The sequence below is a fragment of the Manis pentadactyla genome, chromosome 6, assembly GCF_030020395.1.
Source record: "Manis pentadactyla isolate mManPen7 chromosome 6, mManPen7.hap1, whole genome shotgun sequence".
Classification (NCBI taxonomy): domain Eukaryota; kingdom Metazoa; phylum Chordata; class Mammalia; order Pholidota; family Manidae; genus Manis; species Manis pentadactyla.
In genome coordinates, this window is record NC_080024.1 from 28,386,025 (window position 1) to 28,620,253 (window position 234,229).

The 234,229-nt window shown below is 39.1% G+C and overlaps 7 protein-coding genes and 1 long non-coding RNA gene across 21 annotated transcripts; 7 read left to right on the forward strand and 1 right to left on the reverse strand.

Moving 5' to 3' along the window:
* Positions 1-987: 987 nt before the first annotated feature.
* On the forward strand, positions 988-6,869 carry LOC130684063 (uncharacterized). The gene is made up of 3 exons (XR_008998194.1): positions 988-1,082; positions 1,392-1,453; positions 6,755-6,869. It is a non-coding gene; the product is annotated as an uncharacterized LOC130684063 (long non-coding RNA).
* Positions 6,870-25,583: 18,714 nt separating this feature from the next.
* LOC118929814 (1-phosphatidylinositol 3-phosphate 5-kinase) lies at positions 25,584-128,923 on the reverse strand. Of its 12 annotated transcripts, none has more exons than XM_057503628.1 (45): positions 128,783-128,923; positions 127,905-128,051; positions 124,934-125,015; positions 119,995-120,175; positions 118,488-118,640; positions 118,204-118,236; positions 115,445-115,563; positions 114,568-114,739; positions 104,876-105,083; positions 103,004-103,093; positions 93,279-93,417; positions 91,796-91,953; positions 90,534-90,645; positions 89,435-89,582; positions 88,733-88,900; positions 83,860-83,919; positions 82,081-82,210; positions 80,740-80,920; positions 80,037-80,111; positions 78,012-78,119; positions 67,068-67,208; positions 66,288-66,414; positions 64,884-66,043; positions 63,104-63,204; positions 61,860-61,931; positions 61,031-61,202; positions 58,873-59,051; positions 57,083-57,196; positions 55,762-55,870; positions 55,507-55,661; positions 54,174-54,264; positions 45,417-45,477; positions 44,406-44,558; positions 43,488-43,608; positions 41,604-41,699; positions 37,746-37,829; positions 36,782-36,879; positions 34,993-35,157; positions 33,640-33,699; positions 32,807-32,983; positions 31,919-32,022; positions 31,082-31,210; positions 29,768-30,029; positions 29,281-29,355; positions 25,584-28,745 (listed from the first exon to the last, which is right to left on the reverse strand). In XM_057503628.1, exons 4-45 carry the CDS (start codon positions 120,164-120,166, stop codon positions 28,630-28,632), a joined length of 6,348 nt encoding a protein of 2,115 aa, XP_057359611.1. In that variant the 5' UTR covers positions 120,167-120,175; positions 124,934-125,015; positions 127,905-128,051; positions 128,783-128,923; the 3' UTR covers positions 25,584-28,629. The 12 variants fall into 12 exon arrangements, with proteins under 12 accessions (XP_057359611.1, XP_057359615.1, XP_057359610.1 ...); XM_057503632.1 differs by having other exon boundaries at positions 44,406-44,543; positions 124,934-125,018; XM_057503627.1 differs by having other exon boundaries at positions 124,934-125,018.
* A 152-nt stretch (positions 128,924-129,075) lies between these two features.
* Positions 129,076-146,728, forward strand: IDH1 (isocitrate dehydrogenase (NADP(+)) 1). 2 transcript variants are annotated; one of them, XM_036920277.2, is made up of 10 exons: positions 129,076-129,221; positions 130,244-130,381; positions 133,031-133,168; positions 135,935-136,226; positions 138,471-138,576; positions 139,843-140,020; positions 140,947-141,098; positions 143,471-143,611; positions 144,295-144,457; positions 145,785-146,728. In XM_036920277.2, the coding sequence occupies exons 3-10, from the start codon at positions 133,047-133,049 to the stop codon at positions 145,873-145,875; spliced, it is 1,245 nt and encodes a 414-aa protein (XP_036776172.2). In that variant the 5' UTR covers positions 129,076-129,221; positions 130,244-130,381; positions 133,031-133,046; the 3' UTR covers positions 145,876-146,728. The 2 variants fall into 2 exon arrangements, with proteins under 2 accessions (XP_036776172.2, XP_036776170.2); XM_036920275.2 differs by having other exon boundaries at positions 129,077-129,221; positions 130,244-130,285.
* A 28,542-nt stretch (positions 146,729-175,270) lies between these two features.
* On the forward strand, positions 175,271-192,779 carry C6H2orf80 (chromosome 6 C2orf80 homolog). 2 transcript variants are annotated; one of them, XM_036920279.2, is made up of 8 exons: positions 175,271-175,380; positions 177,378-177,459; positions 179,250-179,332; positions 180,640-180,727; positions 181,115-181,186; positions 187,258-187,345; positions 187,638-187,759; positions 192,323-192,779. In XM_036920279.2, the coding sequence occupies exons 1-8, from the start codon at positions 175,340-175,342 to the stop codon at positions 192,329-192,331; spliced, it is 585 nt and encodes a 194-aa protein (XP_036776174.1). In that variant the 5' UTR covers positions 175,271-175,339; the 3' UTR covers positions 192,332-192,779. The 2 variants fall into 2 exon arrangements, with proteins under 2 accessions (XP_036776174.1, XP_057359621.1); XM_057503638.1 differs by lacking the exon at positions 187,638-187,759.
* Positions 192,780-194,630: 1,851 nt separating this feature from the next.
* Positions 194,631-196,522, forward strand: LOC130684064 (gamma-crystallin B). The gene is made up of 2 exons (XM_057503639.1): positions 194,631-194,897; positions 196,174-196,522. The coding sequence occupies exons 1-2, from the start codon at positions 194,775-194,777 to the stop codon at positions 196,447-196,449; spliced, it is 399 nt and encodes a 132-aa protein (XP_057359622.1). The 5' UTR covers positions 194,631-194,774; the 3' UTR covers positions 196,450-196,522.
* A 7,346-nt stretch (positions 196,523-203,868) lies between these two features.
* LOC118929818 (gamma-crystallin C) lies at positions 203,869-205,611 on the forward strand. Its single transcript, XM_036920281.2, has 3 exons — positions 203,869-204,000; positions 204,093-204,335; positions 205,272-205,611. Exons 1-3 carry the CDS (start codon positions 203,992-203,994, stop codon positions 205,542-205,544), a joined length of 525 nt encoding a protein of 174 aa, XP_036776176.2. The 5' UTR covers positions 203,869-203,991; the 3' UTR covers positions 205,545-205,611.
* A 5,356-nt stretch (positions 205,612-210,967) lies between these two features.
* On the forward strand, positions 210,968-212,775 carry LOC130678811 (gamma-crystallin D). The gene is made up of 3 exons (XM_036920280.2): positions 210,968-211,062; positions 211,142-211,384; positions 212,444-212,775. Exons 1-3 carry the CDS (start codon positions 211,054-211,056, stop codon positions 212,714-212,716), a joined length of 525 nt encoding a protein of 174 aa, XP_036776175.1. The 5' UTR covers positions 210,968-211,053; the 3' UTR covers positions 212,717-212,775.
* A 6,290-nt stretch (positions 212,776-219,065) lies between these two features.
* LOC118929819 (gamma-crystallin F) lies at positions 219,066-221,549 on the forward strand. The gene is made up of 3 exons (XM_036920282.2): positions 219,066-219,135; positions 219,215-219,457; positions 221,211-221,549. Exons 1-3 carry the CDS (start codon positions 219,127-219,129, stop codon positions 221,481-221,483), a joined length of 525 nt encoding a protein of 174 aa, XP_036776177.1. The 5' UTR covers positions 219,066-219,126; the 3' UTR covers positions 221,484-221,549.
* The last annotated feature ends 12,680 nt before the right edge of the window (positions 221,550-234,229 follow it).

Below are 234,229 nucleotides of genomic sequence, written 5' to 3' on the forward strand. Positions count from 1 at the left end.
TACAAACAGGTGTAAATCCACTGGCTCTACACTAAAACATTACAAGTTTTAAAGACATTAAACTAAGGAAAGTGAAAAAGATAATATTCAATATAGTATTGCTGTGATATCATCAGAATGTAGCTCTTGCCATAAAATACATAATTGCTTGTAATACAGGTAAACTTGGAATAATTAATTAATATTATTTATAAACTGGTAACTTAAAAAATTATGCAAAGATAAGGGACTCACCCACCGAATTTCTTTGCAAATAAGATCTTGTCAATCCTTAAAACCAGTGAAAAGTGACAGTTCTGATCATCCCCATTCACAAATGAAAATCAGGATCTTAAGGATAAAGAGACTAACTCCCAAGTAAATCATGGCCCCAAGGAAATTAATCTGGTTATTTCTGGCAGTTTTGTTTAGGTTCTTGCTGTGTTTCATTCATTTGAGTTTTATCATTTGTAGGTCCACCGTGTCACACAATGACATTCTGCATCAGAATTAGTTGGCATGTATGTTAAAATGCATATTCTTGGACTTTACCTCAGACCTGCTGAATCCCAGTCTCCAGGCCTGGGTGTTCAGAAATCTGCATTTGTAACAAGCTCCTGGGGAACTCTCATATAAGATCAAGTTTGGGTACCACTAGCTAGACGGACTGGTACATGCAGCTGGAGTGGACTTCATGGGAGGTTGGGAGGTGTGTTAGCCCAGTATTTCTCTTCAATGAAGAGTGCGTTATCCTTTGCAATGAAGGGGCAGGGTGTCAACAGGCAGCTTACTTTGAAAGGTGAAGATATGGGGACAAGCAGGCTGCTAGGCTGACCACCCCACAATGGCTCATGGACGACCTTACTTTGAAGAGGGCTGCTTTTGTTTCTGTGGTTGTTTTTCCATTTCAGAGTATAGGCATCTTTCCTCGTTTTAGTGGTGTGCTTCTTTCTCTTTGTTGGGAAGGACTGAAGGTCTGAAGCTCTGCTATGCTTCATTCTAGGCTCCACTTCCTGTTGAGCTTCTCTGGAGCAGACCACGCCATCTCTAAAGAGGAATTTGGAGGGCAACTGGGAGCAAAAATCCCTGCTATCTGCTGCTCCGTATGTGGGGGAAGGGCAACTAAAATGCTAAAATCTATTCATTTGAGGTTAATAGATTAATCATCAATGTAATTTAATTGCCTTGATGATTTCTCTAAGACTTTTCAAGCATTTTGATCCCAAACTTATGTATGATTTTTACTGCTTTTGCTTCGTGTGTCTGTGAATGCATCTGTATTTCTGTGTTTGTAGTTATACCTGCTTTAACATTCCAAAAATTTCTCAGAAGTTTTAGTGTACTAAATGTTGTTTCCATTATTGTAAAGTGATTCTTTTAAATAAGTATAACATTTTCTCTCATTTCAACAGGGCCTTTAAACAGGAAATGGAAATAGATGTGTTACCAGTCCCCCCATCTCTGGAAACCCAAGGTAAATTAAACATTTAAAAAAATTCTTAGTCACCCTTTTTCTTATTATAATACATGCTCGAAACCTTAAAAATGTGGGAAAATTGCAAAGAGGAGAATAAAGATCAGCCCAGATTCCTTTACCTAATCTTTTGTCTACTCATAATTTAATTTTAAAGTGAAATTGGACTTGTCCTATATTTTTTAAAGAATGGGAAACAAAGAGATTCAATAAGAATGTTGGGCTGGGTGGGTTTTATTATTTAATTTTCTGTACTTTCCATATGTTTATTATATGATAAAATATTCTGGACACAAAAATTTATTTTAAAAAATTCTAGTAACTATTCTAAAAAACTATTGTAAAAAAATCACTGTGATGCTTTTCTTGAATGTGTTTTTATGTAAATCATTGCATTGTCTTAAATTTTAAAAATCAAAATTTAAATGATATGCTCAAATTTAAGACTTATTGTGGATATTTATAAATTGAAACTATTTACAGTCTCAGTGAAGCATTTTCTTAAACTTGCTTTCATCGGCATTATTTTTTAGAATCTTGTCAGTTAAGCAAAGATGGCATGTCATTATTGCTTTAATTTTCATTGGTTACTAATAACATCAACTACTGTATCCACTTATTGGCCAATGTATCACTTGTTTTTAAAATCTCCTATTCTTATTGAAGTGGTTCACAATCTGAAGCTAGATAACCTGGATTTGAAATATGGCTCTGCCACTTCCTATTTGTGTAACCTTGAACAAATTACATAATGGCCTTTCTTTGTCTTAATCTCAGTGGTAAAATGGAGAAAATAAGAGTACCTCCCTCAAAAGTTTGTTGAAAAAGTTAAATGAGTAAATAAACATAAAGCTGTAAGAACAATGACTGGTCCAAGGAAACACTCAAAAAAAAAATGTTGGCTATTAAAAGTAGTATTGTTCTCCTATTACCATCATCATTTTTATTCCTATTTTAGTCTTGTGACCATAGTCTGTGAGTGAGCAAAGGACTATGGTGAGTTTGAGTATTTCCTATTTATGTAGAAAAGCACTGTCTGTATTTATAATATGAATTCTTTTTCTGGTATAAATATGAAAATATTTTTCCAACTTTATTTTTAACCTGATTTGTACATTTAAACCTTTGTAATGTCTAATCAGTACAGACGTTTTAAAATTTTTTAGGTATCTAAATTTATCAATCTTTTCTTTTACAGTTTCTTCCTTAGCTTTGTGCCAACAGAAAAAATTGCACACTAAATATTAGAGTATCTTTTCAACAGATCTTTCCCTAGTTCTTTCCTACTATTTCATAATTTTACATTTAACCCTTTTTTTTAAAGTGTTGAATTGTTTTTAATGGCTATTTGACAATTTTCCAAATACCCAACCAGTTCACACAGCATCATTCATTAAAGATTCCATCTCTTTAATGGGAAGATATTTTAAAGGGAGGTAGAGGATGAAAGTTTGCTGATGGCTCTAAAATCACATCTCCAGCTCCACATAAGGCTGCCATGCTCGAAGAGGTTTAGAAATTAAAACAGAGTTTGCAGATTGTTTAATAGAACAACTTTCCATTTCCATCCCAGGATGGAATCCCATTCATCAAACCCAGAGGTCAAAGGCCCACATCAAACTACTGGCAATGTTTCTGCTGAGTACCTGACTGTTACACTTGGAAAGCTGGAAGAAATTAGGCCTCCAAAGCTCAGTCCGGAGGGTTTTGTGGCTGGAACTTGGGAAGCAGAGGCAGATAGCAGCAGGGAAAACCTGGCCACTTGAACACAGGGATTAGTCAGTTACCACGGAAAAGAAAAGGTGTTCTGTAACGACAGGGCTTCTGTCTGGGCCCCAAACTGATGTGCACTGGCTCATACACAATTGTTTTTCTGTTTTTTCTGGAAGGGTTGTTATTAATAATAACCTGCCTACTGTGTGTTTGTGTGTGAATTAAATGATATAATGACAAAAGCAGAGAAAGTTTTATCAGCTATACAAAACTTCACAAAAGACAGGAAGTTTAGCATTTACAGAATACTTTCATATATACTACTATCACATTCACTTTATAATTGTTAATATGCAAAGTCTTATAAAATACTCAGTAATTGATTTGTAGCTTAAGGGAAAATAATGAAAAGGAAGCAACAACAAATTTTAAATTTTTCCTATTGAGGATTAAAGAAAATAATAAACTCAAGGCCCACCTCAGTCAAGATAAAGCCTCAAGAAAATTAAGAGGCTGGACAATTACGTGTTTGGCACTGTTCGGCTTCCTCTTTCTTAAGTCTTTATTTGCCCTGGCTTGTTAAATACCCAGTGTTTTTCATTTGTTTCTTGAGTAATTAGTTAAGAACTTCTTCCCTAATAGCCAACACCCCAGTTTGACCTTGCCATCTAAGACTTCTGCCCTCTGTTCTCTATCTGCAGATGTTTTAAAATATGTACCCAAAATTATTTGACACTCTTCCCATTTGAGAGGTACAGGGGAGTTTCCTCTCCTTGATTTGGGGTCTATGACTTCTCAGCCTATAAAATACATGGACATGAACTCTAGCCTTAAGTAACTCGCAACTTTCACTTCTAGGGACTCACTTTCACTCTTGGAATTTGGCCACCGTGCTCTGAAGAAGTCCAAGAAGCCTGTAAAGAAACTCACACAGGGACAACTCTGAGTCAGCTCCCAAACCCAACTGATATTCCAGGTTAACAACCAGCACCAAGTAGGCAGATAAGAGTGAATCATGTCAAAAATGGATCCTCTAGCCCAACTGAGCTGCCTCAGCTAATGCTCCACGGAGCAGAGATGAGCCCTGCCCAGTTATAGATGTCTGAGCTAACAAATGGTTGTAGTTTAAGTCATTAAGTTTTTGCACTAGCTTGTTACGCAGCAATTATAACTGAATACCATCCCATCATCGAACTGCTTTTCCTGTAGTCTCAAGATTCCATCTACTAAAGTTTATATAGAGAGGAAAAAGACCCAGAATAGCCTACACAATATTGAAGGAGAAAAAATAGTTGGGAGGACTGACATTATTCAACTTTGAGACTTAGTATAAAGTTACAGCAATCAAGACAGTGTGTTATTGGTGAAAGAACAGATGAATAGATCAACAGAACAGAGAACCAAGGAATAGACCCCAATAATACAATTAACTGATCTTGGACAAAGGAGCAAAGGTAACACAAGGGAGCAAACAGTCTCTCAACAAATGATGCTGGAACAACTGGACATCCACAGGCAAAAAACTGAATCTATTCAATTTTTATTTTTTATAAGACATAGATTATACACCCTTTACAAAAATTCACTCAAAATGAATTATAGACCTAAATGTAAAATGCAAGTCTATAAAACTCCTAGAAACATAGGAAAACCTGGATGAGCTTGGGTATGGTCATGCCTTTTTAGACACAACTCCAAAGACATGGTCCATGGAAGAAATAATTGATAAACTGGACATTCTTAAAATTTTTAAATTCTGCTCTCCAAAAGACAATATCAAGAAAATTAGAAGACAAGCCACAGACTGGGAGAAAATATTTCAAAGACACATTTGACAAAGGACTGTTACCCAAAATACACAAAGAACTCTTTAAACTCAACAACTGGGAGTAACCAGTTAAAAAAATGGGCCAAAGACCTTAACAGACATCTTGCCAAAGAAGATATACAAATGAGCATATGGAAAGATGGCAAATAAGCTTATAAAAAGATGCTCCACATCTTATGTCAGAAGGAAATGCAAATTAAAACAAGATATCCCTACACACCTATTAGAATTGGCCACAACTGGAGCACTGCACAAACTGAGGCTCTGCATGTGTGGAGGGCATGAGAAATCACTGTACCTTCTTCCCAAGTTTGTTGTGAACTTAAAACTGCTCTTTAAAAAAAAAAAAGTCTTCTAAAAAAAAAATCATCTTATCTAGCTGTTGGCATAGGATAGGAGGATAATTTGTTGGCAACATTAGGTCACTTTTGAGCAGGAGTCAACCCTGTCCAAATGTTGACTGGACACATAGCCCCTTCTGCCCTTATAACTGCAATTTTGTCCTTCCAAAACTATATGGCTTTCTCAGAGTTGACTCATTCTTCTGTCAAGAATTTCTGAGAACTTTGATGATCAAAGTTTGATTCTCAAGGAATGCCACAGAATTTTATTATTTGAAAAGTCTTCCAACTTCTTCCCAGTACTTAATCACCTCTATAAATCTATTGCCATGTTTCCTCAATAAAAGTAATTCTAGGGATGAAAATAACTACTTCAGTAGGTTGAGATTTACTTGGGAAACATCTGATTGAACTAGGCAACACCATGGATTTAAGGGCTGACTATAACAATAACTCATATTTTCTAAGGATTTATGCTATTTTTACAAATTTTACAAATTTCTTTAATTCACAACTTCCCAAATACTTGTGTCAGCAAAATATCCTTATCCCCCAAACAACCCTAACACAGGAAAACTAAGCCACCCATTTTAGTGATGGGGTCTATTTAAGTGAGGAAATTGCAACACAGAGAAGCTAAGTGACTTGCAGGACACACAGCAGCAAGTGGACACTTCAGCTTGGGTCGTCTGTTTCCACATCTACTTTTCCTACTACCCCCTGCTACCCTTATAGATGCACTTCAGCATTTATGTAGAACATCACAGATCTACTAAGCACCTTCTCATTCATTTTCTCATTTCTCCCACAAAGATAACTTCCTCATGAAATTACATTTTTAAAAGAGAGATTCTTGTTATACGAAAGGATTGTTCACATTGCAGGCAGTACGAAATGTCTGGGTGATTTACTTTGAGTCTTTCAGCACAAGGAGCCATATGCTCTCAGAAATGGTCTAAATAACACTAAAAAAAGAAATATAACCTAGATAAGGAAAGGAATGACACTAACTTGGGGATGGGTTAGGAAAGAACATTGAAAACTTCAATATATTTGTTTATCTCTTTAAAAAAAGAAGTGCAAGAAACCTTGAGAAGATTGATTAAGACTTTGAAGACTTCAGGAGCCATGACAGTTTGTTAAGAGGGGAAAGTGCAGCTACAACCTACAAAGATGATAATATGTAGGGAAACACACAGGAAGGAACAAAGCTGAGAGAAAGTGTGAAGGAAAATATTAACAGGAGTTGGTCACTGATTGGCATTGGGAGGTAAAAGGGATGACAGAGTTTAAACCATTTCTTTTTGCAAGTCTTGGGGACCAAAATAATGGGAATAGTGTTGGCTGAAATGGGAAGGCAGGGAAGGGTACTGTCTTTGGAAGGAGAGACTAATATTGACTCTTCGTATTCCATTTCAGGGAACATGAGGACATACTGGTGAATTGGGGACTGAAGAGAACATGAAATTAGAAAGTAGGATGCTGAAGACAAATTTAGGAGTAATCAAGGTACAAGCAGAAGTTAGAACAGCAGTGGATGAACTAGTTGAAGAAACTCCATGTATGTGAGAAGATAAATGATTTATTTGTACAATATGTATACACACATCCAATATATCCAAGCATGACATAATCCTATTGCACACTTCCTTCAGACACTTGGAGTACAATTAATGAAAGAGCATAATGTTGCTAAGCTAGATCTACTGACTCTCATATCTTATCAGTAGGTTTCTATTCTGGAACTATGAGGCCAACACTTGTCAAATATGTGTTAAGGTCTTATTATGCAATTTGCTTTTATTTTCTCAACAAAACTTTTTTGCTTGCACAGAAAAGTTCAAGGAATACAAATAGATCTGGTAAAATATTTGTCTAGACATCAAGTATCTTTTGATAAAAGAGTATCTTGATTGGTTGAATATAACATATATATATCATATTTCCAAGGAAGCATGAATAGGCTTTGGAGACTAAAGAAACTATTCTTAGCAATTATATATTGAACTCTCACTGGCCTAATCTGAAAAACATTTAAATCAAATTAGTATCTGATTTTTTTCATGTCTTAAATGATTTACTCTAAATTAAATCAATAAATAGAATCTGTAGAAAAATTTTTAGATAATAAACCTAATATCAAAGTAACCACACATACAATTTATTGTGAACCATCCCATTGTGACCTGAGTCATGTTGCTATTTTTGCTACATTACCAGGTTAAACTAGACATTTAAACACAAGGAGGTTCTAAGAGAATTCAAATAGCTCTTGCTATTCCTAAAAAAATAAGACTAACCCATTGCAAAGAAAATAGTGGCCACAAAGATAAGTACTAATGACTAATTTAATAACTGGGTAGATTCTTTTGGCAGGTACTTCTCAAGTTACTATAATATCTTCAAGGGTCTTAAAATTTTTGCTCGTGGATGGTTCACAATAAAACATCAATGTTGTGCACACTGTTAGAGGCAATAGAAAAATCAGTTTAGCCATGATTCATGCATGGATTCCCATGTGGGTCACATACTGCCTAGACTCAAGGGAAGGTGCTATTCCAGAGTCTACACACTGCCAATAACCTGAAAACTAATACAAGCTAAATTCCACTTATAGGCTAGAAATTAAATGGTGCATTTAATTATCAGTCCTCCAGTGCTTCTGTCATCTTTTGGCATTTATGAGTTAATAAACTGCCATGGTTTCTGCAAACATAACTGGCAGTAATCCACAACTGGTTGAGTTAATTAAGCAGAACAATTGTCAAGAGCTAAAAATGATGAAAAGGAAGAATTTTAATGTAACGGTGCATAATGCTGTGGAGATGCACCAAGGAGTCTAGAGAATCCAGAAATTTTCCGTAATAAATTTGTGTGTGTGTGCATGCATACACATGTGGATTTTCTTTTAATGTAGCACTATAAAGTATGGCATATTCCTAATGTTCAGAATAATAAAAATTTAATCTTGTCCAACACCTTGAATGTATTCTTAAATTCAGATGTAATGAAAGCACCTTCACACTGAACACCCTATTATTGTTAACCAGAATGTCTTGATTTTACAAGGGGGCAAAGATGTTGATGCTAAGGTTACTTTATTCAGCATATTCATGAAAGGTTCAAATACTCTTCTATTGCTTTTTCATATGTGTACTATGCTCCAAGGAGTCTGGGCTATAGGATATTTCCTGTTTACATCTATGAATACTTACTGGGTACCAGACCCTGTGTTAGTGTTCTCTCATATTCATGAAAGGTTCAAATAATCTATTGCTTTTTTATATTTGTGTTATGCTCCAAGGAGTCTGGGCTACAGGATATTTGCTGTTTACACCCATGAGTACTTACTGGATACCAAACCTTGGGTTAGTATTCGCTCCCATGTTGTAGGTGCCAGCTAAAAATTGTATTTGAAACTCCTGGGGGTGGAATTACAACCAAACATCAGGAGAAGCAGAAGTTCAGGGATATGGGCAGTGAATTGGTGTGTCTCATATCCTAATAGTTTGGCCAGGATCTTTGACAGCTTTCTTTCTAAAATCATGTTTATTTCACCATTTCTACTTTGCCTTATGATTCTAATCTCAACATGTCTATATCAGAGCAATTACTATTAGTTGGAAATTCAAACATAAAGATGCATTGTATGCAAAGAGCATTTGGGGAGTTACAATATCTACACAGAGCAGGTAGATAGGGAGATAAATACAACCTAACAGATTATCTCAAATCTGTTGATGATATGGGATTCAAGAGTGAACACAACAGAAGAAAAACATTTGTGGCAGTGTTGAGAAATGGCATGGACTGTCACCCAAGCTGAGACCTTCCAAATATATGTGAAATCAAAGCTTCGATGGTGTTGGGAATGATGCAAATGAAAGGTGAAATCTAGAGCCGTTGTAAGTTCATTCGTGACTACATCCATGACAGTGTAACCTATCTTCCGAGGAACATGATGCAATGTTATGGACAGGCCTTGAGTGGGAGAACCCAAATTCAGGTTCTGCCACCACCAGGATCATCTGTAATCCTGGAGTAAGTTATTTAGCCCTTAAGCCCCAGTTTCCTGCTCTTTGTAAAATAAAAGGTGTGGGGAGAGGTACTGTTGTACCAAAGTTGTTGCAATGACACAATCAGAGATTGAGATGGATGTGGCCACTCCCCCTCAGAGAACAGTCCAGTAAAATGAAGATTACAATATTGTGACATCCTCTAGGTAAAACAGTATGATGGGAGAATAGAGGCAAAGTCATCCCAACGTTATTTCCCCCAATCATTTTCATTGTGGAAAATGATCATCTAATTGCAAAGAACAGAGCACACTTTTAAGGGGGATAAAAATTCTATGGTGATTAAGTGGCTCGTCATTTCTGAGGCCCCAGGAACTTTTCCTAAAGGAATCAAAGCAGTAGAGTAAGTAACTTCTGAGACTGGGAAGATGGGAACAGAGTATAGGAGGCAGAAATTTTTAGGAGGGTGTGCCATTTGATAGGGCAGTGTTATAAGTCAGAAACTGCCTGTTGGATTGACATGATGTAATGTCATGTCATGTCATGTCATAGGATGAGGTGATATGTGGTATGTGATGTGGTGTGATTTGGTGTGGAAACCTAAATGTGCATTTGGAAAAGCAGTACTGTTTATTTAGGATTTAGTACCATAATGTTTTAGCTGTATAATCTAAGGTACCCCAGATTCTCCTATAGCTTATTTGTAAAATAAAAATAAATGTCCTTATTACCTCATAGAATGTTTTTTGAAATACCAAAAATATGATGCCACATATAAAATCGTTTCTAATAATATACAGTGCTATCTCTGGAAACATAAGGCTATATATAGGATGATCACAACGATAGTAGTGTATATAATATTCCAGGTCTCAAAAAGTAGAGAACATTTACTGAGATTGTTGTCCCTTTGCTTATGAAAGTCCAGGAATTGAAAAGCAAAATAAAAATTTGAGAGAGAACATAGACTACAAATTGCCATTTTAACTTAAAATTCTGCCCATTATTAATGACATATTCTTACATATAAATTACAAACTCTTGAGATATTGTATCTCACCTGTCATGATCTGATTTTGTGTCCTCCCAACATTTATATGTTGGAGCCCTAACCGCCAATGTGATAGAATTTTGAGATGGAGCCTTTGGGGGGTAATGAGATAATGAGGGTGGAGCCCCCATGATGGGATTAGCCTCTAGAAGAGCAAAAGACAGCTGATCTCTCTCTCTGCAGCTTAGGATACAGCAAGAAGGTGGCTGTCTGCAAACCAGGAAGGGGTCCTTCACCAGCAACTGAATCTGTTGGCACTCTGATCTTGGACTTCCCAGGTTTTAGAACTATGAGAAATAAATGCCTGTTGTGTTCACCATCCATTCTGTGGTTTTTGTTAATAGCCCAAACCAAGGCATTGGTCAAACACATTATGCTTATTAGCAGGTCCTGTCTGTCTCTCTCTGATGGTCTCTGTCTCTTTGACTTAATTACTGGTTGATTGCAATGGGTCAAGTGCTATGCCAAGAGCTTCACATATATCAACTTATTTATGCCTCATAACTCAATAAGGTATGATGTACAGTCCAGATGTATGTGAAATGTAAATTTAATTATATAGCTCCAGTGTATCTATATCTATACTATACTCTATCATGTGTCTACTTACACCTAAATCCATCAAACACAACGTGACATATGTATACACTTACCAATGTGAATTATGTGAGCACAACTCATCAGGGCTTAACTTACCATGTCCAGAAGATGAGTGTGCTGGCAAACCTAAGTCTAAATCTGAGTTTCTTTGGCATGAGGTAATTGGGGCACCTTCTTGTGCCAGATACATGGACAAATTGAAGATCTGATGACTCAAATATTTTCTAGGGCTTTTTGTATCTGAAGAGACATGGGAAAATTGAGAGTGCAGAACAGTAATCTAGCTGCTTAAAATACTCGCAGACTATGTTGAAAAGGAATGCCCAGATTTCTGGGTCTCTAAGTCAGGGTAGGGGTGGGAAGTTTCTTAATAAGTGTTTCAGGTGACAGCTGCTTTGTTTCATAAGAAAAAGCAAAGGTTATTTCTCAGGTTAGTTCTACTGGCCTTATAGTAATTTTGGTAACAAGTCATATGTCAAACTTGGGTTGTTTGTTTTTTATCTTTTGTGTCTGAGCCTTCCTAGGTCTTCGACTATGAAGTTGGGAGAAACCATGTTGAGACTAAGTGCCTGCGTACAAGTAAATTTGACTTGGGCACTTGGTTGGTAATACGTGGTTGAAAATTAGAAAATGAACTACCACAAAAAAAAAAGAGTACAGCTGAGGAGAAAACTGCAGTGTTTCCTTGACTTTATATTGCTCTCATACCTCTGTATCTGCTAGGCTTTCTCCCAGATGACCACAGGGCTTTCTGCACCAAAGTCTAGATATGGAAATGCTGGGTCAAAGCATAAGAACAGTTTGACAGTTTCTATGATGTGCATCAGTTGCCAAAAAGGTGTGCTGATTTATAACCCTATCCATAAAATTTACTCAATAATTTTCAATGACTTGAGAGGCAAAATGTATCTCATTAATTTGTATTTCTTTGACTACACGAGTGAGGGAACTTTTGTTATGTTTAACATAACAAAACAAGCGGTTTATTAACCACTTTCACTGTTTGTTTTTTAAATGACCTATTCATGTCCTTTACTCAATAGGCCATTTGAAAAATAGTCATAGCACACATACAACTAAAGGACACAGTTTCTTGGAACAGATTGTTTCCCTGTAATTTTTAAAGAAAGATACTAAACAAAAGTATTGACACTATCAAGTAGCAATTGTAACTTGGAAAATAAAATTTTTCTATCCAATATTTTAAAGCACAAACTTTTATTTCTGTTCTAAAAAGTGCTGGAAGGGAGATGGGTGTTTTCAAATTCTAAGGCTATGTTTACTCATGCTCTTTCATTTCAAGCCAAACACTGAAATAGTCTGTTTGCTATATACACATAACAATCATCTCTCCTTTTGGGGTTATCACCCACATGCTTCATTGTTCTGTGGGACTATGTAACTTTTTAGTTTCAATAATAATTCATATATCTAATAGAATAGAAACATTCTCAAAAGAAAAATGTGTGCTTGTATGTGTTTCAAGCTCATTCAGCAGCAACACTGATTCAATAATCTTTTTTGTGCTAAATTGTTACCGGGGTACTATTCTTGGAGGGGGAGGTAATAGAATGGTGAGACACTTGGGGGTTACCCATTCTGCTTACCACATTGATTTTAAAAAGCTTTCATTATCTCTCTCCAAATCTCCAGAGCTCCTAGTCAACATTTCTCAAAACAGGTATCATACGCTTCCAAGCTTTGATGGATTTCTCTACATTATCATGTCCTACTCTTACCGGCTTTTCTGACACAAGTACTCAAATCTCTTCAAATCCGTTGGCACAGCCTGTTTTGGGCATGAAACATCCACCCTGTGTCTTCCCATCAATCCACATCCTTAAGTGCTGGGTCAAACCCATCTTCATCCAGAAACCTGCCCTAACCAGTCCAGCCTACACCGTACTCCTGCTTTGCTAAACTGCTGTTTGCAGTTGTGTTCTGTACCCTACATGCTATTGCCTGCTCTTATGCTCGTTTCAGTTTTTAGCTATTTTTCACATATCTTCTCTTCCAAAAACAACTTAAGTAGAAACACTTATTCCCTACTCTTGGCTTCTATGTAGAGGGTCCTAATCAGAGGGAAAAGCCAGGTCCCCACATCCCTTCTCTCTCTCCCCCCACATTCTTATCTCTGTCTTGGCAAATAGACACTCAGAATGGAGATGTGTCTTTACAATAGCCAAGATATGGAAGCAACCTAAATGTCCATCAGTAGATGAATGGATAAAGAAGATGTGGTACATATACACAATGGAATATTACTCAGCTATAAGAAAAAAACAGATCCTACCATTTGCAACAACATGGATGGAGCTAGAGGGTATTATGCTCAGTGAAAAAAGCCAAGTACCAAATGATTTCACTCATCTGTGAAGCATAAGAACAAAGAAAAAACTGAAGGAACAAAACAGCAGGAGAAGCACAGAACCCAAGAATGGACTAACAGTTACCAAAGGGAAAGGGACTGGGGAGGACGGATGGGAAGGGAGGGATAAGGGCGGGAAAAAAGAAAGGGGGCATTACAATTAGCATGTATAGTGTGCGTGGGTCACGGGGAGGGCTGTGCAACACAGAGAAGACAAGTAGTGATTTTACAGCATCTTACTATGTTGATGGACAGTGACTGTGAACGGGTATGTGGGGGGGGACTTGGTGAGGGGGGGAGCCTAGTGAACATAATGTCCTTCATGTAATTGTAGATTAATGATACCAAAATAAAATTAAAAAAAAAAAAAAAAAAAGAATGGAGATGTGTCTTGACCAGAGTATGAAGAGCCCCCACTGAAGCTCGCTGCAGTTTGGGATGACACGGGAATCTCAGCAGGGATGATAGGCAACTGCTTTCACTGCAGATCAACATCAGTCCTCACACGGATACATTATGTTTAAGTTCAGCTGTTGGCAATCTATATGGTCCCCATTCATTACTTTAGTGGAATGTTCTATTTCTATATTGCTTTCCTGGGATTATTTGTAGGTCAAAAGAAATTTAGGTAAAGAGCCTAAAAATACACATGTTTTTCTATGCTGCACATATGGCCAGGATAAATCAAACTGAAGAGCTGAGTTGTCACATATTATATGTTTCACAAGAATCTACTTAAACATTCAAGCATTTCTACCTTTTACAACAGTTCTACTAGAAAATTTAAGGAATTCCTTCCATTTTCTAAAGAATTTGGGGGTCCCCAACAATGTTGTTATTTCTCCTTGTCTGTATATGCCAATCCCCTAAATCTCTGCCTTATAGCTACATGTGAGCAGCTGAGCAGAGATCCCAGACAGATGACCCTTAGGCGGCACCCCAGCAATTGGACCCTCATCCCCTCCCCTGTCCTTGGAATCTGTGCTCTGTCCCCTATTTCCACAGGTGAGGCATTTTCCGGGATGCAACCTTGAGAGTGTAATGTGTTGTTCAGACCATATGGATCGTATATTTGACTGAATGCAGGTTAGGGCCTCAATATAAACTTTTAAGATTCTGGTGGACAGGTGCAGAGAGATATACTCATCTTGTGGCTGTCCAAGCTAAGATTTGTATATAAGTTCCCTTGCTTACTAAACCTGCCACCTACCAATCTGAGATTGTCTCCCTCTTTCTTAGGTCTCTCCTTATCCTCTGTGTAAGGGGACCAGTTTCAGATTTCACCTAGGGAACACTGGAGGTTTCCAACCAACACAGACACACCCTTACTTCACATATCTGTGCTCCTTAACACATTTCTGCCCAAGGTCTAAGAATCAGTTGGTATACATTGTACAAATAATAAATGGAAAACTGTCCTTACCTTAGATCCAAATTATACTTAAAAAGAAAGAAAAATATTTAGTACCTTACATCCTCTAACTCCATCACTGATAAATTTCTAGACAACTAACAGTGTTACTGTGAAAGACATAGTACAGAAATGGAGGGTTTGGGCCAGCCCTAGATCTGTCCATTTGGGTGTAACAGAATGAGTTAAGGGTTAGTACACAGGTGCAGTTCTTAGGCAGAACAGACTAGTAAGAACGATAAGCCCAAGCCTACCAATGGGCTAGCAATGGGAAGGCAGAGCAAGGAGCTTGGAGTGGGAGCAATGCTGCAGGCCCAGCCTTATGACCCAGGACTCACGGGCAGCAGGAAGCAACCCTGATACACTAACGGGGGGTACTGGTCAATGCAGGCTACAAACCCATGTTGACTTCGCACCTGGTGTGACCTGTTAAGCCATCCTGGGATCTGTAAGTACGGAGTAATACCAAAATTTGCCTGGCATAGCTTATGTTCTTCCTGCCTCTGTTTGATGGTTCAGTAACTAGAACAAAAAATGACCTAAAGGCTGAGAATCCACTTGTGAGGAGTAGAGATCAGACTGAGGAAGAAGGTGGGAGGGACAAGCTAAAGCAAAACTCAACCCAAGTGCCCTGGGTACCTGCTCCGTCCACACTCTCCCTGTATCACCTAGACAATTCCTACACTTGATTCTCTAGGGTTGTAGATACAGAGCACCAAAATAGCTAGTTTACTTCTTTTTTTAAAATGATAAAAGCATTTTGGAGAACAGTATGACGATTTCTTATCATTTTAAACATATACTTACCATAGGGCCTGGCAATTCCACTCCTTTGTATTTACTTAATATCTATTATTGCCTGTATTTTATAAATGAGTAAACTGGGGCTCTGTAAAGAGTAAGTGATTTGCCCAAGGTTACAGAGTTAATGTGCAGTGGAACTGAAACAAACTCAGAGATGTCCCCCTTTCCCTACCAAACCTGGCATTCCATTATATCATGGCACCTCTTTAAAAAAAAAAAAAAATTTTAATCCAAGTTTACCTTAAAAAGTAGAAAAATGTAACATCTTTTTCAATACTTCATTATTAAGTAAACAGTATTTTCCAAATATTTTCATCATAGCAATTTTAACACCATTCATGTTTTCTTAAAATATTTGAATATTTAGTAGGCCCAATTAACATGGCTGGCCAGTGGTAGATGCCCTAAGTTAAACGAGATTTTTTTTTTCTAGACATAAATATAAATCTGTGTAGAGAAGAGAGAAATTACTAAAGGTGTGTTCTAGAGATCTATAATATTATGCTAGCAAACAAACTGTAAATGAAAATTGTTTTCCAAGAAGAAAACAAAACAGTTAAACACTTTAATACAACTAGGCTAGGATTTTACCTCTAAGATGAAAAGCACACACGGCTTGCAAAGGCTGACAGTCTGTCAAAATAATCATCTTGACGACACCAAAGGAACTTCTTACATTCTGTGTAGTAACAACCGGCTAGAATCCAAAGAGAATAGTTGAGAACAGGTGTCTCTGTCATGTGGTACTGGCATTACTTCTGTTTGAGAGGAAGTGGTTATTACTGAATTTTATTGAAACAGAAATAACTTTTCATTGGAAAAGAGGGTCTTCTTTACATGTGTGTCATTCTTTCCAGTAAGTGAAGGTCTGCCAACTCCATGGATCAAAAAAAGAAAAGAAAGAATAAACAGAAAAGGAGAACCAGTAATATTTATACAATCATAGACCAGGTTCTGTTTATAATTTCCATAATCTTTACTTAGTCATCAATGCTCACCTGTGGATTCAGGTCTTAAATAGGAGCCTAATACACATCCAGCAGCAATCCTTAAACTTGGCTACTTTCTTGCCTTCCTGTATTTTTCCATGCCCTTAGGAATCTTCAAACTTTCATGAAGAAGTCATTATTATTTCCAGTATGTATACTTTTTTTTTATTCATTACAACACTTGAATGAAAGGTCTGGGTTTAACAAAAAAATATTATTTGCTACATGCTTTTAAATCCGCAGAGCCATGGGAACTAGGAAACACACACACATTGTCAGGTGCCCTGCAAAGTCAGTTCTGCCTGGAAACCCCTGAATGGCCTGGCCACTGAGTTAGCTTTATAATATAATCAGATTAAACTAAAACAGGTCCGAAATCTGTTAAAGCTCAAGTCAGTCTTAGGCACTAGGGAAGGATACTATCTCTGTCTGTGACACCAAACATGTTGGGAAATTTAGTTTTCCCCCATTTTAATCTGAATTCCTGGTTTTATGTGCACAGACAACATATTTTTTTAAAAAAACAAAAAACCACATCTTCTCAAACCCCTGGGGGGGAAAGGAGGAGTCAGGTGCTGAAGCAGTTGTCTATCAAATGGACCTCAGAAACCTGAAAGAGGCATTTTTCATTAAAAGGGGAGTGGGCTCACATAGGAGGGAAAGGGGACTGGAGCACTGCAGGGGGTAAAGCCCACCTATGTGACTACGACCAAGGCATGTGCTAAACATTATGAGATCAAGAAGTAAAATGCTGTCATGGAGTGGAACCTAGATTTCAATAGATGACTCATGAGTGTTTTTTTTCTTACTCTTACTTAATTGCATGTGGGTTGGGCAGCAAGTCCAAAAATAATAGCTAAAACCCTGTGAGTACTCTACAAATCCATTTACACATTGTAAATGAGCTGCTGATCAATTCTTATGGTAATATGAAATTTCAACTTCGGACAAGTTTTAGAAAAATACCTAATCTTCAAACAAAGCCTATCTGATAAAAATCATTTTTCCTGATTTTATTTATATGTACAAAATACATTAAAATATAACAGCAGGCATTTTGATTTAAATAAGAACTATTCTAAAATAGTATGGATAATATTCCTTCTCAAGCTTACTTGGTTTTCTTTTTTGTACTACTTTTCAAAGTGCTGGTTTACATTTAAAAACATAGTATTTCAAGCAATACAACTTAACACTATATTTTCTTGGCAAAAATGCAAGCATTACTGATTGAAAAACACCATAAGGCTAAATGGTGAAGTTGGCATGCTTTTATAATGTGTGATATGACAACACAAGCATTAATAATTACTTTTAGAATTATTAGTGCCTAAATACTGTGTTAAAGTCTCACAGGAGGTATGGCATAGGCTGTGCCCAGGTCACCTGATGGGCATTTATTACCCACATATGAGAAAGAAAACCCTAGAACTTGTTTGGGCCTTATGGAGAACCAGAGAAGTCACCCCTATTCATGAGAGCCCTACTGAGCCCACTATACTTATGACTCCGCTTCTCCCCGTTTCTCCCACTGCTATCTCAGCTTACACACGTAGCCCCTGCTTCCACAACCTTCCCAGAAATCAAAATGATCAAGAAAGAATCTGAGTAGATCCACTAAGCACCATCAATCATGGAGTCCATCTGTTGGTCAAACCACCTCATAGACTGGTGGGTTCTGTACATCTAGCTATGCGGAGAGTTGCTTTGGGCACAAAAAAGGTTTGGATCGATTAATATGGGTCATAATAACCAAGTTACATGACAAAACATATGAGGGTTTACACAGAAGAATCTGTGGCTTCCTTGTATTCAAGTTCAACTACGCAAAGAACAAAACGCTCAACATTAATCATCCAGGAAATGCCAATCAAAACCCTAATTAGGTTATCACATCACACCTGTCAAAATGGCTAGTATCAAAAAGACAAGAATTTGTGTTGGCAAGGATATGGAGAAGAGAGAGCCCCATGTGTGCTGTTGGGAATGAAAATTGGTACAGCCCTATGGAGAAGAGTATGGAGGTTCCTCAAAAAATAAAAAATAGAAATACCAAACTATCCAGCAATTCCACTTCCAGGTATTTAATCAAAGAAAACAAAAGCACTAATTTGAAAAGATACATTGTTTTGCCAAAGGGTTTCAGTCCTAGGCAAGTTGGCTACAGATTCAGTGAGACTGAGGAATGACAATGGAATGTTCTTGGGGTAAAACGGTTTATTACCCAACTTGTCCTCCCGGCAATAGGTCAAGCACTAGAATTAGGTCTGCATCCAACAGTCAGGTCTGTAATCCTCCTTTGTCTCTGCCTCTGCTCAGAGCACTAGGCAGAGCTCTTCATATAGTGACTCAGTCAATAATAGCTTATTGCCTACGGGTGTGAAAGCAATAGCCTAGGCCTTGAGACTTCATAAGCTCTTAGGCCTTGAGACTTCATAAGCACACTAAACCAAAGGTGACTTTCAAAGGAGCAGTTGGTGGCAGTAGAAAACCAACTGCAATGGGTGAGGTGAGGTTAGTGTAAGTTGTCAATAAACATGGCATAGCCCTTCTCAAAGCTCTGTAATAGAAGGAAGATGAAAGAGAATTACTGTATCATGGAAGGCTGAGGGAGAGGGCTGTGGTTGTGACTGGAAGTTCAGCAAGCCAAAATATTGAAAGAAAAGAGCAAATGAACAGGAGAAGCTAAAGGCACAGGAAACATAAGGGTTACTTTTGGGAGGAAAGCTCCAGCAGGAGACAGGAGAGTAAGGGATCAGAATCAAAGAGGAGAGAGGAGTTAATCTTGGAGAGGAAAAGAGACACTTCCTGTTTCAGGATGAGGTTGAGAATAATACAGAAGAATTGAGAAACTCATCTAGTCCACACAATAGATACATAAAAAATATTATATAAATGTAAATAGACAATACTGTGATACTCTTTAACCTGAGGCAGCATCTGAGGTGAGCTCTCTTTGTCCCAGATTATGCCCACAAAGTTTCCATTGAAGGCCCAGGGAGGCACAGCTGAAGAGGATCCTGTTTCTGTTCCTTGGGGTGAGGAGACAGAGCTGAGAGCCCAGAAGACAGGCAACTGGGCTCATAGGCCAAAGTACTGAAGAGAGATTCACAGAGAGTGCCCAGAGATGTGCAGAGCATGGGTGTCCAGTGATCACACACATGCGAGGACACTATCCATGGTAAGACAGCAGGGAAACAGCCATTGAATAGAGGTATATCCTCTTTTCACTTGCCTTTTTCTAAACTTAGTTGGTTCATTGAACTGGGGAAGGAGGAAAATATTTTAATAGGATAAAAAAATAAAAGACAAAAATACTCTCCAACTTAATTTCATTAAAATCAACATCTTTTGCCTGTTCACTTGTTTATGTATTTTTATTGAATTATTGATATAAAATATGTAGATTTCAGATGCATAATATAGTGACTCAATAATTACAGACATTACTAAATGCTCACCACAGTAACTGTACTTACCCCATTATCATACCAAGATATTATACTATTACTGGTTATAAAATCAACATCTTTAAAGTGGGGCTATTCCTATCTACATAAAATCCCTCTTTTTTTTTCTTTTTCTTTTGTTTCAGAACAATTAAAAGACAGTACAGATAGTTTCCATAAAAACTACACCCAGGTTCTCTTACTACTGACACATTTAGTAAGGTACAATTGTCACACTTAATGAACTAATATTGATACATTGTTAATTAAAATCCAGTTTACTGAGATTTCCCTATTTTTTCCTAATGCCTTTTTCCTGATAGTCACTCATTTGTACAGCCATGATGTTACTATTTCAGTGGTATGGACAGCAAAGTTATCAAGGGTGTGCTCTTTCAAAAGAAAAGCTTTTAGTGCTACCCTCATCTGGAGAATTATACTTCTGAGTCAAAAATATTGAAATATTTCTAATTTAAACATCCATCTGAAAACTCTTGTAAAAGAATAACTTAGAAGGCATTTATGACTTTGGTAAATGTTTTTGGACCTGGGTTCTCCTAGTACCAGTGGTCCCCCTAGGGCTTTCTACTACCCTGAAGAGCAAATTTGGAAATCTTAGAGCAAAGTACTTTAGGGCCCTCTACTGGCCACTGCTCACCACTGCAACCTCATTCTCATATATTCTTCACCCCAGCCATCTCCCTGAAAAAACCTTCCTCCCCCAACAACATGAGCAGGGGCAGCTTTTGTGACACACTGCCAACTTCTTTATATGTGCAAACAGTGTCCTAAAGGTGAGAATTTATATGGTTAAAATTTCCTCTGCTCTGTCACACAGATTCTGGAAAATTTGAACATTTTAAATGTAATCAGCAGCAACCAACCAATCAAATTCAAGACAAATTCAGAGCCAAATTCAAGAGTTAACTCCAAGGATACATTAAAGGATATTATGACAGTGGCTTTTATTTTCGGGTTAAAAAAATAGGAATAGAGATTTTTAAAAACACACCTTTTTTCAATAGGAAAAAATTTCTAGGGCAGCAACTATTTATTTACTAATATATCTCGCTCTATGACATTCAGTTTCAAGACACTTTACTTGGATCTCTGCCTCATTTTCTTCTCTCTTGTTTAGTCTCAGGCATCAGAACACATGTTCTAAAACAGAAGTTTTCCTTGGGGAATAAATTTTTCAGAATATTGAAATCATACCAAGTATGTTTATCAACCACAATGGAATGACACTACAAATCAATGCAGAAGGAAAACTGGAAACCTCACAAATACATGGGAAGTAAACAACTCACTCTTGAACAACTGAAAGGTCAAGGAAGAAATCCTAAGAGAGATTACAAAACATCTTGAGACATGAAAACATGAGCACAACATACCAACACTAACAGGATGCAGTGAAAGCAGAACTAAGAGGGAAGTTAATAGGTGTTAAATGTGTATATAAAAAAAGATATCAAATTAACAACTTTACACCTCAAGGAACTAGAAAAAGAACAACAAACTAAACCCAAAGTTAGCAGTTGGAAGGAAACAATAAAGATTAGAGAGTACTCTGGGAAAAAGATGGTGGTGTAAGAAAGCAAGGCAGAAACCTCCTCCCAAAATAACATAGAACATGAAATAGAGCAAATACAACTAAACCTGAAAAAAACCTGAACATTGCAGAACTGACTACCTACATCTGGGGAAAGAGAGAAGACCCTGCAGTAAAGGGTAACCTGGCAAAGCCACATTCAGATGGGACCCAAGTCATCCCCCAACTATAGCCCACGTGCGGGAGGAAGAAGAACGAAGTGGGGAGGGAGTAGGAGCCCTGGCCCACTGAAAACACCTGGCCCTGGAGATCTGCTCTTGGAACACGAACCCACATTCCACAGAGCTCTGGTGATTGGTGGGGCTGGACAATAAAAGACAGACAAAACACAGAGTGAGGATGAGATTCCAGATGCTTGTGGAGAACAGGTACACACTACAGGCTGCGAGACAAAAGCAAAGTGGACAGTGTGAAAGACTTCCCAGAAGCAAGAGGGGCGCCAGAGGGGCATGGGATACGCAGTGCTCTCTGCTCAGGAGAAAGGTCAGGTGGACAATACCTTCCCAGTCTGCCCTTAGCCCAACAGGTTAGGAACTCTCAGGAGCCCCAGATGCTCCATCCCCCTCGCTGGTAAAACAGCACCAAGGCTCCTCTCTGTGGTGCCCAGCCTGCCAACCAGCAGTGAAATCAAACTCTGCTCGTGGGTAGGCAGAGGAAGACCCTCCAGGCCCTGTTTCGGGACATCCAGGAAACTGCCTGTGGGAGCTAGTCCCCAGAGCTCCTTTCTCCTGGCAGGCACCCAGTCCCATTTGCCTGTGGCCCCTGCCATTGCTGCAGGCCTGGCAGAGGACAGCTCTGCCCAGAGCAACTCGAGTGGCACAGCCCCAAGTATTTTCCCTGCATGTGTGATCAGCTGATGGCCCACACAGCCCACTTGAAATCAGATCACTACAAGCCAGACAGAAAGGCATCACACCACACTGCACACCAAAAGCTGGGGCTCCCACACCGGCAACTGACCTTCTGGGCACTAGAGGGCGCCTCCTACATAAAACTGTTATTCCATAGGAAACACTAGAAAAAATGAAGAGGCAGAGGAATTTTGTCCAAACAAAACTACATGACAAAACACCAGAAAAAGGGCTGAGTGAAACCAAAATCACCAATCTTCTTGAAAAAGACTTCAAAGTAAAAGTCATAAAACATGCCCATGGATCTACAAAAAATACATTCAAGATCTCAGGGTGGACCTTAACAAAGACAGATGACCTAAAAAAGAGTCACTCAGAGCTGAAGAATACAGTATCTGAAATGAAAAATACAATGGAGGAATTTAATAGCAGCCTCTCACAGTTTGAAGAACTTGTAAATGATCTGGAAATTAGGGAGAAAGAAAACAATTAAGCCCAAAAACAGAAAAGAGGATAACTAGGAATGAAAGAATAATAAGCGAGCTGTATGACCAATCCAAAGGGAAAAATATTCACATAATATCGGTACCAGAAGAAGAAAACAGAGAAAAAGAGATACAAAGTCTCTTTGAGGAAATAATTGTTGAAAACTTCCCCAAACTGGGGAAGGAAATAGTCACTCAGGTCATAGAAGCACAGAGAGCCCCTAACAAAAGGAACCCTAGGAAGACAACACCAAGATGTAATAATTAAGATGGCAAAGATCAAGTTCAAAGAGAGAGTACTGAAAGCAGCCAAGGAGAAAAAGATTACTTATAAAGGAAACCCCATCAAGCTATCAGCAGACTTCTTAGCAGAAACTTTACAGGCAAGAAGGTCGTGGCATGATATATTTAATGTAATGAAACAGAAGAGCCTCCAACCAAGAATACTCTACCCAGCAAGATAATCATTTAAATTTGAAGCAGGGATTAAATGATTTCCAGATTAGCAAAAGTTGAAGGAATTCACCACCACCAAGCCAGCTCTAGAAGAAATTGTAAAGGGACTGCTCTAGATGGAAATGCTCCTAGAGCTAAACAGCTGTCACCAGAGAAAATAAACCCACAGTAAAGGTAGAAGACTAATTAATTACTAAGCAAATACAAAATTAAATCAACTACTCACAAAGTTAGGCAAGGGATACACAAAGAGTACAGAATATGACACACAATATATAGAGTGGAGGAGGAAGAAGAAGGGGGAAAAAAGCAAAAGTCCCTTTAGATTGTGTTTGAGATAGAGTAATCAGTGATTTAAGATAGACATCCAGATAGTAAGGAAGCTATCCTTGAACTTTTGGTAACCACAAATCTAAAGCCTACAATGGCAATAAATACATACCTATCTATAATCACCCTAAATGTAAATGGACTGAATGCACCAATCAAAAAAATAGAGAGTCTCAAAATCAATAAAAAAACAAGACCCATCTATATGCTGCCTACAAGAGACTCATCTCAGACCCAAGGACATACACAGACTAAAAGTGAAGGGATGGAAAAAGATATTTTGTGCAAATAACAGGGAGAAAAAAGCAGGAGTACTTATATATCAGACAAAATAGATTTCAAAAGAAAGAAAGTAACTAGAGACAAAGAAGGACATTACATAATGATAAAGGGTTCAGTCCAACAAAAGGATATAACCATTATAAATATCTATACCTAAGATAGGAGCACCTAAATATGTAAAACAAAGACTAACAGAATTAAAGAGGGAACTGGACTGCAACACATTCATTTTAGGAGACTTCAGCAAACCACTCATGCCAATATTCAGATCCACCAGAAAGAAAATATGTAGGGAAACAGAGGCACAGAACAATACGTTAGAACAGATGGACGTAACAGATACCCACAGAACTTTCCACCCAAAAGCAGCAGGATACAAATTCTTCTCAAGTGTATATGGTATGTTTTCCAGACTAGATCACATACTAGGCCACAAAAAGAGTCTCAATAAATTCAAAAAACCAAAAACAGAAATACCATTTGACCCGGTAATTCCATTTCTAGAAATTTACCCAAAGAAAACAAAATCCCTGATTCAAAAAGACATATGCACCCTTATGTTTATCACTGCACAACTTACAATAGCCAAGATATGGTAGCAACCTAAGTGTCCATCAATAGACAAATGGATAAAGAAAATGTGGTACATATACACAAAGGAGTATTATTCAGCCACAAAAGGAAAATAGATCCTGCCTTTTGCAACCACATGGATGGATCTAGAGAGTATTATGCTCAGTGAAATAAGCCAGGCGGAGAAGACAAATACAAATGATTTCACTCATTTGTGGAGTATAAAAACAAAGCAAAACAGAAGGAACAAAGCAGCTATAGAATCACAGACACCAAGAAGGGACTAGTGGTTACCAAAGCAGAGGGGTTAGAGAGGGTAGGTGGGGAGGGAAAAGGGGATTAAGGGGCACTATAATTTGCAATCACACTATAGGTAAGTCACGGGAACAGTATTATAGCACAGAGAATACAATTAATGACTCTAACATCTTACTATGTTGATAGACAAGTGAAAACTTGATAGTATGGGTGAATGCTGAAACATTGTGTTGTGTATTAGAAACCATATTAAGATTGTATATCAATGATACTTTAATAAAAAAAATATTACAGGACAAACATAATAGAGAATAAAAAAACATTAAAAAATCCAATGAAATTAAAAGCCAATTTTTTTAAAGATCAACAAAATGGACAATTCCTTGCTTAGCTGAATTAACTGAGAAAAAAAGAAAGAACACTAAAAACTGAAAATGAAAGAGGGAACATTAGAACAGGATGCCACAGAAATAAAAAGGATCATAAGAGAATACCACAAACAGCTGTAGGCCAAAAAACTGGATAACCTAGAAGGAACAGCTAAATTCCTAGAAACATACAACCTACCAAGATTAAATAATGAAGAAATAACAAAGTCTGAACAGAACTATAACTAGTAAGGAGATTGAATCAGTAATCAAAACCTCCCAACAAACGAGAGCTACGAAACACTGGCTTTAGGAAGGCAGAAACACAGAAAAATCAGGAGGGTAGAAAAGGCTGAAGTCCTCTTTATTTACAGTCTCCAAAAGTTCAAGGCAGTTTTATCTCTTAAATAACATGTCAATCATATAAAAAAAACAGCTGGAACCAAAGTAGAGAAATATATACAATATAATACATTGAGTATTTTCAATATTGTTAACTGAATTTTTCATATTAAGTTAAAAGAGGCTATTATGATTTACAATGTCATTTCTCTAGTTAAAATTAAACCTGTCAAAAGACATAATGTACATTTTTTTACAAAATCAGCACGCAGCATAAAACTGCTCATGACTATAATTTTTGTTTTTCTATAATACACTGCACCTGTGTTACAAAAACAAAAAAAGGCATTGCACTAGATGGTTTGAATACTGCATGAATCAGTATGTTAAATTAACACTTGGGAAATAATGAATGGCCTGTTTCACCATAAGGCTCATTCACAACAGTTTTCACTCTGCTAGTTAAGCGAGCTTTCTACAGGTAGATTACTTTCCTTGGCAGTTTTACACAAGCCCACTGCTAATGGGTAAAACGCCAAGGGGAAACTGCTGCCACAAAAACCAACACAACCCTACTATTTATAATACCCAATAAAAGCCAAAGCTAGAAAACCCTCATTGCTGAATCAAGGAAAAAATTATACAAAGGACATTTTGTAGGAAATTTTGAATATCTACAAATTTTAAATATTCAACAGGCTTGGGTTAAAAAAAAGTAAATCCTTTTCACTTCTTAAAAAAGTTTTGACAGCATCAAAAAAAATTTCATTTTTGTAAATAAGACTTTTATACAATGCAACATGTACACATAACTTTTCTGTGCTACTTTCAGTTATTCTCAGTATTCATATTTTACTCTAAGAAAGAAAGTATTAAGATTTCTTCCTCATTCTCAATTTTTCAGCATTACTATTCTCCAGGGCTTGAAAGGGAATTTAAGAGAGTTAAAGCTTAACAATGAGTAGCACAATATTTGAAACACCTTACATATGTGGTAGTGGCCTAACCAAGAGTAGCAAGGGGCCAGGGACATAGTTCTGCCACTCACAAATTAAATTGTATATTTCCCTTTCATTAAGATAGTTGTAAAAGGACAGATCCCCCTTCCAAGGCAGCAAGTATTGCTTCAGATTAGACTGGAACTGTTTTTAGCCACAAAACTATCTAAGCAGCAGCACTACTTTAAAAAACAGTTCTTCAAGTTCGGGAAAGGAAAACAAAATCAACCTGACACATTATTGTCAGGAGCTATTCCAATGGAGGACCGACCCAAGCGAGTCACACAGTATTAAGATTAAAAAAAAAAACAACCTTATCAGAGCTAGGGGAAGACACTTCCTGCTTGAAGTATTCATGACTGGGGTGCAGGAAATGGACAGGATAAATACCCCTAAGCATCTAGATGGAAAAAATGATCAGAGACAAAACAGGGTTTGCATTCAAAATGAGATGCAAAATCCATTGTTCTTGAACACATATGAACTCTAAAGAATGTTGCACATATTTTTCACTCCTGTACAACTTCTTTACTGGTCTTTAATATAAAAAAAAAATCACCAGTGTTTTCTAGGTTTTCAAAAGGCACACCACATCTTTTTTCTTTTTTCTTAAAAGAAGTGCTTATCAAATCATTCATAAGTCCTTGGTCAATTTGGGTCTAATTCAAAACAAACCACATTTCTAACACCAAACTAATACTTCCATTATTTAAAGCAAAACTTTCCAAAATATTCCTGTTTCATGTATTTACAGTGTCTGTAACTGGAATGTATCCAGATTTCTTTATCTTACTACATGAAAGTTATCATAGAAATGTGCTACATAGGAAGCCTGAAAAGAGTAGAACTTTAGAAAACTTTATAAATCCCCAAATTATCCCTGTTAGGGAAAGAGGCCAAGAGGAAATATTTGGGGTTATCTTATTTCCTCAGAGAGACTTTAGTACTTCTGATCACTTTTTAAACAAATGAAAACTCTATCAAACAAGAAGTTCTTTACTAAGAATATTTTGTCTCTTAGTATTTCTCAATAGTCAGAACTTGCCTAGAAACTGGTACAGACAGTTAAGGGATGGATGTCCACACTGGAAACTTAATTTTACAGATGCCACTTAAATCGCTGGTTATATTGAAAAAGACTTCATCTTTACCAAAAAAAGCAAGCAAGTGCTTCCCTCTCACCCAATGTCTTTAATCGGGTCTCATTTATTTTTAACATTAAGAAAAATCCTTCATTAATAATTTTCCTTTTGCGTATTTACTCACTGGACTCATATACTAATGTTTCCCTGAAAAGTGAGGGAAAAACCCTAGAATATGAGCATATGCAGATAAGTGCAGTGTAACATATTAAATTATAAAGAAGCTTAAAAAATAGCTCCAGAAAAAGGCCTAAAGTTAATGGCTATAGTCTCCTGTCACCCACAGACAAATAAAAACAGAACTTGAAAACATCAAACATACTTGAAAACAGAACATGACAGGAATCCCAATTTAACTCAAATTCCTCAATAAAACAAGAACAGGTTGTGTCATTCTGTTCAACTGGCCATTAATAGAATAATTCAGAATTTTTTCAAGGTTTCAGAAATTCTACCTAGGCAACATTAAACTGCTACCTAAGAAACACAAAACGAATCACCAGCTCTATAAATGCTAAGTAACGAATGTGACAAACATCATAACAAGAGAGTCACAATCTGTGAGACTGTTTTTATAACAGGACTGTTAGCAAATAAGACAACCTATTTTTCACCCTATCTCCTCATCTCTAACCATCTCTTAGGCTTTTAAAATATGTCTGTATTTTAGCTTAAGTGAAAAAATGTTCAGGCAACTTCCCAGCCTACGGATAGCTAATTTGTAAGTATCAAAATCAAAGTACAAATCCATGAAGTTTTAACCCTTCAGTTACAGACCTACACAGCCACAGAATGAAAGAGCCTGGCATACAGTGGTGATGTGATGAAGAAAGAAATCATGTAACTTATTTTTGGTCCTTTGTTCCAGCCCCCTTCCTTCACAGTCCATTTCAAAATATGTGCTTCATTTCAGCAGTTCAGACCTAAGCCTGTCCAGTGGTCTGGTACCATCAGGAAATACTTGTCCATTGCTTCACAAAATCTAGTCCTGTACAGCTCTGGAGAGACCACAGTTGGCATTTTACCTAAGATTATTAAATAGAAAAGGGAAAAGAAAGCTGTTACATAACTGAGCAGGCATCTGACTTCAACGACTACTGTCTTTCATGTAAACTGCCATAGACACACACCTCAGCAGTCTCCGAAAGGAGGCAAGGGTGCTCACTGTGCCACAGGACATGGGACATGGCCTTCCTGGCAGGAGTTTCTATTTTAAAAGACTAGCCCTTGACTTGAGATGAGAATTGTAGGAAAGCACAAATGGGGTCAGCAGTGCTCAGAGAACTTAGATTTCAAGTGTTAATCAGACACCCTCTGGCTTTTTTCTTTGACTTTTCATTTTAAAAATCTCTGGCATTTTAACACAAATTTAAACCCAAGATTTCCCCAAGTAAATAATTCCCTTTATTATTTGATTATTTTGGAAATAATAAAATCAGAGATAACCACTTTAAAAATAAATATATATATATATCCATTTTTAAGTATTCATTGTTAAAATGTTAATAAGGAAGACATGAGAACAGCTGGAAGGGTAAACAAAGTGAAAATTCTGCTCACCTTGTCCTCCTAAAATCCCTGTTGATTTCACAACCATCTCAAGCTTTTTGTCCCACGTAAATGTTCGAATATAATCTGTTGCAGGGGACAGTATTACAAACAAAGCTATGTTAATATATATAAACAAATGACAACACTAATTACTATTACTTCTATAACAGTTAACATTTCCTGAGTGCTGACAATATGCCAGGTGCTCTCCTAAGGGTTTTCACCATAGGCATCCATTTAATCCTCACAGGGTTTCATTTATAAGCAACTTTTTGAACATATTTTTGGTAAATATGATAAAAATAGGAATGAGGAAACTGAATGGAAGGTACTAGAATTAAATAATCATTATTTTTTAGTTTTTAAGTGAAAGTTGGTGAAAATATTCTATACTAGTAATTGAAAATATTCAACTACTAGACCAGGTTCAGTATAATCTTCAAATTTAATCCAGTTTCAATCATGAACTCTAAGTAAGGTATGCTTCTTGACTTACCTATAATTCCAACTACCAGCTCATTGCTGGTATCATCTCGCCCAACCAGCAAAGAATAATCTATAATGAGGTGGCTAGAAAGAAAGTGAGAGTCGCTACGGATCGAGGCTCTCAGCACAGCCTTGGAATGAGAACGGATATACAGAGGGTTGTCACGAACCATCTTTAAGAGATTTTCATCCAGCAGGACTACATCACAACTCTCTTTCCCGGTATCAGTTTTTACATTTCTATTCCTAAGTGAACCCTTCAAATCGAAAACCTAGCAGAAAGAAAATTCTCTGTCATTTACGTGAGAGTTGCTAAAAATGATTAATTAATATAATTAAATTGAAAGAGGCAGAAAGATTCCTTGTAGCCACTATCATTACATATACCTTTAAATTTAATTTAAAAATTTAATCATAACATATAACGTAAGTCATAAAATAAATGCATTATAATTATATAATACATAAAATGCATGTTGATATAACTGTAGTACATGAAATTAACACTTAGGACCTCAGTTACTGAAACATTTCAGAGATCCACTGACCCATTTAATCAACTTTAAGAAACATTAACAAGTAACTCCACAAACGTATCTTTGGGTCATATCAAAACTGTGTAATTACTTATGGCAATGTAGAGACAACAGCAATTCCAGGAAGTTTGGGGCAGTAGGAAAAACAACACACTCAAAAGTCAGGGAACTTGGGTACTAGACCAGTGTGACCTGAAGTGTATTCCACAGACCAGTGCTAGTCAGTTGTGCCTGGCTCATGATGATAAAGAGCAGGCACCAGAGTGTAAAACAATTCCATCATTAAACACACTCCTAACTTCAGCTGATGTTTTTCTCATAGCAATTCATTTTCAATGAAAATAGCAGGGCACTGAATTACATTCTAGCACAAGCTCCTTATGTCACCACAGACTGGAAACAGTTTAAGGACAGCACTTTGAAGAGTACTGTTCTAGAATGCAGACCAACCTGAGTGCTAGGAACACCTGTGTGACTGCCCTAATGTACTTAATTTCTCTAGGCCTCAGTGCCTTCATCATTAAAACTGAAATGGTAGAAGGAGATCTGCCTTCTAATTCTATAATTCTGTATTTCTAGAACATTGGACATGTTCAATTTTAGTAGTCTGTATCTTCTTCATTCTTTCCCACAGGGTTCGTAAGTCAAAAGTAACTTTGGCCTAACAACCCAAGTTTAGTATTTACTCTCCAGTACGATGTTATTTTCTGATTTTCTCTATTCAGGAACCAGAAGTACAAAGGGTTCTAGGACAAAGCTAAATGCTTTGCATAGTCCAGTATCCTCACCTGTCCCATCTTTCTCCCATAAAAAAGGTTTTCCATGACAAGAAGATCTAACTTCTTCTCGGTGTTGTTCTGAGAATTCTTATAACCAATTCTGTAAACTCCAAGAATTTTGGCCAATGCAGTGGGCCTCTAATCAAGAAAGGGTGAAAATAAACTTTATCAAAAAGGATTATTTATAATTTAATACCAGTATCTGGATTATCTGTGTAGTATCCAACATGATTTTCTATTGATACGGCAAGTCAGAGAAACCCTTGAATCTCGGAAGCAGGTAAAGCAGCAATGCCAGTAAAAATGTTCGATCCATCACATTCTCCCAAGGGATAATCCTTTACCATTTCTCAATTTATGAGTCTTATTATGACATGTAATTTCCCCATTAACATGCAATAAATCATAAATGAACAAAAAAATCCATGTGACTCCTTCATACTCTTACTGGAGTCATTGCTCAACGACAAGTGGCAAATTTGAGCCTCTGGCTTCCTCTCTTTCTACCTAAGGGACCCATTAGCCTCATTTCTCAACACATTTCAAATTTCTCAATAAAATTATTAATTATTAAATGTGCAACTACTTTCAACTAGTCTCAATGTTTCTAACTAACTTTTATATATACACTAATTAAATGCAACTTGCTCAAGATTGAGCCCTCAATGGCAAAGGTAGGGAAGAGAGTTTGAAATCATTGTATTCTATTACACCTAAACAGAATAAAAGAGATCCAGTCATAGGTCCAGTCATCTTACCACAGAGAAAACTGCCATTGGGACTAACTCTGGGGATGTGAAAAAGCCCTGGAATCTCTAATTATATACCCAGGTTCAGGATTTCTACCTTTTGTTGAACAGCATTTGTAATATAAGTGAAGTAGTGAGGTGCGAAGTCAAGGAAAGACTGGACTTCCAGACGAGGCATTTGCTTCAAAATGAATCTATCATCTAAAAGGCAGAAAGTTCATGTGTTTATTCAATCACAATTATTTACTGAGGGAATCTATAATAAATCATTCCAAAGATCCCAAATGATTTGCTTGCTTCACATTTTTTAAGGGCTGTTTTCTGATGTCACAGAGAAAAATTTGATCAAAACAGTCTTCAAATAATTGAAGGGCTGGAAGGGCTCCTGAGGATTATAGAATAAAGACCCAACCAGTTTTGACAATACCAGACCTAAATTCATAGCTAGATGATCTACTTTTCAAAACTAAAAAGAATTTTATAAACTCTTTTGTTAACAATCCAGTAAGACACAGCTATTACAGTTATTAAGTAACCTCCTTCCTACTGCATTTTCTCAAATAATTTCACTCAGTGGGCATGGAAAATGGAATGTCAAGTACAAATGGCCATGATCTTCTGTAAACCTTCATTGGTTAAGAACTTGGCCTTCCCATTTTCAGGTTAAATATTTCTACTTTTATCTTTCTCTCATCAGCTCTGAAGTACCTTTTTGACTTTTCTAGAAGTGTTCTGTTACTATTTATATTTGGAGAACTCAGGACTGGAGAGAGTTTGGTAAGGATTTGATCATGTCTGTCTCTACTTATATATCACATACATGTATATTCTTTCAAATATTTTTATCACATATTCTCAAACAAAAATAAAACAGAAAACTTGGCCAACCGACAGCAGTATCATACTACTTCACTTCAAGTGACTCATAAATTATGAGGGAAAAAGATGGATACTACTCAATCTGTAAATGATTACAAAGACTTACCTTCAGTTACATAGAAGGCAGCTCCTGATTTGCCTCCTCGGGCCTGCCAGGGCGACGAGTGGGAAAGAGAACGAATAAAATCTTCCTCACTGCTGCCCAGAATCACTTCACGCATCTTATGAAACTCTCCCGCATAGTAGAGCCGACAGTAAAACTTGGCATTAGCATCAGAAAATTCTATAAATAGAAGTGGTTTTTTTTTAAAAAGCTTTATACATCAGAAATCTCTCTTCCTTCTTGCATACTCCCCATCCTCTGACAAATGCAACCATTTACTTTTCTCTATGATAATATTTTTCATGTTAAGGCTACATCCCTATTTATCACAATACTGCTCAAGGTGATCCTGAGGATTAAAGAGCACCTTATGATCCCTTACACATGTAGAGAAAAATCAGACATTAAATAAGATCCATTACTGCATTTTCATCATTGTATTTTCACGTATGTTTTACTGAACATTGTATTATTCTGGATGATAAATTTTTGGCACCCACATACACACACACAATTCTAGATGCCTTGGCAAGGTGCTGTGGTTCTAGATAATACAGTAAGTAATTATTTAAACATTAGAAATTAAATCACATTGTAATTCATAACTATATAATTTCAAGTAAATTTATGAATTAATCACATTGTATTTCTTTGTAAATTGATATTTACTTATATGAACTAAATATAGATTAAATAAGCCTTATGCCAGTACACAGACTTAATACTCATTTCAAGAAAAAGGATATTTATCAAGTATGAAGCTAGAAGCCTCAAATAATAGAGTTTTTGCTCAAAGTCCCTGTTCCCAAACCAACAACATTTTATCTCATACATACGAAGCTCCACATGAGGATTTGTGAGTTGCTTCTTTTGTGTATCTCCTCCATCCACTTCATCTAAAAGGTTTAATATCATTAGTAAAGCCAAGGTTTTACTTATCAGTTCATTTTGTCTCTTCTTTTTTCCCTGATATAACAATAAAAACTAGTAAGTCAACTCTTGCTATCCGGTCAAGTCACTCTCAAGCAAACATTAGGTATACGATGAAACTGTATACTACTTACAATGAAATGTATGAACCTTTTGAAAGATCAATTTATTGATTAAAAACAAAGAACTCAGGTTGAAGAATAATTTTTCTCATATTTAAGTGAATCCTATGATAGCAATATACTAACTCAACTTTTACATCCAGTTTATGACCAGCTTCCCCATGTGTAATACCTCCCTCACAATATGAGATGCTTTATCATATACAAAGATAAACATATAATATATAAAATATACTAGTGTCTACTTCAGAGCCATTTTTTTATATTTGATTTGTCCAGCAAACCTACTATCCACTCTATTACTACAGATTTAGAATACATTTTAATATCTAAAAGAATAAGCCATCCTCTGAGTTTCACATTTCAAAGTTATTTTTTTCCAAAGCACCAGTGCCTTCCAAGGATCACAGACCAATAGCAGCCTATAGAATAGTAAATTAATTAATAATGAAAACTTATGCACTACTAATTCATGATCTACCCCAGGAACACAACTATTTCTGTAAAGAATCAGGGGGTAAATATTTTACTCAGTCATCAGGCACAACTACTGACCAATACAACGTGAAAGCAGCCAGACAGTAAGCGAATGAATCTGTGTGCCTGTATCCCGATACAATTTTATTTACAGAAACAGGTCAGCATCGTTTGCTGAAACCTGACTAGCCTCATACTCAAACACAATCAAGTAGGCATATTTTTTAAACACCAAAATGAAGATGGACATTAACAACCTGAACCTCACAGAGAATGGAAAAGAAAACATCTGAGGGAGTAGAGCAGTGAAAATATTTTGAATGTATACTGTGATTTACATGGTGAAACAGATGTTTTACGTGTGTTATATCAGTTAGTCCTCAATACACCTCGGGAAAAATTGCTTTTGCCACTTTACAGATATGGAAACTAAGGATCTGTGATTCTACCACACAGCAAGTGACAGCAATGGCATCCAAAATTAGTTGGACTCTCCAAGCACTGCGCTTTTTTTCCCCACTCTACACACTGAGGTGTGAGAAGAGGGGATGCCCTGGTTTCAGGAGTTAAGATTATCTGCTTAAGGATTTAAGGAACATAAGCAACTAAAGTAAGTAAATGAAAGCCTAGGAGAAGTACATATGGTCTCCTTTCACACACCTTGAGGCTCAATGCCTTGATTCTCGGTCCCCTCCTTGCCCGTCTGCCCAACCTGGTAGTAAGCACTATCTGCTCCACGTAAGGTCTCTCTCTTCTGGGAAGAGAGATCAGGGCTTCTCCCTGCTGTCCCTCGGAAGAAGGACAACATTCCAGAAGCCTTTTTGGCTAAAAATAAGAGGTAACATATTAAGTACAGGTCACTCACTGAAAGGGGAAAATTAAACTTTTCAACTCATTCCTTGGTTAGCAGTAACCATTATATGAGGATAAGAAATATGAGTAATACTGATACTTTCATTTATACAAATTATTAACCCACATGTTTTATTTATTGCAGGTGGGGGCTAGTCAAGCACTCTTACTAAAATCATAGAAGAGCAGTGTAATGTTCAGACAGCTAAAAATCAAAATGTGAAAAATTCTATATAAAGTCTGCAAAAATATCTTTCCAAGGCAGTCAGAATATCTTAAGCAACAAGATTAAGGGCTGAGGTCTTGCAGTACTGCAATACAGTTAATTAATTAAGCTAATATAACACAATATTAAGCTATCAGTATTCCGAGTTAAAGGTAGTATCTTTACATTTTTGTACTTACATCTTAAAACAGCAAAATGTAAGATTTTGTGTCTAGTGTTGAGAAAGTAGTTTAAGATGGCCAAAAATACTACTAAAGCTTTCTCTCTACTTTCATTCTTAGTTTTGAGCCTAATATATATGATCTATGTATGATCTGTGAGCTTAGTATATATAATTCTAGTCTTGTACATTTAGCATTAACAAAATGTAGAAATGCCATCTATAGAACATCAATCATAAAATGCTTAGTTAGGACTGGCAGACATCAGCATGGCCTCTTTAGTATCCAATCCCACCTTGTTCCCTTCTAAAAGAACTCCAATTTTTGGGGGGGCAGCAGCGTTTAGAACTTAAGCATGAATCATGCTCTGTATAAGCCAACCAGGACAATGTTGCTCACTACCCTCCCAGTCTCCTTTGCAGGGAGGGGTGGCCATGAGATCTATTCTAACCAGTGAGACTGAAGAGAGGCTTTCCCTCTAAAAGTGAACAGCAATAGTTTATACTTCTTTCTTTCTGCCTCAAATGTATACAGAAATGGAACATCTTGGCCCTGAGGAAAACATAAGAGAATCATAGAGAAACTATCCTGTATTGTCATAACAATACCAAGTAACTGAATCAATGTCAGCAACTGCCTGCCTCTAGACATTGCTATTTTAGAAAAAGTCTATACCATCATTTGTTTAAGCCCCAGTGTAGTCACTTGTTTTCTATTACTTGTAGTGAATACATTCCTAACTGACAAAGTCAGAGACTCCATAATCCTGAACAAGTTCCTTAATCTAAGCCTTAACTTCCTTTCTAAAAAATGGGGTATGTCATATAACTCTCATGTGGTTATTGTTGGCATTAAAGGAGGTAATGGATGAAAGGTTCTTTTTCACAATGTCAACAATACTGTAAAAACTTCTTTTAAGAAGGTTGTACATTTTAAACTGAGAGCTCTAGGAAGACATATACTGCTTCTTTTTTCAGAAACCTATGAGTTTCTAGGAGTTTCAAATTCAGTAATAACTTAAGATTAGAATCAAAGAAAAGCAAAATACACATAAAAGAGTATATGTAAAATTTTTCAAAGCATATTCTATTTCAAAGACCAGAAGTAATAAATTTTTGCCAGATGGCATTTCTTATTTAATAGGTTTTCTTCTTCAAAGCACAATCAAAAATAAAACTACTAATAACTACTACTCCATTTGTAATCTTACTTGGCTGTGGTTCTGTTTCTACTGCACGGTTTGTCTGTCCTCCACTGATCTCAGGTAATCTTATAGGACTGCTACTCTTTGGTCTGCTGTCTAAAATACTAAAATGAAGAACAAAGGAAAAGTTAGTTTAATACTATTCAGACAGAAATTAGCAAGTACTCTTGATTCCTACACTAATCTACTCCCCACATGACCCCAACCACAATATGAGAAAACAGATTCATAATTTATATTAAAAAAAGTCACAACATGGAAGACAGAGTCTTGAAATGTCTACTGAATTTAAGAAGAAGAAAGCAAAGTGTTATAATTATAAAAGTGTATGGGAAATACACGAAAGCAGAGGCTTTTATAGTATTTTCCCCAAGCCCACTAGAGCTATATTGGTACCTATAAGTCAAACAATTTCAGAAAATAATCAATTTCACATTTCTGATCTAGTTACCACAGTAACATACAATTCAGATCAAATTTTATCATGTGTAAAGTTAAAAAACCTATTTCAGTAAGAATCAAAATAATGAGCCTATGACAATTTCTGTCTAAACTTCTAAAATACTAAACACACTAAAGAACTGGGTTTGGGGGTTTTGTGTTGTTTTTAACTATTAGGATCTTTAGTTAGTATGGAAAATTCACAAATACTTCAAATTACAAAGGTAAAAAGCCATAGCTAATTTCCTAATGTTACTATTTTTTGAAGGAAAACAATTAGTTAATGAATCTACAATATACATTGAACTTCTATGGCAATTCTCAGAAAACAGTATCCAAAGGGAGTGATAATGGCTTTCCGCTCTATGTGAATTTTGTTCTATCAATTACTGACTAAAATATGACCACCACTGTCAATATCCTAATTACTTTTCATACTGATAATATGCTATGATAAAACAGAAGTATAAGTATTTCAAAAGTGACAACACAGCTAAATTAAAAGAAATTCTACTCAATCACAATTCACCTGTTCACTGGAGGCCCTTCTTCCACACTGTTCCTCAGAGTTACTTTGGATAATTCCTCTAAGGCATTTCGGTATTCTCTACAGCTAAAGGCAGAAATAGGTTGAAAAATGTTACAATAAGCTCTTCTTTTAAAATAAATCAAATGCTTAAGGATAAGCTTTGCATTATAGAAATAGTCATTTTAAGTGTCCAGAATTAAACACATTTAAGTTGAACGAACAGAAGTTATCAAGAAGATTCAAGAAAAAGGTCATCCTCACAGAGAATACAAAATACAATCTGACATACCAACGAGTATCAATATCCTAAGCAATGACTGTGAAAGCCTATATACTAACATTAAGATGAAATATCTTCAGGGGTTGAACAGGTAATTTAAAAGTATGAAACTTCAGGTTTAGTATAACAGAAAAAGAACTTGAGAATTCTTTTTTACTTAAAGGTACTGAACTGTAAGGAAAAAAAATTTTTAATGTTCTATTGGTAAAAAAAAAAAATCAACTCTTGGACTAGCAGTCTGTGAGCCCTGATCTAGACAAATCAGATGTGAGAGAACAAGAGGAGCCCAGCAGAGTATATTATTTTCCCAAGACATTAAAAAAAGGTAACCTCTACTAGAATAATTACTTTCTAATAGTACAAAAAAAATTTTTATTTGTCTTGCTTTGTTATCTCTTACCTATTCATGTAGTATGACTAAGCATTAAAGTGTAAAGAAATACTACCTTAATAAAGGCCAAAAGCAAAGACAAAAAATTTATCACATGAAATCTTCTAAAGGAAAAAAATTTCTCATTATACAGTGAACTCTAAACTCCATAAATGCTGAGTAATATAAATCTACATTGTTCACTCCTATATATCAAATACCTAATATACCACATATTGTAGACATTTAAAGATTCTTTAAATAAGTAGACTACTTGCAACTAACATATAAAAAGAAAAATTTTAATTTAAATGCCTTCCAAAAGAAAAAATACTTTAAAAAATTAAACATCTTAGATTCTACTTAAACTAAGTTCTAGCACTGCCAAGATATGGTAAAAATTAAAAGGCTTTGTTCTTTTAGACATAATATAAAAATATTTGAAAAGAAGGATGCTTCTTTAAGACACATGATAACTTGTGTGTGTAAGTGGATTAAGGCATAAGAATGGCATTATTCTAAGTCAGAAAACTTTACCTGCTATGTTTAGGAAGCAGGAAGGAAATTAAGAGTAAAAAAAAAGATACTCAGATGATATAGGGCAGATATGTTCCAAATATTATGTAAGTGAATGGAAGGAAGGGGTACAATGAATGCAGAGCATAATACTGAGAACAGTTCCAGGATACAAGGATTAGTAAAAAAAAATGTCAGGAGGCGGAGCCAACATGGCAGCGTGAGTAGGACAGTGGGAATCTCCTCCCAAAAACATATATACTTTTGAAAATACAACAAACACAACTAGCCCTAAAAGAGAGACCAGAAGACGCAGGACAGTGGCCAGACTCCAGCTACACCAGCGAGAACCCAGCGACTGGTGAAAGGGGTAAGATACAAGCCCCGGCCCGGCGGGACCCGAGCGCCCCTCCCCCCAGCTCCCGGCGGGAGAACAATAGGCAGAGCGGGAGGGAGACGGAGCCCAGGACTGCCGAACACCCAGCCCCAGCCATCCGGGCCAGAGCGCAGACACAGTACATGCCCAGGGGGCCCTGGATACTGGGGGAACAGGGAGTAAGACCTCTGAGCGGGTGCTGAAGCTGATGCCCCTGTGACAAAGAAAAGCGGGGGCTTTTTGAAAGTCTTAAAGGGACAGGGACTTAACAGCTTGACGGAAACAACCCAGGTCACAGTACAGCAGCTGGAAATTACAGGGAAAACCGGGTGCACTAACCCCCTGGGCAACAGCTCTGAGACCCCTCACGGAGGCAAACAGTCAAGCAGCCCCCCCATCCATCACCCCACCGGGCGCTGCGAAAGCAGAGAAGCAGCCTGAGACAAATTCCGCCCACAGAAAGGGAAATTTCTCCCTTCCGGCCAGGCAAGACACAAAGACCCACTCTACACGCAATTACCCAACACAAGCCACTAGGGGTCGCAGTTGCCCCAGTAAAGAAAGGCCAGTAGTAAGTGAAAATTTTGGCCCTCCCAGCTGACAGTCAATAGCACCTGTCAACATGAAAAGGCAAAAAAATATGATCCAGACAAGACTAACCCAGACAGCTTCGGCATCTGCTACATCTTCCCCTGAGAAGGAATCTGGGGAGATAGATTTAGCCAGTCTACCTGAAAAAGAATTCAAAACAAAAGTCATAACCATGCTGATGGACTTGCAGAGAAATATGCAAGAACTAAGGAAGGAGAATTCAGAAATAAAACAAGCTCTGGAAGGACTTCAAAACAGAATGGACGAGATGCAAGAGACCATTAATGGACTAGAAAACAGAGAACAGGAACGCAGAGAAGCTGATGCAGAGAGAGATAAAAGGATCTCCAGGAATGAAAGAATTTTAAGAGAGCTGAGTGATCAATATAAAAGGAATAATATAAGAATCATAGGCATTCCAGAAGAAGTAGAGAGAGAAAAGGGGATAGAAAATGTCTTTGAAGAAATAATTGCTGAAAATTTCCCCAAACTAGGGGAAGAAATGGCCTCTCAGACCACAGAGGTACACAGAACTCCCATGACAAGGGATCCAAGGAGGGCAACACCAAGACACATAATAATTAAAATGGCAAAGATCAAAGACAAGGACAAAGTATTACAAGCAGCCAGAGAGAAAAAAAAAGTTACCTACAAAGGAAAACCCATCAGGCTATCATCAGACATCTCAACAGAAACCCTACAGGCCAGAAGAGAATGGCATGATATACTTAATGCAATGAAACAGAAGGGCCTCGAACCAAGACTACTGTATCCAGCACGAATATCACTTAAATATGAAGGAGGGATTAAACAATTCCCAGACAAGCAAAAGTTGAGGGAATTTGCCTCCCACAAACCACCTCTACAGGGCATCCTACAGGGACTGCTCTAGATGGGAGCACTCCTAAAAAGAGCACACAACAAAACACCCAACATATGAAGAAGGGAGGAGGAGGAATAAGAAGGGAGAGAAATAAAGAATCATCAGACTGTGTTTATAATAGCTCAACAAGCGAGTTAAGTTAGACAGTAAGACAGTAAAGAAGCTAACCCTAAACCTTTGGTAACCACAAACTTAAAGCCTGCAATGGCAATAAATTCATACCTTTCAATAATCACCCTAAATGTAAATGGACTGAATGCACCAATCAAAAGACACAGAGTAATAGAATGGATAAAAAAGCAAGATCCATCCATATGCTGCTTACAAGAGACTCACCTCAAACCCAAAGACGCGCACAGACTTAAAGTCAAGGGATGGAAAAAGATATTTCAAGCAAACAACAGAGAGAAGAAAGCAGGTGTTGCAATTCTGGTATCAGACAAAACAGACTTCAAAATAAAGAAAGTAACAAAAGACAAAGAAGGACATTACATAATGATAAAGGGCTCAGTCCATCAAGAGGATATAACCATTATAAATATATATGCACCCAATACAGGAGCACCAACATACCTGAAACAAATAGTAAAAAAAAATGTGCCTAATCAACTTAGTTATTAGAAGCTTAAGAATCATCCTGTAATTATTTGGGTAAGAATATTTATAATTATTGGGTAAGAAAAAATAAGAGAACAAAGTATTATACCCAAAGAATATATATATTTGCTTATACTTAATCATTTTGCTTTACTCTGTGTAAAGGTCTCAACAATAAGGCAGTTGATAAATATACATAAAATATAAAGATATAAGCATAGGTGAAAAAGTCCCATGAAGAATACCTGAGAGCAAAAGCAATGATGGAGCTGGGTTCCTTCTCACAGACTGCAATGGGAACCCGTTCATGTTCATACATTAAGTAGTGTTTATCTGGATCGCTGTTCAAAAATTTTAAATACATAAATGAATAAGAAATAAATTAGCAGAAAGTGCAAACGACTGACATATCACAAGCAAATCTCAATTTTAAATTAACAAATGCACAATTATAAGAATATAATTAAGCCAAAATGTACACAGAACTTGAACCAAACAACCAAGGAAAACATATAAGTTTTTTAAGGCAACTGAAAATTATCAGAATAACTTTCATATCAGAAGGTTTTGGAATAGTCACTCAAAACAAGGCTTTCCACAGTGCTAAGACTTTAAACCATATTCATCTCAAACAGGATTTACAATGAACAGCAGAAGTATAAAAGATTGTTGTTCTACTATAAGCTTGAAAGGAAATTCTAGGAACTGTGGAAATGTAGTACTACTAGTCCAACAAGAAGTAGCATAGCACAGCTACTCTCCTATTATCACATGGAAGCTCAACAGTGTTGAGTTTTAACCCAAACTTTGCTCTCTCAATTTCCACTCTAAACCCAAGGGTATCATTCATTAATTTGTGGAACAGCAATTTATTAAATACCTAAGATGCCAGAGACATAATATTAACAAAAACTACTACTAAGCACCTAACATGTGCAAGACGTTAGCAAAACAGTGGTGAAAAAGACAGGCATGGTATAAAGTACAGCAGGGTAAAGAAACAAATAATCCTACAAATAAATATAATCACCTTCTGTGACAAGTGCCATAAGAGAATCATGAGAAGATATAACAAGAGAACTAATCTGGTTGGGGCAGGGAGCTAACAAAGTTTTCCTTAGAAAGAATGCAAAGGAGTTAATGACGAAGAAGCAAGTGAGGGCATGTGCAAAGGTGCTGAAACAGGAGGGACCATAAACCAGGCAAGATACTAAGATACTCAAGTATCAGATACTCAGAGAAAACAGGGTTTTACATGCTACTATCATAGAATGTATCACATACTACGTATGGTATGAGTCTAAACTGTCTCCTCCTCAAGACTGTAAGCTCCTGAGAGCAGTGATTTTTCCTTAATTATCTTGTCCTACATCCTGGAGCACTAGAACTGCCTCTCAGTAAGTTTAAATATTGACTGAATAAATAATTCCATAAGTTAGTTAAGAACAAAGGTCCTAGTGACTGCAATGGGGTAAGGGGGGGACTTGATAATATGCGTGAATGTAGTCACCACATGTTGCTCATGTGAAACCTTCATAAGATTGTATATTAATAATACCTTAATAAAAAATACTAATAATATAAAAAAAGAACAAAGGTCCTTATTAACAAATGTCCAAATGGACACACTTGTACCACTGTATCAAGCATCTGACAGTTCCACAGATCAGCCAGTAGAAGAAAAACAAACTCTCACAGCCAGCCTATTTTCTTTCCTACTCATTGAGCCCAGTATAAACGAAATCACATGAAAACTCGTATGGGTCACTGAAACTCATCACCACTGACAGAAAGTACCATGTCCCAATAAATTATTAGGTCAGTAATAGCATCCTCATATATATAAGCAATTATTTTCAGAAACAATAAACATAAGCATTAAGCAACATTAGTTAATGCTTTTTTTTTTTCCATCCTCATCTACTATATAATAAGGATTACGTGTTCTCCAAATTACGTTACACCAAAAGATATCTTTTACCATGATGAAGTGTAATTTAGGATTGAGAAATACATATACAAAGTTAAATAAACATATTTAAATATGTAGAGAATAAATCTACGTAGAGATTTTTTTAATTAAGTGAAAATAAAATCACCCAACAGCCACTGGTTTTTATAATACTTACAAAGGAAATGGAATAGGGTTATAGCTATTTCCTGGAAGCAAATTTGCAAAGATGGCTTTCATGGTTGATTTCTCCTTCACCTGGCTGTCTGTGGATCCCAGTAAATGTCCATCAAAAACATCTAGGATGAAAAATATTCTACTTATACGTTAATATTCAGGAAGAGCAAAAAAATATATATATATAAAGTGTCAACTTTATTTCTTATCCTTTTTGGACACAGACATGCATAAGTACCAATTATGGTATTAAATTTCTGATCTAAAAATGACCCATGGGATGAAACATGAAACAATAGTGAAGCATACACAGCACTGACTCCAACAGGCACACTGTTTTATATTTTACCATCTCTGAAATTGAGATCATGCTACAATTGATAGTTCACCATCACAGGGGCCAGGCAGCAGCCATTATGTAATTACTGCCTGAACACACATGAACTTAGTCACAGCTATTCATGTTGTCACTTCACCTGAATTGTTTGCACCACAGCTATTACATTTGAGTTGAATTGTAATTAATAAGTTTTCCCAAAGTTCACATTACAATTTAGTGACTACTTAAGCAGCAAGAACAGAGAGAAGCAAGGCATAATTTTGCTGTTAATGAAGCAAATATTGAAGAAAGGACTGCAATTTCTCTTATTTTCTTATAAGGAAACAATGTGTTTCACGGGATTTAAGAAAGTAATGAGACCCCAGAAAGTAGATGAAGCTGAATAACATTCTGTTACTGAGAAATTTATCTGTCAAGTAGTAGAACTGATGAAGTGAATATGGTAAAAAGTTATAACTAAAACAACATTTTTAATAAGCATAATATTTAAAATTCTAAGGGATAAGAAAGCATTTTGTCAAAGTATTCACAGTTTGTCTTCTTTGCGCCTGAGGTATAGTAAACTGACTTAAACTGTACCTTCAGAACTGCTGGCTGTATCAAGCTCAGGGGGCCCTCCCACCGCCTGCTCAGGCATGCCCTCAGGTGGAGTAGGCAACTGCAGATGAGTCGAACTCGTGGAGCTCTGACTGGACAGGGTCGTTAAGAAGCGGTCCTCTGAAGAAAAACAAACTTAAAGGCGTCATTTAAAAACCGTTAAGTTCATTTCTACCTAAGAGCAATGTTTTTAAAAAGCCACTTCATATTTATACCTCTTAAGTCAAAGAATGTTAGCTTCCTGAAAATTATATAGGCCATTTTGGTGCACATTCCAGAAATGGATACAAAAACCCAAACAGGTTATATATGACTTGACTACAATCAATTCTCAGGGACAGCAATGTGACTGGCAACCAAGCCTGCCTCCTACCCAATACTCTTTCCACTAGACCACAATGGCTACCTAAACAGTAGTTCATTCAATTTAATAGGGAATAAAATTGGGATACCATTGGGGGGAAAAAAATCATATGCTCATTCTTGGAGGGAAAATTCACTTAATTATAATAGAGAAATGCCAAGAATTATGAGATGAGCTCTTGTTCTACAAAGACAGTCTAAGTAAATTTCCCTACAAATTTTCTAAGACAGCACCAAATCATTCCAAGAAATACTGTGAAAGATAGCTTAAGTGCAGAAAACATTTTAGTGACATAAAAATATAAACTTCCTCAGATTTTTGCAGTGAAACCTGGGAGCTGACTTTGGAATAAGCAAAAGAAAAATTCTACTTCCTTTTTTCTGTTTGTTCTTCTCCTAACAACAGTCTTCTCTGTATATCATGTGTTTCTAATATTAACTTATCTTCTTCAATATACTTTATAATAATCTGAAATTGATGGTGCTACAGTGCTCTGCTGGAAGCAGGTGAAAAGTTTATGAATAATTGTAACAGAAAAAAATTCTCAAAGTTAACAGTTAAAAACAAGTTATACACTAAAAAATTCCTTTAAATCCAATGGAAATGATCCCCAGACTCAAGGACCAAACCTTTTTCTCCATTTTGAAGTCCTGGAGAAACATTCCGTGGAGCTGCATCCATTGCACTTATCTGTAGGGAAGTAAATACTTTGTTTGTAAGAAAACATTAAAATCACATTAAAAAAAATTTTAACCCAGGAGATCTTAAAATTTTGGTTTCAGGACCCCTTATCCTCTTAAGAATTATTAAGACACTCAGATAGCTTTTGTTCATGTGGGTTATATCTTCTAATTTTTACCTTATTAAAAATTAAAACAGAAAATTTTAGAATCTGCATTCATTGACTCATGGAAAAAGATAATAAACCCATTACATGTTAACACAAATAACATTTTTAAATTAAAAAATAGCTATTTTACCAAAAACTAAATGGTGAAAGAGTAGCATTGTCTTAAATCTTTACAAATACTTTAATGTCTAGTTTAACAGAAGACAGCTAAATTCATCTCTGGCTTCTGCATTTAATCTGCTGAGCTACATAATTTTGATTGAATAGTACAAAGAAAATCTAGCCTCACACAGGTATGTAGTTGAAAAGGGAAATCTTACAGAGCCTTTGAAAGAGACATGGACCCTGGGGCATCCTTGAACCACATTTTGAGAATATTACTCTAAACAGTAGCTCACTTCTTAGTATTAAAACATCTAGGAAATACTTATGACTGATTACTCACTAAACCTAGTAATCTTGTATTATTATCCACTGGATTTCCAGAAGCCCCATTATTCACAGATAAAATATATATGACCATAAGCCCCGTGTAATGATTTGATTACAAAATACATGGCTACTCAGAACGTTCTGAGATTTGTTCACCATACTAGACACACCTTCCTAGTGATCCCATATATAAAATCACCCACCACCATCTACTCCCTTGGCAACAATGTCCATCTCCCTTATTTTGATCTTCATAGATTCTTTTTAGTCATCTCCTCATCAGACAAATATTCCATGGGAACCATGGCCTTTGTTCCTAACTGTAAGCCTTTTACTTAGAATGAATACTAATATAAAATCTAATAAAAATTGAGCCCAGAAGTACTCAAGAACTACTTATCAAATGAATGAAATAAAAGTGTTACAGGAGAGAGGTGGAGCCAAGATGGCGGCGTGAGTAGAGCAGCGGAAATCTCCTCCCAAAACCATATATATTTTTGAAAATACAATAAAAACAACTATCCCTAAAAGAGAGAACAGAAGATACAGGACAACAACCAGGCTACATCTACACCTGCGAGAACCCAGCGCTTCGCGAAGGGGGTAAGATACAAGCCGTGGCCTGGAGGGACCCGAGCACCCCTTACCCCAGCTCCTGGCGGGAGGAGAGGAGTCGGAGTGGGGAGGGAGAGGGAGCCCAGGACTGCTAAACACCCAGCCCTAGCCATCTTCACAGGAGCGCAGACACATGGTGCGTGGTGTGCTGGAATACTAGGGACACGGGACAGTAAAACCTGCTAGTGGGTCCCCGCAGCTGGCGCCCCTGGGACAAAGAAAAGTGAGCGCTTTTTGAAAGACTTAAAGGGACAGGGACCCCACAGCTGGACGGAAACGTCCCAGGACACTTAGCCCAGTAGCTGGGAATTCCGGGGAACTCCGGGTGCCCTAAACCCCTGGGCAGCAGTGCAGCTCGGAGGTCCCTCACAGAGATAAACAACCTCCCGCCCATTTCCCCTCTGACGCTGCTCTGCCATAGTGGAGCAGCAGCCTGAGGCTGGCCACACCCAGAGCAGCAGGGCAGCTTCTTTCACAGCAGCCAGGCAAGAATTAGAAACCCCGTCTGCACAGAGCTGCTCAGCACAAGCCACTAGGGGATCGCTGTTCTCCCAGGAGAGGAAGGCCACAAACCAGCAAGAAGGGACGTTCTCCCAGCCAACACATGCACCAGCTTCCCACAACTACCTCTATCGCCATGAAAAGGCAGAAGAATTTGATACAGACCAGACTAACCCAGACAATTTCTCCTGAGAAGGAGTCTGGGGAGATAGACCTAACCAATCTCCCTTAAAAAGAATTCAAAATAAAGGTCATAACCATGCTGATGGAGATGCAGAGAAATATGCAAGAGCTAAGGGATGACATCTGGAAGGAGATTACAGAAATGAAACAATCTCTGGAAGGATTTATAAGCAGAATGGATAAGATGCAAGAGGCCATTGATGGAATAGAAACCAGAGAACAGGAATGCAGAGAAGCTGACGTAGAGAAAGATAAAAGGATCTCCAGGAATGAATCAATATTAAGAGAACGGTGTGACCAATCCAAACGGAACAATATTCGCATTATAGGGGTACCAGAAGAAGAGAGAGAAAAAGGGATAGAAAGTGTATTTGAAGAAATAATTGTTGAAAACTTCCCCAAAATGGGGGAAGAAATAATCGTTCAGACCACGGAAGAACACAGAGCTCCCAACAGAAGGAACCCAAGGAGGACAACACCAAGACACATAATAATTAAAATGACAAAGATCAAGGACAAGGACAGAGTTTTAAAGGCAGCTACAGAGAGGAAAAAGGTCATCTACAAAGGAAAACCCATCAGGCTATCATCTGATTTCTGAACAGAAACCATACAGGCCAGAAGAGAATAGCATGATATATTTAATGCAGTAAAACAGAAGGGCCTTGAACCAAGAATACTGTATCCAGCACGATTATCATTTAAATATGAAGGAGGGATTAAACAGTTCCCAGACAAGCAAAAGTTGAGGGAATGTGCCTCCCACAAACCACCTCTACAGAGTATTTTAGAGGGACTGCTCTAGATGGGAGCACTCCTAAGGCTAAACAGATGTCACCAGAGAAAATAAAATCACAGCAAAGAAAGCAGACCAACCAAATACAAACTAACGGCAAAAAATAAAATCAACTACCCACAAAAGCAGTTAAAGGAAACACAAAAGAGCACAGAATAAAACACCCAATATATAAAGAATGTAGGAGGAGGAATAAGAAGGAAGAGAAATAAAGAATCACCAGACAGTGTCTATAATAGCTCAATAACCAAGTTAAGTTAGGCAGTAAGATACTAAAGAAGCTAACCTTGAACCTTTGGTAACCACGAATCTCAAGCCTGCAATGGCAGTAAGTACATATCTTTCAACTATCACCCTAAATGTAAATGGACTGAATGCACCATTCAAAAGACACAGAGTAATAGAATGGATAAAAAAGAAAGACCCATCTATATGCTGTTTACAAGAGACCCACCTCAAACCCAAAGACATGCACAGACTAAAAGTCAAGGAATGGAAAAAGATATTCCATGCAAAAAATAGGGAGAAAAAAGCAGGTGTTGCAGTACTAGTATCAGACAAAACAGACTTCAAAACAAAGAAAGAAACAAGAGATAAAGAAGGACATTACATAATAATAAAGGGCTCAGTCCAACAAGAGTATATAACCATTATAAATATATATGCACCCAACACAGGAGCACCAGCATATGTGAAACAAATACTAACAGAACTAAAGGAGGAAACAGAATGCAATGCATTCATTTTAGGAGACTTCAACACACCACTCACCCCAAAGGATAGATCCACCAGGCAGAAAATAAGTAAGGACACGGAGGCACTGAACAACACACTAGAACAGATGGACCTAATAGACATCTATAGAACTCTATGTTCAAAAGCAACCACATACACATTCTTCTCAAGTGCACATGGAACATTCTCCAGAATAGACCACATATTAGGCCATAAAAGGAGCCTCAGTAAATTCAAAAAGATTGAAATCCTACCAACCAACTTTTCAGACCACAAAGGTATAAAACCAGAAATAAATTGTACAAAGAAAGCAAAAAGGCTCACAAACTTATGGAGGCTCAACAACATGCTCCTAAATAATCAATGGATCAACGACCAAATTAAAATGGAGATTCAGCAATATATGGAAACGAATGACAACAACAACACAAAGCCCCAACTACTGTGGGATGCAGTGAAAGCAGTCTTAAGAGGAAAGTATACAGCAATCCAGGCATATTTAAAGAAGGAAGAACAATCCCAAATAATAGTCTAACGTCACAATTATTGAAATTGGAAAAAGAAGAACAAATGAGGCCTAAAATCAGCAGAAGGAGGGACATAATAAAGATCAGAGAAGAAACAAATAAAATTGAGAAGACTAAAACAATAGAAAAAATCAATGAAACCAAGAGCTGGTTCTTTGAGAAACTAAACAAAATAGATAAGCCTCTAACCAGACTTATTAAGAGAAAAAAAGAATCAACACACATCAACAGAATCAGAAATGAGAAAGGAAACATCAGGACAGACCCCATAGAATACAAAGAATTATTAGAGAATACTATGAAAACCTATATGCTAACAAGCTAGAAAACCTAAAAGAAATGGACAACTTCCTAGAAAAATACAACCTTCCAAGACTGACCAAGGAAGAAACACAAAATCTAAACAAACCAATTACCAGCAAAGAAATTGAAGTGGTAATCAAAAACCTACCCAGGAACAAAACCCCTGGGCCAGATGGATTTACCCCGGAATTTTATCAGACATGCAGAGAAGACATAATACCTATTCTCCTTAAAGTTTTCCAAAAAACAGAAGCGGAGGGAATACTCCCAAACTCATTCTATGAAGCCAACATTACCCTAATACCAAAACCAGGCAAAGACCCCACCGAAAAAGAAAATTACAGACCAATATCCCTGATGAATGTAGATGCAAAAATTCTCAATAAAATATTAGCAAACCAGATTCAAAATTACATCAAAAGGATCATACACCATGACCAAGTGGGATTCATCCCAGGGATGCAAGGATGGTACAACATTCGAAAATCCATCAACAGCATCCACCACATAAACAAAAAGAAGGACAAAAACCACATGATCATCTCCATAGATGCTGAAAAAGCATTTGACAAAATTCAACATCCATTCATGATAAAAACTCAGCAAAATGGGTATAGATGGCAAGTACCTCAACATAATAAAGGCCATATATGATAAAACCACAGCCAACATCATACTAAACAGCAAGAAGGTGAAAGCTTTTCCTCTGAGATCAGGAACAAGACAGGGATGCCCACTCTCCCCACTGTTATTTAACATAGTACTGGAGGTCCTAGCCATGGCAATTAGACAGAACAAAGAAATACAACCAATCCAAATTGGTAAAGAAGAAGTTAAACTGTAACTATTTGCTGTACATGATACTGTACATAAAAAACCCTAAAGACTCCACTCCAAAACTACTAGAACTGATATCAGAATACAGCAAAGTTGCAGGATACAAAATTAACACACAGAAATATGTGGCTTTCCTATACACTAACAATAAACTAATAGAAAGAGAAATCAGGAAAAAAATTCCATTCACAATTGCATCAAAAAGAATAAAATACCTAGGAATAAACCTAACCAAGGAAGTGAAAGACCTATACCTTGAAAACTATAAGACACTCTTAAGAGAAATTAAAGAGGACACTAGTAAATGGAAACTCATCACATGCTCTTGGCTAGGAAGAATTAATATCATCAAAATGGCCAACCTGCCCAAAGCAATATACAGATTTGATGTAATTTCTATCAAATTACCAACAACATTCTTCAACAAACTGGAACAAATAGTTCAAAAATTCATATGGAAACACCAAAGACCCCAAAAAGCCAAAGCAAACCAGAGAAGGATGAATAAAGTGGGGGGGGGGGGGATCTTGCTCCCCAACTTCAAGCTCTACTACAAAGCCACAGTAATCAAGACAATTTGGTACGGGCACGAGAACAGAACCATAGACCAGTGGAACAGATTAGAGACTCCGGACATTAACCCAAACATATATGGTCAATTAATATACGATAAAGGAGCCATGGACATACAATGGTGAAATGACAGTCTCTTCAACAGATGGTGCTGGCAAAACTGGACAGCTACATGTAAGAGAATAAAAGTGGATGTCTAATCCCATACACAAAAGTAAATTCGAAATGGATCAAAGATGTGAATGTAAGTCATGAAACCATAAAACTCCTAGGAAAAAACACAGGCATAAATCTCTTGGACATAAACATGAGCAATTCCTTCATGAACATATCTCCCCAGGCAAGGGAAACAAAAGCAAAAATGAACAAGTGGGACTACATCAAGCTGAAAAGCTTCTGCACAGCAAAGGACCCCATCAATAGAACAAAAAGGTACCCTACAGTATGGGAGAATATATTCATAAATGACACATCCAATAAAGGGTTGACATCCAAAATATATAAAGAGCTCATTCACCTCAACAAACAAAAAGCAAATAATCCAATTAAAAAATGGGCAGAGGAGCTGAACAGACAGTTCTCCAAAGAAGAAATTCAGATGGCCAACAGACACAAGAAAAGATGCTCCACATCGCTAGTCATTAGAGAAATGCAAATTAAAACCACAATGAGATATCACTTCATACCAGTAAGGATCGCCACCATCCAAAAGACAAACAACACATGTTGGTGAGGTTGTGGAGAGAGGGGAACCCTCCTACACTGCTGGTGGGAATGTAAGTTAGTTCAACCATTGTGGAAAGCAGTATGGAGGTTCTCAAAAAGCTCAAAATAGACATACCATTTGACTCAGGAATTCCACTTCTAGGAATTTACCCTATGAATGCAGCAGCCAAGTTTGAAAAAGACAGATGCACCCCTATGTTTATCGCTGCACTATTTACAATAGCCAAGAAATGGAAGCAACCTAAGTGTCCATCAGTAGATGAATGGATAAAGAAGATGTGCTACATATACACAATGGAATATTATTCAGCCATAAGAAGAAAACAAATCCTACCATTTGCAACAACATGGATGGAGCTAGAGGGTATTATGCTCAGTGAAATAAGCCAGGTAGAGAAAGACAAGTGTCAAATGATTTCACTCATATGTGGAGCATAAGAATAAAGAAAAACTGAAGGAACAAAACAGCAGCAGAATCACAGAACCCAAGAATGGACTAACAGTCACCAAAGGGAATGGGACAAGGGAGGATGGGTGGGAAGGGAGGGATAAGGGTGGGGAAAAAGAAACAGGGTATTACAATTAGCATGTATAATTAGCATGTAGTGGGGGGCATGGGGAGGGCTGTGCAACACAGTGAAGACAAGTAGTGATTCTACAGCATCTTACTACACTGATGGACAGTGACTGTAATGGGGTGGGGGCGGGGGACTTGGTGAAGGGGGAGCCTAGTAAACATAATGTTCTTCATATAACTGTAGATTAATGATAACAACAACAAAAAAAAAAGTGTTACAGATTTTCAAATCAACTTTCCATTCTGTGTCTACATATTATGTAATTAAAGGCCTATACCAACTAGCCTTGTAGTTCCTTTAGTGGACAGTGGGAAGGCCACCAGTAGTCTGTGCTATCCATTAACAGCCCTAGACTATTTGGAAAATACAATGTGTAAATCGTCTTCAGAACCTTTACTCTTACTCTCTTCTATACTTTAAGGAAAAGTGATTCCTACACAATTGTTTATGAGAAAAAGAAAGATTTCATTTACATATTACTAAATAACACAGAGTCTATCTAAGGTACTTGGGTTCAACATTGTATGAGAATACCCTTCTACAGATCTTATACCCATACAAAAAGAAAATAGTCTCCCAAAAGCTCTCATGATATCAGAATAAATCCTTATAATATTTTGACAGTAATTCATCTGAAATATGGTTTAGTATGGTAGGCAGAATCCTAAGATGGTCCCTAAGCATCCCACCTCTTGTATACATACACACACCACAGTTATTCAAACACTAACCTATATACTGCTGTGAAGGGATTTTGCAGACACATTTAAGGTCCCAGATCAGTTAACCTTAAAATAGGGAAATTATCTAGGTAGGCCTGACCTCAGCACATGAGTCCTTTAAATCTCTGTCTAGAGGTCAGAGACATCAATTCAGAGAAGTGAAGCAGGAGAAGGATTCCATGCATTATTGCAGGTTTTGAAGATGAAAGGAGTCACACAGTAAGGAATGTAGGCTGCCTCTAAGAGTTAAGGATAGCCCCTGGTCAACTGTCAACAACAAAATAGAGATCTCAGTTCTATAACCACTAGGAATTAAATTCTGCCAACAGCCTATATGAGCTTGGAAAATGACTCTAAGTCCCAGATAAGGTAACAGCCCTGGCCTAAACCTTAATTTCAGCTACATAAGACTGATCAGAGAACCCAGCCACATCATGTCTGAACCCTGACCCACTGTAAAATGATAAATTTGTAGGCCACTAAGTTTGTTTGGCAATTTATTTTGTAGCCAGAGAAAACTAGTAGTTAGGTAAGGATAATTAAATCAATATGTAGAACTAACCCAGTGCAGAGCCCTTAAAAAAAAACTTCTCACTTAAGCATAGAGATAAAGAACACCCAAAATTGTATAGTAAAATAAATTAGGACTCTGCTTTACAGTGCATCCACAACTTCTCCTTTATAGCAGCTACTGTGACCATGATACTGTTCCTAGTGATGCCTATAAACAGTAGCTTTTGATATATGTTCCAAATGAATGAATTATAACATATTTTATTTCAAGCTAAGGTAAAAATTAGTCCAGTTCATGTCTCCTTGAAACCTCACAACTTCAAAATGAAAAACCCTATTTAGTATTATCTATGTATTAATTATCATATATTAATATATATGTTAAATAAAATAATACACTAATATTTATATAGTAAACTGCCACTTCTAAGTATCTTAAATTAATTACGATATTTATATCAATGGAAGACCCAAGAGAAGACTGCATTTCATTACCTTGCTTTCTTCCCCTTGTCTTAGTCTTCCAGGACTTGGAGGAACTGACGGTCGCTTTCTACCCTTTTCCTGCTGGAAAAGGTCCTGCAACCTGTAATAAAAGGGTGAAGGGGAGACTATGGCTTTGTTTCTAATATCCTGAATAATGTTTACAAATTTTCTCTTTATAACTCTGAAACCACAAAATTAGATTTTCCTATTTTGACTGAAATAGATATTAAAGTTGTACATAGCTAAGTTTTATCTTATTTCTAACCAACTAATCAAGAGCTGTCACTGATACATCTATAGTTATAAAAGAATATGACATAATATAAACAACAAAGGCTTTAGAGACCAACAGACCTGGGCTCAAAACCCAACTCTGATAATTAATAGCTATATAATTTGGGCAAATTCCTTAGTCTCCTAGAGTCATAGTTTTCTCCTCTGTAAAATGGAAACAGTACATACACTGTAGGACTCTTTAAAGCAAATAAAGAGTGAATGTCCATTGAATGGTTTTCTTAGCCTATTATAATCTAAGTGCTCCAAATGTAAATGTTATAATATCCTAAATAAACTTTTAAATAGGCATTAGAGGGAAATATTTCCCTAAATAAAAATTTAATAAAGGTATAAAATACACATAAATAATATATATGAAAGTCCTGGCCTAAAAACCAATAATTACTCCATGACAGACAATTCAGTTATATTAGACTCAATAAGCACATACTTAAGTATTTGAAATAGCATTTGAAGGACATTCTCATCTTTGCTTTTATCTTTACAAACTACCTAAAGATTAGTATATACATTTTATATGAGGAAGGAGGCAGGTGACAGAAAAATAAAAGCTTCTACAACTTGAGAGTAAAATGAAACATCCATAATTAATAGACATTTAGACTTAAAACATCATGGCACACAGGCGGAGAAAGACAAGTGCCAAATGATTTCCCTCATTTGTGGAGTATAACAACGAAGCAAAACTGAAGGAACAAAATAGCAGCAGACTCAGAGACTCCAAGAAGGGACTAGTGGTTACCAAAGGGGAGGCGTGTGGGAGGGTGGGTGGGGAGGGAGGGAAAAGGGGATTGAGGGGTATTTAGTTCACATGGTGTGGGGGATCATGGGGAAAACAGTGTAACACAGAGAAGGCAAATAGTGAATTTGTGGCATCTTACTACACTGATGGACAGTGACTGCACTGGGGTATGGGTGGGGACTTGATAATATGGGTAAATGTAGTAACGTACCTTAATAAAAAATTTAAAAGAGAAAAAAAAAACATCACGGCACAGCAAATTTTGCAATAATATTAAAGAAAGACCAGGCTGCAAAGACATACCTATTATTCCAAGCTTGTAGCACTTCACAGAGACTTTGTTTCTTGGCAATGAGTGACTCAAAGACTGACTGTAGTTGTTGAGGGGTATCTACCGAGGAAGACATGAGCCTTGCTTGCATCTTCTCAATCCAGTTCTTGAACTCGCCTTCTTCCATCTGTAGGAAAAGAAACAACTCCAACAGTATGATATAGTAAAAGAAATTTCTAATAGTTTTAATAGTTAACTTTTGGGTTTCTGTCAAAGAAATTAATTACCTCTTTTTGTGCAAAGATATCTTCCATTTTTTCCTCTCTTGTTTTGCTAAATGTATCGGTTTTTAAAGATGCAAGCCTTTCATCAACAGCAAGATACACCTGTGAAACTCTAACAATAAAACCATAAATATTAAATCCTAGAGAAGGTGGAATTAAATTTTCTAAGCTCACATAAATAGAAAAAAGATGACAGACACAAAACCTTGTTTTATCTAATCTCTAAAAATATAATTTTGCAGAAAAGACCTAAAAAAATGTACCTCAAAATTAACAATTGTTATATCTAAGAGGATTTTTTACTTCTTTTTTTAATACTTTTCTGCATTGTCTACATTTCTTACATCAGGTATATATAAGATACAATTATCCAAAATATACAAAGAATTCATATGCCTCAACACCCGAAAAACAAACCCGATCAAAAAATGGGAGGAGGATCTGAACAGACACTTCTCCAAAGAAATACAAATAGCCAACAAGCACATGAAAAGATTCTACACATCACTAATCATCAGGGAAATGCAAATTAAACCACAATGAGATATCACCTCACACCAGTTAGAATGGCCAACATCCAAAAGACAGAAAACAACAAATGCTGGTGAGGATGCAGCGAAAGGAAATCCTCCTACACTGTTTGTGGGACTGCAAATTGGTGCCACTGCTGTGGAAAGCAGTATGGAGGTTGCTCAAAAAACTAAAAACAGAAAATGCCATTTGACCCATTAATTCCACTCCTAGGAATTTACCCAAAGAAAACAAAATCCCTGATTCAAAAAGATATATGCAGCCCTATGTTTATCACTGTACTCTGTGCAACAGCCAAAATATGGAGCAACCTAAGGATCTATCAATAGATGACTGGATAAAGAAGATGTGGTAATGGAATATTACTCAGCCAAAAAAGAAAAGAAATCCTGCCATTTGCAACAACACAGATGGATCTAGAGATTATTAGATGAAATAAGCCAGGCAGAGAAAGACAAATACTACATGACTTCACTTATTTGTGGAATATAAAAACAAAGCAAAACAGAGGGACCAAAACAGCATTAGACTTGTAGACACTGAGAAGTGACTAGTGGTTACCAAGAGAGAGGGGAGTGGGTGCAAGCGGGAGCAGTGGGAGGGGGACTCTTGAACCACTGTGATGTACATTTGATAATGAAAAATAAAAATAAAAAAAGGGGATACAATTAGAAACATACAATTATTTATGTTTTTAAAGAAACCTACACGAACAAATCTGGTATTTTTTAAATAGCTGAAGACTACAGACAGCACTAAACAAAGAAAGATGATCAAAGAAACTAAAACTTACTTTTGAAAGAAGTCCTTCAGATCCTGAAGAAGGGACACCTTTAATGGGGCCTGACGTTTAATGAATATTTTGGGGAGTGGAACACATACTTCAAGAAGTCGAATGGGAGAATAACTGAGAGAAGAAAATTTAAGTAACAGAAGAAAAGTGAAAAATGTTTTAGCATCCTGAGAAGAGGTGTATCATTACGGTCAACTAAATCCTATGAAGCATTAAAAAAATTAAGTTTCTATTAAATGGCATTTTAAAACAATTATACTGAAGACAATGTTCAACCATTATAAATATCTTCCCAATTTTGGAAGGATTTTGTTTTTTTGTTTTCACTGTGCTGTGATGTCCTCATTCATCCCCAAGGCTATCCTCATGTGCTTTGTTATGAACAAAAATGACATGGATATAAACCTGTATGAATGCGGAGAGAAGTCCCTTCCTTCCTACAATTAGCTTAGATGCAAGTATTCATCATCTTCCCGACTCCAGAGGATTCTTCATGAGTCTTTATTTCCTTTCCACCTGAGGGTGTATATTGTCCAGTAAATGTTAAACCCTATCTAGGCCTTAAGTTCATGGTTAAAAGCACATGCTTAAAAACAGCAATCTGCTCTAAGTATTTCTGAAGTGTCAATTTTGTGTCAGATGCTGTTTTGAGATGCTGAGGATACAGCATTGAACAAGGGTCAAAACTGCTTTCGTGATTCACCAACAACACTTAAACAATAAAAACAAATAAATACTTAGAATATATACTGTATCAGACAGTAAGCCTAGGGAGAAAAACAAAGCAGGAAAGGGAAGCAGGGAGTGCTGAGGTGAGAGGGAGTCAGGGCAGTTGAAATTTGAACACACCCCTGAAGGATGTAAGGAAAAGCAGGCAGCTCTCTGGGGAGGGGGCTGTTCAGAGAGGGAAGAGCAAGTGCAAGGTTCCCAGGGGGAGCCCACCTGGTGAAACCAAGGCCCACCTCAAGGCCCACCTTGGAGGCTAGGGAGGCTGCAGCTCAGGAAGCAAGGAAGCGGGGAAGAGGAGGAGGTGAGAACAAAGAGGGACTGAGCAGCCAGAACAGGGAGGGGCTTTCAGCCCCATGAAAGGAGGTTGGCTTTCACCCCGAGTCAGACAGACACCAACTGACAGGTCTGGAGCAGAGAAGCAGCCTGAGCTGATTCTCATTTGACAGGGTCACTCTGACAGCTGCATTGAGAGCAGGCCGCAGGGGACAAAGCCAAAGGGAAACTGCCGTAATCCAGGGCAAGGTAACAGACACTCAGTCCAGAGCGCTGGTGGTGGAGATGGTGAGAAGTGGGTGGACTCTGGATATATTCTGAAGGCAGAGCCTGAAGGATTTCCCCAATCATTTAGTGCCACAGTACAACTGCTCGTTCTTTCAACTAGTGATCTTAGCTCTACTTGAAATATTCAACTACTGATTATTGTCATATGAGTCAATGTCTTAGCAAAAATTCTGACAAACTCTCAGATATAAAAACAATGGTTAAGAGTAACAGCTGCCATAGCAGATCTACTAGTTAGTATCATGACTCCCTCACCTGCTAGCTCTATAAGTGAGTTTAAGTTCTGTAAGTGAGGGTAGTTAATACCTATTTCTCAGGGTAAGGATTAAATGAAGTAACAACACCAAAACCTCATGGCAGAGAGTATGGGCCTCTGCATTTGCAAGAGTGGGGATGGGGAACATACATACACCACAAACTAATAATCTGGTAATCATAGCAATCTTACAAAGCCTTCCAGAGAATATATGATTGCGCACAAGGTCTCTGTGACTTCTTACCTGAACGACGCCACCATCTGATTATAGGAGAAATACTGGTGATAATCATGGTGGATGGAGTGACCACATGGTTCAGCGTTGGCTCTGCGAGTATACTGATGCCCATAAAACCTAAGTTCAAGGTATTTTGCAAATGACATAGACCAGGACTCATTGGAAAGAGCAACAACTGGTGTTACCTGCAATTCAACATAAATCATTTATTATCTAATCACATGTGGAGAATCCATTCTTTTTTAAATAATGTATTTTCTTTTCTAATACAAATCAAATATGTTCTGACTTTAGAAAACTGGAAAAAGAAGGAAATGTTTAAAGATGGGTGAAGTTAGGGATGGCTGGGGAGAGCAGTACCACCAGTAATCTCACCACCACCATCAATAGACTAGTATATACATCCTTCCTTTCCATATATGAATACATACATCCCTATCAGTGTATTTCTAATTAAAAATTCTTCCCTAAATTAGTTTCCTAACCTTCTACTTTTTTTACTTAGCAATATGTCATAAATATTTTCCCACATATAATATTCTTGTACAACTTGATTTTTAATGGCTACAGAGTATCCCATTATATGAACACATTTAACCAATCTATACTGATGTGCATTTAAGACATTACAAGTTTTTCTTTATTTTGATGATGCTCTGACGAACTTCCTTGTTTACATACACTTACAAATACCCATATTTCTTGGAATAAGTTAATAAATGTGGGAATTGGTAGGTCAAAGGACATGAACATTTATGTGGTCTGATACTTTTTGCCACATTTTCTTCCAAAACAGGTATACTGGTGTACATGGTCTCCACAGTATATGAAAATACCAATTAGCCCATTTTCTTATGAATCTCAGGTATTGTAAATCTTTGAAATGTAACTTCTTAAAAAAAAGAAAGTAAACACATTTCACTGGTTTTATTTATAGTTATTTAACTACTAACAAGTAAAATTCATTTACACATGTCTATTGGCCATTTCTAATAAACTGTTTCGTCATGCCCTTTGGCCATTTTTCTATAATCATGACCCACAGAAATTTAATATTAAGTACATTAATGTTTGGCCATATGTAACTTCTGACACACAGAATTTTTAAATTTTTCTACAACAAAAACTGTTTACCTTTTCTTTATAACATAACCCCAGTGGTGGAAGTTTTTGTTTTAAAGTAAGGTACATTACCAATGCATGCAGGATATAAAGATCAAATTCATATTATTCATTTAATTCACTGATCAATCTATGGAAGTTCACAAATCCCACAAGTAGTAAGTTATCTAACAGGAAGTGAAGTCCCATAAGAACACCTATAGAAAGTAAGCCTGATAATTTCAAGAAATGATTTCGTGACTGTATGTCTGTTACTGCAGAAGGAGCTAACTTTGATCTTGCCCTCCTGAACCCATGATATGGATGCAGATCACACTACTATTTTATCTGTAATCCCCAATGTGCCTCCCAAAAGCATATGCCAAAATAAGCCTATTAAGATAACAATTTAATCATTAATTGTTATCTTGAAGTTAAATTTGGCATATGCTCACTGCAAACAATATTAAAAACATAATATTGGCACCAAATATTTTCTCTGGAGTTAGAAAAACACAGAGAAGAAATAGAACAGATGGACCTTTTCTCAAGAATGTACATGAAAATGAGTAGAGATCAATTTAAATATGGCCTGATCTGTATCTCTTAAGATAGAAATATTGATAAAGGCTCACTTACATCAACACCCTAGCATACTGCAATTACACTGTCTTACAAGTCTGTCTCCTCCCTCAAGAACAGAGCCGTAACTTGTTTGTTTGTTTGTTTTGCTTTCATTCCTAAGGCCTGGCACATAAATGGTGCTTAATAAGTATTTGCTGAATGAATAAACAAACATAACTGAGAACTGTCAAAGATACAATCTCCTTACATTTTACTAGGCAAGGTAACTCTATTCTACATAAGGACTGGTAACTCCAAAAATGGCATCTTCAAGAAACAAATATTAAATGGAACATACAGCACTAGAAGGTAAATTAAGAGCCCACTGACAAATAACAAATCCAAAATAATATAGACTACTCTCCTCCTAAAAAAGAACTGAGTAAAGGTACAAATGGTATTTATTATGTAAACTATTATAGCCACAATATACATTTACTTGTTTGCAGATTCGGCACCAGGAATAGGTGAGAATTGTATGTTGATATCCAGGTACTGGAGAATCCAATTCCTTCAGAATTATCTGCACACAACCTTGGCCATGAACAAAGCGCCGAATGTGATGCACCATGGGAGTATCACAGAACATGCTAGGACACTGATAAGAAGACCTTTGACAAAAACAAAGTCCTCATGTTAGCCATGAAACTGAGGAGCAATGTATAATGAATACTGGATAACCAGAACCACTGTCAAGCATCCTCTATATAATTAATGATGATCAATGGACAGGCTGTGCAGGGTCTCATACTGGCCAGAACTTGCAGCTGAACATCCCGTCTTCAACTTCTGCACAGTGATGGGCTCTGCTTGCCTAGCACCTTCAATTTACTGGGCATTTTTAAAAAATTATTTCATTTTACCTATTAAAATCCCTGATGTTTCTGGAGATTATTTCCCTTATAAAGGGGGCTGGTAAAGACTAAATTACTTGCTCTTTGTCGTGTAAGTGGCAGGTGACAGTTCTAGATCTTGAACCGAGTCCTAGCTGATTCCCATGTTTCTCCCGCCTCTTATTTGAATCACTATAAAAACAAATACCCTAAAAAAGTCTTAGAGATGGCAGGGCATTCAAACAGGCAAAGATTGGAAGAATGAACTGGTTAAGACACCCCAGGTTAAATATGAAATAGATTTCTTCTTTGTATGGTATACTCTGACATGGTATTAAAGTGAAGGCCACCCAACATTCCACCTTATGTTTATGTTTTATGCTGAAATTCTGGGAACCAGAAAAGCATAAATGGAATGAGAAAAATTGTTCTTACCTGAAACAGTATCTTTCTAAAAATATTCCTAATGTAAGATCATTCTTTCCATAAAATTCCATTGTCACAATCCTAAAAGATGAGATCATTTCTTAGTTACATATTATAAGAATTACCACACAGCAAAGACATTTCAGGAGACTACAAATTAATTACCTGTTAGTTGTGCCTCTAATACAGTGTTAAAGCAGGCAGTGTTCTGTTGCTGTTACAGAACAGGTTTTACCTCATCTGATAAAGCAAGTTTAGACTAGCTACACACAGCTTCGTATCCACTCCCAGTCTATTAGTATCTTATGAAACTATTTAATCAGAATTCATAAACTACAATATAAATGAGTAAAACTGATCTGAGTTAAGAAGAGGTGAAAGTTTCCTTTACAAAGGCTTAAACCCTGTCAATATAAAGTGGGACTCTTGTCTCCTGCTCTCTAGCCCACACCTTTACTAAGAATAACAGTTCAGATTCTTCTAGGAGAGCCAATTCTTAACTTTATAACTAACTTATAAATGCCCCCAAATAAAGATAATTTTGCTATAGCCCTACTGTATTCCACACCTCATTCAAGCCTTGAACTAAGGAATCCATAAACTTCCAGAGACAGTTCCTGTTAGCATCCCCAGGCCCAAGTCAGCCTGCTAGAAGAGTCCCTGATCTCACCGGTAGAAATGAGTGTTACTGGTATCCAAAATTAAAATATGGGACACATTTTGTCATGGAACAATACTCCAAAAAGAAGAAACTTATTCCACAGTACTTTTAACACTAAAGGTAAACTATAAAACAACTAAGCCTTTATGACCATCATTTAAAACATTTTATAACACTATCAAATGTTTCCATCAATCTACTTAGAATTGTCTTAGGATAAAGCTTGTAAATAAGGTAAAAGACTGGCTGCTTTTATGAAAATGATGCAGAATGGAAAACCTGCCTAAACTATACATGCTCTCATCAAAGTGCTTAAGACTAGCTTTCGCGTATCAACTTTCTCCCTTTCCTAAGTACAAATTTCTCCTCCATCCCTCTCATCTTTCACTCTTACTTCAAGTGTTTTCATTTACTTCTATTCATGAATAAACACAAATTTCATACTCAACTCACAAGTTTAAAAGTTCTAACAATTCATATATGACCAGCAGCATACCATGTACCTAAAAACGGATACTGATGGCTAAATTTTATTTAAAGTTGCTGGAATTCTGTTCATTAACGTAATAGTGTGGGAGGAAAAGAATCCTACCAAGGGCTGACACAGGCACTGGGGGCGTTGCTGGACTGGGCAGAGGAGCTGCTGAAGAGCACGCACAGTCTCTGGTGGTTATCAGGCTTCAGGCAGTCCACCTGAAAGGCAGGGAACCATGAGCATGCGCAAGTCAAACACTAGCCAAGCCAACCTCACCCCACGCTTCTAACATCCCGCACTTTACACTGGAGTTTTAAAGCCTCCCATCATCAACAAAGGGGTTCTGCTGAAGATTTAAAACTACAAGACATTAAAAGTAAGGATGAAGAGCAGCTAGTTGTTGAGGTAAAACAATCCAAACAAACATCTATGTAGATGTCTGCATAGACTGTTTTCTTAACTTAGCTTTTTTTTTTTAACAAAACTGCATAAAATTATTTTGGAAGTAAATAGTTACATAGATATATCCATATGAAACAATCTGATCTGATTGCTGGATATAACATCTAAGAATTCTAAATTGTAAGCGATTTATTTTCTTGTGCTTTAGACCTGTTTCTGATCATTATAAAGGGAACACCTGCTCTCTGCTGAAATTCAAATAGTACAGGGGTACATGAAGAAGTTCATTAAGTCCATAAAGCCTCTCATCCTTTGAGGCCACCCACCTCCCAAAGTGACAAACTTGACTGGATGATCAAAATCCAAGCACTCTTTTTGCCAGCTCACATACACTTACACACAAAAACACCTACCTAAGTATGTATACACAGGTGATGTTGTTTTAATAAAAATGAGATGATGCTACATATTAAAATACAACTTGCTTTTCAACAGCTGAAAACATACCATGAGCTCTATCAGGGTTATTAAATGAGATCCAACTCATCCTTTTAACTGCAGAAACTATAAACAATGTTTCTGTAAACATCTTTGTATGTATATTCTTACAAAATCTAAGCATCCTTATACAAAATGCTTACTTACTTATTATTTCTGCAGGAGTAAGTTATAAAACTAGGAATCCTGGATCAAAGATACATATATACATGTATGTGGAAAATAGAGACCCCCTTACCACTTTCTATAAATTTACATAAATGGATATAAACATAAATTTATATAAAATTTTTTATAATTTTCCACACCTCACTAATCAGGGCTCTCAACGACTTTCCTTTTTGCCAGTCTCACAAAAAATAGTGCACCATTATAATTTTGCACTTTCCTACTAGTGAAATGGAACATGTTTTTACTTGTTTTATTAAAGAATTGCATTTCCTCATTTAAAGGTGATTTGTTCCTTAATTTTATTATCTCCACTATCAATAATGTGTCCATGAACAAATCTTCCTTAATTTGCCCTCAATTTCAGTTTAACAAGAAAAAGGGAACTGACATAATTAAATAACAATGTAAAGTGTTTTATGGTAAATAAATCTAATATTTTTTTTAAAACACATCATTTCCTACAATAAGCTTCCATCTCTCATTCTCCCCATCACTACCATAAAAAAGATCAAGGAAACATCACACCACACCCAAGTCATCATGTCAGAAATTTTAAGTGGCTTCACACTTCCCCTACCTCAGAGCTCTTCCTAGTTTAATGTGAGCTCAGCAAGAAATCCCCCAAACCTAGTTTAATTACTTTATTCTCCTACTTTATACATTTTAAAGCCATACATAAGCTGATAAGACTCCAGACAAGAAAAGGCAAAGGAGAAAAAATATTTAACAAATGTGCGTGTGACTCGTGCTATTTGATTTTTTTACCCTGCCCTAGGCAGTTTCTGAAACCATCCTAAATTTATACCCCTACAGCGGTCTGCCTCACCTTCGCCGACCACACAGCATCACTGGGAATCAGCCCTTTCTCTTCCTCACCCTCAGCTTTGCTTCCTGATTTGCCACTTGAAGTGCCTGATGCATCCTTTGAATGAGCAAAAGGGTCTGAGTTTTTTTGCTGAATTCTTCCTCCTCTGGCCCGATAATCCGCCAGCATTCTACCCAAGCTGCAGCTATCACCTAGATGCTCAGCAATTCTAGTGCTCACTAGCTCATGAGAGGGCAAGACTTGAATAGACTTGGCCTGAACACTTCCATTCATGCCCTGAAGGCCCGAGAGATCCCTTAGCAGCTGTTTCTTCCGCCTGCTCTCCATTTCTTTGAACTCCTTATTGAGGAGAGGAGACCAGTAAACCTGCTCTGCAAAATAATCTCGGGTGGAGCATTTCAGCCCCTTTTCAGTTAAAAGGAAGGGCTCCCGGAATGTGATTACTGGGGAGACACAGAGGATCACGTCTTTTAACTCCTGTTTGAAGGCCAAAGAAAAAGTCTTCCGTTTATCTTCGGAAGAGGAAACCTCCTCAGTGACATACAATCCAGTGTCGTCCTGTAGAGGGTCTCTAAAGGCTCTCATCTGGCTTTTAGGATCCTGTAGCTCATCCGCCTGTTGCAAGGTCTCCAGCTGCTCCTCACCTAGGGCATCCTGTTGGTCGTCCACATGGAGTGGCAACAATAATTCAGGGGCAGACGGAAGGATTGCACGGGGGATGCCTGCCAGGTAAGCTGTTGGGGCATACTCTTGATGCTTCAGAGAGGCAACATCCTGGGGAACGCGTTTATTTTCCTGGTCACCCTTCTCGAACACAATCCTTGACTCCAGCAAACTGCCCTCGTCGGAGGGCAGAAACTCTGGAGGGAAGTCAGGCTCCCGCAGGAGGGGACTTCCTCTAAATGACTCCTGTGCAGCCCCTTCACCCTCCTGCCCCTCAATCAGAGAATGGAAGGAAGGGTTTTGTGCCAATGTAGGAGGCATAGCAAATTCATCCATGAGGAAGGAGATTTCCAGTTGAGAATGGTAAGCTACACAGATCATAAATATTAGGATCTCCTTAACTCGAGCCAGCTCATAGTCAGAGCCTCCTCTGAGCTTGATGGTACAGCCTAGGTGCTGTGGACAGCCTTCGAAAAACATCAGTGTTTTGGTTTGTTCTACAAACAAACAAACAAAGGGTTAAGAAAGCTTAGGTGGCCATCCAGAAATCCAGACAGAATTAGTTCACTATCTTAACATTTACAAGAGAAAAACGCTTAAGTGAATAAGAACCACAGTTGCTGATGCACATTTAACCACTGCTAATAGATATTTCCTACCAAGTAAATGCTACAGTACTGATGAGGTTACTCATTTCCTCAGTCCCTAATCTCAGGTGAATCTATGCTAAAGGTCACTCACCATTGGGCAACTGAAACATCTGCATATAAAATCTGTGACAGGTACCCAGGTGGGGTTTTGTAAGCAGCTGGTCCATTGACATTACTAAATCACCTTGGGTCATCCGACTGATTCGTTCTAAAACTTGCTAGAACATGAAAAACATTATATTACAAAATTAGACAGAGAAAAATAAAATTCTTAGTACATTTCATCCAGAAAATAGGAAAAACTTTTAAAATAACCTCACAATTAATTTCCTTGATTTTAATAATCATGACAAAATTTTTTATTCTAGATTAGTTTACACATAGTTGCTTAATAATCAATATGCGCCCACTAAAGCAGACCATAGTCATGTTAGTAACATTATCAAAAGGCATTTAAGCCTCACTTTCTGACAAAGAATACTGGAGGGTGGCACAGGGTAGGCAGGGGGAGAGTCCTAGAACTGGCCTCTATTCTGATGAGGAGAACTTTTCAAGAGAGAGAACATTTTCTTCTCATACATTTCCCCTAGCAAAATGAAAGCTCAACAAACAGTACTTGTTAACTAATGTCTCTTGCACCTTTGGCCTTATAGACACCTATAATGAGTGCGATGTAATTACTCACACTTTCTTCCAGCCTGAGATTCTCCAGTCTTAAATAATCAAACAGCTGCCATGCCTCTTGGCCTATTTTCAATATATACCGCACAAAGAAATAATCAAAGATCCCTGCATATCATCCACACATGCATAGAAATTTAAGAACTGAGATTTATAAAAATGATACAAAATAAAAAATAAGAACACTCACTGATTTTACATTAATGACCAAAGTAATGCCATGTTCCAGCAACATGTCTTGGGCAATCCGAGATACTGTTTTCTCAACGAGAACCAATGTGGGTCGAACATCAACTATTCGCTGAACATAATTCTTCAAGAATTCCCTTTCCTAAGGAAAAATATATCAGAAATAATATAACTGGTACAATTCAAGATCTACGTATATGAAAGTATCAGGACAGTTTGACTATTAATATTAATCTCAGCCAAAGTTTTCTTCACCTATAGTAAGGTTGTAAGTGAATTAATTCAAACACAACTAAGAATATTAATCATTATTCTGAACTCTTGATTACACTGAAAGGAATTTTTGAAGAAATTCCATTATTTGACTCACTAATCTTACTTTGAAGAATTTTTAATTCTTAATAACCCATAATATAAAAGCCAACAATCCATAATCTTACTTTGAAAAATTTTTAATTCTTAATAATCCATAATATAAAAGCTGGCTTTCAGAGGTTAACCAGAACTAAGCCTAATCTCACAACTCCTCAAATGAAAGCAATTTCTAATTTTTTAATGTAATTATGGGTTCCCCTTTTCATTCTGAAAATAACCATAGTATCTCTTCTTTTGGATATCTGAATAAGTAAACTCTCTAAAAGATGCTATTTCAGCTCCTTCCTAATTTCAGTCTCCCAACAGATCACATTCTACCTAGAACAGCTTTAAAGATCTGAACATAATGCCTAATACAATTTCACAATGAAGACTTATTTTGAAAGCAAATGACTATTGTAAATAACAGAGTTAAAACAATCCATTAACTGTTACATTTTATTTTATCTTATTACAAAATAAAATAACTCATGTTTCATACAATTTCTGGGCTCCAGACAGGAAACAGCTGAATGTGCGAGTGTGTTTGTCACTTCTGCTCCATATGCCCAAAGTGCTTTCTGAGCAAGATTGCATCATGGGCAGTGCCACCAGCAATGGGCGAGCCTATTCCCTGCATGACCCTGCCTTGCTATGGAGCATCTCTCTTCTCACCTTTCTCTTCTTCACCAATAAACTGCACATTTTCAAATTCTTCCATTATTAACAAAACAGATTTTCCCTAAAATGTGTTCATTTCCTACTCTGCTTACTAAATTGTAATTTAATGACACTTAAGACGTTTTTATTTCTACAGCTTCAATAAAGCATAACTAGCATGAGCTGAATTTTTTTTTAAGCTTCTGGCTTCTGGTATAGGGAGAGCAAACACATTTCCCTCTCAGTTCCAACTCCAAACAACTATTATGATGGTACCTAAAGCACCATGTTACCGAGGAGGCCTGGGCCAGGCTCAGCAAGGAGAGACTATCAGGAGGCAGGACAGGACCACAGTGGAGGAGTGGCAGACCATCTGACCCAGTAGGGCCAGCCTTGTCAAAACAGTCCAAAGCCACAGGCTAAGTATCTCCTTGCCCTTTGTTCCCCATCCTCTTTTCCTTGACTGTCTACCTTTCAACATCTTTGGTTATTCCACACGGAGTAGACCCAAAGAAAAAAAAGGGAGAAAAAACTCAAATCAGCTGATGCTTTCTATGGATTCAAAGTAAAATTTTAAGAGGCCAAGAGTTAGAGGTAAAATAAACAATGTTTTAAAGGCACTGATGAACAGATTTTGTTTTAGGGTACATGAATTAAATCATGTTTCTTAAGTACATATGGGCCCAAAGCATACTTCTCTAACATAAAGACAGTCTGTTAACCTGATTGCAAGAATGGAGTTAAATAAAATAAAGTAGATAAATTTAAGTTAACTGATTTGTACATAAGTATCTGAATTGGATTTCAATTCCAAATTTATACTTCATCAATTCCAAGACCTACAACTTACACACATGAACATCTCCACAATCTGGATGAATCTTACAATCAATGTGTATGATCTAATGCTTTAAAAGTCTTCTGTAGTGGGGAAGCAAAGATGGCGGCGTGAGTAGAGCAGCAGAAATCTCCCAAAACCACATATATTTTTGAAAATACAACAAAGACAACTCTTCCTAAAAGAGAGACCAGAAGACACAGGACAACATCCAGACCACATCCACACCTGCGAGAACCCAGCAACTCGCGAAGGGGGTAAGAAACAAGCCCCAGACCGGCGGGACCTCAGCACCCCACACCCCAGATCCGGGCAGGAGAAGACGAGTCGGAGCAGGGAGAGAGAGGGAGCCCAAGACTGCTAAATAGCCAGCCCTAGCCATCTGCACCAGAGCGCAGACACAGTGCATGTGTGGGGTCCTAGATACTAGGGAAACAGGACAGTAAGACCTGTGAGTGGGTCCCCGCAGCCGGTGCCCTGGGAACAAAGAAAAGCGACTGCTTTTTGAGTCTTAAAGGGACAGGGACGCCACCACCGGACGGAAGCGTCCTGGGACAATTAGTCCAGCAGCAGGGAATCTGGGGAACTCTGGGCACTCTAACCACCTGGGCAGCAGGGAGCATGGAGGCCCGTCATGGAGATAAATAGCCTCCCGGCCGTTCCCCCTCCAACATGGCTCCACCATATCGGAGCAGTAGCCCGAGGCAGGCCATGCCCACAGCAACAGCAGAGATAAACTAAATAGCAGCAGGGCAGGAATCAGAAGCCATGTCTGTGCACAGCTGCCCAGCACAAGCCACTAGAGGTTGCTGTTCTCCCAGGAGAGGAAGGCCGCAAACCAACTAGAAGGAAAGTTCTTCCAGCCGTCACTCGTGCCAGCTCTGCAAACTATCTCTATCGTCATGAAAACGCAAAATTTCAGGCAGACCAAGATAACAGAGACAACACCTGAGAAGGAGACAGACCTAACCAGTCTTCCTGAAAAAGAATTCAAAATAAAAATCATAAACATGCTCACGGAGATGCAGAGAAATATACAAGAGCTAAGGGATGAAGTCTGGAGGGAGATTACAGATGTCCACAAGGAGATTACAGGAGTGAAACAAACTCTGGAAGGATTTATAAGCAGAATGGATAGGATGCAAGAGGCCATTGATGGAACAGAAACCAGAGAACAGTAACGCATAGAAGCTGACACAGAGAGAGATAAAAGGATCTCCAGGAATGAAACAATATTAAGAGAACTGTGTGACCAATCCAAAAGGAACAATATATGTATTATAGGGGTACCAGAAGAAGAAGAGAGAGAAAAAGGGATAGAAAGTGTCTTTGAAGAAATAATTGCTGAAAACTCCCCAAACTGGGGGAGGAAATAATCGAACAGACCACAGAAATACACAGAACTCCCAACAGAAAGAACCCAAGGAGGACAACACCAAGACACATAATAATGAAAATGGCAAAGCTCAAGGACAAGGAAAGAGTTTTAAAGACAGCTAGAGAGAAAAAGGTCACCTATAAAGGAAAACCCATCAGGCTATCATCAGACATCTCAACAGAAACCTTACAGGCCAGAAGAGACTGGCATGATATATTTAATGCAATGAAAAAGAAGGGCCTTGAACCAAGGATACTGTATCCAGCACAATTATCATTTAAATATGAAGGAGGGATTAAACAATTCCCAGATAAGCAGAAGTTGAGGGAATTTGCCTCCCACAAACCACCTCAACAGGGTATTTTAGAGGGACTGTTCTAGACGGGAGCACTCCTAAGACTAAACAGATGTCACCAGAGAAAATAAAATCACAGCAAAGAAAGCAGACCAACCAAATACTAACAAAAGGCAAAAAATAAAATCAAGTACCCACTAAAAGCAGTTAAAGGAAACACGAAAGAGCACAGAATAAAACAACCAACATATAAAGAATGGAGGAGGAGGAATAAGAAGGGAGAGAAGAAAAGAATCTCCAGACAGTATATATAACAGCTCAATAAGCGAGCTAAATTAGGCAGTAAGATACTAAATAGGCTAACCTTGAACCTTTGGTAACCACGAATCTAAAGCCTGCACTGGCAATAAGTACATATCTTTCAATAGTCACCCTAAATGTAAATGGACTGAATGCACCAATCAAAAGACACAGAATAATAGAATGGATAAAAAAGAAAGACCCGTCTATATGCTGCTTACAAGAAACTCACCTCAAACCCAAAGACATGCACAGACTAAAAGTCAAGGGATGGAAAAACATATTTCAGGCAAACAACAGAGAGAAGAAAACAGGGATTGCAGTACTAGTACCAGACAAAATAGACTTCAAAACAAAGAAAGTAACAAGAGATAAAGGACATTACATAATGATAAAGGGCTCAGTCCAACAAGAGGATATAACCATTATAAATATATATGCACCCAACACAGGAGCACCAGCATATGTGAAACAAATACTAAAAGAACTAAAGGGAGAAACAGAATGCAATGCATTCATCTTAGGAGACTTCAACACGCCACTCACCCCAAAGGATAGATCCACTGGGCAGAAAATAAGTAAGGGCACGGAGGCACTGAACAACACACTAGAACAGATGGACCTAATAGACATCTATAGAACTCTACATCCAAAAGCAACCGCATACACATTCTTCTCAAATGCACATGGAACATTCTCCAGAATAGACCACATACTAGCTCACAAAAAGAGCCTCAGTAAATTCCAAAAGATTGAAATTCTACCAACCAACTTTTCAGACCACAAAGGTATGAAACTAGAAATAAATTCTACAAAGAAAACAAAAAGGCTCACAAATACATGGAGGCTCAACAACATGCTCCTAAATAATCAATGGATCAACGAACAAATTAAAATAGAGATCAAAGAATATATGGAAACAAATGACAACAACACAAAGCCCCAACTTCTGTGGGACACAGCAAAAGCAGTCTTAAGAGGAAAGTATATAGTGATCCAGGCACACTTAAAGAAGGAAGAACAATCCCAAATGAATAGTCTAACACCACAATTATCGAAACTGGAAAAAGAAGAATAAATGAGGCCTAAAGTCAGCAGAAGGAGGGACATAATAAAGATCAGAGAAGAAATAAATAAAATTGAGAAGAATAAAACAACAGAAAAAAATCAATGAAACCAAGAGCTGGTTCTTTGAGAAAATAAACAAAATAGATAAGCCTCTAGCCAAACTTATTAAGAGAAAAAGAGAATCAATACATATCAACAGAATCAGAAATGAGAATGGGAAAATCACGACAAACTCCACAGAAATACAAAGAATTATTAAAGACTACTATGAAAACCTATATGCTAACAAGCTGGAAAACCTAGAAGAAATGGACAACTTCCTAGAAAAATACAACCTTCCAAGACTGACCAAGCAAGAAACACAAAAGTTAAACAAACCAATTACGAGCAAAGAAACTGAAACGGTAATCAAAAAACTACCCAAGAACAAAACCCCGGGCCAGATGGATTTACCTTGGAATTTTATCAGACATGCAGAGAAGACATAATACACATTCTCTTTAAAGTTTTCCAAAAAATAGAAGAGCAGGGAATACTCCCAAACTCATTCTATGAAGCCAACATCACCCTAATACCAAAACCAGGCAAAGACCCCACCAAAAAAGGAAATCACAGACCAATATCCCTGATGAATGTAGATGCAAAAATACTCAATAAAATATTAACAAACCAGATTCAATAATACATCAAAAGGATCATACACCATGACCAAGTGGGATTCATCCCAGGGATGCAAGGATGGTACAACATTCGAAAATCCATCAACATCATCCACCAAATCAACAAAAAGGACGACAAAAACCACATGATCATCTCCATAGATGCTGAAAAAGCATTCGACAAAATTCAACATCCATTCATGATAAAAACTCTCAGCAAAATGGGAATAGAGGGCAAGTACCTCAACATAATAAAGGCCGTATATGATAAACCCACAGCCAACATCATACTGAACAGCGAGAAGCTGAAAGCTTTTCCTCTGAGATCGGGAACAAGACAGGGATGCCCACTCTCCCCACTGTTATTTAACATAGTACTGGAGGTCCTAGCCACAGCAATTAGGCAAAACAAAGAAATACCAGGAATCTAGATTGGTAAAGAAGAAGTTAAACTGTCACTATTTGCAGATGACATGATATTGTACATAAAAAACCCTAAAAACTCCACTCCAAAACTACTAGAACTGATATCAGAATACAGCAAAGTTGCAGGATACAAAATTAACACACAGAAATCTGTGGCTTTCCTGTACACTAACAATGAACCAATAGAAAGAGAAATCAGGAAAACAACTCCATTCACAATTGCATCAAAAAGAATAAAATACCTAGGAATAAACCTAACCAAAGAAGTGAAAGACCTATACCCTGAAAACTACAAGTCACTCTTAAGAGAAATTAAAGGGGACACTAACAAATGGAAACTCATCCCATGCTCGTGGCTAGGAAGAATTAATATCGTCAAAATGGCCATACTGCCCAAAGCAATATACAGATTTGATGCAATCCCTATCAAATTACCAGCAACATTCTTCAACGAACTGGAACGAATAGTTCAAAAATTCATATGGAAACACCAAAGACCCAGAATAGCCAAAGCAATCCTGAGAAAGAAGAATAAAGTGGGGGGGGGATCTCACTCCCCAACTTCAAGCTCTACCACAAAGCCATAGTAATCAAGACAATTTGGTACTGGCACAAGAACAGAGCCACAGGCCAGTGGAACAGATTAGAAACTCCAGACATTAACCCAAACATATATGGTCAATTAATATTTGATAAAGGAGCCATGGACACACAATGGCGAAATGACAGTCTCTTCAACAGATGGTGCTGGCAAAACTGGACAGCTACATGTAAGAGAATGAAACTGGACCATTGTCTAATCCCATACACAAAAGTAAATTCGAAATGGATCAAAGACCTGAATGTAAGTCATGAAACCATAAAACTCTTAGAAAAAAACATAGGCAAAAATCTCTTAGACATAAACATGAGTGACCTCTTCTTGAACATATCTCCCCAGGCAAGGAAAACAAAAGCAAAAATGAACAAGTGGGACTATATTAAGCTGAAAAGCTTCTGTACAGCAAAAGACACCATAAGTAGAACATAAAGGTACCCTACAGTATGGGAGAATATATTTGTAAATGACAGATCCGATAAAGGCTTGACATCCAAAATATATAAAGAGCTCACCCACCTCAACAAACAAAAAATAATCCAATTAAAAAATGGGCAGAGGAACTGAACAGACAGTTCTCCAAAAAAGAAATTCAGATGGCCAACAGACACCTGAAAAAATGCTCCACATTGCTAATTATCAGAGAAATGCAAATTAAAACCACAATGAGATATCACCTCACACCAGTAAGGATGGCTGCCATCCAAAAGACAAACAACAACAAATGTTGGCGAGGCTGTGGAGAAAGGGGAACCCTCCTACACTGCTGGTGGGAATGTAAATTAGTTCAACCATTGTAGAAAGTAGTATGGAGGTTCCTCAAAATGCTCAAAATAGACTTACCATTTGACCCAGGAATTCCACTCCTAGGAATTTACCCTAAGGATGCAGCACTCCAGTTTGAAAAAGACAGAAGCACTCCTATGTTTATCGCAGCACTATTTACAATAGCCAAGAATTGGAAGCAACCTAAGTGTCCATCAGTAGATGAATGGATAAAGAAGATGTGGTACATATACACAATGGTATATTATTCAGCCATAATAAGAAAACAAATCCTACCATTTGCAACAACATGGATGGAACTAGAGGGTACTATGCTCAGTGAAATAAGCCAAGCAGAGAAACCTACCATTTGCAACAACATGGATGGAACTAGAGGGTACTATGCTCAGTGAAATAAGCCAAGCGGAGAAAGACAAATACCAAATGATTTCACTCATCTGTGGAGTGTAAGAAAAAAGGAAAAACTGAAGGAACAAAACAGCAGCAGAATCACAGAACCCAAGAATGGACTAACAGGTACCAAAGGGAAAGGGACTGGGGAGGATGGGTGGGTAGGGAGGGATAAGGGGGGTGAGAAGAAAGGGGGTATTATGATTAGCATGCATAATGGGGGGGTGGGAGAAAGGGGAGGGCTGTGCAACACAGAGAAGACAAGTAGTGATTCTACAACATTTTGCTATGCTGATGGACAGTGACTGTAATGGGGCTTGTGGGGGGGACTTGGTATAGGGGAGAGCGTAGTAAACATAATATTCTTCGTGTAATTATAGATTAATGTTAAATAAAAAAGAGAGAGAGGAAGAAAAGGGGGATTACTCCCTGATAGGATAAAACTAACTACAAATCAACGAGTAATGCATGCTTTACAAATCCTTAATTTTGACCACTTAAAGGGTGTCAGATGATCAGCTATCAAGGTACATTTTTCTGATAATATTCCTTTCTCTTAAAAAAAAAAAAAAAAAAAGCAGTTCCTGTGTAGTGATCTCCAATAGGTTCTTCACAATGGTATGAAGGTCATATCAAAGTGTGGGCAAAGGGTTTGTTTGTGTTTACACAGAGGATCAAAGCCTAATTTGGCTACCCAGAAAACGAATTAAGATACGATATGAAGAAGAACTTCCAACATCAACATCCTCTGGAAGAGTCATTCCAGAAGATGATCATCAAAAAACTTCAACAAAGATCATGGCGCTGTTGCAGTTGTAGCTGCATTCATCCCACTGGTTCCTGGACTTAACATTGGAATGAAGAAGGAGATATCTAAGCTGGCCTGTGCATACAGTAAAACAACAAATTTGACTGGATCTATACTGTTGGAACTCAACCAAGAATTAGGAGAAGTGCAAGTTGCAGTGCTCCAAAATCATGCAACTATAGACTATCTACTTAAAAGAACATATGGGATGTTAACAGTTCCCAGGAATTTGTTGTTTTAATTTGTCTGATTTTTCTCAAACTATTCAAATTCAGTTAGACAATATCCATCATATCATTGATAAGTTTTCACAAATGCCTAGGGTACCTAACTGGTTTTCTTCGTTTCACTGGATATGGCTGGTAATTGTAGGTCTGCTTTTGTTATGTAGCTATATTCCTATTATGTTAATGTGTGTACCCAATTTAATTAGTAGTTTAAAACCTATACATGCTTATGTTACTCTAGAAGAAGATATGTCAAAGAAATAATCAATCTTCCCATGTTTTCTTCCGTCTGCTACTTCTATAGCTTTTCTTCTTCCTTCCTAATTACAACCCTTAAGTAGAATTCGTGCCTCATATTGAAATTACCGAGCATCATAATTCTTCCAAGATACCTCAAGACAAATGCTGGGCATAGAAGCCACAGGGCATAAATCTGCAAAGAAGTAAAAAGCTAACCTTTTCAAACAATATTGCTTCTCTCTCACTTACCAACTTTACATTTCCCTGTATGGCCTGGAAGAGGACTGGTTAGCCAGAGACGGGTAAGATTCCTCAAGGGAGGAACAACCTAAGACAGGCACAGTCGCAGGGGGGCCATCAGGTGAGAAATTGGGGATCAACAGAGGTGAGGCTTAGAACCTCACCCCCCCCTGTTTTGAGAGAAATCTTCTGCATCCGTGGATGTTTTGTTGCCCTTGTCTAGCTTGGATTAATACTTAGTCTATAGGCACAGACCTAATCATCTACATTTGCCCTCTTACAGCACTAAATTATGTTTTCTACCTTTATCTTGCATCTACCTACCACTTCAGCAATTTATTAAAAAATAATAATAATAATAAGGGAGAAATGTGGGATTCACATATAAATCAAGTATAAAAATCAAACAAATAATCATATCTGACTTGATTGTTTATAGTTCATGATGCGTGATCAAAACCGAAAGTTTCTGTGGTATGACTGCCCTTGCACTGTTCACCACATAAGAACTTATTCACTATGTAAGAACTTGTTCACGATGTAAGAACTTGTTCATTATGCTTCAGAAGATTGGAGACTGTTGAGAATTAGGCTTGGGGTTGATTAATGATTGTGCATTGAGTCCCCTATACAGAATTTTATTGTTGTTAACAACCATTTGATCAATAAATATGAGAGATGCCCTCTCAAAAAAAAAAATTTTCTGTAGATACCTTCAGTGAGATCAAGAAAACTCTCAGCATCTTCAATTCCATGAACAATAACCGTGTTTCCCCTTATTCGTTATTTCAATTCTCCACTGACAAGTCCTGTAAATCAGCACTAATAGGGAGGGTGTAAATAAGGTCCAACCCCTCATTTTTACTGATACACAGCTGAATTCCAAACGGAAAGAGACCCAGGTCAGAGTTCAATAAGCAGTAGAGACATTTCATAAACCACAGTGCCTTTCACCACAGCTAAGTTTCTTTGCTACTGGCTATGCACTCCATAAAAAAGGGATTCGTCCTACTACTTGGAAAAATGTACCTCTCACCTATGAATTTTCAATAATGCTTTTTTTTAGATGTTTCTGGAACCGATTATGTGTTTCTGCTATAATATGATATAACCATTACTAAAACGTTTTGAACTGTAAATTAAAATTAATAGCATTTATGGGAGATAAGGGGTTGGAGCAGAAACCTTTAAAAACTATACAATTTCATATCCAAACCACTAACAAAAATACTAATCAGTACCTTGAGAGATAAATTGGACAGCCCTCAGCATGGAGGCTGCCTCAAGGGAAGTTTAAAATGTACAAAGGCAATGGCAACAGTGCAATTGGAAATGGAGCTCCGAGCAGAGGAGCCACGGAGAGCCATTCAGGGCTGGGGGTGCATCTCTCTGGGGAGAGAGCACTTCAGAGCAGAAGCTCACATTTAAGTTCTTAAAATAGGGCCAAAAGTGCTCCTGCCTGTGGAGCAGCTGAATTTTTCCTTCCAGCTCAGGGTTATAACCCCAGTGCATCTACTCTGGGCTTCCTTACTGAAGAAAAACCACACAGACACAAACACAACTTCCATCTGATGTTATTCCATTTGCCAACTGCGTCAGCTAATTTGCATTCTAAAAATGTGTTTAAGTAGAACAGAGTGTATTAAAAATACCAGGTGTTACTAGAACTAGCCCTTACCTGAAGTACAATAGGCTCAATGCAAGTAAATTTGGTTTCTTCTCTGTAGAGATACTCAATGGAACACTTCAACAGAAGAATTTTGGGGTTTTTAATACAAGAATTCATCTACAAAAAAATAAACAGTTTATTAAATCTTTTAACATTTGTACTGTATAAGCCTCCTTTAATCATAACTTTAAATTCATACTGTTCATAATTCCTCTTAAACAGATTCTCTATTCACATCAAAATACTCTCATTTAGTTCTGTGATATTCTCCTATATTTTTTCAAAATAATTCAGAGCAATGCAAAATTCTTCAAAATTTGGCTGCTTCACTAATGCTATTTTAATCAAAACCTTTATACTCTTACCCAACTTTTTAAATTTCTAATATTGCAAGGAAAAGATACCAAGCCCTGAGAGAAGGGGTGGGGCTTAAAGACAGGCTACTTCACAAACTTCCAGAGATAAGCAACTTGAAAGCATAATTTAACTTTTCTAAAATTCAAGAAGGATAGAGAAAATAATTAAAATGCCTCCCAAATAGACATTTTAATAGAATAAATTTCCAAGCAGTCATAAATTGATAAGCCAAATTGGGTAACAAGAAATTAAAAAACAAAATCTTAAGGCATAGCCTGAAACAGAGACTCAGCAATACACCCTGACCATGCAATCAAAGCCACAGGCAGAAAAACTTGAGTCTGCAGTGAAAGTTTTAGACTGACCAATCTTAGAGACTCCAAACTGGACAATGGTCCAGAAAACAGTGACTCATCAGCTGGCAAACTACATTCAGTAATCTTTCAGTGGGGCAGGACATCATTCATGCATGTTTCTACCACACCCACACAGAATTTTCAGTTCTAGAGATGAGTACAACGTATTATCCTCTTAATTCAATGATGATCATTAATTTGGTTTACAGTACTGCTTTGATGGGCAATCTGCTATTTTAATAAGAACTCTACATAGATAGAAATACTGACTTTGGATCGTTGCTATTAAGTAAAATCATATCCAAACATACATTATTTATTTATGGTCACTAACAATTTTCAGGAAGCTTAATGCCTTGCTAAAAATAATCAGGCTCTGCTTAGGAAAGTGTGAAAACAGCACTATGGTTCATCCATCTAGTCACTCAGCCTAGAAATCTGCCTAAGCTCTCACTGTGACCCAGTGAGTATCTCCAGAGATGGGGTTAGGTATTGCTAGCTCCAGTAAAGTTTCCTTAGTGATCCTGATGCACAGCAAGGTTTGAGAGCAATGGTTTCTCAAAACATGAGGACCAACAAAGGACATTGGAGACATCAGCCTACTTTAAAAGCAGCCCCATCCCAACCCACCCCCACACTCCCACTCCCCTAAACCTACTGAATGAGAACTTCTGGGTTGGGCTTAACAACTTAAATGCTGAGCAAGGTCCCCAGGTGATCCTGATGTACACTGCACTCTGATGATTACTGGCCTCCAGAATAAAGTTCAAGGCGCTTAGTGAGATAGAAAGCCCTGCCTACTTCCTCCAGCCTCATCTCCTTTCCCATCCTGAGCCTGGAATCTCAGATTCCTTAATGTACCAGGTTATTTCACCCCACATTTTTGCACTAGCACTAGAGAGAGGCCTCAGGCCTGAAGGCAGAGACTGAAGGTAGGAAGGGTAACAGAAGACCAGCGACAGTACTGCAGCTCAATCCCAGAAGAGAGAACAGAGTTTTAAAACGCTAGGCCTCTGGAAGGACTCCAATCTGTTAGAGAGACCTTGTCTCTCTGAGATGATACTAGTCTCCTATCAGTCTGTTGGTCTGGAAGGCCGGTCCTCCCTCACCCTTCCTTCTTTAATGAATTCCCACTATACAAATCCCAGTCATCATCAGCTCTGGGAGACTGTCCCTGAACCCAGATTGTTGCCGCTATGGCAGATACTGCTAATTCCTCCTCAATGTCCATTCTCCTTTTCTCCAATGATTAGGGTACCCCAACTTATTGGCTTGCTACAGTGTCATAGTTTGCGGAACTTCACTGTTAGAATCACGTTACCTTCTTGTGTGCGATATTCTTGGTACAAACAAATCCATTGACAACCACAGAATCAATTTTCTTTCCACCTGGGATCTAATAAAACAAAAAAATTCACTGAATGATACAACCTTAAATCTAGACAGATGGATACTATTAAGTATTTCCAATTACTTTAATTATTATGCTATCAAATCATAACAAAAAGTTTCAGGATATACTTCTTCCTTACAACCAATAATGAATGGCATCTGGCACAATTGTCTATTTTCCCACCTCCCACTCTCTACTCTGAAATAGATATTCGACTGAAACAGCTGATGTCATGTGGGAATTAAAACCACTACTATATTAAATGTCATAGGCAAAAAATACATATAGGGTTCCATTACTATCTAAACAAAGCAATTACCACAATTTTCCCTAAGAGCAGTGACATATTTTGTGGGATCAGACCTTCCCATAGACGATGTGTCAAGAAGAGGAAGCAAGAAAGAAGAAACTGTTATTTATTTGGGTTTCCAACTCACCCCCTCCTCTCACCTCTCACTTCCTGTGAGTGACTTCCATGACTCCTGAGTGCACTGCTACAGAGCAGAGCAGACAGGAAAACTTCCCCCTCTTTCCCGGCACAGCTCCCAGTAATCACCATTAAAAGACAACATACTATCAATCAGGCCCACTCATCACGTCCTAGCATTAGGACACCGTTAGCAGTGCTCACTTTTTTGATGTGGACAAACTGACGGATATCCATGTCGTCATCCCGGTTCTTGACATCAGGTCGGACTGTCTGAACAACCTGACAGACTAGTGATACAATAATGTCCCTCCAAGATGGTGACAATGACTCATTATGAAGCAACTGTTGGAGTAGTGCCATCATGTGGTTATGATTAGCTGAGCTACAAAAGTGTTAAATAAGGAAGTGTGCACATTAATACTGCCCAAGACAATAATTGTAAAGATGCAATAAGCCATCTACAAAGAAATAAGCACATGAATTATGACTCCCAGATAAGATTTCTTAGCCAATTTTATACTGTCATTTTATCTGCGCCTTAATGATTTTGCACATAAATGAAATCTGTGAACATCTTTAATTAGTATAACCCCTTTAATCTGCTGGAATTTTAATATATAGAGTAACACTGGGGGCTCTCTCCACCTAGAGACAGCCATTAAAATCCTTGCGTGGGTCCGTGCTTCCGAGTTATTTCAGGGTAGGGAGGGTCGTGGCGAGATACCCTTTCAATGGTGCCATGACTCAGATTGAGGCTCTCTCATTAATCTTGCTCTTCCTTCAGGAAATTTGAGCTGCCTTGGGAGCCCTCACTCGCCAATCCTCCTCCACCAGCCCACCTTCCATCTCCCTGGTCACTCGATCTCCCGCCCAACACCGGCCTCTGATTTGTTACTCCTCCGGGGCTATCAAGGCCTTCTCACGAAGAATAATGAAACGAGCTATGATGACATCACGAATCATCTCAAGAGGCCCGCCCTTCCCCAACTCTACAGCAATGGCCTCACCAACCCCAGAATTTACATCCCCTTCCATCAGGAAGTAGCTAGAGAATGAGATTCTATGCCCAGTTCCCCAGAGGCCCTATTAAGAAAAGAAAAAGATGGGAATGAAGGCAAATTCTGGTGCGCTAAGACACCCCACACCTTAGGATCAAATCACCAATGGCCAGATGGTCACACCACCCTTAAGATCCAATCACCAATGGTCAGATGGTCGCACCACCCCTTAAGATCCAATCACCAATGCAGAACACACCCTACCCCTACTCCTTAAAAAAGCACTTCCTCACCCAGAGCTGCTCTCTCCACCTAGAGACAGCCATTAAAATCTCTTGTGTGAGTCAAGAAAAAAAAAAGTACACTGGGGCCAGACAAGAACAGTTTAAGACTTTTGTTTTATAAGATATTTCATCAGAACAGGCTTTATTTCCTCAGCTACCTTAGTATTTTTTACTGCATAAGGAAGAACTACGCATATACCTATCAAGTCACTGAAGATTATAAAAATGGAAAATTAAAATTAAAAAGCTCACTGCCTTACAGCAACCTCTCCATGGCTTGTTTCTCTCCATTCTCCTCCCTCAGCAGCTCCAGGTTGTTGTGATGCCAACCCAAAGGTGTGAAAGGCAACTCTTTAGACTTTTCCTCAACTCGACGGTTAAATAAGGATTCTAAGGAAAGTGTAAAGAAAGAAATTATACTTGATTGGCATGTTTTATATCATCCACTCATAGATTTAGAAACTGTCAATTTATTTTATAAAATGTTTTAAGTTGGCCAATTGCTGGTGTAAAAGAAAAACAAAGAAATGTATATATATATATATATATATATATATATATATATATATACACAAATTAAAAATAAGTTTGAGTTAAATCATCAGTATTTGCAATAGCCAATATCAAAGACAAAATTGTGAAAAGCAAATTTACATAAGCAAGTAGGACTCTCAAGCCAAGGATTATAAACGTCTTCTGAAAAGCAAACAAAATGAATTTTGACAGTCTTTTATTTACATGGGGATATTAAAAAAGGAGAGGGTTAATTTTCCCTATGAAATCACAATTTCAAGAGAAATCTGAATGCTGGCAGAACATGTAATAGTGTGGGGGATGAACTTTAAAGAGAAAAGCTCAGCATGGTTACATCTGAACCAGCACATGAACAGTGAAGAAAGTTTATTCAGGCACTCCTTAAAAGTGTTTCTCTTTCAATATTGGAACAAAGGCCTTTTTTTAAGCAAAACTATTAGAAGTCAGACTCAAAAGTTAACTATAAACAAATATTAAAGCATGATAAATAGCAATTTATGTAAAATTTTGTAAAAGCCCTATTTTTAAAAAGAACAAAAATGGATTCAAACAAAAAATAAATAGGTAATATTAAGAGCTTTGTAAAAAATGCTCACTAAAGAACTGTTGAAAAATGTGACTGAATAAATGGAAAGAATGGAAGTGTTACAAAAACTCTCTAATCCTTCCCTTCCTAAAACAAACCAATCCAACAAAAAAAAGTTCAAATAAACAGCCCAGCAGACTACACAGTAAAGCATGTGTCCATGACATGCGAACTATACTATAAGAATTGCCTATTACAATTATATAAAGGGCTGGTCTATAAACTTCTAGCTGAACCAGATGCTTGGAGGTGAATTTAGAAACACTGCTAAGTTACGACTAAGTGACCTCCCTTGTATCAGCTTGCCCTATTTTCTCTCATTTGAAACCTTCCCATTATCTGATGGGAGCTGTGGAATGTCATGGACCAATTAAGTATGTCTTTACTCCATGGTTAAGCTAAGTATGGGAGGTGTAAGAAAAGGCTTGTATTCCTCTGTACTTCCTTTTGACCCCAAGAAATTGATCAGCAGAGTTCATTCTTTATCCCCTTCTGCCTATTTCCCTCCCAACTCCACAGGGCAAGCAGTATCCTCAACTGGATAAGATCTGTCTGTGGGCTTTTGGCCAAGTTTGACAAGACCTGATGACACATATACTAATACTTAATATTACATTCATCATAAAGGACATCATAAACTACTTACACCTTTAAAGACAATTCAAATAACATTTAAAAGTTTTAATCAGTACTTTTCAGGTCAGAGACCACCTTCTTTCACAGTCCAAGTTTATATTCTTGGTTCTCAATATTCTCAAAGTTATTACACATATAAAAAATTGATACGATAATATCATGATACTAAAATAATCAAATTTACTTTCAGTGCCTACTCTGTACCAATCCATGTGCTAGGCCCTACGTATATCCCAATGAGTATTCTGAAGTATATCCCATGTACAGCTTTTGATAGAATTACCTTTGATGAAGGCGTCACTTATTGAGAGCTGTTGTCCTCCACTGTCAGAAATCAAATACTCTGCATACCAGGGGAAGAGCAGAGAGAGGACGAATGGAAAGGAGAGGCTTATGACTATAACAAGCAAGCATAATTATACAGAGAGCACTCCTACACACAAAGTATTACTCATAGCAAACCCATCACTGCCTGGTGAATCAAGAGAGCTTTAGGCTAAAATGTGTCTTTCTACCTATTCCTTACACATATAAACATAATAGACTTGAATTAATAACAGCTCAACAGAACTCCAAAACAGTAATGTCAGATATCTTTAACAGATCATTTTTCCCTTATCAAAATAGAACCAGTTTATGAAAATTGAGATCTTTAGTATAAATGACAGGCTCTAAAAAGTTACTCTATTTTTCTCATGTATAGCTGTTTTAACAAACAATGACTGTCTACACACAAGGTAGTTCTCAGAGAAGCCACCTGACAAGTTTTTAAATTTCAGAATATAAGCTATAAAATAACAAACACAAAGGTGACATTGGGAGGAATAAAGACAACTCATCAAGACTTTTACTGGTTTTTGAATTCGTTTTAGTTTTTCAAAAATTCTAACCCAACACTACCAAATGATTGATAACTGCTGAACACACTCTGAATGTATTCTTTCAGAATTTTTGAAATATTAAATATCTTCTTACAAATGAAACTTATTCTGTACTTCCCCTTGAACTTTCCTCTAGGCCTTGGACAAGCATAGCTCAAGCAGGGTTCTTTCTAATATGCAAAGTAAACCACAATGCATTTTAAGTCCTTTAAGGTTAAGGTTCACCACAGAATTTTTTCCAAGTAGATTTCATTTATAAACAAATAACCCTTAAAAGTCAATATGTTAATAAGCCAATGTGGTCATCCTTCAAACAAGAAAGCAGAGAAAAAATTTTGTTTAGGAAATTGAAGTGCCAGGCCAAATACAATAAAATCAAGTAAAAATAGACGTTACACTTATTTCTACAATCTCTCTCACAAAAATGAATAATGCCAACTCATCTGTTCAGCCAATGTATCGGCTTTGCAAGCTTAACTTTTCATACCAAAGCTCAAATAATTATACTTAAAATTCCAGAAGTAATGGATTTTTCCCTATTATGAAAAAATTTCAAATATACAGAACATCCTATATACCCTACCCCTAAGATTCAACAATTGTTAACAACTTGCCATCTTTGATTCATCTCTACAAATATGTATGTTTTTTTCACTGACCATTTACATATCACGAAACTTTACCACTAATACTTCAGCATGCATCTCTCTTACAAATAAGAGCATTCTTCTCTGTAGACACAATACCATTTACATACTTAAGAAAACCGACAGTATCTTAATATCATCAAATTAGAGCATATTCAAATTTACCTAAATGTCCCTAAAATGCTTTAAGTGTGTTTTTCCCTCAAACCTGAAATCTAATAAGGCTCATACATTACAGTCGCTTCATTCCTTTAATCTGAAGCAGACCCCCTATCTTCTATTTAATGACACTGAATTTTGAAAAAGCCTAGGCCAAATGTCCTATGGAACATCCCACATTCTGGATTTGATGGACTGTTTCCTCATAATGCTATTTAACCTACTCTTATATTCCATATTTTCCCATAAATGAGAAGTTAGATCTAGAGGCTTGTGGAGGCCATGATTTTCACTTCCTTCTCTAGGTTCTCTACTAACTTTCCAAAAATGACTCTATTCTGCTTGTAATATATAATAAAATATATTTTAGTTGTTCAGTTCTACAAGACCAATAGTGAAAATTAATCAAACCAGAAGATCACATTGTCTGTTCTCCAAGTTTCTGAATGGTTTACTTATGTAAGATAAAAAACAGATTTTTTTTTTTAAGTACAAGTATTTCAACCAATTTTGTAAATTTGAATTTCCTTAGCCTTAGAAGATAGAGGGTGATCATAGAAAAGATTTAATAAGTTTTACCATTAACTTCAATGGAAAAATAAAAACCACCCATTCCCATTTGTGTTTAGGGAAAATGAAAACCAGCGGCAAAAGTCTATTATTCTTTCACTTCACCCCTAGATCACTAATATTTACTTTCTGATAATCTGTGTTTATCTTAACTACAACAAAGAAAAAAACAAGTTATGTATTTCAACTTCACAAGTAGAAAAAGAGTAATTCTTGTTAGTATGCTAAAAACTAACAAGAGAGAACTGTGTAAACCAAAAACAGTAAAGGATTTATAAAGTCCCTAAATTATAGACTCTCAAGGTTGCAAACGACCTGAGAGGTCATTCTAACAATTACCTGCTTCCTAATGCTGGAACTTCCTCTGTTATATTCTTACTGAGTAGGCTAAAGGATTCCTTACATTCCTTATAATTCTTCTAAAATTCCAGATGTGGATTTTCACTTTAGAGATTCAGAATTAAAAGTCCACTTAACCTTTCACCACTGTGAGCACTGATTCTCAGTAACCCTGAAAGGTGGGCCTTAGCACCAGGACACCCCATGCACAGCAGCCACAGCACACCACTCACTACTGAGCCTAGTTTTCCCTTCAGCCTTTACAAAATAAATATAATTTCCTTCAGCAACTCTTCAGATACCTATCTTTCAGATACTCTTCAGATCACATGAACTATTAAGGATGGCTTTCTCCAGAGTATTAGTAGTAAACTTGTTAAGCCTAATAACATTATTTTATTTTTATTGTTAGATTTCAGACTAGTTTTAGATTTCAAAGGACTTAAAATGCATTGTGTCTCAGTTTAGTTTCAGTCTATCACTGAAGAAAACAAAGATCTTTAAATTCTAATTCTGCTTTCCAACATGCCAGCTATTCTTTCCATATTTTAATGATCTGTGAATCTAACAAACATTTAATATGAAAAAATGCTGTCCAGAAAAGTCTTTGAACCTGGATATAGACAGACCAAGCCCTAAAGCATGACCTAGGGGCATCGCCTTCTTGTTGACAACGAATTACCAGTTACTCTTTCGATATTTGACACAACCATTAAACAAACTATAAACCTGACAATGGCATTACTAAGTTCTTGCGTTTGCCAAACATAACAAGCTCTTTATGTGTTTTTTCGAGGTGCATAAAGACTCCAGAGCCTGCGCTTTTAACAAATAAGTATGACCAACTGCCTGTAACTACCTCTGTAACATATTTCAACAGCAAAATTGTCCTCTTCGTCATCCATAGAACTACTGAGAGACCATTAAATGTCTTAGAAACATCGAAGAGGACAGAATCTTTCAGTCTCCTTATCTACCAATCTCATATCACCATAAAGATGTAAATGGGTTGTTCTGGAATGATTTTATTTTAGTTAACCAACACCTGTGCCCAGTCACCTCCAATCCCTTTTCTAAATACAATAGTACATTCTGTTCATAAAATTTTTTCTATAATTTTGCCAACTTCCAATGTCATATCAAGAACTTACCTTTTTAAAAATGTAATGCATCTGTCATGCTAGTCATCTAACCCCTTTCCTCTTCTTCACAATTCTGCAAAGGTAACAAACTCTGACCCCATGATTAAAGCTCCAAATTCTTTCAATAACCTGGTACATAGTTTGCCTGAACCTGGCAACAGATACATTTAAAAGAATCAGGCATTCTCTCTCTCTTATCTTGGACTTCTCTTAGTCATGTGTGTTCTCTCCTGATAAGGTTATCATGAGAGAAAAACCAGCTTCAATTAATATTCTACCAACTTCCCCAAATAAATGGCCTAATTTTGCTTTTTCTTTCTTCACATCACAATTTTAAAAATCTTTTCTAAGATATCCCTGGCATTTACTCCAACCTTCAGTGCAATCTGGACCTCTGCTATCTTGCCATTTTTTTTTAAAAAGTGTGATCCCTCTTTCAGAGAGGACCCTCCCAACTTTAACAGACAATTTTTTAAAGAGCTGATCAGAGAGGAGTCATGATGGTTTTTCAACTGCAGGTAGTTTTCCTCAGTGATAGAATTTGAGGTTGTACTATATATAAAAACGTCACTATTGGAGCCTTAACCTTTTAACAATAATTTTGCAGTTACCATAACATAATGAAGTCCCACAATTATTTTGCTTGTGTATTTTTTATTTATGTATTTTTACATACTGCTACTAGGGCTAAAATTTAAATTGGCATTTAATTACATCCAACAGAGTAATCCTCATCACTCATTTTAAAAAAGCACTTCATTTCTTATATAGTGCCATGTTAGATTTTAGTAATGGTCTACTTTTTCCTTTTATACCAAATGAGTCAGTAAACTAAGTTTCAAATAAGATAGCTACAAACAAAGAATTAATCCCTTTTGTTTTAGAGAAGAAAAATATTTTATAAATACAGCATATACATAGTAAGCATTTTAAGTTACAGTAGAAAGATGTTTTGGAATATGGGAATGTTTCTCCCCCAATTTAGTTCACGCATGTGAAATGGTTTAGTGAAATACTATGCTACGGAGTAACAGCATAAGCAAAATAGGCTTTAAATGTTAAATGAAGAAAGAAAAATGAACAGAGCAGAACATCCATGTTATAAATGCAAAGAAATGCCACCTTGGAAGTTGCACATTATGCTAAGGGAAGAGCAGTCAGATGTAGTTCCTTTGAAAGACTACAAGCTTTAGACTGGGTGTGGTGGTACTGAGGGAGAAAGGAAGAAATAAAAAGAACCAACCAAAAAAGGTGTGGGGAGAAGTGGGGAGATGAGAAAGGGGGGGGAACGAAACCCACACCAAATCCCCTCAGCCATATGGACGGGACAGAGGAAGCCAGAAGTACAGGCTGGGATGAGATCCTGTGGCCCAGCTCTCCTGCCTGTGCTTGGGTTCCACCTGGTGACTCCCTCCTACCTTTTTGGTCAGCAGGGTGAGGGGGCACATGTGGGTACTTGGAGGGCTTCTTGATATGGAAGTTCACGTTGTCCAGCTCCATGTTCAGGCTGATAGAAGCGGCTGAGTCACTGTCCACTGTGGACTGGAAACTGCTGACTGATGTGCGCTTGCTAGGACTGGCAGAATCTTTTAGTGTTGGGGAGGGGAAAGAAATATAGGGAGAGGAGGGGAGTGAAAATGGGTTTCATCAGGGTATTGGAGGAAAGGAGAAAAATGTTTTTTTAATATACAAGCCCAATGTGCAATACCAAAATGGATACAGTATTTTCATGTCCTTCTGTGTAGGCTTAATAAAATTTGAACAAGTTAAATACAAAATGAATTTTTTAAATGAAGAAAGATATTGGAGGTTCTGCAGAGAGAAAGTCTGGTATCATAGTGAAGAGGTGAGAAAGTCATCTGCTGCGATGTTATTAGCTCAGAGTTATTTTTAAGCTGCTGCAAACTAGAGACTATGGCCAAACCTGAAAACGCCAGTAGCCCAAGTCAGTTTCTTAAGAAAATACTGTATCTAGGACAAGGATTGCTATCAGATGTTTACATTTAATTGGAGCCATAAATCTTAAAGTGGATTGTTTCAACTAAACAGGACACCCATGTTATCATACATCACAGTGACAATATCCATATAAACTAAAAATACTGGAAAGTTAAACTCACTGGTCAGATTATCATCACCTTCTTCAGCTATCTGTTCTGTGTCGCTGTCATCAAACTTGATGTCTTTAAACCAGGATGGTTCAGAGTGTCCTTCCACAGAGTTCACTGAGTCACTGTCAGGAGAAGGGGTCTCAGAAAATTCTGTACTCTGAAAGGATCAAGACAGGAGTCAAAGCAATTGACCTTCAGTGAAAATACCACTGAGGTGATCAATCTACAAATAAATTCTGGCCTAGTATTTCCACAAAACTAACCACTGAATAAATTTATATAAAAATAAGCAAATCAATAGAAACTAAGTTGTAAACCAACATTATGCTGACAATTCCACTCTTAAAATTGTAATTTTCATTAATCAGTTGGCTTTGGCAGCATATTATAAGCAAAACATAACAGACAGATTTTTATTTTAGAGTGCTGCATTTCAGCCTGTTCTAACCCTGTACGGATGCTAGCACACATCCTGGAAAACCTCAGTTAGGGTTCAACAAATAACACCAAACCAGTCTTTTGGGTCATCTGTGTTTTCTAACCACTGAGGAAATTATAGTTCACAAAGAGGTTACTAAACATTATAAATGTCAAATTAACATAAACCAAAAGTGAAAGCATATCTTTTAAAAAAGTTTCATCTCTCATGTAATTGTAGATTGATGATACCAAAAAAAAGTTTCATCTGTAATTTCCCCTTCCCCAATTAAAGCAAAAAAAAAGAGAATAGTCATCATTTTACCATTGCTATACAATACTGCTAACAAGTCAAAATCCATTGCAAGAGTGACATTAAATTTTTTCAATCATTTTATTATGTATACCTCCTTAGTCCTAAAAACACATAGTAAAACTGAAAGCCACTCAAAGTAAATGATAAGCAACTACAATACAAGCCCAAACTTAAGAAAAGCCACACCAACTATTTAATGTTTGACTCCAATAGGTTTCTCATCACCACTATCTACCAAGTAAAAATATTTTGTCTTTCCTCAAACAGCAGAGAAAATATGTTAAAAACATGTATCTTTGGGCAATTCAGCTACCTTAATTTCCCCCAAAGAAAGACTTCACAACCAGCTAGTTCTATTCTCATTAGTAAAACTACCTGCAGTGGTCTGTACAGCGCATATTCATCCCTGAAAAGTTGATCATGATGACTGACACAGTCCAGCCAACGGCCATCAACCATTGCTTGTCCAATTGCTATTGCTTGTGCCCTGAACCAAGACCAAGAGAAATGAAAACTTTTAAAAGTCAGAATAATTTTACGGGTACAAAATGAGACCAAAAAAATCTGATTGAATTTTTTTCCCTTCTGATCAGAGTTAGAATTTCAAATAGTCCACGGGTGAGTGAGGGATAAAAGAGAGACCTGAAACTAAATTAAAAGATTTTTCCAGGTACCATCACAAAGGAGAACCTACCAGTAAGGTACTCCTAACAAAATCTAATCTTAATTACAATGCACATTTATCAAGTACTCCAATCATGAATACTCCTGGCCTTACTATAGTAAAAAATAATGTTGAGAATAGCATGGCTCTTGCCCTCAAGGACTTTACAGTCTTGATGAAAAGACAAAACCAAATACAGATATAGGTACAAAATGTATATACATATATATATATGAAATGGACACTCAACACACTGCATTTATATGGCATTTCACAATTTATAAAGCCCTTTAGCCCATATTACTTCATTTCACCCTCACAGCTTCTTCAGAGGACCATGTATTTTCTTTACATTGGAACTAAGGTCCAAGTCACAAAGAGATTGAGTAACTTGACTAAAAACACAAAGCTGAAAACAAATATAGCCAACACTGGCACCTAGGGCTTTACTGCTTAAGGCTGTTTTCTCTCTCCCCGTATACTTGTTTCTTCCCATGAAAGGTAGAGAAGCTAATCTAAAAAAGTAGAAAAGTTAGGACATGTTTCCTTGAAAGGCAAAAGGACCTGTCTCTTTTTCACAAAGGATTGTGAGGCAGACTATAATGCTCAGGTGTGGCTTATGCACCCAATTCTCAAGATGGGTCACAACATCCAGATTAGGAAAAGCATCAGGAGAACCCACTGCAGTCTTAGGCTCTAGCTCCCTTCCCCCGTCTTGCTTTACTAGAGCACTCTGTGTTTGGGGAACCACCGCACATTTCTGCTTTTCATAAACACAGTAAATTATAAGCCCATTTGTCTCCTTGCATCTATTCTTTACTGATTAAAATCCAGAAGGGGGCATGGTTGAGTAATTAACACCCCAACACCAAATGCAGAAAACAAACAGCACCCTACATATGATGAAATCTGATCCCCTTATATTAAAACATTAATAAATTATATCAAAAAGTCTTTCTTAAGATCACATTACCTTGTAGCAATGTGCCCATTTCGGATTAACCAGTTGACTAACTCCTTTCCTACAATGCAGTTGGGATGTGTTCTCAGCCAGTAACGGTGATCCTGAAACTCCATTCCACTACTGTGATGGCAGATTTTTTTCCACAGGTCCTTTAACTGAACACTGTCCTGAAATCACATTATAAGCAAGTAATCATTCCTGAGAAGGATGCTACTTACCTTTTCAGATTTTTTCCTGTGATTTCTAGATTTATAAAAGGCATTTCTCCTCGTATTTCTTTGTCATAGCTAATTTACACAATTTAACAGAAATGACACTCGTGGGGGCAACAGTTGAACTCAGTTCATCTAATGCCAAACATTATTTTTTTCTCTTGAAAACCAACTATTCCAAATAAATTTTTTTCAGTCAATGGCACACATTATCAATCTCCTTGTTAATGAAGTACGAAATTTTATATTCTTCTTTGGAGATGGGGCCAAGGAGAGGGAGAGAACAGTCAATCACACTAATCTGAGGTGACTGCTCCTAGTAGCCTTCATTCCACCAGACTCTCACCATTCTCACCTATATCCAACTGCCAAGTGAAATTTCCTAAAGAAAGGCATTTATGAATTATTCCTTCCCCAAAATAACTTCAATGTTGCTCAACACCTACAGGTTCAAATTTCAACTTGTAAAGACTGAATTCATCATCCTCTAGCAGGTAGCCTCAAAAAACTTTCCATTCTTATTGCCCCCAAACTCCAACTTAATCTCTCCCAACCTCTCCCAGTTAACAAATCTGATTTCGGTCCATGGCAAACACCATGTTTATCTTCATCTGTATACCTTTCTTCATACCTTTACATAGGACTTACTTTCCACGATGTCTCCCCAAATCCATTCCATCCTTAAAGGTCCAGTCCAAGACTTTCAGTTTAAAGTTTTTCCTGACTCCCTCACTGCTAATCTATTTTTTATTAAGGTATTACTTCTTTTACTCTTAAAGACCTGCCTATAAACCTAATTTCTACCTTTTAAATTATAAGCTTGAGGACAGAAGCTGTATTTTCCATTTCTCTGAGTCACTGAGGGCTGAACACAGTACTTTAACACAAATTCAATAAGTAACTGATCATTATCTCATATAAACAGATAGTATTAAATAACCAAAAAATATTCCATGTGTATGAGAAACATGTTTCAAAGGTAAGACAGCAATTAAAGACCTAACTAAAAGTTAAGCTTTCTTATTATGCAAGCACCTGAATTCTGATCTTGCCAGAGTGAAGGGGTCAAAAAAATATTAATGAAATGTGTGAGCATGGACGGCTTGACCAATTTCTCAGGCAATCCTAATAAAAACTTACTCTAATTATGTTCTCTATGTAATGTATATGCTAACTGGCTATTTCATTTATATGTTTCTTAAAAAAAAAAAAGGAAAATCAGAGAGGTAAAGATTCTTCATGCTCAAAAGTAGCAATGGGTCAAAGATACTGCACGGTACCAGAAGAATTTTGCGTTCATCCTCAGTGGTCTCTGCTCTAACATACGTGCGGCTAGCCTGGGGACTGACAGATGTCTCATACGAAGGTACCATGGGAGAACCAGATCGATCCAGTGACAGGTTAGTAATGCTTGCTGATCTGGAAATAAAAACAAAAAGTGAAAACACAGTTTTAAAGTCTTCATCAATAAACAGATTTACAGTGAGAATTCATTTTTAAATAAATTCCTACTTGCCAATGTTAAGGACACTTTTAAAAGAAGTTATGACGGTTTTGGATATTATTGCTAGGGAAGCTGAGAGACTATCCAGAAATTCTCTGTACTGTATTTCCAACTTCTATGTTAGTCTAAACTTATTTTAAAACAAGTTAAAAGTTGCTATTGAAAGATTACAGGAAAACAATTATAAATGAAGTTCATATAACAGTAATATTTCAAAGAAAATAGATACAAACTCTTATTAAAATACTGAAAATTAGTAAGTTTTCTTTTTAACTGATGAATGCAAAGAATCACAGTCTAAATGCAGAAACAGTCTTTCAGATCAGGACAGGAAACTTGGCCCACAGGCCAAAGTTTTTGCAGTGAACTAAGAATATTTTTTAAGCTGAACATCTATAATGTTCTGATAACAGGAAACGCTAACTTTGAACACCAGTTAAGCAAAATGTTATCCCCCGAAAGAGAATTCCTTTCTTCTCAATAGTACACCTATATTTAAAATACTGTTCTTATTACATTTTGAATTTAGCCAATAAAAAAATTAGTGAAAAATTATTTCCTCTCTTGTTATGTAAGTATGTACTTAATATCCCTAATTTTACCTCTTGGCAAAGTTACCATATAAACAGCTTATAAATGGAGTATCAATAGCACAAAACAGGCTATTTATTTATAAAAACATTTTAGCTACAAATTTAAATAGCTTCTACCTAGAAAAAAATGAAACCCAATTTTAGCTTCTATATAAAGGATAAAAGGCAGTAGCATCTACAATGTGTTAGACACTATATAACTCATTCAGTTGGACAATATACATATCTTCCCTCATTTAATTCTTATATCACCTTGTGGAGTAGGCACTGCTAGATCCATTCTATAGATAAAGAAATCAGGAATCAGAGATTAAGTTGTCTAAGGTAATTCAGCTAATAAACAACTGGGCTGCCATTCAAAACCAGGTCTCAACTGAAAAACTTTGCTATACCCAGCATGAAAATAAAAATACTTTTAAAATAATTTAAGGGAAAAGAGAGTCCAGATATTAACCCAAGCATATATGGTCAATTAATATACAATAAAGGAGCCATGGATATACAATGGGGAAATGACAGTCTCTTCAACAGCTGGTGTTGGCAAAACTGAACAGCTACATGTAAGAGAATGAAACTGGATTACTGTCTAACTCCACACACAAAAGTAAACTCGAAATGGATCAAAGACCTGAATATGTCATGAAATCATAAAACTCTTAGAAGAAAATACAGGCAAAACTCTCTTGAATATAAACATGAGCAACTTCTTCATGAACATATCTCCATGGGCAAGGGAAACAAAAGCAAAAATGAACAAGTGGAACTATATCAAACTAAAAAGCTTCTGTACAGCAAAGGACACCATCAGCAGAACAAAAAGGCATCCTACAGTATGGGAGAATACATTCACAAATGACATATCCAATAAGGGGTTCACATCCAAAATATACAGGAGCTCATGCACCTCAACAAACAAAAAGCAAATAATCCAATTAAAAAATGGGCAGAGGATCTGAACAGAAACTTCTCCAAAGAAGAAATTCAGATGATCAACAGGCACATGAAAAGATGCTCCACATTGCTAATCAGAGAAATGCAAATTAAAACCACAATGAGATATCACCTCACACAAGTTAGGATGGCCAACAGCCAAAAGACTAGGAACAATAAATATTGGTGAGGATGTGGAGAAAGGGGAATCCTCCTACACTACTGGTGGGAATGTAAATTAGTTCAACCTTTGTGGAAAGCAGAATGAAGGTTCCTCAAAAACTAAAAATAGAAATACCATTTGACCCAGGAATTCCACTCCTAGGAATTTACCCTAAGAATGCAGGAGCCCAGTTTCAAAAAAAAGCACCCCTATGATTATCGCAGCACTATTTACAATAGCCAAGAAATCGAAGCAACCTAAGTGTCCATCAGTAGATGAATGGATAAAGAAGATGTGGTACATACACACAATGGAATATTATTCAGCCATAAGAAGAAAACAAATCCTACCATTTGCAACAACATGATGGAGCTAGAGGGTATTATGCTCAGTGAAATAAGCCAGGCGGAGTAAGACAGGTATCAAATGATTTCACTCATCTGTGAAGCATAAGAACAAAGAAAAAACTGAAGGAACAAAACAGTAGCAGACTCACAGAACCCAAGAATGGACTAACAGTTACCAAAGGGAAAGGGACTGGGGAGGATGGGTGGGAAGGGAAGGATAAGGGGAAAAAGGGGCATTATGATTAGCACACATAATGTAGTGGGAGGGGCACGGGGAAGGTAGTATAGCACAGAGAAGACAAGTAGTGATTCTATAGCATCTTACTATGCTGATGGACAGTGACTGTAATGGGGTATGTGGTGGGGACTTGACAATGAGGGGAACTAGAAACCACAATGTTGTTCATGTAAGTGTATATTAATGATACCTAAATAAATAAATAAATTAACTACCTTTTGGGTAGTGGTTGCACTACTATATATGTAAAATGATAATAATAATAATAATAATTTAAGGAATTATTCAGCTTTAGCAGAAACTCATTCTTAATAGTTAATGAGAAACCACTGATACTAAACATAGTCTATAAGCAAGATTTTTTAAATAATCAGTTGTTCATTTCTTGGCATTATCTTCTAGTGAAAAGTTGTCACTATGTCTTAGTCAACTAATTAAAAGCTCCTTCTGGTGCATGCATTTGTCAGTGCAGTTGGCTGCTCTAACATTCTAACCATTCCTGAACATACTCCGATAGAGTGGCAACAAGAAAAAAAAAAGAAAATTAGTCAACTTTGTTGTCAAATACTCTAGTAAATACCCTGTGGTAAGAATGATGACTGAAGTTTTATTTAGAGATAGTATTAACTAAATTGTATTACTGACCAACAGTATTATTGACGAAATTACATCTTTCCTAAAGACTTACCTCAGTCTTAGCATAAACTCTAAGCATAAGGAGATAAATTGTAAATTAGCATAGTTTATCTCCACATTTATGCACATCACTAGGAATACTGTAATTTGAACCATCTTTTAAAAAAACTGTCCTGATTCCACATTCCTCTGCTGTATTTCCCTCCTCAACTGTTGCAAAACTCCTGTCTCCAATTCTTCTTCTATTCTCTCCTGAACCCCAAAAACCCCACTCTAGCTGCCTTTCAACGTTGCCAGTATTAATGTTAAATCCAATGGCCAGGTTTCACACATCATCTTACTTGACTTACCAGCAAGAAAACTCCCCCTTCCTTGAACAACCTTCTTCGCTTGGCTACTAAGACAACACCGGCCCTGGTTTTCCTCTTGCCTCATCACTGGTCTCTCTTTCTCAGGGTCCTTTTCTTGATGCTCTTCATTTCCCCAATCTCAGTCCTTCGTCCTTATTTCCTCACGTTCCACACTCACTCTTTTGATGGTCTCCATCCAGGTGCACAGACTTACATACCACCCATATGGTGACAACACAAAGTTTTTATCTCCAGCTTGTATCTCTCTTCTACTAAACTCTAGACTCACGGACCAACTATCTATTCAACATCTCGCTTGGATGTCTAGAAGGTATCTCAAATTCAACATGTCTAAAACCAAAAGCAAACTGTTCTTCCCAGTCTTGCCTGCCTCAATAAATGACAACTCCATCCTTCCAACTACTCAGGCCAAAAACCTGAGTCATCTTTTACATCCAGTTGGTTAGCAAATCCTGTTAGTGCTAAAATCAAAATCTATCTATAATCATTTATCATCCACCCCACTTCTCCTACTCAAACATGAGTCAATTCTCTTGCCTGGATTACTGCACCAGCTTTCTACATGGTCTCCCTGCTTTTACTCTTATGTCCTGTAATTTCCTCAACAGAGCAACCAGAGTGCACCCACCAAAACATAACTTAGGTCATGTAATCATCCCTAACTTCCCACTCATAACTCTTCTATATGGGAAAGCTTTCTTAAGAATGTCAACTAATAAATACTGAAGAAATGACGGAGTTAGAAAGTCACCATTTTGCAATCATCCCAGTGACATCTGTGCAAGAGTAATAAATGGATGCTAAAATATTGAGTAAAAGATGATAAGGAACAGGATATTTACACAGATTCAAAATATTTCCCCATATATTATTTATTCATTACAAGAGGCAAATAGTAACTTTACAGTGGAAAACACAGAATGCTACTTTAACTAAGAGCTCAAGTCAGTATTACCAATAACATAAACTTGTATAACATCCTGACATGATAGACTAATAAGGCTATATCACTTATGTAGAATTCCTACCCAAAAAAACAGAGAATAGCCTAAATCTAATTAAGAGGAGTATCAGACAAACCCAAATTGATGAGCATGCCACCAAATAACTGGTGTGCCCTCTTCACAAATACCAACATCATGAATGATAAAGAAAAGCTAAGGAAGACCATTAAGACATGATAATTAAATGTAATGCATGATCCTGGATTTGATGACAGATTGGGAGGAAAATTACTACAAAGGATGTTATTAAGACAAATGGCAAAATCAGAATACATATAGTATATCCAGTAATAAAAATTTATCACTTAAATTTCCTTAATTGGTTATGTGTTTCTGAGAGGTAAAATGAATGTTCTGAGAAAACACACGCTTAAGATTTGAAAACTAAAAGATGACAGAAGGCAAGTGTTAGTGAAGATGTGTAGAAAAGGGAACCCTTGTGCACTGTCAGTGGAAATGTAAATTAGGGCCACCACTATAGAAAACAGTATGGAAGATCCTCAAACAATTAACCTCCACATGACCTAGCAATCCTACTTTTGAGTATATAGCCAAACAAACTGAAAAGGGATCTCAACGAGATATTAGCGTTCCTACATTTACTGAAGCACAATTGACAATAGCTAAGATGTGAACACAACCTAAACATTCACCAACAGATGAATGGATAAAGAAAATGCGGTATACACATACAATGGAATACTACTGAGCCTTTAAAAAGGAAATTCAACAACATGGATGGACCCTGACAACATTATACTAGGTGAAATAAACCAGGCACAGAAAAACAAATATTTCATGATTCTCCTGGTATGAGGTATCTAAAATGATCAAACTGATAAAAATCAAAAACTAGAATCATGGTTACCAGGAGCCGGGTGGATGGGGCAGAAGATGGGGACTTATCAATCACATAAGGTTTCAGTTAAGTAAGATAAGCTTTAAAGATCTGCTGTACAACATGTACATAGAGTCAACAATAATGTACACTTAAAAGTTAAGAAGACAGATCCTGTGGTTAAGTGTTCTTACCATAAGAAAGCAAAATTTTTTAAAAAGAAGAAAAAGATAAGATCTCTATCCAGCTAGAAAAAGCTCAGTCCTAACAGCAAGTAAAAAGCTGACAGACTGAAAAAATTCAACTTGTCTTAGGTCAGTCATAGAAGTGAAGTGAGGGGGCAAACTACTGCCCCCCTAAATTGGACAAACATGAGATTACAGAAAATCACCACTTATGGAAAGAGAAACCCAAAGGCAAAAACCTCCTTGGCAACCAGAATCAAGTAGGAAAACTTGAACTGTAATAGACAAATTGTTGCAGGCTCAATGTGGGCAATCCTGAGAGATAAAAACCGGAGTGGGGGAGATACTCATACTTATGCAAATTTTACTTCAACATGAACTATCAGTGATTCACAGTGAGTATCAGAGAAAAAGCCCATCAGGCTTTTGGCAGGAGGGGAAAAGGAATCACTTTTTAATAGCCAGAGCACTCTGTTCTTTTTACAAGGCACAGAGAAACTATTTTATCAGTGCCTGATCTGCTGGGCTTATCAGAGCCTAAACTACTTGAGTAAGGGAAGTACCCAAAGCCAGCCCACTCCTGCCACCCTGTGCCATCTAAGTGGGAACAAAACTGAGAAGCACTTGTGAAGTTCACGCTTCAGAGGCAGAGGCTCACTGAAAGACTGAGACCTAATCACAGGACTACAGAGGATTCCCCTCCCTCCACACCTTACTCCTACATTACTAAAAGCCTATTTACCAATGCCTTTGGCCCACCCAGTATACCATGTCCACCTTTCAACCGAAAATGACAAGGCATACTAAAAGGCAAAAACAGTTTGAAGACACTGGCTAAGTATCAGAACCAGAATCAGATATGGCAAGAATGTTGAATTCTCACACCAAGAATCTTTAAAAACTATGATTTCTATGCTAAGGGCTTTAATGGAAACAACAGACAACATGCAAGAAGAGATGGAAAAATGTAAGCAGAGAGATGGATATTCTAAGAAAGAATCACAAAGAAATACTAGACATCAAAAACACTGTAATAAAAATGGCAAATTCCTTTGAAGGGCTCATCTCCAAGCCAGAGGAGTTCACTGGCGAAGTCTCTCAAATATTTAAAGAGGAAATTATACCAATTCTTTATAATCTCTTTCAGAAGATAAAACAGAGGGAATACTTCCTAACTCATTCTATGAGTTCAGCATTACCCTAATACTTAAAACTAGACAAAAGACATTATAAGAAAACTATAAATACTCTCATGAACACAGATGCAAAAATCCTCAGCAAAATCTTAGCATTCCAATCCTATAATGTATAAAAAGAATTAATTATGCACCATAACCAAGTGAGATTTATCCCAAGTATGAAAGACTAGTTCAACAATTGAAAATCAGTGTAATCCATCACACCAACAGGCTAAAGAAAAACTATATATCATATCAACAGACACAGGAAAAGCATTTGACAAAATCCAAAAACCATTCATGGAAAGACTCTTGCCAAACCAGGAATAGAGGGCAACTTCCATAACCTGATGAAGAATATCTACAAAAAACCTACAGCTAACATAATACCTAATAGTGAGAAACTCAAAAGCTTTTCCACTAAGATCAGGAACAAGGCAGGGATGTCCCCTCTCACCATTGCTTTTCAACATCATGCTAGAAGTAATAGCTAAGCAAAAAGACATGAAAAGGAAATAAAAGAAAAACACACTGGTGAAGAACTAAGACTGTTCACAGATGACATGACTGTCTATGAATAATGAATGCTATGAATTTTACTATGATTATTCAGGAGTCTAGTTCTTCAGGTTAACAGCCACTTCCACCACTTAAGTCTGTAAAAATGAAAGCATTTGCAAAGGTTTGAACATATGGTAAGCTGAAAAAGAAGGAAGTGTACATGTGTAGAATAATTACAGGCAAATATTTCAAGAAATTTGGCTAAGAAGGAAAAAAATAATTGAGAATATAGGTAACCAGAAGTGAAATAAAAGTGAAGGGCTTTTATTTGCTTGTTTGTTTTTAATAGGTGACCTGGTTTTGTTTAAATGTTGATGGACAGGAGTCAGCAGAGAGGTGGAAGATATGAACATCACCAACAAAGATCCACGCACTGCTACAGCTGTAGATGCACTCATCCCACCAGTTCCTGGACTTGCCGTGGGAATGAAGAAGGAGGTATCTAAGCTGGCCTGTGCATACAGTAAAACAACAAATTTGACTGGATCTATACTGTTGGAACTCAACCAAGAATTAGGAGAAGTGCAAATTGTAGCGCTCCAAAATCTTACAACTACAGACTATTTACTGTCAAAAGAACATAAGGGATGTGAACATTCCCCAGGAATGGGTTGTTTTAATTTGTCTGATTTCTCTCAGACTGTTCAAGTTCAGTTGGACAATATCCACCATATCATAGATAAGTTTTCACAAATGCCTAAGGTGCCTAACTGGTTTTCTTGGTTTCACTGGAGATGGCTGGTAATTACAGATATGCTTTGGTTATGTAACTATACTCCTATTATGTTAATGTGTGTGCGCAATTTAAGTAGTAGCTTAAAACCTATACATGCTGAAGTTACTCTACAAGAAGATATGTCAAACAAATAATCAATCTTCCCAGGTTTTCTTCCGCCTGCTACTTCTATAGCTTTTCTTCTTCCTTCCTAATTACAACCCTTAAATAGAATTCGTGCCTCATATCAAATTTACCGAGTATCATAATTCTTCCAAGTGGTAAAGATACCTCAAGACAAATGCTGGGCATAGAAGCTACAGGGCATAAATATGCAAAGAAATAAAAAGCTAACCATTTCAAACAATAAGGCTTCTCTCTCACTTACCAACTTTACATTTCCCTGTATGGCCCCGGAAGATGGCTGGTTAGCCAGAGACGGGTAAGATTCCTCAAGGGAGGAACAACCTAAGACAGGCACAGTCGCAGGGGGGTCATCAGGTGAGAAATTGGGGATCAACAGAGGTGAGGCTTAGAACCTCCCCCCACCTGTTCTGAGAGAAATCTTCTGCATACGTGGATGTTTTATTGCCCTTGTCTAGCTTGGATTAACACATAGTCTACAGGCACACACCTGATCATCTACATTTGCTCCCTTACAACACTAAACTATGTTTTCTACCTTTATCTTGTATCTACCTACCACTTCAGCATTTTATTAAAAATAATAATAATTAAGAGAAAAATGTGGTATCCACATATAAATCAAGTATAAAAATCAAATGAGTATTCATATTTGAACTGACTGTTTATAGTTCATAATGCATGAGCAAAACCGAAAGTTTCTGTGATGACTGCCCTTGTACTGTTCACCATGTAACTTTTTCACTATGTAAGAATTTGTTCTCCATGTAAGAACTTGTTTATGCCTCAGAAGATTGGAGACTGACGAAAATTAGGCTTGGGGTGAATTAATGATTGTGCATTGAGCATTGACTCCCCTATACAGAATTTTATTGTTGTTAACAACCATTTGATCAATAAATATGAGAAATGCCCTCACAAAAAAAAAAAAAAAAAAAGTACACACTTCCAATGGTAAAATAAATAAGTAACCAGGATATAATGTATAGCATAAGGAATATAGTCAAGATATTGTAACAACTTGGTATGGTGATAGCTGGTACCTAGAATTGTCATGTATATAAATGTTGAATCACTATGTTGTACACCTGAAACTAATGTAATGTAATACTGTGTGTCAACTACCCTTCAATAAAAAATAATTATCTACAAAAAAAAAAAAAAAAAGATATGAACATCAATAGGATAACTAATAAAAAAATGAGAAGGGATAGGAACCAGAATACAAATGGAGACTGGGCCACAGTGAAGAGGAAAAGGATGAGCTGTAAATGTAATCAAGTTGGGAAGTGGTGGTAAGAGTTGAGAAAATCCCCATCTGTCATCTCTTTTTCTCACTATATATAAGTAAAGTCCTTTACTAAGCTAGAAGAAAGGAGGGTGTAGGTTCCAAGATCTGAAACAACAGAGAACAGTGGAAAAGGGCTAATGAGAGATGGAAGCGAGCACTGACTAGCAAAAGGGAAATGACAGTTTAATTCAGTTTTCAGAGCTAAGAAAGTGTATAACAATCTTATCCATTTGTATCTGTTCTTCTCACTAGTATGAAAAGAAAAAAAATCACACACAGAATACAGTGTTTTCATCTGGCAGTTTACCTATTACGAGCAGGAGATTTCCCAGCATCCTCTTGAACAGATACGAGTCTTGATGAAATAGCAGTATTTGAGGAGTCTGGATGAATCAAACTATAAAGAAAACAGGAAAATACTGAGATGATTTGGGACAGTAAAAAGCAAATCCAATTTCAGTGAAGTGCTTTAACATTCATTTAAAAGCAGATTGTTTTCCCCTACAATAATGAAATTATGGAACGTTTTTGTTTTCATCCTTTAATTAAGGTGTAAACAGTATGGTTTTTATCTTAAGTTTATCAAATGCCAAAAGACTGATAAGGAGAGTTTATTAAATATATGGGATGTCATTAAAATAATAAAATTGGTTGGCAGGGTACTTACAGAACTCTTCACATCATGAGACTGAAATACTGAGTTCAAATATTTGAATCTCAGTCCCCATACCCCCTGGAATAGCACAACAGAGTCAGACAAACACATGTACAAGTGCAGACTCTACCTCTCAATAGCTGTGTGACTGTGGATATATTACTTAATCTCTCTGAACCTCAGCATCTACATCTGTCAAAAGGAGAACACAGTGGTGGCTACTGCAGAGATATGATGACTCAAAGAATAAATGTTAAACAATTATCAGAGAACCTAAAATTATTCCACCTTTGACATCTATCCTACATCTCTCAGAAACCTTTCAAACCTAGTTTGCTTTATTGTATCATACTTGCCAATCCTGGGCTTACACAACAGGGCCAGGTACAACTAAAAGACATTGCTAAAGTAAGCAAAAACTGAGAATCACTATTTTTTTATTGTTTTATTAAATGTAGAATCGATATTAAATATTTACATAATATACGGAACATATAGAGAATGACGCCAAAAATACCAATGCACCCATGGAGCAATTTAAGAAAAAGAACATTGCCACTGACTCCAAAGTGCTTGTGCTTCCCACCCAGGCCCCTCCCCTCCCTCAACGGAACTACCTGTAAATTTTGTATTTATCATTCTCTTATTTTTCTTTAAGCTTACTATGTTTGTTATCACTGGACAGTCTATTTGCCTTGTATATCTTTTAACTTTATATAAATAATCTCTGGATATCTATGTGACTGTCTTCTCTATTCTGCATTATGTCCCTGAGATCCTTACATGTAGAATGTAGCTATAACTCACTCACTTTTGACTTCCGTTTAAATTCATTGGTTACATACTAATTCCTTACTTCCTTAAGGGGTAATTAATAAAGTAACTTATCATGAAAATGTTTGTTAAAACTCCAAGCTCTTTGATATGGCCAGATTTGGTATTATGCATAAGAAAATAATTTAGCAAAAAAAAAAAACAATCAGAAACTAATGAATCTAGGATTCTAACTCAAACAATTCCAGGTAACTTCCAAGAAAAAGTTAGTCTAACATCCTCCACTACCAGGCAGTGTAGCTATACTTAGACATATGGGGAAACATGAAATTCTTCTTAGGAAGAAAAAAAAAACTAATTTCATTTGCAAATATTACGAATACAAATTTAATAGGAATTCTCCTTCTCTAATAAGGCTACATTAGAAATTATTAATCTCAGTAACTTCCACTGCCTACTCAATAAATATTATCAAGATCATATATATGCCACACCCTATTTTTGGTCCCAGGGGTAGAACAGTGAACAGAGAAGATATAAAATCTCTCTTTGTACAGCTTACATCTAATTAGTCAATATATACACTACTCGTATACATCTGTGATCCTTCTGGAGGCAAGCTAAAGAAAGGGAGAAAATGGGGAATTTGCAGGAAACAATTCAAAAGTAAAGATTAAATAAAAGCACTCAGGTCACAAGAATAATCAGTATTTCTCAAATTTAAATAAAATTATATTTAAGTGACACTACCTTTGCCAGGCAAAATCATCCTCTAAAAATATGTTGCGGCTGGTTTTTCTACTCCCAACAGGGGTTCGGGGTTCACTTGGATCAAGTACAGACACAGAGGAAGCAGAATCTGAAAGAGCATTCAAGTCTTCCCCAATGGAATTACTGTCTGTGGAATGAGCATAACTTAAAGCTATTTTTCTACAGTATGTGCAAGCTCGGAGGTCCCCTAGGAGAAAAAAAGAGAAAATGAAGTAAAAGATAATAATACATTACTCAACGGAACCTATGAAATCCTTGGGTTAATGGTTAATCTAATAACAGGGAACAGTCTCTAAACAAGCACTACCAAACAAGAGGTTTTTAAAAAGTGAAATAACTTTGTTTAGCTCAGTTACACATTTTAAAAACCATCATTATGATAAATTCATCCAGGTATCCAAATCCCCTCAAATACTTAAAATGAGTTAAGAAAACATCATTCAATGATACCGGAAAACTCTGCCTTAGAATATTTTTCAAGTTTCTAAAAGTGAAATATGGCACAGTAGGTTCAAAAACAAAATTTAAGTACAGTAAATAAACCGACACAAATAGAAACAGTATTTCCTAGGCAAGAGGTGAGGAGGAAAATATTGTTAGGTCTCTATTGTGAAGCCCTGAAAAGCTTTTCTTTCTTTGTACAGCTTTATACATCCTCCACAAGGGGGCACATTTCAAAAACAAACAGAAAATACACTTTCACAGACAATATGAAATACAGGAGGACGACTACTAAGGAAATTCTCACAGTGAAAGTTAGGATGGAAATGAAGTATTCTTGGGAAGACAAGCTACAAGATTACTTAATGCTTTTAAATGTTGTAATTTCTTTTAGGATGCAGTCCTGCTCAAATCTTAAATTTTCATTTCTACTCTGTTCTTCTGTACTAATTATTTACATGACTGTACTATTTCAGTGTACTAAAAAAGGAACTAAGGTAGCTGAACTTTATAGTGACAGGTTATTTAACAACTCTAACTTAAATTTTTTTCCATTAACATTAGAAAACTGAAGTGACACAATAAAAGATTTCTTGAAGTCAACCCTACTATTACATAATTACTACCAAGTATAATTGGTATATAACGACTATTTTATAACACTTTTTTATTAAATTATGCACATATTCTAAGCAAAATTAAATATCACTTGTTGCATTACCTATTTCTGACACAATTCAACAGATGAAATCAATTAAAATGCTAAAGAAAACTGTATCTGCAACTATCAGAACCCCAGAAGAAATGAACCCCAGTCCAGGATGAAGGAGAGTACTAAGGACGTGCTGCCACCAGTGGACAGAAGTAGGATTGCAAAAAGGAAGTAAAATTACTTACTGCAGGAAGGTCTTTAAGTTACCATAACAAGGCTTAGTTTGTTTCTTAATATAAAAGAAATCTCCTGGAGGCGGAGCCAACATGGCGGCGTGAGTAGGACAGTGGGAATCTCCTCCCAAAAACATATAAATTTTTGAAAATACAACAAATACAACTAATCCTAAAAGAGAAACCAGAAGACACAGGACAACAGCCAGACTACATCCACACGTGCGAGAGCCCAGAGCCTGGTGAAAGGGGTGAGATACAAGCCCCGGCCCAGCGGGACCCGAGCACACCTCTCCCCAGCTCCCGGCGGGAGGGAGAGGGAGCCCAGGACTGCTAAACACCCAGCCACAGCCACCGGCACCAGAGCGCAGACACAGTGCATGCGTGGAGGGCTGGAAACTAGGGAAACAGGGCAGCAAGACCTCTGAACGGGTTCCGAAGCTGATGCCCCTGTGACAAAGAAAAGCGAGTGCTTTTTGAAAGTCTTAAAGGGACAGGGATGTAACAGCTGGACGGAAACAACACAGGTTGATGCCGGGGACCAAAGGACCCCCCACCCACAAAATGGCGAACTCCCCGCTTCTCTTCCGGGTCCTCTGCTCCTGCCGGTGCCAGCCAAGGCCCAATCACCCCTCTACACCTTCCCACCGGCGCCACCTAAGGTCCAAAAATCTTCTGACCCACCCCTTCCTTGCTAGCCTGTATAAATTGAGCCTGCAAACAATAAACTGTGCCAGCTTGATCAGACATCCTGTCTTGCTGGTCGTGCTTTGTGTCCCTTGCTTGTTTCATTTCTGCAGGCGTCTCGGGCGACACCCCACGTTTGTCCCGCAGGCCGGGGCAGGTCACAGCCCAGTGGCTGGAAATTACAGGGAAAACTGGGCGCACTAACCCCCTGGGCAACAGCTGTGAGACCCCTCACGGAGGTAAACAGCCAAACAGCCCCGCCGTCCATTACCCCTCCGGGCGCTGCGAAAACAGAGAAGCAGCCTAAGGCAGACCACGCCCTCAGAAAGGGAGATTCCTAAATACCGGCCAGGCAAGACACAAAGACCCAGTCTACACGCAATTACCCAACACAAGCCACTAGGGGTCGCAGTTGTCCCAGTAAAGAAAGGCCAGTAGCAAGTGAAAAGTTTGGCCCTCCCAGCTGACAGTCAATAGCACCTGTCAACATGAAAAGGCAAAAAAATATGATCCAGACAAGACTAACCCAGACAGCTTCGGCATCTGCTACATCTTCCCCTGAGAAGGAATCTGGGGAGATAGATTTAGCCAGTCTTCCTGAAAAAGAATTCAAAACAAAAGTCATAACCATGCTGATGGACTTGCAGAGAAATATGCAAGAACTAAGGAAGGAGAATTCAGAAATAAAACAAGCTCTGGAAGGACTTCAAAACAGAATGGACGAGATGCAAGAGACCATTAATGGACTAGAAAACAGAGAACAGGAACGCAGAGAAGCTGATGCAGAGAGAGATAAAAGGATCTCCAGGAATGAAAGAATTTTAAGAGAGCTGAGTGACCAATCGAAAACGAACAATATAAGAATCATAGGTATTCCAGAAGAAGTAGAGAGAGAAAAGGGGATAGAAAATGTCTTTGAAGAAATAATTGCTGAAAATTTCCCCAAACTAGGGGAAGAAATGGCCTCTCAGACCACAGAGGTACACAGAACTCCCATGACAAGGGATCCAAGGAGGGCAACACCAAGACACATAATAATTAAAATGGCAAAGATCAAAGACAAGGACAAAGTATTACAAGCAGCCAGAGAGAAAAAAAAAGTTACCTACAAAGGAAAACCCATCAGGCTATCATCAGACTTCTCAACAGAAACCCTACAGGCCAGAAGAGAATGGCATGATATACTTAATGCAATGAAACAGAAGGGCCTCGAACCAAGACTACTGTATCCAGCACAAATATCATTTAAATATGAAGGAGGGATTAAACAATTCCCAGACAAGCAAAAGTTGAGGGAATTTGCCTCCCACAAACCACCTCTACAGGGCATCCTACAGGGACTGCTCTAGATGGGAGCACTCCTAAAAAGAGCACACAACAAAACACCCAACATATGAAGAAGGGAGGAGGAGGAATAAGAAGGGAGAGAAATAAAGAATCATCAGACCGCGTTTATAATAGCTCAACAAGCAAGCTAAGTTAGACAGTAAGATAGTAAAGAAGCTAACCCTGAACCTTTGGTACCCACAAACTTAAAGCCTGCAATGGAAATAAGTACATACCTTTCAATAATCACCCTAAATGTAAATGGACTGAATGAACCAATCAAAAGACACAGAGTAATAGAATGGATAAAAAAGCAAGATCCATCCATATGCTGCTTACAAGAGACTCACCTCAAACCCAAAGACATGCACAGACTTAAAGTCAAGGGATGGAAAAAGATATTTCATGCAAACAACAGAGAGAAGAAAGCAGGTGTTGCAATTCTGGTATCAGACAAAACAGACTTCAAAATAAAGAAAGTAACAAAAGACAAAGAAGGACATTACATAATGATAAAGGGCTCAGTCCATCAAGAGGATATAACCATTATAAATATATATGCACCCAATACAGGAGCACCAACATACCTGAAACAAATATTAATAGAACTAAAGGAGGAAATAGAATGCAATGCATTCATTCTAGGAGACTTCAACACACCACTCACTCCAAAGGACAGATCCACCAGACAGAAAATAAGTAAGGACACAGAGGCACTGAACAACACATTAGAACAGATGGACCTAATAGACATCTACAGAACTCTACATCCAAAAGCAACAGGATACACATTCTTCTCAAGTGCACATGGAACATTCTCCAGAATAGACCACATACTAGGACACAAAAAGAGCCTCAGTAAATTCCAAAAGATTGAAACCCTACCAACCAACTTTTCAGACCACAAAGGCATTAAACTAGAAATAAACTGTTCAAAGAAAGCAAAAAGGCTCACAAACACATGGAGGCTAAACAACACACTCCTAAATAATCAATGGATCAATGACCAAATCAAAATGGAGATCCAGCAATATATGGAAACAAATGACAACAACAACACTAAGCCCCAACTTCTGTGGGACACAGATTGGTAAAGAAGAAGTTAAACTGTCACTATTTGCAGATGACATGATACTGTACATAAAAAACCCTAAAGACTCCACCCTAAAACTACTAGAACTGATATCAGAATACAGCAAAGTTGCAGGATACAAAATTAACACACAGAAATCTGTAACTTTCCTATACACTAACAATGAACCAATAGAAAGAGAAATCAGGAAAACAACTCCATTCACAATTGCATCAAAAAAAATAAAATACCTAGGAATAAACCTAACCAAAGAAGTGAAAGACTTATACTCTGAAAACTACAAGTCACTCTTAAGAGAAATTAAAGGGGACACTAACAGATGGAAACTCATCCCATGCTCGTGGCTAGGAAGAATTAATATCGTCAAAATGGCCATCCTGCCCAAAGCAATATACAGATTTGATGCAATCCCTATGAAACTACAAGCAACATTCTTCAATGAACTGGAAGAAATAATTCAAAAATTCATATGGAAACACCAAAGACCCCAAATAGCCAAAGCAATCCTGAGAAAGAAGAATAAAGTAGGGGGGATCTCACTCCCCAACTTCAAGCTCTACTACAAAGCCATAGTAATCAAGACAATTTGGTACTGGCACAACAACAGAGCCACAGACCAATGGAACAGACTAGAGAATCCAGATATTAACCCAGACATATATGGTCAATTAATATTTGATAAAGGAGCCATGGACATACAATGGGGAAATGACAGTCTCTTCAACAGATGGTGCTGGCAAAACTGGACAGCTACGTGTAGGAGAATGAAACTGGACCATTGTCTAACCCCATATACAAAAGTAAACTCAAAATGAATCAAAGACCTGAATGTAAGTCACGAAACCATTAAACTCTTGGAAAAAAACATAGGCAAAAACCTCTTAGACATAAACATGAGTGACCTCTTCTTGAACGTATCTCCCTGGGCAAGGAAAACAACAGCAAAAATGAACAAGTGGGACTATATTAAGCTGAAAAGCTTCTGTACAGCAAAAGACACCATCAATAGAACAAAAAGGAACCCTACAGTATGGGAGAATATATTTGAAAATGACAGATCCGATAAAGGCTTGACATCCAGAATATATAAAAAGCTCACACGCCTCAACAAACAAAAAACAAATAATCCAATTAAAAAATGGGCAGAGGAACTGAACAGACAGTTCTCCAAAAAAGAAATCCGGATGGCCAACAGACACATGAAAAGATGCTCCACATCGCTAATTATCAGAAAAATGCAAATTAAAACTACAATGAGGTATCACCTCACACCAGTAAGGATGGCTGCCATCCAAAAGACAAACAACAACAAATGTTGGCGAGGCTGTGGAGAAAGGGGAACCCTCCTACACTGCTGGTGGGAATGTAAGTTAGTTCAACCATTGTGGAAAGCAGTATGGAGGTACATCAAAATGCTCAAAACAGACTTACCATTTGACCCAGGAATTCCACTCCTAGGAATTTACCGTAAGAACGCAGCAGCCCGGTTTGAAAAAGACAGATGCACCCCTATGTTTATCGCAGCACTATTTACAATAGCCAAGAATTGGAAGCAACCTAAATGTCCATCGATAGATGAATGGATAAAGAAGATGTGGTACATATACACAATGAAATACTACTCAGCCATAAGAAAAGGGCAAATCCTACCATTTGCAGCAACATGGATGGAGCTGGAGGGTATTACACTCAGTGAAATAAGCCAAGCGCAGAAAGAGAAATACCAAATGATTTCACTCATCTGTGGAGTATAAGAACAAAGGAAAAACTGAAGGAACAAAACAGCAGCAGAATCACAGAACTCAAGAATGGACTAACAGGTACCAAAGGGAAAGGGACTGGGGAGGATGGGTGTTTAGGGAGGGATAAGGGGGGGGAGAAGAAGGGGGGTATTAAGATTAGCATGCATGGGGGGGTGGGAGAAAGGGGAGGGCTGTACAACACAGAGAAGACAAGTAGTAATTCTACAACATTTTGCTATGCTGATGGATAGTGACTGTAAAGGGGTTTATAGGAGGGACCTGGTATAGGGGAGAGCCTAGTAAACATAATATTCATCATGTAAGTGTAGATTAATGGTAACAAAAAGAAAAAAAAAAAAAAAAAGCAGTTCCTGTGTGGTGACCTCCAATGAGTTCTACACAAGGGTATAAAGGGCATATAAAAGTGTAGGAAAAGGGTCTGTTTGTGTTTATACAGAGAATCAAAGCCTAATTTGGCTACCCAGAAAATGAATTAAGATACGATATGAAAAAGAACTTCCAACATCAGCACTCTCTGGAAGACTCATACCAGAAGATGATCATCAAAAAACCCCAACAAAGATCCACACGCTGCTACAGTTGAAGATGCACTCATCCCACCAGTTCCTGGACTTGCCATGGGAAATGAAGAAGGAGATATCTAAGCTGGCCTGTGCATACAGTAAAACAACAAATTTGACTGGATCTATACTGTTGGAACTCAACCAAGAATTAGGAGAAGTGCAAATTGTAGTGCTCCAAAATCTTACAACTACAGACTATCTACTGTTAAAAGAACATAAGGGATGTGAACAGTCCCCAGGAATGGGTTGTTTTTATTTGTCTGATTTCTCTCAGACTGTTCAAGTTCAGTTGGACAATATCCACCATATCATAGATAAGTTTTCACAAATGCCTAAGGTGCCTAACTGGTTTTCTTGGTTTCACTGGAGATGGCTGGTAATTACAGGTATGCTTTGGTTACGTAACTGTACTCCTATTAAGTTAATGTGTGTGCGCAATTTAATTAGTAGTTTAAAACCTATACATGCTGAAGTTACTCTACAAGAAGATATGTCAAAGAAATAATCAATCTTCCCAGGTTTTCTTCTGCCTGCTACTTCTATAGCTTTTCTTCTTCCTTCCTAATTACAACCCTTGAATAGAATTCGTGCCTCATTATCGAATTTACCAAGTATCATAATTCTTCCAACTGGTAAAGACACCTCAAGACAAATGCTGGGCATAGAAGCCACAGGGCATAAATATGCAAAGAAGTAAAAAGCTAACCTTTTCAAACAATAAGGCTTCTCTCTCACTTACCAACTTAACATTTCCCTGTATGGCCCCGGAAGATGACTGGTTAGCCAGAGACGGGTAAGATTCCTCAAGGGAGGAACAACCTAAGACAGGCACAGTCGCAGGGGGGCCATCAGGTGAGAATTTGGGGATCAACAGAGGTGAGGCTTAGAACCTCCCCCCACCTGTTCTGAGAGAAATCTTCTGCATACGTGGATGTTTTATTGCCCTTGTCTAGCTTGGATTAACACATAGTCTACAGGCACACACCTGATCATCTACATTTGCTCTCTTACAACACTAAACTATGTTTTCTACCTTTATCTTGTATCTACCTACCACTTCAGCATTTTATTAAAAATAATAATAATAAAGAGAGAAATGTGGTAACCACATATAAATCAAGTATAAAAATCAAATGAGTATTCATATTTGAACTGTTTATAGTTCATAATGCATGAGCAAGACCGATAGTTTCTGTGATGACTGCCCTTGTACTGTTCACCATGTAACTTTTTCACTATGTAAGAATTTGTTCTCCATGTAAGAACTTGTTCGTTATGCTTCAGAAGATTGGAGACTGACGAAAATTAGGCTTGGGGTGGATTAATGATTGTGCATTGAGCATTGACCCCCCTATACAGAATTTTATTGTTGTTAACAACCATTTGATCAATAAATATGAGAGATGCCCCCACACAAAAAAAAATATATATATATATACACACTTCCAATTGTAAAATAAATAAGTAACCGGGATGTAATGTATAGCATAAGGAATATAGTCAAAATATTGTAACAACTTTGTATGGTGATAGCTGGTAGCTAGAATTATCATGTATATAAATGCTGAATCACTGTGTTGTACACCTGAAACTAATGTAATGTAATACTGTGTGTCAACTACCCTTCAATAAAAAATAATTATCTACAAAAAAAAAAAAAGAAATCTCCCTTAACCTGTCAGCTATTAGGATGAAAACAATCAGGTCAATAAGCTGAGAGCCAAGCCTGACCTGAAAAGTTTTCTTCTCAGGGAGGACCTTCATCATCAATGACTTACTGAGTGCATGCCCATATTATGTGATTGGCATAGACCACTGAGACACAGCCCTGCCATTACAGAGCCCAGTCCACTGGAGGTGACACACATGTAATTAAAATTCCATTGACGGATACAGAGCTATTACTGCTACTACCACCAAAAACAGCTTAATATTCATTGTTCCGTTTCTATGTGCCAGACATTATTCTAGGTATTTTACGCTTATTCAAGGCCACAATATACAATTGTGCCCAGCATGTATTATCCCATTTGCAATGGTTTAATTTTATCTGTCAACTTGGCTAGGCTAGTTGTTTGGTAAGCAATAGTTTAGTTGCTGTGAAGTCTTTTTTTTTTTTTAACATATGATTAACATATACTATCTGTAGACTTTAAGTAGATTACCCTCCTCCAATGTGGGTAGGCCTCATTCGATCATTTGAAAGGCCTTGAAATCAAAGACTGATAATCCCAGAAGAAAAAGAAATCCTGCCTAAAGTCTGTGAGATTCCTGCCTGAGCTTCCAGCCTGCTGGCCTACCCTGAGAATTTCAGACTTGCCAGCTCCCAGAATCACTTGAGCCAATTCCTTAAAATTAACCTCTTTTTGTGTATAAATGGAGCAGGGGTGCAGGAAGTGTAAATACCCTATTAGTTCTGTTTTTCTGGAGAACCCTAATACAAATTTTGGTACCAAGATTGGTTCTAAAGCAAAAGAATCTTAAGGATGAGTCTTCTGAATTGGTCCTTGGATTTCTGGAGTTGGTTCTCTGATTAGATTTAAAGGCACTAATGACTAATGAATAAGATGCAGTTTGCTAATGCACAGTGTCATATAACTCAAGGATGATCAGTACTTTGTAAAATGAAAACTCTCATACTAATAAATTAGTAATCTACTCTAAGTATCTTGTCGAATAAATGTTAACACTCCTATGGTTTTGGTTTTGTGGAGACACTGTCTTTTACTCTACTTTATTATTTGACTGTAAAGTCCTAAGAGCAAAGCTGTGCCTGCCTCCCTCCTATTCATGTCCCCCAGGTTTCACACATAAGGCCCAAACGAAAATATATCTTAACACTGGTCCTATATTACAACTATTTTATAGTTATGACTTTTTAAATTTGTAAAATTGTCAATAAAATGCATTTACCTGTATAGCCCATAAATTTTCCGGGGATTTCTTGATTACAACAACGGCTGCAGAAAATCTGCCCACACAGTCGGCAATGGTGTCTGCGCCTAAACGTGGTAAACTTCTCACTACAGTCATAGCACTCTTTACACTGGCTATCCGGCATCCAATATTGCTTCAGATCACTATCCTGTAACAATAATAATAATATGTGAAGGCTCCTTGAAAATAATGATTATTAAAATACAATGGCAAATGCCATGCTAATCAAAATCCTAGGTTTCTTTGGTAGAAATTGACAAGCTATTCCTAAAACTCAAAAGGGAATGCAAAGGGCCAAAATGACCAAGAAGATCAAAGTTGAAATACTTACATCACCAGTCATCAAGACGTTTTCTAAAACTACAGTAATTTAAGACAGAATATTAGTTCAAACATAGAAAAAAGGGGAGCTATGGAACAGCAAAAGCTCTGCTACACCCTCACACATATATACAGACTTACGGCAAGATTTAAAATGCAATCAGTGAAAGATGGTCTTTTCAGATAAAATAATAATAATGGTGTTGGGTCCAGCTGAAGAGCCATGAGGAAAAAAAATGAAGCTTGATCCTTAAACATTGCAAAAACAATGAAAGCTTCTTGAAGAAACAACAGGAGACTATTTACTGACCCTGGGCTAAACACTTCTTAAACAAAACACAAAAAGCACTAACCATAAAGGGGGGAAAATTGACAAAATTCAGAACTTACGTATAAAAATATGGTGTTCATAGCTAGAGGAAGTACTAATAACTTTTTCAAGTGGCATTATGCCATTTTCAGTTATGAAACTACAGGCATGAGCCCCATGTAAGTGCTTAATAAGTAATCTGCTAAAGCTCCTAGGAAGTACCTGGCTTTTCCCCTCCATGATTTCCTTGAGACGTTTTAATACTGTGCTGAGACTTCGAAGCTGAACAGCTGTACGAGGGTCATGACCTCCAAAAGTAGGTTCTGCTTTCCTTCTTGTGTCTGAGTAAGATTCACCAAAAAAAAATAAAACAAAAAAACTTGTTAATAATCTCTAGTATCTATGCAAAACAAAGCCCCTTACTTTTAGCATATACTGATGTTCTCCCAGATAGAGGTAAGAGGTTGTTCAAAATGTTTCAAGGCTATATAAGACAAGCATGACCTGACACCACTGAAGGTTTTGAAGCCTAGGACAGGACCATTGCTTAAATTAAGGCCCAAAATTCATTAATGATTTCTTAAGCCCTTTCTGTCAAACTATAAAAATACTGCTACAAATTTAGCAGAAGAAAAAGCAATCCCAGTGATTTAACCTGCTTAGTCTTTACAGTCAGCCAGCAACAGAGTTGAACACTTCAGCTCACTCTGCAGACCATACATCCAAAGTCTCCTGGAGCAGATGATCAGAAAAGAATTTAACAGCAGTTCCCAAAGACTGACAGACTTCAGAACATCCACGAGGGTAATTTACCTACAGACTTTCCTTCACCAATGTCTAGGCAGATTAGAATTGCTAAAGAATTGCTAGAACTTCATTCCTACCCTTTCCCGCTATCTTCCCCCCAACTCCAGATTCAAACTTGAAAGGGTCACTTACACCTGAAACAGCAATACTGAAGCCAGTCCTATCAACACTAAAACAAGCCCAAATTTGGCTTTGGGGCCAGAATGGCATGTGCCCAGTAAAGCTGTCATGTCTTATTTCCTTCTTTTACATTACAACTGATGTTTCCACCTGTTCCTGGCTCCAGCAGTTACAAAACTTAAGGATGAAGCCGAGGTGGCTTGACAAAGAATGAACATCCCTATTAGCTTAAACTCATTAATCTAATAACCCATGGCAAAGCAAGATAGAAAATATTCCACCCTAACTCCTTCTAAAACTCACTTATTTGCTAGATTTGTTTTAGGTTCTTTGTTTTGATTGGGTGAGAAAGAAAGGATTACAAAGAAACAAGGTTGATTATCTATAGATAAATTAACAAAGAATTTCTCAAGATAACTGAATTATAGGAATAACTAGCTAAATGGCACCTACATTAGAAAACTGAAAATTCTATCTTTCTACACATATTAATGTCCTAATTTCAGCAGATTCCTCAGAAGTGTTGTTACTAGAAAATAAAAATGTGCGTTAGAATGACCATAATTTTTTTGGGTATCACAATGTAAGGCAACTATCCATGATTTATTAATTGAAAAAAGAGAGATAAAACTGTTGCATTCATACTGGCTGTGCTGCCACAGCCTCGGCACCGGTTAGTTGTGAGGCCCCTGCACTTAGCCCCTTAGGAGTATAAGAGAGTCCTGACAGCATCATGCACTGAAAGAGGAAGAGCAAGACGGTTCAGGAGCCAACAGAATTACAGACCTCAGGTGAAGAGGAAGAGACCTGAGAGAAAATCTGGCCCATCACTCTGCCCTTAGGCAAATAACCTCAGTTGCTTTTCTTAGAAAATGGGTATTAGGAAATTAAATGACTTTCCTAAGGTCAAAGAACTAGTAAATTGTGGAATTACAGACTTTTAATAGGAAAAGGAACTTCACTGGTCAAACAGCTCCAGGTTCCTGAAGCTCAAGTGTCTCTAAGAGCTATGAGAGTCAAAGAACCAAGTGAACTTGATAAAAGGCAATAAGGAACAGTGGGGACTACAGCAAACTAGTCATTACAATCTTCACTTACGGTATTTAAATCTGAGTTTATCAAACCACTAAGGCAAGGTTTGGTAGGCTGTCAGTTTATAATCCCTAAAAGATTAGATTCTAGTCTAACTCCTCAATTTTACAAATGAAGAAATCCTATGCTTAATTCAGCACAGGATTTACTAAGAGCTCCCTCAACAAAACCTGAGTGTTGCCATGGGTCTGGTTCAAGAGCTAGGGAGTTTACTAAGGATGAAGGTTAAGGTGGGGCTGGTTTCTTCCTTCCATTTGGAGTAAAAGGAGAGGTCCTTTCTCTCTCTCTACCCTCTGCCCCTTCTGATTATTCCTGCGAAGTGGGCCAAGCCTCACTGGGCTAAGAACCTTCAGGGGTGGTGCTGCCAGCTCTGTTCCCATCCTTCAGGAGAAACTCTTCTGCCTAGTTTCTCCTCCTCCTCTGACCCACTAGAAGGAGCTTCTGACCCAAAGTCTCAACTGGCGATAACATACCCTCTGACAACCACCATTACCTGTGGCTGCCTATGTTTTCACCCAAGGATCTCAGGGAAGACTGGCCAGACAGGACAGAATCTTGTGTCCAGGGACACTTGATTTCCCCTCTATTATGCCACCTCTCACTGCCTTTCTTCTATCACCTTGAGTTGAGCAAACCACTGCGGTTTAATAATCTAACAGAAATAAAATATAAAATAACTCACTTTATCCGGTCTCTTAATTCAAGCACCAATCCCTAGCCTACACTCATCAAAAGAGTATGAAAATGGAAGAGATGACTGTGCAGATAGGACAGAGAAAAAACAGTCAAGCTCAGCTTATCCAGCCACACTGACAGTTTGCACCCAAACAAGGACACAAGGCCAAGAGCAAGTGGCAGCCCACCATGGCAGTGACAGAATTCTGCAGCCAGAGGCATGCACATCACATACACTAGCCATCCCAACAACAGATACAGAATTCATTCACAGGGTTGAAACTAACCTGTGTTCTCCTGTAGGTGTTGCAAAGTGTTATCTGCTAAAACCCAAGGAAGTAATTAATAAAAAGAAAGTCAAGAGATCTCTGTCTGGCTTAAAGTTTAATAAAATGTTTAATTTTTCTAGGTATCAATAAACTTTCACTACCTACATACAGTTTCATTAATTCTGAAGAGTACCTGACTATTCCAAACAGCAGAGAAGCCAAGTCAATAAACAACCTGGCAAGCACAAGGACTGTGGAAAATCTCTTACACTGAGGGGAATGAAGTAAGAACACTGTCTTACCTAATACTGCTGAAGACTGCTGCTGGAGTTCCTCATTAAGCTGTTTTTTATAAGGTGTAGGTGACCGCACAGATTGCGTTCTTGAGGGGAGCTGAGGGCTGGCCCAACTTCCACTCAGAGACTGCTGCTCTCCTTGGCCCCCTTCTGCTCTCTCTGTAGCAAAGGAAAGCTTGACATCATTTGAAAAACCAAGACTCAGTTCAGCAAATAGAAGGAAGTAGATGAAATTTTTCCAGAAAAAAATGTATGTACGTATTATGAACATAATTAAAAATTAGGCTTTAAAAAACAATTCAAAAAAGTGGCAAAATTACAGGCCAATAATCATATCCTTGGTATAGGTGATCTTCAATTTGTTTTACTTTTCATTAGAAATATCTTGAACACACTAAAGGAAATAAAATGCAAGATTCACATGAAGGCTGAGGGGTTTTTTGGTCTCTTTTGTTTATGGAATAGACCCCTTGCATTATTAAAATAGTAGACAGCAAGCACTCAATAAACATTTGCTAAATAAAATAGATTGTTATCTTATGATGACTACATATAATGTGGTATCCTGGATGGGATCCTGGAACAGAAAAAAGACATTAGGTAAAAAGCGACAAAATATGAATGAAATACAAACTTTAGTTAATAGAAATATACCAATAATGGTCCATTAATTGTAGTAAGTGTACCAGACTAATGTAAGATGTTAATAATGGGAAAATGGGTGTGGGGGCATAGGAAAACTCTTTGTGTTATCTTCCCAATTTTTCTGTGAATATAAAACTAAACATAAAAAAAATTATATTGAAAATGGATTACAGGAGTTTTTATAAAACTTTAAGTATGACTAATAAAAGTTAATACTATTAAAATTTCTTCTTAGTTAAACTATTAAACCTCCAAATTCCTTACAAGAGGGATTGTTTTCTAATGCATTCCGACTAATACAGCCCAATATAAAGCAAAAGATGTAGGCCAAGTTTTAAAACTTTTTTCTCCCAAGTAAAAAAATAATTGCTTAAAAAGATCTGACTTAAAAACTATCTTTTTATTTGTTATCATTACATTTACACTTTATCCTAATGGGTTTAAGTCAGCAACAGGCCTACTGATAATCTCAATTTTTGAAAAAATAAGAACTTTTCCACCCACATGCTGATCCTTGTAGTTTCCCAGCTTTAATTAAAATCTTTTGGCTATTAACCCCTAAAAGAACAAAGTCCAGTCTGTGAACTGAAGGAGGGTAAAACATATTAAGAAAGGGAAAAAAATAAAAAAGAATGCTAACTTTAAAAAAGAGGACTGCCTTTAAACATTAAGTTTTCAATTAAGATCTTCAGTTACCAATAATAAGATCATAGCAAAAATTCTAGCTTTCTCTTAAGCAGTAAACCCTGAGACCTGTAATTAAAACTATCTCCTTGTTAATATTTCGCTTTCTTGAAGCATGAAAGCTGAAAATGAGAATTTCTGAGGATTTAAATTGTAGGTTCTCGGATCTTTAAGAATGTCTTACCTTTGTTAAATCGAAAGAGATTTACAAAAGAACTATATGCTGATTTAAAAGGAGGTTCGTCCTGATCAGGAGTCAAAGGTTTAAAGTGGGTGAGATGAGAAGGACTAGTAGGAGATCGAGGCAAATCATTAGCAGAGTCCAATGTTGGGGAAGTCTTATCATCTGTGGCCATTTCATGAGTCTAAAAAACCAAAGAAATAAACAAAAGATGTAAGTTCCTCAGGAAGTCCAAAAGTTGATTTCAAACAGCATCCCTAAATATCTGGAAATCTGACTGAAAATTCAGACCTCTGAAAAAACAGAGTAAATCCTTTTGGTTTAGCATATACTTCAAACTAAGTCTTGAAAACACATCAGTCTAGATCATAAGGAAGAGTCTCAGTCACCTAAAACTGATTACATAGGCAATCTTTCAACATTGCTATTCAGATTACAGAAAATATCAAATTATTAAAAATTTGGAGGTGAGGCATAAATGTGAGCAGTTGAAAAGTCTTCACAAAATTTATATATTTTTCATTTTAAGATTTTCTGATAAAAGACACTGAGGGAGGGGTGTGGGAGGGCGGGTGGGGAGGGAGGGAGAAGGGGATTGAGGGGTATTACGTTTAGTACACATGGTGTGGAAGGTCATGGGGAAGACAGTGTAGCACAGAGAAGACAAATAGCAAATCTGTGGCATCTTACTACACTGATGGACAGTGACTACAATGAGGTATGGGTGGGGACTTGATAATATGGGTGAATGTAGTAACCACATTGTTTTTCATATGAAACATTCATAAAAGTGCATATCAATAATACCTTAATAAAAAAAAAGATACACTATTATAGAGGAAAACTGGTTTTTCACAAGCATATAAATTCTCAAGTTTTTTTTACTTATTTCAATTTTTTCCTTTTAAAAATTATCTTTAAGGAAAATGCAACAAGCATCCCTTGCCTGTGACACTTCCATGTAACTTCAAAAATTACCTCAAGCTGTGCTTCATCACCTTGAGAACCATCCAAAGCTATAAGCTGTTCCCCATTATCTTTCCTCCTACATACACAAACCTGTTTTTTCTCCTTTCACACCTAAACGGATATTGACATTAAAATTAAAATCTTACAGGGCTTTTTGAATAGCCAAAAATCATAATTCAACCAAAGCAGTAAAATAACCGTATCACCAGATGGAAGTTATGGAAAAGCAATGGTGTCTATCTTCTGCCATACTAATACTTCACATAAAAAAGAAGAACTCTGTGAATTAGGCATAACTCTAGGCATTAAATTCTATATTCTGTAATCTAATTTATATCTCAAAACTGCAATGTACCATTTCATTTTATGTTTACAAAAATTCTGGGAGGCACATAGAACTGGCCTTATTACATCTTACCTTTTAAACAACCAATGTACACTGAAACTGAAACAACTTTCTTCTGGGTCAATTAATCAGTGGTAGAGCTGTAACTACTCCTGACATTTCACCCCAGAATTCTCCTTTAGATCGAAATTATTTTTGTAGCTCTTTACAGACTTCAATTCTAATCTATCTGAATTCTAACTACTCAAGACACTGCATAATTAATAATTTAATTGATTAAACAAAACAGAAATGAAATCACTTACTTGGAACAGTACTTGAGCAATAAATGTTTATTGGAATGGAGGAGGGGTGGGGGAAAGGAAAGGAGGAAGAAAAAAAGGAAGGAATGGGGTAACGGGGGAGGGAGAGAAGGAAAGAGAGAGGTAAGGAAGGTCTCTAATACCACCTTCTATTGGGGAGGGCAGTCAAGAATCCTTACCAAAGTGTCATGACTGTCCAAATTCCAGCAAAAAAGTTGGGAAATAAGCTGGTGATTGAGCAAATGTAAACTCAAAAAGGGAAAGAGGGATGGGGGAGTACTAGTAAGAAAGGATAATGTGATGGCAAAAACAACCCTCAGGCTTCAGAAAAACATCCTACATTCTACTTTGACACAAATAACACTGGAAGCAGAGTTAGCAATCTGCCTACGGAGTCTTAGCATTACTTCTAAGGGTCACCCATATACAAAACTTATGAGGCTTTGGAGATGTGAGGATAAAAATTACCACGAAAACACTAAGCAAGTAAGTCTCTGAAACATAAATACAATCACACAGAGTTAATCTTAAAAATTACATAATGATGCCAGGATCCTGAAAAAACTACTTTAATAATTCTTATTCTCTTGTAGCTTATAAACTAGACCTCTTCCCTGATACGTAGTTAGAAGTATTAACCTACTCATCCAAAGACCAGTACTTTTCCTCTTCTCATTTGAAGGCTAGTCAAATATTAAAATGTAGAAATAAGCCTGATCTAACAGCCATACCAAAATTTTAGCAGGTGAAAATATCCAAATATCATCCCAGTCATTTCTAAGAATAGTTTTTAAAATACAGTCCAAATACATCTAATCATGCAAGCCAGCTGAATACCAGAAACGTTAGTTTCCATCAATAAAGATTTTTCATTCAGTTTTTGATGGACCTGCCAACAGAAACACTAAAGGCAAACCACACCATTACCGGTATTAACTCTTCCGAGAAAGAAAAAAGGCAGCACACCGAAAAAGTAGCCTGGCTCTACAGAAGAGACTCAACCCAATCTTTGTCACAAACCCAACCGAAAATTTTTATTTCTAAGAATCCTGATAGAACAGGAGTTTTGAAGTGGCAGAAACGAGATTTAAACGAATTAGAAATGACTCAAATAATATTCAAGAACATCTGAAATAAGAGTGCAATACAGCAAACTACCTCTACTGTCAACATTGCACTAATTTTACAACAGATGTACTGAATCAATACATAATTGCACACACACATCAGATAAACTAAAATAACATGCTTTATACAGAATCCTGGCATTTCTCAGTATTGCTGGAATGCCTGAAGAATTATGACCTTTACATTGGACAAAAGGGCCTTAATTCCTAAAAAATGTCCATCACATTCCATTCTCATGCAAAGGGAAAATATTAATTGGTAAATCTAGTCTCCGCCTTAAGAGACTTTGAAACCTAAGTAGAAATGGAAGAGCCTCAAATAGCAGAAGCAAGCATTTAAGGAGGTATAAACATATTCGAAACCCCTGTATTGTAGTTGTTTCTGTAGTTCATGAACTTTCTTTTCGATTCAATGGATACACCTCTGACACACAGAGCTCATCCATCAGAGGGAAGAATTGGGCTGTGCACCTCCGAAATAATAAGCTCAGACACACAAAAAAGAGAGGGGCAGGGGAACCTCAAATATTTCCCAGGAAACCTCTTCAGGAGCAGCCCCACGCGCCTCCCTTCCCCACTCGCCAGACCAGAGGCAACCGGGCAGAGGAGCCGACTAACTGCGGGTACAGGTTCTCTGTCCTCCCTCCCCAGCCCGGCCTCCAGGCGCGGTTACAGAGCCCAGCTCTCGCCTTCACTTCAGCCTTCCCCTCGGCTCTGGCCGCGGAGTTCCCCAAACCGGCCTTCTTCCCCGTGCTCGGCCCCAGTCGCCGCGCGCCGGGCCCCCCCTTACCTGCGCCTCCCGCCCCGGCCCCGCCGGCCACCCTCCACCCCCGCCGTCGCTGCAACCCCTCCGGAGCGCAAGAGACCGGCTCCTGAGCGAAGGGCTGGGGATCGCCAGTGGCCGGCGGTTACCGCAGGAAGCAAAGCTACTTACACGGTTGATGCGGTTTCTCACTTCCCCCCAAGACTCCGCCCCCTGTTTCTAATGTCCTCCAATCCTCAACGTTCCCTGACGCCCGCTCCGCCCTCTCCTCCCCGCCCACACGGCGTTCGCCTCTGATGCTCAGGCAGAAGGAGTACGGCCCAGATAGAGTCGTCCTCAACCATTTTGGCCGCGATTTGGCCGCCTCAGCTTTGCGAGAGGAAGCCAGGGCGACTGCGCGTGTGAGCGTCACGCGTGCCGGGTCACCGGATGGGTGCGGGCTGGACCGCAGGCGGCTACCGTATGTGTTCGATGAGGTGAGCACTCATAATACGTTACCGCGCTCAGCCTTCTCATGGAATTTTACTCATTTCTGTAATACGGAGAACTTGTGTTGAAAGCGAAGACTGTTCTCAGACTTGAGACTCCGCCAACAATTTTCATGTGACTTTAAATAAATTACTAACTTCCTTAGTCCCCAAACCTCTTATCTGTGAAATGGAACTAATAATAATAATAATACCCACCTCACAGGTAGTTCTTTGAAGATGAAGTAAAATTGTTTGTCAAGCATTTGGTAGTGTCTCACCGAGAGCAAGTGATGTCAGCGCTATAGGTAATCTTTTCCTTCAAGGTTTGCGTTGCAGAGGCTGCTGCAAATAAAGTTACCAAGCCCCATCTTGTTCTGCTTGGCTGGCATTATCCATCATTTTGTCCTGCTATGAGTATTGCGCGGATAGGTGAGAAAACAGACCAAAACCTGCTGACTGCGATTGGGCTTGGCAGGGGCGGTGAGAAGGGAGATGAACCTCTGAGTGAGGTGCTACTTTAATTAAATTCTGCACTCCCTTTCCTCAAGCGTTTTGGCAAACCCCAAACCCCTACCCAGTTTCCCCTGTGAGTTGGTCTCAGCCACTGGAGAGTAGCATCGAAACTTGAAGGCTGATATCAGTACAAATTCTGGTCACCATCCTCAGCTGGGCTCCACAACAATCATACTGGAGTCGGTAGTCAGCTTCCAGTTACAGTCCTTACCACTGCTGTTCCACACCAGCACCCATTTACCATGGCTATCTATCATTCTCAGCAAAGAACTCATCTAACCGAGTAAAAAAGCCTAAGTTATTGAGTGTGATCCTAAAAACCTACTCACCCCCACCACAACTACCTGCATCCTCATCTACCCTAGCCTGCCTCCTGCACTCATCTGGGAGAAGGGCCCTCTTCCTCCCCAGCTCAATCCTCCCAGCCCCCCGTCCACCCTCTCCTATCTCACCTGAGAGCTTGCACCTTATCTTCAACCTCTTCTTTTCCAACAATCCTTCCTCCTCAGACCTTGAACATGCTCAAGTTTCTGCCTTCTTAAAAAAAAAAAAACAAAAAGTTCTCTCTTGTAAAAGCATGCCATACGTTAACATTTCATAAACCTACAATAAATTATAAATTAGACCCAGAGATCATATGAACACAATAGATGACCGTCAAGACCCTAATATATCTAGAAACTTCATATATGTTGTTGAAAGATAAGCTGAGACATTAAAAATTTTAAGAGTTCAAATCCATTTAAAAGGACAGTTCCAAACCAGAATTGGTTAGGAGTGCTCCACCACAGGAACCAGGGGAAACACTTTTATAGAAAAGAGGCAAAGCAAGATTATTATTTAATTGGCTACAGCTTACTGCAAAAGCCTTGGTGGCTGTTTGTGATTGGCTGTCCTTAGGTTTCAAGTTCATAACCTGAAGGCTGACAGGCTTAGGCTTTGGTTTGCTTACATAGGCTACTAAGGCATGAGAACCACTTCAGTCTGATGGCAAAACAAAATGGCCATTCGACGAACATTTTTTGAGTGACTAATTTGATGAGCAATGTGTTAGGCACTAGGGATAAAACTGTGAACAGAACATAGTCCATGTCCTCAAGAAGCTTATGGTCTAATATCTGTATTCGCTTACTGTTTATTTTCTGTGAAAAAGAGATGGAAAACATTTGGGGGGGAAATAATTTTAGATTCTTACCTCAGACCAGATGTCAAAATCAATTCCAAATGAATTTTATCTGTAGAGAGACTTTGTGTAAATATCCTTCTCAACAACTTTTATCAGAGCTCATATTTATGATCCTGGTTGGGTCAATTATTGTAATGATGGTGCTATTGATGCCAGGGTTCTTGTCTGTGGAGACAAAGAATGAACTTAGCAAACACCCAAAATAGGAGAGCCAAGGAGAGGCTTTTATTTAGAAATAAAGTGAGAGGAAAGAGCTCCTGGCTTAGGCCAGGAGGGGACAAGAGAACCCGTGGTGGTGCGTTGTCTAGGGGATTTATAGGCAGTTGAGGATTTTGGGGAATTGAGGGCTTAGGGTGTGGACTTGTACCACCTGCCTTGTCCTCAAGGTGGGCTGGGTTGTTGTCTGTCTGCTAGGGCAGTTTACAGGGAAGTCACGGGTTATGCTGAGATACCCTTGCAGAACACTCAAAACATTCTAGGCCAAGTTGCTCCTGGCCTTTTGACCTTTAACTGATCTCACTGAAGATGTCTATATTCCTAGTCTAGTATCTTTACCCTAGAGAATTACTGTGACCTTTACTTTGCAGAATGCTGAACACAGTTTAGATAGGAACTTTACATTGTTACATTGCTTTGACTGTAAATATCTTTCCTTGCTTTTTCCAGAGGCCCTCACCCTACTCTGTCTAAGCCCATGGTCCCTGTCTCACTATGCTTATCTTCTACATGTATTAATTGCACTTGTGCTGAAAATAAATAGCTTTTCCTTCTTTTTCTTCTTAAGTCTTGATTAGTATTGTTGAAGTAATTAAACAAGGAGCCTGTTCAACTGAGATGGCTCTAATGCCTTAGCAGCCTATGTAAGCAAAACAAAGCCTGTAATGCCTCAAGACTATGAATTTTGAAACCTAAGGACAGCCAATCACAGACAACCACCTAGGCATTCCCAAATAAGGCAACTGCTTAAGATGCAGCCAATCAAAGAATTTCTTTTCTTCACCTCTTTACTATAAAAATGTTTCCTCTAGCTCCTGTTAGTGAAGTGCTTTTAACCACTTCAAATTTGGTGATGCCGCATTATTGCTAAAATAATTTGTAATATGTCTCGGTTTATCTTTTAAGAGTATCAATAGTCTTACGATTTTTTCACAAGGTGTTATACTTCATTACTGCCACTACTCATTTGACAGTCAAGTTCCTGATTTGCCCAGTGAGAGCGTCTGAGTGCTGGCTCCTGCATCCATTTGACATGCCTCCATAACTTCCCAATCACTTCCTTACTTTCAGACACAATAAAATATCTTTAACTAGCCTTGCTCCAGGCCTAGAATCAGTCAGTTCTCTAAGGAGCCCTGGTTCCCTTTAGTAGGGAGCAAAAGGTGTTTTTAAAAATCATGAAATTCGGTTTCTGGCTAGGAAGTAATGAAAATGGCACTCCCACACTGCGTGGGAAAACGTGAACAGGTCTGTTCCTCCTAGAAAATGATTGATGGATCTAACAAGCACGTGAAAAATGTTTATACTCCTGACGCAACAATATCAATTCTAGCAATCTAACCTAAGGAACTGATTTGAGTGCAAAATAAAGTATATTTTAATATGTGCATCATAGTTATTTATTAAATAAATAAATAGGAAACAAATTTCTAGCAACACAAATATGAAATACAATCAAATGATGGACAATTATGCAACCATCAAATAGTATGCTTACTAAAACTTTGTAAAGCTCTCTTCCTCACTTCATAGTTGACCTTGAAAAAGGTTTCTTGTCTCCCTTTCCCTACCTCCGATTCACACTTCAATCCCCTACAGTATGGTTTCTAGCAAAATTATTCTGATAGAATTATTCTTCTTCAAGTGCATTCATGTGGTCCTTCCTGATACCAAAATTATTTTTAAGCTTTGTTTTCCTTGCCTTCTTTGTAGTAACCCCTCTCTTCTGGAAATTTTCTCTTCCTTTGGCTCCCATCAGGCTCTGCAGAGTCCTCGGCTATCCCCCAGAGAGTCCTTCTCATTCTCTTTTGGAGGCTCCTTTTCCTTCATCTGGGTCTTAGAGATGTTTAAGTTCCACAGAGTTCTTGCTGAGGTAGACTTTCCTTCTCACTTTGCACCTCTAGTGTAATACACTCCATGGTTTCAACTATTATCAATACATGCTTTATTAATTCGCTAGGACTGCCACAACAAAATGCCACAGACTGGGCAGCTTAAAAAACAAAAATTAATTTTCTCACAGTTTGAGAGGCTGGAAGTTCAAGATCAAGGTGCTGATTAGGTGAGTTTCTCCCAGGCCTCTCACCTTGGCTTGCAGATGGCCACCCTCTTGCTGCATCCTTGCTTCTTCCTTCTGTGCACACACTTTCTGTGCGTCCAAACTTCCTCTTAAAAGAATTCCAGTCAGACTGGATTAGGGCCCATTCATATGACCTCACTTATTCTTAATTACATGTTTAAAGGTTCTATCTCCCAATACAACCACATTCTGAGGTAATGGGGGCTAGAGCTTTGACATAGAATTTTTGGTAGGGACACAATTTTGTCTATAACAATGCTGAAGATTGTCATATTTCTCTCTCCAGTCCAGACATTGCATGTGGACAGCAATATACAAGCATACTATTATTCTACAAATGACTATCTAAAATAGCCCCTCTCCCCCCATGTTTTCAAGAGTAAGAAATATGCAAAAATAATTTACTGCAAGGGACATAATTTTTTTTTAATCTGTTTTCTGAGGCTTCACAAATTTAGTACAGTTTCACTACAACCCAGATAATAATCTCCTCATTATCTTTATCTTCCAGTGCGAACAATTGGACTTATTCATAGTGTGTATAGGTACAGCAGCTCTAAAGACCTAGTCATAGTCATTGATGGTGGCGAAAATTTACTGTGCATGACTGCTTTAGTAATTGTTCAATCCTTTGCATTTTAGCTGCGCATAGAAACCCCCAAAGTAACCCCACTGTCGCCCGAGTACTCTGCCTTTTGCCAAAGACGCGTTCCAGTCTACACTTCCGGGGCGTGAGGGGAGGGGAAACTCACCCCTCCCGACCCTAGGTTTTTACAGAGCCCGGGACGCCCCTGGAGGAATGGGTCTCAGAATACGTACTCCTCGCCTGCAGGTGGCATCCGCGTCCTTCCTGCGCGGAGGGCTGCGCCCAACCCAGGGGCCCTGCCCCTTCCCCCGGACCGCGAAAGCTGGAAAGACCGCGGCAGTAACTTTGGCGCAGGGCCCCAGGGCACGCCCCTGACCCTGGCCACGCCCACCTCGGTAGGCCGGCTCCCGATGATTGGAGGCGAGGCGGAGGCGGAGGCGGGGGCGAAGGCGGGGCCCGGGAGGTGGGCTGAGGGGGCCGGCCCGGAGCGGACAAAAGCCTGGGAGCGAAAAGGCCCCGCGCCCCCGGCCGGTCCCTAGGTTAATGCAGAGGCGGTGTGAGAATCCGAAACAGCTGGGCCCGGCTGGGATTGCCGGTGTACGCGCTAGCGAGTCCAAGCGTGTGAGTGGCTGTGGCGCCTCCGGCTCACCGGCGGCGTGCCTTTCCTCGCAGGTAACTGCTGGCTGCGAGGGGCAAACCTGGCCCCTGGCTTTTGCGGGGAGCGTCTGAATCCGCTCATGACTGGAGTGAGAAAAGAAAAGTTCAGCTCCTGGATATAGAGGGAGGAATTTAGCGGCGGGTCTCGGTCGCAAGCAAAGGCGGGGAAATCCAGGGGCGTGGAAAAGGGACCTGGGGAAGAAAAGGGTGCCGGATGCCTGGATGTGTAGAAGGCCCGCTCTTGGGCCCGGGGGAGTAAATTTGGGCGGCGGTAAGTTGCATGCAGTGACAAACAGAAGCCCAGGTTTGCACGCAGAAGGAAAATCGAGCGGAGGCAAGCTGCAGGGGCAAGTGGAAGACTCGACCGTGGGTTTAAGGGGAGAAAACGTGCGGCGGTGGAAGCCGCGGACTCGGACGTGTGCAGCAAACTCAGGTGGTCCGGTCAGCCGTGCGGCCAAGTGGATGAGTCCACCTTGAGGCGTGGAGGGGGCAGCGCTCTGGCTGAGTTCCAGGGGTGTTTGCGAGGCCACCCGGCGGCTGTCAGGGGCGGTGGAGACACTGATCTCGAGCTCCGGGGAGGCGTTCGTCGACCCACTCTGGTGCTGCCCGGGGTTAAAGGTCCAGGCACCGGAGGAGGAAGGGGAGGGCGTGGAGACCTGGAAAGAGGAGCCGGAGTCAGCTTTGATTGTTGCATCTCTCTTGCACAGTGGCCACTGGGACATAGGCAGGCCGGGGCTGATCACAGCGTCACTTAAGGGCGTGCAAACCCTAAGACCTGCTACCGGACTACGAACCAGGGACCCGCCCACTGACGTACCTACAGTGTGTACAGAGAGATTTGTGCTTATCCTTTATTTGGAAGGTGCTTGCGGTCGTAAACTGCCCTTTGCCCCTCTGGGTACACTCACTCAGCACTGTCTTTTTAAACCAGATAAACTGGGCTGTCTGGCTAATATTAAAAACAGCTAAATCCTCGTGACCGTAGTGTTTTGTACATTGTCTTTCTATTCCTTGTTTTGTTTCGTTTTGTTTTTTAGGAGTTAAACTGCGCTCAGTTGAGTCAGCAAAACTGCGAGGAGGTGGGTGATTAGAAGTTGTAAAAGTAAGACTTACCTGTTTCTCCCCATCTGTACCTTCTTTGCTTGCGGCAGTACTGCATTCACTTAGTCTTGGAGGTAGGCGGAAGTCTGCGAACTGCTGAGTCAGGACTATTTCCAAGAATGAAGTTCAGCTGCTTCCTTGTTCCATTCAGTACATATCTTCTTTGCAGGAGACTATTTTTTTAGCCCAGAAATTATTGTAGTTCATGAACTCAGCTGAAAAATAAAATGTGGCTACAAATCTGAGGTTCATGAAAATAAAAATAAATAGGGCGAGCAGCTCTTTTTTCTTAAACTACTCTATGTTAGTCCAGGTTTATTTTCTGGAATTGCGCAAGCGTATCAGGAAATTGGAATTCAACTGCTTTCAGACTAAATTAACTGACCGGTGGGTAAAGTCCTTCCTTCTGTAGTCAAGGTATGGATGGAGACAGAAAATATGAGGGGTAATGGTAGAGAAGTGAATCCAGCAGGGCCTAAAGCCCACCCCATGGAATTCAAGTCTAGAAGAAATAACGTCCTACAGTGTAGGAAGCCAGGGTCTATGATAAAGCTCTGCTTTTGTAGTTAAAGGTGTAAATTTTAATGTGTAAGTATTTGAGGAAAACCTGAAATGTTTCAGTTACTTATAAGATGTAGAAAGATGACTGCAGAAAAGGTTTGCTTTCAGCCAAGAAGAAAATACCTAAAAAAAATTACTATTACTCAGTGTTGAAATTTCGAGTATGGTATATTGCCTTCTTTTAACTATATCTGCCATCAAGGAAAAATAGCCAAGTCATAACTCTTGGTTAATGCTGTGTAGGAATACAGTCACGGAAATGTAGTATCAAGACCAATGTCAGTTTGCTGCCTCTTTTTTATTTTGTTTTAAATACAAGAACAGAAGTAACAGTGGGATCACCATGACTGACTCATACTTTAAGCTGTACTGTAAATGTTATTTGACATTACAGATGGGAAGTAATTGACTCATCCACACCAGTTGGTCCACTTTTATTCTAATTGAGTTCCAGTAATGGTCTAGGGAACCTCCTGAACACTAATAAGCAGGATTCTAGAATTGCAAATTTGGGAAGTAAAAATGGGCCTGGGGGTTAGGAATATGTCATCACAAGACACTGAGGCTTAGCGTCTACATTACATTTTTTTATTTACAGGCCAAATCACTAGAACTCAACGTTTCAAGAGATAGTGTTTATAGGCCCCTTAATTTTTTTTAAGTCAATTGTCCTGACTTTTCCAGTTCTTAGCTATTACATAGGAGGATAAAAGTAATTCGCAGTTGTGTTGCTGGAGAAAAAAGGCTTGCATTAGACCATGATGAAAGGGAGCAGATAACCCGTAGCAGGTTCAGGGCTTTCTCTGCCTCTCAGGGAACATGCATAGGTTGTGGTCTTTCCTGAAGCCTAATAGTTTCACTTCTTTCAAAGCGTGCACCCCTGCCCTTTCTGGGAGGCAGATTGATTTGTATCTGCTATCCCCACATCCCAGGAAGACATCTTTTCCTGGAACAACTCCGTTTCCCGATCCCACCCATTGGCAACTTAACCGTTGCCCATGTACACCCAGAAGAAGAGTCCAGGAGGTAGGATACTGAGGAACAGGACCGGGACATGCTTGGGTCCTGGGTGGTAGGCTTTCTATGAACAGATTTCTCTAGTTAAGAAATCACTTTTGTGTTTAGCATGACATTCCCAGTATCTGGCACTGACTCTAGGAAAACAAAGTTGGACCAGGAATTCTTCATCTTCCACTTTTAGGCTTAATTGAGCTCCTTAAATATGGGTCTCAAGAACTTGCCCTCAAAGATAGTTTTTTGTTGTTGTTTTAACCAAAACAGCCTCTTAAAAGAGGGAAAATACTACTAGCACACATCATTGTGCTCATCTCGAGGGCCTAGTAAATGAGGAGCTGGACAGAACTCTTCAAATAAACATGATATTGTGGAAGTCATCTCATTTCATAAGATAAATGAACAGTCAAGAATAATGATGACATTACTTAAAGTATGTTATAGGATCAGGCATCCCCACCTCTACTCTCTAGCCAGATGGTCTTGGGAAAGCTATTTTTCTTTTATCAGAGTAAAATGGTGTCTTGCCAATGGGTTTCAGCCCCACACAAGTTCGCCATGGATTCAGTGAGACCAAGAAATGACAATGGAACGTTCTTGGGTGAAAGGGTTTATACCCAACTTTATTCCCACAGTGGCAGGTCAATCACTAGAATCCCATCCACTCAGAGCAAGTCTGCATGCAGCAAGCCGGTCTCTGACTCTGGGCCTCTCTACCCCTACAGCCATCTCAGTCTCTGTCCTCAGTGCTGCCACCACTCCAGCCTCTGCTCTGCTGTCCTGCAGCCTTGTAGCCAGGCCACTGTGTAGCCCAGAGCACTGGGCGGAGCTCTTTATATAGTCAATAACAACGTGTTGCCCACGTGTGTGTAGTACGCAAGCCGACCAGGGCCTGGTGAGAATCTTGGCTGTAGGAACCTTCACTTTATCCACAAATGAGAAAATAATTTCCATTTTACAGAGTTGTGAGAGCTGACTCAGAAACCACATGTGAAACAGTGCGCTTTATACAGAGAATGTGGTCAATTCTAATGGTAAATGTAATTGTTAGTATTAGCTTTTTATGCAGTTGTGCTATTATGAATTGCTTTTACACTGTAATGAAATAAATGACAAGGCATGTGTCTTATCTTTCGTTCTTTTTAAAGGTTTATTGACGTCAAAATGTCTCAAAAAATCCATGGCAGTTCTGTGGTAGAGATGCAAGGAGATGAAATGACACGAATCATTTGGGAGTTGATTAAAGAAAAACTCATTTTTCCCCATGTGGAACTGGACCTGCACAGGTAAATGAAATTACTCTTCTAAGTAGCAAACTTAGAAAGCATAATACAAGTGATATCAGGGTATAACTAGATTTTTTTTACCTGGATGCAGCTATATCTTATGAGTAAATCTTTTGAAGGAGGGGTGCCTAAATATGTGGAAAGGGAAAGGGAAATCATAGAGGTGCATTCTCTGTTAAATAGTAAAGTAAATGTAGTAACACAGTTTTGTCATTTCAAGCTCTATTTTCTATTCACTCTACTTAACTACTCAGTGGACCTTTTCCTTTTTCATCCCTTGCCTTTATCCTTTTTGTACAACTGTAACACAGAAAACACTCTTGAATAGAACCCCCACCTTTAAGACATTCCCTTCGATCCTTTAGTCCTAAAGATTTGAGCCTTTGCCCTCTTTTGAAAGTGTCTAGAGGCAGATAAAGTCTCTGCAGAATTCTGTCATTTTTTATAAGGTTGCTCTTTGTATGTTTGAACCGGTTTGAGGTAGAATTTGTACAACAGTGAAGTGGCAGAAGACTTGGATGGTAAAATGTTGAACAGTGCATTTCAGCCTAAATATTGGCAATGACTGTTGACTCTTGAACAATGCAGGGGTTAAGTGAGCTGATACTCCTCCCCCAGAACCTGCAGTGGAAAATCGTTATATAACTTTTGACCCCCTAGAAACTTAACACTAATAGCTACTGTTGATTTTATGGTAGTAAATGATAAAACAGACTAGTATCTACATGTATTTTTTTGCATTCGTGATATACCTAACTTTTTCATAATTTTGGGGTATTTTTAGGCTTCATAGTTCATCTACCAAACTATCACAAATATCCAAAAACATTTCCGATACATTCATTGAAAGAAATCCATGTATAAGAGGACTCTCACAGTTCAATCCCATGTCATACAAGGGTCAATTATATAAGTGTGTTTGCCTTAACCCAGAATTATTAATCACATTGTATTCTGAGGACCTGTTATTTGCTTGGGTATAGACATTTTACATCATGTCATTAGACATCCTTTTTAATTATTTTAAGTCTAAGCTATTGATAATGTCTATATTGCAACCATGAGAAGGTGGAAATACCTGCAGAGATCAAGAAACATAGGAAATGAGGCATATAAGCTTCATCCAAGTGGGTTAAAGAAGCATTTTACAAGTACTGTCCTGTTTCAGAACTTTATATAGCAATAGGTGAATTTGCAGAGTTCTTACCAGTATAATGGCAAGAAAGAAGTGTTGAGCCTTTTTAGCCTAGATGCATAAGGAGATTTAAAGGACAGTCATTATGCCTAGAGGAAAAGAGTCATTGGCAACAGACTAAAGAATTTTTGGAAGCTCAGGCGAGTTTTAATTTTTTCTAAAATTGCATGATTGGTTCTTTTTGAGGGAAGTGAAGCAATTCATTTGTTTTCTGTAGGCTTGACAGTGGTCCGGGCCATTTATTCACTTTTTTCTCTTAGAAATGTTGAGAAGTAAAAATTCATTAATTTGCTGGTAGGTTCTTCTGATGAAAAATAGTTCCTACAAACATGAAAACTGCTCACCACACTCCTTGTTTGAGTTAGGGTAAGACATTTGAAGATACTCCACATTTCTTATGCCAAAAGATAAGAGAGTCAGTGGCCTTGTTAGACTTAATGTGAATTATCTAAGGTTAGGGCAGTTTGGAATTTGGAATTATTGTTATTTTGAAATACATTGAGATTGCTACTTTTAGATTTGCATCATGAGTTGTGATATCTAAGCAAAGAAAGTTACAAGAACTGAAAAGAGAAATCTGGAGGGTTTCAGTTTTGAAAGCTGAAATACTTTTTTAAAGCCTCTGAGAACAAAAGTAATTGTTACATTACTGTCCTGTTTTTCCTGTTTTTTGAGAAATCATTGCATACTTTAGATAAAGCTTTACAATAATTTTCTATGCTTTGTGGACAACCAGCATTCTCTCCAGCTTGAAATAACTGCAGTAGAGGTGTTGGTGTGTGTTAGGCTATAACTCTCTGGGACATATAAAACTGTTGCTGGATTCTATTACATATCTGCAGGCTTTTTTCCAGAACTGAGAAACTTGCCCAAGAGCCAGGGAAAGGTTCATCATATGACTATGAGCATTAATGAAGGAGTCCTTAGCATTTTGGCCACTGACTGTCACATCTACAATTAATACCACTTTAATGTCATAATACAAAAAAGCCTTTAAACCCTCAGACCCCTTAACTTTTTTTTTGTTTTGTTCCTTTTTTTTTAATTTTTTGGTATCATTAATAAACACTTACATGAACAACATTGTGGTTACTAGATTCCCCCCATTATCAAGTCCCCACCCTTAACTTTTAGAGTAAATATTTATTAAGGGAAAAATAAGGTTGTGCTTAGGCTTACATTTTTATGCTAATTATATGGAAGGCAGTCTGCAAAAGGGTTGTGCCTGAATTGTTACTGCCTCTAGCTGGTGAAGAGCAAGGAAAGGGGCTGAGCACGATGATTTCCATTCATTTTCCTTCTAGAGGGCTTCCCACAACATAGGGAGGCGTGACTGAGCAGCTGGGCAATGAGTGCTTTTTTAGTTGGCGGCCATCTTCTGTGTCTATGGGGGCACTAGTGCTAAAACTGAGCAGATGGAGGTGTATTTGGAGCTAAACTTTCTGCAGGCAGGCTCTGCATGCCACCCCCAAGCATGAAATGGAGCATGGTGATAGAATGGTGGCACAACATGCTCAGTCACCTGGAAGTTTACCTAGAAAATTACACTTAACGATTTTTTTCCCTCCCAGCTTTGATTTAGGCATAGAGAATCGTGATGCCACTAATGACCAGGTCACCAAGGATGCTGCTGAAGCTATAAAAAAGTACAACGTGGGTGTCAAGTGTGCTACCATCACTCCCGATGAGAAGAGGGTTGAGGAGTTCAAGTTGAAACAAATGTGGAAATCGCCAAATGGCACCATCCGAAATATTCTGGGTGGCACTGTCTTCAGGGAAGCAATTATCTGCAAAAATATCCCCCGGCTTGTGAGTGGATGGGTAAAACCCATCATCATAGGTCGTCATGCTTATGGGGATCAGGTTAGTCATGTTGGCATAATTTGATTTTCCACATTCTTTTTTCATGACCTTTGGCCCCCCAGCAGTTCTAATTGATATGTTTTACTCTTTTCTTTTGGTATCTACTCCCATAAGTGAAATGCAAAACCAAGAAATACCTATGTATACCTGTATATTTACATACATTCAGGTATCAGTGAATAAGGACAAACTTCCAGATCAGCACCTGTCTCAACATAAATGATTTTTTTTTTCAGACATGTGTTTTTCTTCATCTTTTCATTGGGTTAAACCATATGATAATGCCATTTTTGTATAGATAATTTCCTGTGGTTCAGCCAAATCAGTGATTTTCAACCCTGGCTCTACAATAGGATCCTTTTCCTGATTTTGGGGTGCTTGTTTTGCTTTTTTAAAAAATTTGTTTCCTTGTTTTAATTACAGTATCTGAGCTTTTCCCTATACCAGCTGAATCTGAATACCACAGGGTTAGGCATTCTAAAGCTCTCAAGTGATTCTAATATGCAGATAGGGTTGAGAACCACTAAAGATTATATTTAACATGATCACTTCATGAATAAAAGGGAAAACTGACTCTGGTAGAAAGCAGTCTCTTTAAACATTCCTTTCCTACTTGAAAAAAGCCTTGTTCTGTACTTTTGTGCAAGTAGGGTCATTGCCAAATTAAACAGAAAAACTGCCAGCTAAATAACATCAAAATCCTGTGTTGAAACTAAGGTTGCAGACTTTCATAAAAAGCAGCTATGACTTGAAAGAGCCTTAAAAACAAGACTCCAAAGGCTAAAATCCAGATCCTTAGAAGCATTGTGGCCGGGGCAGACCATTCTCTGTTCCTGCAGACAGGGTCACTGGGCCAGTCCTGGGGGGTGAGTTCACTTGGTTCTGCTCCGTGGTTCAACCTATCCCTTCATCCTGGCCAGCCCTACACAGGTACCTCCCTGAGGCCCAGGATGGGAAATGTAGACGATAGGGCTCCAAACTCGCTGATCCTGGGAGCTCCATACTAAGTTCTGATGAGTTCCATGGTATCTTTTTGTTCTTTTTCCTTTTATTTTGATATTTTAGAATCAGTCACTTGGAGGAATGGTCAGTCCATTTATTAAAGTTCAGACTGAAAATCTCAAACCTTACAGCGATTCTATCCTGATCATTTAAATGTGCATAAGTCTCTACAAAGCATTTCTGGTGCTTTGGTGCCTCGGTTTCTTCTTTCGAGAAGTGAGCAAAATTTGCCATCCATAGTGAAGGACTTTATATGTCAGAAGTGTTCTGCATAGAATAGATATTTAATCTTTATTGTCATTTGACAGCCTTTTTACCAGCTGTCAGTATTAGTCTACACAAACATAAATAAATAGGTATGGCCGGCATCTGTTGGTACCTGACACTGAAAGTATTCTAAGTCGTTGAAGAAAGTACAATGCAGCAAAAATTTACGAAAGCCTAGTACGGATCAGGCATGTTTTTCCCACTAGAGTAGCTCTCACCCGAGAGAGAGGTGACTGTCCTCAGCCAGCCTTTTCCAGAGGGCATCAGCCAGTCGCAGCTGCTTCCACCTCGATCGCTTCATTTGGACAAGTCCTGAACTGCGCGTTAGTAGCAGTGATAACCAAGAGGCTGAGCCCTGAACGTCAAAGGACCAGACCCCAGAGTTCCTTGTAAGATTGATGTGACAATCAAATGAGATAATGAGGTGATTCAAGTTAAATGCTCATAGCCTCTGTCACATAATGAGGACAAGGCACTGCCCTCTCTCATCATCCTCATTGGTGCTGCAACTAGGATATTATCCTCCCCCTGTAGGAAGACTTCCCTGACAGCCAGGTCACGGTCGCCTCTCTTCCTGTCATCTGGTTGCATTTTTTTAGTCTACGCCTTTTGACATCCAGAAGCTCCTATGTTGCTTCCCACTTTTGTATGTCTTGTTAGATCGTAAGCTTCCTAAGGGAAAAAATAATCTACGTTATTCTCCTCTCCACATCAGTTATCAGAAAACTGCCCTGTACATAAGAGGCACTCAATAAATACTGATTTTTAATGTGCACTGCCACTGATTGACTTCAGGAACTCTCTGGACATCTACATCCTCATCTGTAAAAGAAACTTGAGCTCTATGCCTTGTTTGCCTAAGTATCTTCCCGCTCTGTAGTCTGTGATTTGTTTCGGTTTTTTTCCTTCCTTAAAATTCTTGTTAGGATAGGTTATTTGTTTATACTTAAAAAAAATTTTTCCCCTTCTACACAGTATAGAGCAACCGATTTTGTTGTTCCTGGGCCTGGAAAAGTAGAGATAACCTACACACCAAGGGATGGATCCCAAAAATTGGCATACCTGGTACATAACTTTGAAGGTATGTATAAGTCCTTCATGAGCTACATCATTTAGACAACATTATTTCTTTTTTTTTTTTAAGTTGTATGACTACCTGAAAGTACAACATTTCTAAAACCCTAACATAAAATCTGACCAAAAAAATCTAACATAGAAAAGTAATTGGCTTTCATGCCCTGCCATGGCATGAATAGAGGCACAAAGGGATTAGCCACTTAACGGGAAGTGCACATAGGTAAAGACAAGTAGATAATTATGCACTTCTTTTGAAAGGGAGGGAAGGTTGCCAGGTATCTATTATGCACAAATTATGTAAATAAAATGTGATTAGCCCTCAAAACATCTGTCATGTATTCCTGCCCTTTGCTCTGGTAGGACTAAATATTTGAAAATCTTTGTGTGAAATGTTTGCTGAAGTTTTCTTCTTGCTCTTCTGAGTATTTATTCTGTGAAAGTGGAATGCTGTTTTTTGCCTTTCTTTCCCACCATCCTGTTACTTCAGAAGTCTGTTACGGCAAATCCCACCAAAGTTGTTGAAAGAACAGAAGACCCTCTTTCTCCACTGCTAACATGGTTCAAAGCACTCACACAAACAAAAACTCGAACTTGCCTAGTTTGTTTCCCTTGCCTCCTCTAACATCATTTCAGTGGATTTTAGTTCTGCTGTGTTTCAGCACCTTGCACATTCTGAACCCAAGTTAGCCCTGCGCAGAAGCAAGGATTAAGGCTCTGTCTTCCAGGAATAACAGAGTTCAACCAATAGGAGTCGTGAAACACCAGTGTTATATGTAGCATAAAAATTTCTACCAATGACAGGAAGAACTTTCAGGATCTTCCTGGAAATTAGAAAATTTTTCATTCAGTATTTGAAATGCAAATTTTTCTCAACAGCTGAAGATCGAATGCATGCTTAAGGTTTAAAATACATGTTTGAAAATTTGAAAGTATGAAAAGACAACTTAAAAATGACTCTCCCTTTATTGGGTGTATTTCTGGTTTACATCAGTAGTTTTTGGTAGGTCAGTATCTTCAAGATCCTACAGACTCTCTTTTTCTCATTTCAACTGCCCTTTCAAAACAAATTAGAACATCCTTATCTGGAACTGCCTTTCTTGCAGTTGGGTACCCAGAAACTCATGGAATATTAAAGTTGGAAGCCTGGCTGGGACATTTTGAAGCCAGGGTCATACATGGGGTCTGAGAATTGGGTGTTTTGATGGATGGATTTAGACTTGTTACAAGGATTACCTTTTCCCTTTTTTGTCTCATCTTGTGTCCCCCACAGAGGGCGGTGGTGTTGCTATGGGGATGTACAATCAAGATAAGTCAATCAAAGATTTTGCCCACAGTTCTTTCCAGATGGCTCTGTCTAAGAGTTGGCCTCTGTATCTGAGCACCAAAAACACAATTCTGAAGAAGTATGATGGGCGTTTTAAAGACATCTTTCAAGAAATATATGACAAGTAACTACAGTTCTTTTTTTTACTTTTTCTTACTGTCAAGTAAGCTGGAATTTCTAGCAGAGAATTTGCATCCTTATTCCTTTGATTCTGGGACAAATTGAGTGCTAACCACCACTAGCCCTTAAAGACAAAGGCAAAACTGAGATTTATCAGGAGTGAAGCAAAACCACTCTTGAGTTGCTTTGAGAAAGTAAATGTGTTCTCAGATAAGAATCCCACATTTATTTTTTTCAAAGCCAGAATTGTTTAATATTTGAATAAATGTACCCAGTTAATGATAGCAAGTTCTAATTTTTCAAGCATATGAATTTCTGAGTTGGGCCTGTTTGCATTCTTTTGGAAGTCCATTGTTAGGATGTTAAACTACTTCAGTGGTGTCATTTGAACTTAAGTTTGTATTTGTTACAACTTTGGGCTCAAGAGCACATAGGCATGTGTTAGCTTTTATAATGGCCCACCTCCCTTTTAGGTGTGACTGTTTGGGCCAGAACTTGGATCTAAGATCTTTCCTGAGGCATTTTATTTCCTCTCCTGCTACCAAACCTAAAAATTGTCCTAGTTTCCTGAATGATATAAAGCAGTAGAATGGTCTTTTTTTCCCCCTTTTTATATTCTCTAAGCTGCATCTCAAGAATTTGATCAGTAATATATAGAAAACTGGAAAGGTGGTACTGGACACTGTCTCACTTAATTCTTGTATCTCTGCAAAGTGGGTGAAATTACCCTTATGGATAGGGAAGTGGGGGTTTCACAGCTACAAAATGATTGGGTGGGATTTGAGCCCATCTGCCAGATTCCCAAGTTTGTGCTGCTTCTGCTAACAAAGGCTACCTCCAGCCCTACCCCTTCCCCCTTTAGAGAAGCAGGCGATGTCCCTAACAAAACCAATTTCCTTCTTTTATTCTCTCTCCTCTCTTGTTTCTTAGGCAGTACAAATCCCAATTTGAAGCCCAAAAGATCTGGTATGAGCATAGGCTTATTGATGACATGGTGGCTCAGGCTATGAAATCCGAGGGAGGGTTCATCTGGGCCTGTAAAAACTACGATGGGGACGTGCAGTCGGACTCTGTGGCCCAAGGTGAGGAGCTGGAGGGCCGGGCAGAGGGGGAGCGTGGACTGTGCAGAGAGGTGGTGCCACAGCAGTTCTCCAGTTTGGGAAGGTGGTTTTGCAGTCCTTTGTAAAATCATGAAAAGTTAGCGCTGCAAGGTATCCCAGTTCATCTTCTCAGCTGACAGATGATGAAATTAAGCTCAGACTGGGGAAGTGACTTCACTCAAGGTCACTCAGAAATTTGCTCAGCAAGCAGGTTGAGACTCCGGACTCCTGCCCATAGATGTTAACAACAGTTTCTCTCTCAACTTGTTCCCCTGTGTAAAGTTGAAAAGTCTCCAACAGGTAGCCCAGTTGCCTGATGTGAAAATCACTCCTTTTCCCTGCCCTTGTTTTCCCTCTGATGAAAATGTAAAAAATTGAGGGCATTTGGACCAAGAGGAGTGAAATAAGGGGCCTGGGGGTGAAATAAGCACCCTAACTAAGGGGGCTCTGAGAGAGCTACAGGTGCTGATCATTCTCACCCTGCCAGCCTCGAGTCTGTTCTGGTCCTATATAAAACCATTGTGCTTACTGCTTGGTTTTTAATGCAAAGGATTTGAGCGAAGACACCCAGAGGAAGTTCACAGAAATTTCTGGGAACCAGGGCTTCATGCTAGAGGTAAAACCCAAATCAGCAGAAATTCTCCTTTCCCTGACTTCTTCAGCACCAAGTTGTCCTTCAGTTTCAGTTATCCACAGTAGCTTTGTGAACTGGAATCTCCCCTGATACATGCTTGTGTTAACTTTAATTATGTTTGCTTTTCTCAGGAAGTGCTACTTCCTCTAAGAGAAAGTTAAGCATCTCCTTTCAGTTTGAAAATCAGTAGATTAACTTGGTTAAAGATAACTTTTTATGTCAGATAAAGGAGTTACACATCTCTCTTTACCCTCCTCTGTTTCTCTCAATCCTCACCACCATTTTTACTGAATGCAATAGAGGAAGGAGGTTGCATTGTACTAACTCCGTGGTGGATAAGGGAAGAGGTTTCTTTTAATCACATTCTTTGGAAAGGGACCTAAATCATTCCAGTGTTTCTAAATGCCCTCATGACAAAAGAGAAGAGTATCTGGAGGTCTATTTGAAATGTAAATATCAACTGACAGAGGTTCAAGGGACTTTGAAATAGGAGTTCTAAAGTGCAGTGCCCAATACTGCACTAATGAGATACTTAGAACCAATCAAGGCTCTGTGTCCCGGCAGAGCCTATAGATAAACGTGACCTTAAGGCAGTTAAACAGGTTAAAAGGCAATAGAGCTGTCCTTAGGTTCATTCTTTTCTAGACCATGAACTGCTTTGGATCCACACTAGACATTTCATTTATGCCTTCAATTTTGACAGTGGTGCCTAGAGTATTAATAGACAATCTCACCAGGGATATGGTCCTGAACTTCTCTGATCAATAAATATTTGAGAGTCAGACTAAATCCTCAGACTGACAAAATGATGGGAAAGGAGCTACTGATCCTGCACAAGAATTTCTAACTGTACTCAAGAGTAGGAAAAAAAAACACTGTTTATTTACTTGTCCTCAAACCAAAACAAAACAAAAATGTAGAGCCTATTATAAATTTGCATTACAAACCTCACTGTGCTGTTGGGAGGTTAACAACATTAGAGAAAAATATTCTTTGAATTCAAGTGTAAAAGAGTGCATAAAAGAAGAAAAATCACTTATATGGACTTAAAAGTGGCAATTTAGTTTTCTGAATAGAAAACCAGAGAATAGGACTATTTTGTTGGGCTGCTAAAGAGCCCAAGGGCAAGTATGTTCTTAGATCCATCCCACCCTCCTTTCAACCTGCCTTTTCTTTCCAGTCCCAAACTGTGAGCAGCTTAATGGCAGAAGACAAGTCTCATTAATCTTCATTTTCCCAGAATAGCAGAGCATCTGTACCTAAGTACAACGGGAATATATTGTGGTTGTTACTCCATGACAGGCATTATTCTAAGGACTATGAAGACACTTCTCACATATATTCATGAATATACATAGATTCATCTACTTCTCACACTAGCCTGATGAAGTAAGGTGCTTTTATTATTCCCACTTACAGGTAATAAAACTGAGCCATGGTAGCTAGGAAATTGCAGGACAAGGGTGGAATGCAAGCAGTTGGACCCTGAGCCCTCTGTCATGGAGCAGGTGCCTCGAGTACTGCCTTTGCCTCCAGACTTTTTGCTGCTGAGATCTGGAGGAGGGACCCTGTTTTCTGAAAGACAGAAGAATTATTGATGACTGGGTGTGCTCATATTTATTGTGTTTACTGAGACTGTGAAGTCATTCGCTGTCTTCTCTGAGAGACCTAGTTCTCTTCATGCCCTTGAACCCAATACTTCATGCTCTGTCACTTACAGGTTATGGCTCTCTTGGCATGATGACCAGTGTGCTGGTTTGTCCAGATGGCAAGACAGTAGAAGCAGAGGCTGCCCATGGCACCGTAACACGTCATTACCGCATGTACCAGAAAGGACAGGAGACATCCACCAATCCCATTGGTGAGAGGGTGTTTACTGCTGCGTTGATTTCCCACCAGAGGGTAGAGATCCCCAACAGAATTCAGATGTGTGCCTTTGGCTGCCCAGTGGTCTGTGTATAAAATCATCAAACAGCAGACTTGTTCTCATGTGAGCTGTTTAAAAATGCTTCTTGAAATACATACTTTTTTAATATATGCTTTTCCATTTTGTAGGAGAATATACGTTATAGAGAAGAATGTTATCCAAAGACATCTTCCTTTTCCTCTGGTACAGTGAGATGTCACGTGTGGCTACGAATCTCACAGCCACACAGATAGATCCTTCTAACCAGTTTAAAAAAGAAAGAACAGGCTGGAAAGATGAGGGCAGGCCAAGATAAACAAGAGATAGAAGAGATTGGGGCTTTTTCCAAATCAGTAATTGCCTTAAACCTCAAGTACTACCACCCCATCAAGGAAGGGTGCTTCCTTAAAGCTAACAAAATCCAAAACATCGCCTCTATAAAAAGGAAGATATTTTTAAAGTTTCTATTCAGTAAAATATTTCCAGCTCTCCTAAAACTTACAGCCAGCGTGGATAACATCTAATGAAGGTAGTCACTTGAACAATAAAACTGCCTTTTTGACAACTGAACATTTGAGAATCCCTCTAAACAGTATGACTGAAGTGTGCTGTTATTTTGTTTTTTTTTCCTCTATTAGCTTCCATTTTTGCCTGGACCAGAGGGTTAGCCCACAGAGCTAAACTTGATAACAATAAAGAGCTCAGCCTCTTTGCGAAGACTTTGGAAGAAGTCTGTGTTGAAACCATTGAGGCTGGCTTCATGACCAAGGATTTAGCTGCTTGTATTAAAGGCTTACCCAAGTAAGTATAAGATGTCCTGAGCTCTCTAGTCAAACGACCACTATCGTCCCTAGGCTCAAAACATCAGTACTTGCTGGGACTGCATGAATTGCTATTCAGCACCTAGTTCAGAGGTCAATAGACACATTATCTTTAAATTGTTAATAGCAAACATTTCAGGCTTTGTGGAACATACAGCCTTTTCAAAATTATGTAACTTTTCAAAACTATTGAGCTTCGTCCCTGTGGCAGGAAGCAGTCAGGTGATAAGAAGCTAATGGGTGTGGCAGCATTCCAATCAAAGTCTTACAAAAAAACCAGGCTACAGCCTGGGTTGGGTCCATGGGCCAAGCTGTAGCCTACTGATCTCTGATCTCACGAACCATCATTGGGTGACAAACTTCTGTTTAACAAAATTATAGACAGTTAGAAACAAAGGTACCTCTGAGGCTCTTTTATTCCACCCCTTTATCTTCTTAAATTTAACAGCCAAGAAAGGTAAGCAGGACAAGTTTTAGATGCCCACTTGGTCATCGGCCTTCCGTATGTGTCCGTGACCAGCAGTCAGATACTCCAGGGCACATGTACTACCCAGGATTTTTCTGAGAACATGGTAGCCCATATTCCAGCTGGATTAGCTGCTAATCAGAGACTCCTCCCTCAAAGAGTGTTACTGTGACTCACCTCAAGAAACACTACTAAAATTCAACACCAATCCCATATTCCAACCATGCCCTCAGAGATCTCAGGGTTGTATACTTCAGTAATGGCATGTACCCAATCACTATGCCTTTCTTATCTTAAATTTCCAGCAAGAATACAGTGAAGCATTCCTGTCACTTATCTTTGTAGCCTATTTGGATGGGCACCTATCCGCATGATTGTGTTAGCCAGTCCATTGTCCTTTGTTTTTTGTTTTGTTTTTTAAGTAAGACAATAGAAGTAAGAGCATTAAAACTTTTTTTTAAGGACATGTGACAGTTTGTGGGAATGTGGATGAAAGTGTGACTGTACCCTGAATAGGTTTTGTTATTTTTAAGAAAGAGGAATAAAAAGTGGGATGATTTCAGTCTCCTGGGTATTAGTCTGAACTGAAGCTTTTGATGGTTTCACCCTCAAAGGTTCCATGGCAAGGAACCTGTGAATGTGTGTGTGTGGCCACACTGCCACCACAGACCACTGTAGCCTGGAGAACAGTCATTGGCCATAAATTTGTAGCTTGTTAACATTAATCAGATTTCTTCTAGAAATAACTAGAGTGCTATTTAAAGTAGTGCCTCTAGGATTTTTTCTCTACCTGCTACCAGATCAGAAACTAAATTTCTTTTTCTTTTTTCCCCTCTGCTAGTGTGCAACGTTCTGACTACTTGAATACATTTGAGTTCATGGACAAACTTGGAGAAAACTTGAATATAAAACTAGCTCAGGCCAAACTTTAAGGTCATTCCTCAACTTAAGAAAATTGTTTCTTGGTAACTAGGTCCACTGGTTTACATTTTTCTGTGTAACACTCAAGGGTAAAGGCAGAATCACTTTTGTAATTTGTTTAGAAGTCAAAGTTTATCTTTTCTATACGTTTACAGCCTTTTCCTTAAACACACAATTATGCCACCTTCATGAATGTGGCAGGGGACTTTTTAAAATTTTATTTTCTACCAGTAGCCTAGGAATTACTTGAGTGCTCATTTGTTCTCGCTGTCACTTTATCTCATGTTCCCATACAAATGACCAAAATGAAAAGTGCTTGAAAGGGCAAGCTATGGCCACAGCATTGCTCCTGAAAACACAAAAATACGTGTCAAGTAGAAATTTACTCCCTTCCCCACCTTCCATGGCCTGGGGGCACTGGGTGGTTTTGGTATAACAGATACCCCATTATGTGAAGTAGAGCTGTCTGGTAAACTTGTGCCTGATTGAGACTGAAGGGGATGGTTGTAACTAAAACATGTTGAAGACAGAAGTCATTTTTATAAAGAGCTCTTCTTGAATGTTTTGGAAATACTAAATATTTTTGAGGTCACTGGACAGTTTGGAATCCAGAGCAAATAGTACTTGGGGTTTGTCCTCTGTGTTTGTCTCCTCCTCCTGGCCTTGTGTGACTTGAGTATATTATGTGACCCTGAACAGCATATTTCATCCAGTGCAATAATACAAGCTGCACCTCTTTGAACCTCTTGCTAGCCTGTGTTATTTCCTTTATATAAATGTGATTTTTCAGAAGTTAATTTTAAACACTAGTCTGTTCTTCATTTAAAGTTAAAGTTTTAATTTGAATTAAAAGTAAGTGCTAATAACCAGTCTTTGAGTTTCTGTTCATCAAGTGTATTTTAGATGCCAGGTGCCATGTCAGGTCCTAGTTTTAGGAATTTGATTTGAAAATCTCTGCCCTCAAGGAGTTTACTGTGGGGAAAATGGATAAGTAAATAGTGCAAAGTGGATCCTGCACTGAAAGGGAAAGACCAAAGACAGAACAAAATGGTTGACTGGGCTCCTAGGGATTCCGTCTGGCACATGCTGAGGACTTTAGAGAGCCAATGAAGACTGAAGGGAGAGACATGATCATATTTTCTTTTAAAAAAATAGTACTCCGGGCAGTTTTTATGAAAAACAGGTAAGTGGAGGGAAGGGGGATTGGTGGGTACAATTGAGGAAGTTTCAGGGATAGTGTAGTACTTCAGATGGGAATTGAGGAACCTCTGAACTGGGATGAGGGTCCCTGAGAAAAAGTTGAATAAACGGGGACTAGTGGGTCCCAGGAGATGTAGGAGTTGAGGGAAAGGAACAAATCCAAGAGGTTCCCCAAGCTGCTACCTCCACACCTGGAGAAAGGCTGGTCCACATCCCAGCACTGTCAGTGTGTTATGGGGAAGGAAATTGAGGCATTGGGGGGGACTTGATCAAGCTTACATAATACTCATGGCTGTTCTGGCCTAGAACCCAGGGATCCTTATAACTGAGCTCCTGCTCTTTATAATATCTATACCCACCCATTTTCAGGTTTGGATGGAACAAGAAAGCATCACATGGAACAAAATGTTGGCAGTGATGTGGGTGATCTGAAACTCCTTCAGCACTCACAGACATCCAGGGGTTGGTCAGATGATCGTTGATGGCAGCAAAGCCCTGTTGCAATGTCTGTCAGAATCAGCATTTGGCTAATGACGAGTCAATGTTCTCAAATAATCAGCAAATGAACAGATGTTGACCAAATGCATCCAAAGCAGATGGTTTATTTTGCAACATCAGGGTCAGAATTGTTGACCTGGAAAATGGCTGCTGCGTAGCATAATGTGGAAGGCAGCAGGATCCAGGGACAGAGAAGCATTCCATACTTCTAAGTTCTCTAAATTGCAAGTCCCATACTTCAAAATTCCTAAATGGAATTATAACTGAAAATATTTAAAATTTAATCTTAACAATTAAATTCTTGCCTGATAACATACAATCCTACTGAGATGCTCCTGACAATTTCCCATCCTCCATTTGAACATTTATGTAATTTGAATTTCCTTAAATTAAGGGTCTTGTCTCTTCCTGTTAAGAAGATAAGATTAGAAACTAATATAAAAAATATTAAGGAAAACTGTTGAGTATTTATATAAATACTGATAAAAATTTTGTACTTTCATCGCCTCTCTATAAAGGTTTTATTTTCTAGCCTCTTAGGGAGAATGTAAGCAAACTGCTAAACCTTCTGGAATAAAACATGAACTCTGAATCTGGAAGGTGCCTCAGACTCTGAAAGGTGAATTTTGCAGACATTGTAGCATGGTTTATGCTCTTTAATTTTGATACTTCAAACTTAATTTTTAAAATGTAAGAATAGTATTAGAAAATCCCATAATCCTTCACCAGTTTTTTACTTTTGCACTATTTGTTATATCATTCTTTTTCTTCCTCTCCATAGACACAACACACATACTTCTTTTCCTGAACCATCTCAGAATAATTTGAAGACATTGTGCCTTTTTGCCCCTAAATATCCAGTGTGTATTTCCTAAGAAGAACAAGGACATTCTCTTTTATAGCCACAATACAATTAATCAAAATCAGGAAATTTAACATTGATACAATACAGTCTCTATTCAAATTGCAACAACTGCTCCAATAATCTTCAAGCTTCCCCCTCTAAGATCCAATCCAGGGTCATACACTGCATTTATTTGTCATATCTAAGTCTCCTTTTGCCTGAAACAGTTCCTATCTTTTTCAACCTTGACATTTTTTAAAAGTACAGTCTAGTTATTTTGTAGAAAGTCCCCCATTTTGAGTTTTATGTCTCCTTGCAATTAAATTCAAGTTATGCATTGTCGGCAGAAATACAATTAAAGTGATGCAGTATCCTTCTTAGCGTATAGTAGTGGGGACAAGGATATATGATGTGGTTTGTCCCAAAATTGGTGAAGTCTTTTGGTTAAGGTGGTAGCTGCCTTGCTTCCCCACTGCAAATTTACTATTTTCTCCTTTGTAACATAAGTAATGTGTAGGGAGACACTATGTAAGTATACTGCTTGTCATCAAACCTCACCCATAGTTTTAGCATCCCTTGGTGATTTTATAACTCCATCATACTTTCTATAATTATGCATATTGCAAATTATTACATATTTATATTCTGTAAAAAAACAACTTTCCCTCCCCGCATTTATTTAATCATCCATTCATATCACTGTGGACTCTTGTATTCAATAGGTTATAATACAACACTATCATTATACATTTTGATGCTTACATTGCCTCAGATTTGGCCAGTGGGAATCCATCACATGGGTCCTGTCAGCATTGTACATGAGTATTTTGCAGTAATTTAACTTGGGTAGAGAAAGATACTATCTTGTATATTAGGCCACCCAGTATCAAAACTCACTATTTGAGAGGCTTCCTCTGAGACTGCCTTTACATGCCATTTTCCTTTTCGAGCAATAGAATGTATCAGTCCTTGCCTTCCTTTCCAGATCTAACCCCTGCCCCAGCTGGCTTAGAGAAGAGTGTTGCTGGAAGACTGTCATTTTCAGAATGGATGCCCAGAGACTGGTGACTTACTTAACAATATAATGCTAGCATTAAAAGACAAATTTGGGTTAAAAGCAAATGAAGTGGCTAGAGTGCTAATTCCTGACTTCTGGAAAGACAGGTATATTTAAAATTCTATTAACTGCAACTAGATTATAGAGTCTATAGTATGCACATCTGGGTAGCAGTTAATGGGGGCAGGGGCAGAATATGATTGAGACAGTCACATTGGAGGGCTTCCAGGACAGCTGGCAATGTTCTATTTCTTGACATGGGTGATGATTGCAAGAGTACCTTGTGATGATTTATTAAGCCATATATGTTTTGTGTAGTTTAATGTATTCATTTCATTTTATAATAAGGTAAAAAAATGTATTAGGAAATGCATTCTGAGTCCCTTGGGCTGATTGCACAGGACCATATTCTCCTGGAACAAATATAAGATCTTCCTCTCCAGTGTTAGCTCACCTTCCTGCCAAAGGCTTTTGGTTTGCCTTTGGGAGAGTGGCACAATGCCAGTCACATGGTCTTTAACCTTTTCAAATACAAGCTAGCAACTGTCACCTAAGAAAATCCTCTTCCTCTGTAATTTCAACTGGATTACACACAGAATTATTAGTAAAGATGATTGGGGGTCCTTAGTTGGCATTTTGGACCTAAGCCAAAAAACTCGAGTAGGAAAATTTTATCCTTTGATGTGTCTTAAATCTCCTTGAATTGTCAGCAGAAATACCATTAAAGTGATGCAGTATCCTTCTTAGCATATAATGGTAGGGATTATAGAGAGAGAAAGAAAGAATGATATAACAAATAGTGAAAAAGTGAAAAACTGGTAAAGGATTATGGGATTTTCTCATAACTGTGACGAATCCATGACACTTTCTTGTTAGGAATATTCAAGTTTAAAGTTTTCACTGGATTTCTGCATGAGAATTATCCCCTTCCTGGTTGTTCCAGATTTGTTTTGCCTAGTGCATTATTTATAGTTCAGACTAAGCTTCAAGGCATTTTCTAACTGAATCACATTTTCCTATTTTCAAGTCACTAGTTCAAAATGTTCTCATATTTTTTTCCTACTTCAAGAGCTTTCCAGGCATTTCCTACAGGGTTTGATACTGTGAATTTCCCAAGTAAACTAAAATGTTTAACTTACATGATAGAAACTGAAACGTTGACTCTGAATTTTGATTCTAATAGTCTAGAGCTGCCTCACCTACTTAAATTTTTCCACATTTTCTGGTTGCAGTTACTCCATTCCCTAGAATTACTCAATGAGTTTATTTTTCTTTCAGTCATGTTTTTATTTTTGTTGAGCTTGCCCACATGTTGGTGACTTGTTTGTTCCTGCAAATTAATTACCATACCCTTGTACTATTCCATGAAGACCTATAATTTGGATCTCAGCCAAAGTTTTTAATCTGGTTTTTCCATCTGGATCAAACTTTTTGTATGAGGGGTTTTTTTTTCTTTCTTGTCTTACATCTGAACACAGTTCTCCCAACAAATAATATTTGGGTATGTCCTGTAATCCTGGCACTCTTCGGATATTAGTGTCCCATGAGACCCACAGCCTCTAGGTGGCGATACTTCTCTTACAGGTCAGGCTACACCAGGTAGCCAGGCAGCTTTGGTTCTGATCACTGGGTTGGTTTCAGTGTTTTAGGAAGATTCTTTACCATTGTAATGGGAATGACTTACAGCATTTATTTGGAGTTAACTTGGATATCATTTTCCATGAGTGCATTCTCCAAATTTCCTAAAACTCTGGCAAGATAAGCAGAATCTTTATTTGTACAAGGAGTGCTTTGATTCTTGCCCTTTTGCACAGTTATGACTTCCTCACCTGGTTCCATGAAACGCATTTCATTACCTCAGACAATGAGTTATGGAAAAGTATCAGGCCTGACATGACTGCTTCACAAACTTCCACCTGGGCACAGGAGGAGATTTAAGACACAGCAAAGGATAGAATTTTACTCACACGTTTATTCATAGTCTAGTTGTCCATTTATAGACTATATCCTAAACTACAACCATTTTGGAAAGTATTTTACATTCATGTTTCTCAACATCTCCAGCAATGGACTCACTAGTGATGCTGTATACAGAAGTGTTTTTTTACTTATTTGCATTGCACATGAGCATTAACCCATTTGGATTCTCAAGTCCATCTGGAATGCTTTCAACACTTTCCATAAGAAACAAAGACACGTGATGCCTCCTCACAACCAAGAACACATAAGCCTTTCCACTTGAAGGAGTTCACAGATGGTTATTTTAATTACAAAAAGCATCAGTCACCTTTGAGGTGCAGCAGGCTACTAACTGTTTAGTAGCCTCCAAATAGTATAATGGGAATCAAGAATAGCATGGAGAAGACAGTTAATGACTCTATAACATCTTACAGTGACCTCACTGGAGGGGGGGTGAGGACTTAATAATGTGGTTGAATGTTGAACCACTGTGTTGTGTATTTGAAACCATCATAAGATTGTATATCAGTGATACTTTAATTTTAAATATATATATATATATATATATATATATATATAAAACCACTGCTATAAGTGAGGCAATCTGACCTTCTGATGGCTATTACCATACCCCATTGAGAAGAATCTGTGAAATGTTAATGACAAAGAGAAAATCTTGAAAGCAAGAGAGAAACTACTTATCATGTGCAAGTGATCTTCAGTAATATTAACAACCGATTTCTCAGCAGGAACCATGGTGTCCAGAAGGCAGTAGGCTCATATAGTCAAAGTGCTGGGGGGGAAAGAATAGCCCAGACACACCTGAGAATGGTTGAATTTCTATGTAAGAAAGGCCTGCTGTTAAAATTGATGTCAGAAAGTAGTTAGATAGCCTTTGAACCCCTTTCTTACTACCAGTTTCTAGTCAACATAAAAACATGTCAAAGAAACATCCAACACCTTACTGTTACCATGCAAACATTTTTTACTACTTTTCTGCATAAAAAGTTTGAATTTCTACCAACCTCTAAAAGGCCTTGTTGAGAACTATAACTCTATTGCATGTATATATCTATCATACTTAGTTTACGTCTATGGTAAACATATTAGGAAGAAATACAAGTAAGCCTGGTATAGCCTTGAGCTCTATACTATTTTGTTTAATCTCCTTATCAACTTGGTTTTTAGGGTTAATATAAATCTAAAGTCAGTCAATCTTCTATTTTAGTAGAAGCTATTTTACATGTCTTTGGAATGACAGCATATTAGATTCTACATTATCCACTCAGGATCAGAGATTCTCTGATAATCTTCAAAATAAAAATAAGAAAACACATTTTAAAGATCAGTCTTTTGATACTGGAGAGTAAATCACTTCAGGGACCACCATCAAGAAGTCCCAGGAAGATTGCTGGGTCCAAATCAAAGGTGAGTTCAGCTATAGACACAATAAACTTGAAATGGGCAGAACACTCAATTGGAGAGTTCCAAGCAACATTTGAAGATGAAGGGTTTAAGTCAGGGCCAGAGAGGCAGACAGTAGTTAAAGTCTTGCAAATAGACAAACTCTAAGAAAAAAGAGCAAAATGAGAACAATAGATGGACACAAATTTGGACAATATTTAGGAAGCAGGAAGAAGAATCAGTGAAGGACACAGAAGAAAACATCTGAAAGAAGGGAGGTCAGTGGCAAAGGAAGTCAGAGGAAAGGCTAATTCACATAGAAAGGGATTAGACATTGAGGTGGATGTTAGAGATCAAAGTGAATGAAAACAATATCAATCACCGGCGGCTCTTGATCATACTCTAAAGGGCAACCTAAGATTTTTAAATAAATGTTTTGCTTATTTGTTTGAGACTTACCACATTCTCATCTTCATTACTGATATTCTTTGTCATCTGTGATTAGGAATAACCTTGAATAAAGGCAGTAAAATTTCCCAGTGAGGGAACAAAATAAAAGGCATCACATTAATAACGGAATTAAGTTCTAAGAGAAGTTTAGCTCCTATTGAAACTCCAAACCTATGCATTCATTCAATAAATATTTCTGGACTGTCCACTGTGTGCAGGCACTGGCCTAGGCAATAAGCACACTATGGTGAGTTCAGACTTGGCTCCTACCCACTGGAAGCTTAAAATTATACCTTTTACATACTATCCAAGGCAGAGGGAGTGGCAACATTATGTAATGTAATTCCAGATCAGCATTTAGGGTCCACATGTATAACTTAAATAGGCAATCTTCTTAAAACAAATATTATTTATTATTTCAATAATTATATCAACTGCTTGTGGAGGATTCAGCATTGTGGTTTGTCAAATACAAAGTTTGTAGCCACTTTGAAAGTGTTAATCCCAATGGGCATAATTATGTCATAAACCTAGTTTTCTTGTTCTGATTTGTGTTAACCTTATGAAAAATAAATTAGTAACATTATGTGGGAGTAGGGTGGACTAGAAAGAAGCACAAAGAAAAGAGAAAAATGAATCCCTGCAGAGTTCTGAGATGGTGAGAGGATGACAAGCTCTAGACATATGAGAGTGGTTGGGACATATAAGTGGAAATATCCTGTGTAAAATGGAGTCATGGAAAAGCAGTGTATATGAGTTCTGGCAAAATAAATGACCTTAGCATTTATGCTGACAGTCTGTAGCATTATAAAGTAAATTGTTTTCTGGAAACATGGTTTTCTGTAAATAAGATTAACCTTTTGCCAGGTTCAAATTGCAAGCTTGCAAATAGTGCATGTTTCAAGAGTTTGGATTAATCAGTTGTCTGGCACTAGAACACAATTTCTTGCAGAAACAATGTGGTAAATCTTCAGTTTCTAGCTAAAGTAAAGGTTGAGGGAACTCACATTTTTGCATGTGATTCTTCACATGTATTTTTAATTAATTCCCACTATAACCTATCACTGAATTTTACACAGGAGGAAACTGAGACCCAGAGAATGAAAGTGGCTTGCCTGGAATCAGCTATAAAGTAGCTGAATAGAGACCAAGCTACCACTTTCTCACTGCGTGCAGATAGAATGTTTCTCTAAATATGAACCAAGGGCCACCTAAATGAGCTCAACAGGGATGGGCAGAACATCCAATGGAGAATTCAATGGAAACACCTACAACTGGATATCCAAATGCAGATTCCAGGCTCCACCTACTGAATCAGACTCTGAGGGCTCCAGGAATCTCCATTCTAACACTTCCTATGAATGCTAAAGTTTGAGAACCGTGGAAAGGGTTTAGGAAAAAGCTACCTGATGTAGTAAATTACACAAAGTTTTAGTTGGCTAATAGCCATTTTTAAAATGGTGATGATGATCAGTGGAAGTAATTCTTAATGGCTACAACTTAAGGCATATCATTTATTTTAGGCCCCTAGCTGGCATAAGTAATTTTTTATTAAATTGCCTGGAAGAGACTCTTTTTGTGATCCATTATCCACTCTTGTTTTCAGCTTCCTTCCTTCCACTTCTGAGCCCGTAGACTCAGAGAGTTAAATTGGATTTGGTGTCACTGAAGTTCCTTTAAGAACACCCGGTGGTGGAGTCAGGAGAGTGGAGGGCCAGCTGTGGCCCTTCATTAAGCAGGCCGTATTTTTTAAGTCAGAAGTTCCTCAGTTCTCTAGTGCTGGGATATTTGTCCTAGTTTTCAGGCAAGTCCATGATATTTTCCTCAGCATCTCCTGGATAAAACACACATTTGCATTTGCATTCAAAGCCACTTCAGATGTGAAAACCTTAAGGATAAAGCCCATTAATCACAGATACACATCAGGAAATGAGTTTCCCAACACTGTCACAGCTGCAGCAGGAAAACATAGTGAGCCAGGTTATCCTCTGATGTTGCTTTGTGATAAATGACATAAGCAGAGTTCAAACTGATGATGCAGAAACTGTTCCATCATCTGTGTGTGTGTGTGTGTGTGCATATCTAGACTTCCACTTTCTCCAGCATCCCTCTACATCCCCAAACCCCCAACCATCCCACACATCAATTTTCTCTCATCTCTGTCTAGGGAATAAGTATTACAGATGATGTTGACCAGGCTGTGTTAGTCTCAGTGAATCAGGATTTCCAAGGCAACCTCCAAAACAACACACAGATCAGGGGCAAGGACTGGACCTAAGAATTAATGATTTGGCATTTTCCAAAGTGTGAAGTTCCAAGTACTTTTCCAAATGCTGCCCAAGGGCTTCTGTTGCAGCAGCGCTCCCCTGCCCCTGCCAGGCAGCTGTTGTCAGCACTTTTGGTTTCAAAACAGACAGAATTTCCTAGAGGGAAATTCAGATTCCTAGGGGGTGGCCTCAGGACCTAGGCTCCTGCTGATCAGTGCTGCCTCCCCTTCTGCTGATTCTTCCTTCCAAAGGTTGTCTGCTGGCCTGACCCCTAGGGACACTGACAGTAACTCTGTAGTCAGGAGGTAAGAGTAGGGTGGGAATTATAGGATATTTTTTCTAATAGATTTGGTATAATGAAAGGGGGGGGCATCTTTAAAATGATTTAGCACACTCTGTGCTCAAATTGGAAAAGAAGAGAAGTCCTTTCATAATGCTGTGTATTACAAAATGGACTTCCAAAAGAGCTCAAGTGTTGTTCAAGAAACAGATATTTTCTATAAAAGAACATTCTTTGACTGCAAGGAGCAGATCAGCACCCACAAATACTTTTAGCTTTGAAGGCTTTTAGCCATATAGAAAAAAAAGTTACTCTCTTGGGTTGTGGATAACTTAATAGAATCATCATTTATATTTAGAATGTACATTTACCCACAGGCAAACCAGAGGACAGAGGTCATCTAAGGCTGAACTCAAGATAGAAGCCACTCCATTGCCAAGTTCTAGTAGCTCACTCTCAAGTCTCTGAGGATAAAAGGGGAGGAGTCACTTAATGTCATTTTAGAATTGGTCCAGAGCTAAATGGACTAGTTCACATCTTGTCCTTTGATTATAGTTTGAATAGACAGCAGCAGTATCTGTAGCTACTCACTATTCAACTCATATAATCACTGCCTTAGATTCTTTACTTGATTATTTATTTCATGCTTGCAATAACCTTGTGGTGTAGGTGCAATTATTTCATTTCGCAAAGAAAGAAACTGAGGTGCAGAGGTGCCCAGACTGATGGTGTGCTGTACATCTTTTGTGACATAATAAGTTATCTCAAAACTTAAAACAAAAATTACTTATATTGTTGTTTCTCGTGGTTCTAGAGGTTAACTAGGGCTCAGCCAGGTGGTTCTCACTTAGAACTTCTCACTTGGGGTCTCCCACACAGTTGCAGTCAGACAGTGGCTGTGGCTGGAGTCATCTTGAATGTTCCCTCACTCATGTGTCTGCTAACTGGGACCCCAAATGGGGCTGTCATCCAGAACCCCCCACACGACCTCTCCACGTGGCCTGAACTTCCCCCATCACATTGTAGTTGGACTCCAAAACCAAGCATCTCAGGATAGGTAATAGCTGTATTGCCTTTTTTTTTTAAACAGCTTTTCATTTTGAGTTAACTATAGACTAACATGAAGTTGCAAATATAATAATTAGACTCGTATGAAGCCTTCACTCAGCTTCCCCCAATGGTGAGATCTATAAATGTAGACCAATATCATAACCAGAAAATTGATATTTGCACAATACTATTAACTACACTATGAATTTATTGTGTCTTACCAGTTTTTACATACACTTATTTGTGTGTGTTCTGTGCAATCTGATTCCATGTTAAGATGCCTATAATCACCACCACAATCAACATAAAAGCTATCCCACAGAGGGACCCCCTTGTGCTATCCCTTTGTCATTGCACCCACCTCACCCACCCCCCTTCCTGTCCCCTAACAACCACTCACCAGGTCTCCATCTCTATAGTTTTCTCATTTCAAAAATGTTACATAAAGGGAATCCTGTGGCATGTAACCCTTTGAGACTGGCTTTATTCATTATGCATAATGCCCTTTAGATCAATCCAGCTGTGCATGTATCAGTAGTTGTTCTTTTTACTGCTAATAGTACATGTATGCTTTTTAAGACCTAGTCTCAAAAGACACAGTTTCACTTCTGTGATAATTACAGGCCTTTCCAGATTCAACGGGGAGAAAGCCTACCCTTCTCCCACCTGGATGAAGTAGGGTCAATATCCCTTTGTAAGAAGAGCATGAGGGACAGGAGAGCTGTTGTGGCCATCTGGGAAAATACAACCTGCCACATAAAGTAGGTGGCAAAGGTGGGATTCAAGCTCAGGTAGTTTGACTTGTGAGTCCATATTTTTAGGACGACAGCTTGTATGTTGTTGTCACAACATTGGAATGAAATCAGTACAAGTGTAATGGAAGAATAGATCTGTAAACACATTTTAAATACACAGCAGTAATTAATGTAAAGAATTTGGAGATAGCTAGGAAAGGCTGGGCAAACTTAGAATCCTACAAGTTCATTTGGAAAAGCTGATGATAAGAAACATCCAGGTGACCTGTGCATACAGTAAAACAACAAATTTGACTGGATCTATACTGTTGGAACTCAACCAAGAATTAGGAGAAGTGCAAATTGTAGCACTCCAAAATCTTACAACTACAGACTATTTACTGTTAAAAGAACATATGGGATGTGAACAGTGCCCAGGAATGGGTTGTTTTAATTTGTCTGATTTTTCTCAAACTATTCAAATTCAGTTAGATAATAACCATCATATCATTGATAAGTTTTCACAAATGCCTAGGGTGCCTAACTGGTTTTCTTGGTTTCACTGGAGATGGCTGGTAATTACAGATATGCTTTGGTTATGTAACTATACTCCTATTATGTTAATGTGTGTGCGCAATTTAAGTAGTAGCTTAAAATCTATACATGCTGAAGTTACTCTACAAGAAGATATGTCAAAGAAATAATCAATCTTCCCATGTTTTCTCCCGCCTGCTACTTCTATAGCTTTTCTTCTTCCTTCCTAATTACAACGAATTCTTAAATAGAATTCGTGCCTCATATCAAATTTACCGAGTATCATAACTCCTCCAAGTAGTAAAGATACCTCAAGACAAATGCTGGGCATAGAAGCCACAGGGCATAAATATGCAAAGAAATAAAAAGCTAACCATTTCAAACAATAAGGCTTCTCTCTCACTTACCAACTTTACATTTCCCTGTATGGCCCCGGAAGATGACTGGTTAGCCAGAGACGGGTAAGATTCCTCAAGGGAGGAACAACCTAGACAGGCACAGTCGCAGGGGGGTCATCAGGTGAGAAATTGGGGATCAACAGAGGTGAGGCTTAGAACCTCACCCTCCCTGTTCTGAGAGAAATCTTCTGCATACGTGGATGTTTTATTGCCCTTGTCTAGCTTGGATTAACACATAGTCTACAGGCACACACCTGATCATCTACATTTGCTCTCTTACAACACTAAACTATGTTTTCTACCTTTATGTTGTATCTACCTACCACTTCAGCATCTTATTAAAAATAATAAAGAGAGAAATGTGGTATCCACATATAAATCAAGTATAAAAATCAAATGTGTATTCATATTTGAACTGACTGTTTATAGTTCACAATGCATGAGCAAAACCAAAAGTTTCTGTGATGACTGCCCTTGTACTGTTCACCATGTAACTTATTCACTATGTAAGAATTTGTTCTCCATGTAAGAACTTGTTCGTTATGCTTCAGAAGATTGGAGACTGACGAAAATTAGGCTTGGGGTGGATTAATGATTGTGCATTGAGCATTGACTCCCCTATACAGAATTTTATTGTTGTTAACAACCATTTGATCAATAAATATGAGAGATGCCCTAACAACAACAACCAAGAAAAAGTACACACTTCCAATTGTAAAATAAATAAGCAACCGGGATGTAATGTATAGCATAAGGAATATAGTCAAAATATTGTAACAACTTGGTATGGTGATAGCTGGTACTTAGAATTATCATGTATATAAATGTTGAATCACTGTGTTGTACACCTGAAACTAATGTAATGTAATACTGTGTGTCAACTACCCTTCAATAAAAAATAATTATCTAAAAAAAAAAGAAACATCCAGGTGAGCAGACTGAATTAAAAAAACAAATATTGTAATTCCTTTTTCATTCTACAGAACTTCTAGTTTTCTGTTTAGTGGAAGTACTCCATGAATGACTACTCCTTAGGAAGATCTCCATACTCACTGAAGTTGGAACTACATCTTTATACTACAGATTTCCTAAAGAGTCCTACCTTTGCAAGGTGGATTATTCAGGATACTTTGCTAAGAGGTAAAAAATCCTGGAATGACAGCATTCTAGTTCCTCAGTGCTGCCCACCCATTACAAGCCCACAAGCACCTTTATGTAAATTAGAAAAAGACACCCATTCCTCTGGGCAGACAGCCTGGCACTAGACTGGATGGCTTCTTTAGCCTTCTTTGCTGTGAGATAATAGAAGAAAAAATATATATATACACACATTGGATCTAGAGAGGATTGTGCTCGGTGAAGTAAGTCAGGCAGAGAAATACAAATATCATGCGATGTCACTTATATGTAGAATCCAAAAACCAAAATAAATGAACAAACAAACCAGAAATAGATTCATAAACACAGAGAATAAACAGGTGGTTGAGAATAAAAAGGGAAAGGGAAGAGGATGGGCAAAATATGTGAAAATAACATAAAATATATATGTTGGTCTCTGCCCCCAGTTCCTGGCACAAAGCCCCCCAGATCCTTTTTCCTAGTGATAGAAGCACTAAGAGCATCTTTTGTTTTCTTATTGGTCTTTGACCCTGCATCCTGACACAGAGCTAAATCCCTTGCAATTTCCTTCCTGCATGATAGGAATATCTTTTGTTCTAATGTGATGACTCCTGGTGGGCTAGTACACTGGGGTCCCCAAAAAGACCAAACATGATTAGAAGCTTGGAAATTTCAGCCCCATTACCCCAGTCTCTGGAGAGGGTCAAGAAGTTTAGTTAATGATCCATTAAGCCTACATGATGAAGCCTCCATAAAACCCCCCAAAGTACAGGGTTTGGGGAGCTTCTGGGCTGGTGAACACATGGAGATTTGGGGACAGTGGTGCACTCAGAACATGGAAGCTCTGTGCCCGTCCCACATAATTCACCCTATGCATCTCTCATCTGTCTCTTCGTGAGCTACCCTTCTATAATCAACTGGTAATCTAGTAAATAGACGGTTTTCCTGAGTTCTGTGAACTATGCTGGAAACTTAATTGATGCCAAAGAGGGGATCATGGAAACCTTTGGTTTATAGCCAGTTGATCCGAAGTGCAGGTAGCAACTGGCCTTGTGGCTGGCATCTGCAGCAGGGAGAGTCTTGTGGGACTAAGCTTTTCTCTGTGGGATGGGACGCTCTCTCCAGGCAGATAGTATCAGACCTGAGTCAGGTTTGTGGAACACCTGGTCAGTGTCTGCTGAGAATCTGAGAATCGCTTGGAGGCGTGGAGAAAAGCACTGGAGTGGCATTCGCCGACGCCCACCTCACAGCAGTCCTTGGCAGCCCTGCCACTCAACCTTGTTTCCACAAGTTCCATAAACAGTTGTGTGCCTACTGTGAGATGAGAACTTTCCTGCTGCTAGAATTACAGGAACACTCACACTGCCCTAGAGGGAGCCTGTAGACAAGAGGAGCCAGCCAGGTGAGCATGCACACATGGTATCATAAATACATGATGAACGTGACCTGGAGGCACCCTGGGAAAGCAGTACAACTTAGACTAGGAGTAAGGAGATGCCCCCAGGGAATGCTTCCCAAAGGATGAGTTTCCTGAGCTGAATTCTGAATTTTTAAGTCCTTAGTAAATAAGATTTAGCCAGGGGCTAAGGGGTGAAGAGGGAGAATGGCAGGCAGTGACCGTGGCATGGACAGCGGGCACATGGCGGGGCTCAGGGCCACTGCTAGTTCTACAGAGACTTTTGTGCAATTTAGAAAAAGGCCTCTTGGCCCCCGAAAGTGCCTTAGAAAAGACACATGTATTAGTTTTTTAGTGCTACTGGAACACATAACCACAAACTTGCTAGTTTAAAACAACAGAATTTATTCTCTCAGAGTTGGGGAGACCAGATGTCTGGAATCAAATTGTCAGCAGGATCGCTTCCCACTGGAGGGTATGAAGAAGAATCCATTTCATGCCTCCCCCCATCTTCTGGCTGTTGCCAGCAGTCCTTGGCTTCCCGTGGCTTGTAGGTCCACCACTCCAATCCATGCCTCTGTCTTTATGTGAGGGAATATTTCATGATGCTTCTCTCCCCCTATACTTTCCTTTCTTCTTGTAAAGACACCTGCCATTGGACTTAGGGCCCACCCAGTTAATCCAGAATGATCTCACCTCGAGATCCTTTCCTTCATACCATCTGCAAAGACCCTTTTACTAAACATGGTCCCATTCATGGTACCAGAGGTTAGGACTTAGACATCTTTTGCGGGACCACAGTTCAACCTTTTACAACCCTCTTGGCAAATCGAATGGGACCCGGAGGAGGACACGACCTGTATAAGCATTATAACAGGCTGGCCCTGCTGAGGGGGCTGAGTCTTATCCTGCAGGAAACCTAAACGGCTGAGGAAGTATATGTTCTGCAGCGATCAGATCTGCTTGGTCATTCTGGAAAACTCACTTTAGCAATAGCATAGAGGACAAATCTGAGACAGGGCAAGGGTAGGTGATTAAAAGTTGGGTGGCAAGACCAGTGAGGAGGTTGTAGCAATATTCAATGGAGTGAAATTATGATGTTGTGACTTATAATAAGTGATGTGTGTGTGTGTGTGTGTGTGTGTTCTTGTTGCCAGCAGAGAGCTCCTAAAACTGTTGAAACTTCCTGAGCAATGAGAGCAATGGGAGCATCCCTTGTTGTAGTATTTACTCTCTTGTTCTCAGTTCCTGAAATCACCTCAGAGCCAAAAAGGCAAAGTGAGTGTCTTTATTTAAAGCAAACCCGTTTCAATCACAGCTGAATTTACCTTAATGAGATGACTCTCAGAAATCCCCTAGGATGGGGGCTGGTTGCCTGTAGAACCTATCATGTGATTAAAGCCTTGGAACTTTCAGTCCCACCCCCTGATCTCTGGACAGGGGAGAGGTGCTACAGGTTGAATCAGTAGCAAACAGCCAATGATTTAATCAACCAAGCCTATATAATGAAGCTTCCATAAAAACCCCAAGGACAGGGTTTGGAGACTTTCCTGGTTGAACATGTGGAGATACGGGAGAGACTGGTGTGCTCAGAGAGAGGACTGAAGCTCCACACCCTTTCCCCATACCTCTCCTTGTTTCTCTTCCATCTGGCTATTGATTCATATCCTTTAATATCCTTTGTGATAAACCGGTAATCTAGTGAGTGAACAGGTTTCCTATGAGCTATTCTAGCAAATTAACCAAACCCAAGGAAGGGGTGGTGGAAACCTCCCTGATTTATAACCAGTTGCTTAGAAATACAGGTAACAGCCTGGGCTCATATTTGGTGTCTGAAGTGGAGGGTGACTTGTGGGACTACACCCTTTACCTATAGAATCTGATGCTATTTCTGGGTAGACAGGGTCAGAATTGATTTGAACCATAGGACACCCAGCTGGTACTGAGCATTTATTGGTGGTGTGAGGGGACAACCCCCTCTGCACACATTGGGGGTTGAATGCAGAACACAAAATAGGGCTATAAGCTATGTTAGTGGCAGTGGGGATAAAGAGAACACATCTATGAAAAACAGAGGCTCACAGGGTTGAGAAGGGATAGAGGAGTGAGGCAGAGTTGAGAATCAGAGATTCCAAAATCTCTCAGCTTGAGTAACTGAGTAAATTGTGATGCTACACACAGAACGTAAAAGCAGTAATAATTTTAGAGGGCGGTGACGATTTCAGCTTGGGCTTTGTTGAAGGTGAAATGCCCTACAAAATACCAAAGTGAAACTTTTTCTGAAACAGCCTTGTTAGGAAATCCAGTGTGAAAAATAACTAATTCCAAGGATATAGTTTTCCCATTCCCAAGACAAACAAAAATGAAAAATTGGTGGTTTCATACGAGGAGAGTTTTCTGTAACCTGACATTTCTACACCCCCGCTCTCGCACTTTTTTGGAGTATTCTTTTGTCTTCCAAACTTCTATCTTAATGTTTTCTCCGAAATGAGAAACTTTAATAGCCATGGTTTTAGCTCCAAAGAAATCTCCACATTGTCTATATAGAAGAGAACTCTCTGTATGCACAAATATTTCAGCAGACTAATTTCTTTCAAATCATTCAATTTTTTTCCTCTACCCTTTTAGGTTCCTTGACAGTAAATTAATATATGACCAATTATCAGGAGAAAAAAAATTAATTACATATATATAAGGAACCCCCTAAAGATAAGTTGGACAGCTGAGGCTTACATGCCAACCGGAACTAAGGAATGCAATAGGGAGCCAGGGCTTCAAAGAAGAGGAGGGCAAGTCACAGGACACTAAGAACAGATGTTTGGTAATTAAATGTTTGCTCTGCCATACAGATAGGCCACTCAGATAAAAGTTATCTCTGGCAATAGCTCTTTCTCTAAGCCAGGACCCCTTTTAAATTCTCTTAAGTAATGAAGAGAGAGGTAAAATTTTTCTTGAGTCCACTGAGTCTTCACTATCTTCAGCTCAAAACAATCCACATGCCAGAATGGCACATTTTGAGGTCTTGTATTCACTCCCCTTCATAGGCAAAATTTGGGATTGCTAACATTTCCTTAAAGCTCGGAATGTTCAATCACGATTCATGAAGACTGAAAACATGTTCTAAAAGGTTAGCCAAGACCAGTTTCATACTGTGATTACCCTCAGTTTATAGACAAAAAAACAGGTGGAGAGAATAGGCCACTTGCCTATAGAAAGGACTCGACGTTTCCTTTAAAACAGTGGAATCCTTTTTCCTACTGGCACTCGTTGCTTGAATAAACACAGCAGTCAGTTGAGCCCCTGCCCTGGTGGACCTAGGATGAGAATTCCAGGCTTTGCTATCCAGGGCTTGCGTTCCTCACTAAGCTGCATCCATTTCCCTCTCCAAAAGATAAATTGAAAAGTTCTTTTAAAAACAGTCTACAAAACCTGCTAGCACTTAAGGAAATGCTAACAATCCCAATTTCTGCCTGTAAAGGGGAACAGAATACATGACCCCACAATGTGCCATTCAGTTAGAACCTGGTCAGGAATGAGACTAAACCCTTGGTGAAAATGGTAACAAAAAAAGGTGGGTTTAATCAAGCAAATAACAGTAAGTTAGAGAACGTACAGTTAGAAACTTAAGGAATGAGAAGTGAAAAGAAATGCTGAATAAAAAAATCACTAAATTTTTTAAATTTTCCCTCAGATTAATTTGTATATTACTTTGTTATGCTGGTTACAAGAGTGAGTTGATTTATTCTAAATGCTGTGATGAAGAGATTTAAAGTTGAGTATGTCATCTCTGTCATCTTTCTGTGTGACGTTCTTTATAGGACTCTACTTCTAGAGCATTGCCCAGCATAGCACGGGGCTTTAGAATATAGCATAAATCCTAAAAGAAATTGCAGAAGTGTGAATATGCTGGGTACTTATTATTATGCAGGAAGACTGATTTAAGCACTATCAGCAACCAAAAATTACAGCCTGTATCTAGGAAATTATTTAGTTCACTTACTTACCAAAGCCTACTTCGAAGAACATTCATTTAATAAAAATCTCTCATTTTATATCCTGGTGACAGCCAACTACAGAAATTGTAGTTTAAAAAAAATTATCCTAAAGATTTAAGGTAGGCAATCCAGTAATCTACAAATTCTCAATCCTTTATTTGGACTCTCGGCCAGATTTCAGATGTTGCAAAGGTAACAAAGGGTATATTGTGCATATTACAAGCTACCTTCAGACGGATCTGGAATAGTTTCTGTATTCAAACACATTAATGTTTTTATAACCAAATACGAATCTTCTCATTATGGAACATAAAAAACTAAGCCTCATGTCAATTCAAATTAGATTATTTTAAAAGCTTGCAGCTTTTGGAAATTTTCAGATTTTAAAGTGGCTGAAGAAGCATTGTAGACTTGTAGATAGCATCTTCTCTCTTCTTGAAGAAGATAATGATTATTTAAAGCTTATCCAAGCATTTCAGACACATTCTCCCCAACCTGTGCCATCCCTCTCCACCCCCAGCCCCTGACAATAACAGGGACTGACCAACTTTAAACTTGGCATGCAAGATGGAAATAAGAAAGCATTCGTATAGCCCTCATTAGGCCAGTTGATTTAGGCACAGGTCATTGAAAATAACCACATTCTCTCTCAAAACTATCAAAATCTAGGGTGCAGGCAAGAATATCGCCGGGTGTGGGACATGCTATCTTGGGGAAAGCAAGGGGAGGGCTCTAAGGACAGCACAGAGGAGAGCAAGGACCAATGGAGGCAAGAAGACAGCTTCCATCCCCTCCCGCCCACCGGTCTGCTCAGCCAGGATTCTCTGTCATGTGCTCCCTTCTGCTGCCCAACCAGCTGGGAGAGAGAAAAGCCACAATCTTAAATTGTAAATGGTAACACAGGAGAAGAATCAGTCTCATTTGCCACATTGCTCTGGGGACAAATATGCTCATGTTTGTACCTACTAGATACTATATATTTCATATACTTTCCAGTTAAAAGTATTTTCATAGCTTGTGTATTTAATAAGTGGAACCTGTCTTAGAGCTTAGAGATGAGGGTGGAGGATCAGGCAGGGGGTCTGTTTGGTCCCACCTCACATTCATGCCACTGTGAACATTTCAACTTGTATCTACACTCAGAGTTGAAAGGAACAACATAATATTTGTCAACTTTAAATGTGTATCTTATTTTGAGATCATCATAGGTCCCTATCTCTCCTAATGGTTAGCTTGTAAACAGTACATTAATATCACATTATAACTCACATATTTTCATTGTTAAATTCAACATTCAAAATACATTACAGTTTTTATAAACTTAATTTGACTTGTTTTTCATTTTTCTTGTTATATTTCTTACCACTACAAGCCTTTAAAGGTGGAAATGCTTCTCAAACTCAGACTGAGAAGCATTGCCAGCAAAAATCTGTTCTGGTCTCACTGCCCTAGCAAAGGATACAAAAACCAATAGAAAAAGGGCACCACCTTCAAGAAGTAGTGAAGAAGTGACAGCTAATACTGCCACCTTAATTTTTTCCCAGCCATGTTGTGGAAGCACAGTAGGAGTTGGGCTTACTCAGGTCTCTTATTTTTCAACAGACGGGAAGCGATGAATCACTGCCCTTGCAAATATGTTCCTTAAAGCAACAATAATAGCAATGAAGAACTTGGAAAATAATCTATGAATCTAATTAGAAGGAATAAAAGATCATGCTTCCAAAGTTATTGCTGCCTTCTTGTCTAAGAACAAGTTTACTTTAAAAATCCAAGGAGAATCCTACTTTCAAGAACTTAATGTAAACACTGAAAAAAAAAGTCATCCTTAATACAGATATTGCAGTGGCAGCCTGTTCCCTAACACCAGCATGCTCCAAGACAGGGAGATAGATTATTCTAAGTACAAATACTGGAAACTTTACCTTGGAGCCCTCTGGTGTCAACCAAAAAAAGGCAAAACTGTAAGACAATTAATTGCATTTATGGGGGTCTTAGAACTTGCAATCCAGGAGGTGAGACCCTGCTCCCTGTGTGTAGCAGACACACACAGATACCCATGGCATCTCTTGTAGAACTTTTAGACCTGGACCAGAGCCCTGGAGAGAGAGCAACAGAGAAAGAAACATCTCTCCATGTGGCTGGATGAAGCAGATGAACTTGAGAGATGTCAGGGGCAGCCATTGTCTGCCTTGGGGGCTGGAAAAAAGAGAGAAAGCAGGTGTGGGGACAGTGAAGCATAGGAATGAAGCACACTGCTGCAGAAGAGCAGAGCAGAGAGAAGAGATGAGGAAGGAATTCCTGATTCTCCAAGAGACTGCACATGCCGGCATTACCCCTCAAGCCCCACCAACTATATCTCTGACACTGGATTCTGTGAGATTTTTCAGCCTCCTTTCAATAAATTCCCTTTTGGTGTAAATTAGCTAGGGTTGTGTGTTTCCGTTCAGTGCAGCTAAATGTCCTATAATAATGTCCCTTTTTGCTGTCTAAGCCTAAAATAGTGGCTCTGCCCCAAGGGAAGACAGCAGCTGGTACCCACCAGAGGCTGTATGACTGCAGCTCTGACAAGCCCCTATCAGGGTGAAGGAGATCAGAACATGCCACCCCAAAACATGCCACATTGGCAGAAGAATTATTTTTATTTGAAGGCAGCTGAGAAGAACCAGTCACAGAAAGAGCTCTCTGCCCTCCCCCATCGGCCTAAAAACAGGACATAAATTTCCCTTGTGAAGGTGTCCCCCTCCAGGACTAGGAAGGAGAAAATGACTGTCATTACTGAGACAAAGATGGTGCCAACATGGATCTCATAAACAAACCCTACTACGTAACCTGTATCTACCATTAGTTTCCCCACATATTTCTAAGTCACTTTCCCATAATTTTTCATCCCTGCAAGCACAAACTCCTACTCCTTTGTCTAGTCGCTTCTTCACCATATATCGCCCCGTGTTAGAATGGTACATAGGCCCTCAAGCCTAATCGCCTTTTTGGGGTTTCACTTCTTTCCTGTGAAGCCCCCAGGCACATGAAAAAATCGTTATGTGCCTTTTTGTTACAATTAGTAACAAAAAATCATTAACAGGTCTTTTCTCCTGTTAATCTATCTCTTGTCAGTTTAAACCACAGGCCTAAAAGGAAAATCCTCGATGAAAAGTTCTTCTCTACAAACATCTACATCAAAGCTACTGACCCCTAATGGCCAGGCTGCTGATGTCTGAAGCTAAGGATGCCTTCCTGTCCTGCGGCCATGCCCAGTGATATCACCTCCCACTAGTAGAGACTGTGGCACCGCTGCTGCTGCCAGCTTGTGCTCCCCAAGCCCGGTGGTACCCACAGGGGGTGCATGCTTATTGTTTTTATTCTGTCTTCTATGCAGTCCTTTCTCCTGAGAATCCTGGCAAGAACTTTGGGCTCAGTTTAGGGGATTGTATCACTTAAGATGTGTTTGGCTAAAATTACTCTTAATCTCCAACAAAAACTGATTTTAAGAATAAGAACTTAAAAATGTAAAAAAACACAGTGAGAAATTCTTTGGTTCTGTCCTCATTCATCGTGTAGCTTCATCTTCAGACTGGTACAAAGTTGATGCCTAGGGCTAAGCATTGGATCTAGTGTGACAAGGACCAAAGGGAAAAAGGGCTCCACCTCTTCCAATTTTAGGGAAAATGAGGAAAACTTCCCTGCAAACTAAAGCTTAGTATAGCTGCAATAATGGAAAATTACCAGCTGTCCCTCTGTCTTTCACATGCCAGTGGTTCTCAACCTCATCTGCATACTGGAACCCCCAGAGAAATTTAAAGAATATGGATGCCTGGGTCCTACCCCCAGAGATTCTGAATTAATTGTTCCAGGGAATTCTAAACACTCCTCAGGTGATTCTGAAGTATAGCCAATGTTGAGAACCACTGATGCAAACAGAGTCTTGGTATAACTCTGCAAGCCCTGGTCCTCCAGACTTGCTCAGATATGCTCAGACACGTGTAAATCCTAGAGTGGGCACAGCCATAGCCTTGTTACCCTATAGTGTCTGGTCTCTTGGGGTCACAGAAGAGATTACTAAATCTCATCTTTTTTGTTTTTCTTTCATGTAAAAACTCTGTGTCCACATATGCTGGCTTACCACACACTATCAATAATGAGCACGAAGTTTTTTTCCCCCTACAAATGCAAATGCTAAAAACACTACATCTGGTCAACTCCTGCTAATCCCTAATTGTTTAACCAATAAGGGTCAGAACGTTCCTGCAAAGGAGAGAGCAGAAATTTTATCTGCTTAATGTGTTCAGAATTTTCATCACATTCAGGACATTAAAAAATTTCCTATGGCAGATAATATTTGGTGAATGCACAATAAGTGCAAAGCATCATTATGTATCTTATTTGGGGAGCACAAAAATAGAAAACGTGTTTATGCTCTAGGATCTTAAACCATTGAAATAAGGAGATTTAATATAAACCTACTAAGACAACACTTTCAAAGAGCAAAAGATGAATAAATACAATTGCATAAGATGCAAACACTAAGAATAGTAATAACCTCCATTTGTAAAAGAACTGTAATGCCCCAGGACAAACATATATGTGACATTTTTAACATTTGGAACAACTGCCAAGGTAGGTTTCACTACACTTCACAGAAGAGGGAAATTAAGTACAGAATTAAGTAATTTACCCAAAATCACATAGTTCTCATTCCATTATCTTACTAATTAGTAGTATTACTTTTCAGTAATTTAAATATAAAATTTGTTGAAGATGAAAAATTCATATCAACGTTCTTTGCAAATGTAATTCCATTTCCACAGTATCAAGTCAGTGTTTTATGTGCAGATATCATGAAATCTTTTAGGAATATTAGACAGCTTAAGGAACACTTTTAAAAGTCTGGTGATGCTACAGTGCCCGGGTAGTCAGATTTGAGAGAAATGGACTTTCTCTGGCAAATGACTCTCCTTTCTATCCCTTGTATCTCCTTTCTATCTTATGTATAAAATGTGGATATCATTTTTACATCTATCTCAAGGATATCCTATGAGAACGGAGAATTTCCTCACGGTGGTATAAAAGTGTTTTTGGCTGTTGTGTTGTTTTATTTTGATGTTAATGCCTTAAGAATAAGAAATATAAGAAGAGATGGGTTTTCTCCCAAAGCTAAAGCAGCCAAGGTAGATAGCTCCTCGTTTTCCTGGATTCGTCCAAGGCTGGACAAGTCCTCCAAGGCGGAAGTGGGGATGAGGCCACATGGCCCTATCCTGGGGGTCATCCTCCATGCCCTGGCATTGCAGTAGGGTAGGCACACTGTTAGCATTTCCTCCACCAATGTGGGGCTTTGGCAACAAGCAGCCCCTGATGGACCATTGAGCACCTGGACCCTTACTTTGTCTCCAAGCACTAAAGCTGGGGAGCGGAGCACTAGAGCCCAGGACTTGGCAGAGTTGAACTAGCTGCTGTAGCCTCAGTCATGCTGATGAGGGGGATATGGGTGGGAGGCAGGGGTGAACAAGGCTCGCCAGGTCAAGGCTGAAATTCTCCAAGTGTTACCCTTGGGCAAGGAGCATCTCTTGAGCAGGAAACTGTGGAAAATCTTATAGAGTAAGCATCACCCACATGGAGTCAGTAAGCTGAAAACCAACTCTTCATTTATTCTAACATTTTATTTACAATTAAAATTATAAACAGCTATTCTAGAGGAAAGACTGAATTGTCTTTTTAATCTTTCTTTAGAAAATTGCTACAAAATACATTAGAAAATCTTTGTCATATTGAGGTAATCAAAGAGTATATAAGAAAAAAAGAATTTCAGGCTATGTCAGACGGTTAATAATAAAGATAATATTAATACTGTGGTTTCTTCCTACATTTTTAATGTTTGTGGTATTTGCAAATTCTTTAAAATGTATACCTTGTAGTGATCAGTGATTCTAAATACTCAATTTTGTATTTACAGTTTTACATTCCTTCTCTTAAATTGCATAAAATTCAAATTGTGTAAACTTTAGGCTCACAAAATTTGGAACCTTCTGATGTAATATAAATTCAATGTGGAGGAACAACTAATCTATAAAAATCCAAATCTAGAATTTTTACTGCCACTCATAGAACACGTGAGATGTCAGATAACCTGGTCCCTGGAGATGAGTGGCAATGAGGATTAAGTGGTATTGATAACAGCCAGCCAGGCCTAGACGGTCCAGAATCACATACTCTGCCTTGTCCAGGGGCAGAGAGGAGGCTTGCAGGCCATGTTTAGTCTTCTAGGGACAGTGGGGAACCAAGAGCAAGCTATAAACAAGAGACAAAGTACTTAAGTTGAGGAAACAAATCTGTGGGCAGGGAAACCACATAACATGAGAGAAATGGTGATGTTTGCACCAAGGTGATGGCTGTTGAGGATTTCCACTGCTCTGTGTCTACCTCACCAAGCAGAATCACCGAGTACTTTGGGGCACCCTAAGTGTCTGAGGATCCAGGGCTTCCCTGGCTTCCCCAGCAATCCTTACTCATCAGTCGACTCGTAGGTTTGCAGCCAAGTGCTAAAAAATACCTCGGGGAGGTGAATTTCTCCCATCCTCTCACCTTTCTGATTAATCATTTAGATGAAAACGGAAGCCTGCTTAGGTAAAAAGATACGTGAACTCCTGGTCAGGATCACATACCTGTCCTAAATACATGACTTCTTTCCCTTGCAGGGTGGTGGTAGGGAGAGGTGGGGGTGGCTAAAAACAAATTATTTTCCTTCACTCACTGTTTCCTAGCAACAATAAAGCACCTGTCTTCCTGAGGTCTTTGAGTACCAGCCCCACCAGTACCCAAGCACGCCTCCAGAAGCAGGGAGAGATCAAAAGCACAGGGTTCAGTCTCTGGTTGGTGAGAGATTCTGAAAGCAGAATTGGTGAAGGGCCAGGAACCTAATAGATTACAGTCTGAGAGACCTGTTTCCTAGATAGTTGGGTGGGAAGGGGTGATCTGCATGGAATGAGCAAACATTCTTCAAGGCACAATATTCTTACAGAATATGGAGGTTGCAACTTCAGCATGGGGGGAGAGGGTGGTTTCTCTGAAACAACTAATGCCTGAGACAACTGACATCTTTCTAGTATAGCTCTTTTGTGTGTATTTCCAGCCAGAGTCTTGTTTTCATTAAAGCTCTATAGACAGAAAAGAATGGTGGATGAATGGCTAAATTAAAATCTAAACGGAATAGAGTCTATGCAAATAACCCTCATTCAATCAGGGCATAGTTACTCAAAGCACGTAGGTCACTGAATTCTGCAGCTGGAAGGGGCCTCTCTGAACAGGCAATGCTTGTTTTACAGAGGAGGAAGCACAAAGACACAGAGAGGCAAATTCACTTATCCAAGGTGGTGCAGCTATTTGGTAGCCTCACAAAGCCTCCAGACCTCCAGCCTAGTAGTTTGGGGGTAAGAGAAGCTCATATATATATATTTTTTTGAGAGGGCATCTCTCATATTTATTGATCAAATGGTTGTTAACAACAATAAATTCTGTATAGGGGACTCAATGCTCAATGCACAATCATTAATCCACCCCAAGCCTAATTCTCATCAGTCTCCAATCTTCTGAAGCATAACGAACAAGTTCTTACATGGTGAACAAATTCTTATACAGTGAATAAGTTCTTACATGGTGAACAGTACAAGGGCAGTCATCACAGAAACTTTCGGTCTTGATCACGCATTATGAACTATAAACAATCAGGTCAAATATGAATATTCGTTTGATTTTTATACTTGATTTATATGTGAATCCCACATTTCTCCCTTATTATTATTATTATCATTTTTTTTAAATAAAATGCTGAAGTGGTAGGTAGATGCAAGATAAAGGTAGAAAACAGTTTCGTGCTGTAAGAGAGCAAACGTAGATGATCAGATGTGTGCCTATAGACTAAGTATTAATCCAAGCTAGACAAGGGCAACAAAACATCCACGGATGCAGAAGATTTCTCTCAAAACGGGGGGTGAGGTTCTAAGCCTCACCTCTGTTGATCCCCAATTTCTCACCTGATGGCCCCCCTGCGACTGTGCCTGTCTTAGGTTGTTCCTCCCTTGAGGAATCTTACCCGTCTCTGGCTAACCAGTCATCTTCCGGGGCAAGAAGCCCATATTTTTAAGACTTAAACCTTTGCATATTTTTGCCAGATTGAAAGGTAGGAAGAGGGGAGGTAAGTCTAAGAGGAAGTTGTCACAGCACCAAGAGACAGGATGTTTTATGATTATTAAGTCTGAAATTCAAAGGGCTGTCTCAAATTGCAAAAACAAGAATGGGTCAAAGGAAATGCTAAGTCTTTTGCTTTTTAAAAAGTCCATGAAGCTAAGAGCGTCCCTGCCCCACCCCAAGTCAAGGAACTGAGATAAAAGACAAGTGTTCTACCAAAAAAAGCTTTTGGTGACTTAGTGAACTAGGTTGATAATCAAGGCTAGTGTTTATGGAGTTGTAGATTGTTAGGGTGAAGGATGCTCTTAATCATGTTAATCAGGATCATCATATTTTAGATGACACCTGAGACTGGGGTGCAGCAGAGCCCAGCAGCTTGGCCCCAGCCATACCAGTTAGTGGTGGGGTGGACACTACCTACTGGCATCTGGCCTTCCTGGGTTCAGTGCTTTTCCTTGTCTAGGCCACAAGGCCACCTCTCTGGCTTGCAGTATCCTCTCCCAACTGATCCTCCTGTAGAGAGCAAGATTACTGTCTTTATAGTTAATTCATTTCCTAAGGAATGAACCAACTTTCCCACACACACCTTTCACCTCTTCTACATCCTGCCCAAGGCTAAAGCAGGTGTAACAGCAGTGAGTCGGGTCCAAAACAGTTCAATTGCTCTGGTGAAGAATTTGTTTAAATAGGTGGCATCCTGTTTCATCTTTGCTTGGTGTTAAAAACTGAACCCATGAAGCTTAATGTTTATAGACTACAATACTTTTTAAAGTTTCTAAAGTTTTTTTCCAACTATTTTTAGAGTAATGATTTATTTAAAAACACACACACAATTTCAAAAGTATAGAAGGTAACCTAATGAACATCTGTGGATCCATAGTTCCAGAGTCAACCAATGTTAACATTTTTCTTTTATTTGTTTATTGTCAGGGTTCTCCAGAGTATCAGAACATATTTGTATATATACACAGAGAAAGTATATATATACAATTCTTTAGTTTAAAGAATTGACTTATGTGATTGTGGTAGGTTGGCCAGTCCAAAATCTGAAGGAATAGGCTGGCAGGCTGGGGACTCAGGGAAGAGTTGCAGTTGAAGTTCAAAGGCATTCTCCTGGCAGAATTTCTTCTTGCTTGGGAGAAATCAATCTTTGTTCTGTTCAGGCTTTCCACTGATTGGATGAGGCCCACCCACACAATGGCAGGTGATCTGCTTTATTCCAAGTCCAGTGATTTGTATGTTAATCTCATCCAAAAAAAACACTTTCACAGAAACATCCAGAAAATTGTTTGACCAAATATTTGGACACAATGGCCCAGCCAAGGTGACACGTAAAATTAACCATCCCAATTTGCTTTAAACCTTTTTAAGAAATCAAACATTGCAAATATTATCAGCTATATCTCATTTACACCTCTCCCTGGATACCCCATTCATAGTGATAATTTTTTTTTATAAACTTCTTTTTGTGACTTCAGATCCCTTTTGACCCCCTCAGCTGAACTCCAGTTTTTGGCTTCTATCGTGGCCTCACATTTGCCTTGACCACATGCTCTTTCAAGGACCTCTTGGATATAGGAAGTTGTATGTGGCTTCTATAGAGAACTCCATTATGAGCCATTATACTAGGGTGGTTTCACTAGGAGTCACTATATTGAAAGTGTACAGAACTGAAACATATTCAGATCACTAGCCACCCATGTTTGGATGGTCCTGCCCAGATAGTCTCATCCACTATTACATGAGCCATGTCTATTTTATTTGCTAGTTTATTCTCAAAAGGTTTTACTTGCAAGAGAAAGTAATGATGAATGTTGGAAAAACTTGGAAGGAAGAAGAGGGGTCAGATAAACTCAAGGTACAGTGCACTGGCCTGTGGATGGCTTTCTGACCTGGAACCTCCTGTACAATGGGCTTAAGCTCTGCATACTCTCGGATCCCTTCCAGAGCTTAGGATTCCATGACTGGTATTTGGAGTGATAGCATCCCTAACAGATTCTCTTTCTGATTTGCTGCTGTAGCTTATAGGCTCAGAAAGGCTGGGTCGTCCCAAAGCATTATCAGGTGCAGTGAAAGCTACAGATACCTGCTCAGCTGCATAAGCCTTTAATTATGGAAAGAAGGCTCCTAAAGAAGGAAATGAAAAAGCTGCTGTAAGTATGATTGAGAATAGCTTTCATTTATTATTTTGCCCTTAGTGGATTTTATGTCTAGATGGTCTGGATATTGGCAGGGGGTAAAAAAGAATCTATCCCTGTGCTATAGGAGGAAGCCAGATGATCTGGCCTCTGTCTCCTGCCCGAGAGTCTTCACCTGTGGTACAAGGCAAGAGGCTGAATTTCTTGGGAGGATATTTCTGGTAGCAGCATGCACATCTGAGGCATCCTCCTTCTAGAACCTTAGAGCTGAGCCCATAGCCCTGACAGCCTGTGCTGGGTAGGTTGTGCCTTTGAAAGGGCCTTGCTGGTAAAAGGTATAGGGAAAGATTTCTGAAAAATGTATCCAAGGGCCCAGCATTTAAATTGCAGCCTCTGCCTCTTTTATTGTCAGTCTTATTGTCTAAATAATTCACTTCCTTTTTTCTTGCCATCTGAACTATTTTTTAAAAAAACAAAGAAAACATCAAGTTTTCCCATGAAAGAATTTCCTCATGTGGTATCTTTTTTTTGAAGAGGTTGATGAAAATCAGACCATACAAAAAGGAAAAAGCAGCCTTCACCCAGCGAGCTAAGGTGGCAGTGCATGAGGCTCTTAATCTCAGGGTGGGGAGTTCGGGCCCCACGTTGGGCATTTGGTTTTGATTGATAAAGAGGCCATACGAAGACACAACAAAAGGGAAATGTTTCACAAATTAACTCTTGTGTAAAAGGGAAAAAAAGGTTATGTTCTATTTCATATGTATTTTGGGAACACAATAATACCCTTTTCATCAAAGACCTTATCACAACTCCCATTAAATGTCCTTCCTCTGCCTACTAAGATGATTATCTTTAACAAGTCCTTAAGAGATGCTAGAATAAACCATGTATGAATTCACATGTCTGGAAGTTGACATAATAAAAAAACAAACTGTAATCAGGAATACCAGTCCTTTCACATAGAACTGGAATTTCAAAACTGATATAAATATAATTTTATATCCAAAGCATATAATTAAGCTGCTTTAAGTAAGGTACCGTGGAATTATAAAGCAAAAATTTGAGACTTTTTATCAATCTAGGCTTACTGATTCAGAAGAACTTTTAGACTTCAGAAACAAACTTATGCCCAACACAGTCACTTGCCCAAACTGTGTAGTAAAGACCTGGACAATCAGAACTGGCTTTACATAAAATTGAGAGATATGCAGAGGTGGACCTTAGAGACCCTAGAGTCCTTTTTTCTGCACCCAGTCCCTTGCCTTAACTTTTCCAGGGTAGCCACCTTTTCTGTTCTCCTCCCAGGAGCCTTATTCTACCCTCCCCTTATTAAAAGTCACTGTTAGAAAAGGATCTGATAGGATACACTAAAGTGGAATTACTATGTTTTTATGCATAAATCCTCCTAAGGGTCTTTGCATTTAAATGGGAAAAAAGACTTAGGGAAAAAGAATACATCTGTATGGAATATCATATATCTGGAAATTTTCAACTTTGAACATCCTACCTGAGTTTAACATGGGCAGCATGGAAATCTTTAGACAGAGGGTCTCAATCCTTTCGGTTTTGTAAGTTTTAATGTGTGTGGGAATGTGTCATACTCTGTTTTCCTGTAAAAGAATCTATATCCTATACATTCTGCTTTCCTATACAATATGTTCCTACTATGTGAGCTTAATTTTTAGATAAATGTGACTTAAGGTAATCATTTTAAAAGTCACTTTAGAAAAGGATCTAATAGGATACACCAAAGTAGAATTACTATGTTTTTATGCATAAATTCTCCTAAGGGTCTTTGTATTTATATGTGCACATGTGTCTTAAGGTTAGACATTTTAAACCTGCAGACTTGCCGTTTAAGTCAAAATGAAGTTATTAACTCAGCTACTAGAGCCACTATTGACTTCTCTTGTGTTTTGGTGGAGGCGGGAGGGATTGGGAAGAAACCCTCTTCTGCAGATTGAGCTCCCATGTCATTCCCAATGGTTCAATGCTGCTCTCTTGCTTTTAAGGGGAGATTATATTGGCATCAGACTTCGGGAAAATGAATTTGACCCAAAAGGAAGAAGGCACCTCACCTTTCTAGATGATATGGTAAATAAAGGCATGCTGATGCAAGTCACATTTGTGTTATTTGTGTATTAAGGGGACAGAACAAAGATCTAATGTATAGCTACAATCAACAAGGTTAACCTTGACCCTCCCCCTCACCCCAATCCCACCCCTGGAACATCCCTTTCTGCAGCTTCTCATCCTAGGATTGCTCATATGGTCTTTTCAACTCATGAAACTGAAAGCAAAAGGAGTGAGAAAACAACAGTCTTGAGACATTTGCTATTTGCTTTTAGAAAAGAAAAGATTAGATAGCAAAATGAAGACACAGTTAGATGTCACATACATGGTGTTAAACATTTTTTTGACAAAATTACCTATCATGTAGATCTCAAATACAGTGTTTTTAACCATTTGCATTAATGGATCGAACCAAAGAATTGAATAATCCTAAAATCTTTTGTTACTATCTATGTTGAAACTCAGATTCATGCTATGTGATAAAAGTTCACTTCACACAAATTATGGGAGAAATTGAGTAAAATTCTGATTTAAAAGAAATTAGTAAACTCTCAGCTTTTGTGTGCTTGTTAATTTGCTATTCTTGCACTAATAAGGAAGAAAGGATTTCTCCCTCCGGCTCCCACTCTCCCTGCCTGCCTTCCCTGGAGCTGAATAAGCAGTTAAGCCTTGGCGTTCTAAGGTGTTTTTGCCCTGTGCACATACTAAGTGGAGAAATTAAATCGATTAGATAAGTGCTTCTCAAACTTTAATGAGGTCTTATTGCAAGGTCGTTTTGATTCAGGAGGTCTGGGTGGGGCCGGAAATTTGCATTTCTAATGAGCCAACAGGTGACGTTGATGTTTCTGGTCCAGCATCAGCCCTTGTATTAGGTTTCAACAATTGATCATGGTCCATTTTCTCTCTCTCTCTCTTTTTGGTTTGCTTTTCAGTTTGGTATAGTCCCTGAAAGAAATAATTATGTTGTTTAGAACATCTTAGAGCTACATCAAACCTTAAAACCCATCTAAAAACACAAAAACAAAACAAACCTTCCATTTCTGGGGGGGGGGGGCGGGATGGGAAGAAGAGAAGAAATATTTTGATAGGAAAATGGTGAATATGCTCAGAAATTACCATGAAAAGGTGACCAGTAGGATGGGAATGAACATTGCAATCTGTTTTTCACAGTATATGAGACTCTCAGCAAGTCCCTTAATCAGATCCCCCTTGCTCATGCTGCCCCTCCCCTGGGATGACCTTCTCCACCTACAGACATTCTCCTCATCCTTCAAGGCTCAGCTACACCAAGGTCTCCTCTCTGACGCCTCCCAGGATTCCCTTAACACCCCAGGCAGACCTGCCATGTCTTCAGTGCCCTTGGGAGAACATTTCTGATGTTCTGCTCACAGGATTGGAAATGGTTCTCTGAGGTCCTCTTCCCCTACCTTCACCTTTTTCTATTTTAAAATTGAAAGGAACTGAGGCCCTGAGAACATTAATTGCTCACCCAAGGATATACCATAAGTTGCGGGCAATGTCTAGATTGGAACCTAGATTCCCTGATTCACAGTTTAGTAATCTTTCCAAGAAGAATTTGTCCTTTCTTTCTCAGTCCACCTAAACTTTAAAAACTGCTCTAGTGGGAGTTAAATGCCTGCAGATCCCTAAATATCTCTGTCTGAGCATCAGGTTACCAGTTGTAGCTAATGCTCCTCAGTATTGTGGACATGACACAATAATAAAATAGGCTTAGCAGGGCCATTGTCTTGGATATGAGTACAGCCAGTGTCTAAGCCCGTCCCCTTGCTGTCTGTGCTTCCTGCTTCCAGGCGCACTGTGACTTGGCCATCAGTGTTGCTTTGCAATGGCTGGATCATTCAGAAGACTTAACTTGGCTGGACTGGGAGGAAGTGTAAGTTGAAACAGTATTTTTCTCTCTCTTTTTTAAGTGTATAACTGTAATGGTAGAGAAAGTTCTATCTGGCATCTTCTGATGTGAGTCACTCTGATTAAAAAACACTGCAGGTGAGTATTCCCCTCCAACTAGAGGCGTGAAAAACCCCACAGCTGTCAGCTCAGGGAAGTCATATATGTATTTACATATTCTGCATCTCTACTTATTGACTTCTGTCAGATAAAGATCTTCCTTGCACAGGACGTTCAGCCTTAGACATACGAGAGTGTTTTATTGCATACATGCCACGATTTCTAAAATGGTGCTTTCTGTGGATAAAGACTGCAATTTTTTCCTAAGAACTATCAAATACAATTTCTTCAGCATTTAACCAGATGTGTGCCTGAGCTGAGCTGTTGCAATGGCAGCTGTTTGACTCCTTCCAGGATTACTGGCGTTTTCTGCCATGTGCCCCAGGCAGGTTCACTCAGTTGGTAAGAACATGAAACTAATGAAGTCAGGATTGAATAGCTTATTCCAGAGTCCAGTTATTTTTTTGTTCATTGCTTAGAACATACGCCTTGTCCTGGAGGGTTGTATCATTTAGGGTTTAGTTGTAACAAGCAGAAAATCCAGTTTGAACAGAATTAAGCAAAAAAAAAAAAAAAAAGTGGAAGGAGGAATTTATTACCTCTGACGGGCATTACCCATGGCCTAATTCATAACCCAAACCATGTCATCAGGATTTGCCTCTTGGGAGTTTCCTCTGGGTGGATATAATTCTTACTTTCAGTCCAATTTATCAGAACATTCGTTCCAGGGAAGAATGGATTAAAAAAAAAAATCACAGAATTGCATCTCAGTGGCTCTGTTTGCTCTGACTTGCGTGGGGGTGGAGCAGGTGTGGAATATGTTGGCTAGCTTACTCCACAGTGTGGGTCCCGTCCTTGGAATCTAGGGGAGTTGTTGGCCCCCCCAGTCTCACATACTTACAGTGGGGTAAGGCCATTCCCTTCAAGCAAATTGCCACAAGTAGGGGAAAGGATATGGGCTGGCAAAGCTGTAATTCCCCACCACAGTGGCCAGTCTGCCAGTGTTTGGTAGCTCTGAAAACATGGATAAGTGAGGGTAAAATTCATTACCACTACTGGAAGATTCAAAATTTACAGTGTATCCTTTACTGATGGTGGCTTAATCACGTCAATTTGTAAATAAGTGCAGAGCACACAGCCACTGGAGATACCTATGGATGGTTATCACAACCTTAATGTGTCAGCAAGAACAAGAATAAACCCTCCACTCTTAATTATTCCTATTCCCCTTAGGAAAATGCCATTTCGTAGCCGACCCACATATCCAAACCATAGAGAAAGAGAAGCTATGATTTTATCATCTTATGCTGGAATCTTAATGGTAAGAAAAAGAACATTATTTACATACATGGGGATTTTACATTTACCAAATGCATTTTTATATGAATGCATATTTATTTTATTTTCCAACCATTGTTTCTAAATGTTTCAGATTTACTAGTATTAAATGTTTCATTTTTACTATACAATAAAAAGACTGACTTCTTTATTGTATTCTGAGAGAATTTATTTAAAAGGCAAAAAAAACAGACTGAAAGACATAAATAATCGGATGCTGGACACTGTGATTAATCTATTTATTCAGAAGTTATTTATTTAGTGTCCATGCTATCCAGGCATGGTACTACACATGCTGGAGCTAAAATAGTTTTGTTTTGTAATAAAAGAAAAGCCATGAAATGATAATACATTTGTTGTTGTTCAACAGAACAGTATCCCAATTGAAGAAGTCTTTAAAATTTATGGGGCTGATTCTTCTGCCAGTTCGGGGAAAACCAAGGTAAGGGTGACCTGAGACTATCAATATAAGACACTTTTAGAGAGAATTTCTCTATTTTATAAATTTTAATGTATTCTCAGGCAAGTAATAACAGTTTTGTAACAAAATATACAAAGCTCAGATAATAAATGTTTGTAAAATGCTTTTCTTACATGGAGGACTGTGTTAGTAATAACAAATGTATTTCATGTAAAGGCTGAGTGGTGGCAGCAGACAGAGCACCAGGCTTAGAGTCCAGGTTCTGTCTCTGATGAGCAGACTTCCTCCTGTACACTTTTTGTGATGTAGATCTGCTAAGACCAAGTTCTCCTCTTGTATCATGGACCATAATATCTAGAACTAGACAAGATTTACAAGGTACTTTCTCGTGATAAATTGTGTCCTATACTGTGGCCACAATTCTCCTTCCCATGAGACTCCTTTGAAATCACTACAGTAGAAGCAGGACCTCTCAGGAGTCCAGACACCTGGGACTGAGTTCTGACTCCACTTCTACAGAGCCCTAGGTCTCTTGTCCTCTTTGTACTTCCATATACTGATCTAAAAAAATAAATGAATATCCTCAATGCTTTTTTATAGACAGTTCAGTTTGCCACTTATGGATGTATGAACATTTAGCAAGCATTTAAGTATGGGCTGCTGTTTAGAGGTGAACCACAGATCCCTTTATCTTTAGATGCCTTCAGAAGAGGGCAGAGGAAAGGGAAGAAGAGGCAGGAGGGGTGTGCAGGGAGGGCAGCAGGGAGAACCCACACCCCCACACCAGGCCTTCTGCTCACCCTGTCAATTTCGATGTCCCCACTAGGATTTGGGGGGAGGCCAGGGTGGGGGCAGGGTCATGGCCGCAGGAATGTCTGCCTCCCTTCTCCTATCTGTAGACCATACTGGGAACAGGGAGTCATATAAAGTTAAGAGAAGTCAAGCAGTTACTAGGAAGTCTTGTAACTTTGAATCTGACTATTCCATCACCCTAATCTATGTGCAAGTTGATTCTAGTCCTAAGACTCGAGGTCCCTTGATCATAGAGGAAATCAGCATCTTCTCTCTGATCACTCTAGTTTCAGCTTCATTCATTCATTCAATATAGTTGTAGGTGAAGGGATTATAATGGTGAGCAAGTCCGGTAAGGTTACCTTTCCTGTGGATCTTACATCTTGCATTGGAGCTGACATTCTCCCTCGGTTGAGATGTTAGCCACCCAGTGTTCCTCAGAGACCAAGCCATTCTTGGCTTTTAAAGAAAGCCCAGCTCCTTCGGCTTCTTAGAGAGCCAAGCAAACCCTGCCGCCTCCTTCTTGCTTGTTTTTTTCAGCAGCTTCTTCCCTCCCAGGCTGCCTTCTTCTCCTCCTTCACGTATGCATTAATCTCTGAGCCTAGACAATAACTGCTTCGGACACTGTGTTTTCTCACCCTCATTTTCTGATGCCTGGGGGAGGTCTAGGCCAGTCATCCAGCATATCTGGCTGGTTGGTATCAACTCTCGTGTGGCCAGAGAGCGAATAAACGCAATCACACCGTGGAGGGCGTGAATCAAGAAGGTTAGCAAACATGGGTGTCCGAGTAGCCCGGATAAAGCAGTCTCATTTACAAGGGCCAGAACAGGATGTTGTGCTGTTTCGAGGTGGGCTGGCCAATCTCTATCTATCCATCCAGTCTTTCACTTACTCCTTAAAGAGCTTTTATTCAGCACCTTGTCTGTTCAGCTATACACAGTCTCTGTCCTCTTAATCAGTAACAAAAAACTGAGATGTGCACATAGACTACGTAATGAATAGCTCGGGAGGGAAATAGATAATATCCTCACGGAGGAGGCTTTCCTTCAAAGGCCTGTGTCTGTTTATTTTTACAGGATATGCATGTCAGAGCATTTATTGATCCATAAATGGGAAAGGCAGTTTGTGTAAGGGCCAAGCATGAGGATTCTAAAGCTGGGATGCTACCAGCTACAAGCAGAGAAATCCTGGGCAAGTCTTCTAAGCTCTGCCAGCCTCAATTTCATTTGTAAAAACAGGGATCATAAGATGGGGTTGTCATGGGAAATGAGGTGAGTTAGTATCACTAAAGCCCTTAGTACTTGACACACAGTAACCTCAAAACAACAGCTACAGTTAAGGTTCTGATACTTGGGGGCTTAGTATCTGATTTCTTCTGTTCCTCTAAATCAGGGTTTTCAGCATTTTGGACCAGATAATTCTTTGTTCTGGGTGTAGGGGGTGGAGTTGGGTGCTGTGCCTTTTGGGATGTTTAGCAGCCTCTAATGGCCTCTACCCAGTAGATATCAATAGCTTCCCCCTGAGTAGTGACAGCCAAAAACATCTCTGGACTTTGCCAAATGTCCCCTAAGTGGCAAAACCATGAGCGGCTGAGAACTACAGCTCTAAAAATCAAATCGCTCATCAAGTATCCATGTGATTAACACAGTGTAAACTGCTTATTTTGGACAAGGAACTATCACAAAGGGTATGATAGGATTTGAGCTGCGGATATGAGCCTCATATCCGCAGCTCCTTGGGCCTCACCAGCTCCTTGCCTCAAGCCTGAGCTCCAGCGTTTCTCTGGTGGTTATACATCAGCTGTGCTCAGGGACCTCCTCCACATCTCAAATCAGGGATTAGCAGGACCTCTCAATGGAAATGTAGCATTTCAAAGATTAAATTCTAAGAGCTATTTCAAAACAGTCTTCCGGGGTTTAACATAATTTCAAAAAGTTTTTACTAGGAGATGGGGTTGTTCAAAAAAAACTGTTACTCAATTATAGTTATAATATTGATAGCTGACGTATTTGGCACTTACTTTATGCCTGGCACCAATCTGAGCACTTTACATATATTAAAGTATTCAATTCTTTACAATAAATCTTTGTACTAAATACTTTTATTAGGCCCAATTCATAGAAGAGGAAATTAAGGCAGAGATGGGGTGAAAAAAAAAAAAACTGTTACTGACAAAGGTTCTTCTCTAATTGCTGCTTGTATCTGAATGACCCTGGATTCCTTTGGATAAAATGTCTCCTAAGCAACAGCTAAAATTCTTCCCAAGGGAGAGTTTAGAGCCCTGTTGAATATTAATCAGGTTATATAGAATCTCTGGCCACAAGACCTGGCCACATGATACACTGTGGGCACTGTGTGCATTGGCTTCATGGCTTTCTGCAGGACTATTTGCTGCCACCTGGTGACAGAAAAGCATCATGGGCCCAGTGCTGTTCGATTCTATTAGCCTCAGGTTCTACTCTTGATAGGGAGCCGTTTTTCTGCAGAGGACCTTGGACCTATAGAAAAAAATTCAACTAAGGACTTCACACAAGGGAAGGTTATTTACAATTAGCTCCAGATAGAGATAAAATGTACTACTGAATTTGAAACTGAAGAAAAAGCATAAACCTTCCTTCAACAAAGAAAGCAAGAAATAAAAATATTCTTCATCTCCATTTGACAGAGAACCAGGGAAAAAGGAATGGGAGGCAGAGAGAGTAAAACTTAGTATAACAGAAGACAAGAGGGGGTGACTAGACAACCCCAGAAGCCCTGCTTTCCTTCTCTCTTCTGGAGCTGCACTCCAGCGTCTAACTTCCCGTCCTTTGACTCCATCCAAACTTGCACCCAAAGTCCAAAGCATGCTCTTCAGAGGCAAACAGACAGGTGTCCAGTCCCAGCTATCACTCACTACCTGTGTGGCCTTGGATAGGTTAAACTTCTCTGATTCTCAAGTTTCCTACGTGTAAACAGGCTTGATTATATTTAACTGATGATACTGGGTTGTTCTGAGCATCCGTGGAACTATCAAGTGTGTGATGCTGGCACAGGAGGAGGCTTCAGCGTTAGGTTATTATTTCCAAACCCCCACCCCCACCCGCAGGGTGGCCAGCCCCAATCCTACCGTTCATGGGAGTCCACTGAGAGCAGCCAGCTCTCTCTGCAGTAGGCCCATCTTCCACCCTCTCAGCCTCTGCAGCCCCAGCCTCCGGCACTTGGCTCCAACAACCTGCCGAGTGGCTTCCTTTCTTGAAAGATGCTGACTTAGCCTGAATTCCACAGCAATGAAAAAATGTTTTCATGATAAAAGGAAAGACCTATGTTCATGATAAAAGGAAAGACCTATGTTTAAACAAAAGCTCAGTAGTGACAGATCTTTATGATGAGGGATTAAAAACATGTTCGCAATATCAATTATGTCCATATAAGTACTTACTATATATGTTTAAAGTATAAAGACCAAGCAAACAGAAAAGTTCACCAAGGATATGAAATGGAGCACTGTTATCAGTTTGGAAGCTCTTTCTCTGTCCTCTCCAGCCCCCATATCTTTCCTTTTGCCCCAGATTTGCACTATATTGAATTATGTGTTTATCATTCACTCGTTTCTTTATGGTTTTGTCACATATGCATCTTTAATCAATATGTTGCTTGGTTTTGCATGCTCTTTGAATTTTATATAAATGAAATAAAAGCAATATATATAAATGAAGTGAAACAAATGTATTATTCTAGGGCTTTCTTTTTTCACTCAACATTATGTTGCAGAAATTCACCCATGTTGTTGCATGTGGCTATAGTCTATTTTCACTGCATATGGAGAAATATACCACAATTTATATATATAGTCTTCTGTTTTAGACATTTGGATTATTTTATGTGTCTCTTGGTACACACTGAAAGAGTTTGTGTGTTAATTCCTACCATAACCCTGAAGGGTAACTACCAGTATTATTATGGTAACTATTGTGGTAACTATTCTGGTATCACATGAAGAAACAGGCACAGAGAAGTTAAATGACATGCCCAAGATCACATATCTTATAGATGGTACAGCCAGTTTGACACTAAAGTCCATGCTGTTAACCATTATTGCCTCGATTCGACTGGTAGTTATTCAACTAGTCAATAACACTTGAGGGCCTACTATGTGCTAGGTACTCTCTAAGGCACTGGAGAAAGGTCACATCAGCTGACAGGCCTCTCTGCTTCCATACTCCCATTCACTTTTGAAATAGCAACCCAAGTACTCTTTTTTAAAACATAAATCAGACCTTGTCTCACTACTGCTTAAAACTATTTCAGTTGCTTCCATTGTATCCTGGAATCAATAAAATGTACAGCTCTGTACCACGGTCAACAAGGACCCAAGTGGGTCTGGGTCCTGCCTCCTCTTCAGCTTCATCTACAATTTTCCCCTTTCTCATTATGCCCTAGCCACACTGTCTTCCTTACTGTGTCTGGTAAGCACAAGCCTCTTTCAAGAAGACTGTCTTGTTCCGTTTGCCTGGAATATCTCTCTCCAGCTGTTTCATGGCTGGCAGCTGCTCACCCTGTAGTTCTCAGCTAAAACATTGCTTCTTGCCACAGACTTTCTCTGTCCTTTCTGTTTGAAGTGGTGTCTGCCCAGTAACTTGCTAGCACATCATCTTGTTTAGTTTATTAAGCTTATCACAACGTATGATTCCCCTGGTTGACCAACAGTTCGTTTTTTGCCCAGAAAGGCAGGAACCTTGTCTGTCTTACTAACCACAGCTCCTCAAACAGGGCCTGGCCCATAACTCACTGAAAACTTAATGAATGAATGAATGAAGAGACAGTCCTAACCTTGGAGAAGTTTCCAGTAGAGTGCAGCAGACAGGGATTATAACTCACTATCACTTACCGGGATTGTTCTGTGTGACAGCACACTTTGAATTCACAGATGAGTGTGTCAGTAATTCTACCCTGGGGTCGGGACGGAGGGTGCCAGTGTGGAAGAGTGGAGGTGGGGAGACATCTGGACAAGTTTCCCAGAAAAGGCAAATTTGAGTTTCATCTCAAAGGCAAAGTAGGAACCTGTAACAGAAACAGAGGAAATGGCTATTTCAGGTGAAGGGAATTATGTGAAGAGCAAAAGCATGTGAAAGGGCTTTGTAGGCAAAGGGAACCAAGCTCCAGAGCAAAAGGCAGGTTGTGAACATGCCTGACAAATGAAACAAGAGCCTTATCCATAGACCATTAGTAATGTCTAAGGACAGGCCAAGCGCTATAACTAGCAAGTGTTAACAACACAAAGCGTGTGCAGCTTTTATAAGCTGGAATGTTTTCCTTTCAGGTTCCCCGAGCTCCCCCTTTCCACCTCTCCTTGCACCCGCTGGCCATGTTAACAGCACCCAAAGCAGCAGAATATGCCCGCAAACAGAGTAAGCCTGTTTACTTCCATTTGCTTAGAGACACTTAAGTAAAACTAGGAGGTAAATTCACAAAGTACAGTCTAAGTAGTTATGGTAATAAGATTTCTCTGTCTGGTTGAATTTAAAAAAAAAACAGGAGTATTTGACTTGATTTTCTCCACTACCAAACTTAGGGAAGTCTTATTTCTCAGATCCCTTGGTGATGGGAGCAGAGCACTTTTGAAGGGAAAGATCTAAAACTGTGGGTGGACTAATTTTTTTTAAGTTTTATATACAGATATGGTTACTACATGTGTCCTAGGTGTCAAGTTAAGAAGAGGAGCAATGAATAAAACTGCCGTCAGTAGTTCTACAAGGGAAGCAAATGCCACGGCATGGAAATCATCAAAAAATATGTCTTTGGACCCACAGGCAAAGAACAAAGTAGGTCTAAAATGCAGACTAAACCAAACTGATACCAGGTGTTTGGGGAGTATTTCACTTATACTGTAGTGAAAGGCTGGACCTAGTAGTCAGATGCTCTGGGTTTGAATCTCCAACCTGCTATTTACCAGCTGTGTGACTTCAGGGAAGCTACTAAACCTCTCTGTGCCTTAATGTCCTCTTCTGCAAAATGGAAAGAATAATGGTGCCTACCTCTTAAGGTTGTTGGGATGAATAACTGAGATTATGTATTTTAAGAGATTAGAGCAGTGCTTGGCCCAGAGTAAACCCTAACTAAATAGTATCCATTATTACCTTTTATCATTTGAGAAATGATGTTCACAAGTTAATCAGCTATCATTCTTTGATTCAAATAAGTGTGTGGAGGATATTTATTTTAATATCTGTGTTCTAAATGTCCCCATTCCTTGTCTCTTTCTCACTAATGAAAATCTTATGTCTGCCTGCTTTTCATCTCTGGGGCTCCTGCCCTGTCCATATGATTTCTGACTCGTTTATACTGTAGAACTCAGAATGGTCAGTGATGGACAGAGCTGGAGAAAAGGGGAAAGGGAAGAGAGTTCTTCGCCTTTCCAGACCTGGGCTTTCAACTGTAATGTGCAAACTGAAAAGGACATTTCAAAAGAAGTCAGAGAGAGCACATAGGTCAACATAATAAAAGCTCAGAGGAGAGAGAATCAGAAAATTGGTACAGGCTGGGTGTCTGGGATATTTTAGGGCTTTGTTAAATGACAGATTCAGCTGGAGGGTTGTAAGGTCAGAAGGGGAAAAGGGAATTTTGAAAAAAGATATACTGGATTATGAATTGGGTTTGCTTCAAGGAACACAGGTGAAAATTGCAAATCCTTTTTATTTGATTTGCTGGCTATACTGTGCATTTTTATATGTGAATCTCTGAATATACTAGGCCACATAGGACTCAGGATTTATTCAGGCTTAAGAGGCAAACAACTGACTGATTAGAAATATAACCTTATCATAGCTAATGCTTTAGGAACCGCCTAAATTCTTTGTCACATCAGGGTTCTGATAAGTGTTATACTAGTAACAGAACAATTGCATATCTGAGAATTTTTTAGTATATTGAGTTTTCTTTTAAAGGCATTACTATAATGATATTTGAAGGTATAGCTTTTCTACAACCATCTTTGTTACCAAAGAACTTTTTGAAGTAAGATGAGGTTATTTTTTTAAAATATGGGCTTGGGGATGGCAAGCTTTAGAATGAAACTAAACAACAGAAAATCAAAAGCCGGTAACAACTCTAGAAATAACACACATACACATGCACACACACACACACACACACTGATAATCTAGACTTTCACCTTAATCACAATAAAATAGATCTCTGAAACAGGGGTTTATGAACCCTGTGGGGCTCATCTGTGCTCACTATGTACAGAAAATCCAGCTCTCAAGATGACTCATTGGTATGTTATTTTGAAAATATAATTTCATTCCCTGTATTTTTTATTCCACAACCATTGAAGATTGTTGGCTTCTTGATGGCAGCAAATCCTTTATTTCCTTAGTATTTCCCACATCTATATAAAGTGTTTCATAGGCGGTAGATATTCAGTAATTATTGTGCATTTGTGAGTTGACAGTAAGTGAATGGTTCACAGGTGAGCGCTCTCAAACTGCTGTGCCCTGTCTACACTGATAGAGAGGCTCCTTTCTGGAGACCAGCCATTTTTATAGGTTAGCCAATGTGTGTAAACCCAGCACTGTCAAGTGAATAAATGTGTATTTTTCAGTAGGACCAGGTCTTGAGATGAATCCCTTTGCTTCCATAGAAGCCCCTGTTGATAATCAAACATCAGAAAACATATCTATGGTTTTTTTTAATGCTTTATTGTTTGTATACTTTAGACATCTTTTTCAACTCCTGGATAATGTACTTTTAAAATTAGTTTACAAATTATAACAGTAATACATGCTAATAGTAAAAATTTCAGACAATACAAAAAAAGTAAAGTGAAAATAAAGGAGAATCCCCTCTTCCCCACATCCCTGTCTTGTTCCTCAGAAATAACCAGTTAATATTCCTTGTGACATTCAAATATTTGCTACACATGTACATATTTAATATTTGCATACATGCATATATGTCTTACTGATTCATTAGAAATAACAAAAATTAAAGAAACAAATACTTTATTAATTGTATGAAAAATATGCTTTCACAGTTTTTGTCTAAGGAAGTTTTTCTTTTTATATATTTGAGCTTCTTAGTCTTTTCCTTTGTGGTTTATGGATATTGTATCATGTCTTTTAGCTGATGAAAAATTTATTTAAACTCAAGATAAAACAATGCCTTGTTTAGAAATTTCTCTTTCCAACCACTGAATTTCTTCATAAAGTAAGGGAAAAGGAGAAATTATTTTCTGAAAACTCAGGTATTCTGGGACACAGTTTTAAAGATTTCTTTTATATTGTATTGGTATTCATAGTTCATTTATAAGTTGAAAAGGGTGTGAGTAACACCATGTCCTAGGAAAATGTCAAAGTTGGGCACATTACTAAACAGTGATGTTGGAATAGACAGGACCACACCAAAGAGCTGAAAAGTAGCAGACTAGAGATTTAGAGCCAGATGGCCCAGATTTGAATTTTTTCCCACTTTAATAACTTGGATGAATCATTAAGTGAATCTCTCTCCTCTTCTCATGTATAAAAGGAGGATTATAACTAACCACTTCATGAGGTTGTTACAAGGACTAAATGAGTTAATATATATGGAAGAGCTTAGAAAAGTGACAGGACCATAGCAAGCAATAATACAAGTGCTCCCATTATTACCACTCCTGAAGAACCCACAATATCACGGAAGGGAATAAGACACACAGCGGGGGCAATCTGAGGGATTCTGGCTTCCAGCCCTGCACATAAGGAGCTTAGAAATTGATACTCTGTCTTAAGTAAGAAGCTGAACAAACTGGAAAGTCAACATGTTCTCTTGGATCTGTAAGACAGGGAAGGACACAGGCAAACCACTGCCCCCGGAAAGATAGAAGGCAAATTTAGGAAGTTATGGTTTACCAGAGCAAGCACGCACAAGTGGGAACTGCCAGAGGATTCTGTGCCAGAGGAGAGAAACCTGAACCTTAACTGACGAATTGCTAGACCCTTTGTGCAGAGCAACTCTGAGAGTTAAAAATTCCAGGGGGCACCCATCAAAGAAAAAGATGGACTGGTGGATGGGGAGAGGAATAAAGGAATTCACTGATGTACGTTAAAGCAAGTAGAGCAAACTGTTAACTGCAGAATACAGGTTGTGTGCATATGTGTCTTCATTGTACAATTCTTTCAACTTTTCTGTATGAAAAGTTTCATAATAAAATAATAAAGAAGAAAAATAAAGACAAAAATTGTCAGAGCAGATAAAAAAAAATAAGACCTGATTATAGTTGTCTACAAGATACCCACTTTAAATATAAAGACATTAAATTAAGAGACATTCATTAAAAGTAAATGGATGGAGGAGCTTAAATCATGCTAGTACTTACAAAAGAAAGAAAGAGTAGCTATGCTAATTTCAGACAGAGCTAACTTCACAGAAAAGGAAGTCATCAGAGCTGACGAAGGACATTACACAATGTTAAAGGGGTCAGTTCTCCAAGAAGACATAACAATCCTTAGCACGTGAGCACTGAACAACAGAGCATTGAACTGTGTGAAGGAAAAATTAATAGCACTGAAAGGAGAGAAATAGATGACTCCACTAACAGATGCACAATTCAACACCCCTCTATCAGAAATGAAGAGAAGGCAATTAAGTTTAAATTTAAAGCAATATATAAGAAACTCAAAATAATATGTGCAAGTACAATACACGACAGCTCAGGGGCAAGGAAATGATTTGCTTCGGGTATGATTAGTCAAGAGAAGGACACTTTGATTATTTATATTTTTGTTTGGAAATAGTTTAGAGAAGAGTTGTAAGAACAGTTCAAAGAGCCCTCATGTACCTTTTTCTCAGATTTACCAATTGTTAACATTTTTTCCATTAGCTTTATCATTTTCTCTCTGTATGTCTATCTCTCCTACTCTCACCCCCTCACTCTCTTTCTCTCTGTACATAGATACACAGTTTTTTCTAAGCCATCTGAAGTTACATCCACCATACCACTTTACCCCATACTTCAGTGTGTATTTGCTAAGAACAAAATCATTCTCTTAAAAAACCAAAGTTATAGTTATCAACTTCAGAAAATTGAACATTGACACTTTAATCTACCACCTATACACAAATCTTTGTCAACTGACCCAATAATGTCCTTTTTTAAACTTTCCTTCCTTCTGTGCAGGATCCAGCATGAGATCATATATTGTATTTAGTTGAGAAGTGAAACTCAATTTCCAAATGTCTCAGCATAATTTCATGGAAATCTTTTGTACTTACATGTATTTTAATCCAATTTTGTCAGTAAGTTAGTACCTGGTCTTTGACCCTAACTCTGTATAGATTGAAAGCTAATGTCTGTGTCCGTGTTAAATTGACGTGGTTGATGTCAATATCATCTGTTTATTCTGCAGGTCACTTAGAAACTTGGAATTGTACCATGGGAGTTCATAATAAAAGCTCTAGGACAGGAAAAGAAACATCTTAAAATTGCAACTCTTGCTGGCACATTTTTCTTTACAGTTAGCTTTTAATGCAAAGTGCATTGATGTTGTTTGGATATTGAGCTTTCTTCTCTTAGGATTATATTGTATGACTATATTGTGGTTAGAAAAGAAAGTGTGCATTTTATGTTACTTCATTGTGACTGGAAGACGGCTGGGTGAAGAATTCCAAGGACAGAGAGCGTTACTTTGTCAGAGTTGGTAGCCTTTGTAACATATTGTAAGCACTGAATATCCCAGAGCAGTGGAGAAGGCTGCAGTTTTCCAAAATTTCGATACAAAATAAAATTAATCTGTCACTGAGTGCCTTTACTGTGTTCTTACATGGAAATATTTAAATAAATAAGTAAATAAAAATCATTTCAATAAAGCATTTTTTTAAATGGGTACAGGTTTTCTTTCGGTAGAATATAATGACTATCAGGAAAGAAATTGTTCTTGTCTTTCAGCATTTCCCAAAATGCTAATTAGGCACATACTTCAGCTTGCAAACATGTAGTAGCAATCTGACCAAATGAATGTAAATACAGATTATACCTTTCTTAAGGTTGTAATGGGCCATCTTTCTGGAGAACGGTTTTCTTTAATATGTGCAAAAACAGGTGTTTGTTGACTTTTGCTGAAAATGGCCATGTATTCCCACGTGGCATTGTGGCAGGGGAGATCAATGTGGCCCTTCCACACTAGTCCAACTGTGGCTATAGCTGGGGTTTACCAGTAGACCTGCAGCAGTGGGTGGAAGACAGAGGAGTCTATCAGCATACCTAGACCTGGGTACACTACCTAGCCTCACAGGACTTTGCCCAGTGTTCTTTTGTCTAATTCTGTTCATTGTGAGGAAGGCTTTTTCTTTGTGGCTATTGCTGTCTCTCCTTTTAACATCTGAACATTTGCTTTACATGCCACCTAAGGAACTTCACACATGGCCCTGTGGACATTGTGCTCACTGTGGCTGGATGTCCTTTTAGAGCCCCTCCATGGGTTATAAACCACAAAGTTGGTTCTTCTTTCTACATACCCACTGAGGACAAACGTGAGTTGGGATTGGAGTCCTCCCCTACCTCTGCATAGCCGAGGGGTGCTTCTAAATCAATAGATTGGCAGCAATGGAGAAAGCTCTACAGGTAGGCCCCTGGGCTCTATGAAATAGTGATGCTTCCAGGGAGGGTAAACAGGCAAATCATGATGCTAGTTTTGAAAACAAAAAGCACCACTACACAATGGATGGCAGGAGAGAGGGGAATGGGAGGATCCTGTATATTTTCCTGTAGTGTCTCTTGGCATAGCTCACAGAGTCTCAGGAGATTTCTTTTATATTTTTAACTCAAGGAGAAGTGTTTAATCTCAAGACAAAATACGCCAATTTCTAAAATTGCTGCATTTCCTCAGCAGCTCAAAGTTATATATCTACAAAGTAATTTTATCTTTTCATCTCATGAGAGTAATATATATTTATAATAAACAAGGCAATTGAAAACAAGAAGGAGAAAAAGAAAACATAAAAAAAGAAAACATAAAATTAAGTCCTATAATCTTCCATTCATTGGTAACCATGATTGACATTTTGGTGTACATATACACTGTTCTAATCTTTTTATTCCTACATAAACATAAGCAAAATGCTTTTATCAAAACCATAAGCATACTGATGAGGTAATTTAGGAAATGTAATCATTTTCCTATTGAGGATTTTTTGTTGCCCTTAGCACTTCATGTCCTCTGGACCTCATATGATTGTCACGAGTCACCCCAGATGGAAACACCAACCTCATCTCAGCAGTTTCTATAGGCAAACATCACAAAGTATTGGGTGCGTAATGCATCGTAATGCATTTCCAAAGAACTGCATAGGATGAGAAGGGCGCCCTTTGTCTCCAGGGTCATAATGCCTCTGCTGATTTCAATTCCTTTCACTGGACTAGTGAGGACAACTCGAAAGTGCCAGAGAGAATGAGAGTCCCCTACCCCACGATCCCAGATGAAAAAAGAGAGAACACAGAAGTCCCCTCAAGCATCCCCGCCAGGCCCTTTTGTGTTGTTCTTGCCAGCCCAGCAGCCGTCCTGCTATATATACCAGCTGCCACTCTTGTCCTCATCACACTGGACGCTTGACCATCTGCTTTCAACAACCATGGGGAAGGTGAGTCGCCCAAGAAGCCACACCGTGTCTGTTGAGTGTCTAATGTGTGGGGGGATGTAACTCCCAGCTGACTTCCTGCTGTCGCCCTGTTCTCCACTGCAGATCACCTTCTACGAGGACCGCGGCTTCCAGGGCCGCTGCTACGAGTGCAGCAGCGACTGCCCCAACCTGCAGCCCTACTTCAGCCGCTGCAACTCCATCCGCGTGGACAGCGGCTGCTGGATGCTCTATGAGCGGCCCAGCTACCAGGGCCACCAGTACTTCGTGCGGCGCGGCGACTACCCCGACTACCAGCAGTGGATGGGCCTCAGCGACTCGGTCCGCTCCTGCCGCCTCATCCCGCACGTGAGTCTTTGTCTCCTGTCTCTTTAGAAAGGCTTCATTAAAAAATATCATTCTTCAGCCAAATCATTCCAACTAGATAGCAGAGTGTGGAAATGAACCCTGAACTCTCAGTCCATTCTAGAATGAGTGTCTCAGAGGGGAAGCCACTCTTCATGAACTCTGTGAGTTTTTTAATAGCATGTTTCCAGATTTTATATTTTAAATTAATCAAAAATTAAAAAACCAAAGGCTAATTAAGAAAAAGCAGGACATAGAGAACACTGAGCTTACCATCTGTTGAAGATATAATTTCTTACAGTGGTCATTCCAAGCTGTACCAAGTCAGAAAACTGATATATTAAAATTTATGATACAATCTAGGTTTGTTTAACTGATAAAAATGTTTTGGCTTGCTTTCCTGTTTGATTATCTTCCTAGAGTTGACAGACCCCTGTCTTCTGGTTTCTATTCTAATTTGGTGATCAGTATCTATTAGCTCACTTAGAGATATAAATTAGAGGCAAGGCCAAATCTAAAACTAAAGTTTGCAATTCAGTATTTCCTAGGCAGTGACTGAAGAGTTCTTAGAAGAACTCTCAATTCCTTATTTCTCAGTTAGTATTATTTTCCATATTGTGTAGATTCCATAAAGTATAGATTGTGTGGGAGTGAGAGAGGCATGGGGTCACCCAAACAGAGTTTACTGAAGATGATCTGGCTGTGAGGGTGGGAGGCCAGAAAAGAAGTTGAAGAGCCACACAGGTTGCAACCTGAACTGAAAATTAAGGGTGTAAAAATGGAGATAAAGAAAATGTGTCACATTAGTTTTTACAAGCACTTAATAATTCTACACTCCATAGTGTGCATGAACACCAAAACACTAGTCTACAGAAAATAGCTAAATGTTGATTCCTTTTTAACAAGAGTTAATACATCAAATGAGACTTTGCTTCCTAATGACTCCCTCTTTTCTTCGTTGAGAAGGATGACTTTCTCTAATAACAAGCATTGAGGTGATCAATTTTATGTTAGGCAAACTTTAATTCCCAAGGACAGAGACTGGTGGATAGCACATGAAGGGCTGCCGAGTTCTATTTCTAGGTTTGCCCATAAATCACTAGATTCACAGGTGGATAGATGATGGGTAGGCTCTTTAGCTCTGTGACATGGTTGTTCTGGAAACCAATTTGGGCCCAGAGAACATCTGGGCAGGTGTGGCCAGGGAGGTGCAGGGATTAGAACTTTAATTTCTCTCTGGTCTTGTTGATTTACTTTTCCTTTCTGTCTGACCCCCCAGCACTCTGGCACTCACAGAATGAGGATCTATGAGAGAGATGACTTCAGAGGACAAATGTCGGAGATCACAGATGACTGCCTCTCTCTTCAGGACCGCTTCCACCTCAGTGAAATCCACTCCCTTCATGTGCTGGAGGGCTGCTGGGTCCTCTATGAGATGCCCAGCTATAGGGGGCGGCAGTACCTGCTGAGGCCGGGGGACTATAGGCAGTACCAAGACTGGGGGGCCGTGGATGCCCGAGTTGGTTCTTTCAGACGAGTGATGGATTTTTACTGAAGTATTTACATCCTCCACTTTTCTCCTGTAGAATCTAATAAAATATTTAGCTGTGTTTCTGGCACTAATAGAATCCTGCCTTTCTTTGAATCTGTTAGAACTTTTAAGCAATAATGGCACTTAGCCAAACGTAATGACACATGTTTGCAAGATGGGAAACAACATCTTATCTTATAAGGGAAATAAAAGAAAGGATGTTGTTGCCAGCATTTTTAAAAAGATTAAGCCATGTAGGCTTGAAGTTCAATTCAATCAGGCTAAAGCCATTTGTGGTTAGCCTTACAAGGATATATTTGCAGCTACAATGATAAAGTAGTACTTACTGAAACACCTGAAATTAGCACTGTAGGTTATCCCCACCATCTTTCCTTTATAGTCCCAGTCTCAGCTGATGAGGAAAATCATTCTCAGCATCTAGACTCTTACTTTAGCTCCATAAACAAGCAGACTGGTCACTCTCACCTGTTCATCTCCTTGTCCTTCCAACAGCCACCACTCCTTTTGTCTTAATTCCATCTAAGTACCTCATTCTTCTATGAGATTTCCAGTCCCAATAGAAGTCACTGTCTCTTTTCCATATGTGCTTTGTGGCAGAATTCCAGGATTTTAACCAAAACCACCTGCACATAAGGAAACTCAGCCTCCTATCATTTTAATAAGAACTAAAGTATTATGACCAATGTGGAAAACAATACTAACTGGGAAATAAGGAATTGAGATATTCTGGAGAAGCTGGTTTGATTGTATGCTCGTTTCCTTCATTTAAAACATGGATCAAGGTCTCTAGTAAAAAATTACAATAGAGCAAATTAAAGAAGTTAAAAAGATGTGAATAAGGAAATCAGGTCAGAGGAAAAATGAGAGTAGGAGAAATGGATCCAGGGGTCAAGTTTGAGCACAAAGGCATGCTATAAGGCCCTTCATTTGCTCTAGATGGACCCAGATTTGGATCTAGCAGCCAAGACAGAGAGGGAAACCACATCAGTTCCATGACCGACAGGGGCTGTAAAACAAATAAGTTAATTATTCAAGAGTAGCCTGACCACTTCCACTACTGAAACCTGAATAAAGTTTTCTTGTGGGTCACAGTAAAGAGGGTACTTAATAAACAACATCCCCAATAACATCCAGCAGGAATTAAATACGGTTCTTAGGGTGGTTTCTTATAAAGTTCCTCCATGAAGCTGACAGCGTCAGGTCAAAATTCATCTGAAGTACCCCATCCTTTGAGATTCTAATGAAATGGCTCAAATCCCATCTCATATGGGGTGGGAGACTGTGCATTGACCTCCTCCAACACGTCTCCTGTAATTCTGGAGAGAAAATGAGTTGTCCATGCTTTTCCCAGTCACCCTCCTCTCTGAACCCCTGCCTTGTCATGGAGTGGATTGTCATGCCCTCCCACAAGTGCCCCCCCCCCCGGCCCCGCCCTCAGCACCACACTGACCCAGAGCAGGGACATAGTTCCTTTTCCTTTAACTACGGAACCATCTCTCACATGGAGCATTCTCACATATATGCAGCCAGCTGTATTAGAGAGGCTATGGGGAGGGATGCAGTTTTACATCATAAATTACAACAATATTAAATCTAATATTAGGTGGCTTTGCTGTAGACAGTCTGCAAGCTCCAACCTGTTGCTGGGTGGCCAGGTCTTCCTCCCTTCTTCATTGCTCCTCTCTGCTCTGCTCTTAGCTGTAGCCACAGGGCTGTTAGTTTTTTATAGTCTCCTTCCATCCCATGCCCTGAAGGGCTCCAAATCCATTACCCAGGTGGCTTACAAACAGAGCAAGTATGTAATGTGTTGCTAAACCTGAATCATTTTTGAGAGTGAAAGTTTGTGCTATTAAGGATTACAAGGGGCAAGAGGCATGGACCAGGACTGTTCCAGGTAAGCTGGGGCTCATGGTTGGACTATTTGTAAAAGATCCCTTCCATGGAAAATAGTCAGATTCTTGAATAATTTGTTATTAATTGTTCCTAAATCCCAGTTCTTTAACCTTTACACTCCCAACACTAGTGTTGGCTTCCTGGAGACATTAGCCAGATCCTCTGTTTGCCAATAATAATATATCAAACATGAATTAGAAAGCCAAAAGCTTCTTGGAATGCTGAATTTTACATTCTTTTCCTAGTAAGCATAAAATCACAGACTTCAGACATGGAAATTATCCAGAAACACCCAAACTGAAAGTACCTCTAATTAGAGATGCTGGATCTTGTTCGTTAATTTTTTCTTCTTGAAAATCATGCTTCCACTCCTGGGACACAGACAAAGAGAATGGTATCCTCCCTCTAATCCCAACATTAAGACCTACAGACTTCCAGTTATAAAATAAATATGTCACAGGGATGAAAAGTACAGCATAAGGAATATCATCAATAATATTGTAATAACTTTGGTAACTACACTTAGTGTGGTGAGCATTTCATAATGTATATAAATGTTACAGCACTATGTTGCACACCTGAAACTAATATAATATTGTGTGTCAACAACACTTCAATTAAAAAGAAAGAAAAATTCAACAGTAGGGAGTGACTTGGGGTAAGAAATTATGCAAAAACTAAATCTTAACCCACCATTCCTCCCCCTTTCCTCCTCTCTCTAAAGTAAACACTGGGACCTCAAAGAGTTAGAAGAGTCAAAGGTGAAAGCAGCCTCTAAGAGTGGAATAGGGGAAGGGACCCCATACAGAATACCCCTCATTCTTCCTCATTAAGATGAACCAGCAATTCAAGATAACCCTAGTGTCAGCCTACATTCCCTACCCACTCCAGCATTTCCTGTATATCCTAGTCTAGATTTTAAATCTTCTTCCTCTTTTTATCCTTTTTATCTCCCCTTTTCCCTTTGAATCTACAGTGTCCTCTGGCATACCTAACCTTATGAAAGGCCCACCAAGCAAATAAACTGAAGTGGCAGGTATTCCATAAAGGAGTTGCCAAGAATTGATGTATCGAGCTACATCCTCAAAGGGTTCTCATGATGGGTGCCCTCTCCAGCTTTCTTGCCTTGCCGCCATGAAGTTAGGTCCTAATGTTAGTATGTGACTTGTTCCCACTCCAGATTTTAAGAGTTCTAGTTTTCTTCTTTGTGGGTTTTTTAAAGCAAAAGTGACGATCACAACCACCTGTTTCTTAAACAAGAAGAAGCGTATTGTTTTTAACAGGGAAGTTAATTTTTTCCAAGAAGAATGCCATTGGAGTTAAGCAGAGGTAGGTCATTGATTGGCCCATCTTCTTTCCGTTTATGCAACAGTCATCAAAGACAAGCTGAAAGAGAACCAGAGGCTGGTGCTATGATGGTAGTCCCTTACCTAGTCTCCTAGCCAGCCAAATGACCTTCTCAGTTAACCAAGCATGTATATGATACACAAGCTACGTTAACAACTAGGAAGCAGGAAGATGGGTTCATAAGGCCAACTGCTGGGTGGACCTCAGACATTGGCAAAACTCTGGAATTGGCAGCTGCTGTTGTAACATTAATTTGGCATCTCAGGAGAGATTACAATTAGACAGAGTTACCAAGCAACAGAGGGTTTGAGGGACAATACAACATTCCTGTCTTCTCTCACTTGCTTACTCATCTCCCAGGTATAGAGCCCATTAAATAGATCGAATGCAGGATGCTGTGTTATCCTATATACCGAAAGTTGCAAATGCATTGGTGTAAATGTGGATGCCTGATGTGCTGAGCATTTGAAATAGGTCCCGGGGCCTATTACAGTGATGAACCTCACATCCCCCAGGCATTTATTGAATAATTTTTATATGCCGGCTAGTGAGAATACAAAAATAAACATGGAATAGTTCCTGCCCTTGAGAGACTCATGCCTCATTTATTTTGAGGAACTATTGTTAAAACAAAATAATTAGTGACAGTTACCATTACAGTGGTGTGAAAAGAGGCTTGGGGAACCAAGTTGGCAATATTAAATTCAGCCTGGAAGATTGGGAAAGGATCAAGAAAATTTTTACAGAGGAATTGACACTTAAGCTCAAACTTGAAGAAAGGGTAAAATGTCTCTGGGTTAAAAATGTAGAACTGGGGTCTCAGTGAGCAGGATTAATACATTCAATAGCAGGAGAGGTGCAGCACAAATTCCAGCTATAAGAATAAGATCTGGGGGTCTAATGTACAGCATAGTGATTATAGTTAATAATACTGTGTTATATTCTTGAAGGTTGCTGAGAGAGTAGATCTTAAATGTTTTCACCACAAAAAAGAAATATTAATTATGTGATGTAGTACAGGTGTTACTAACTTTATGGTGGTAATCATTTTACAATATGTAAGTGTATCAAATCAACATGTTGTATACTTTATATTTACACAAGGCAATACAATATGTCAATTATATCTCAGTAAAGCTGGAAAAAATAAGAGAAATGTAAAAACGACATTGTGCATTTGGGAAACTGCAAGTAGCTCAGTGTGATCAGACAGGGCGTCTGGGAACAGGCAGAGGACATCGGGTCAGGTGTGTGTGCTAAGGAATCGGTACTTGATTCTGGAGGCAATGGGAGTCAGTGAAGTGTTTGAAGCAGATGAGTGGCTGTCATAGTTCAGGCTGCTCTAAGAAAATTACCATTAAGTGGATGGCTTAAATAACAGAAATTTATTTCTCACAGTTCTGGAGGCTAGGAAGCCCAAGATCAAGGTGCTGGCAGATAAAGTGTCTGGTGAGAGCACGTTTCCTGGTTTTCAGACATCTTCTCATTGTCTCCTCACCTGGCAGAGAAAAACGGGAAGCAAGCTCTCTTGGGTCTTTTCTTATAAGGGCACCAGTCCCATCATGAGGGCTCCAATCTCAAGACTCATTTACCCCCCAAAGGCACCATCTCCAGATTCAGTCACATTGGGGATTAGAGTTTCAATACATGAACTGGGAGGGGACATTCAATCCATGACAGTGTAATGACTTGACGTGTTTTGATTCTGGTTCCCCTGGCATTTTGGTGGGGTATGGTTTGGAGGAAGGCCAGACTGGAACAGAGTCAGGAGACTGTTGAATGTTCAGCTGAGATATAATTAGACTCTAAGTAAGCAGGCAAGTCAGGGGCCATGGGAGAGAAGGAGGAAGATCTGAAAAGGGGTGGGAGAAATGTCCAAGTCCAGGCCATTCTGAAACAAGACTAAAGTATAGTAACATGTATTTTCTGACCCCTTTATTTCTTTTCCTCTCTTATCAGCCCTCATTTAAGTGCTGGTATTTCTGGTTTGATTCTCTCATTATGTATATATGAAATTTCATAGAACAAAGCACGGATCATTTCTGCCTAGATGTTTAAGGAGAATGTTAGTATAATTAGTAATAAACATTACCTGGGGATGGCTAAAACATGTTTTCCTTATTTAAAAAAAAAATGAAGGAATATACCAGAGTAGTGTTTTTCAAAGCTTGGTTTAAATACATCCTAGTGCGATTGAAAAGACAGATTCCTGTCTAAAACAACACAAAACAAAACAAAATAGCAGTTGTCTCTCATAGACACTGAGAAGTGACTGGTGGTTACCATGGGGGAGGTGAGCAGGAGAAATAGGCGAAGGGGATAAAGAGGCACAAAATCTCAATCATAATAGAAATAAGTCACAGAGATGAAAGTACAGTATAGAGAATATAGTCAGTAGTTCTGTAACAGCTTTCTATGTTAACCGATCGTAGCTACACTAGCGGGAGTGAGCATCTAAGAATGTAGATAACTTGAGTCACTATGGTGTACACCTGAAACCTATAGAATATTGGATATCAATTATACTTCAATTTAAAAAGAAAGATTCCTGGAGTCTTCTCCAGCTCTAATGGTGCAGAGTCTCAGGAGAGGGTAGGACCTGGTAATCTGTGTTTTTAACAAGCCCTGGTGATTCTTATGCACTCAGGAGTTTGAAAACCACAAGATGATTTCTTAAGCCCTTTCCAAGTCTTCCATTTTTTTACCCCAAATTGGCTTTGCAGCAGAGAAATTTTTCAGGCATCTTTGAATTTCTTTGAGAGAGAGAAACAGGCTGAAGTCATCCTGAATGATGTCACACTATTACTAATATCAAACATTTATTCAGTGCTCAGTTGTGCCCAGTATGTACCAAACACATTCTACAGACAGTCCCTTTTATTCCTGTCAATGTCCTTTAGCCAAAGACCAAAAGGAACCCTTGTCGTGAAACAAGTTGGGTTCATCACGTGTTCCAGCAAGGGTGAGCACACCCCGTGGGGAAGTGTGGGCTGTCTGAGGAAGAGGATGGTAGAGGGCAGCATATGTACTCTGCTCGGGTGATTTGGGGAAGGGTCTAAAAAAAAGCAGGGGTTCACTCTAAGTTGGATGTGTTGTCGGAAAGTGGGGGTATTTTTATGATTGGGTATCTCAATAAATCTGTTCATGGGGAGGAGAGCCTGGGTCAAGGGTAAAGCTGCAACTGATGAAGAAGCAGGTCGTCATTCTGGCAGAGAGAAAGGGTGTTTGTTATTTTGTGGGTGGCACGTTGACTTTCTTTTCGACTAAGCTTAAACAAATTATGAAACGACCCTACTTTGTTTCATGTCATCATGGGCTCAGAGAAACCTTGCCTGCCGCTGGTATTTGGTGAGGTGGTTTATGCCTAACAGAGGAATTGCATGGCCTGGCTCTGAATGACAGATCAGCTTCTGAATGTCAGAGGCCTTTCTTTTTCCTTCCTCCCTCCCTCCCTTCCTTCCTTCCTTTTCTTTTCTTTCTCAACATACTGTATCCCATGAGAGAAGTACTATGAAATAATTCATGCTCTGAGAGATTATGTGATTTGACAATTTCATGCAATTACTAAGTGGACATTCTGAGTCCATCAGTCCTGGAAAAGGAAAAACACTCTATAAAGCACATAGTTCTCAGTCTTGGACCCAATGGGCAGAGAACCCTTTCCTGTGGTTTTTATCACATGTTGACCAGCAGGGGCTGATATCTGGTTGCATGAGGTATACTCACTAAAGGGGAAGTAGGTAGCTATATCTTAAAGCATCAGGTCAACACAGTCAAAACCAGCAAAGATCAGAACCCGGAGTTGTGTCCTGCACCAGACTGGCAAGTTGTATAAAGAAAGAAATGTTAAGGTACAGTGGTCTCTGTCATCAAAGAAAATTAATCAGTGTTTGGGTATTCTACTTCACAGTTGGACTCTCTGGAATTCTGAGGCATTTCTATAAAGGACTAGGTTTTTCCCAGAAAACACATGGAGTATAATTGAATCGTATGTGTAGAGACATGAATTTCAGGTCAAAAGTTCAGATTGAGGTGCTGATAAATTTAGAAAAGACTAGAAAGCCTAATAAAAGCAACTCGGGACTCAGGACACATACAGGATAGCATTAGAATAGTCCAGAGTGACTACAACCTCCACAGGCATTTCCACTGAATGCAGCATGTAAAGGGATCCATAAAATCCCCTTACTAACCCCCGGAAGCCCCTTTTGTGTTATTCTTGCCAACGCAGCAGCCCTCCTGCTATATAGACCCGTCGTGCTGCGGACCCAGCCACTGAACTCGCATCATCCGTGTCAACCAGCCATGGGGAAGGTGAGCTGAATGCAAATTTAAAAAAGCATAAGCCACTACCCAAGATCTATTGGGAGCAAGTGATTTAATTCGGAATTATTCTTCCTTTGCAGATCACCTTCTACGAGGACCGTGGCTTCCAGGGCCGCTGCTACGAGTGCAGCAGCGACTGCCCCAACCTGCAGCCCTACTTCAGCCGCTGCAACTCCATCCGCGTGGACAGTGGCTGCTGGATGCTCTATGAGCGGCCCAGCTACCAGGGCCACCAGTACTTCGTGCGGCGCGGCGACTACCCCGACTACCAGCAGTGGATGGGCCTCAGTGACTCGGTCCGCTCCTGCCGCCTCATCCCCCAGGTGAGTTGGGCTTGATTTCCGTCAGGCTGCCTGAGTGTCCTCACTATATTATTGATGGGGGCTAGGGTGAGGGAAGTTTTCATTTAAAAACAACAAGGGTTAGGTGGGCTTTAGATAACCTGCCTAAGACAAGATAGACACACGTACAAAAACAGCAGAGAATATAAGGAAGAATTCACTTAGGGGAAGAACCAGTTGTATTTTCAATTTTTGCTATCATTATATTAACCAAAAAGTTGCCTGTAACAAATATACTATCATAGTGGGATGTAAAATGAAACTCCTGAAGGACAAGCTGGTCAGGCATAAGTAAGCAATATTTCCGACTAATTTTTACCTAGAATAAATGAATTGATGGATGAATTAGATGGGTTCCACTGCAGACTAGTAAAAATAGAAAATGCTGTTGCTAATATAGGCTATTCAAAGGCTGTATCCAACTTTGGAAAAGGTAATTGTCCTTAATTTGGAAAATCAGTTGAATTCTGGTTCCAAGTGACTCTTCAAACCAATTTTCACTGAAGTATGTGATTTTTTAAATACTACTTTAGTAGTAAATTTCTGTGTATATAAATCTGGGAGATAATACTTACATTAAGAACCACTAGTCAAAATACATTTTCTCCAAAGTATCAGTTTAAGCTATCACCTAGGAATCAAGGAACTAGGGAGTTAGGAACTAGGAATCAAGATATTTGAGTTCTTGATGGATTCTAATCCAGACTTTTGAACTCTTAAAAATCACATCTCCTAGATAAGAAACAGAAAACGAGCATGTAAATATTTGTTAAATGCTAACTGAACACAGATCCATACACTGCATTCACAGTAATCTGGGAGTCTCAGTTTTTACAGTGACAATCTCATGCCCCAGTTTACCAAGTTCATCTGTCCTCTCCTTACTTCTCTTGCTCCTTCCCCTTGTGGACGGAGCAGACAGGCTCCCACAGGCTGCGGCTGTATGAGAGAGAGGATCACAAAGGCCTCATGATGGAGCTGAGCGAGGACTGCTCCTGCATCCAGGACCGCTTCCACCTGAGTGAGGTCCGCTCCCTCCATGTGCTGGAGGGCTGCTGGGTCCTCTACGAGCTGCCCAACTACCAGGGGCGTCAGTACCTGCTGAGGCCCCAAGAGTACAGGCGGTACCACGACTGGGGGGCCGTGGATGCTAAGGCAGGCTCTTTGCGCAGGGTGGTGGATTTATACTAAAATAGGTTCACACTACCATTTTCTCAGTTTGGAACCTAATAAAGTATTTAGTCTGCATTGTTGGCAATTGCTGGCTTCTGTTTTTCTTTCATTGTGTGCCAATACTCCCTGCTAAGGGTTAAGGTGTGACTAAGTGGGGGTGGGTCTGTTCTAGAGGAGTTTCAAGGTAGAATGAAACTTGAACAAGGCTCAGAGGTGGGGATGGGGAAGGAGGTAGCCTGCCTAAGAAAAGTCAAGTCAACTTAGAGAAGTAGAAGAGGGCTGACTGGTGAGAAAGGGTGCAGTCAGCTAAGAGCCTTGGGTAAGACTATTCCAGGAGTCTCCTTCTGATCCAAGAGGTGTTTGGAGGCCACAGAGGGTCACAGCTGAGTGGTGAAAGGGAGCCCACTTGGCAGATAGCCTGGTCAGACTGTAAAAGGAATTGTGGTTTTGTTCACTTTCAAGCCTAATATTATATAATTGATGCCTGGCTCCCATTGACCATTGCTATACTTCTAGACTCAGTTGAAGATCCATCTTCCCTATTCTAAAACGGCTCCTGACCAGTACAGCCCCTGGGTCAAACATTGCACTAAGTGCAGCTGTACACAGCACTCAGCTAAAGCAAATTAATGAGATACACATTAATATTTTAAATAGACTTGTAAGAGATACTGTCCTGCAAGCATAAAAAAGTCCTTTGCTACAAAAACACAAGATCAAAATTTTTAAGGACATACAGAAGAAAGCCAGATCTGCTGCTCACAAGCAAATCCCTGCCTATTAAAAAAAAAGTTGAAAATCTTTTCATCAGTAGGGAATTAATTTACTTTTAACTTGAAGATTCCCCTCCAGACTAAAAACTTTCCATAATCTTATTACTATAAAGAAAGGAGTTCTGATCCTACTTTTCATTGCTAACCCTATTCACACTTGGTGGGTGCCTTTCTAGAAGCTTTCCCTAATTTATATAGATGTCTCATTAAGCACATGTTTGTTGGCTGGTGTTTACAAAAATGAAATCATGCTGTACATATTTATCTGCAACTTGCTGCCAACATTATATATGGGCATATAGCTAGGTCACTACCTCATTCTGTTTAATGGCTGCATAGTATTCCATTGTTTACAGATCACTTAGATTATTTCACCATTTATCTATTGGTGATTGGGCTTTTTTCCAATATGGCTTTTCCACACAAGGCTGCCATCTTTTTTGGAGGCTAGAGACTGATAAGTGAGACTGCCCACTCATAGCGCAAGTTATTTTTTATTTTAATAGACTGCCTAATTATCAGCCACCAGAGATCCTGACTTCTTTGAGTGAGGATCTTTACCATCTATTCGGCATTGACCATAGGCCTGTCACATGTGGCACAGGGGATGAAAACAAAACAAACAACAGGCATCATCCTTACCACACAGAGCTCTCTGTAAAAATAATATACCAGGCTACTACTAAATAAGTATGTGCTCTGTAAAGTCAAGTACTTCTCAAGTACTAAGTGATACATACATAATCACTTTCAGTTATCCAGTACTTTTATTTAATACTTTAAAGTTATCCAATGACAAACTTCCGGGGGAAAAAAATGGAATAATATTTACTTACATATTTCTCATGATATGTGTTTTTATTCCTTAACATTCCAGGAGGGAAAAGTGTTTTCCTGCCATGAGCACACATTTAACACTTTCCTTAGATACCTTACCTTACTGCTAGACTTTTAAATTTTTTCTGCTTTGGAAAAACATCTCCAGTGAAAACAGTTTCTTGTGAATAGCAAAAAGCCTACCTTTGCACAACAGACCAAGGGGTGCATTGCAGAAGCAGCCACTTCTGGCCTGTGACCCTTTGGTGAGGGAGCAGGAGGCCAGGAAGGAGCTGGTCCCCATTTCTCTACCAGGGTCCTCCTCCCCCAGCTGTCCTCCTTCCAACCCCGCCCCTGCCTCTCTGAGCCCTTATTCCTTTCTCTGGCCCACTGGTCTTGGGATACAGGCAAAGTGAATCCTCCCATATCCCTCTGGTTCTTTGGGAGAAATTTTAACAATGATCCTAAACTACAAAAGTTGCCTGTTTTTTGTGCTACAAGTACTTAAGACCCTTGCATAAACTTCCTAAGGAATAGACACTCTAATAACCATGCAAACACTTTGTGAATGACTTACTTTGTCTTTCTTTCTGTCACACAAAAGTACAGTGAGCTTGCAACCCCCTGAAATGGCCATTTTCCTCTATAGAATTCCAAAAGGGAAATACGGAGGAGCCGGGTTCCAATCATTTTTGTAGGCAACATTGTGCCTTTACTGGTGACTCATCTGCCTTTAGTAAAGGGTTCTGTGGATAACAAACATTATGGGCAGTTAATGATAGTGGTGAAAGACAAGGATGAAGATGCTGGAGTAATATTACTTCAGTTAAAATGAAAATGTCACGTGACACAAGAAGAATATGACAGTTTTATAGTAAAAGTTGTATTTAATGAAGAAAATTATCTTGAAGGTTGAAAAAAATTAGCCCAATCATCTAAGCAGGTTATATACTAGACAAACTAAGCCCATTATTTACAATACTTGTGAAAAAAGCTGAGGTTTAGTTAAATTAAATAACACACTCAGGGTCCTACATTTAATAAGAGGCAAGGATGAGACTCTAGCTCAAGTTTGTCTAATGTCCTTAACTGCTATGCTGGCCCTAATGTCTACAGAGGGATAATTTTTAAAATAATTCTAAAATAGAATTTTGAAGTATTATAACAAACAGAACTGACCCCAACAAATGCTCACCATATTTTTCACATTGTTTAATTGAAATGGTTCTCAATATTTTAGATTTCCCAGACCAATTTTCTTTAAATAGGGACCAACATAGGAGTGCCAGTTTTTATTTTGCTAAGCAAGGACATTTATAGTTAAAAGCAAAATAGCAAAGTTATAAAACTAAGCACCCTCTATTCAAACATCACTTTACAAAAGGACATCTTTAACACACCAAAAATTCACAAGTTCCTAGTAAAGTATGGTTCAGATCAAGATAGAACGCTTAGATATTTTGTTTTGGTATATCGTTTTTCTCTTTTGATGAAAACTGATAGAAACTGAACAGAGTTTAAAAACTCTTGCTTGAAGTTGCAGCTCAGTGCCTTCAGGGACCAGGGAGATGATGTAAACAAGTGGACCAGGCTCCTTTAAGACAAGGAGGGATGGGGAGTATGGTGAACCACGGAAAATGTGAACCAACCCACAGCAGTACAGCAAACATCTAAACACTGTGCCAGCCAAGGAAAATACATTTCCAGACCGGAGCCCTCAGGATTGCCAGTTCTCATGTCCATGCTGGTGTGAAAGCTGGGGAAAGCCACCGACACTGGACATCACAAGAGTTCCCGGGGCACCCTCGCCCACCGTGACATGCCTTAGTTTCATGTTAAGATCACAGAACCCAACCATGGAGTCTGGAAAAGGGAAGAGAGGAAATTCCAACAGTGAGTACAGTTAAATTTCCTCTCCATCCCAGTAGAATGACACTTATTTCATAAAATACCTTGAGTTATAGAAGACTAGGAAAGCTGCATTTCATATACACTTCATTTTGTAGACTGACATTTACACCAGCTACACAAATCCTTGGCCGTGCATGCAGCAGAGTCCTAACCTGAACTCGTCTCTTTTGCCTTTACTTTTGTTTGAAATCGCCTGAATATTTAGGGAGTGACAAAAGGTTACTTCCGGATTACGGTTTAGGACAATAGAGCATCTGATCCTTATCTCTTGTTCTCCCTCCAAACCCAGTGCTCATCAGTCATTCCAGGCAACTTGTGTGATCTCGGACTCCATGCTTTACGTGTAAGGATTCTCAGGTCTTAATTTATGTCCACTTAGCACAATAAGTACAGTTTGGGGCTTAGGTCTGACGCTCATTTATCACTCCTTGATTCTATGTAGAGCACTGAAATTTAGCCACATTGTGGCCCAAGTTAGTCACTTTTCAGCTCTAGGAGAAATGTGGGGTTTTGTCCCTGCTTCTTCCCCCAGGCCAAATAAAACCTTCCTTCTTCTTAGTCAATGAAAAAGCTGAGCCCAAAGTCCCCTTGATTTGGTCCTCCTGAGGTGTCCTAAGTCTGTAACTGCATGAAGCTGAGGTGGTGGGCCTCCCAGACAGCCCCACCACAGAAACAGCTCTAAAATGATGATTTATTTTATTTTTTAAATTATCATTATCTTTAAAATTTTTAATTAAGATGATGATTTTTATCTTTAGATTCTGGCTGCTTATTTTCCACTCTGTAAATACAAGTAACTTTGCAAACACATGCCTTTACATAGTAGGTAACAAGAACTGAAATCATTGTATTGTACATAGTTGGTGTTAATTCATAAATATTGACTTACAAAGATTTACGGCCCAGAGTCAAGACAAAGTATTTCCATGAGACAACACAGGGCTGTGAATGATTCTTTGAACACGAAAGAGACTAAAGGCATAGGTCATCTTCCACTCCGGTGCTCTTTCCAGTCCATCAAACTATTCTCTTCCAGGCTGATAAGTACATTCTAAAGACTTCCTAGAGTCCCAGCTTTTAGATATTTATCCTTCCTCTCTCCACACCATTCCAGTCATAGCTCCTCTTTGTGTTCATGCAATTAATTTCCTCTGAGTCAAAAGTTTTGTGTACTCTTGCTCCCCAGAGAATAAAGGTGTATCTAGATTCCTGCCAGAATGAGTTTCTTAGATATTGGGTTTACTTCTATTTTAGCATTTTAATTGGCTTACTTTTTCTTACTTCCTTAAACTTAGAAATTTCCTTCTTAGTTCTTCTTTCTGAGATTAAGCCTATTAAAACTATTCTCCGTTTTGAATCGCAATCAGCCAAGATAAAACATCTCATCCTCCCTCGACTTCAGGGCATGACTGCAACAAAATCAGACCAAACACTGAAGACCTGGGTTTGCTGTGTTTTGTTTGTTTGTTTACCATACTGAAAGTAGGAAATTCTGTGAATTCCCGTAGTAAAACATTCCAATTTCTTACACCCTTTAACGCAGAAGTTCTCTTAAAGGGCTAATTGGAAGTATCCAACATTCGATTAATTCCTACTAATAATTAGCACTCAATATTGTGACACAGAAGTAATATGAAAGTTCTCACATACTGTCATACTTACCATTTTAAGACTCTGCCTTCTTTTGATCCCTCACATTTTTTTGTTTTCCCCAACCTATACAAATAGAAGTGTAGACCACGTATGAAATGGCTGAAGCTCCACTTCTATTATTAAATAGACAATGTCCCAAATTACTTTTTTTCAAAGGGTCTCAATAGCAGCAGCCAGTGATAGCAACGCGAATACTCCGGAGAGAATGGGACCAACACTCACAATGAGCCCCGTGGGCTGTGACAGCAAAGAGAAAAAGAGAACACGAAAATCCCCTCCCACCCGCGGGCCCCTTTTGTGCTGTTCTGCCAGCGCAGCAGCCCTCGCGCTATATAGCCCCGCGCGCCCAGCCGGCCCCAGCTCCAGCCTCAGCCATGGGGAAGGTGAGCCCCGCGCCCCGGCCGGGAGGGGCTCCGGCGGCCTCCGCCCAGGCCTCTGAGCCCTCTTGCCCTTGCCTTGCAGATCACCCTCTACGAGGACCGCGGCTTCCAGGGCCGCCTGTACGAGTGCAGCAGCGACCACTCCAACCTGCAGCCCCACGTCAGCCGCTGCAACTCAGTGCGCGTGGACAGCGGCTGCTGGATGCTCTATGAGCGGCCCAGCTACCAGGGCCACCAGTACTTCGTGCGGCGCGGCGACTACCCCGACTACCAGCAGTGGATGGGCCTCAGTGACTCGGTCCGCTCCTGCCGCCTCATCCCGCACGTGAGTCCAGCTCCCTGGCAGGACAGGCCCTATGGAAACAGAATGGATAGTTCCCAGCAAAAGGTCAACATTTGGAGTGGGGGTCATTCAGAGAGTTTGGACAAAAGATGACCTGCAGCCGATCAGTTCATAGTAGCTCACCCCTAGCAAATGCAGAGTGTTACCCATGTACCAGTTAGTCGACAAATATTTACTGAGAATGCTGGCCAGATAGAAAATACAGGTCCTGTCCTGGAATCATCTATAATGGAGTTATAGAAAAATCATTAACATCTAGTAGAATAATTAAGGGCTAGAATATGTGGCAGTTACTAAGCAGACAGGTTGAAACGGAAATTTTTACAAGGGTTAATTTTTTTGACTCCCCACTTACAAATCTGGGTTGTCGCCACCTACATACAAATAAAAACACTTTCTCTCAATAGAGAGCAACATGGAGAGATTTTACACACAGGCCACATATATTTCACGTATGTGATTTAAAACACTAAGGCTTCTGAAAAGTTAGTCGTTGGCCTTACTGATTTTTCTTTTCCATTTTTCCTCATTCTATTCATAAATTATTAAATCAGAATCAAGTACTGTCTGAGAGACATAAGATGTTTGACTTTTCTTTCCACAGAAGCAGAACTATCCAAGTTCTTAGTGATTTTTCCAAGGTCATTCATTTCATAAAGTGACTTTACTGTTCAAACGCACATGCTTGAAGAATTAAAAATATTCCTGCAAAATGGCAAAAATAGTAATCTGCTGTTAAAGGTTTGGGTTTCTCTGTGGTATGGTGTACCACATGCTTAGCAGTTTGTCCTGGGAAATAACTTGAATACATTAAAGAGTGAGAGTTCCTTGTTAAGTCTTCAGTCACAGTCATACTTCATGACCTTTAAAAGGTAATGAACCTCCACCTTTGAAAATGGGGAGTATATAAATATTCAGAATCAATTTTTACTGTGTATTTCAAAGTGGCTTGAGCTGGTCCTCCCCAAACTGGAGTGCATGAATGTGCTGGAATCATGTCACAGTTTGCTCTTGTTCTCTTTCCATCTCTGTGTGGGCCAGGATGGCTCTCACAGGATCAGACTGTACGAGAGGGAAGATTACAGAGGCCAGATGACAGAGCTCACTGAGGACTGCTCCTCTCTTCAGGACCGCTTCCACTTCAATGAGATTTACTCCCTCCATGTGCTGGAGGGCTCCTGGGTCCTCTACGAACTGCCCAACTACCGGGGGCGGCAGTACCTACTGAGGCCAGCGGACTACAGGCGGTACCACGACTGGGGGGCTGTGGATGCCCGAGTGGGCTCGTTGAGGAGAGTCATGGATTTCTATTGAAATAAGATCTTCATCATTTCTCAAGCTGGAAACTAATAAAATATTTTGTTTGTTCCTGGCAGGGGTTTGCTTGTGTTTTCCCTTTGTCCTATTTTAGTTGTATTATTTTATTTATATACACACAGACACATGCACACACGATGCAAGGGGATAGAAAGGTATGTCACCCATAGACAACAAAGACAATTCTCATAATAAAAATATGTCCTCATATGAAGCAGAGCTTTACAGTTGCCAAACAGTTCATAATACATTATCTCATTTGATTCTCCGGCCTTTAAACACGTGGCTGCTTCAAACCAGATTATTAAAAATCTGTTCAGATTCAGTTTTCTCTGAGGCTTAAGGATCTGAAAGCTGAGGTTCAGATTGTGAGACCCACTTTTTAAGTCAGGGATTTGGAAGCTGAGTGCCCTTATTGGTTTCAGAAGATTTTTGAGTCCCCTAAATTGTGTGCAGAAGTTGAGTTCACAATTCCGGGGCACACGGCTTTGATGCTGAGGTGGCCATGTGACACTCCCTGCTCACTGGAACATACGTCAAAGAATGCTGATGGGGAAAGGGAAGAGATGGTTCTGGAAAAACTGTCTTCTTAACGAAAGGTAGTAGCTACCACTAGTGCCACGAGACCCTCTTATTTCAGACATTTAATAAGCAAGAGGTGACAAGTATGAGGGAAATGCCATGATTCCAGGCATGTCGGCCCTGCTGTGGTCAAGCCCCTGAACCGATATATAAGGAATTTTTTTACAGGAATTGTCTCGCATGATTATGGAAACCAAGAAGTCCCATGATCTGAGAACCAGGAAAGCTGGTGGTATAATTCAGCCTGAGTCCTAAGGTCTGTGAACCAGGAGTGCCGGCGTCTGGGGGCAGAAGAAGATGGATGTTACAGTTCAAACAGAGTGAGCTAATTCATCCTTCCGCCACCTTTTTGTTCAATTCAGGCCCCCAACACCACATGAGGCCCTCATCAGGTTGGATGATGCATTGGTAAGAGTCATCTTTACTCAGTCTGCTCACTCAAATGCTCATTCTCCCCAGAAACATCCTCACAGACACACCCAGAAATAATGTTTGACCAGCTATCTGGGCATCCCTTAGCCCAGTCAAGTAAAGACATAAAATTAACCATCACAATTCCAGCAACATTTTGCCTTCAGACTTCTTGTAATGGAAGAAAAATAAACCCATAATTGTTTATGCCACAGTAATTCAGTGTTCTGCTATTTGCAGTGTGGCATGTATCACTAACTGGTACAGAATATATGTGACTTCTTCTGAGGTGACTGTCTAGAACTTTATTCAAGAAAATTCCTCATGGAAAATGCCGGAGAAGGAGGAGGAGTAGGAGGATAAATGAAGGGGGGTGGGGCAGAGGGAGGGAGAGCGCAAAGAAAGCCACTATAGAACAATGAGTCTTATGACGTTTAACACATTTTAAGCCTCCAGATCTTCTAACCTAGATAATAACTCATTTCATGTAAGGTAAACTAAGATCCAGTTCTAAAGTCAAACTGTTAAAAATAGAAGTGGCATTAGAATCCAGAACTCACAGCTCAGAAATCACTGATTTTCCATTGTGGAATCAGAAAGATTTTTGTCAAAGGAATGACAGCACTAATTTACAGACTCTTACATAAAGGTCATTGCAAATAACCAACCAGGAGACAAATTAGACAGACAGGATAATCCTAAACTGCATTCCCTTTCTGTAGATACACACATACCACACACACACACACACACACACACACACACACACACACACACGTATGTACTTTTATGTATAACCTTATACATATACTATATATGTGTGTGGGTGGGAGTACACTATATGCATAAGGCTACAGGGAAATAGGACACAATGTTCATTTACACTGTTTCTTCTTGTTCTGTCCAACTGTGCTCTCATTGCTAGAATTTTAGAGAGGGGGATGGTGACTCCATATGTGCTCAAAGATCGATCTGATAAAGTCATTTTCATAATAAAAAATCTTTAATATTTTCCCACTGTCCAAAGGGACAATCCTTCAAGAACTTGGCCCCAGCCCATCCACTTCGTCTCCTTTTCCCTGACCCCAGTCATCCTTGACTCCTGTCTCACCTGAGTCCTCCAAGCACACCAAGCATTTTCATTCACATCTTTCTGCCTTGGCTCAATCTTTTCCTGACCTGTGTTACTTTCCCCACCTTCTCCCTGGTGAGCAGCTCATCCTCCAGAACTTGACCAAGATTCATCCTCATCCTCAGCAAAACTGGATCTGAATCAGTTAGGATATATTAGAAGAATGTAGCAGAAACTCCTTATCAAATGGACAAGCAATATGGAACTCTATTAGTTCACATGAGTTTTAGGATTGTACAGCACTCAGGAATGGTTGATTCAGCAGCTCAACAATATTATCAGGGCCCCAAGTTTTTGTCTGTCTCCCACCATTTATCATCTGCATCACCCTGAAGCTGTTATCCTTGGTAACCATAGGAGAGCTGCCACCTGCAACTGGGGCATATCCACGGGAGGCTGGGTGAAGGAAAGCGCCCAACAATCTTTACCTATAGCACAACTGTGCCCAGGGCACAATTCCCAGGATTAAAGAGGACCTTGAAATATCATCAGGTTTTAAGTGTTAGCTTTGGTGATGTAGGTAGTCAGGATGGAATAAATAAAGGAAAAAAGAGTGAAGAATCCAACAAGGGGAAAGTACTAACAAAAAAATTCTTAAGATTTTTATTCTTTTTTTCTCATTGTAAAACAAGAGGACTATAAGTAAGTTAAACTCTGTTTTAAATGCTGTTTAATTACCTTTTAATCCTTAGGATTCATCCCATTTCAATGTTTTCCTACAACCACTGTTGAATTATTGAAATCAAGAAATTAATGTTGCTGATTCTTTCTTTTCCTTGTTGCTCATGGGAGATGATTTAATTGTGGTAAAATATACACAACAAAATTATCATTATAACCATTTTTAAATGTACAATTCAGTGATATAAAGCACATTCAGAATGTTGTTAATCATCAGCTCTATTCATTGCCAAACTTTTTCATCATCATCCCAAACTGACACTCTGTACCCATTAAACAATAACACCCCATTCCTACCTTCTCCCTGCTCATGGTAACCACCATTCTACTTTTGGTCTCCATGAATCTGGCTATTCTAGGTACCTCCAATAAATGGAACCACACAATATTTGTCCTGTGTCTGGCTCATTTCACATGTCATAATGTTTTCAAACTTTGTCCACACTGTGGCATTTATCAGAATTTCATTCCTTTTTAAGGCTGAATAATATTCCATTCTATGCATATACCACATTTTGTTTATCCATTCATCCCTCAGTGGGCATTTGGGTTGCTTCCACCTTTCAGCTACTGTAAATAATGCTGCTATGACCATTGGTGTACAAATATCTGTTCAAGTCCCCACTTTCAATTCTTTTGGCCATATGCATAGAAGTTGAATTGCTAAATCATATAGTAATTAGATATTTAATTTTTTGAGATACTACCATATAGTCTTCCACAGTGGCTGCAGCATTTTACATTCCCACTTGCCATGTACAAGGTTTCCAATTTCTCTATATCCTCATTAACACTTGTTATTTTCTGTTTTTTTTTATAATAACAGAACAACCATCCTAATGAGTGTGAAGTAGTATCTCACTGTAATTTTGATTTCATTTCCTTAATGATTTATGATGTTGAGCATCTTTTCATGTGCTTTTTGGTCATTTGTATATCTTCTTTGGAGAAATGTCTATTCAAGTCTTTTTTTTAATAGGTTTTCTTTTTTTTTTGGTTGTTGCTGAGTTGCACACGTTCTTTATATAGTTAGGACCACAAATCTTAACAGGTATATGATTTGCAAGCATTTTCTCACAGTCCATGGCCTTTTTACTCAATTGATAGTTTCCTTTGGTGGACCAGTTGGTCCAACTTCATTCTTTTGCATATGAATATCCCATTTTCCTAGTACCATTTGTTGAAAAGAGTATCCTTTCTCCAAAGTATGGTCTTGGTAACCTTGTCAAAAATTTATTAGAAAAGACTGTCCTTTCTCCATTGAATGGTTTTGGCAGCCTTGTCAAAAATCATATGACCATATATGTGAGGGTGTATTTCTGGGTTCTCTCTTCTCTCCCATTGGTGTATATGTCTCTCTTTATGCCAGTATCACACTTTCTTGATTACTATAGCTTTGCATTGAGTTTGAAAACAGGACCTGAGAGTTCTCCAGCTTCATTCTTTTTCAAGATTGCTTTGAGTGTTTGGGGTCCCTTGAGATTCTATATGAATTTTAGGATGGGTTTTTCTATTCCTGCATAAAGAACATCATTGGGATTTTGAAAGGGATTGCATTGAATAAGTAGATCCCTTTGGGTGGTATTGATATCTGAGCAATTTCAAGTTTAAATCTATGAACACATGTATTTCCATCTTCTTTCCTTCAGCAATGTTTGTAATTTTTAGTGTATAATATACTTATTTGAAAAAAATTAACATATGGTAAGCATTTTCCATATCCTTAAATAAATTCTTTGAGAACATTATTTTTGCCAGCTGCATAGTATCTCATTAGACAAATGTTCTATGACTTACCTAATTAATATCCTATTTTGGACATTTCACTTTGTGTCTAATTTTTTATATTATAAAGAATGGTCTGATAAAGTACCACTGCTCATAATGTTTGCATGTACCTTTATTTCCTTTGGATAAATTCTTGAAATGAAGGTATTTGATCAAAGAATTAAAAATCAAGACTTTTTGGGGGGGATTGGATGTCTTTTTTTAATATGGTGAAAAAATACATAACATGAAATTACATGAAATTTACCTTCTTAACCATTTTGAACCACATAGTACAGTAGTGTTAATTATATGCCTGCTGCTGTACAGCAGATCTCTAGAACTTTCTCATCTTACAGAATTGAAAGGAAGTTTTTAAATATATACCAACAGTGCTTTTAAATAGAGGACCATGGTTTTAAATTTTTTCTCCTTTCTATGACTTTAGAGCTTCCAAGTTTTCTCTAAAAGTTAGAATTTTTTAAAAGTGTATAAATAAAACTTACTAAATTTGTGGGTTAAATTAAATCAAATTAAATTTGTTCAGGGAAAACAATTTTTTAGCGTTAGACTTAGGAAGCAAGAACCCAAACTAAGGAATGAAACAAAGTGGATCAAGGTTGTATCAAGTTGAGGACCAGCTTCTTCTAAAGCAATGCTTTCAAACAAGGTTGATTTTGCTGCTCCAGGGTACATTTGGCAATATTTGAGGACATTTTGGGTTGTCACAACTGGGAGAGTAACACTGCTGGTATCTAGTTGATTGAAACCAGGGATGCTGATAAACATCCTTAAAGAGGGTGCACAGGAAAACCTCCACAACAGAATTTTTTGACCCAAAATGCCAAAATAGGGTGAGGCTAAGGAACTCCGCTCTTAATAGAGTGGAGTACTAGGAGCTGCTGAGGGCAGAGGGGGCGGTCTTGGCAGGAGGAAGGAAGACTCCAGCTTCTGGAACCAGAGTCTTAACTAGAGAGCAACCAGAGCTTGCCCAGGGCTGGGAAAGGTAGAGAAGGCAGAGAGGCTTTGCAAGATTGTAGGACTTAAATCGGTCGGATTTACATGTTAACTTGCATTTGTCAGCAGCCAAAACTAGTTAAATTTAGCACTTAGTTTGCAAAAGTATTAGTTAAATAAAAAGTTACAGTGTGACAACCGTCAGTGAGTCACCTCATGAATTTCAAAGCTGAGGGTTTCCTTGCCTGAGTGTGGGCAGCCCTGAGGCAGTGGAGCCTCCAGGGAGCAGGGCTGGTGCCCAAACAGGACATCCTCGGGTGTTAGTAATGTCTGCTGCACCCACTTATCAGCAGGGAAGATCACAGACTCTCTTAGAGGACAGTCCCGTCCAATTTGCCTTTGCCTTTCCGAAGGAAAAGGCATCCCCACGTTTCACATTCTCACACCGAGAAAATGCTCTTAAACTAAACGTCTCACGCTATAGCCCATTCTGACCTCAGACTGGGTCACTACCCAGCCTTGTTACTCATTTTGAAATTTGAGATCATTTTGAAATTTTAAAAGGTAATTGAAATAGTTAATTACAATTATTGACTCAGTTAAGCACCTTTGCCCAGTTGCAACTTCCTAAACAGGCTTCATTTAAAAGGCCCCAGAGGCACCAAGTGCCATTTTAGCGCGGGTCATCAGTTCGAAAGCTCTGGAAGTCTAACAGAAAACTACAATAAGCCCCCACCTCACCGCTGCTGTAATTATATAGAAAAGAGAGAGGAAACCCCTCCCACCCGCGGGCCCCTTTTGTGTTGTTCTGCCAGCGCAGCAGCCCTCGCGCTATATAGCCCCGCGCGCCCCGCCGGCCCCAGCTCCAGCCTCAGCCATGGGGAAGGTGAGCCCCGCGCCCCGGCCGGGAGGGGCTCCGGCGGCCGCCGCCCAGGCCTCTGAGTCCTCTTGCCCTTGCCTTGCAGATCACCCTCTACGAGGACCGCGGCTTCCAGGGCCGCCTGTACGAGTGCAGCAGCGACCACTCCAACCTGCAGCCCCACGTCAGCCGCTGCAACTCAGTGCGCGTGGACAGCGGCTGCTGGATGCTCTATGAGCGGCCCAGCTACCAGGGCCACCAGTACTTCGTGCGGCGCGGCGACTACCCCGACTACCAGCAGTGGATGGGCCTCAGTGACTCGGTCCGCTCCTGCCGCCTCATCCCGCACGTGAGTCCAGCTCGCTGGTTCTCCGGGCGCTGAGTCACATCAGTGCTCCAGATGCAGTATTTACTTATGCTGTAGGGTGGTAGCCTTCTTTGCTGGCTCCCACTGTGTCCTTTTTTCCTTTATTAATATTTCTAAGGTTTCTTTCCACTGAGAAAATATGTAATGCAATGCTTTTCACTGGACAGTTTATTTTATTTTGCTGAAATTAAACTCACTTCTACAGGGAAAAAGTAGGGCATGGCATTATTCAGAAGGTCTATGGCACAGGTGATGACCAAGCCACAGGTTAACTGTTTACCTAGGCTAGTTACTGGGGCTACTTCTCACTTTGTTCATCTGCAAAATGGGCTAACTCATAGGGTTGCAATGAAGATGAAAGGGGGTACCTAGCACATGGCAGGCCACCCCCTCCCCCAAAATATAAACTATTATTATGAACATGAAGGGTCTCTCCAGTCCTGCTTTTTGATTAGGCAAAATAAGTAACCAGCAGTATGGTTGATTCCAAAACTCCTGCAAAGCCCACTGTTACCCTGCTAAACCCCAGCAGCCTGGAGTGCCATGGTTAGGAATTCTCTGATAGGACTATGACAGAGTCCTGTGGAAATGTACCACTTTTGTGAAGTTTGAAAGCCCCTCTGAGGGCTTAATGCCTTGAGAGGACTCACACTGGCATTAGGAGCCTGAAAATCTTGGCTTCCACTTCCCAGTCCTGTCTTTTCTAACTGCAGACGGCCAGCTCTAGTCATTAGTTTCTCTTAAAGGAAGAAAAGGACCATCATGGCTGCTCCACATGTCAGGCTGCTGTGAAGACCAGATTAGATCATGTAAAGGTGAGGCCTTTACAAACCATGGCAGATACCTCTTCAGGCATTTCTACTAATTTCTTATGAGAACTTTTCCTAAAGAGGATTTAATGGTGGAAGAAGGAAGACATTGAGATAATGGGTACCTGTGGGGAAGGAATAAGCAGGTAAAAAAGAACAAAGTGTCTGAGGAAAGACAGGATTTGCTCAGGACAAACAGCCTCACTTGCCATTTCTCTAAAGGTTTTATAATCTATTGCTCTGTAAAGGTTTTATAATCTTCATGATCTTGAGCTTCTATTTTGATTAGTCACCTAACAGTGTTTCGCAGGACCATATGCTAGAGCTAGGAACTGAACCTGATCTTCAGGACGGCTCTTGCTTGTCAGGATTTTAGAGCAGCAAGACTTAAAGCAGAAAGGGAGGGATTAGGGGTTACCTGTGCTGGACTTGTCCTGAATTGCCACCAAGCTGTGACTTCACATGGGGGAAAAACAATTTGACTTCCTTCCCACTAGCTTCTTCTAATGCTATTAAGAATCAAAATAATGCCTTTGGCAGGGATGTATTTGTCTTTTTATTTTAATATCTAATTATTTTTATGTCATCCAAAGATCATCTCAGTCTACCAAAGCCTAAGGAGAGAGCAAAACATGTATATATAAATCGTTATTTAAGAACGGTACTAAATGATACTACACGTGTATGGTTCGTGTAGGTTGTGGCCCTAGAAAACTCCAGAGAATACCACTGCATATCTTAACTAATCTATGTGAATGGCACCCTCGTCTGCTTTGCATTGTACAATCGACCCAACTATATACAGTGGTCCTGGTGCTGGCTGTTTGGGCACCTTTGATATAAATTTTAAAATGCCCATTCCCTGTGGGAACGTGAGATTTTCTTGCTAAAGCCTTTTCCTCATCTGCTGATTGCTGAATCCACAGACCAGTTCCCACAGAATCAGGATCTATGAGAGAGAGGACTACAGAGGCCAGATGGTGGAGATCACGGAGGACTGCTCCTCGCTCCACGACCGCTTCCACTTCAGTGAGATCCGCTCCTTCCACGTGCTGGAGGGCTGCTGGGTCCTGTATGAGCTGCCCAACTCCCGGGGGCGGCAGTACCTGCTGAGGCCGGGGGACTACAGGCGGTACCACGACTGGGGGGCCGTGGATGCCCGAGTGGGCTCTCTGAGAAGAGCCATGGATTTCTATTGAAAAGTTTTTACTGTACCCTCTTTTCCATCTGGAAGCTAATAAAATATTTCCTGTGTGTTTCATGCACCGTGGTGTCCCCTTGTCCTTTCAGACTCCTTGGAGCGGCTCAGCGAAAGTAAAACTGAGAATAATGCAGATTTTCTCACAGGCATCAGTGGAAGGGGTGGTCTGGGTGGCAGTTCAGAGGACAGCCTCTGGAGCCAGAACACCTGGGTCCAAATCCACTTACCAGCCCTAGGTGAAGGGGCAAGTTACTTAGCACTTCTGTGCCTCAGTTTCCTAATTTGTAAACACCAAGGTAGTACCACTCTTCATCTCTTAAGGTTGTGATGTGGATTAAATGAGATAGTATTTTTAATTCTCTTACAATGGTGCCAGGAATGAAGTAAATGCTGTATAATAAATATTTATGACATACTTAGTATTGAATATTTGGAACTTATAAATTAGTTTCTTTCAAAGTATCAATTACCTGCATCAGAAGCACCTGGGACTGTTGTTAAAATGCAGATTCCTAGGTCCCCCCCATGTCCCCAAGAGACTGTTATACAGACAAAATTTGAGAAGCACAGTTCTAAAACTAGTTTTTTGTACTACGGAACTACATCCAAAAAGACTGAGCATCTCCATTTTAGACACTGTGCTCTGTGCTGGGGAAACAGCGATGAGAACAGTCTCATGGGGGAACAGAACATCCAATGGTACTTTTAAGGTAATTATCCCAGCGGTGGAGTAAAGGTCTAAAGCAGGCAGTGGGAGCACTGAGGAAGGAGCCCTAGGGGCTTGCCAGAGTTCTGAGATGCTCCCAGTGCAACTCCACCCATCACTGCAAAGGATTTTGAGTGTTCCCAGTACACCCTGAGAACCATGAGCAAGTATCAAAGACAAGGCTCCAGAATTCTCCTGTTAAGTTTTCTAACAGAATACTAGGAACAAGAAGTTGAAACAAAATCATCGCACTGATAGGAAAGAGCGACTGGAACTCTAGGACCAGAGTTAAGACTGCTTGGGTTTGAATCTCAACTGTATCTTGTATTAGCCAGGCAAGGGTCCTAGGTCAGCTTTCCCTAGACAGAGATCATGAACCAGGGATTGGGGAGGAAGTGACTTTACTGGGGAAGTGCTCCCAGGAGGGAAGGTGAGGGAATAAGAAAACAAGAGACAGGAGAGCAGCCAGCTCAGGCTGCTCCCTTGGAGAGCCCTGGCACGTGCATCAGACCTCTGAGCCTCTCTTGCCTAGAGGATCTGGGGGCTGGTATTCCCAAACAGCCCGCTCTGCCATTGGTCATCGGAAAAGGGGGATACAAGCTTCCCAGAGCCTTTGGACTCTCCTTACTGGCTGGTGAGGGGCAGTCTTCAGAAGGTCGCAGTGCAAGCTGTAGCAGCAAAGCCTGCAGAAGCCAGGTGGGGTGAGCACCCGAAGCTGGAAAGAGGATCTGAGGGGCCCTGGGCAGGGCACACCTTGTCTGTATAGTAGGAAATACTATTATATCCTATTATAGGATATATTATTATAATAGGATATTATGTTATATATATATAATGTAATGTATATAATATATTATTATATCCTAATATAGGATGTATTATTATAGTAGGATATAGGGATAATGAAAAAATCTCCTTCATAAGGTGTGAGGTTAAAATGATAGAATGCCCCATAAACTCAGAACAATGCCTTACACATAGTGCTCACCAAGTGTCTACAATTATCATTATTATTATTACATTCTGTGGATTGGGAGAAATGTGTATAAAGATAGTGGAAATGTTGTGAACCAATCTTGTTCCATAGGGAAGAAACCATGGCACATGTGAGAGAAGAATGAGCATTCAAGTTGGCTGAAGTAATAGCGACTCAGAAGGGAGAAATAAGAGACACACAGATGCCCAGACCTCATGCATCAGAAATCTCCAGGGAGGTCCCTGTGCATCTGTGTGGTTAACACCCCTGGCAAGGGATATGATGTGGAGTTTTTGGGAAACACTAGGTGAAACCCTTTCTTCCCAAAGTATAGCCTGCAAACCAGCAGCATAGGAAGGCCTTGGGAACTTTCTAGAAATGCAAAATCTCAGGCCTCCCCCCAATCCTGCTGGATCAGAATCTGCATTCTAACAAGATCCCCAGATGATTTCTTCAGTACACATAGTTGAGGAGCACTGGACTAAAGAGTGCCAGTGTCTCCTAAACTCAGTCCAGTGTAGTGCAGATCACTAACTCTTGTTTGGCTGTACGTTAGAGTCACCCAAGGAACTTTAAAAAATGCTAATGCCTAGGCTGTATTCCCAGAGGTTCTGATTAATTACATAAGTTTCAAATAATTTCTCTCTTTTGATTTAAAATGTATCAGCTTACAATGCCATTTTATTTATTTATTCTAGATATCCAAGTATGCCTAATATTTTTTTTCTGTCTTCTCTTCAATGTGCTTTTTTTAAAAAAAAGTACCAATGATATACAATCTTATGCTGGTTTCAAAAACACAGCACAGTGGTTCAACATTTACACATATTATCAAGTCCTTACCCCCTCCAGCGTGGTCACTGTTGACCAATGTAGTAAGATGTACAGAATCATTAACTGTATTCTCTGTGCTGTACTATTATCCCCGTGACTAACCTATATTGTGATTGCAGATTATTGTGTCCCTTAATCCCCTTCCCCTTCCCCCCACTCTCCCCAAACTCTCCCCCTTGGTAACCATTAGTCCCTTCTCTGTGTATAAGTCTACTGCTATTTTGTTCCTTCTGTTTTGCTTTGTTTTCATACTCTACAAATAAGTGAAATCATTTGGTATCTGTCTTTCTCCACCTGAATTATTTCACTGAGCATAATACCCTCTAGATCCATCCATGTTGTTGCAAATGGGAGCTTTCTTTTCTTTTTAATGGCTGAATAATATTCCACTGTGTATATGTGCCACATCTTCTTTATCCATTCATCTTGTCCTAGTTGATGGACACTTAGGTTGTTTCCATATCTTCGTTATTGCAAAGACTGCAGTGATAAACATAGGGGTGCATATGTCTTTTCAAATCAGAGATCTTGTTTCTTTGGGAAAATTCCTAGAAGTGGAATTACTGGGTCAAATGGTATTTCTATTTTTAGTTTTTTGAGGAACCTCCATATTGCTTTCCACTACCATTGCACCAATTTACATTCCCACCAACAGTGTAGGAGGGTTCACATTTCTTGGCATCCTTGCCAGCATTTGTTATTTCTTGTCTTTTGAATAGTGGCCATCCTAACTGGTGTGAGGTGATATCTCACTGTGGTTTTAATTTGCATTTCTCTGAAGATTAGTGATGTAGAGCATCTTTTCATGTGCTTGTTGCCCATTCGTATTTCTTCTTTGGAGAAGTGTCTGTTCTGGTCCTTTTGCTTATGGTTTCTTCTAAGAGTTTTATGGTTTCATGACTTACATTCAGGTCTTTGATCCATTTCGAGTTTACTTTTGTGTATGGAGTTAGATAATAATCCAGTTTCATTCTCTTGCATGTAGTTGTCTTGTTTTCCCAACACCAGTTGTTGAAGAGGCTGTCTTTTCCCCATTGTACATTCATGGCTCCTTTACCGTATATTAATTGACCACAAACACTCCTAATATTTTAATAATGATGAAGCTAGATTGGAAAACCTGGTTTGTATAGAGGTTCACGATGGGGCTCGCAACTTCTCTTCAAGTGGAACCAACCACTTGGCACAGGCAGAGCAACGATCCCATTGCAGGAGCCCTTCCCAGGTGGTGGCAGCCAGCACAACAGGGAAAGTGCAGAGGACATGGACAGAGGCAGCCCCTGCAGGGAAAGAAGTGGAGAGACCAGTGACATGGGGCAATGACCCATTCCAGTTTTTTGTTGTTAATTCGGCCAGCTGGAACATCTTAGGACCAAGGAGACATTTACCTTGCTTAGGAGTAAGATTTTAGAATATGAAGTCTTTAGAACCTTTCAGCTGAATTTATTATTAAGACAGTTTCTACTCACAAATCCATCTCTTTCTCTTTGTACTCTCCTTCTTACATCTTTCTTACCGATTTGTGACTCCTGTAATTCTCTTTTTTTTCTTTTTGTGAGAAATTGCAAGCCTTTGAGCCACACAGAGATGTATAAAACTTCCAAACTCTTTTAAAGTAGCTTCCTTTTCTTACCCTCAGACAACGCTTTTACTTAGTCCAGAGAAGAGCGCCACCCAGTGCTCACCAGAAGGAAGGCAAGCATAACTTAAAAGCTTTTCCAAAATCACAAACATCATGTTTTCTAAAGAAGACATCAGGATTGCTAAGGGACTAAAAACCATCTCTATAAATAGTTAAAGAAACTGGGACTTTTGGGATTAGGGAAGAAAATGTTAGCATTTTCAGATATTTAAAATGCTGCCATGTGAAAAGGAGCCTAGACTATTTTCTGTTTGAGCCCAGAACAGGCTTTAATTAGCCAGCCTTGGCCACATGCCCACACTGTGTTGGGGAGATTCAATCTTGGGATCACCAGCTCCATCTGTGAAGGAGCAATTCTTAGGGAGGAGAGATGTGGGGCTGATAAAACCTAATATATCTGCTGTGCAAGGACTCCTAAGGTAGGCAGATGAGAATCACTATGCCTCCAAAGTCTCTGGGTGACCCCGAGAAAGCCTTCTTCTCTAAGGTATTGCCCATTATTAACAGATATAAAATATGGACAATACCTAATTTTCCTTTCTATAAACATTTTCCTTTATATGATCCACAATTTCCTTCTGTAAGAGGTTTATAAGGGTAGCTGATTATAATAACCAATGTAATCTGGAAATAATTTCTTTCTAGGAAGAATAACCATTGGAAAGTAGGAGCCAGTTGGGTTCAATTTGGTGCAGATGAACCACAATTGGAAAGGTTAAGTTACATAGGCCTGATTTGTACCGTACCTGTAAATGTGCCACACTCTCTCTTGTGTCTTAAATGGAATAGTTTTCCAAGATTTTCAAAAGTGCTTTTTAAATAGGTTTCATGTAAAAAGAACACTTCTTTGTAGCAATATCTACTTAAAATACGAGTAAATTTCAAATCACTTGTGGGTATGCCCCCACATTTAAATAAGAGCTTCTGCTCTACCTAGCTCTGTGGCATTAATTGGCATTTATTAAGCAATGACAATATCAATGATGTTGATGTTAATTAATATCAGCAGATTAATGAATATTTTGAAATTTGATGATTTCAGGAAAACTGTCACATTTTAAATTCCCAGAGTTGTTATTTTTTAATACATATGTGCCAATTGGCTGTTGATAATGTGAGTCTATACTTATTGATCTGGAAATCTGTTCATGATATTTTAAGTAAAATAACACTTGTCAAAAGAGCCTGTGATGTATAGCCCCATTTTTCTGTGTGGGTAGGAAATAGTCTGGAAAAATCAACACTAATATGTTAATGGTGTTTGTCTCTAAGGTTTCAGACTCAAGATGGCATAAATTATTGTTAAGCTATTTTTTGGCAATGAATATGTATGAATTACATACTAAATAAAGAAAGAATATAAATAAATGAAATAAAAGTTTACACTTTTGTCTTCAAACCAAACTGCCTTGATCATAAGTGTGTGAAGGTCAGGGAACCAATCTGGTTCAATACATAACAGACAGTGATTAAGGTCTTCCATCTACCAAGCTTTGTTGTAAAACCTCAGAATAAAATACCATGTAAACATAATCCTGGATACCTAACAGAGATAGGCATTCACAAAATGGGTTTATAATGGAAAAAGAAATATGTGCCATGAGAGTTTAACATACTTTTGTGGGCATGAACAAAGAGAGAAACCCTGAAGTGGTATATAAAGTAAAAAGAACCAGTAAGGCAAAGAAACAGACCTATCAAAACGAATGCCATCTGTGGGGTCCTGATGCTGGATGGGGATCCCAAGGGAGTGACTTGGGTGAGCCTGAAGGGTCAGGGCAAAGCTGATTTGCCAGACAACATGAAAGCATTCCAAAATTTTTATAACCAGCTTGGCATGGAGGTGGCACTGGAGCAGCACCTTGAAAATATGGTACAAAGAGTGGCTATGAAGAAAGAATATTCCAAGCAGATGGAAGGGCAGTTACAAAGTCACAGAGGGGAGATGTCCTGTGCAGTTTCCCAGAGGGCCTAGAATGGAGTTCGGAAGGACTTAGCTCTTGTTAACTGCTTATTGATGGGAAGGATTAAGAACCCTAGGACCACCACCACCGTCTGCCCCACCTGCCTTGCTCTGGTGGGAGATCCCTGTGGGGCAGGGAGAGTTTCCTTTGGTCAAGGGAGAGGAAAAAGCGGCCTCTGACAGCTGGCAGCTGGGAGCTGGCCTGGCACACACAGCCAGGCCATTGCGTCCTCCTATTAAACCATTTCTAGAATGCTCTCATCAACTGAATGATGGAGCAAGGCAAAGACAAGACCACTCCATAAGCATGTCTGAGCATGGAAAGCAGGAGGAGGAACACTGCAAATGACAAAAATGACTCAATCCCCCGCTTCCAGATAACAAGTGACTGCTATTTCTCCACCAGTTACTAAAGCCCCATTCTGTTCCTCCCACCTCCTAGATAATAGTCAGATATTAATATTCAGATACCCAATTGTAGAACTGATCCTACCTTAGGACCCTCTCCAAAACCACCTAACATCTCCCCCAAATCAAATAACAGCTCCTCCCAACACCTTCTCACTAAGATGCCCCATGATGTGCAACCTCCCTTGTTACAACGAGTACCATAAACTCAGCTTTACTCAGTGACAGGTTAGGAGATGTGGTTGATGTCAGGGCGGGAGCAGCGAAAATGTAAGATGAGTCTGGAACACCTGGTGGTACCAGAAAGTAAGAAAAGTCACCCAAAAAAGGAAGGAAGGGAGGAAGGGAGGGAGGGAGGGAGAAAAAAAGAAGAGGTGCGGTAGAGAGCAAAGGAGAGACATGGGAACCAAGCTGACAACCCTCCTAATGACAAAAGCTGGAACGATTTAAACTGCTGTAGCTCAGCTTGGCCTCGACTAGTGAGGATTCATTGTAACTGCTACCATCAGAGGACTTTTTAAAATAGTGACACGGTGGGAAGGGGCCTCTTTCCTACCCCCTTCTTCATTGGAGCTATGAATTTTAAAATCTTTAGTAACTCAGAAGGGCACAAAAATTCCCTGTGAGGAATGATAGGCATTATTATAATTTTAGAGCTAAAACCTAACTAGAACTTTGTTGAGATGATTCTCCACTGAGGAAAATACTGAAATTCTTTAAGCAACCGGAATACATTTCCGGACATGTAAAGCTGACTTGCTGGTACTGTGTAATATAACCCACCTTCTCAGTGAGCAAGGACAGAGCAGCTCTTGAAAGGACAGCAGCTCCGGGAGGCTGGCCTGCTGCTTTGACAATACTTCTTCCTGCCATGCAACCAATGACAATGATTGGTAACAGCGTTCCCAGTGCAGCAGGCACAGTGCCCACGCCCTCACAGACGTCTCCTCATTCAGACCTTTCATCACCATGTGAGTGAGGTACCTCTAGGATCGGCAGTTAGCAAGGACACAAACTGAGACCAGGTACCTGGTGAATCCGGGGCCACATACAAATAGAAGGAGCAGAGTCAAGATTTGAAATGAGACTTCTCTGACCCCAGAATCCTCGGGTGTCCCCATTACGTTACACTGCTTCTGTGCAGGCTAAGGAGACACACAGGAAGTCTGGGAGGCGGTGGGAGGCAGACACAGGGAAATGTGTGTAGTATTTCCGGGGACATGCCATTTCTAGCACTGATTTGCGTGAAGGCTGTAATCTCATCCAAAACTAAAAGTAAAGAAGCAGAGGGAGAGGCAGGGAAGGTACCCCACCAAGAAGACTGGAAACAGAAGAGGACCTTTGAAACTCAGAAGTGAGAGCTGTTTGGGGAGATCTGGGGCCTGTAACACTCATGAAACCAGGCCAGATTTTGTAGCTTTTGACATTTTAGACAAAATTGTCAGCGAGATCATAAAAGAGGGTGTGGCTAGTGGGGTCCCTGCTTTCCAGGCACATTCTTGCAATATATGTGCAGGCTTGAACTTGCAGCGATTTAACCTCCCTTGACAATCCTGCCTTCATCTGGGGAGAAACAGGCTCGATAAATCATCACTCATATTCCTGCTGCACCATACCACCAGGCACTGGCAGGGTCCTCTCAAAAAGATAGCTTGTACAAGCTACATAAGGAAAGAGAATGAAAGCATGGAAAGTTTTGTAATATCACAGTAAGTCGTTCTCAGAAAACATTAGAGACACTTTCCAATGTTCTGTCAGAGAAGATAGGAAACCTGTTTCTCTGGGCTCCTGATAAGACAAAGAAGGTTGGTGCAGGATACCACCACAAGCAGCCTTCTCAGAAATAAGGAGGCCCTGGGTCCTTTGGCCCCTTGGGAAGCAGAGACTGCTCCTGTCTGTGAGGGGAGGCCGCATTCTTCTCTGATACAGACTGAGCAATGGGGTGGTCTCCTTGTTGAACTTTTTAAAAAATAAAAGAAACGAAATTTCATCAAGCCAGGACTGAAAACCCATAGCATGTGATTGTTATTCATTTTCCCAAATTGAACATAATATGGACTTTTTCATTTTCTCACTAGAATGGCAAATTCCCAAGAAAGTAACTTGAAGGACTCAGAAGTCCAAGATTTATCTTTAGAAGACAGAAAACAAAAGGGAAAATTCAACTTGGAATTAGAGGCTGAGAAGACCCAGGGAAGGGGTGGACATCTGGAAGGCATGCTGGGGGTTCCCAGCAGGAACAGGGAGCATGGAGCTGCCAGGAGTTACCTAGGGCAGAAGCAGAGAGCGGCTCCCTGTTCCAACAGGGCTTTACTGTGTAAGCCGCCAAACCAGAGGGAAGCACAGATTCTAGCGAGTTTGAATTCTCAGCAGTGTTCAAGAAGACCAGACAGCCACGGCAGCAGAAAGTTTGCCGCAGAGCCTGACTCTGTGTCAGTAGACGAGATGATGAGATCCGTGAAGATGGACATCAAGAACTTAGCCAGATGCCAGGAACCCACACCTACGGGGCTACTGCTCAGGTCTGGACTTCTGTCCCAGGAGGGAACTCGGGAAAGAAGGTGACTGTAATTCTCACTAGAGGGACAGGCAGGATGGCGGCAGAAAGAGCCTGAGCTCTAGGCAGGCAAGCTGAGATTTTGTTTACCTATGTTGTTTCTGAGAACTCTGACTATAAAATATGTTGATTCCTGAATGAAGCTTCCTAATATTTTGGCTAGCCATCTTTCTCATTGGCTTCATGATTAGAAGGGCAGAGCCTGCAGGTAACAGGTACTGTTGGCAGCTGGGGGTACTTGAGCAGGTGGGGACCGAGAATGGTATTAGGAAGGCCGAGCTCAATATGGATTCAGACACAGCTGAAGGCCAACAATGAGGGCCACCCATTCACTCAGCTGACAGTGCAACACAGACTAATTGAGCACGTATTAGGTTCCAGATCCCAGTGATACTGAGTTCAGCAGAGAAATTTCAGAAATGACGAGGTAGTCACTGCCAATAAGGTGACTGAGCCATTATTCTGGGTCAGTCATTATTGCAGGTGCTGGAACACAGAAAGGAATAGGCAGGGTCTTGCCTCTTAGGGAGCTGAGAGTCTAGCAGGAGAGCCAGACCAACGATTCCCTCCTCGAGTTAGAATGTGGTCAGCTGGGAGGAGCTGAGGATGTGAAGGGCTGCAGAGGCACAGGAGGCAGTCGTGATTTCTTCCTGGGTAAGTAAGGAGACCTCCAAAGGAGGATTTTCTATCTCTGGAAGGGATGACGTTGGAGATGGATTTTAAATTGTAAGACTTCAACAACCAAGAAAGAGCAGAAGTACACTGATAGCACCAGAATGGCAGGCATGACAGGGTATGGTGCCTTTTGCAGACAGTGAGAGGACCCCAGTGTAGCTGGAGGACAGAATAGAAGGGGTGGGTGGAGGTGGAGGGCCAGAGAAGGTAGGATGGAGCAGGATACAAAGTTCTTTCAGATAATAGGGGTCCATGGAAGGCACTGACTAGACTTGATGAACTTGAATCTGTGTTTCCTTAAAGACAAAGGACTGACAAACGGGAGGAGGGATGGAAGCAGGGATCCCAGGATCCACAAGAGTATTTGCAGAGAACAAGCCAACTACAAGCAGACCTGTCCCATCTAAAGGGGGCAGCCAGATATAACCCCTACCTCCCATCCTGGGGAAAGGAGGGCCCAGGGCGGCCAGAGCTGCCCACTTTTCAAGAAAATCTAGAACTGTACATTCTGATGTTAACTATCCACCCACCACCCTGATTTTGAACATTGGCTTAAACTTTAAAAAATCACCACGTGTGGGACAAGCAAAACATCTTCAATTAAATTTCTGTACAATTAGGAACAAAGAAGGGATTAAACATCCAGACAATGCAGTTTGGTAATTAAGCCCTGGAGTCAGACAGATCTGGGTTAGAAAGCTGGTTTTTCCACTCACGAACCAGGGGTGAGGAGTCAGGGGTAAGTGAAGTAGCCTCTCCGAGCCTCAGTGCTCAAGGAGCTTGGCCAGATTACTGTAAGGGATAAATTAAATAATGCATGTTAAGCATTTAGCACAGGACTTGGCATAGAATCTATGCTCAAGATATGTAAACTTCTGTTGTTACATGTACTATTGATCATTATTGCACATTGTTTATTATTATTATTCTCCTTTTCTTAAGTTAGAGTTGAATTTTTTTAAAGCTTCAAGGCACCACAACCACTATAACCTTAAAAAGATAATCCATATTTCTCTAGTTTTGATACCTATAGTAGTAAGAAAAGTAAGAAAGAATGTGACTGGCATTATTTATCCTCCATTTTGGAAACAAACCAGAAGATAGGGACCTGAAATTCATCGAGTCTTTCCCCAAGGAGGATGTGCTAGTACATTTTTTAAATGAGGCTCATCCTCTCTTTCCCTTCTTTTGAAGTCTTGCGAATGAGTTTTTAACTTAGCAGAATTTTTTCCAGCTTACATTTTAAACAGTAATGGAGTTTTGTAGACATTTTAAATAGCCTACCCTAAACTTAAAATGAAAGGTCAACTTGACTGCTTAAAAAGCCTAAATGAACAAATATCTTACATATTATGTGTTCAGTGTCTTACAGTTAATCCTCAAAGTACTTTGGACCCGACTTTGCTCAGAGAGCATTTAGTAGGAGATTAGCAACAGCTGTTGTTTGACCTATACTTGGGTTTCATTTCTGTCTTCTAGCAAAATAGGAAAGGTAAGACTAGCCTCCATGGGTAAGAATGCGGATAACTCTAAACTGAGATCACTGTTATACTGTAGTGGGCAGGATTCTTCCAGCTGCTAGTGACTGAGAACTAACTCACACAAGCTTAAACAACAAGAGAATTTATTGGTCTACACAATCTAAAACGTTTAAGCATGGCTGGATGGAATGGTTCGAATGAGATCATCAGGAGTCATTCTCTACAGCTCTCTGTCTTCCTCGGCTCTGCTTTCCTCTGGGTTGTCTTCATTCTCAACAGGCTCTTTTCATATGGCGGACCTCAACAGTTTCAGGCTTGCAACATTCTGTGTTTCAGAATCCCAACTGAGAGTTCTAACAGAGTCTTGGCATTCAGTCTCATTGGCCTAGCCTGAGTGAATTCTCCTTCTCCTGAGCCAGCCATTGTGGCCAGTAGGATGTAATACTCTAAATGGCTTCCTCTTCCCCTGTTTCCTCTGTTTGCCCTCTTTCTGTAGGAACATCAATGCTGCAACCTCTCGAACCCCATCAGGCCATCCTTCAGAGACACTGCACCAAAGCAGAGATTCTCAGTGTTGGCTGCACATTCCAGTCACCTGGGGAGCTTTTCAAGAAGTCCTGAAGTTTGGCCTCACCCCAAAGATGAGACTTAATTAGTCTGAGGCTGGGTCCAGGCTTCCAAATGTTTGCAAAGCCCCCAGGTAATTCTTATGTGTGGGCAGGACTGGGAGCCACTGGGGTAATTTGCCTTTTGAAACAAGTATTAAAATAGTTGCCACTATTGCAAACAAGGCAAATATTCTACTTTGCTAATTTAATGTACATCTTAAATCTTAAGACATTAAAGCTGTCAATTCAACAGAACTTCCCGGCCAGTTGCATAAGGTTGTATGTATTTTATGGGCTCTGTGTCCACAGTGCTTACGGGTCTGTAAGGGTAAAGTCACATCCCTGCATAGGGAAAATTTTCCCATGCTGAGAGGGGGAAGCCCTTGACACTCTACAGAGAGGCACCCAAGTCTTTAGATATCACTATGCACAGGTTAGAATGTCTTGTGGAAGCCCCTGGACAGGGCTGAAGAGCTTGTCAGAAATCAAGGACAGGACAGAAATCAAGAAACTACCCCAGACGAAGGGCCGGCAGGAGTGCTGGCTCATTGGGTTGAGTGTGTGGCTGCCATCCTTGCCCTTAAGTCTGTCCAGTATAGCATGCACCAAGTCACCAACACCCATTGTAAACAACTCCGAGCTGGCCAGGTCAGACCTCATGCCCACCTCAAACTTCACTTCCTGACAATGCTGAGCTCGCCTGGCTCCTGTCCTCTGGTCTGCTTCCTATTTCCAGATGCTCGGGCCACTCAATTGGACTTCTTCAGTTTGATCCTTGACAATCCTTCTTATATACAACTCTGTACTCTACTGGAGGCCCGCATTCTTCCTGCTTTGCTGGGTAGAAGGTAGGGATTGAGAGAAAGTGAGGCTAGACAGATAACATGGGGAAAC

Coding starts and splice junctions, on each gene's coding strand:
- LOC118929814 (XM_057503628.1), bottom strand. CDS start 120,166: ATGGCCACAGATGATAAGACTTCCCCAACATTGGACTCTGCTAATGAT. Junction 118,641..119,994: donor TCTCTTTCGATTTAACAAAG/GTAAGACATTCT, acceptor CCTTTGCTACAG/AGAGAGCAGAAGGGGGCCAA. Junction 28,746..29,280: donor AGGGATTTTAGGAGGACAAG/GTGAGCAGAATT, acceptor TAATAATCTTAG/GTAAAATGCCAACTGTGGTC.
- IDH1 (XM_036920277.2), top strand. CDS start 133,047: ATGTCTCAAAAAATCCATGGCAGTTCTGTGGTAGAGATGCAAGGAGAT. Junction 133,169..135,934: donor GTGGAACTGGACCTGCACAG/GTAAATGAAATT, acceptor TTTCCCTCCCAG/CTTTGATTTAGGCATAGAGA. Junction 141,099..143,470: donor GTCGGACTCTGTGGCCCAAG/GTGAGGAGCTGG, acceptor TGTCACTTACAG/GTTATGGCTCTCTTGGCATG.
- C6H2orf80 (XM_036920279.2), top strand. CDS start 175,340: ATGGAAAGAAGGCTCCTAAAGAAGGAAATGAAAAAGCTGCT. Junction 175,381..177,377: donor AAGGAAATGAAAAAGCTGCT/GTAAGTATGATT, acceptor CTTGCTTTTAAG/GGGAGATTATATTGGCATCA. Junction 181,187..187,257: donor CCAGTTCGGGGAAAACCAAG/GTAAGGGTGACC, acceptor TTTTCCTTTCAG/GTTCCCCGAGCTCCCCCTTT.
- LOC130684064 (XM_057503639.1), top strand. CDS start 194,775: ATGCTCTATGAGCGGCCCAGCTACCAGGGCCACCAGTACTTCGTGCGG. Junction 194,898..196,173: donor CCTGCCGCCTCATCCCGCAC/GTGAGTCTTTGT, acceptor CTGACCCCCCAG/CACTCTGGCACTCACAGAAT.
- LOC118929818 (XM_036920281.2), top strand. Junction 204,336..205,271: donor CCTGCCGCCTCATCCCCCAG/GTGAGTTGGGCT, acceptor TGGACGGAGCAG/ACAGGCTCCCACAGGCTGCG.
- LOC130678811 (XM_036920280.2), top strand. Junction 211,385..212,443: donor CCTGCCGCCTCATCCCGCAC/GTGAGTCCAGCT, acceptor TGTGTGGGCCAG/GATGGCTCTCACAGGATCAG.
- LOC118929819 (XM_036920282.2), top strand. Junction 219,458..221,210: donor CCTGCCGCCTCATCCCGCAC/GTGAGTCCAGCT, acceptor CTGAATCCACAG/ACCAGTTCCCACAGAATCAG.